Source organism: Gambusia affinis, linkage group LG11 (genome assembly GCF_019740435.1).
Source record: "Gambusia affinis linkage group LG11, SWU_Gaff_1.0, whole genome shotgun sequence".
NCBI classification, from domain to species: Eukaryota; Metazoa; Chordata; class Actinopteri; order Cyprinodontiformes; family Poeciliidae; genus Gambusia; species Gambusia affinis.
The window spans coordinates 12,779,811-13,034,715 of NC_057878.1; the positions used below are offsets into that span (position 1 = coordinate 12,779,811).

Below are 254,905 nucleotides of genomic sequence, written 5' to 3' on the forward strand. Positions count from 1 at the left end.
ACAGCTTGTTGTCCCTCCACTTTCATCCAGACGGGATTGCTGTCAGATTTTATTCGAAATAATTTTATTCGAAACATAGATGTTTTCATTTGATTTAAAACAGATTGATGTCATGTGCTACTTCGCAGAAGCGAAGGAAGCAGTTGTACAAGCTCACCGGTGCCCCCATGTGGCGAACAAGTATACTTCTTGTGAGAAGATTCCATTGACTTTTCCGAAAGATAAAAATAATCTGATCTGCACAAGTCTGCGTTTTGAATGGACTGTTGTCTTTAAGTTCTGATCAGGTCCTAATCAGAACTTCGTTTAGTTGAACGAATCTCCAGTCCATCAGTCACCAACAACACTATTAACCTATTTTTTTTATCGTCCATTACTTGATGATATTCTTTTAGCACTGTACATTAATCAGCTTGTTTACCAGTGAGCTAAGAATGAATTAAGTGTTTCTATGTTTTTACTTAAAAATCACTTGAGTTAAATAATTTGAACAAGAGATGAAATTGCCATACATTTTAAATTATCTAACCGTCATTTTACAATTTAACTTCTATAGAACAAATTCAACAGAAGTTTCATGAAGCTTTCCTTCATGAAACATAGTATGAAAATAATCAGGATATTTATTGATCTTGTTCCAAAATTAAACTGAGGGTACATTTGGGCCCAGTTATATTCTTTTTTTCTTGCTGATACAGTTTTAAATGGAGTTTTCCAGCAGTTCCAGTGAAGTGATAAAGTCCAGACAGGTGGAAATGAATAACATCTGATAGTTTACTCAAACTGTTTCCACAGTGGGAAGCCTAACAAAAATATAAAAACAAAATGGACAAAAGTCATACTAGTAAGGGCAACAACATGAATACTGCAACATTTTTATGACATTGTGAAGCAAAAAAAATTATACTATATTTAGTCCTATTATTACAGCTGATGATTCAGTCTTTTCTAACGTCTAACAAAATCATCCAAAGGCGTCAGTAACACTGAAAGCTGAGTTTTATTGTAATTGTAATCAACTAAAGGAGGCACTGGAAGAGTAATAACTGTCAGAAAACTATTTACTCAAAATGTGAGGAATTTATTTTGTAATTAAGCTTATTTACAACATGATAAAATTGTGTGATTTTCATCAGGACTACTCAGATCTCTTTTTTCAAACAAACGCAGCCAAGGCCATTTCTTTCAAGCATGTTCTTTAGTTCTGTTGAACAGATTTTTCTGTCTTTCAACTTTAGAAAAAGTTTTTTAAAAAAGGAAATCGCTTTTAAATGGCTATTATTTTGTTCTATATTGCAAAGTTTTTAAGTTTTATCTTGAGATGGAATAAGGATAAGGACATTTATTTTTCTAAAATCTCAAGCCAGAGATTTTAAGCAGTTAGTTTCTGGATGTGTATTATTTTATGTTTGTTTCCGGCACAAGAATTTACTGAAGGGTATTGCTAAGCTAAAGCATTCCAGTCCTCCAGGGCCAGTGTCCAGCAACTTTCAGATATCTGTCAAATCACACCTGAGTCAAATCGTCAGCTCAAATGAATCTGAAGAACTCGACTGCATACCGGGAAGGTTCTTGAGCTATTTGATTCAGGTGTGTGGAACCAGCGACACATGTAAAAGTTGCAGGACACCGGCCCTCCAGGATTGGAGCAACAAACCCTGGACTCAAGGGAGGATGAATACAAATGCATGTCAGATTTATCAGATTTTTATCTGTTAAAAAGTTGGAGTATATGAATATTTTATAACACTGTAAAAATCTCAACTGAAGGCATGCCCAAGATTGTTTTTCTTTAGTTATTCTGTTTGTACATTTGGGAGGTTAAACTGTCGCTCCTCCTGAAGTCTTGATGTTGCTGCAGGAAGCAGACCTCATCTACTTGGCCTTTAAACACTCGAGAGACTCCCAGAAGAGAAGATGAAAAAAATAGGACCATTATTTCAAGCATGGCCTCTGTAATCTCTCTCCAGTTTTAAGTGGCTGCAGCAGGTCATGTGCAGAGCCTCTTACCCCAGATAAACAAGCCTGTGAGGATTCCAATCAAGACGAGAAGAGAGACTAGTGCTTCCTTCTGAGAGGTAATCGCTGCGTAGCGTGGAGCATTGATTATGGATGCTTCAGCATTGATGAGGACTAGTTGAATATAATCACCGCTGGGGTGGTACTTCACAGCCCATTTCTGCATATTCTGACACATCAATATGTCCACACTTTCTTCACGTTTCTGTAAACACCCTCCCATTTTGTTACAGATCAAATGAACAACTGCAGCCCTGGAAGGCTCATCAATACAGGGATTCATTGTCAGGGGAAGACATTAAACACAAGCTGATGATGGCAGGTGATGGATAGTGAATACATCAGCACTAAACCGAGCTAAAACAGCTTCCTGTCTCCTATCTGTCCTCTCCTCCTCTGCTGGCTCGTGGACTCCTGATATCGATTGCTAAAACACTGTACCAGGTCGGTAAAGAGGGGGAAGGCTGCTGGGTGGGAGTCATCTGTTGTCTCGTAATGGGGCATGCTCAGATCACCGGCCCAGCCCAGGCTGAAGTGCTTGTTATGGACGTAAACACGGTGATATAGTATCTAGAGGCACACTGATACTTCTGAGGCTTCCACTGTTATTCATAAACATTGTTTTCATGAGATTTGTACTACCTGAGAGCAACAAATATTTAAATTAGCTGATTCCCTGCTATCATTCCAGCTTTTAAGCTTAGTTCATAAATCTTTAATAGGGCTTAGGTTGTGGCCATTCCAGAAGCTTAATGTTTTATTCCTTCTGAAACTAATACTGAAATGTTTAGTATTTTTGTGCTGTTTAAGCATTAAAAAGTTTCAGTCAAACATCCGTTGCACTGAAGTGAAGATGAATGATTATTAGATAGTCTTCTGTGTTAATAATGGCTACTTTTACAATTTTGAACAACTTTCACAAGTGCACAAATATGTTCCAAACATGCATTTTTCCTTGTGGCGAAAAATCTGACGTCTACCTATAAAACTTATCTAGCATGGCTATGTGGTTTGCTTGGTTTGTAAGTGACTTCATAAGTCTTGATTTAGGAGCAGCCATGTCTATTATGGTCCTCTTTGCTCATCTTGACGATAAACCTGTGTCTTGTGGAAAGTAGGGGTTGAACGACTACATATTTTTTAAGGTCGACTACATCATGATAATAGTCGAGTCGATGTCGACTAGTCGCGGTGACGTCATAGTGACGTAAGCGCAAAAACCCTTCACAACTACTTGGAGGCTTTATTAGCTATTTTCACGGCAAATATTTTCTCCTGCTTTTACTAAGTCTATTATGGAGAATTAAAAGAGCAATAAACAGATCATTCTTCGTGAGCAGCGGGGAAAAGTTTGTTGCACAAAGTCGGGTCTGACTTTTTTTTTCTAAACACCGGCTGATGCTGATGATCTGTGGATAGTTACTATAGGAGTCAAATGATCACACTGACTACATGGTGCTTTTGGAACATCACAAGCCAAACTTGTTATGAACGGATCCCGTTTGGTTACAGCTGAATTCAACGTAACCACCTGCTTCTCCTCCGCCCGATGCGCGGCAGGAAGCCCATCGGGCGGCTGAGTCGTTCAATCTGACTCAGCAGATTGAACGATTTAAGATATTTTCTAGTCAACGTCAACATGATAAAAGTCGAGTCGATGTCGAGTTGACTAGTCGTTGTGACGTCATGGCAACGCAAGACGCAAAGCTTTGGAGTAACGGCTTTATTACCCGTTTTCACGGAAAAATACGGCATTTACACAGATTTTGCATGTTACGGTAAGTAAGTCATCTTTAGTGAAATATTTCCACACTGTTGACGAATTTCTACCTGTTTGACAAGATGCGGGCTTGTCCTCGATCTGTTTTGAAGACGCCATTTTGTAGCCAGTGTTCTGTCAGATCTGCTGTCAGAGTGTCATACACTTCTGACAGCTGATCTGATGACACTTCTAAGCACGAAGTGTCATTCTTAGCACGAACTCACGGCTATATGTCAGACAAGTATACACTGTCATTACCAACTACAGGCTTTTATTTAATCAGCAGCTGTCATTACCACAGATCTTTATTTAATCAGCAACATAACATCATAATGTATTAGTTAGATCGTTGTGACAAAGACACTCGCGAGCCGGCTAAGTGACATCCTTAGCGGGAAGGGGGCGAGTTTTAGACGGCTCGTGTTTTGTAGTCGACTTTAGCTGCAACTACATCTCCTTTTAAAAACACGGTAAAACCACAAATATGCATCCATCTACATATCATTTAAACTAATGTATTAACTTATTTTTCTTGTGTCTTGTGACCTATACTGTGCTGTCAGATCAGCACAGGCTGTCACCACCGGCAATCACATGACTGCGACTAGTCGACATGAAATGTAAAAACTCTGAGACGTCCTAGAGTCGACTAGTCGACTAATTGGTTCAACCCCTAGTGGAAAGTCCCACTGATGTTCCAGCAGTTTTCACTTCACTGCAAGCTCCAGCCATGGTGGTTCATAGGATGTTCCTGAACAGCCGTGTCAATCTCATGTCATAGGAGTTGAAAGTTTGTGTCAAATGAGTTAAACTTTGACGCAATCAGTTAGTTGTTTCAGCTGAGCTAAAACTCCTAATACACTTAAACTTTGGTTTTAGAATAAAAGAAAGTGAGCTAAAATTAAATATTTGGAATAATCCTCATCTCAACAATACCAAAAATTTAGCTTTACAATTTTTATCCAGACAGAACAATGCCAAGATTTGGCTGATGGCGGTGAAAAGTGTGTGATTTCTCTACAACTTGCAATCAGCTGTGGGAGGTCTATAAAATTGTTAGCGGTGGATATATGTTTGTATGTTTTCTAACCAACTGGATCAAAAATGGTTAATTCTGAATTTAGAAATTCAGCAAAGTTCTAAAAACATGCAGGAAAGAACCTTTGAATTTTATTTATTGTTCACTTGATAGGAACAGAGACAGAAAACACAGATAAAAATTATCTGATGTGTGGCCATAGGTAATTTGCAACACTTGTCCCTAAATGCATCATGATCATGCTATTTTCTTTTTCAAATAGATAATGGAATGATTAACTGCATTTTGTGCTGCCCTATGTAGGAAAATATTGTACTTTTTTCTGAACATATAGATCCTTCTTGTAACAATGAAGCACAAACATTTAGAATATCTTAAATTGTTTTTGCACACGAGATTAAATGTAGTGACTTGAAGTAAGTACAAGTAAGTGATGTGTAGTGAGATGGTTTTGTTTGCGTCATTATTTCTGCAGTGTGTACAAAGACAGTGGGGGTAATGTGATATGTGTTCTTCCAGGCTGCTGAATGGAAATTGATGTCCAGTGGGTAATGGATTTTATACATCTTTCCACCTACAGTTAGAAATATCTCTGCATGCATTAATGCTCCTTGTGGTAATAGACTGCAAAAAATAAAAAATTAAGAGCCCCAAAAATATCTGTGCAACTTCTCAAAGTTCAAATGACTAAAATAGCTCTGTATCATTCTTGGAAAAGGAATGATTGACATTCCTGGAAAAGTTAAGCAAAACACAACAAACAACCTTAAAATAAAGGGAGCGTCTTACTGCAGTAACATAATCATAACGATAAAAATGACTGCTTTTCTTCAACTCATCACATTCCTTCTCATACACGTGTGTTTGCGAAAACATTTGAACATACCACATTAATAAATGTAAAACGTATACTTGCCCATGTGTTGAAAAAATACAGTTCTTCTCTAAAAAAAAAAAAGAAAATTAAAAATATTTTAAATATTTACCAGTGCATTTTTAATGGACTTACAGTTTCATAAAATTGATGATGTCTCAGTCACAAATCAAACAGTTGTACCACTGCTTTGTATTACACACACAGGATTTTGCAAAGTTACTGTAAGATTTTGGATTATTATTTTTGATTTGAAGGAAGATTTTTTTTTAAACTGTTAGAAAAAGACAAATATATTTTTAGGAAAAAAAAAAAATCTATTAAGGAGTCCCCAAAAATTAATATGACTCTGTTGTTGTTTTCCTGATAAACGTAAACTTTTGCCATCTAAAATGGCTCGATCGATCCTCCTAAATGCAAAACAGATGTTTATTTAAAACTGTGGTTCCCAAAGTGTGGAGCACGCCCCCTAGGTGGGGCGCAGTGCCATTGCAGCGGGAAGAGGTATGGATGAAAAAATACCAAAAAAAAAAAAACAGTTACACAAAAGTGTTTCACTGTAAAGATGGTTTGTTGCAACCTGAAGTGTGAAATAAACTTCAGTGGAGATTGAAAACAAAATATGTGTATAGGTTTATGTCTGGTTGAACGATGTGTGTCCCCAGTTGATATTTTTTTCATTTTGGGGGGGATTTTATTGTAATCCATAGGGGGGCCCAGGAAATCTTTGAGAACCACTGATTTAAAACATCAAGATCCACAACAAATGTGGCTTCCTGGTCTAATACGTTACGTAACAAAGTAAAATCATTCATCACTCTTAAACAAACACTATTAGGATGCTTCCTGCTTCATTTTGACTATAATGTCGCTACTTTAATTGCTGAATTGACACCAGTGTTGTGTACCTTAGACCACTGAACGGATGACTGCTCGCTCTTAGATGAAAAGCTGCACATTGCCATTGCCTCGACACACAACCATAACAGCCTTATTTGAAGGCTGTTAAATAACTCAGCCTTTAGTCTTACCTTCGACCTGTCAAAGTCCACATGGAGAGATGGAGAGGTGGGAGGGAAGCAGCTTTAAGATGCAATAACAGCTAATCAGTGACAGGTGAGCACCCCCTTTGGAATTGGACATCAAGCAGAGACAAGCTGGTGAGTAACTTTTGAATATTCTCTCATTTTAATTCTAATTCTTTTTTTAAAAAAAAGGATTGCAGCATAAAATGTATTTAAGGACCTCTTTAGATTGACAGAAATCTGAGTAAAATTTAAGAGATCAGTAGATCAGGAACAACAAACAACACAGCAACAAGAAGACAAAGCATTACTGCTTGCTTCAAATCTCCTAATTACATGTCTGCATTTTTGAAAACCATGAAGTGGTTTAACAATCCTTTTAGACTCTTACAGTGAGGACATATCACAGAGCTTCCAAGAAATTAAAGGAAATAATTTTAGTTGTAAACGTTTAAAAAAAACAAAAACTAATTTGACAGAGATTTCTATACTATAGGGTGAATGATTTTCTTCTTACGGGGTTAATTGGCAGAGAGTAGGTGTTCAAGAAAATCTATGTATCATCAACATAATTCATTTTGTTATTTTTGTAAATCTGAAGCACTCAGGCTAGATGCAGGAAAAACAATTGAGATTCATCCTTTTCGCTTTGCTGACAAAAGTGTACAAGTAATGAAGTCTTCTCTTAATAAAGAACCTCACATCTATTTGTATTTTTCCTCTGAAGTCTGTGTGTTTCACATGTCAGATGAGTCAACAAAAGTACACATCCCTTTATGGCCCAGCTTTAATAACAAGCGATCGAAAGAATTAAAGGGACGATCCTTATTGTGCATTCAAAGTCCATGTGGTTTTTTTATGACCTCCCGTCAGCTGTGTCATTTGTTAATAGTTACCCAGCTCTGCTAAACGATAATGGAAGATTAACTTCTCATCTGAAGTCATCAGCACTTCTATGTTTTTTTTTTTTATTATTTCCATGTGGTATATTAATAGGTTTATGCACAATGTGTAACACAGGTTACGAGAAGAGGGGAGGGAAGGATTTTAAATTGTACTGCTGGTACTCCTTAAATGTAACGCTATTTCAGAAGTTTTTTGGGGTTTTTTTGCACTTTTTGTCATATCAATCTCATTATATGCACCTGTTTCATTTGGGCAAACTACTTGTGTTATCTCCGGAGTATATTGTGTTTTGCAAAAGTTTGTGTGACTTTTTCATTGTTTCCAATATTTCATCTAATTTAGTATATTTCTTCAAAAAGAAAGAGAGAAAGAAAAACAACCACAAAAAATCTTCACAGGAATACTTCCATAATCTTGGTAAATGCACAAAAGGAAAGATACAAATTGTCATTTGGACAAATCACTTCTTCTATCTTCTCAGCATATTGTGTTTTGCAATATTTTATGTTGTTCAATTAATTTTTTCATGTTTCCAATGTTTCTAATGCTAATCAGCTATTTATATTTTTGTAAAAAGAAAAAGAAGAACTGCCTGTGTTGTTTTGATGCTCAAAAGGAAAATTGGAAATTTTCCATAATCCTGACGAACATTTCTAAGCTGTGAGTTCAGTTTCTTTATCCTGCTAATAATACATGTCAAGTGTCATCACAATGTAATGCAATGCAAGATTTAGATTATCTCTACATAAGAGCTATTAGATAAGAATAATAATTATATTGTAATTCCTTTACTCCATTAGGAGACATGACCACCTATAAGCCGAGGGTGATTTCTCTGACCAAGACTACGGGTCAAACATTTGGCTTCTATCTGAGAGTGGAGCAAAATGAGGAAGGTCATTTGATCCGCTGCCTGGAAATGGGAGGCCCAGCTGAACTGGCTGGCATGAAAGACGGAGACCGCATCCTTCGGGTCAATGGAACATTTGTTGATGGGCTGTCCCACTCAGAGGTGAGCAGGCCTTGAGAGGCACTGCAGTGCATTAATCAAATCGATAATGAGTCCAACTCATTTTCTGTTTTTTTTCTCCGTTTTCCTTTTTACGGGTGGTGGAGCTGGTGAGGAATGGCGGGGCATCCGTCACATTCCACATCCTGGATGAATCATCTTACAAGCAAGCAAAATCTTTGGGGGTGAACCTTTCTGATCCCCAACTCACACCAGTGGCCAATGGAGCGACCAAAGAGCCTCCAAAACTCAAACTGTGCTACTTGGTCAAGTCTACCATGGGATTTGGGTTTTCTCTTCGCTCAGTAAGAGGTAAGATGTGGAAGTGCACCAAAGGTTATACGGTGTGAAAATCCTCATAATATGATATTACTATTCCCTGCTACAGTATAGTTTTATAGATTGAACATTTAGAAGAAAAAAATCCAGCATTTAATTTGAATACATGTGAAGGTTTTTGTATTTCTTTCAAAATCAGCTGTGCCACACACATTTATGCCACTAACAATTCATAGAAATTAAATCTCACTGAAGCATTTTTTTTTTTGTCTTTATTTACACTTTCTGAGTTGACCTTAGTTTCTATAACTTTAAATTAGTAATCCATAATTAGATGTAATGTGACAACAAAACCATTTTAGCCAGGGTGAAAATCCAAGTTCATCACACACATTTCACAGCTAAGAAGGTAGGGAACAGCAACAAAAAGATGACCAGGTTTCCATAGCAACCAGTTTCTTATCCAAAACCCCTAGGAAGTTATTCAAGGTAACTCTCAGAGACACCAGGAAACTTTAAATAAAATGATTTAATGCTGTATAATTAATATTGTTTAATTAAGGTTGTATGTTCTAAAATATTCTGCTTACTTCTCCAATAGCAGGTAAATTTATATTAAGGCTATTTCACATCTTTATGAGGGTTTCTAATAAGTAACACATAAAATGCATAAAAAAGTCTCCCAAAACCTACTTTTACTGACAGTTATTTTCTAGATCTGATCAACTATAACATTCTTCATTCTGAGTTGTAACATGATAGCCAATAGTCTCTTAGTTTCTGAGAAAAAACATTTTTCCCACAATGGAAAGTCTTGGAGGTCTCTTAAAGGAGAGGAACTTGTTATAAACTTTATGAGTACAAAGCCACTGAATGTAATAACAAGACTAGTGAATTTTACCATCATTTGTGACAGGAATATCGTTGAATTAGTATTTCAAGGTCCTTTAAGATTTTGCAGAGGTTTCTCTGCAGTGCTGGGGGAGCTTTATGTTACCTAGCAACAGAGCTAAATGGACTCTCGCAGGTTAATCCCGATAACACCTCTTAGTTTTCAGTTTCAGATTGATTATTTCTTTATTATTATTAGATATAAAAATTAAAACTTGAATTGCCTGACCTAGAGAGATGAGTAAAACATGTGCTAGGAAGAACAACCTTGGATTTGGTGTGACAGTATCTACTGAATGGTTGTTTTCTAATTTGTATAGTTCTATTGATTTTCAACTTTGTTCAGACATAATAATAATAAAAAAATACATTTAAAATACTTCTGTGTTTTCTGATGTGCTTTTACAATGTCACCAAATGGCTTTTTACGTCTGAAACAGAAGCTTTGCTGTTTCTTCAAGCAATAAGAAATGCTTTTCATGTGATTTCATCTATGCATTAATCTATCCGGTCTGTTTCATCAGGTGAACCAGGATTGTTCATGACTCAGGTGGACTCAGGCAAAACAGCCTACAACGCTGGAGTCAGAAATGAAGATCGTCTGCTGGAGGTTAACGGGGAGAACGTAGAAAACTGCACGCATGACGAAGTGGTGGAAAAGATCAAACTGGGAGGGAAAAGCGTCATGCTCCTGCTTGTTGACAAGGAAACGGACCGTTTCTATCGCAACAAAAAAAACAAGACAGGATCATGGTTGGCAACAGTAAAGTTTCTCCCACTGCAACCGCGCTTCATCAATATGATCAAAGAGTCTAATGGATATGGATTCATGCTCAGACAGGAACCAGGCCAAAAAGGCAAGGCCAAAAAATAACCATGTACGTTTCACTGCAGAGAAGGGGTTGTGGTTTAACAACATGCTCCATGATTTATTGCAGGACACTTCATAAGGGAAGTAGACAAAGGCAGTCCTGCAGAAAAAGCTGGCCTGAGGGAAATGGACAGAGTTGTTGCTGTCAATGGAACGGATGTGGACAACTGCAGCCATGAACAGGTGGTGGACTGGATCAGGCTGTGTGACAACACATGCTCCTTCCTTGTGGTGGACAAAGACACGGACCAAATGTACAAACAGGTGAGCCGCAGACTCACTTCTAGTGTTTCTAGTTCTGCTTACAAAGTTGACAACATGCTAATACATTCATGTTTCATGTCTCACAGGGCAAGGTGTCTCCCATGCTTTTCTGGGAGGAGATGAAAGATTCTAACTCCCCACCCAGTTACACTGAAGCTTTGAGCTTACCTGCTCCTGCCAAAACATCCATGACTGTAAGAGACAGAATGGAGGAACTGAGACCCAAACTGTGCAGAATGGAGAAGACCTCTGCCGGCTTTGGCTTCCACCTAAATGGCATTGAAGGGGTGCTTGGCCAGTACATCACTGAGGTAAGATCAACAAGAACAACCACCGTCTGAGGAAGACTACGCCACAAGAACCTGGTAAAAGTCACCTCTTTTCAGGTGGTGAAAGGTGGTGCAGCAGACAGAGCTGGTCTGGAGAACGACGACGTTGTGATAGAGGTGAACGGTGAGAATGTGGAGCAGAGCATCCATGCTGAGGTGGTGGAAATAATCCGCAGAAGTAGCGACACTCTGGAGATGCTGGTGGCGAGACAGGATGTCTACAAACAGCTCAAAGCCACAGGTGTGAAGACCACACCGCTTCTCCTTGGGGAAACATCCAAGGAGAAAACTCAGACTGCAGAGGCTCCAGAACCAAACAGGAAAAAGGAACAGCAGCAGGAGGAGGAAGCCAGGCCTGAAACTCCACCTCAACAGGAAAGACAGAGGGTGAGTGGTGCTATTTGCCGCTAATATTTCTAACCAGCATGATTATCACAGTATCAAATCAATGAATGATTAACTGCTAATTGTGAACAATTAGAGTATAATTTCAACTAATATGTCCTTTGACATTCTAAAATATATTAGGATCTAAATCAAACCACGGTAAATATATATGATTAACAAGAGGGTCGAGATTAGAGTTATACTGCTGATTATTTCACCACATAACATTTTGTTGCTTAATAACCCTCACCCCCAGAAAATACAATGGAAAAACGGCAGATGGGCGTTCTGCTGCAAGTTAAGAGGTTAAAGTGCTCCGAAAAGTTGTTGATGTCATTTGAACTTTTCACATTTTGTTGTTACAACCACACATTTCAATGTACTTCATCGCGACTGAATGCAACACACTGACACAAAGTAGAAAATGTCTGAAGTAAAAGAACAGTGAGCTGAATTTATTTATTTATTCATGTTATTTAAAGGTATCAAAGTGAAGGGGCGTGAAAAAATTCTTGCACTAACCTCTAAAATTCTGTATAATTTGTCTTCTGTTTTATAACTGAGGAACCAACACAAACTGTTACTTTGTGTTGGTTCCTCATTGACAATCCAAATATAAGACATTGACGTTTATGGTTATAATGTGGCAAGAGGGCTATGAACAGCTTTGAGCACAGTACTGGATGTATTGCAATAAATGTAGAAATTACCCTTCGCCGAAAGATGCATGTCAACGTCATTAAATAACACTAAAAGACTGCACAATTTGGGTCACATTATTTGGCTGGTGTAAGAATGGCAATGAAAGCTGTCGGTATATTGAAAGTATTTAATGATGCAATACAAAAAAAACCTGCTCTGTAACAATGTATCTGAATAAAGCTACAACTAAGAAATGTTTCAGTTGATAGAGAAAACCATTTCAAGTTTTTTTCAATCCAATTACCTACTTATAGCTTTCATTCTGGTTCAGATGAAATATGATAAACAAAAATGTTGTCTTACATTCTTTTCTTACTTTTAGACGCCCTCTGTGTCATCGTCCTCGTCTGAAGACGGCATCGATGAGAGGCTCTGAAAGGATGCCCACAGGAACAAATGCTAGATATGGCCGAATCTGAAAAGTTTCTGTTTAAAGCTCTCTGAGCTTCACACATTCCAGTGAAAACCAGTAAGAGAGATGACAACAACAACTAAAAAATAATAATAATTACAGCACTGGGACTGAAAAATTACCCACAAAAACTGATTCATAGCAGAACAGCTGTTCCTGGATCTTACATCGGAAAAACCTTTGGTGCCTTCAAGAAAAACGTCAGTCCCTTAACCAAAAGAATAAATACAACTTTAACTTGCATACGTGTACTATATTCATTCTCATAACACAGACAATGGCTGCAAGAAGATGGCTACTAACCTAAACGAGTCCACGTCTACAGTCAAAGCTTAAAATAGATGAAGCTGTGACAAACAAAGCTTGAAGAAACCAAATGTTCTTTTACCATTACACCCAGAAAGAAGGACCATAAAGAAAGTAAAAAAAAAAAAAAAGAGTCTCCATAAAGATTAGGATAAGAGAACCAAAGCAAAGCTTTAGGTTTGGAATTATCTACTCAATTAAGATAACACTTTAACAAATTTTACACATTTTTACCAGAAATGCCATTAAATCTTGAGGGTGCTGTATTGTTTTGATCAAAACTTGTATTGATATGTAGTCTCTTTTACAAACCTGAGATAAGCGTTGTCAACATAATTTAAAATCAGCTACATATGCAGTAAACATGTATTTTCTTGCCTTTATTTAATGTTTGACATAAAAGTTCACATTTCTTACATAAAATAAAAAAATCAACACATTCCATCCGAGTTAAGGCTGACTTTTTGAGTGCCTGCTTTCTTCCAAAATTGAATAACATATCTGAACATTAAAACAAAAAAATCACAGTGGGAAAACCTGCAGTGAAACAAGAAATGTGTGTTGTTTCAACCAGTGTGTTAAAACATAAAGATAAAAAAAATAAACCAAAAGTATAGAAAATTAACACCAAGGTAAGAACCCTATTTGTTTCATTTGAATGATTTTCTGTAAATACTATGTTTTCATGAGAGTCCAGTTGCAAAGTTCCTTCAGCATGCGCTCCAATGGTCACCCTAAGAAATGTTTGTTTTTTGTTTTTTTTTCCTGATTCAGGAGTAAATGCCTCAAAAATGATTTCTGTACTTCTCAAAACTGCAGAATAAAATTTATCCCACGCATCAGAGAAGGCTAAACACACCACAGGTGTTCAGAGGGCCATGTGTTTTTCTGGTGCCTGCTTGTGGGCGAGGTAAAGGAATAGGATGCTGGACAGAGCGCTGACCAAGAAGATGACATCAAACCAGCGGTGGTAGAAGTTGAACTGGAGTTCTCCCAGAACCTCTGTCACGATGGAGCGGTACTCCAGTGGCATGCTCATGCGCATCAGCAGCACAGATGAAACAAAATACATCCCCTGACAGATTGAGATAAAAATAAGGAATGGATTCAAACTTTACTCAAGGCTGCAGGAAGTACGCGACTATGCAGGAACGCACACTTACCATGATCTGAGCGAGGACAAGCACGATGACATTGGAAGATTTGCTGCTTGATATTGCGTAGAAGAACTGCAATAAGATGAAGGTGACAATATTCAGAAGATGGAAACTGAACAAAATACTTTTCGAGAAAGAAACTGTCCATATGTGTTAAATACTTGAGTTGAAAAATATTAGGTATATTAGGCCTTAGGTATAATTGTATAATCTTTGCCACATGTTAAACCTTGATAAACTGCAGGTTAGAGGTTTTAATCTGAATTTAAGTGTGCACATTTTAACTAATAGGCCATCATTACCTTTGTAAGTGTGATCAGCAAACCTCGTATGGAAGTGACAATTATTATTCCAACCAGGATGAAAGAAATATGCTGGGACCAAAATTTCACCTGGAACACAGAAAAGAAGAGAAAACATAGAATGAAAGCCAAACCCTTTGGAGTTTTCGATTGCCCCCTTTGAACGTGAACCTCTTGGACTATGTTTAACAACTGCTTTTATGTGAACACACTGGACATGAATAGCACATGATTAACTGCAGAGAGAACACGGCAGAGGATTTTCTTTACAAGTGGTTATTCCAGATGAGCTTGGGGGATTACTTGTAGATGTAAACAAATTTCATAAACAAAAAGTAAATGATTACAGGTATTTGTAAGCTTAAATTTGTGATGTCAAGATTAAAGAAGCAGTGGTTGCAGAGAGAGATGGAATAAATTCATGTAGTGACTTTGAAAGTAACAAAAAAGCTCTCAGAAATAATGAATTCATACAGAAGTGTGTTTCTTACATCAAACTGGATGCCCAAGTAGTTAACTGTTATTTCGATACCCCTCGTCACCGGATCCGTCTTTCCAACTCGATCAAACACTATGTTTATCGTTGCCTGTAAATGAAAGAAAGGTTTAAAAGTAAAATCAGTGACAACACACCTTTTAAAGTGAACATATCAACCAACAGTAAACATATATAACCAGCAGTAAGTGACGTGAATGTTTATGTGAGATATAAAATATGAATGCAGTGTTCCTACCATGAAGATTTTCCAAACACAATAGATGGAAAAAAAGTAACCAAGGAAGTTGAAGTATTTCCCCTGGAAGGTCTTTGAGTACTCAATTCGTTCCTAAAGGAAAAAAAAAAAAAGACAAATCACTCACCGCATGATTAAAATAGGTCAACTAGTTATAAATAAATGTACAAGTAAATAATCTGATGTTCATGCATGTTAAAATGTTTACTCCAGGTGAGATTCTGCTGGTTTCCACCAAAAATAATCATACCTTTATGTGGTAAGTAAAATACATGGAATGAAATTTATTTTTTGTGACAACAGGTGCCAAAAAAAAAAATTACATCACCTTTAAAACGTGTTAATTACAGCAGTGTTGTAAGTGAAAACAGTCAAAACGTTGACGACATGACAAACCTGAACAGAGCACAGCTCACCCTTATGTCATAAAACGGTGCTATATTTGGTGAGGGCCTGGTGACTGCTATGTGTGTAGCCACAGTTAACGCTGTATTTGAACATGTGTAAACAAACATGATACTGAAGAGGAAAACCAGCCCTTAAGTGCTTTAAAGGTTGGTTGGCCTCAGTTAAAAGCATAGTCATTGGAGGCACTTTTTCCATTAACATACCTAATTCATTTTCCATTGGAGAATAAGTGGAGCTGTACTGATGATTGAGCTAAATGAAAAATATACAGTGGTGTATACGCCCTTGCCTGATTTCAAAAGATTATATAAGAGCAGGACAGCAAGACATCATGAATTACTTAGGCAAGATAATCTGCATGTTCAGCAAATCCCAGACTCCTATCCAATCAATATACTAGGTTCAAATTATTTTAAAAATGTTCAACCCATGGATTGTTTAGTCCTATTTGTTTCTAGTACAAGCTGTATAGATAATACTCTGGCACACACTTGTTTACCTTGGTGGCTTGCAGATCCACCGTCTCCAGGAAGAGTTGTCGACTCAACTCCTCCAAAGCATCAACTTCCTGCTGGATCAAAGACAAATCTACAGCGAGGAAGTCAGGGATCACAGCAGCTAATATTTTTCTGGACAGTTAACAGGAATCTAAAATATAGAGATGCTGGCATCCAAGCATGAAGGATACTTTCACTGCCTGTTTGTGTAGAGGTGACACTCTTGATCATGCCCCAGAAACCAGTCTGTTTGTTTTGGTCCTCCCCTCGTTGGTACATCTGCCTCCTCGTCATGGCGATTCTTGAGAGACAAAAGAAACCGTTAATTTTACTTTTTGGAGAAAAAAAAATGGTTTGAAGATTAAGAGGTGGGGGAAATCATTAATCCCACCGTTTCTTTTTGCTGACAATCATATCCATGGTTTGGAGTAGCCGCCTCTCCAGAGCAAGAATGTCACTATCTGTTACATTTCTGTGAAAACAACAAAAACTAACGGTGAAGACACACTGCCACCTTCTGCTTGAATACTGCAAAGAAACAGCCCATGAGCCTAACCTGAGGAAATAGGACATATATGTGTATGGACAGTTGACAGCACCAAACCCTGAGAGGAGAGCCATAAGAGTGACTCCGATCACACCGACACGACTGATGAGCTGCTCAATGGACAGAATCCCTGCAAAAATCCATCAGAAAGAGACATTAAACAATAAAAACCTCATAAACTTCACAGATGAATGATGGTGCTGAACCTTGCAAATTGCCTCTTTCACATTTTGCCACATTACAATTCCAAACCTCAATGTATTATAATAAGATTGTATGTGATAGACCAACACAAGTATCACATAGCTGTGAAATGGGAGGAAAACAATCCATGGTTTTACAATAGTTTTCTTTTTGTATTGTCTTTTTCCAAAACAAATATTTGAAATGTATGAAGTACAATCTGTGGATTGTAGAAACATATCTCCCTGCAAAAGATGCAAGTCTTCTGTGGTACTTCTGCCAGTTTTGACTGAAATTTTTCCCCAAATTCATTTTTGAAAATCCTCTACTAGCAGTCAGATTGGATGAAGTATTTATGAACATAATTTTTCAGGTATTCAACTGTTTTAATTTAATCTATTCTGTTTCTTTGGCTTTATAGATAGAGCAGCTGTTCTCTTGCAAGATGAACCTGCATAGTGAATCTAGGCAAAAAATGTAAATGTAGGTCCTATAAGAGCAGTACACTTTCTGTTCACTACATTACAAACTCCAGGACATTCACCGGCTTTCTTCTTGACACACTGCTAGAAAGATGCTGTTTGTTCAGAAAAGTTCTCTACCAAGCCTTCAATGCCTTCATATAAAAGCCGTATTTATACCAGATTTCAGAAAAAAATTATTTCAGAAAAAAATAAAATAAAAACTGTTTTCTTTCCCTTCCATATCTCATGTATGCACTTCTCTGTTTGTTTATGACATAAACTCCACTGAAGTTCCTTGGAAAATGTGAAAAATCCTAAAAGGATGTGAATACACGGCATGAAATGCAACATTTTGATGAAGCCTCGTTTACTCACCATGTTTTGGACTCAAGATTGGGAATGGATCTCCTAACTTCCAGAAGAAATACATGAAGGTAAACCAAACCATACAGGCAAAAAGGAGTCTTTGCCTCTGCACTGATAAGACAACAAGTAAATAGTTCACCATGAGAACAGCACCTCCAAATGTTTGGTCCTAAAAGTTTGTTGTTGTTTTTTTCATTTCTTGAACTTACATAGTCGTATGTTGCTGACAACAAAGTAACCGATATAAAAAGGCACCACAAAGATTAGAACCAGCAGAATCACATACAGATTCAACTTCCAGTGGAAATACCTGGAACTGGGACAAAACGTGATGATTAACAAATTGTATTTGTTTTAACAAATATATATGTGAACAGGCCTTTTCCCCAAAAGCAAATGTCACTTACGTGCTGCTTAAGGCCCCAAGAATCTCAAAAATGATAAGCTCAAACATTGTACAGGAAAATGCAAAGGTGACAGAAAAAACAACCTGGACAACATACTGTCGCACCTGAAAATAAAAAACACAGTTTGACTGTAAAACATTTACAAGTCTGCTAAAGAAGACAAACCTCTGAAATCTGTATATGTTGTGTTTCTTTTTATTAGAATCCATATGTTATGTCTTAAGAAAATACTAGTTGTATTTTAGAGACATAAACTACTAATGCTGCAAATGGAACAACCCTTACCTCATAATCTTTGAACAGCTGCCGCATAAAGAACAACCAACCAAACCCAAAAAACAGCACCTGAGCAAAATATGCAAAAAAATATTTGATGAGAAGTACAAAGACACATAATAACTTTATATATGAAGTAGTTTGAAAGATCTTATGGACGTCAGTTTCAAACCCAATCAAGATTAATTTTTCTACTTCACATTAATTCAATACGGTCTCATTTCTTAATGATTGATATATCGCAAGTTGATGAATATGTACAACCATAATATCATAATATGTTTATAATTGAGCTAGCAAAAACATTTTTAATACGTACAATATAACATTTTACTTGTGAGAAACCATATAAATAATGTGGGTAACACCGAGCATATTTCACCTTGAAATATCTTAGAAGAACTGGTCCTAAAAATCTAAGTTAACTACAGAAAAGTATACTTCTTCCAACCGATTACCTGAGAGGTGAACATGATGACTGAGTCCACCAGAAACGACATGATGATGTGAGTTAAACAACCTCAAACACTTCGAAAAATCCCAGTGCTGCAAAGTGCAGGCCAAGATTAGTTCATTTTAACCCCGAGGATAAAAACACCGTATTTCTTTAAAGTGAACCGTGTGTTATGTGTCTAACATTTTGACACTTGTTTAGCTGTCAAGTCGTAACCAACATACTTCCGTCGCAGGGATACTACGTCATTCGCTATTCAAAGTACGGAAAACAAGTAAAAAGGTTAAAATACTTAAGTCAAGATAACAAAACAGAAAATAATAAAATAGACTATTATAATCACTTATTATCATTTGTAATTTTAAAACAGCACGTCATAGAAGAATAGACGTCTTATTAATATAGATCGTAAGTTAATATTGCTGCCATATTGTGAGTGCAATTGTTTCCCAGATATATTTATCTATGCATAGGTTTTAAATTAATCATTTATTTTAGACATTTTATTTTTATGCTTAGTTTAGAACTATTTTACGCACATCCGTTTAATATTGGTTGTTCTCTTATTCTGATTTGTAGATTAATTTTTGCCTAAAATATCAACATATTCAAAACTGACACGAACATGTATATATATGAAACTATTATTAAAATTATCTGAATGCAAACAATGTTCCTTCAGTCTTAAAAACATAATCTATGATCGTTGATTTTCAAAAGGTTGCCACTCACAATATGGCGAAAGCAACAGCAAAAGATTTTTATTTATTGTTTTAACCTTTTCTCTCCAAATTAAAAAAGAGAAAAAAATCAATTCCCTTTGTTTATTTGTGTGTTTTTAAATTACAACACAAAGCTAAAAAATAAAATAAGCTGAATAGTATTCACTATTTTGATCATTTTGTATATTTCTATATTTTATTATCTTACCAGTTATGCATATATGTAGCCCTATATTTTAAAATTTAAATATATAAATAGATAAGCAAATAAATTATATCTTATTTTTCGAATTTATTTGGCTTCGAAATGTTATATCTGCCAGCAATGTATGTACCAGAACACCAGAGGGCGCCGTGGAACCGAAACGTTCAGCCCGCATCATGGACTGCATTTAATTTGTGCAGAGCCCCTTTAGTGTTCAGTGCTGCCTGCGGTCAGAGTATTAGTCCGAGGGTAGCACAGCAAGGCACTTGGGGGAGTAGAAAATATCGCTTGCCGATGCTGGATTATAAGGATGCAGGAGATGATGCAGAGGTAGACCGTCTTAAACTGTTGGCTTTTTACATTTATAACAAGAGGCATAAGGTGAGTTAACTGATGTGATACATCTTGTAGAAGAAATGATTGCGAACTCTGATTTGTTCTCTTGATTGATAAAGAACTAAAAGTTTTTAGTTTGGAAGGTTTTTGTTTAGTTTGTCTTATATTTCAAAATGTCATTAAAATGTTGGGACTTGATAAAAATATGCTAGACTCATAAATGTACTTTATAAGTTTCTTCAAGATTCTATTTTATAATGAACTAAAGTACTGGAGGAAGATTTGATTTTAACCCCATTTCTGTGCTCCTTGCTGGCTTAGTTTACAATAATTTACATGAAACACTGGCATGAATATATGGAGTTAAAGCAAATGCAATAGAGTAGAAGTAAATAAACAGTTTCATACTCGAAGATACATAATAACAACAGATTGCTGGATTTTGATCATTTTTGACTCATTGAGCTGAATATTGTTTGCTGGCAAACTAAAGCATCCGGAAGCTTGGCCAAAACTGTGTGGACAAGCCAAATGACTTCTGGCAAAATGGGGTTTATTGGCAAAGAAGACAAAGATTGAACTCTTTGGTCAGAGTGATAAAGAAGAATGTTTTTGACATGAAATGGGAAGGTGAGACTTTAATAACACCGTATTAACTGTAAAATATGGTGTTTGTAGCTTCATACTGTAGGGCGTTTTTGCTAAGAGTTGTACTGGTGCATGGGATGAGGTTGATGGAAAAATAGGTAAGAAAGACTACCTAGGAAATATATAACTTCACCTAAGATAAAATCAAGATGGATTCAACTTGGACCTTAGTAGTTGTTTTAAAACAACAGTGATTCTAAATACACATGAAAACTGGTTTTAGAAAGGACCGTGATCTGGAATTGCACCTAAACGCTGTGAAACATTCAGTCCGGATCCAGAGACCAACTAATTCAAATGTGTTCTAGCATTTAACCAACAACCACCTTCAGAAATTGATTTATGATTATAAAAAAAAATCTATTCAGGTCATGATGAGAGGTCTTTCTATTTTTCCTCAGTGAGAATGATGATGATCCCTGTCACATGTAAAAGAGTTCTGCAGGTGTCTTTTCTCCTCCTCCTGATTGGACAAACACATGGTGAGTAGGAGCATGCTAAATCAAGTCAAAAAAAAAAAAACAACTAAAAATTAAAAGCACTACTCCTGCTTACTGTTTGCAAAATATTGATTTCAGGTGGAGTGACGGCGCCGGCACGTTTGAAAGCACCTGTGGACAAACCCTTTACGCTGACCTGCACACTTTCAAAGGACCGTGGTGAAACTTTGAGGGAGGTCCATTGGCTGGACGACAAGAATCAGACCCTGCTGAGCTACCAGCCAGGTGACGGAGACAGCGTGAGTGGACAGCAGCACGTGGAGCTCGCCACCTCATCAAAGGACTCCTTTGCGATCACCATTCGCAGGGTGGGCTTCCGTGATGAAGGCTGCTACACTTGCATCTTTGAGCTGAGTCCTTCAGGCTCAAAGCAAGGACAGACGTGTCTCACTGTTGACGGTAAGGAAAATATTTTGAATTATTTTGAGTCTGATCACGTTGGGCTGTCAAAAAGGAACACAAGTACTTTGCATTTAGGATAAAATATATTCAAGTCTACATTAAAGTTGAGATAGACACTATTATAGATCAGATGCTGGGAGGAGATTATAATCTAGACGCATGGTAGAAGAGAATGGACAGAATAAGTTAAGTCAATAATTAATGGAGCTTTAATAATTATAGAACTTGTTAACAAGTGCATTTGTGGATGCATAAGTGAAAGATTCATTAAGATACAGATATCTTAATCAATCCATAAATTCACATACTAGTAGCTGATATTGAAGAGGGTCCATCAATTTACTAATAGTCACCACAATCTGAATATATTTTTAGTATGAAGGAGAAGTATTGCATGATTTTGCATCAGTACTGTAAACACAGCTGAAAGCAGATAAGAATGCATCAGAAAGATGCAGTAACTGATCCCTGTGTAACTCCATAATAAATTATCCCTTGCATCTCATTTATTATTTACAGCTATTAAGCAATCATGAGTTGTGCACTGATGCAACTCTTTCTGTAGTTACATAGACAACATTGTGCAGAAAGAAGAGTCATGAACTGGGTGTGTAAAACCTCCAATTGAAACCTGAATGAGTTACAATCCCAGTGATAGTAAGAAGAGACCAGAGATAAGCTGAGAAATGGACATTTTTAAAACCATAAGCTCTTGCATTGTGAAGCAAGTTGTCCTCTGTTTGGCACAGACAATATTCACATCTGTTTGAAAGTCTTACAGTGATAGATTTGTTAGGAAAGTCTTTTACAAAAGAGTAGCCAATATAAGTGAGGAATAAGTTGGCCGAAGACAGAGCTGTCACAAGAGTGTCATAAAAGACAGTGGTCTGTATTCAGTCTTCATGGTTGCTGTCCCTGTTAATATTTCATCGCTTGATTGATTTTGGATGCTTTCCCTTTTGCACTCATGGCTTAAAACTGAAAATATGCGAATACACGTGTTCTCAACCACCGTTAACCTCTGACCAGAAACTGATGAGCGTGCTGAGACTGGGCCAGTCATGTTAATAAAAAGCTGTGCAGCAGTGGGAGAAGGGGAGCTTAAGCGCCTAAGCAAAAACAGCTGGGCTAGATTCCACTGAGTGGTTTCTGTTTGGGTACCTCATATTCTCAATATTAACATTCTCCTTTATGCACCCCGTGTCTCCCAGTTATGTTTATTATTTTTTCTGCCCTCAATTGATCCTTTGTATTTCATTCCCAGCTGAAGTCACATCTGAGAGAAACAAAACAGCAGTGAGCGGCAAGAAGGCGTCCCTGTCATGCTCCTTTGGTTTGCCCGAAAAGGTGCAGCAGATACTGTGGAAACACACGCCTGCTCAAGGCGAATCAACAGAGGTGGCCTCTTTTGCAAAACGGAGCGACCCCATGATCGAGCCAGCTTATCAGGGGAGAGTCTGGCTCTCTGCTTCTCTGTCAGACAGTCAGCTTACGATCCAGCCTGTGGCCATCCAGGATGAGGGTTGCTACACCTGCGTCTACGAGACGCACAATGACGGGACAAAGAGCTCTGTGGTCTGTCTCTCTACCTACGGTAAATATCTGCTTTTCAAGTTCGCTTTTACCCATCGACATAACCACTTTAACGATGCAACATTAGGTAAAAAAATTTGTTTCCCCGTCTTTTTTCAAGTTCCAAGAACTGAAAAATCATTTTCAAAATAAATATGTAGTAAATATTTCCATCAAAATGTCCACCTAAGTAGATTTGGGATTTGTCATAAAAAGTAAAAACTGAGTTACGTTGGTTGCTAAGATAGACTTTGTTTTTGGTTCCTTTTCATTCTAAACTCATTTACATTTGAATAGGCTTCTTTACTTTGACACAGTTTCTGACACAATAATTTGAAAAACATGTTTGTTTCTTCATTGAACTTGTGCAATCTCCTTCAGTCTCAGTCACATTTACCTTTCACACAATAACTGAAATATAATCTTAAGATTTTACGGTAAGATCTTTCCCTCAGAGTTGCTAAGACTTTAGAAAGATAAAGTCTTAAACTGAATTTGCTTCCAAATTCAGGCACATTCAGTGGGTAACATTACATTGATCGCGTGTTTTAACTAAGACACTGGATAAAGAGAAATTTTAAGGTTTTGTGGTGTTACAAAGTACCTTTTTGGCACTAGGAACATCTTCTGTTTCATAAAATTACCCAGCTAACTCACACATATGTTGGATAATTTATATTTTCAGTGGCGGGAGCTAAATCCACTTATCCGAACATAGACTTTTTTCATTATTTGCTGCTTTATTTTATTGTTAATTAAACCTAAATTTTCAAATGGAGAAGTTTTCACTGAACCTGAGAAGTAAGGACTGACTGCCAGTTTTAGATTTTGGTGGCAGGAAAGGAAAGCACAGTTGGGGTTTTGGATATTAATGTTAATCTTCTCTTCCTTCTCAATGCAAGATGCTTTAAAGATGCAGCAGCGAGACCAGAGTTCTCTAGACCTGCTTCCACACAAGCACTCCATCATTCTTTCGAATGCTCCGTTCTGTCGACGTGCAGAATGGAGCGTTCGAAAGAATGATGGAGGCAGGGAGTGACGCCCTGATGCATGACTGTGTCAGTGTTCACCGCACACAGTGATTCCCTCTGTGCTTTGTCTGCCTCTCCTTTGTGCTCATTTGGATTTCATGGAACAGATGTGCTTTTGTTTGAAACTGAAATGTACAGTACAGTATTTTGTATTTATTTATTTATTTATTTTACTTATGACTATGCATGACTAACATTTTTTATTTTTTTCGTTCCTGCTGCTAGTTTCTGTCAGTATTCTTCTTGGATTCTCTCCACATTGGATGACATAATGACCTCTGCTGTTTTTTTCCCCGACTCTCAAACAGTCTGTGAACAGCGATGACCTAAACAAACACCAATCTGACATTAATCATCCTGTGGTGACAGCATGAACCTGAACCCCTGAAACCTGGAAATTACAACCAGATCCAGAAATACTAACACAAAAGCATTGGGTTTTAAAGTAAATATTTGGACACAAAGTACAACTATTTCAGCATGTAAAAAACAATCAAAAGTTTTAGTTTTTACATTGAACACTAGAGTTAGTAGGACATGTCATTTTAAATCTTGCATTCACAACTTATGTGCATTTGCTGAACTACGTCTCAGTGCAACAGTCATAAAAATGGTAGCAAACAGCAAAAAATTATAAATTGTTGTGATGATGTGCTGAAGGTTCACTGGTAAAAAGAGCTGGAGCGTTTTAAAGATATGTGGACCCAATTTGAAGCTTCAAGTCATGTTTGATATATACAACATTTTTATAAAGTAATTTAATTGCATTATGTGTGTGGAAAGTACAAAATACAGCCCTTTTAATCCTTCTACTTACTGCTTCTGAAATGACTTCATTGATTTCTGGCCATTTTGAGCTTTGGAAAATTCTCTGAATGATGAATCGCAACCCTAGCCTGATATCCAAGTTTCACAGTATGCATGGTGTAAGCCAAATAATAGGCAGGGCCTGTGTTTCTCTAGACAGAATGTTTGAAGTTCAGGCCCAAATATCTTTGCTTTTTCTTTTTTCTTTTTTTTACCGCAACAGAGTTCTGTTCTTCCTCTGGTCTGACAATCTCCGAAATGTGTTTCTGCGAAGTTCAAGCAAGCTACCATGGCCATTTGTCCACTCTATCATAAAGGTCTTTGGAGTACATGACCAATGGTTGAGAGTCGGAAAGCAAAAAACTGAACCTCTGGCTAAGTGATTATTGGTTTTTTGGTCTCCTCTCTTCTCCAAAATGCACTGGCAACTGTGAGACCTTATATAATGTGTGTTTCATTCCAGCTCTTGTTCAATCATAGAAACATTGTTTACGACGACAAAATGAACCTGAGCTTAATTCTGAGTAACAAGGGAAAGGTTTTTAATAGTCATGCATGTGAAATTTTACTTGTTGAAACTTTTTATTCATTCTGTCATTGTAGCGTAGCCAGTGTTAAATTTTACGCGGGAAGAAATGTAATGAATTTTGGCTAAAACATAAGATGTTCAAAAATTGCTGTGAGTTTTTATCAGACACATTGTATTGTGAGCATGTTTAAATAAACTATCACGTGTCAACAATATACCATAATACGGTATTCATTATTGTATGTTAGCATTAGGTTATTTATTTCTTTTAAGTTGAAAAAATATTCTTTAAATTGTATGCTGAAAAATGTAAGCTGTGTATACAGTAACATTAATAAAGATTTGCTGGTAACATGCTGTTATAAACATAATAGCCTTCCCTTAATAGTCCATATGATGTTATAATGCTTGGCTTATGATCTGAATTCTCATTCCTGTTGTTCCAAACCACCCTCACAATCCGGTGTTATCCAGACCAAAGGTGGGAGAAGTTCCTCAGTCAGAATACTGAAAGGAATCTATAACCATGAGAGCCAAATAACTGTGGCTGAACGTGTTCTTGCCAAGAAAAATGCTATCCATTCCAATGCATCGCATTCCTCACCCAGCCTCAAGAACAAGGATCTGAAAACAGTCTAAGATTTAGTGATGGATCTTAAGAAAACAGAAACTTGGATGTCTTGGTTGATTCAAGTTTTCATCCCAGGTATCATGTCCATGACATATAACCACAAACTATTCAAAGAAATTAGTTTAGGCAGTTAATTTGGCAAAACAATATATTTAGGGACATAAAGCAACTTGCTTTCCGTTGTTATTTTGTCCTAACATAATAGATCCTTTCTTAAATTTGAAGAAAAACCTCATAGCATTTTCTTTCATGTTCTGACTTGGTTTCATTGTCTTTTTTTTAGTTCTTCCAAAACCTCAGGTGAGCTACAAGACCACTTCTCCAGGCGTGATCGAAGCCAACTGCACGTCTGTGTCTCGGCCTCCTGCAGAGATTGTGTGGAACGTGGAGACCGACAACCGCACCATTGGCCCCCCTGTGAGCGTGAATCTCCGTCAGGATGACGGGACCACTCTAGTCATCAGCACGCTGACCGTCCTATCAGGGCTGCTTAAAGATGTGTCTGTCAAATGCTTGGTGCATCACAAAGGGCTCGAGTCACCCATCGCAGTATCCATGAACACTAAGAGTAAGTTATCTGCAAACATCTACACCTTTGTTGATGGTATGTTCTTTCTGCAGGTAATATCTTAACAGATATCACCTTTTAAATGCAGTTTTATTGATTTAAATAAATGAATACATATGATTGGGATTGCAGAAGAAAATTGCAGCAACATTACTTGGCTGCCTTTCTTTCTGCTTCATCTGGCACAAAAACCATCTGAAATAATAATCCATTAAATCTGAATTTTAGGGGCTAAAATAGCAACACAGGTTTGATCGTTATACTCTGGTTAAACAATATGAAAAATTTGAGTTTAGCTTTGTGATCATGTTAATTATTGCAGGAGTTCATATTATTGCAGATACCCATTCACTGTATGTGACTGATGACAGCAACTTCGTCCCCCATCAGTCCTAAATCCTGTTTAGGATCAAAGTTTTGAAATGTTTTAGTTTAGATCTTCCTTCTAAGAACCACTGAACTGGTTGCTTTTTAAAAAATAAATGTTAAAGTACTTTTTAAATCTGAAAGTAGCCAAACAAATTAATATCTGATAATAATATGGAAAGGTTAATTTAATTTTTTTGAGTCACTTGTCCAAAAAGAAGCATCATTTATGACCTATCTACTCATAAACATGAATCAAACTTTGAATGTTTTTTTAACAAATCAAAATCGCATAATTGTTGTTATATGATCAATTATCTATCAACTATGAACATAAAATAACCCAAAAGGTTAAGACATTTTATACTTCACTTTCTCTTTTTTTTCTCCAGGTCCTTTACCAATCTAAACTTCAAATTATTTAGAGCTTCATGTTGAGTGTAATATAAAACTCTAAGCTGGTATTCATATTTAGCTCAGGCATCACTGCTTTGGTTTTTGCCAGCCTTAAATTTACCTCAGTTCACTGGGTCAAGAGTGGAAAAGGAGAGCAGTTGGACGGTAATACTATAAATTTAACCTGCAATTGAATTACTGATGACCTGAAACAGCAGCAGGGCTCAGATTAGTGCAAAACAGACTGCATACATTTCAGCACGTCAATTACATTAAAGAATTACATGTTTTACAGTTCATGGCAAGTAGTGAATCTCCTGATCAGGTCTGACTTTTTCCCTTTTTAGTTGGCACAGCTCTCACCATCCTGATCTCGGTCACCACGGTCGCAGCTCTGCTGGTGATGTCCTTGTGCTTCTGCCTTTGGAAGTGTTTTTTGCGTAAAGAAGGTGTGCAAGGTGAGCGCATGTTTATACTGGTTTTCTAATGCATGAAGAAACTAATTGATCTGAGTATATTGTGGAGCAAGCTGCCGAAATCTGATTGTATAAGTTAAAGATCAATAATATTTTAGGAATTTTCAGGGAAGGAAAAGGAACCTAATAAATTTCCCTAATGCGTCCAACAGCCTTGCTCTGCAAATATTCTTTCTAGCATGAGATTTTATTTCAAAATAAACAGAATTTAATATCTGCACTTTTTCTAGTGTGTTGTTTGGCAAACCACCCCAGAAACAATAAAACAGCTGATTCCTGTTCAGATTCAGTTAGGTAACTGTACATATGTTGTTACTGGCCAGAAAAGCAAGTCTCAGTGACCAGTAGGCGTGTCCAGTCATGTCCTGAGATTATTTCCAACAAACACACTTTAAAATAACCTAATGTGGTTATAACATTGGGTGACTTTTCATTATGATGAGCTAACATGCAAAGTGACACATTTACCCAAGTCAAGGCTTGCAAACAACAGCTTGACTTTTGGGAGAACACTAAATAGCACAAGCCTAAAATCTAATTCAATGTGATTAAATTCAAAAATACATTATTTTATTAGAAAGGGAAATTAAGTTTTCTAATTCACAGGGTTGTTGAAAATTTCACAGTAACTTGTTATTCATGATATCATTAGATGTTGGCAAACACTGCTAATCTAACCCATTTAATTTGGCTGAGTGACATTTTTACTCAAATTAATTAAGAATGTATCTTTACTAACCATTTGTATTTTAATTTCATAATAAGCAGGACCGCGAACATTTAGTGACTTTTACTTAAAGGCAGGCTTTTTTAAATGTTGCTTTGACACCATTGTTGTTGTTGTTATAATGAAATATGCAGTTGCAATCTCTTTGCTATGTTTGCGCTGCCTCTCCCACAGATATTCCTTCTGGTTTGGAAAAAAACATGTGAAGGAGCGCACATATATTAAATATTTCAGGAATTCATGTGTGAAAATGGCTTATCCAGTTTGACTAAATGCAGTGAAGCAGTTGTCCTGCAAAATTATTTACAGTGACACTTAGTTAGAAAGTTGTTTCCCAAAGTTACAGTTTCAGAGTTAAACTAAAAGTCTGGAATAATAAAACTAGGAGACTCGGTCCAGAGCAACAGTTTCCTCTAAAATTGTAAATTTGAAAAATGTTTCTGTTTTTTGTGAACCTTTTGTACACATTTCTTTTCAGATGATTAATCTTAGAGCTGAAAAGAGGATCTTCTCAGGACCCTCCTAATGAGAAGGTTTCCCTGCCATATCCTCGTCTCTCGTCATTGTCACCATATCTATTACAATATGGTTGGAAAGGGAAGATGCTCTCAAACTCCTTAAGGGCTGTCCAGCACAATCCTATTCATCATCACCACCTGAGCGACACTCAGCTTTACTCTGACTCTTCCATAGTCTTCTTTTTTTTACTATTTTTGTTCATCTGAGCTCTGTAATTGATTGAGTCGATGGCTACACATTCCAGAACAGCGAAGTCTCTGTGCAGCTGAGTTGAGTTATTTTGCAGAACATTACATGCCCTCAGAAAACCTTTCTGTGGTTGTCTCTGTTTTTTTTTCTTCATGAACCTCAGAGATGTGTCTTAATATTTTCTATTTTTCTTACTCGCTAAAATGTAATACAAACTCCAAAACAAACCAAAACATTTGAACTTGAATGAAGTTTTAACATTACAAGTATTGCAAATCTTGTCTTTGAATTATAAGATTGACAGCTCATTATTTTGAGAGCTGAAAGGGTTTATAAAAAATGTAAGAAATTAAAATTATTATGGTAAACTGTAATCTGTCTTCCAAAAGTGTTCGTACTGCCTTGAACAACTAATTTTAAAGTATTTTCTCACAATTTTATCTGATAGATCAAATCATAATAATGGATAGATGTGAAGTGGAAGGTAAATAATACGCTGGATGAGCTCAAGCAAAAGAATATGTTGACATGTTGCTACCTCCTAGCTGGAGGTAGCAACATCATGTAGTGGAAATGCTTTTCTTTATCTGGGACCAGAAGGTTTGTTAGCGATTAACTGGGGCAAAGATTTAGTGAACTTGTGCTGTTTTTGCATGGAAAAATGGGCAAACGCTTCAGTGTTTGCGACATGACAAAATGATAAAAAGTTCAAAGGTCATGAATACTTTCGTAAGGCACTGCATTCCAAATGTTTTTTCATAACTATGCTTTACAGCATTATTTTTTCTTTTTCTTTTTTTTGTTATATTGTGCGTATGTTTTTTGTTAAATGTTAAATTCTTCGGTCAGATGGCTTGAATCAATTTCAAAAGCCTTTTCGTTGCCCCTGAAAGAATGTGTGTCCTGCTGCTCACTGCGCAGTCGGGCACTTTCTGTCTCAACGCCCTAAAAAATGACTTGAGCACTTCAGGTTAAATAACTCAAAGGATCTGTCTGTTCTTTAAAAATCCCTCTCACTTTGGACCAAACTCACAGAAACATCAAAGCATAAAAAAATGCATTGATGCTTCTAGTTGATCATTATTTTTTATTTTATTTTATTTTTTTGCATTTTTACCTGGCTTTTTATTATCAAAGCTATGACTCGAAGCATTGTAGTTACTGAAGCGAATGATTTGCATTTTTTCTTGTTTATTGATGGATGTAAGACATGGAAGTCATCAGAGTTATGTTAGGAATAACATTCCTGCCCGCTGAAGGCTTTCAATCACACAGCAATACTGTATTTCACTGAAGATACATTATGAAAAGCATCACATGTAAAATAACTGTAAAAGAATAAATAAATAAATGACTGAAAAAGTAACCGTGGAGTCTCTCTGCCACCGTTTTTTGAGCTTTATGCTGTATGTCTTTAACTGGATTCAGAGAAAGATCAAATGTTGTACCAAATCTGCCTGCCAGATGCTGATTTTTTTTTTTTCATCTAAGCCAGAGCACTGATGATGGATCTTCTGAAATGATGAAAAAAAAGATGCACCCATATGCTTTCAGAAACTTACACCATGCCTTTCTCAAGGAATGCAAGTAATTGTGCAGGAAAACAAACGTTTGTGCACGTATGGGATTTAATTTAGCACTTGTGGAAACAGTCAGCTGTAGAAATATTTTTTGATTACGTTAGCCAGGCTATTTAACCCAGGAATTTGTGTTACACCACCAAGTCTTCGACATTACGCCAACCATTTCAGAAATTATTTATGTAGTAGAGCCACTCAGACTTAGACTCACATCATTTATCTCAGAGATATAAAGCGTGTGTGTATGTGTTGTATGAAAGCTTATTTGGGAATGCGTGCATAAAATAAACTTACGTGTGAGACATTTCAGAGAGGTATGTGTGTCTTATTGCATGTGTATATTTTGGATCAACTACATTTTGCTTGAGGAACGCAGCTGTGCAGATCACATTCCTGGTGGTGGCGTTTGGTTCTGCGACTGTAAAAAGCCGCCCTCGCTTGGAAATGCGTAACAGTCACTACGATCACATAAGTGACCATGTTGTCAATCTGTCGCAGTGAGGATGACTTATTTGTTCACCAGTGACAGAAATACAAACGGCACTGCTTGTGTGACAGAGAAAGAGTTTAGTAGTTTTTAATCTCAGAGGTTTTGTGTTGGTCACAACAACTGCCAGACATTATTGCCGAAAGAAAAAAATTTCCACACAGCAAGACAGAGGTTTATTCCTCCAATGGGGAATTTATGTGCAGCTGTAATCTCAACTTTTTACCTTTCATAGCATCCCACTGGGGGAAGTAAAAGATCTTATTAATCACTGGCATTTTTTTGTATTTTCATCATGACATTTTTCTGAGTAGCAGCACATCCAGAAGAATGCTTGGAATAGATTTATTAAGGAACATTGTGTTAGATATCATCAAATTAAAATTATATCTCGGCAAGATGAGCAAGTCAGGTAACAGCATTTCTTGCAAAATGTATTTGATTTGCAGCAGCAGCTTATTATTTTTGCAGTGATGTAACAAAAAATGAACTAAACTAGAAAAGAATTCCAGCTTGATTTTTTTTATCTTCCTCTATTTTTCGTTTCTAACTTCACAACTTCTCTTTGCACCAGTCCAAACCAACTCAGCATTGCTCCGTGTTAATTTTACACAGAGCCGTTACTATAATTATTCACTATTGTCCGGATAGGAGCCTTGCATCTTCACTTTTACTACCCCAACTCTTCCGATCTTACTCAAGCGTCTCTGCATCAAAACCAGATATGATCATAGCAGGTCTGACTTCTATGTTGCTGCAAACCTTCTCTTTCATTCCTGCAGCTCTCCGCCTGTCACTTTTTTTCCACCTCCTGTGCATTTCCTGTTTCTCTGACCCCTGAAACTCAATCTCATCTATCTTTATAACCTTTACACCACACAGGTTCTTTGTTGCACCTTACCCCATCTCGTTCACGTATATTTTTAGAATAATGTTGCATTTTATGTGGTGCATTAAGATTATAGGACAGCAACTTTGCCACTTTCAGGATTTAATCATCTGAATCTGAATCTAGCACACTTGAAGATAGTGCAAGCCTTTTAAATAAAATTTTAAAATGTATAATTGGGGCCTGCCCCATAGCAATGGGGCAGGCACCATTAGCATTAGCAGTGCCCCATAGCAACTGCTATGGGGCACTGCTAATGTCAGTGCTAAAGTCAATGCAAGACAGTGCATTACCTTTAGCACTGACATTAGCATTTCACTGTCCCCCACTAGTGGGGGCTAATAGTATTGCACCCTCTATGGCGGTGCAATAATATTAGCCTGCAATATCTTTTCCTCTTAGGTTATGGAACTGCGGTGCGCAAGGCAGTTCATTTGCATTAACCTTTTAGCTTAAATAAGCTATTAGCTATTTCTCTTACTTATATATATTAAAAATAAACCTTTTTTTAAAAATATGTAAATTTTCTATACCTATATAATTTTTTGGGGTTTTTTTTCAAAGCTGACACGTCAGCTGAAGCATATGTCATACACGCTGGAAAATGTCAATATCTGATTGGTTGACACATACCATCTTGTATCTATGCCTGTGACGTAAGGTGAAGAAGTTGCCAGCCAGCAGTGATGTTTGCATTTTTTAAAATCGTTGCTATGCGAAGCTGACTGGTCAGCAGCAGGATGCGTCATAGAAGCGGGAAAAGCACCATCTCTGATTGGCTGCCACGTACTACCAAGTCGTGGAAGCTTCTGGAACTTTCTGCTTCCGAGTCTGCTTCGGTCAAGGTAAGAAGTGTTTGTGCTCTCTCCATAAAATATACTATTTCAATATTTCATTTGATTACAGTATTATTATAACTGCTTAGACTTAATGTGTTCTTTGAGAAATGTGCTCAATTTTAAAAGTTTGACTGATGTGGAATATTTTGTTGTGGCTCTGATAGCATGTTCCGCAAGTGCATCTTACATCACTTACCAGTCGCAAGTTGCTCTCTATAACAGGTTAATGTGTGATTCGGTTCGGTTCGAGTGTAGTATGGTCTGAAGCGCAGCACCTGCAGTCATTTCTCTGTTGATTTTTAGCGTGACTCAGCAACGGAGAACATCGCGGTTCTGGTTCTGATGGACTAAACAAACTTAGCTATTTTCTTTTAGCTTGGTGTGATGTAAATTATAATTTGAATTTAATAAAATAAGTTCATGATCTGAGATTTTATCATTATGTTTGGCCCAGGAATGACAAAATAAAATATCTAGGTTTCAATTACATTTCCACAGAGGTTATTGTACTACCACAGTCCAGGCGAAGGGGTCCGAACGACGCGGAGCAGCCACCTCGCCAACCACACCCAGCCAATGTAATTTTTTTTTTTTAATTTAAACTTTCAAACTTTCTTTTGTGAAGGAGACGGTAAAATTGATCTTTTGACAGTAAAGGTTCCTGACCCCTGTTCTAATTGTTTTATTTACCAAAACAGTCTTTTTGTGACATAAAAAGATAATTTGTGAAAATAATTGTCTTTTTTGCTCTGTGTATTAAATGGCCTCTAATGACCCTGAGCTTTCTGAGCCCTCTGCTGACCCTCAACCTGGTGACCTCATTGAAATATTCAGACAGTTCTTTTTTGTTGTTGTTGTTTATAGTTGTAAATAGTTTTTCTTGTATGTATGTATGTATATATTTAAAATAGTTTCATTTATACTATAGAGACTGTAATATGTCACATTAGATTATAGTTTCAAATATGTTTCCCTGTATGTGTATAGTTATAAAAGTTTTATATTTATAACAAGTGGATCATCATGGCAAAGCCATAATGTTTCACTTGTGAGAGTAAATCTGTCGGGCCTCACCTTGACACTCACGCAACAACCCTGAGTGCCACATGGCCAGACAGGACACATGTAAATTTAAAAAAAATTTATTGCAGAGGCATCAGATTCTCAAATTTATTGTTTTCTTTAAATGTTGTAATTTTAGTTCATTGTAAACTTTACCTGTAAAATCCTTGTAGAAATCTTTAACACGTGTTCAATATATATTTAAACTGTGATCTGTTGTGTGTGTGGGTTATTCAATTAAAATTTTTTCTTTGTCTCTATTATGAAGTAATACAGTTCAGTGCAGGGTTCATTAGAACTAATGAGCAAGCCGGTGCAATAGCATTAACCTATGACCTAATGATAATAAATAGGACTACAAGAACGCCATATCTGTAGTTCTAACACTAATATGATTCTGCATTATCTGCTTCTCTCAAGTTAGGGAACTGCCTTGCGCAGCAAGGCAGTTTGTTAGTATTAGCCTTTTAGTTTAAATAAGCTATTACCCATTTTTCAGACTAACTAGCCATGTTTAGTATACTTAATGGAGTAAGTAAATGAGAGTAAAAATTCTAATGATACCCCACATGCTACTGAAAGTATTTATGCTTACATTAGCATATTTGCTCATTTTTTTAGCTAATACACTTACTTTATCATACTGAATGTTGCATGTCTAGCTTACTTAACATTCTTGTGATTCTCCACATGCTATTGATTACATTGGAGCTTTCTTTAGCATTGATGCAAATTTTTAGCATCAGAACGCTGGGTCCAAACCGACGGGCACACTTTGGCAGGCCCCAGTTAAATTTCTTCAGGAATTTTCTAGTTGATTTTGTTGTTGATCATCATTGATGTAAAATTGATTGGGGGAGCAGAGTAGTTCCACAACAAATAAAGTGATGTCAGACATGTTGGCATTTTGTGGGTCGGTTTCACTTTGAATAGTGGTACACTTTTTTAAAAGCCATCTAATTGTCTAAAATGATCTAGGGATTATTAAACACGAAACTATTCACTAACATGTCATATAGTATTTTATTTCATATTGTCCTCTTTATCAGGACAATATAGGTAGGACCAAGACATGCAAGACAAAAATCAAAGAATTAAGGACTCTGAAAGTGTAATATGTACTGATAATTCATTTAAACTCACAAAAAGCCAAAGCCAATTGGAAAATTGGGTGACGCTCTCTCTGTAAACAACATACTACATCTACAACATAACATGTTGACCAAAACACAACCAATACAATACCTTTTTACTAATAAATAATATGAAATAAAAAAGAATAATGTTAAAGTTCTAGAGATGTGTTTTTCTAATACCAGTAAAACTTTTGGTCCACTAAAGAATTATGATGGTGTCTTTTATTTGTTTAGCTATTTTTTTGTTTATTAGATTAAACATCTCCATATGTTTAAAAAACACATAGAGATGTTTGTGTATGAAAACAGTAACCATCCAGTAAATATTTTAGTACTTTTTTAGTTAGTTTTCTCTTTTTAATGTTTTTAATTGACTTCTTTTTAATTGACTTCTGATTTAAACCTCATCAGTCAAACAAATAAACGATCAATCAATTTTAAGATTTTTGTTTGTTTCTATTTTAATTCATTTTAACAGAAGGAAACCTGCCATGTGGCAAAATTGCTGTCACATGAATACTGAGTCTCAATCATCCGCAAATAAAATCTCTTCTGCTGCTTTCTTGACAAACTTTCCAAATTAAAACTAAAGAAGATGAAAAAACAAATTTAAAAAACAACAAAAAGTCTTACCTTTATTTTCTCTGCAAAGGCAAATAAACATAGCACACCAAATTATCAGGAGGTGCATTATGCATCATATGCTCATTACAAAAACTTTCAAATAAGGTGCTGCAGGTTCATTTTACTTGTAACAAGTTAACCACTTCCTGTCTTTGACCACCTAGCACATGATTGTCAGTATAGCATGAGGTGCCAAAATTCCCCGTGTGCAAAGATAGAAAGATGAGAAAAACTTACTCATGTAAAAGTTATTTCAGCACTCCTAAGATCAGCACGGATACATACCTGCACTTGATCATTCTTATGACGGACTTCAGATCACCTTTCCTCAGAAACATGCAAAAAATCATCACTGCAACAAGCAACGCTTTTACCAGAAGCTCAGCAGTGTAACCTCAAGGTTATGCAGTCTTCCGAAGACCACAAAAACAAAACAAACAACAACAAAAAAACACAATACCTTCATCTGATGGGTACTGTTCCAAACTGAGAAGATGCCTAAATCACATCTATAGACTTGAGATTAAACCATTTACAATCTGGAGCCATTTTTCCCTGGAGTCCAGGAAAATAAAAACTAATGTAGAGCCACAACAGTTATATTACTGTTTCATAAAAGAGATCTAACTTTTCAGAAATGTCTATTTTTGGACATTTAATGTCATTTTTCAACAACCACCGTTTTATATCTATTTCTATGGATAAAAATGCAACTTAAACTAAAAGAGAACCAATACATTCTATTCAGTAGGATGATAGAATGACAAAATGATGTATGATGTTTTCAAAACAATGACAGGGAAAAAAACAGGTCTGAGAACTGATGCTTTTTAGCTTTATTTTGTTGTGGAAACAAAACTGCTAAACTCTGTATTTGTTTCTATATCTATATTTTAAAAACAATGATTTAATGGTTGTAATTTTCAGCTAATTTTATTTAAATCTATGTAGAAAGCCTAAGGAGCAAAGTTATGGCGGCTGAGCTCCAGGTTACAGAACCTTGATATACTGTCATCAATAACCTGCTTAAAACTCAAATCTGAGATCAACTCCTTTCTCTCTCATGCTTCTGTGTAAAATCTATGTTCTCTTCCTTAGGAATATTTTCTATAGTTTGTACAAGAGACTTTGCATCAGGTGGCATTGATTTTATTTTATTTTTTCATAACCAATCTCATAAGTAAACTTCTGCAACTTCACTTAATCTTTATCAAGCTCAGAACCTCCTGACCTCCCAGGTGCTTTCATTAGCCATCTGAGCAAGTTGTATTTCAGTAAAATTAGGTAAGAAATGCATGATTTGCACAGATGAAAAAAATCTCACACAGACATTTCTGGACATTGGATCAATGCTTGTACTCACAGCAAAGTTTTTCCTTTTTTACACATTAAAAAACAGAATCAGTATTTTTCTCTCATGATAGATTTCAAATAACCCAGGAACACCAACAAGCATAAACTCATCCTTTTAAGAGAAATCGTCCACACAGAAACAGAGGAACTTGTTTTTGTCCAACAGCATTCATGCTTCAAATGACAACCATCACGTCATACAAGTCGTTTTATATCCCAAACCTGGGGGCACAGATCCCTTAAATGCTTGACGTTATAGAATTTTTTAAAGATGAAACTCAAACTTTTTGAAAGCCTGTTAGGATTAATGTTTATTTAAGAAGAAACAAGGACTTTATGTGGGATTGACTGACGTATGTTATGTCATTGTTTCTGACCAGACAAGTAACAGAAGAAGCGATTTTTCTTTTTCCCACTATTTTCCACACCATAAAAGCATCACCTAGTATGAATAGACTCTTTTAGACTTCATGCATGCTGTCCTCTGTGAAAGGACAGCGTGCATGAAACAAGACAAAAAGTGTTTTTTTTCTCAACAGTGCCATCTTGTGTAGACAATTAGGTGATGCTGATCGTCACCTAATAGACGATCAGCATTGTCGATTAGGTGCTTATTTATGCATGTTTTGATGCTTATTTATGCATCAAAACATGGTTATTTATGTTTTGATGAGAAAAATATTCAAGTAGAAGACATTTTTTCAGTACTTTATTGTTGACTTCTGTGGTAAAAATCAAGACTAAAATCTTATTATTTTACATATTTTTCCACACTTCATATTAAACTAGTTTTCAGTTTTCAATCTGTCGCAGTGAGGATGACTTATTTGTTCACCAGTGACTGAAATACAAACGGCACTGCTTGTGTGACAGAGAAAGAGTTTAGTAGTTTTTAATCTCAGAGGTTTTGTGTTGGTCACAACAACTGCCAGACATTATTGCCGAAAGACAAAAATTTCCAAGACAGAGGTTTATTCCTCCAATGGGGAATTTATGTGCAGCTGTAATCTCAACGTTTTACCTTTCATAGCATCCCACTGGGGGAAGTAAAAGATCTTATTAATCACTGGCATTTTTTTGTATTTTCATCATGACATTTTTCTGAGTAGCAGCACATCCAGAAGAATGCTTGGAATAGATTTATTAAGGAACATTGTGTTAGATATCATCAAATTAAAATTATATCTCGGCAAGATGAGCAAGTCAGGTAACAGCATTTCTTGCAAAATGTATTTGATTTGCAGCAGCAGCTTATTATTTTTGCAGTGATGTAACAAAAAATGAACTAAACTAGAAAAGAATTCCAGCTTGATTTTTTTTATCTTCCTCTATTTTTCGTTTCTAACTTCACAACTTCTCTTTGCACCAGTCCAAACCAACTCAGCATTGCTCTGTGTTAATTTTACACAGAGCCGTTACTATAATTATTCACTATTGTCCGGATAGGAGCCTTGCATCTTCACTTTTACTACCCCAACTCTTCCGATCTTACTCAAGCGTCTCTGCATCAAAACCAGATATGATCATAGCAGGTCTGACTTCTATGTTGCTGCAAACCTTCTCTTTCATTCCTGCAGCTCTCCGCCTGTCACTTTTTTTCCACCTCCTGTGCATTTCCTGTTTCTCTGACCCCTGAAACTCAATCTCATCTATCTTTATCCACACACAGGTTCTTTGTTGCACCTTACCCCATCTCGTTCACGTATATTTTTAGAATAATGTTGCATTTTATGTGGTGCATTAAGATTATAGGACAGCAACTTTGCCACTTTCAGGATTTAATCATCTGAATCTGAATCTAGCACACTTGAAGATAGTGCAAGCCTTTTAAATAAAATTTTAAAATGTATAATTGGGGCCTGCCCCATAGCAATGGGGCAGGCCCCATTAGCAGTGCCCCATAGCAGTTGCTATGGGGCACTGCTAATGTCAGTGCTAAAGTCAATGCAAGACAGTGCATTACCTTTAGCACTGACATTAGCATTTCACTGTCCCCCACTAGTGGGGGCTAATAGTATTGCACCCTCTATGGCGGTGCAATAATATTAGCCTGCAATATCTTTTCCTCTTAGGTTATGGAACTGCGGTGCGCAAGGCAGTTCATTTGCATTAACCTTTTAGCTTAAATAAGCTATTAGCTATTTCTCTTACTTATATATATTAAAAATAAACCTTTTTTAAAAAATATGTAAATTTTCTATACCTATATAATTTTTTTTTTTTTTTTTTTTCAAAGCTGACACGTCAGCTGAAGCATATGTCATACACGCTGGAAAATGTCAATATCTGATTGGTTGACACATACCATCTTGTATCTATGCCTGTGACGTAAGGTGAAGAAGTTGCCAGCCAGCAGTGATGTTTGCATTTTTTAAAATCGTTGCTGTGCGAAGCTGACTGGTCAGCAGCAGGATGCGTCATAGAAGCGGGAAAAGCACCATCTCTGATTGGCTGCCACGTACTACCAAGTCGTGGAAGCTTCTGGAACTTTCTGCTTCCGAGTCTGCTTCGGTCAAGGTAAGAAGTGTTTGTGCTCTCTCCATAAAATATACTATTTCAATATTTCATTTGATTACAGTATTATTATAACTGCTTAGACTTAATGTGTTCTTTGAGAAATGTGCTCAATTTTAAAAGTTTGACTGGTGTGGAATATTTTGTTGTGGCTCTGATAGCATGTTCCGCAAGTGCATCTTACATCACTTACCAGTCGCAAGTTGCTCTCTATAACAGGTTAATGTGTGATTCGGTTCGGTTCGAGTGTAGTATGGTCTGAAGCGCAGCCCCTGCAGTCATTTCTCTGTTGATTTTTAGCGTGACTCAGCAACGGAGAACATCGCGGTTCTGGTTCTGATGGACTAAACAAACTTAGCTATTTTCTTTTAGCTTGGTGTGATGTAAATTATAATTTGAATTTAATAAAATAAGTTCATGATCTGAGATTTTATCATTATGTTTGGCCCAGGAATGACAAAATAAAATATCTAGGTTTCAATTACATTTCCACAGAGGTTATTGTACTACCGCAGTCCAGGCGAAGGGGTCCGAACGACGCGGAGCAGCCACCTCGCCAACCACAACCAGCCAATGTAATTTTTTTTTTTTAATTTAAACTTTCAAACTTTCTTTTGTGAAGGAGGCGGTAAAATTGATCTTTTGACAGTAAAGGTTGCTGACCCCTGTTCTAATTGTTTTATTTACCAAAACAATCTTTTTGTGACACAAAAAGATAATTTGTGAAAATAATTGTCTTTTTTGCTCTGTGTATTAAATGGCCTCTAATGACCCTGAGCTTTCTGAGCCCTCTGCTGACCCTCAACCTGGTGACCTCATTGAAATATTCAGACAGTTCTTTTTTGTTGTTGTTGTTTATAGTTGTAAATAGTTTTTCTTGTATGTATGTATGTATGTATGTATGTATATATTTAAAATAGTTTCATTTATACTATAGAGACTGTAATATGTCACATTAGATTATAGTTTCAAATATGTTTCCCTGTATGTGTATAGTTATAAAAGTTTTATATTTATAACAAGTGGATCATCATGGCAAAGCCATAATGTTTCACTTGTGAGAGTAAATCTGTCGGGCCTCACCTTGACACTCACGCAACAACCCTGAGTGCCACATGGCCAGACAGGACACATGTAAATTTTAAAAAATTTTATTGCAGAGGCATCAGATTCTCAAATTTATAGTTTTCTTTAAATGTTGTAATTTTAGTTCATTGTAAACTTTACCTGTAAAATCCTTGTAGAAATCTTTAACACGTGTTCAATATATATTTAAACTGTGATCTGTTGTGTGTGTGGGTTATTCAATTAAAATTTTTTCTTTGTCTCTATTATGAAGTAATACAGTTCAGTGCAGGGTTCATTAGAACTAATGAGCAAGCCGGTGCAATAGCATTAACCTATGACCTAATGATAATAAATAGGACTACAAGAACGCCATATCTGTAGTTCTAACACTAATATGATTCTGCATTATCTGCTTCTCTCAAGTTAGGGAACTGCCTAGCAAGGCAGTTTGTTAGTATTAGCCTTTTAGTTTAAATAAGCTATTACCCATTTTTCAGACTAACTAGCCATGTTTAGTATACTTAATGGAGTAAGTAAATGAGAGTAAAAATTCTAATGATACCCCACATGCTACTGAAAGTATTTATGCTTACATTAGCATATTTGCTCATTTTTTTAGCTAATACACTTACTTTATCATACTGAATGTTGCATGTCTAGCTTACTTAACATTCTTGTGATTCTCCACATGCTATTGATTACATTGGAGCTTTCTTTAGCATTGATGCAAATTTTTAGCATCAGAACGCTGGGTCCAAACCGACGGGCACACTTTGGCAGGCCCCAGTTAAATTTCTTCAGGAATTTTCTAGTTGATTTTGTTGTTGATCATCATTGATGTAAAATTGATTGGGGGAGCAGAGTAGTTCTACAACAAATAAAGTGATGTCAAACATCAGACATGTTGGCATTTTGTGGGTCGGTTTCACTTTGAATAGTGGTACACTTTTTTAAAAGCCATCTAATTGTCTAAAATGATCTAGGGATTATTAAACACGAAACTATTCACTAACATGTCATATAGTATTTTATTTCATATTGTCCTACAATATAGGTAGAACCAAGACATGCAAGACAAAAATCAAAGAATTAAGGACTCTGAAAGTGTAATATGTACTGATAATTCATTTAAACTCACAAAAAGCCAAAGCCAATTGGAAAATTGGGTGACGCTCTCTCTGTAAACAACATACTACATCTACAACATAACATGTTGACCAAAACACAACCAATACAATACCTTTTTACTAATAAATAATATGAAATAAAAAAGAATAATGTTAAAGTTCTAGAGATGTGTTTTTCTAATACCAGTAAAACTTTTGGTCCACTAAAGAATTATGATGGTGTCTTTTATTTGTTTAGCTATTTTTTTGTTTATTAGATTAAACATCTCCATATGTTTAAAAAACACATAGAGATGTTTGTGTATGAAAACAGTAACCATCCAGTAAATATTTTAGTACTTTTTTAGTTAGTTTTCTCTTTTTAATGTTTTTAATTGACTTCTGATTTAAACCTCATCAGTCAAACAAATAAACGATCAATCAATTTTAAGATTTTTGTTTGTTTCTATTTTAATTCATTTTAACAGAAGGAAACCTGCCATGTGGCAAAATTGCTGTCACATGAATACTGAGTCTCAATCATCCGCAAATAAAATCTCTTCTGCTGCTTTCTTGACAAACTTTCCAAATTAAAACTAAAGAAGATGAAAAAACAAATTTAAAAAACAACAAAAAGTCTTACCTTTATTTTCTCTGCAAAGGCAAATAAACATAGCACACCAAATTATCAGGAGGTGCATTATGCATCATATGCTCATTACAAAAACTTTCAAATAAGGTGCTGCAGGTTCATTTTACTTGTGACAAGTTAACCACTTCCTGTCTTTGACCACCTAGCACATGATTGTCAGTATAGCATGAGGTGCCAAAATTCCCCGTGTGCAAAGATAGAAAGATGAGAAAAACTTACTCATGAAAAAGTTATTTCAGCACTCCTAAGATCAGCACGGATACATACCTGCACATGATCATTCTTATGACGGACTTCAGATCACCTTTCCTCAGAAACATGCAAAAAATCATCACTGCAACAAGCAATGCTTTTACCAGAAGCTCAGCAGTGTAACCTCAAGGTTATGCAGTCTTCCGAAGACCACAAAAACAAAACAAACAACAACAAAAAAACACAATACCTTCATCTGATGGGTACTGTTCCAAACTGAGAAGATGCCTAAATCACGTCTATAGACTTGAGATTAAACCATTTACAATCTGGAGCCATTTTTTCCCTGGAGTCCAGGAAAATAAAAACTAATGTAGAGCCACAACAGTTATATTACTGTTTCATAAAAGAGATCTAACTTTTCAGAAATGTCTATTTTTGGACATTTAATGTCATTTTTCAACAACCACCATGTTATATCTATTTCTATGGATAAAAATGCAACTTAAACTAAAAGAGAATCAATACATTCTCTTCAGTAGGATGATAGAATGACAAAATGATGTATGATGTTTTCAAAACAATGACAGGGAAAAAAACAGGTCTGAGAACTGATGCTTTTTAGCTTTATTTTGTTGTGGAAACAAAACTGCTAAACTCTGTATTTGTTTCTATATCTATATTTTAAAAACAATGATTTAATGGTTGTAATTTTCAGCTAATTTTATTTAAATCTATGTAGAAAGCCTAAGGAGCCAGTTATGGCGACTGAGCTCCAGGTTACAGAACCTTGATATACTGTCATCAATAACCTGCTTAAAACTCAAATCTGAGATCAACTCCTTTCTCTCTCATGCTTCTGTGTAACATCTATGTTCTCTTCCTTAGGAATATTTTCTATAGTTTGTGCAAGAGACTTTGCATCAGGTGGCATTGATTTTATTTAATTTTTTCATAACCAATCTCATAAGTAAACTTCTGCAACTTCACTTAATCTTTATCAAGCTCAGCACCTCCTGACCTCCCAGGTGCTTTCATCAGCCATCTGAGCAAGTTGTATTTCAGTAAAATTAGGTAAGAAATGCATGATTTGCACAGATGAAAAAAATCTCACACAGACATTTCTGGACATTGGATCAATGCGTGTACTCACAGCAAAGTTTTTCCTTTTTTACACATTAAAAAACAGAATCAGTATTTTTCTCTCATGATAGATTTCAAATAACCCAGGAACACCAACAAGCATAAACTCATCCTTTTAAGAGAAATCGTCCACACAGAAACAGAGGGACTTGTTTTTGTCCAACAGCATTCATGCTTCAAATGACAACCATCACGTCATACAAGTCGTTTTATATCCCAAACCTGGGGGCACAGATCCCTTAAATGCTTGACGTTATAGAATTTTTTAAAGATGAAACTCAAACTTTTTGAAAGCCTGTTAGGATTAATGTTTATTTAAGAAGAAACAAGGACTTTATGTGGGATTGACTGACGTATGTTATGTCATTGTTTCTGACCAGACAAGTAACAGAAGAAGCGATTTTTCTTTTTCCCACTATTTTCCACACCATAAAAGCATCACCTGGTATGAATAGACTCTTTTAGACTTCATGCATGCTGTCCTCTGTGAAAGGACAGCGTGCATGAAACAAGACAAAAAGTGTTTTTTTTCTCAACAGTGCCATCTTGTGTAGACAATTAGGTGATGCTGATCGTCACCTAATAGACGATCAGCATTGTCGATTAGGTGCTTATTTATGCATGTTTTGATGCTTATTTATGCATCAAAACATGGTTATTTATGTTTTGATGAGAAAAATATTCAAGTAGAAGACATTTTTTCAGTACTTTATTGTTGACTTCTGTGGTAAAAATCAAGACTAAAATCTTATTATTTTACATATTTTTCCACACTTCATATTAAACTAGTTTTCAGTTTTCAATTTGAAAAATTCTCCTTCACAATTAATTCAAAATGTATCACTTTTTCACTTTTTCTTTCATCTCACTTTGACAAAAACGTCTCAAGCAGTTTGTAAACTCATGTCAGATGATATTTTTGTCTTAAATTGTTTTTTTCGTTTTTCTTCTCAACCTTCATTTCCCAAGTCTGTGTGTCATCAAGAGCTCTATAACATGGATCACCTGGCAAAAACATCAGAAACAACATTCGCCATTGATGAATATGTTGTACAGGAAATACGTGACAGAATGGTCTTATGGGTTTTTTGTTGATATTGCTCTTTGAATTTACATAACATTTCAGGCATTTAATAATCGTAAGTAAAAGAATTGCAAAACTTATACTTGTTTAAAATAATAAAACTTTCAGTGTCCCTGAATTATTGAGATTATAACGTGAAATGATAAGTGCACAAAAAAACTATCTTTTCCACACTTTCATGTCTACGTTAAATGTAACTGGCCTCTTTTTGAACTGTCACTTCACCAACATCCAATGCAGAAGTTGCATCCAATGCAACTTCTGCATTGGAGAAGTTGCATCCAATGCAATAGAATAACTATACTCGTTATTCTATACGAGTATAGAATAACGGGTATAGAATTACTCGTTATTCTATACTTGTGTTGATCATCTATACTTCCTCGCAAATCTGGATGTTTCTAACTTATTCTCAGTGAGAGAATAATACTCAACGTTTAAGGCGTTGATAACAGCAATTTGCTTTTTCATTCTGCTGATATGTGTCGTTCCTGGCTGGTGAACCACATTGTTGGTAGTTGATTATGGTATTAACTGCACAGTTAGAAGCTTGACAATTAGCTGCTATGTCTGCAACATTCCTAGCGAGAGCGAGAGCAGGTGATGTTGATGTTCTTCCTGGTTTACTTGAAGAACAGATGTCATTCAGAACTGAGAATTGAGTTTGCAGGCTGGGAAAAGAAGGGGCGCTCTTTGTCTTCGGGAGCTCCGGTATCATATGTGTAGATATTTCCTGCAAGAAACAAATAAATAAAAATTAAAAAAAAACTTTACTGTATATGAATATGATAAACTGCACAATTACTTCAAGGTGAAAAAAGTCAAGATGATCTTAAACTCTCAGTGGAAAAGTTTTTCTCTTCTTCTTTTTTGTCCCTCATATCACAATGCAACCAACAATAACCTGCATTTGGATGTTTCACCTAAAATCTACCAAAACAGTGGGTTGATGTGTCTTTACCGTTGAAGCCTTGATGTAAAGAAGGAAACACTTCTGCATGTGAACACACCACAGATTACACTGAGACTCTTAAGCGTGAAGTTGTTTTTCATGAGTCATGTTGAGAGTAGTTTCAAAATCCAAACAAAACTCCACTATGTAAAATAGATTCACATTACCGCTTGATTTTTATTGTTGCAAATCCATGTTTCTGTAAAAAAAAAAATAAAAAAAGTTAAAGGGGACTGAAGATGCAAATATTGAAATAGTTACAGAAGAACCACTGCTAAATTAATAGTCTTACGTTTCCAGCCATGAAAGCACACGAGGATCAACACTATCGCTGCGGCGATCAGAAATATAATGGTAACACAGATCAGGAAGACGGATAGGGAGGAGCGATCGTCATCAATACTGTCTGAGCCAACTGCATGAAAGAATAATGTTAAAATAGCTTTAATACTAAATGTGTAAAATTACATTAAGCTTCTTACCTGTATCATCATCAGGGTTTTCTACTCCTTTGTTTAGTTCTTGAGCAATAAAAGAAAACAGATACGATTCACACGTTGAACCAGATGGATGCATTTCACAGGTAAATCTTAGGAAAAAAAATACCTGAAACTGAGATGTTGATGGAATGGCTGACTATTTCATTACTGAGTCCTGAAGCACATCTGTACAGGCCGTCATCATTAATGGAAACCTGCTCAAAACTTAAATATGAGATCAGATTTTCTTTGTCATATTCCTGTGTGATTTTTATGTTCTCCATATCTGGAACGGCCTCCCAGTTCTTTAACGTGTTAGATAATTTATACCATCTGACATTGAATGACTCCCCACAGTTTTTGACGGGACACTCGACTGTCAGACTTTGTCCAGTGGAAACACGTTTTGTTTCTCCTCTTCGTACTTCGGCCGTCACATCACATGAAGAAACTGTAATTTCAAAAGAGGAATTTGATTTTAATAACACAATTTCCAAAGAACTGTCAAGTACCAAATCATGCTTATTTTGATTTTAGTGACGTGTTAGTTGCCAAACATTGCCAGACATTTTTTGATAAAACTCGACAAAACGCTACAGATTTATTACAGGGTCTTTTCTTTATGTAACTATTGTTTGTTTATTAAATTACACCAGACAATATAGTTTAAAAAACGTTTAGAGCTCATGGAAACATAAACATCCAGTAGCTATTTATATATTTTTCTTAAAAGTTGTTTTTTTATTGTTTTAATCGACTCCTGACTTAACCTGATCAGTGAAACAAATAAGTAATAAATCAACTGAAGGAAACAAACCTGCCATTTCTGTCACATAAGTGCGCAGTCTCAGTCTGCATTCGGTCCATCATTCATCATATGCTCAATACAAAAACTTTCAAATAAGCAGCTGCAGGTTCATTTTAGCTGTGTAACCACTTCCTGAACCACATTCTTTTCTACAACCATCCAGTAAGTGTTTTTCAATGTAACATCAGGGGACAAAATTTCCTGTGTGCAAAGATAGAAAGAGTAGACATATTTTTACACATGCAAAAGTTATTTCAGCATTCCCATAGGCAGCACAGATACCGTACATACCCACATTTGGTGGTTACTTATCATTATGATGAATTTCAGACATCTCTTTTTCAGAAACATGCCCAAAGTCATCACTACAACAAGCAACGCTCTCATGCTTTTACCAGAAATCCAGCAGTGCAAGTTGGTGCACAGATACCTCAAGTTTATACATTGATCTGACAACCCCTGAAAAACTCTGTTAGCTAAATAGCTTCTTTGGATGGCTACTGTTCCACTCTGAGAAGATAGTGTTCAACGACCTGGTAAAAACCAGCCTCTTGTCCGAGGCTATTTGCTTTGTCCAAAGGGATGTAGATCGGCACTAACTAATGGAGATCTGCTTAAAACTCAGATTTGACATCAGCTCCTTGCTGTCATTCTTCTGTCTGATTTCTTTGTTCTCTGTTTCAGAAACATCTTCAGTTGATTGGCCACAGAATTTATATCAGGGGATATTGATTGACTTCCAACATGACTTTTGGCCATTACACTTAGAGGGTGGATGGGTGCTTTGTCCAGGGAACACTCATTTTGTTCCTCTGTGCACTTTGGTTATCAATTCACACAAACAACCCAGGCCCACCAATATGTCCAAACGCATCACCTTAAGAGACATTAAGCAGCTGAAGAACTGAAATATGAGCTGCAGATGGACACTATTATATAAAAGCAGGCAGTCCAGTGAGCAGTAGTAGTGCCCATGAGCAAAAAACACAAGTAGAAGCAGCTAATCCATGAGAAACTTTTCTTTCCTCTCTGTTTGTCATTCTTGTCCAGCTCCTGCACTTTTTCCAGAAGCCAATGCAAGTGGGAGTTAAGATCCAAGATTCAAAGCAGAATGGGTTTTTCTTCTTTCTACTATTTCGCTCTCATAAAAACAGCACCTGGTGTAAACAGATTCCCCACTCTTTTTCATTCTCTATGCACTCTATCGTCAGTGTTATGATAAACAAACTGTATTTTTTCTCAACAGTGCCATCTTGTGTAGAAGATCAGGTGATGTGGATTGTGTGCTGATGCATATTTGTCTTTTGATAAAACAAATATACAAGTAAAAAAACTTTTTTTGCTTTATTGTCGAAATCATGGGTATAAGATAGAACTAACATCTAATTATTTTTTAGATGTTCCTAAAACTTTGTATTAAACTCTAGTTTTTTAATGTAAACACTTCTCTTTTTCATATTTTTCAAGCGGAAAGGATCCTCCAGCACCACCTAGTGTCTGCTTGTGCATGTCCCTGTGGGTGACCTGACCAAAACGTCAACAATAATCGCAAGTCCAAAAGACATAAGACAGATTACAGACAATAAAATATTTAAAGGTCCATGATTGATCATTTGGATTTCCAGATTCCAGACTTTTTCTACAGGAATATGCTTGCCACTTGTCAGCTGTTGGTCAGTGAAGCTGAAATTAGTGAAGGTTTATATATGTTATTTCAAATCTAGGGTTGATGAGTTAAGATTCGATGATCAGTGCGCTAATCAAGTCGAATAAAGGCTGTCAGTGACCCAATCCCTGCTGAAAAAGGGAAGACATCAAATCACAATCAAAAACTTCCAGTCACCTATAATTTCATAGATTTGTTAAAATCGAAAACATTTTGGGAAAGGTGTTATGGAGAAAATAGGAAACAAAAAGTTTGAGGATTAATTCAAGTGTGTATTTCAATACTAATGACAGGAAATGTTTGATTTCCTTTTGAAATGCAGAAAGATGATAACAGAAACGGAAGATTGTTTACTTAAGTCTCTGACTTCCTTCTGTGCAGCAACAAAACAAATATATAAATATGCATTCACTTTAAAAGACATGTGAGAAAGGTGAATGTAAAATTGTTAATATGTCGAACAAAAGCAACACTCACTCAAATGGAGATGAGAGAGAGAGCCAGAAGGGAAACTTAGCCACCAGCATCACTTTCTGATTCAGCAACAGAAGGATAAACTGTAACTGATGAATGATGATTAGCTTGACTGTCAAGCTGAGAACTGTGTCTTCATGAATCACGTCTGGACTGGCTATCCTCACTATTTTTAGTCTGAAATGTGAGATCAACCCCTTTTTCAGTGAAACTGCAGAAGTACAAACTTGCTAGTAAAGTCATACTTTTAAAAGGTAGTTCGGTTTTTCCATTAGGCTCAATATGCTCTTACCCAGAACTGATAATAATCTACAGGGGCTTCATTTCACCACTTCTGTACCACATCCTGACCTCCCACAGCATCCTGTTCAGGTGTTTCAGCACATCAAAGCAACAGAATGGCCCCTTTTTAATGTGTCTATTTTAAAAATTAAAACAAGATATTTGGAAGAACTTATTCAAACTTTGTCCCTAATGTGAAGGTGCACACTTTATGCCACAATAACACCTGAAAAATACAATACACTTGAAATGACCACTTTCTGGCTTCTTATCTTTCAGAATATGAGTGTATATCAAGTATATATATCAAGTATATATCAAGTAATAAATGAAGAAAACCAGAGCACTTACATTTTAGTCAAAGTGCTTGTTTATTCGAAGTTTGTTGCTAAATGTTAGTGCTATTTTCTTCCTGTCCTTCTATTCAAACCTGTAAAAAGTGAAAGTTTAAATTCAATTTGTGTATGAGAAACTCGACTGAGTTTCTGAACAGCAACATCTAGTGTTGAAAATTGATACTGTACAGCCTTGTTCATGCGTTCGAATGAGTTTCGTTTTTCAGATTAAAAGTACCTTAGGAAAATAAAACTTTTTAGTAGGTATAAGTGGAAAATCTTCATAATTAAGAGAAATAACATAAACTAATTACATCTGCGTGTAATTAATGTATGTGACACGTATTTGTGTTTCAGTTATTAATAAAATTCCTGAAATAAAATAACTTTGCAACAATATTCTACTTTATTTGAATGGTCTGTGTATTATGTAGACAGATGTTCAAGATCTGCAAACGTTTCTTAAGGTTCTGCATTTGGGTGACTGTTCTTCTCTCAAGTTACAAATCAGTTAAACCCAGCAATGATGCTGCAATTTGAGATTTTCTTTTTGTTTTATGCCAGTCAGAGTTTCTGCTGGAAAGCAATTGTACAATAATGTAAAAAAAAAATAAAATACCCACACAAAAGCTCTTGAGTTGTTTCCTTCTGGACGTGTTGATTCTTTAATATCAATAAAATTTCTTCTGAAATTTTTGGTCATGTAAACAAGCAAAAAAAAGTCGTTCTGCCCCTCCATAAATTAGTCACTTCACTATGAATGCTAAAAATAATAATAATTAGAGCAACTCACACACTGGCAGCTGCCGGAGTGCTGCAGTGAAAACAGGCTCTCTATCACTTTGAGCATTGTTGCAAATGACGAAAAAAAAGGAAGACCCTAATAGACAATGCACATGAAATATGTCTTCATTTTAAAAAAAATATCTATGAAAAAAGTTGTTTGACTCACTGGGGATACAGCAGATATAAAATCATGCACACCATACTGACAGGAACTCTAATACCGACCTTTCAAGTTTTAACAAACAAAACTGATGGGTTTCTCTCTGTTATCTCAAATATTTAGACCAGAGCAAGATATTAATAAATTGGCCATTCTTTTTTTCTCAGTTCACAAACAACACCATAAGTTAATTTGTAAAGTGGCACGACACGGCATATTCAAGAACGATATCTTAGGATTTAAAATAGAAACCAGCATAAGAAGTGGATTATGTCATTGGTCTCAGTTGGTTTAAGGCTTCCTCTGTCAGACAGCTCGTGTCACATCAGAGTAGTTCCTTAGACAGAGGAAGAACATCCTTTTTCTCAACTAGCTTTTACCACATCTTAATTGCAAACTCTTCTATTATATGATAAATGGTGGATTTGTACTATGAAGATGTTGTTTACAAATGCGGGAATGTTTTATGGAACAATTTTGAAATTTTGAGATGTGTAATTGCAGAGGCTATTTTTCAAAAGTATTTAATCAGTAACTAAGACATGAAACAGAGAGAGTGGAGTTACAACCTTAAGTAAAAGAAAGGAATCTTCTGAATCAATAAAGCTCATCTCTGCTGCTAATTATAAATATTTGGAGGATGTTATTATGCACTGTTCCATCTGGTTTGATGTGCCGTAGCTCAAAGTGGTTCATGATTAGCTCTAATTCACTGAAAGACTATTGTTTGAAGCATAAAGCCAGCCCAGTCAGTACTTTTACAATTAATAATATTTTCTCAATTTGTCAAAATATTAACCCCCAAACTTTGCATGGCAACGTTTTAATAAGAGTGGGTGGGACTCCTGGTTTCTATAAAATTGTCCAGTTTACTCAAAACAAAATTAAATTGGCTTACAAGTGGATCAGGTAGAATTAAAACATTACACCAAACACTGATGTTTTTCTCGGATGCATACATATAAAAAAAAACAAACATTTACCGACAAAGATGAAACCTAATTTTCCTATCAGTACAATATTTTCCATAACACATTTTACTGTGTAGTGCATATTAAGTACATTGTTCCTGTTGGCCATAAAGGTCAACTTTTCATTTGGACAAAGATACAATTTATGATATAAACTTAGACTTTCCACTGCACATGTAAAACGCTGCTAACTTCCTCATGTTATTTTTGCACAATCATGCAAATAAGATTATTCAGTTGCAAGCTCAATGTTTGCAGGAAAGGTCAGTTCATTGCACAAGCATGCCATTTTTTGGCTGTTTGCGATATCTTTGCAGATGGTTTCAGATGTAATGGCAGTGACCACTGTAAGTGGAGGGTTAGGAGGTTAATACTTGGTTCTACAGTTTGTAAGACTTTGTGCTATTTAGCAGCTTCACATGGGTTGAGCTCTGAAGCTTACAGAAGTTCAGAAGACTAAGGTTTGAGACACTGGGTCTGCGTGAAGACCCATCCACAAAAATAATATGAGCAAATGCACAGGACACTTTATGTAAAAGGGTCAACATTTTATTTATGTGACAAACTTTAGCAATGGACGCATGCATGAAGTGGGTATTGAGCCATAAAAATAACAAATTAGCAAAGAGAAATTCCCACAAATAGAGTTTTGAATTGTCATCTGTACCTCCCTCTCTGTCATCTCTCTCTCTCTCTCTTCCTTTCTCTCTGCTCCCCCTAGCTGCTGTGGCCTGAGCACTCTGATGCAGCCACCGAATGTTTAGTTGGAGCAGAGGCTGCTGCGGTATCAGGTTGTTCTCCAACAACCAGGAACTCTCTGATAATCATCATGGGAAACTGCACCTCAGGGTAGGTCCTCTCCTTGATATACACTCATATTCTGAAAGATAAGAAGCCAGAAAGTGGTAATTGCACTCTAACACATTGGTATTTTCACCCGTACTGCTGTATCTCTGGAAAATATATTTAAACATGGGTATTTGGGCATATGTTAAATGATTTTCACTGTAGGTCATTCAGCCACTGTACAACATGACAGTGAGACAAACATCAGCTGTAATTTGGGTGCATTTACATTTGTGTTGCTCAAAATATTTGTTACTGAGCAACATCAACTTTTGGCAAATTAATAAATAAAAAAAGAAAGACCTCTTTTATTTTAAAAAGTTACATATTACGGCTATGGACGCATCTTTTCACCGAAATGTAGAGTTTTCCGCTCTGACAGTTGTGACAAAGCTTTATCAAGGAAATAGCGGTCATGTACAAAAATAGATCTGGTTTCAGTCAGCATGCCAATAAGAAACTTGCTAAATGTATTTGTGCTTCTTGTTACAGCATTATCTGGGGTGTTTTACCCAGAATCATATTGGATTTTATAATTTAAAGTTTGAACTGTTAGTGACACGTAGAGTTGCTTTTAAACAGAAGCAAGTTTTTTTTCTGGTGAAAAAAAGGCTTCCTGTTGCAGCACACGTTCTCTGTGTGGAGCTGTCAAGGAAGCCGGCGGTAAAGTGTCACCTCTGACGAGTGCAGATATTAATCTATTACATTTTTACAAAGCATGTAAATGACAGCCTTTTATGAACTTCTGTTTTCTATCGGACAAATATAGCCCCTTCGATTCGCTTTTCACGCATTACGGCAAAAACACTTCAATGCAGTTGTTGTCGCCAGTGATGGCGCAAAAAGATATTTGATTTAGGAGATTATTACATTTTTACGTAGCACCAGGTTGGTTTGGAAACCGTTGTAAGTAAAATTATCACCTAAAACACTGATTTCCAGTATTCATTTATATTTGTCTCATAAAGAAACCCCTTCATCTGAAACATTTACGTTAAAGGAAGAATAAATCTGCAAAAAAGGCAAATGTTCAACAGTCTGATCATGTCATTTTGTTTTTATTCTCAGGCAAAAGAAGAAGAAAAAAGGTAAATGTGGAGAAAACTTCCTTCTAGCACTGAACAATATGGTACATTCAACATGCTGATATTTTTTTTTCTTTCAGGGAATTCTACTGATGGGAACACTGACGGAAGCAACGAGAATAAGGTACACATGCTCATCTCAATTTTCATTTGACCATTAATATGCAAAGTTCTCAGCCCTGCCTCAGAGTAGATAGATGTGTCTCTGGTTTTATGACAGAACAGTCAACGGAATAAATTTGCATACCACCTGAGGATTAGTGAGGCCTCTGTTGTGTAAGCAACCCTGGAGCATTTTAGGAAGTCTTCAACACGAACCACATTCATTCAAAACACTTGGGCCATTGTGCTGTATAACAAGGCCATGTTATTTTCTTTCTCTGTGTGCTGTTTTCTCACAGCCCAATGACGATGTAACGTACGCCTCCATCAACCACCCCACTGGCCAGGGATTGAGACCCGAAAAGGCTACCAATGAATACGAAGATGACAATGACTGTGACTACGCTACGGTGAAAATCCCAGAAGAAGTTCAAGTAGATGCTCATTCCGAGTCATCCAAAGAGGAATGCACAGATGATTATGTGCTCATGGGCTGAAGAGAAATTTGAAGATGAGCTCATTTGGACAAAAGTTTGTTTGCGGTATGGAGGAGCTCAGGAGCTCATGAACTATGAGAGTTTACAAATGAATCAAGATCGTATCTTGATTAACAAAGACAAACTGTGGAAAAACTGCAAACCGCTAGTGGTTGGGATTTTTAACCCCTGGATGGTACTTTTCTTCTATGGTGGACCAGAACAAGAAGACGAAAGGCATGCAGTTTCTTATACAGATTACATCTGAAGATATTTCAGTTGCATTTGGCTGTCTCTAAAGATATCTGCAAGGAAATGTCTGGAGTGAGGGTAGACCACACTGCCTTACAACTTGCTCCGCCCAACCAGTCAGTCCTACAACTTGGCTAAAACCCACATTAAGTGACTTTAAAATTTAACAACAGCATAGCGGAAAATTTGAGGGGCTTTCCAACCATGTAAACGGCCAATGCCTAGTTCTTTCCCTGTCTTCTCTTAGCTATTGCTATCTGAATGAATGACATTTGAAAGCCTCGACAAATGAATGTTATTGTGAGTTTAAAATTAGGTTTTGTTCTAGGAAAAATAGATCAGCACAATTCTTCCGGAAATGAATCCAAGCTTTCCTCAAAGTGTGGCTTTATGTAACTAATGCTGACTTTGAGTTGATTGAGAATCTCACTACCACTACATGTGGAGCTGCAAAAGTCTATTAGTGTTTGCATGTTTCATTAGAGTGTGCCTGTTATGCTCAAATGGTTGAATCGCTGTTAGCTTTTGCTACTGTAAAAAAAAGAACTGGCTCATGGTTTTCCTACCACACAAAAACAAAACGCGTAAACAACATGCAGATTTTTAAAGCATAACAAGTGCATATTTGTTTTGCTTTCCGGGTGTCTGCTGTCAATCTATAAATATTCTGCCGCAGATGGAGGCTTGATCTTATCTCTCTTTTTCTGTTCATGCTGAAGAAATAGAGCGCCCATGCTCTGCTCCACTTTTAACCAACGTTTCACCACCCATAAAAACTCCACGTTGAGCCACCAACCTTCGCACACCGATGATATTAATAAGGCCCAATTTTACTCTTTAAGTTAGCTTCCAGGTTAACGTAATTAAAAGTAGAAGTGAATAAAGTTAACACATGAATGTATCTTAATTTATCATCTTTTTACCGTTGCATGCTCCTGAGAACTTCTATACATTTCCTTAATGTTCTACTAACAGCTAAATATGTATTTGCATATACGTATTAGTTTGTTTTTTTTAATCTGTGTGCATCTTGTGTGGTGCATGCATCTTTATTTATGTTTGTGTATGAAATGAATTTAGCTAACTTTCTTCTGGTTTTACTTCTTTTTTGGTTTATTCTTTATATTTTCTATTAATTAAATGTTTTCAGAGTAAGAGGCTTGGTCAAATTATTTTATACAAATTAGTATTGACATTTAGAATTGTCTTCAGGAAGTACATTTATTTAGGTAATTCAGATAAAAAAGAACAAGAAAAAAACTGAAGATTGTACATGGATATGTGTTATATCTGGTGTCCTGGTGTGTTTGGTGGCCAATTAGGCATAGTGATACCATGGTCATTACACTAGGTTTTGTCACATTTGTTGACCTTTTAATTCTCTAGATAATAAAGTAAATCTAGATAATGTACATCCTGGACTGGTTTTTGTGTGGTACCACTCAACGTGATGTCCATGAGATTATGTCCAAGATTTTGAGTGAATTGCTTTATAATCTTCTCAAGGCTGCAAATGTTTCTGTTGCTCATTGATATTTTCTCACTATGCTTTTCCTTCCACTTAACCTTCTATTAATATCTTGTTTACATAACTCTGTGAACAGTTGGTATTTCAGTAGTGACCATTTGTGGCTTTGATGTCAGTCAGTGTGGGATAGCTGTGAAGTCAATGGTCTTCCCCGTGATTCTGCAGCTCTTTTTACTTCACCGCATTAAGAGTGCTGTTCTGAAATCTACCAGTAGAGGGAAGTGCAGCCCCTTTTTCACCAGAAATTTTCATAGGATTCAAACTCAGTTTTTTCACGACATTTATTGTAAGTAACTAAATGAATTTCCCAGGTTATCAAAATCAAACGCGGGCTGCACAGTGGCGCAGATGGTAGAGCTGTTGTCTTGCAGCAAGAAGGTTCGATTCCCGGCCTGGGGTCTTTCTGCATGGAGTTTGCATGTTCCCCCTGTGCATGGTGGGTTCTCTCCGGGTTCTCCGGCTTCCGCCCACAGTCCAAAAACATGACTGTCAGATTAATTGGTCTCTCTAAAGCCTCCTTAGGTGTGAGTGTGTGTGTGAATGGTTGTGTGTCCTGTCTGTCTCTGTGTTGCCCTGCGACAGACTGGCGACCTGTGCAGGGTGAGCCCCGCCTCTCGCCCGTAAGGTAGGTGGAGATTGGAACCAGCAACCCTCCTGGCCCCGTTAGGGACAAAGGGTGAACAGAAATGGATCAAAAGTCTCACATCTTATTAATAAATAACTTAAATTCTCAATTTTTCTTTTCTTTTTTTTTTTAAACAATTGCACTTTTAAAAAGGAAATTTCTTAACTTTTATATTCACCAAGTAAACAAGAAATCTAAACCAAGACTTCCAAAAAATTAGAAAGAAAAAAATATTATAGTGAATAAAATACAGTGTCCAGTTATTATTAAAGAAAAAATATTTATGGTGAAGAGAAGCTTTGACACCCTGATTCGAAGAATTAGAACTGATGACTTAGTTTTAGTCTTAGGAAGGAGGAAATGGAGGACAATGTTTGACCTTACATTATCTTACATTCATTTGAGCTTCTGCTCAGAGCAAACCGTCTTAGATACGGACCGTACTGCCTTCTGCCTTAAGACAGACATAAGGCTCGTTTTCTCTGATGTGATCGGGGCTTACACTTCTGCTCACACTTTGTCAGAGAGGGCTGATCAAAAGCTGACAATAGGGGTGTCATGTCCTATTATAGGCATAAGCATCAACTGCTGCCTCGCTTCCCTTTGTTAGCAAGAGGCTACAAGAGTTGTTTTTTCTCAAACTACAGATTTGAAAAACTCAAATATGTCATTGGTTTAATCAAAGATTAATCTTAGTTTTGAGCTCACATTAAAGGTTAATAGATAACAAATTTGAAAATGTTTGAAAAGCTGGGCGGGTTAGTTTATGTGTCAAAGGTTAGGCTGACAGGTTAGGGTTGACAAAGTGGTCTCATTTTGACAAATTAAATCTAAATTATCTTGGCACAGCTCTTTATAGCTAATAAAACACAGCTTGGTCCTTAAAGCCATTCAAAGTACTGAATCAGACTATTATTGATTATTTTAAATAAAGGAAGAAAAGGAGTCCATCTTTAATGACTCTCTAATGAGTCTTTTGCAGCAAAGTCCCATGGTAACTGCAGGCGGATTTATACAAAAAAAAGGCTACCAAAACAATTTAGAAAGTCTGAAATAGATCATTACTATGTCAAATTAGTATAATTGTTCTAATGGCTAAACATTTTGTATGAAGTGGCAGAAAAGCAGTGTCTTGATCTTGATAAGGCTACAGCTTTATACCAAAGTCACACCTCTGCCCCTATTTAAATGTTATTTTGATGCGAATCATGAAATGACTGACAAAATGAAAAAATAGCTTAATTTGGTTCTTCTCTCTACAGGATGTAAAAGTCATTTTGACAGATTAAATACCAAACCACAGCTCACTGTACAGAATAAAGAACAACTAACATCTGCTTGTTTGGGATTTGTGTTTTACACCCTTTGACTCTTTTGTCTGTATTTACATCCACAAATAGTTATTTTTACACACAAATTAGTAGACTTAATATATTCTGATATACAGACAGAATTATATATGAATACATATAATTCATAGTTGATATAGTATTGTACACACGTAAACCAAGGCAAATGTGTCTCCAAAATACACTATCACTGCTAGTTGATAAATAATTATTTTTATTTTTACATAATTACATCCAACATCCAAAGTCGTTAGTAGTCTCCATCCGGCTCGCACAGCCATTCTTTCCAGCTCCTCGGTTCATCACCTCTGTAGTAATTATTAAAGTTCTCCATGATACCTACTCACAGAGAACAGTGGGCAGCATAAGTGGTGAATGGGAGTCTGTGTTTCTTCTTCTTCTTCTTCTTCTTACTATTTTACCATTTCTCAGTTTCACAGCCCTCGCTTTTTCACAAAGTCCCATGATGTGCATTTCTGTGTGCGACCGTGTTGCATCAACAGGAATTTTATGCACACATCAGTTGTATATTGAGTTCACACGTTGAACGTAGCTAGCATAAGGCTCCACTTCCTCCACATCCTCTGTCTGCTTCAAAAGGAAATAAAAACAATATATATATATATATATATATATATATATATATATATATATACATATATATATATATATATATATATATATATATATATATATATATATATATATATAAAGGGCAGAACAAACACATTAACGGTAACACTGATTAGTGGAAATAAAGCACCTACCGGAGGTGATTTGGATGATGTGTCTGTCTGTTGACATTGTCTGAAAAAAATCACAACAGCATGTAAAAAACCAAAAACATTAGGCAGAAACGTTGATTTCATTTAAGCTAAAAAGAAATCATTACCTCAATAATATTACTTTCTTTAGTGCATAGATGAAAAAACCTGCCACGAGAATGAAGATTATCCCAAAAATAGGGATAAAGTACAAAATTGGATGCCCTGCAGTGAGAAATGAAACATGAGTTAACGTCAGAAAAACTTCCTAGTGATGTGGATCAACTACTCGCTGTTTCATATGTAACATATTTCAAATGTGTACGAAGATAACCATCTTTAGTTTAGAAACAGTCCAGCTTTCTATGCAGTGTACCATAATCTTTGAGTAAGACAAGTTGCCACGGATTGATTGGACAAGTCATGACCATCACTAATTAAAGTCGCCATATGTACCACACTAATAGGATGCTGCTTTCAAAAGTGCAACTCAAATGTTGCAGCAATCTTCCAATTATATTTTTTAATCTCTTGCACCTCTCTGTCTGTACTGATGAAGATTAACTGATCAGAGGGACCAGGGGAACAACAATTCAACCTCTTTGCCTATTAATTCAACTAATATCTATTTGACCTCTCACAGATTTTGTTTCTTGCAATGAAGTTGAAAGTAAAATCTATGCCATAAAATACAGCAGTGCATCGTGAGCAACTCGGATAAAAGTGACATGACTTGACCTTTCAATTTCGACCCTCAAATTATATTATTTTAAAAGCTCGTATTGCATAATGTTTTAAACAGAAATTAAATACCACTAGTATAAAGAATATGGAAAGTAGGTCAATTAAGCATAGAATAAATAAATAACAAACTTAAGCTTAAAAAAAGTCTTTTCCAGCCTAAAGAAGCCTGACCTCTGAATCTGGGTATGAACGTCTTCTCCTGCTCCCAAAACTGGTGCCAGACGATGCAGGTCAAATTTTCTTGATCAATGTCTTCAGGGATCTCCAGCTGACTCTCTACTGTTACAAATCCATCTGGGTCATTCTGCTGTGTCACAGAGTGATTTCCTATGACACTCCAGCTGATGTTGGCAGCAGGAATCCCTCTTTCAGCTCTGCACACGGCCACAATCTTGTTGCCCCTTCGCTCTAACCAGGTAGACACAGCAGGAGGAGCTGAACCAACAAAGACAAGTAGGCATTAATATTGTACCTCCATAACATATTAAAAGGTTAACCACATTACAAAAATACAAAAGTACTGTACTTTAATAATTAAAAATACATTAAATAGTATCAAGTTATCCAAAGTGACAGTAATGCTGTGTTTGAAAATTATATCTGGCATATATGAGACCTTGAGATACCAGCAAAAACTGTGTATGATGAGATAGTAATGACACTGATATAGTGTTATTAGTATGAATTCCTATATCCAAAACACACTTTTACGAAGTTAATTAAGTTCTTACCTGTGACACCCACTGTAATCCTATAATCTTCATTTCCTCCAGTGTAAGTTGATTCACAACTGTAAGCTCCAACATCACTGGCTGAAAAGTTTGGGATGTGCAGGAATGACTGATCATTTGAGATTTGTATGGATTTTCCATCATTGCAGGAGTTAATGTTTTGACCCTCGTTGCTAAAGGAGATCTTGCAGGTTTTGTGTTTTAGTTCAATGTTCCAGATAACAAATATCGACTTATTCTGAGTCCTGTTGCTGCAGATGAGTCTAGCATCGCTCCCAAGATTGAACACTTCCTTTCTGTTAACTGCAAAAAATAATAACTCAAGTTAGTTTCTGTGCAGCAACTAAATGTTTTCTTTTTCTTTTTTTAATTAAATGTTTAGTTTTATTTTCTATTTGTCAGTTGTTTATTTCCCAAAATATTTTACAGAATGCAGATGAGCAGAGAAAATCATTTATAAAAATCAATTTACCATAAACTTTCAGAGGTGAAGTAGTTGTGTTCACAATGATATTTGGGTTAGTAGTTCCTGAGAGAGATGAAGATAGATGTTAGGGGAACGCTTGGTAACACAGAGGGTTTTTAGGTCAGTATTAGTGATTAGTTCTGAAATGTTCAGGCAGAAAATGAACAGAAAAAAAATTGTTGGTTAATTCATTGGATCACATTTTCAGCTTGTAAAAACATAGCAAACATTAGAAGTGGTGAGATAAAGGATTGTATCGGAAATGCAACTCCTTTAAAGAACCAGAATCAAGTTAACAAACAACACTGTAAAAACAGACATCCGTGTTATTTTAATCAGTTGTGGTTAGGATTGGAATCTGCACTTTAGAAAACGTTTGTGGCATTACTACAAACCAAAGTAAACGCAATGGAAAAGTCAGAGTTCACTACACACACATCTGCTGCGCAGTCATAAAGGCTCTAATGTTTGTTTATTTCTGACAGCAAAACAGTGGAGTACACGGTGGGGTGGTAAAACCACAACGTAGAGACCCCCTCAAGGGAGAGACGCTGCATCACTGTGTCATCTGAGGACTCAGTTTCCACTGCAGAATCAACAGGCAGCATGCCGCTTGCTCATTCAGAAAACACGGGCAAACATTTTCCTACTTCTGCTATGGAACTATTTGTTTTTTCTCTTGTCAGCTTTTTGTCCCACGACCATGGATGTTTACTTTCCAAAGGTTGTTTAGACTGTGACTCATTTACAAAACAAATCTCTGCATTATTCTTTCAAAAAAGAAAAGAGTTAGTACGTTGGCAGTAGAACAGTCTTGTGGCAACATGGAGTACTGAGCAAAGAAATTAGTCATAAAGTCAGTTACAAACAGGCGTTCTGTGGATTAAACTCTATTTTTGTGTTAAATGAAACACAACAAATATGGTTTAAAAAGATAATCACAACTAAACAAGATAATTTTAAATCAAACCTTGAGCTATGGCCCTTGATGCGGTGAAGAAGATCAAGATATAAATCCACATCATGTCTGATCTCTGATTTCTTTTTTTAGCAAACGTTGTTGCAGTAAAAGTGTCAATTCTTCAAACCATTGCATCAAGCCAAGATCCTGTGCTAGCTCTCGTGCTATTGCACTTTCCTTCGAACTTTGCTCTGAGGTTCGACAGAAGACGCTCCACTACTTCATCCACACAAACCAAGAATCCCTCACAAGCCTCAGGAAAATGAGGGTTATATATAAGATGTGTGACTAAGCTAATCCCTCCCCTCTTCTTCTTCTTCTTCCCCCTCTCCAAAACTGCTTTCCACTCAAACATCTGCCTTTTTTCTCCCACACAGAATGACGTCTGAGAAGTTAAGACACCAGTTTCCTTTCTCGTTAGTCACATGATCGTGTTTTTTCAAAGGAGATTGTCAAACATATGGAGGCAGGCAAAAACAAGTTAAAGTTATTATTTTATTTTGTATTAAGGTTCCAAAAATATTTACATGCTTTTTAAAATTTTCTTTTGTTTGTTAAAATAAGAAAATTATTGATAGGAACTAAATGTAAAACAGATTAACAGAGTTCAGTGCAATAGATAATTATTTGCAAAAATAAACACATTCAAGTGGCAAAAATATGAGAATGTTGAAGATTATAAGACAAATCTGAATCATACCTGAGAGGGGATGTTTTTGTTGAGTTAGACAGCAATCTGATACGTGGAACACAATATATTTATTAAAAAAGGTAAATCATTTAAAAGTTTGACTTTTAAAGTCAAACACACATTTATGTCTAAGGGTTCAATCACAGATGATTAGGAGCTTTGAAATATGGAGGTCAGTCCTAAAACTGTCTCTAAATATGTTCAACTTCACTAATTTAGACCAATACAACTGGTTTAATATTTAGATACGGTACTTAAAGATTGTCATTACCCCAAGAATAGTGGGGGGGAAAAACAGTTATCTTCAAAAATAAAATAAAATAAAATAAAATGAGGGTCAAAAACAGCTGAAAGGACTCACCTTATCAACTTATATAAATGAGAGCTAAGAACTGATGTTTTCTCTATAGAAGAAAGTTAATTCACTCAAAATATAATATACCAGCTGGATCTTGACGATTTTTATGGAAATGGATGTGAATTTATTGATAGAAATAATAATAATAATAATAATAATAATAATAATAATAATAATAATAATAATAATAATAATAATAATAATAATAATAATAATAAAACAACTAAACCTTCAGTTTTACTATTTTAACTATGTCCCACCAATTTTAAAATATTAGTGGTTGTGTTAGGCTTTGGGCTTGATTGGCCTTCACTCTGTTAGAACAGATGTTTGAATTTCACTAGCAAATTGTGTGTGATGTTGTCTCCTCTCCCACCTGTGAACTTAAGCTCATCAGACACAAAGGATTTTTTTTTCTGGCCAGAACAGTTTCCAGTTTTCATAGAAGTCCGATCTTTCGACCTTTGAATCTTTTCCTTAATACTAAGTGTTACAGCCCTGGACCTTATAGGTTTGGGTTGCAGGTGTCTTGTTGTCTGTCTTTGTGCTCTTCCCCTTTACAGATGCTGCTGATTTGTTCATTTGGAGCACAGAGCATTTAACCTGGCCATCTCCTCCTTCTGGGTCACCTTTGGCATCCACTCTGCAGCTTGATGCTTGTGGTGTTTTGTTGCAGGGCCTCAGCTCCTCTCCTTTTGCACATTTGAGTTTCTTTGTTTTTGCACTTCAATACTTCCATATGCACTCACACACCACATCTAAGCATTTGCATTACACCACTGATACTGACATTCCCAATCCATTGTTGTTTTTGTTAATATATATTCCTTTTTATGTACTTTAACCACTGCATGGTCTCCTGTCTTTGTTATAACCTTGAGCCAATCAAAACACTATGACTAGAAATTTAAATAAACTGTATTCAGATTATCTGACAAGGATAAGACAGAAAATGAAGTGATTACAATAGCATCTTCATTTATGCATCAAAGAATCGGTCCGTGACCTTCATCTGATTAAACGTAAAAGAAGTTGGGTTCAAGTACATGTGGTTGTAAAAAGGAATCTATATAGTGCTTTTATAGTCATAGTCAACCAATCGCACTTATACATTTTGGGGTAAGTGCCTTGCCCAGGGGTATAATGCTATGTAACAACAGGAAGCTGGAATCAAATCAACAACTTTTGGATTGACAGACTCTACCCAATTAGTCACAATCGCCTCATGATGTGAATATATTAGAAGGGGATGTTTTAGGTTTGATGCCGTGAATGAATAAGACAAACATTTTTCAGTATTTAATGGATCACAGCTGATCGGCCGATTCCAAAATGGTGCTGCTCTAATTATTGTCTTTTTGCAAATGATTGATTGAAAGCCCTGACCTTATTCCAAGACAAAGCTTGTGGAAAGACACGAGGGAGGAAACCCACAAACAACCCAAATTTCAGTCTGATCTGCATGTGGGGGGAAGGGCTGAAAGATCTTCTACGATCCACAGTGACAAAGAAGGAAGCAGAAACTTAGCTCAGATAAAGTCGTATTAGGACACACAAAATACTGAAAGCAAATACTTTCTTTTCCATGTCGCAAACATTATGGATTGGACCATTTTCCTCTATAAGCAAATTACCAGATGTCAAAAGTATTCATCAGAAATGCATTATGTTTGGGTTAATATAGACTTAATCCCATTCTATATTGCTGCAGATGGATATTGTCTTATTGGATAGATGTGGAAAAGATTATGTCAATTGATTAGCAATACAAAACTTATAGTCATAGAAAGATGCTTATGAATGATGGTTGAGTTTGATCATATGGGTTAAAACATCCTGACTTCCCATATCTTCTTATGTAGGTTAAATTTTGATACCTCCTATAAGGACAAAAAAAAAAAAAAAAACAGATGCATTTTCAACACATTTTACCAGTCTTACCAAACATGATTTTATTAATATAGCTTTTTGTGTTTTAATTGACAAGGCCCCAGCAAAGTTTGTATCCACTTTTTAAATTATAGTGTTTATGCAACTAATGTGTAATATCCAGCAATTCAAAAACTGATAAAATAATGAACTACTCAAGAAACAAACAAAAAATAAATAAAAAATTCTTAGCAATCAGAAAGTACTTCACTGGAGAAATTGTTTTTGCTGAGTAGGTGCAATGCTGAGCTGGTTGTGGTCTCATATCTGCTGGTGTCAGAACATTTTGCTGTTTAGGAGTCACTGCAAGCATGCAATGTTAATGTGGGTGCAGGCGTTGTACTGTCTCTGCGTAGATCACAGATTAATAACTGTCAAAAACAGACGCGGTAGTCATTTTGTGTGTGAGCGGTTAGGGTCTGCAAGCAGCATGCGGACTTTGTGGTTCATGAGTGCATTTGTCAATGTGATGTTATGGTATTAGCTGTCCTATTTAAGATGGAAATGGAACATGAATTAGGTTTTCCCTTTTCGTCTCACTTATTTTCAAAAGCTAAAAAGCAGCATGAAAATTAGATACGCTTCTTTTGTAAAAGTGGCTTGCTGTGCTAAAAGATGGACTGCTGTGAATCACTTAAACAAACCTATTACAGCTTTACGCTTTACAATCTTAACAGCAAAGTGATGAAGTGGCATCTGTGAAAATCTAGGCAATAAGGATCCACGAGAAGTTGCTCTTTATAGAAGGTCTAATATTAGACTGTTTGTTTTACACACGAGCATTTCAAATTCAGCTGACTGTGAGTTGTCATGCTTCACAAAAAGGGAACTAGCTCTTCCACAAAATTGCAAAACCATGCAACTCACATTGCTTTAGTCAGCTGTGCTATCCAAACATCCAAACCTAAAAACGGAAGAAAACCATCTTAAAAGCTCATATATGAACTCTAAAAACATTTTTTTTAAAAAGCATGTTCTTTTAGCTCACATTGTATGCACATAAATATGTGCTCCGTGGACCATTTCCCTTTGATAAGAGCAACTTCCTGTTGAAGCAAAAATCAAGCGTTTTTATACACCCAAAATAACTGCCTGCTCTTCAGAGCGAGGATATCTAAAAGCTACACCAAATGAAACAGCGTGTACACTTCTTACACTGTCTCTGTTTGCCAGTAAATTACTCAACGTCAGTTGCAATTATTTGCTGAATGTCGAAATAATAAGAGACATAAGAAATTTTTTTAACTTTTCAAATTAAAAAGTTTGTAAATTTCGGGTGAAATGCTTGGTCATATCCTTCCAAGAACATCTGCTGTAGTTTTGGCCCATTCCTTCAGAGAGAACTGATGAAAGTGTGTCACGTTTGTATAGACTGCCTTTCACAACCGTTTTCTACTCTGCCCTCAAATTTTCTATATGACACAGACTGAGCTTTTTGATTGCCACGCCAAAACATCTTCTTACTTCTAGGGTGCATTCACATCAGCCCTGTTAGTCCACTTTAAGTTCGTTTGTCTAGAAAATCCAGTTTGTTTGGGTAGGTGTGAATGCATATCGAACTCCAATACTAAGAAAGCCAACCCTGATCCGCCTAAAAACCTCGGTCTCGGTTCGGTTCACATGACCTTGACGTGGTTTGAGTGCAGTGAGTACAGGTGAATCGGAGACCGCTCCAAAAGCAGGAAATTAACTACATTGCAGGCCATTTTGGTCAACGTATTCTTCGCTCCACTCTGTGAGTTAGCGTAGGCGTTGCGTAGGTTGCCATGGCAGCGTGTCTGCGTGTGGAGTGAGGCTGATAGAGCAAGGAAAAGCAGAATACAAATGGTTTAAAGTTATTTTACACCAGAAGGACTAGTGGCAGCAGCAAACACCTGGCTGAACTCTGCACTTACTAAGCGTATCGTACAAATCATTTCTCGGTAAAACTGACTATTTTCTAACAACTGTTTTGTGAATTGCATCATTCTGTTCTCCAGCAACACCCTCCACAACATGATGCTGCCACCGCCACACTCCACAGCTGGAAAAACATTCTCAGTCTTCCAAGTTAACGCCAACTTCAGTGATGTCACATCCCTAAAGTTGCCGTTAGCAAGTAAGACTGGTTTCACTGTGAATAATGCAGAGTCTTACGAGCCTCAATCTGCATCTCCACAAGATTTTAGCTTTAGTTCTTGGGGTTGAGTCACACATTTTACACCAAAACACTGACTTCTCAGAGACACAAAACTCTTGCCCTTGATGAAATGCCTTCATGCCTTGACATTTCCATGACCTTTATATTTGCACTTGTTTGAATAAATAAGAATTCCTCATGAAAATTGTACGCAAGGATTAATCAGGCTTGTGAAGGTAAACAATTATTATTAATATCGTGACTATTATCCTTTGACTTCCCCATGTTGTTCTGCTAAAGAGTTAGTTTGTGTTTTTTAAGGTTTTGTTAAAGTATTATCTGTAGTATTTACAGTAGGTGTAGTAGGACGATGTCATATCACTGTGAACTAATTAACATGTCACCTGCACAACTGGAACAAAATCCAGAAGTGAATTTATTCTTGATGAAGGCGGACCAGATCAACGAGTTTCAGCTGATCTCGTGAACTGATACAGGCAACTGACTGAACCAACTTAGCTTCGCATAAAAAGATGGATGTTATCAACATTAAGGCTTCTCGACAAATTATAGGCAGTTAATACGTCTGAGAATATCCTTCAATCCCACTGATATGAACACATTCAGTTTAAGTTGAATTAAATTTCTAAAATCAGCTAAAACATGCAATTAAGTCTGATTAGATGTAAGCCTGAAGTACTATGACCTATTTTATTTCCAACCACTTCACTGTGATGTGACTTCTTCTTACTATTGGTCAGGAAAAAATGACTAATAACTCCACATAACCCTTGCTTCAAAAAAATTCAGAACTAATGCTTTAAAGTAAATTGTTTTTGCTATCTCACATCTTATAGATTAACCGTTAATCAGAAACTTATAAAGCCATGACGTCATATTCTGGGCTTTCTCATTTGAACAGAAATTTTTAAATTCTCTAAATAATTCCTTCATTAATTATTCATGTATAAAATATTTAAAAGGTTAAGTAATTTGGTAAAAACTGAGTCTAAAAGATGAAAGGTTTGTTCTTATTTATTACTAGAAAATAAAGAGAAAGGTTTTATGTAGGTTTTGATAGTCTAGGTGACTGATATAACCTTTATATGATTCCATGGAAACATGTTACTAAACGTTAAATAGATAAAAGACTCATTTCAGGAACTGATATCAAAATTGAGCGTAAAGGATAAATCACCAGTCGTAATTCAGATCAACATGACGATCTTTAGGTTTATTATCTATTATTAAATGTCAGGTTACTTGAAAAATTAATATATATTTTCCTAGTCATAAATATGCATACCTTACAAAAACAGCAGTAAAAGAAAATATACATCAGGTTACTTTGGTACATCGGTATATTTGAGTCATTTCTAGAGAAGCGTAATTACACAATATTTTGAGCAACTCAGGAAAAACTACAGAGCAAATTCACCTTTGGTGATTATCTCTGGTTCTGCCTTGCTAAACCACACAATGATAAAATTCAGCTAAGTTTATTTAAATAATGGTGATTTGCAGTACATGTCATCTCAAGGCACTTTGCAAAAGAGAAAAAGAGAAAAACTGCAACTCAATCCAATCACACAGACAAGTCAATTATTCTGCGCTGATACTTATTATTAAACAGTGCAGTCAAGTTCACTTTATTACTCAAATTTGTTAAAAGATTTTCAATCTCAGGAAACTCGGCGGCACGTCTTTGACTTTGCAGCGGTCCCTCAAACTGAGCGTGCATGTCAATCAGTTTCTCGTCATTTTCAGATAGTGTCGGTTTTAAACAAACATTTTTAACTTCCTTTGGCAGATAACCAAAAGGAACAACTAGAAATTTGGGTTCAGTTGTTAATTTCTCTAAACGTCTTTGTAACAGTGTTACAGCTTAGAACTTGTTAGTTTATATTTCTGCTTCTTAAAAAAAATTAATAAATAAGTTGTGTTTTTAGGAATTGAAAATAATCTATGTAGATGAAAACTTTGTCTCTGGGGTTTTCTGCTGAATAAACAACAACCTAAGGCTTTAGTTGCAGGTAGTATTCACAGGTGCATTACAAGAAAATATTACATCCTCCATTATAATTCTTTTAAATAAAGAGTTTTATAGTGCAAACCTCACCACACCCAATGGATATTTTTGTTGAATAAAAATTTAGTTATCTGACAGTAGAAAAAGGTTTCTGGTGAATATTGTTGGTATTATTATAGGCTTCTTCTGTTTTTGGTTCACTGTCATTGAATTTGTCCCTGTATTTTAAGAAAAAGATAACCTGAGTAAATATAATGATGCAGAAAACATTGATCAGAGCCATTATCCAGATGTGCAGAAAACATTTATTAAACATTTATTTAAAACCTCCCAGGAGTGGCAGGCCGACCAATTCTGCTATTAAAAACAATTAACCTTTGATTGCTTTTCTAATTTGTTGATGTAGACCTACAGATATTTGTTTGTGACATACAATGTGAATTAAATACATAACTTGATTTTCTTTCTAATTACTTCTTCCTTTCATAAATCTGATCTTCGAGAGTTGTTGCCATGACAAGACTGACTTGGCCTTGTCAGGCCAAGTCAAAAGCCTGACATGGGTGTTTGGTATTAAAATTAATTTCCACTCTTGTGAGTCAACTGAAGTTGCTCAGAGAGGTACTGACTGCATTTAAGATATTGACTCTTCAAAGACCCCTAACACATTCAACGGTTCAAGTAACAAAATGTGACAGCGGAGTGATTTTATAGTCTACAGATGACGAAGCCTGGGTGTGAAACGCATGCAAGCAGCCAACAAACCAAACTGTTGACAGTTAGTCAAAGTGTCACTGTTAGAAATTTCCATAGAAACACCAGCAGACTTTATTTACTAGCTGCCTTTTAATTAAATGAGACAAAACACAACCTAAGTAAACCTGTGTCACTCACTTTTCACAATAGACTTCTACTTTCATCGGTGTCAGTACCAAAGACAGGAGGAGACAGAAACTGTTGTGGTTCAACAGATGAGACATCTGAGGGTTTATGGCTTTAAAAGTTTTCCAGCCCATAACTTTACGGTAACTACCGTGGGCAATTCAAATACTGTACAGGTTATCAGGTTTACAATGAGGTTAACAGGAGTATACTGTTGTGGGGGATTTAATTTGTTTTCCCCACACAATATCCTGTCCACCCTACCTTTTTCTGTCAAGGATGAAACGAAAGTGTTTGTCACATTTGTTTGTAAGAAGAGGTGGGAGGCAAACAGAAACAGGCAGTCTGATTACAAACAACAAGTAAAACTGAATATTCTGCTGGACAGCAACTCCAAAAAGGAGTAGAAATATAAAAATGTAAAAGACACAGAAAGTCCGATAACTGAAACAAGACTGCAACATTTGTACAAACAGGTAACACTAAACACTAATATGTGATGCTGTTATTGATGGACATGTTCATGATGCTGATGAATTAAGGTGTGAAAGAGTACTGCTGGTATCCTGCTGTCTGGTTACACAGATTTTCTTGATTTTACCTCTAAAGTTTTAAACTTATTGCTATTACTGAATATATTTGTCACTGAAATGAAGGGGGTGTGAATGAAATCACAGAAAGACACTCGTACTTTGACTAAGTCAAACTTATGAATTTTTTCCTTTAAAATTATGAAATTGTTAAAGATTACTTTTTTTTTTCTTGGCTCTTTTCCATCCATTTAATTTCTGTCTCCAGTGATGAATAATTGTCTGTCAGTGTTCATAATATTAGAAAGTTTTGGATAAGATAGAAGAAAAAACTGAGGATTTTAAGAAATTGCTGAAATGTTGCACTTTGATTGGACCTTTAAAAAGCCTTCCCAGATTTTGTCTGTTCATGATTCTTTGTTATATGAGTCAGTGGTTGTCCTGGATGGTTTTAGTTCAGAATTACTCACATTACCCATCTGTTGTGAATGGAAAAATTTTACCAAAAAAAATAAATAAATCAAAGTATAAAAGACCCTGCAACATTTTTAACTTGTGGCCTTGTATTATCTAAATTACTTATTTTTACATTAATATGCTTATATAGATAGCACTCCTCTTTACGAACAGATTTCCAAACGTAAATTTAAAAATTATGTTTTTAAAAAAATTCTGTCAGAAAGTCATTAGATGGGTGACATTAGAACTGTTGTCCAATCATTGTTGGATACAGTTTATGTCTTTCATTAGGTTAAAAAAGGACAGACCTAACTACAAGAATACCAAAACCTCTGTGAAAATCCTGCTCCAAATAATAAAACATTTTGGAGCTAGTAGAATAAGACGGACTTTTAATGCATTTCAATGTTACGGGGAAAAAAATCACAAGTCTCGAGCTGCTTCTTCCTTTGCGTCAGGCGTCTTTGCCTTCTTACATCATCTTTATTATTCCTATTTTACAAAAAAAAAAAAAAAAAAGATCATACTGTGTGTGAAAATGTTAGCTGGTATATTTGAGACCTTGAGATGCCAGTAAAAACTGTGTATGATGAGACAGTTATGACATTGACATAGTGATACATTCAGCTTTAGGACGTTTCTAAATTAGCTGACTTCAGTAATAACGCAGTCATGTGACAAATTGTTTCAGATAAAATAAATAAAATGCAGCACATCTATCTACAAGCTATAGGATAATAATTTGTTACCAGCAAAAACTGTGTAAAACTTAAAGCTATAGTCTATTCAAGACTTGATTAACTCAAAAGTAAAAATCCCTGAAGCTACACTGCCCCCTTTTGGTCATTTTCATTTAACACATCCTTTTGATTAACTGATTAAGGACAATATTTTTTCACCTAGATATGTCGTTTTTGCACAATAAAGTTGTAAAAAGGTTAGAATCATTTGTTTTAAAACAAGAAGCTTTAATTATTGACCATATCATTGAATAATGAAATTGACAGAGAAATTAGCTCAAAAGTAATTGAAAAAACAAACTGAAAATCTCTATGCTCTAATTATATGCTTTAACATAATGTAAAAGCTAAAAATGTACATAAAGTAGAAGGTCTAAGCCTACACTAGCAAAAAACAAAACAAACAAAAAAAAACTTATTAATTTGTGGCTGACAAATCTTCCTGGCTGGAACAGAAAGATAAACTATGTCATGGATTACTTACTTTTTCTTGCTACTCTGTTTCAAGGCTAAAAAATTATAAACAACATACAAAGTATCATTACCAAACTGATGATGAGGGTTATCTACAGTTAGAGTGACACATTTTAGTCATTGCTTTATATACCAATCGACTAACGAGAATATAAAAAAAATAAAAAATAAAAATATGTTGCACTGGAATGTAAACAGATGAAAATATCATCACAGATAATGACACTGCAAAGATTTAACAACATGCATAAGAACTGCAATGGCTGTAATTGAGCAAACAGCTTTGTCCTTTGTCAATTCTAAATATTATATATATTACAGAAAACGTGAAGAGGGTGAGTCTATACTTAAAGTCAAAGATTTCCTTGATGGGCATGTATGTGATGAGGTTGTTATGAATGAGAACCTGTGGTATTGATAAAGTCCAAAAACTCCAGTTTGGTCAATTCTGTCACCATGAACATCCATTGCTCTCCACTGATTTTATTTTCCATTCCACAGATCCTCTTCATATCCAGTATCATCCCACATAAATTAAAACAATGGAGCGAACACAGTTTGCTCCTTCTGACAAACAAATTTACACAGTTATTAACACAAAAAGTGACACCTTCTGGCACAAAAATGGCTGCCATGTCATGGTTCCTGGTGACGAATTGATTTATGAATCATGGCTGACATCTCCTGCCAAAAAGTTATAAAAATGTAAGAAAATGTCAACAAAAATATTTCATTGCATGTGAGTGCAGTGCAGTTTTTAAGTAGGCCACTCACCGTTTTCTTAGGGCAAAAATCAATATTCCTATAATAATTATGACGAAAACCACAACAATACGTATCCACGGATTTAACTCTGTTAACAAAGAATGAAAGTTTTTTTTAACAATATTTTCAAACCCATCACCACTGCTTATCAATTTACAGAGAATAAATATCACTATAATAAATAATAATTGTCCATTGATCACTTAACATTTGTATCGAAAGAAAACTTTATATTATCATTCAGTGCATTAAAACAAAACTGACCTCTGAATCTGGATATGAACATCTTCTCCTGCTTCCAAAACTGGTGCCAGACAATGCAGGTCAAGTATTTTTGATTAATGTCTTTAGGGATCTCCAGCTGACTCTCTACTGTTACAAATCCATCTGGGTCATTCTGCTGTGTCACAGAGTGATATCTTGTGAGACTCCAGCTGATGTTGGCAGCAGGAATCCCTCTCTCAGCTCTGCACACGGCCACAATCTTGTTGCCCCTTCGCTCTAACCAGGTAGACACAGCAGGAGGAGCTGAACCAACAAAGACAAGAAGGCATTAATATTGTACCTCCATAACATATTAAAAGGTTACAAAAATACAAAAGTACTGTACTTTAATAATTAAGAATACATTAAAAAGTATCATTAAGTTATCCAAAGTGACAGTAATGCTGTGTTTGAAAATGATATCTGGCATATATGAGACTTTAGATACCAGCAAAAACTGTGTATGATGAGATAGTTATGACACTGATATAGTGATATTAGTATGAATTCCTATATCCAAAACACACTTTTACGAAGTTAATTAAGTTCTTACCTGTGATACCCACTGCAATTCTATAATCTTCGTTTCCTCCTCTGTAAGTTGATTCACAACTGTAAGCTCCAACATCACTGGCTGAAAAGTTTGGGATGTGCAGGAATGACTGATCATTTGAGATTTGTATGGATTTTCCATCATTGCAGGAGTTAATGTTTTGACCCTCGTTGCTAAAGGAGATCTTGCAGGTTTTGTGTTTTAGTTCAATGTTCCAGATAACAAATATCGACTCAGTCTGAGTCCTGTTGCTGCAGATGAGTCTAGCATCGCTCCCAAGATTGAAGACTTCCTTTCTGTTAACTGCAAAAAATAATAACTCAGATTAGTTTTAGTGATTGCAGAAACTATTTTTGTACTATTCCTATAGAAAACAAAACTTTACAGATTTACTCATGTGAAAATGCTAGATTTCCTTGAAAAAAAACTATTTTTATCAGAACATAAATACTGTATTCAAAAATAAATTGAAAAAAAAAGAATCAAAACACATGTTGTTTTTACATTTGTCAGTTGTTCTTTTCCTAAAATGTTTCACCAAATGCAGATGAGCAGATAAAAATCATAAAAATATAAAATAAAATAAAATATTAGTTCAAACCAGCTGTTCTGTGATGTCTCAGAGGTTTGTTATAGAACACTTTTAAACAAATAGCACCATAAAGATGAAGGAATCAGGTTTTGTGTTTTTCTTTTTTTTTTCTAAAAAACAAAAATATTTTTCCAAAGTTTCAAAACTCTCACAGAGAATTGTTCAGTCCATCATCTGAAAATGCAAACAGCACAACACAACTGCAGCACAACTGCAAATAACCATAGGAAGGTTGTCTGCCGAAACCGACAGACTTTCGGCAGACAAGGAGAACATTACACAGTGAAACAGCCAATAATCATGTCATAAATCTGGATGAGATGCAAAGATTCACAACTCAGGTTGGAGAATTTTTCAACCAGACAGCTATTTGTTCTGGACTCCATAAATTTGGCATTACAAACGAATGTCAAGAAGAAAACCATTATCAGAAGAAACTCCTAAGAAGTTCAGCTCATGCAGTTTCTCTAAAATTGCATAAGAATATGATAAAAACAATCTTTGTGGTTGCCGACATCCCTGCTTTCCCCATTTTACTCTACCTCCACTGGTGTTATCTTTGCTACTACCTTGTAACATGTCTCTAAACATGTTTTCGACAGACTGTGTTGGTAGAAAGCATATTGGATGTAGATTACAAGTTCAACTTGCAATGCACTGAATTTCCCCAAATAACTAAATAATCGCATAAGTAAAAAATTTTGAGATTTCAAACCTTGAGTTAGAAACCCTTCCTCAAACAAAAAATATATCACAACACAAATCCACAATTTTGCATCTTCTTTGGTTGTCTTAAGGCTCCGTCGTGGGATTGTTGATAAAGAATGAACGTTTTTTTAACAATATTTTCAAACCCATCACCACTGCTTAATGATTTACAAAGAATAAATATCACTATAATAAATAATAATTTTCCATTGTACACTTAACATTTGTATCAAAAGAAAACTTTATATTACCATTCAGTGCATTTTGATGCACTGAATGGTAATATAAACAAAACTGACCTCTGAATCTGGGTATGAACATCTTCTCCTGCTTCCAAAACTGGTGCCAGACGATGCAGGTCAAGTATTTTTGATCAATGTCTTCAGGGACCTCCAGCTGACTCTCTACTGTTACAAATCCATCTGGGTCATTCTGCTGTGTCACAGAGTGATTTCCTATGACACTCCAGCTGATGTTGGCAGCAGGAATCCCTCTTTCAGCTCTGCACACAGCGACAATCTTGTTGCTCCTTTGCTCTGACCAGGTAGACACAGCAGGAAGAGCTGAACCAACAAAGACAAGTAGGCATTAATATTGTACCTCCATAACATATTAAAAGGTTACAAAAATACAAAAAGACTGTACTTTAATCATTAAAAATACATTAAATAGTATCAAGTTATCCAAAGTGACAGTAATGCTGTTTGAAAATGCAATCTAGCATATATGAGACCTTGAGATACCAGCAAACACTGTGTATGATGAGATAGTAATGACACTGATATAGTGATATTATTATGAATTCCTATATCCAAAACACACTTTTACGAAGTTAATTAAATTCTTACCTGTGACACCCACTGCAATTCTATAATCTCCGTTTCCTCCTGTGTAAATTGATTCACAACTGTAAGTTCCAACATCACTGGCTGAAAAGTTTGGGATGTGCAGGAATGACTGATCATTTGAGATTTGTATGGATTTTCCATCATTGCAGGAGTTAATGTTTTGACCCTCGTTGCTAAAGGAGATCTTACAGGTTTTGTGTTTTAGTTCAATGTTCCAGATAACAAATATCGACTCAGTCTGAGTCCTGTTGCTGCAGATGAGTCTAGCATCGCTCCCAAGATTGAAGACTTCCTTTCTGTTAACTGCAAAAAATAATAACTCAGATTAGTTTTAGTGATTGCAGAAACTATTTTTGTACTATTCCTATAGAAAACAAAACTTTACAGATTTACTCATGTGAAAATGCTAGATTTCCTTGAAAAAAAACTATTTTTATCAGAACATAAATACTGTATTCAAAAATAAATTGAAAAAAAGGATCAAAACACATGTTGTCTTTACATTTGTCAGTTGTTCTTTTCCTAAAATGTTTTACCAAATGCAGATGAGCAGAGAAAATCATAAAAATATAAAATAAAATAAAATATTAGTTTACCATAAACTTTCAGAGGTGACGTAGTTGTGTTCACAATTATATTTGAGTCAGTAGTTCCTGAGAGAGACAGAGATGCATGTTATTGAAATAAAAATAGATCAATAGAATTCACATTTCTTGAATTTCTTTCACTTTGTGTGACTTTGCAGCCAAAAATGTCAATACAAAATATTTGTGAATAACTGTGATATGAAGGAAAAGTGAGACAAAAACAATTTTAAAACAGAAATTTAAAATGTAGTTAGGGTATTATTAATATGGATTCAGAACATTTTTGCTCTGATAACTCAAAATAAAAACCAGTGCTAGCAATTGATATCAGAATGGACATTGATATTAAATAGAGTCCACTTTCATGTAATTTAATCTTAGTTCAAACCAGCTGTTCTGTGATGTCTCAGAGGTTTGTTATAGAACACTTTTTAACAAATAGCACAATAAAGATGAAGGAATAAAGGGAATCAGGTTAAAAAATAAAAATAAAAAAAAAAATAAAAAAAAAACTTTTTTCCAAAGTTTCAAAACTCTCACAGAGAATTGTTCAGTCCATCATCTGAAAATGCAAACAGCACAACTGCAAATAACCATAGGAAGGTTGTCTGCCGAAACCAACAGACTTTCGGCAGACGAAATATTAATATAAAATCATTAAACAGTGAAACAGCCAATAATCATGTCATAAATCTGGATGAGATGCAAAGATTCACAACTCAGGTTGGAGAATTTTTCAACCAGACAGCTATTTGTTCTGGACTCCATAAATTTGGCATTACAAACGAATGTCAAGAAGAAAACCATTATCAAAAGAAACTCCTAAGAAGTTCAGCTCATGCAGTTTCTCTAAAATTGCATAAGAATATGATAAAAACAACTTTTGTGGTTGCCGACATCCCTGCTTTCCCCATTTTACTCTACCTCCACTGGTGTTATCTTTGCTACTACCTTGTAACATGTCTCTAAACATGTTTTCGACAGACTGTGTTGGTAGAAAGTATATCGGATGTAGATTACAAGTTCAACTTGCAATGCACTGAATTTCCCCAAATAACTAAATAATCGCATAAGTTAAAAATAAATATGATATTTCAAACCTTGAGTTAGAAACCCTTCCTCAAACAAAAAAAATATCACAACATAAATCCACAACTTGTGCATCTTCTTCGGTGGTCTTAAGGTTCCGTCGTGGGATTGCTGCGATAATGGTTCCAACACGTCAAGTGAAGCCCTACCGCATGCACTTCCTGTGTTGTCACGTCACTCATCGTACACCTACACAGGATGAATGTCATGTCTAAAAACAGCAGTTTCATTTCCAGCTTTTCGCCTTATTATCTTCTTTTACAGTAGTGTGACAACTGACAATAAAATAAGACAAGCAAGCTACCTCACTTTAAATCTCATCTTCCACCTGAGAGCCTTGAAGACATCGTGACAAGCCAAAAGTCCCTTGCAGTGAAAGTTTAATTAAAGCATTCCAAGCAGGCTTATTTATGACATGTCAGTTTCTTACCTGCATAAGCAGTCAAAGCATCCTCATTAAAAGTTCCAGAGTAGAAAGGCACTGCTTAACAACTGTTTGCTGTCAAACTGAATTGGCGATTTGCAGTTTCAAACCTTTAGCGATCACAGAACTTAGAAAGGGAGCGGTGTGGTTACATTCTCCGATTTTTTTTTTTTTGTTTGTTTTTTTTTGCAGACTTTGTGGTGAGTACATGTTGCAATGAGACATCTGTGCATTGTGCCAGAGAAGAGAAAATAGGGTACTTTTACTCAGATTTTCCTGTCCACTACCCAGCAGTGTTCTCCACATAATGTGTGTTGATGAATACACTGTCTCTGCTTAGTATGAAGTGCAACTTCTCAAATTTATATAAACCACAAGACTTCTTCAACAGCTATGTCTCATTTTTTCTGACAAAACAAGGAATGAATGACCAAGATGCAAAGTGCTATTTTTGGGGAAAACCCAATACAGCACATCACCACGAGTAATCCTTAGCAGCTTTCAAGACAAGTGATGAATACTTACGTGATTGTGTTAAAAACCTTACAAAATTGTTGTGAAAACAAAATTTCTCTGTAATCTATGTCAGCAAATCTATCTGGGTTCCTTACTTGATAAAGAGGAACTTGGCAAACAAAACAAAAATCCCAAGAATCAAGATCAAAGTTTAAAAGACTTTAATAAAGAAAACGTGCAGTAGAGTGCTCAAAGAACAAATCCCTCTGCTCAGTAGAGCCACAGACATGTTTTACAGACGTAGACAAAAACAAAACAGCTCAGAATGCTTTCAGTTGGCAAGTGAAGTAATAAAAATTTTAAAAAGTTCTACAGGAAATGTGTTATTTCTTCACCAGCCTCTATCAGATAATTGATTAGTGTCAGATGACCCCAGAACTTGTAGATGTTGGTTTATGAGTGTTTGAAAAATGTTCTAAAACTATGTATTTTGCAGAGTATTGGTCATATTGCTCCTTGTTTCAGCTGATGCAGGTGAATTCTAAGAACCTGGACTCTGATTTGCAACATTCCTTCACTTTAATGTAGTCCAATTTTATATTTTCATTCTCACTTTATGAATCTTACTATGTAATCACTGCTCTGTTCTTTGGTGGTACAAATTTTGTATGCGTGGGAAATTAAGTGGAAGATACACATAAAAGGAAAAAAAAAAATACTTTACAAAAAACACGTAGTGCTTGGGGTCAGGGAAGATTGACTTGCCATCTGATGATTGTTCCAAGATTTGTAATAAAAACACTAATGATCAGCATCATCAGTCTTTCTCCCATTTTGGTTGTTGTCCAGGTCCAGCTGACAAAAAAAGAAAGTAAGAAACACAAAGAATGAAAAATGAAAATATTATTCCAAAGGTCCTAGCTGAAGTGGGACAAAATGGATTTCTTCTTGTTTTATAAGGTAATTCCCTAAATTAACTCAAATTAACTTTCATGTCTTGTAAAAGCAGAAAACAGCCTACCGCTGGTCTTTTGGGTTGTGAAGGTGTTATGTGGAGAACAGCGGCTGGTCGAGAAAAAAAGAGACCATTTATGAGATCACGTTTTATTTTAGATACTGGGTAAGGAAAGATAATTTAATAAATCACTCACCATTTCTTTAGTGCTAAAAGAAAGACTCCTGCTAAAGTTAAGATGCTCACCAAAGTAACACGTATCCATAATAGAGGCGAATTTGCTGTAGGAGAGAGAAAGAACAATTAACACTAACTATGTTAATAACTATGGAAGTTCTAACTAAGAAATACAGATATGTAAGTAAACAGTTCACTTCAGTCTGCAAAACTCTGACCTTCTCTGAGTTTGGGTACCAGAATCTTTTCCTGATCCCAGAAACGGTGCTGGACAATGCAGGTCAGTTCTTCTGGACCGATGTCTTCCAGGAGCTCCAGATGACTCTCTACTGTTACAAATCCATCTGGGTCCAGCTGAGTTTTCACTGCAGGCTCTGAGCTGCCTCCATAACTCCAACTCAAATTGGCAACCGGTGTTCCTCTTTCAGCTCTGCACAGCGCCACCATTTTGTTGCCCTTCTGCTCCAACCAGGCAGATAAAACAGGAGGAGCTGAATCAAGGAAGACCAAAACATAATTAAGCAAAACCTAATGCATCGATTTAAGAAAACTTTCAAGGTAACTATGCCAAATTTTTTGACTGTTCTTACTGACTGTTCAGTAAATCATGCAAACTGTAGTGTCACATAAAAGTTAACACTGGACGTTCTTTTTATTACAGGAAGTAAAAACATTGTCAACAGAGTGTATGTACATGTTTTTGTCTGTTAATGTTCCTCAAGGTTCTTATCCTGGAAATTGATTTAACTACAAAGGTAATTCTGAAGCTGCTACCCCCACGACCCGACCCTGGATAAGCGGAAGAAAATGGATGGATGGATGGATGGATGGATGGTAATTAAAAGTCACTTCTCACACTAAATGACCTACCTGTCACAGACACGTTGATGTTAAAGTTTTCATTTCCTCCATTGTAAACTGACTCACACTTGTAGAGCCCAACATCATCAGCTGAAAGGTTTGGGACGTGCAGATACAACTGACCGGTGGAAGTCTTTAGGAGAGATTTTCCATCTTTGCAAGAGTCAATACCTTTGTCGTCATTTACAAAGGAGATCTTACAGTTTTTGTTTTTCAAGTGCATCTCCCAGATTATAAATACAATGTCAGCCCTCGTCTTGTTAGTGCAGGTCAGGTTAATGTTGGTCCCAAGATTGAAAGTAACATCTCTTTTAACTGAGGAAGAAAATATTGGCGATTAAATGGTTAATTGCTTAATATTATAATTTAAATTCATTTATTAAACATATGTTACTCATGCATAAACAAACACACAAACCATCACGGTGGGAGAAAACAAAATAACACAAAGAGAAGCCATGCATGCTCTGGAGAGAGCCATCGAGCTAAAGGATCCCATCATTGCTGGATAAAAGACATAGATTGGTCATGACCAGCATTTCTGGGCCACATGTCTGAACGTTGTGTTCATATAGAAATCACAATTCCCAGTTTTTCTCTAACACATTTTACATTGTTAAGAGATTTTTCTAAGCTTATCTTCTTGCAGTCACTTCACACCTCACTATATATATATATATATATATATATATATATATATATATATATAGTGTATATAAGAAATATAATTGCAGACTTTTTCAAAATTAAATACAGGTGCATCTAAAGGATTCCGAGTGATATTCAAATGTTTTATTTCAATAACTCAAGTTATTAATTGTAACATGGCATTTCTATTAATAACAAACAGACTGATATTTTCAAGCCTTTGTTTCTCCTAATTATGTCGAGTTTCTGCTCATGCTGAGCTAATGAAAGCACAACATGAATAATTTGAAAATTGCATCAGACCACTAAAAAAACAACATTCTTAATACCGTAACGTGGGCTTTTACCAAAAGAATGTGTAAACCTGCTTTATTTCTACAGGTACTTTTAGATAAATGACCATCATCGGAGCACAAATTCTGATTTCCTGAAATGTACCCGTTCAAGAACATGAAACATTACAGTCACAAGTTTAAGGTGTCAATAATCCAAACCTGCATTTTGAGACCATGCTTCAAACACGGAGATGACCACAGTATAAATCCATGTCCTGTACATCCTCTTTGTTCGCATTTTTTGTGTGACTTTGTTTTAGGCTTGCCAAACCTCAAAACTTTAAAGATAATCTGTAAATGGTCACATAACACCAAGCTGCTTGCATTTCCTGAGCTTTGAAGCCACCAGGTACACTCCCACACAGAATGACGTGTCATGTCTGAAGATATGACCTTTCATTTGCCAGAAATATGCAAGAACACATTAATCTAGCCAGTGTTGTAAAGTTTTTTTCCCCTAAATTACTAATTGTACAATTGTTTTTTAAAATAATTATTTTATATAAAACTTTGAAAACCTTTGTAAGAAATTTTTGAGTCAGTAATGCCCAGTGTATTAATCATTTATAGTAAAGGTTGCCAAAATCTATAAATGCAGATGAGGAAGAAGTGAGTTAGTGTTTGCAACCCCAACCTCTTTACAGTAGTTTCCTATATTATGCAAAGCTGAGTGTCAGATGAGATTTTATTTTATTTTTTAAACTTTGCATCAAGTGAACTTGTTCTGAATTTACCAGATGGTAGACATCGCAAAGGCCACAAGTGTGGAAAAGATTTAAAGTGAAGGTTAGAAGTAGTACAAATAGAAAAGTCGCTTGAGAGCCAAACGAAGGGGACAATGTTGGTGAACTAAGCCAAATGAGTCGGATCCCACAAAATAAACGCATTTCCCATCAGAACACCGGAAAAACATTGGGGACTCCTCCCCTTTCCTGACGTTCAGTTTGTCATCTCCATGGTTACAGCGCTGAATGCTTTCCACGCACGGGATAGTTTCAACATCGCTGCAAGCACACGAACTGGGTTGAGGCAAATTTCCCACTAACAAAATGAGCTGTGCCATCACCCGAATTATTAATGAGAACAAAGATAATTTTAAAGCTGCTCTATCTAGGCGGCCTTCTGACTGCTTACATGGTGAGTAAATGTAGCTGGAAGAACGGTAACGTTTGATAGCATGCTGCAGTAAGCTGGTTAACAGTCATTGAACCTTTTGTGACAGATTCAGTTTACACCGTGCCATCAGAGCGGCACCACCACAGGCCCAGGGTTAGGGCTTTCACAACAAAGGAACGATTTGTGAGTTGATACCACACACGTACTGGATGTAGGACTGACTTTTATTATATTTTAGTTTATTTGTAACCTTGATTGGTTATTTACAATCATGCAGACAGTTTTTAATATCGATTAGATTGGTGTCTGATACAATTTGTCAATGTGATGCTTTCCAAATCTTGTTGTGCTGTAGACTAAATGACAATAAAAAGCTTTTGACCATTTTTTTTTTAAAAAAATCTAAAACTTGGAGACAATTTAGTATCCAAGATTTTGCTAAGGCTGGAAGAGTACAAATTAGGCCTTTGATCAAAATCCGCGTCATTGATTTGATCAACCCGTTTTGGTTGATCAAATCCATATCAGCAAAACTGATTGAGAAATATACAAAGCCTTTCAATAAATTAGAATTCTGAAAATGTAATTTATTTCATTGACTCAATTCACTAAGTGAAACACATTATATGACTTAATTACACAAAGATTAATGTGTTCAAAGCTCTATTTTTGTTAATTATGATGATCTTCTTACAGTTAATGGAAACACAACATTTAGTATTAGTGCAAAATAAAACATCTTTTAGCATTGCAGATCGGTTTTCCTATGAAATAAACAATGAGGGAATGAGGAAAAGAAAATCTGGAATCTTACTTAGTGAATACAAATTATTCAATTGCACTGAGAACACCCCACAAGAAATAGCTAAGAAAGTCAACGCAAATGAACAAACTGATAAGACTATACCTATCAATAGTAAATAGTTGTAAGTGATAAAAATACAAATGTAAGTGAAAATCAAATGAAACCCTAACTTAACTGCTGGCTGGGATGTTTCAAAATGCAGAACCTGATATTTTTCTTTTTATCTCACTCAGAGAAAACTACATGAGTCTGACTACATGTTTTGCGGTGAGCCATTGCTCACCTTCAAAACGGACCCAGCAGAGCCAATGCCATCCCGCTCTGATTACCGCTGGCAAGCACATGCTGAGCGACGCAGGGAGACGCTGCGGCAACTGGCTGGGTGAGTAAAATGAGCAGCTTCGCTCTGTATCGCCACCCTTCAACCTTTTTCTGTGTTCGAGTTGTGATTCTGAGTTATCTCTCTAACAGGATTCATCCAAATTCTCAAACATGCCTTGTGACTGGAGCTGACTACTGGAAATACTATAAACGGTTTGGTTTTCCACTACACATTTTAATGTTTTGATTTTAACATGCTGCATATATTTAACTTGCACTAAAACAGTAAAAAAAAAAATGGATAAATAAAGACAGAAGCACTGATCGGACTTTTCCTCACTGGTATTATTGTTCTTGAGGCCACACCCACCAATTCCACTGTCAATGGATGCATATTTTAATCCATCATAACATATATAAGGAAAAACGATTGTTGTGGTTTTCTTGATAGAGGTACTTAGATTTGAGTCCAGTGAAAAATGAAGTTTATATAATTATCTCACCATGCCAGTTTAAGCATCAGTGTTTACTGATGCTTAAAAGAACCAAAAGTATCTTCTTTTGGTTGATGTGTTTATAGACTGAAAATGGTGGGGGGGTCTTAATTTTAATGCATTTAGTCAAAGTTTCAAATGTTTAGTCGCCGATCTGACAATCATAGATTAAGGTCGATCAAAGAAAGATGGTTGATTTCAGTCTTTGACAGTGAATGCTTCTGTAAACACTGATATGACGTATAATACATATTTCTCTCATCTAGGCCTTGGATTCCATTTGAACAAAAGTTCCCAGCAGATATTGTCTTTGAATTTGCAGAGTAAGTTGCTCAAGATAGATTTATGTTTTGTTGTTGTTCTATTTGTGTCAGTGGTTTATTTCTGTTTTAGCAGTAAGGATGCTCTCTTTTTGATTGCAAAACTGCAGGGAAGATTTTATAACCACTACTAAGGAGCAGCTGCCCGCTAAGCGCTCTCTGGGGGTTCAGACGGACTTCCGAGAAAGTGAGACCCAGACTGACCCATACAGTCCTGAGTATGTGGTGCAGCGTGGGATGACACCCACAGAACTCCTGCAACTGGCAACTTTGACTTGGGGTATTAGCTCAACTGACATCATACTAACGCCTCAGATTTCCATTCTCCGAGCCGCACAATGCAGCTTACCTCTGTCTCGTAGGTCATGGCTTGCCAGCAGGCCTTGCTGAGGTGGAAATGATAGAGCGAGCGCGTGAAAAGCGAATCTGGGAGACCACCCTTCCTCCTCGCCACGACCTAAACCAGATCGACAAGAGGAGGCGCATGATGGAGGAGATGGAAGCCAAGGAGTGGGCTTTCAGGGAAAGCGAGATTGAGAAGTGAGTTGCTGTTTTCTTTCAACGTGTTTTTGCTTTTTCACCTGACAATATAAACAACAACCAGAAGTTCCAATGTGAGGTGTTATTTCCTTTCTCTTTTTTTAATAAAAAAAAAATCTGTATTTCAAAAAAAATATATTAAAATCTACAAACTGGTGTGCCCCTAAAAGATAAATGTAAATATTTCATAGGCAATTCCTACTAAACGGTTATGTCAGAAAGAGTGTATCCCCTTATGTAGTCATGACATCTACTCTACAAAAACAGAACAAACTTCTCATCTGTTGTTATTTCTAGCACAAACATGAAGCCAAAATGGGAAAGCACTGAAAGAAAAACTACACTCCATGACCTAATAGCTTTTAGAATCCCCAGTGGCTTTAAGTGGTTTCTAATTGTAAATAATCTTTCTCATTGTGCAATGAAGAATTCCGGAAATGTTTAGAAGTTACCATATGCCCCTTTCCAGATAGTCAGATAGAGTTAGTTCTCTGAACATATTGCTGATGTCTTTCTGTCTTGGCTCTGTGTTAGCACACACCTATCTGTTCCTCACTGCCTTCATAGAGGCGACCGCACAGAGAATGATCAGTTCATGAAATGCGGTCAATTAGCACCGCCTTGCTGCTACTTCCTCTCAAATATTAAAGTAGAAAATGTGTACTTTATTATTATTATTATTTACGTATAGTTATACTATTTTGCCATTCTTTTTTTGCGGAATTTGTTGAGTTTTGTTTCTTGAGTCTACATTTTAGATCCTGTTTTTTAGAACTAAATCTGTTTAGGTTCTCATGCAGAAAAGTCTGAGTTTGAAAGAGGATGTATTTTCGTTTTCTACAACTGAATTTAAAAGACCAAAGTTTAGTTATTTGAAGTGACTTTCCCAACTCAGGGTTCTTTCGGGCTTGTTTTTGATGCTCTCCAGTTTTCAGAAATAAAAAAAGCTCCCTAAGCTCTTTGTATTTCATTTAAGACTAAACCCAGAATTATTTCTTTGTTGAGCAGAGTGCAGGTGACCCGCCTTGCTGTGCTGGAGGAGCTGCTGAGGCAGAGAGATGAAGCTCAGAAGGATACTGCATATGACCGACTAACCCAATTATATGCTAAGCACCTGAAGGACAGGGAGCTCAGACTTGAGAAATCCCACCACGCATACATAAGATGTAAGACATCCCATAGGTTGGATGAGAACAACACACTAACGAAGGCTTTTTCTCATTGTTCACACTCACTCTCATGTCTACAGCAATAAGAAAACTGGAAACTAAGAGGAAAAATGTGGAGGGAAAACTGCAGCGACGGGACATTGTTGATGATTTTCAGACTCACAATGACAAGTTCCCTTATGGCAATATGAAAATGTTCAACAGTGACTACATAAACACATATAAAGGTCTGATTAAAAATCTTAGCAAATGCTACTGCTGACCCACAGTGCAGGTATATTGTTACAGTATTTACATTTGATCATACATAGGCTTACAAGAGCTAGAGACAGGACTAGAGGCATCACTGAAACAAGTGAAGAAACAATGGAGAGACATTAAGAGCAAAAAGAAGACTCCTGCACAAATAGCAGTGGAGCTACTGGAGGATTACAGGGTAAAAATAAAGCTTAGTGAGAGTATCATCTAACATCTGCTTTCATGCTCATTACAAATTGTGGTTATACAGGCTGTCAGGGACGAGGAGGGCAAGGAGATTGCAGTGAAGGTTCCCCGTTTTCCGTTTCGAAAAGAGAAGCCACTGCCTACTCCTCCTGTCACTCCAGCAGTGGAAATCCCTTCAGAGGTCAGTTAATCACTGTTTGTAATTACTTATTTTTAACTTGTCAATTAAGAAATTGCAAAAGTCTTCCAGAAATCTTCAACATTTGTTTTGTTGCAACCACAAAGACCAACAACAAGTACTGCCAAACTGGGAGTGGAAGTAAAACAATTTGTGACTTTTTCCTTTAGACATTTTAATTCAGGTGTTCATATTGGTTTATCCCCCTTTATTCTTTACTCTACATTAGTAAGTCCAGTCTGGCCAAGTGCTTTCAAAAGTCACCCAGTTCATAAAAAACAAAAATCCCTGACCAAACTATTTAATAGCTTCAATAAACCATACAGGGAAAACAGCAAACATTTGGAAGAAGATGATCATGTGACACAAGTAAAACTGTACATCAGCGCTGTATTAGAAAATGTACTTGTGAACTGACTTGTCATTCTTCATTAAGGAGGATGAGAACACAGAGCTTGCCGTCATCTTTTTGCAGAAGCTACTCAGGGGAAGAAGTATCCAGTTTGAGGTTGGTACAAGCTGGCATTATGTGCTCATAATTTTCAAAGTTCCTATAGAAGCATTTGCATGTTGTTTTAGTACAAAGCATGCAATACATCCATCTTCTTCAATATGTGACATCATCTAGATCTTCAAGGGCAAAGAAAACCAGCTGGAGCTCATCAGGGAACTTAGGAAAGTTCACGCTCTGCAGGCTAGGGGGCAGCAGCTGCAGAAAGCAGAAAAAGACCACATACTGATGCTGAAGAGAGAGCGAGATCAACAGATGGAGAAGGTGAAGCTCATTGCAACCAGTCCTAAGCGATACAAGCTCAGCAATGAGCCTGTCTCACGTGGTCTTTCTCCTCCGCAGGCCGCGACGAGGGAAGCGCGTCAGGCCGCGGTGATCGGCGTGGACCTCGCGCAGGTGTTCTTCATCTTGTCCCAGGAGCTGATTCATCTGCAGGAGGAGCGCAGGGTCCACGCTTTCATGCTCCTGGCTGAGAGAGAGCGCCGTCGAAGGGAGGCGGAGGAGAGCGGGAGGCGTCAGGTGGAGGAGCGCAGGCGACAAGAACGAGACGAGATCTTCAGAGAAGTGAGTACCATCTTGTGTGACATTGTAAGAAAAGACACTATGCTGAAAATAAGACAGCATTATTGCAGGGGTATTTAAATGTCTTGTAGATTTCTGATTATTTCACCTTGCAATATTCATTGTATTTTATTGAGATTTTTTCTGACGGACAAAGATGACCTAGTGCATAATGTTGAACTTGTGGATGATGGTAGTCTGAAAAGTGAGGCTGAAGCGAAGCATTTTAACCCCATGATGCTGGATCTTCATGGTGTTCATAATGTTTAAGATTGCGAGGTGTCAGGTCTTGATTAGTTGTTTGTTTCCAACTGAAATATGTAATAAAACAATGTTGAAAATCTCTACAGCTACATATTCACCTAACACATAAAAACTTTGATGTGTCAGATTGTGCAGGTGCACCAGGAAAGCGTGGATATGTATTTAGAGGACATGATTTTGAGAAATGTGGATTATTTAGCCGAACAGCAAGCCAGGGAGGATATCCACAAGAAGGCACAGCAGCTCAATGACATTGCTTATGCCATGGAGGAAAGGTAAACTATGACTTAAGTGTATCTGTTAAAACGTTTTGTTCAGAAATTATAACCAAAAAATAATAAAACGTGTATATATTTTCTGTAGCATGGACAAATATCAGCCAGAGGAGATCGTGTCAGAGCTGGTGTACAGCTTTCTTATTCCCGAGATTGAGAAGATGAGAGTCAGGCGAAGAGGTTTGTGTCCACACATTTGGATGGTAGAAATAATTTAAAAAAAACCTCGGATGTGAAAATGTCAGGTAACTTATTATTTCTTTCTTTGTTTGTTGAACCTTCATGTTGTTCTTCAAGTTCAATTGAAGCAGCTGAGACACTTGGAGGCAGCTAGGAGGATCATTCATGGGTTTGAAGTCCCTGCAGAGATCCATTCACCCGAAACTCCAGAGGAGAGCACTGCTGATGGGCCGGCTGAGGAAGCGAAGACGGGCCAAGAGACCCAAGAGTAGCAGAGAAAACAACCACAGCAGTCGCAATCCTAGCAAACAAAGGAGTAAAGGTTCAAATTTAACTTGTGTAGCTTTAATATCTGATGCAAAACTTATCTTCAAGGTTTGTCTGTCAGTCTAATAGAACCCATTGTAGGTTTTTTGGAAAATAAGTCAGGTAGAGATTCATTGGATCTAAAGTAATTAATATGGAGCACGAACTTAATACTATATTTAATGAAAACATTATTTTCAGCCCACGTTTTGATGGAAACCTCGACTAAAAGGACTGACGGAAAATACTTACAGGTTTAGGTTTTTGTGTGTTTGTCCATCTTAGCAATTAATAGCATGTTGGAGAATTAATATTTGTTTGAGTCTGTATTACTGAGTGAAACTTGGATTTAATTTTTGTTGTTTGTATCTTTCAAATGTTCCCTCCTACAGAAATCTAGTAATCTTGGGAACAATTTTTCTTTCTGGGTTTAAGCCCCAGTACAAATCATACTTTAAGCCATTTTAAGTTCAGGTCCAAATAATGATTTATATTAAACTTACTGTAACTACAGATTATTCTGACAATATCATTGATGCTGGAGAACCAATACCACCAAAACCAAATAAAAGAAATTGATTGAAGTGGCCACTTATGTAAAAATACAGTGCACCCGAAATCTTTTGTTTGTGTGCGACTCAAGAGATGGGAGCTCGGATAGCTTTTTTTTTTTTTTTTTTAAAGTAGTTGTCAACCTAAGGTCGTGGTTACAACAGACTTATGTAATGTAACTGAATCAGCTGTGAAAAATTGCGCTCAATGTCTGCAGTGCAATAAGTACGTAAAAGGAGAACTGACGATTTCATCAGTTTCCCAGATACGGTTGATCAGGCCACCTTCCAGGTGTGTGAGAACATCCCTGGAGTAATTGGCTTTTTGGATGGAGATCACATTCCTATTAAGTGCCATTCTGCGGAAGATGCTGGGTTGTACAGGACTCATAAAAACCTGTAAATGAATGTACAAGGCGTGTGTCCCTCCACTACTCCCACTGTAGATATTTGGTATTGCTGCAGGATGTAATGGCTCAGCTCATTATTCCTGTATCTTCCAGAACTCCTATTTGTGCTGTGTTTGAAGCAGGACAGCACAGGAAAAGTCTTTGATGGGACAGCAAATAAAGCTGTTGAAGCTTTCCAACTTTATTTTTAACAGCATGTACATTTTAAGTGAGTCATTCGTGAAATAAGGCCGACAGAAACACGGTAAACCTTTCCTCGAGGCTGTGTAAAATCCAATTGCTTTTTATCACAGGTGAGAACTTTGAAATAATTTTCGTTAAAAGTCAGTTCCTGATATTATAATAGTTATACAATACAGTCTCTTATCTTTCTCCTTTCTCTGATAGGTCAGTGGTCAAACTCCAATTACTGAGACACTCGCATACAAACGGAGGACCTTGGATTTCTATTAATTTTAGTAACTGCATTTATGCGTCAGCAAGGCGTTTTCCTAAATCATTCATACCCTATTCCTAACAGTAAATCACTGTAGAACAGCTAAAGAAAAGTGAGGATTTGTGATCAATAGAGGTCAAGAATGACCTCTATTGATTAATATTGTGAATTAAGTTATCTATATGTAATATAGACAAGTACACACAGATTGATTTAGATCAAATACAAATATTCTCCAGGTTTTCAAAGAATCTCTTCTTCTCTGCCATCATCCACATCATTAGTATGTTCTGGCCTTCATTACATCAATCTGAAACTTTATAATGTAGCACTAATTATAAACATTGGATTAAGTTATACTAGATTATTCTGGTCTTGGACTAAACCCAATCTTTGTGTAGTAATTGTGTCTCCAATCTGGAGTTTGGGGTTTTAGCCGCTAGAGGGCAGAATGGTCCAGTCTGAGCTCAAAGTGGAAGAGATTGGACCAGGGAGAGAGAAACTTTTCAGATTCCGCCCTAAGAGTGAACAAAAAGTACGTTAAATGTTAAAATGGACACTATTTCTCCAACTAGATCAAAACTTACTTATCTATTTATTTAAATATGTTTGCACATTAAAAAGAAGCATTTTGCTTTATACACAAATTCAGGGAAGTATTTGATGCAATTACATCTTTTTTTATGGTTGTTGATATGCATTAGTATATCGATAAAGAAATAATTTGCAAAAATTCTAGATCTAAATATAAAACTATTCTATAAATTAGAGTGTAACAGTTATCCACCTCTTTTCTGAATTTATTCATCTTGTACGTTTTTCCCCACTAAAATTAAACATTTGTAACACTTATGTTGTTTTTGAAAAACAAAAGAAAAAAAGAAAAAACAAGACAAAACTCTTGCTTATTTATTTATTGGACGATCGATAAAACATAAGATGATAAATGCAATTTGGAATTCAAATGAAGCAATATTTTAGAATATTGCAAACATGGGCTATAAAGTCCTCAGATGTACCAATAAAGCAAGTGTGAAATCGGTATTGATTACACTCTCCTTTTAGTGATGAACTTTAATCTGGTTATCAGTAGGTCAAACACGGAAAAGAATCCTTTTCTTCCACAAAATTTAGATTTTTTCATTCAGAAATGTATCAGATCTAGTATTTCCTATTTTTTTTTGATTGATAAATACACCAATAATGAATTTCAAGTTTAATAAAGATCGGATTGGGGCAAACGCTTAAATGGGGGGGATCATCTTGGAAAACCTTCGTTATACATTTTCATTCAAAACTGTTACATTCATGAACAAAACTATTACATTTTTACCTCTTTCATTTGGTCAAAATAGGAATTCCTTGGCAAACTGGAAACTGGTATCAGTCTGGAAAATCTGTGCATCAGTCCTTTCTAGTGATAAAGACTTAGCATGTTTACTTCTTGTAAAATGTCACATAACTGTTTTTACTTTGTGTCTTATGTTTGCGTTGGTATTATTTTATCTTTTATTTATTTATTTTGTAGATATATTCCATGTTTGTTCAAGTTTAAAATAAAGCTTAAACGGAGAAAGACACTATGAGCGTGTACGTGGCATTATAGTGACTTTTACGTCAACACAGTTCCTCTGCTTTCTAGTGATCGCACAGTGCATGGCAAGCAGTTTTAACATAAATTCGGTTTCGTCAGTGGATACCAAGGTAACAGCTGTAATCGGTGTGGGCGGGGTTAAACTCCGCCCTCCTGAGAAACACTTGTAGTAACCAGCCCCGAACAAAATGTGCAAGGCGAGCAACAGGTCCGACCAGGCGGGATAAACAAGCAGTGGCTCTCACCTGTGGTGCGCCAAGAAAAAAAATCCTGAAGTCCTGCGTGGGTCAGACTCGCGGCGAAGGTGTCAGGACCGCAACAGGCTGGACATCTGGAAATTCAAGTGAGAAACATGATTGACCCCGACTGTATGTTTGATTAAAGATCGACCTTTAACCAGGTGAGGGGAATAAGGGTTAACATCTACATGAAAGTCACACGCACGCACGCGCACCTAGACACGCACACACACACGCATACATGTTTGTATCGTTATTAAAGTCGAGGTGTTGTGCAAATATGAAGCGTTTTAAAGCAACAGTGTGGTTCTGAATCAGCACTTTTACCCCAAACTGAAGCGTCTATGTCTAAACATAGCAGCGCTTGTTTGGATTGGTTATTCACTGCTTTAACAAATTATAGCATGACAGCGAAATGTATAAAGTGGGGCAGCTAGACGCGGGTCCAGCCTTGGTGGCTGTGTGTTTTCTGTGGTGCGGAGAAATTTAAAAAAATAGCCGGGTGGGAAAGAGAAGAGACTTTTGAAACCAAGTAGTACATTGACGTTTCAGTGGGATCATAGAGTTTTCTTAAAAGCCCGGTTCCTGTACTTCTGCAAACTGTAAAGCAGTTTCACGTGGTGAGAGTGCTCACATTGTTGGAACATTGCGTTGGTGAATAAAAGGTTCAGAATAAAAGACGATCATCTTAAGTGCTGTACTTCCAGCTATTACTCATGGATTTTTCTCTTTAAAGCCAGTCGCAGGTAGTTTTGCTCGTCAGATCGTGTGTCGGCTGTTGATTTTAATTGGCAACAGTGACTATTTCAGTTCAAAACAATAAGACAAAACGTAACAGAAATATGACAAATGAAAACCAAAATAGGTGATTGCAAGACAACACGTTCTACAACAATTAACTTTACAATTGTTTCATTTCCAAAAGGAAATGAAATCCAAACTCAATAAAATTAGAGTACTTAAAAAAAACAACAACAAACAACAATGTCTCTTTCTCTAAATTAAGCTATTTGGCTACACGTTGCTTTTATTCTTCGTATCTTTAATAACTGCACAATAGTATTTCTTATATGTTGTACATTTTTACTTACTCTAAAGACTCTTATTTTTGTTTGTATGGACGTGCTTGTTCCAACGTAATTTTCCCCCCAATTTGCTGCTGGTACGTCTAAATTTCCACACCATGGGAAAACTGGACTTCTTATTGGTTTTTCTCGGGTGAAAATCTCCCATAAACGGTTGGACAACAGTTTTGTTATCAGAAACTCTTAGAGTAAATAAAATGTAACTATTTCTTAGTTTACTAAAAGCCTCCAGGCGCACTCCACATATTGTTCAAATCTGCACAAATGGATAAAACTTACATCGTCTTTTTGAGCTTTATATAGCCTAAACTAGAAAATTTCGGAAGAAATTTAAACGGGGCCTGCCAGGGCGCGCTTGTCGGTCTGGACCCGGAGTTCCGACCCAAAAGTCGGCGTGGATGCCACAGGAAGCCGCAGCACGATCGACTGCATGAGGAGACAGTGCTGTGGATAAACCAGTCAAATAAATCAGTGGTCGCGCGCACCCCCCTGCCCCCCGGCGTATAACGCGCGTGCACCCCCCCTTCCCGGTGCGCAGGAAATTTACGAAGGGTTGACCGGTCCGCAGCACTAAAAAGGTTGGGGACCACTGAAATAAATGATTCTGCCTAACGTTATTAACCTAAAACAAGTCAGTTCGTTACTCACCAACTCCCTGAGAGTGTGAAAACGTTGCAGGCCTGTTAGAAAAAACAATGAGTTTAAATCTCATAGGAAAACATTGTGTCGTCTCCCCAACTTCTGTTGAACACAGCTGAACACGTTGTGCTGAAACCGCTGAGCAGTTCCAATGCCCTCCCACCAATCCTCTCTGAACCAATCACAAGTTATCCTCCAGAAGCTGTGTCTGTCGGTCTCAAACACCTGGGGGCCGTTGCTATGGTAATTAATGGTCAGTGCTGAAGTGATGACTCATCATCAAGTGTGTAAAGCTGCTGTGTTTTTACTGAAAATGCATGACTGTACTCTGAAGCACATTGACAGAAAACCGTACATCGTAGAAAAAAATCGAACAGATTTTCCCGGAGCAGACATGTTTATCAATGTCATGACCGAGTTTAAGACCAATAGGACGATATTTGTGGCCGTGAGAGCGATTTAAAAATCGCCCTCATGGCGCAATACACACTAATGGAGATGGTTTTATGGTGGACGTTTTTTGCTAATTTTTTGGTCATATTAACTCAGAATCCCACCAGAAGTAATAGCTCCAATGCCGGGATCAAAACGTGCGGCTTGCACGTTTTGATACCACTTTTATATGGGTACATTCCACCTTTTGAGCTCTATTAACGGTTACGGAAGAAGAACTAAAGAATAAAGAGACACCTTGGGTGTAGAGTAATAGGTTCCTGCCATTGCTTTGCATGGCAGGCCCCAATAATAATGATTTGCTCATCTTTAAATGTAAAGCAGTCTTCCACAGTCACTTTTTTTAATCATTAATTACAGATAAGACATTTTGTAAAGCAATACTCACCTACATTCATCACATATTTTGAACTGGTTCAATTTGAAACCCTACTTTTGATGTGTTATTCCAAACCTAAACTGAGCATGATATTCTGGAGCTTTGCAGTCCTGTGTGGTTACTGAAAGAACGGACTTCCACTGGTTTTCCAAACAATCTATCTGATATTCATTTAGACTGCATTCCGACAATGTTTGGTTGCTTTAACCGGAGAAACTAGAGGTAGATTCATGAGACTCAGCTACTGTGTTGCAGTCCTCGTTGATTGCACTTTTTCATGGTAGAGTATTTTAGATCACGCACAGCTGATCCTTCCAGAACTCGCGTTTTCTTCGATCTATTTATTTTGTCTCTCTAACTTTATTTACTTAATATATTTTTTGTGAACTTTTGTCCTATCTTGTTTCGTCAATGTGTTTCTTTGTGATTTGGGTCAAATGAGGAACCAAACACAGACATAGGAAGTTTTTTTTTGTTTATCTTACTCATCGTGGTCTTTGTGTTTTATGTCAACATATAAAATGTAAATAAATTTAAAAAACTAATAAAAGATAGATTTTGCTTTTCAGCTGAGGATGAGCAGGGAGGCTGCTGAAATCCATTTTGTCTATGAAGCTCTCGATGAGCCACATGAGGAGGACGAGGAGGAAAAGGAGATGACAGAAGATGAGGAGCCCAAAGCCTGCGGCGTGTGCGGCGATCTGGCGAAGGGTTACCACTTCAACGCTCTGACATGTGAAGGCTGTAAAGGCTTCTTTAGGTAAATTGTAGCTCGCAATCTTCCTGTTGTCACATTATCTGTGGAAATGATTCTAATTACACATTTTCTTCCTCGCTGTTCAGCTTCTGGTACTTAAATGCTGCACTCAGACACACTTTTGACATTGCATCATGATTAAAATGGTAACTGGATTCACGGTGAAGCAGCTGCTACTGTTGCCTTGCAGCAAGAAGGTTTTGGTTTCTAATCCTGATCAGTGTCCTTCCATATTGAATGAACATGTTTCCTTATCCATGGGAGGCGTTCCAGCTTCATCCCTCCATCCAAACAGATGCATCTGAGGGTTAGGTGCCTTCAAGTGTGTTTATGATTGTCAGTGAACCTGTTGACCTATTCATGGTGTACCCCTTCTTTTGAGAAAACAATCTTGCCCTAATAAAGGCTTAAAAAGTTTCCATCTGTACGGCCACCTGTACAACTCCGACCATTCTTGAATTGCGATGCGAATGCTGCACAGAATCATCCACAAACGGCCCCTGGATTGCATTTCTGGCCCCTTCTGGTTGAACCTCAAAAGGGCCAGAGTTCAGAAATCAGATAAAATCAACTGTGGAGTCAGGTCTTTAAGGTCGTTGTTCAGAAACAGGTGGGCCATACACACGAGTGCTGACCCCTCTTAATGCATCCTAGCTACAACTCATGCATTTTTTTATAGGCTGCTGGGATTGTTTTTCCTTTGGTAGACGGGCCTTCCAAGTCCCTCCAGGGACAGTTGTTTTTCTTTTAGATTTTCCTCGATTGATGCTGCTTTTGTGCGACAGAAAGACGCTACTCCTTAGCAGGAATTTGTTGCTTTTGTTTCGCCTTTGTGGAATGAACTACTTAAAGGTGCATCAGTGCGTTTCTCCATGTACAGCTGCTGGAACTTCAAAAGATTGGGAGACTGAAAGCTGTTGCTGCTGCCAGGTTTAAAAATGCCCTAAAGAAGTTTTATTTGTTAGAAGGAATTATAGATTTTCAAAGCAATCATCAAGACTCAGGCACTTTTAAAAGTCTATTTTAGTGGTAAAATAAAACGAAGCATGTTTTTTATTATTGTTTTGTCTCCGTAGATGTATGGCAACCACCTGGCTCAGGGAGGCCTCACAGTGGGGAATGTTGTTGACGTAATACCGTCTTTTGCTTTTCTTTATATGACTTTTGAGATCACAAAAATTAGAGTAAAGTTATTTTACGGCCCAGACGTGTAACTGTGATCTAACAGTCCAGTTTGTGGAAATAATTTAGAGTTCTTTTCTCACTCAGAGCTAAAGATTTTTTTTTTATGATGCTCTCTCATTATGTTGGAAGGATGTTTCTAATTTAAAATTTTTTTAAAATCAATTTAGACGTGCCATAAAGCGGTCAACGCAGCTCCGATGTCCGTTCCTGAATAAATGCATCATCACCAAAAACAACCGCCGCTCGTGTCAGGCCTGCCGCTTCAGAAAATGCCAGGCCATCGGGATGCGGAAAGACAGTGAGTAACATCCAGTTATAATATTTCTATTGGTTGGTTAACACTTTCTTTTAAACATTTTTCTTTGTTTTTAAGTAAGAATACACTCATGGTAAAAAAATGGCAAACTCTCTTTCGCATCTTGGCCTTTAGATATCAAGACATTATATTTAACATGACTTTGTCTCCATAAGGATGTAAAATTATGTAAATCTAACATTAAGCATACAAAACCACAGCAGATTCTTATGGTCATTGTTTAATGAATCAAAAACTAAAATAGCAATGTTGTGAGGAAAATATAAGTACACAAGCTGTTCTCCCTCACAACTGTTAACAGGAACTTTGTGCCACCCTCCTTCACCACAACATGCCCAACTGCTACTTTCAATCTGGTTGAAGTCTGGACTTTGACTAGGCCAGTGCAGCACCTTTGTTTGTTTCATTTTTGCACCTGTTTGTTCTCCTGATGAACCAGTTCAGGTCCAGCTGTAACTTGAACAGGACTGATGCTGTTACAGTTGACTCAAAAACACTGTGGCGTGAAGAAGAGAATATTGGCTGTAAAATGAGTCCAAATTATCATGTCTTCACCCCAGAATTGATCATTTCTTTGAGGTCTTTGTGCTAACACTGTGTTTGATATGACACTGTGCCTGATGGCAAAAAAAAAAAAAAAATCCATCTTAACTCATATGATCTCTGTCTTTCCAAACAAAACAAACTGTTCTAGTCTCTTTTATTATCCCATATTGCCATTAACTGTTTTGATTTTTTTTTTTTGTGCAATTTCTGTGGACCCAACATTGATCATCTTTCTCACTAATGAATAATGGACTTCCGATTGTCTGGAAGTGACTCTATACACTTTCTAGGTTCGTAGACCATAGTAATTGCATTTTATGGTCATTGCTGATGGTTTTCCTTCTTGATGTGAGGCTAACACACATTGTCAGACCTGAAGAAAAACACCTGTTTTTACAACAGTAGTCAGGCTCATTAGCAGTCTAAGTGCTTTAATTAGTCCAACACAGGCTGATTTATAGAAGCAAATTAACAAAAATAAGAGGGTTAAGTAGTTTTTGTTTTTTTTCTTGGAAGATTATGTTTTCATCTATCTTGACTTCCGTTTGACGTTTTACTGGGATTTGTAAATCAAAGTACAAGTTGAACATTTCTGATATTGTTTCTTCACTTCATGTGCGGATGTGCAGTGGTCATGTCGGAGGAAGCGGTCTTGGAGCGAAGAATCAAAATAAAGAAGAAAAAGATGTGCAACACGACGGCAGAGCTTTCGACCCAACAGGAACAGGTGGTTGAGGAGCTGCTCTGTGGCCTCCGCAGCACATTTGACTCAACATTTTCACGCTTCACTGGCTTTAGGGTGTGTGACTTGGCACATGTGCTTAATATTGGTCAATGTTCTCGCTACTGTTTGAATGATCATAATTTTTTTTTACCAGCCCATGGACAGAGATGTGTTGATGGAGAACCAGCAGTCCAGACCCCAGACCAGCAGCCTGACGAAGAGCTGGTGTGCAGCTGAAGAACATGGAGATGATCCTTCAAAGTCCCCTTACCCCTGCTCCCTTTCCTCCACCTCCTCCCCGTCTCTCTCGTCCTCTTCCACCCGCTTCTTCCTCCCCGGTTCCTTTGAAAAAGGCGAGGACAACGTTGGAGATGAAAACAGCAGCGTTTACACTAACCTCCCGCATCTGGCTGACCTCACGACCTACATGATCCAGGACATCATCCGCTTTTCCAAAAGCCTTCAGGACTTCCGGTAAACATGTCCATGTTCAGATAAAAATAAACGGGTTTACCAGAACGGCTTTCCAACACCTTGAACTTGAAATGATCAAGAAACTTTTATGTATTGAAAATATCTTATTTGATAGCTGCAGCACACGACAAATGACCTCTGTGTATTTCTCTGCCAGGTGTGAGAGTTCTGCTGTTTCGCCTACTTTCCATGTAGTTCTGTGATGTTCTACACATATTTCATTAGTTGTAGATTTTAGCACCACAAGTTATCCTTAAAACCTAAAAGGAGTTGCTAGCTTTTCAGATTTTGGTCATAAGAAAGCGTCAGTGGTGTTTCCTCTTGTTGAAACATAGAAAGGCAGATTTTAGCCAAACGTAAACAGAAATGATCTCCTTATTGTTGAAGATGAATGTTTACCTTTCTATAGTCTGAAGCACATGTGACCTCACTAATCAGGACTCTGCCTGAGGGCTCAAAGGTCATCACATGGTCATCCTTCTGTGGTTTCAGTTTCTGTTTACACACAGGCATTTCATACGACTGCTTAAAGTTTCTCCTCAACATTCTTCTCTAGAGATTGAATAGAGAGCATCTGCGAACATTGGTTGCAAGATTTTCACCTGATTCTGAATTGCATTTACATCTAGACTTTTATTAGGACATTCTAACACATGAATCCAACCATTAAAATGTGCGTCCGACTGGGTATTTGGGATTGTTCTTCTGCTGGGTCCACCTTCAGGCCTTTCTGGCGTCTGACAAGAAATTCATGGATTCAGCTCCATTTTGCTCCATCATCAACTTTGACCTATTTGCTTGACTCAGCTGCAGCAATGCTTCGCCCCACCCCCCATGCTGCCACCACGATGTTTCCACCACAAAGCTTCATGTGAAAGATGGTATATTGAGGTCGATGTGCTAGTTTTCTGCCACTTTTGTGGGCTTATCTTCATACTACAAATTCTGCATGTAGGCCAAAAACATGTATTTTTCCTTTGTTCTTATCAGAGAACCTTCTTGCATACGTGTGCGGTGACCTCCAAGGTTTTGCGGCAAACTCTAAATGAGACACATTGTTCGTCCTACCACTGAACAGAGAAAGTGGAAATGGTTGAAACTTTCTTTAAAAAAAAAAAAAAAAAAAAGATTAACATTTGCAAAGATTTAAAGTGTTCTTCATAAAATCCCAATAAATTATAGTAAGATGTCTGTTTGCAATGGAACAAAATCTAGAAAAAAAAAATCCAAGCATGCGAATGTGTGTGCAAGACAAAACTTTAATTTTGACCCAAGGTTTCTGTTCCCGCCATGTTGCGTAGAGCATTTGTGAGAACCGAGGTTTGTGTTCATCTCTCCTGCAGGTCACTAAGCATTGAGGACCAGATATCTCTCCTGAAGGGAGCCACGTTTGAAATAATGCAGATTCGCTTCAACATGGTGTTCAACACTACGACGAGCAACTGGGAATGTGGCTGTATTACATACTGCATACACGACGCACTGCGAGGTGGGATCAAATGGTGCTTTAAATTGCTATATAACATGCCGTTGCTTCCAATCACCTCGGTTGCGAATATTTCTTCTTTCCTCCTCTTATTTTGCAGTATGCGGCATCTGCTGATAGATAGCTAGTCAGGTTGGTTTCTAGATGATGTCGTCTACCTGCTCCAGCAAACATGACGAAAATGAGTAAAAATTTAAGCAAAGCATACAAACAGTTTGATGCCAACTGAGAGAAGTAGCTTACAAAAGAAAAAAAAATAACGTCTTAGGAATCCACACTGCTAAATAACCAAACCAGTTCAGGACATGTCAAAAGCTTCTGATTTTACAGAGGCGGCAGGTATGACGCAACATTTTACTTAATTACTCTTTGTGTCAAGTAAATGAGTCAAACAGAATTTTTTTTTTTTTTTGATCAGATAAGAGTACAGCTGGGGAAAATCTGTGTGGTGTTTGTGCTATTTTTTCATGCCTTTCAGCACTTTGCCATTGCATACAAAACCTGCAAAATGCTTGTGTGCTCATTAGTATCCTGCACGGTCTGTGTGAAAACACAGTCATGTGTGCACAACCGCTCTCTGCTACTTTGTCTCTTGGTTGTGGAAAATCTCGATTCCTGGAGAGGGAAACTTCAGCAGAATGCAGTCAAACTGGACCGGTCGCTTTTGTGTTCGTGCCAAATGGAGCTCATATTCACAACTTTTTGCACGCAAACGGTCTTGCAGTAGATGGTTTGTTTGATATTCTCTGGAGTCAAGAAAGATTGGGTGGGGAGAGGGATCCTTTTGGACCCTGCATAAATAAGCAGGTTTAGACAACAACTGGATGATTGAACAGCTCAAAACGGCCTGAGCAGCTATTCTGTGGGTTTTTTAAGGAACAAGAACATCTGAATTTAAGATTCTTAGAAAAAGATTGATTAATTTAGGCCAGTGGTCTCAAACTCCGGTCATTGAGGGCTGGAGTCTTGAAGCTTTTAAATGTGTCCCTTCTTCTACACACTTGAATTAAATGGTTAAACTGCTTCACTAACATGCAGTTAAGAACGACAGAGCTCTGCTAATGAACTAATAATGGAGCCAGGTGTGCAGACGCACAGAGAATCCTAAATGTTGCAGGACACTGGCCACTGGGGATTTGTTGATTTGTACTAAGATAGCGCGACCCGTATTTGGAGGCCTTCAGTCCTCAACGCAGCCGTCGCGGGTTCGACTCCCGGATCCGGCAACATTTGCCGCATGTCTTCCCCCCTCTCCTTCCCTCTTCCTGTCAGCCTACTTTCATATAAGGGACACTAGAGCCCACAAAAGACCCCCCGACGGGTAAAACCCCCCAAGAAAAACACACACATTTCTTTTTTTCCATTAGACTTTACCTTCACTGCTTGTGTAGGCTGAGGTTATGTCTGTGACATTTTTGTATGAGCTTTCAGTAACTATAAGAAAATATCTCTTTAATGTGCCCATCACTCTGTTTGAATAACAGGAAATGATACCACACCACAAACTACTTCTTTTAGTTAAATAAAAGCACATTGAAACTTGCTAATTTGTCTGCCTTTGCTAACTGCTACTGAATAAATTCAGATACTTCAGAAACATTTGAATTGAAAGATGAATCATTTTAAAATCTCTTCTAATGAACCTTAGAGAAATGTTCACATCTTGATTTTTTTCTTTTCTCGATTTTGCCGTACTAAAACCAGATATCTTTGGCTGGATGTAATAGTTCAACTGTGACGGCATCCTGCATGTTTTAATTCCTTTCTTGGTTCAACTCACCTGAATCAAACGGCAGTCTCTGCAAAACATTACGGCCTGTTTGGGAGGTATTTTGATTTTGAGTCATCTGTGCAACACAGTCTAAAAAACAGACAGTATCTTAAAGACAAAAAACTTTCCTACAGAGCTTTAAAAAAAAAAGTGGATTTTAAAATGCTTTAGTTACTTTCTAGGGAATGTTTGGGGTTCTTATGATAGACAATATTGCTCTGAATAAAAAAAAAAACTTACAGATTTTTTTAAAACCACATCATTTCATACATCTTTTCAAGGCATGGCAATTATTATTTTGTTTTTACGTGATTATATTTCCATGTTTTCATGCAGTTCAGGGTGAATCTGTGCCAGCTCATGCATCTCGTTGTCGTTCACTGACCTGTTTTTGTTTTATTTTCTCACGTCTCCCAGGAGGTTTCCAGCCGCTCCTGCTTGAGCCCCTCTTCAAATTCCACCACAATCTGCGCAAACTGGACCTGCAGGAGGAGGAGTACGCCCTCATCCAGGCCATATCGCTGTTTTCTCCAGGTAGCAGCAGAACTTCTGCTCGAATCAATCATTAATAAGTCCCGTAAATATTCAAACCTTACGAACATCTATGTGGCTGCAAGCGCACATAGTGAAAATATATTTTCAGATCTTTCCATTAAAATTCAATCCACCAGATCGTCCTGGAGTGCAGCATCCCGCCGCCATCGATAGAGTTCAAGAAAACTTGGCAGAAACTCTGAAAACCTGGATCGACTGCAAGAAAAAAGGCCCCAAAAAACAGTGAGTGAAACCCCACGGTCAGCCCATCTGCCGTGGAACCTCTTCGCATATTTGCAAACCTTTTGTCTGCAAACTTTTTCAGCCTGCTGTATCCCAAAATGATAGCCTGCCTCACGGAGATGAGAACGATGACGGAGGAGTACAGCAAGCAGATTCTGCAGATCCAAGACGTGCAGCCTGACACCATCTCTCCACTCATCATGGAGGTGGTCAGTAAAAACCCCTGCAACAACGTCTGAGGCCCAGAACTGGCCACTTCCAGCACTCGGCTCTTATTTAGCCGTTGGGGTTGGGGCGGGAACTGGACGTTCCCTTTGATTCGCTGCTATGTAAGGCACTCAGGAAACGTGAAGAAGCTTTCGCTGGGCAGAAGCGAGCTTTACAGACTCACTGATTTGCTGGTTTCAGGTGCTTTTGTTGTGGCATTTTGATACAATATGAGTTTTGATGTTTACGATGATTTTCATTGCACTCAGAACGGAGACTGCTCAGGAAGCAAAGGGAAACCTTCTGAAAACATTTACACCGTCTCACTTGTTACCTCAGGTTGTTTTCAGTTTTGTGTTTGTTGCGCTATGTCAAACAGAAGTTTAACACTCATTGTAAATAAAACTGAATAGTAAAGGTGCTTTTTCAAATCTTTTATGATGTAGCCTGATAAAGATGTGTTAATTTGTATTAAGGTTCAGAAACCCCTCAAAACTCAGGCTATCTGGTAATATCAAATCAATCTGAAGGATCTCTCACATGAAAAAAAAAATTTCTGTGCATTTTTTTTTTTCAGGACATTGATTAGTTTAAGCCACAATAAGACAATTAAGATGTCATTTAAAGGTTAATGAATGAATCAAAGAGAAGTAATAATCAGGACATAAATGAAATGCATTATCACTGACACTGAGATTTGTGGACTAATTAATTTGGGCAAAGAAAGCAGAAAGCAGAAATGCCACACTGCTTCTACTCTACTGAAGGAAAAATACAGACTTTAGGTAACAAGCTTTCAAAATATTATCTAAACTGATTAAAGAGTTAAATGGGTTTATCTAATTTTGAGTTCTAATGTCATAGTACTTTGACCTGAGTTGGATTCAAAATCAAAATGCTCTTAAAGGAAGTGGCGGCTCTGCGATTCCTATACAGAAGAAAAAATGGACACTTGTTCAGCTTTACACAATAGACAAACATAAACTAGATTAAGATGCAATCTCAAACATTTAATGTAACCAAATCTCACAGATTGATCAGGCTTTATGTGTTCCAGGGTTCCGCCTGTCTGAACACAGCACAGCTCAGGAACACACTTCTGGGTATGGAGAGATCAGGAGGTGCTGGTCAGCCAATCGCAGGCAGACTCTGGGTTACAAAGACAACATATTTTCCTTTCAAAATAGTAAAAAAAAACAAACATCCAGGGACAGTAAGTCTCGGCAACATCAATAAACTGTCATTTTGGACATCGTCTCATGAATTAGGCTTTGTGCACTTAACAAAAAATCTGCAGCAATAAATACATTAAGCTTGATTGTAAATTTTGACTGAACTAGAATTGTTTTCAATTATTAATTTCTAACCTTGTGAGGTTTTAAAATAAACAACTTCACTTGTTCACAAGGTTTTCTCAGTTCTGAAATTCAACTTGGAAGGATCAGGCTTATAAACTGCAATCAGAAACAGTCACACTTACAGAACAACAGAGCTCAGACATTATCATTAATGAGGTCACATTAGTCTGTGACTTCATTAGTCACCTCTATTGCCCTCAGTATTGTTGTTTCTAAGCTTGATACTTCCAACCCAAGTTTCCGAATCCTTTTGGCTGAAAGATGAAACAACAAGAAGTAGAGTTGTCTTTACCTAAAGCTCAGAAGATTAGCATGTCCCAGGCTGACTGAGGATTTAAGCTGTTTTAGTGATATGTATAAATAAATATATTTAAAAATCACAAACTCTTTGTGTCTTTTACATTCACCAAGGTCCACTTCTTAATTAAAGCAGTTGTTTCCCTAAAATATGAAAACTCTTCTTTTAATTTACTCCATTATCCCACATCAATTAATACTTATTTCAGTAAAGCACCCATGCAGAAAACAAAATCTAACTGCTTGTTCTAAATGGGGGGGAAATGTAGCGCCACCTGGTGGACAAATGTAAAAATAGCTAGCTGGGGATGAAGATCCACAGCCGAATTCTAAAAGCCTCCATGTCTGTCTATTTTAATCATTTATACAAAGCAAAATTGACTTTTTTGAGCTTTATATTGTGTTGTGTTATTCCCTCATCAAAAACATACAAATCACATTTTCTTTCAGATATTTTATATCTCCTACCAAAAAATATGCTAATTTAATCAAGTACCACAGAAGTCTGCAAGTTTTAATTGAATAGACAGGAGTCTGCTGTAAGAATATCGATTTATGCCAAGAAAGATGGAATTAAATATTAACATTGAAAATGCGATTTTCAAAATTACAATTTTCATGTGCAAATTGTTTTAATGCAGGTTTAGTTATTTATTTAATCCTCCTGCGGTCTTAGCTTAAGTGTCCCGTCAGACCATCAGTTCCCAAAGCCACGAAAAAGAAGAACCTTGTAAAAGCGCACACGGGGTCCGTGTGACCCCCCACGAAAAGGCACAAAATGTCTTTGGGATTTCTTCAGAGTTAAGGGACATTTATACAAACCCACTTGGTTTCTCCATGTATTGATAGATTTTTCATGTGCGTTGGTATAAAACTATGGAATTTGTTCAAGCCTTCTCTTGGCTGATGCCTTTGCAAGCCTATTTCAAATTCACTTAAACTTACTTTCTAGTTAATTAGACTTATGATATCTGAGGACAATGAAAAAACAATGACCGAGTCCTTCAGGTCGACCGTAGGTGGCAGCAAACCTTCTTGAATTAGGAATTTAATTTCTTTAGACTCTGAGATTACATTTATTTTTGCACTCAAATTATTGTCCTCTTCTGTTTCACATTAGTAGATATTTTTTCCACACAAAAACAGCAACGGTTGTAGCCATACTTTCTGGAAGGGTTCTCCCGTAGCTGCCTTAAATGATCCCTCTTATTGTTAAATAATTCAGATCATCTTGTTCATTTTAGTGGTTGTGCAAGAAACACACAGCTAGCACTAAAAGGAAAACCAGGCAGACAAATTCCTTGATCATTTCCAGGCTATCCTACTCTTTATTTGTTGCAAATTACAGTACCAGGGAACTATTCCTCGGAGCACGCAGAGGGAATATTTACAGAGGCGCAACATTTAGCATACCTTCACAGAAACAAAAGGAAAAATCAAAACAAAAAAAAATTTCAGTCACAAACAGAGGCATTCAAGTAGTAGTACTGTTATACAGGATGTATTTGTTGTATTTTTTTCTTTTACTTTGTTTCTGTCTCTTTAACCCCAGTTAGCATATGACCAGTATATATGCTAGTATGACTTATTATACTAGTAGATATACTCGGTTGGTTATTTTTTTTTTGTTATGTTTTTGGTAACCATTTTGTTTTTATTGAACTGGGTGTCAAGGGTTGGGGTACAGTGGTCAAACCTTCCGGTGGAGGGAAGCAACACGTTCATGAATGCAAAATTACAGCAAGCAGGAGACGTGGGAGATAGGCTACATGACTCGGACCCCCACCCCTTAGGTGCTACTGAGTCCTACCCCAACCCACTGAGTCCTACCCCAACCATCCCCGTCTACGTTTCAAGATATGCAGCCCAGAGACAACAGAAATATCCAGACAGAGAGGAGGAGAAAAAGAACAGAGAGTTATTGCCTCTGAGGATGGCTCATCACAACTACGTCAACGTTCGGCTTTGGTAACAGAACCAACACTGTGAGCGATACTGAATCTCTACTGTAGTCTATATTTACAGTATGCGAGGCCTCCTGATGCCTCATCAGTCCACGTGCGTGCCCGTGATAAAACATCTATCAAAATAAACATCAGTTCCCAAAGTCTATATCGTAACTTCAGCTGAGGGGTGGGGTTGCGTGGGAACCTTACAATTAATGTCTGTATAATCCACGAGGTGTGTGATGAAGGACGGGGCGATGAAGAGGTGGAGGCTCGTGTGGCGGGATGTTTGACAGCACCGAGGGGGGGGAGGGGAGTCACGACATCGAGGGATGGGGATGATGGAGGAGACAAGGCGAAGGTGTATGAAAGCAAAGGCACTCCAAACTATAGTTACACTATACATGACTAGTTCGTTACAATAATACAGCTGTCATCTACTGTACTGTACAGGTAAGATTGAACATATGGCTGGATAAAGCTGATCATCGTCATCTAACAGTATCCATAAACAATATCAGTTCAGCCCTGATTCTTTTTTTTTCTCTTCTTTTCTTTCTCAACTCTTTGTTTTCGCTCATAAACAGTACATGGGTCAGCGTATATACATACCTTAAACACAACATGGGAAAAAAAATAATAATAATTGTAACATAAACAACAAGATACAAGACGTACAAGTCAGAATTTTGGTGAGGAGCATTTATACTGTATATACAAATTGTTTTATTTATTTATTTTTTTCCTTTTCTTTTTTTTTTATGTAGTGAGTGTTCTTGGTAAATAAACATGTCTGGACTGTACCGAGCAGCTCTCTATGCACTGTGCTGCGAGGACGAATGGTGGTTAGCACTTTAAGGAGCACGGTCGCTGAAAAAAACAAAACAACAACAACAACAAAAAACTGTAATCATCTGGAAGAGAGAGGGGGATGCTGACAGGAGAACCGGTGCGTCGAGACGCTGCGCCGTCGCACCGTTACGGAGTCCAAGGCAAAAAGGAATAAAGCAGGTGCTCTAAATCCACCTACAGCCTTTACTAAACGCAACACAGGAGAGGAGCGAAGCTGCTGCTGGACTCCAACGCTTCCAGCAAGAACAGGAGCAACGAACAAAACATCAACGTATCCAGATCCGTCTTTAGGCAGCGGCAAATATTGCCGCTACGCTGCCAGATATGAGCTCACCATAAATGATTTCTGAACCATTGTAGTTATTATACATTTATCTATATATACTTTTTATACAGAAAGTATTATATAAACTGTGTGTATGCTTGTTTGTACTGTATGTATATATTATACAAGCACACAGGAAGCAGATACACATCACATCCGTCGTCGCACCCTCCCCCCCCACCAAAACGCGGCCCAGGAGTAGAAAAAAATAATAATAAAAAAAATTAAAATAAAAACAATGAGTAAAACAGGCTGCTAGAATTGAAAACCCCAGGCAAGAGAAATAAATCACCCGATCTGCAGAGCTTCTTCCAGCGGACGTCATCATGCATCAACGTGTGCGAGAGGATGTGTGTGTGTCTGAGTGTGTGTAATACGCGTGCATGAGCCTCATGCCTTGTCTACGGAGGTGAAAGGTTGTGGCGGGCCCCCCCTCTCCGGATGGTCCTTCTGTACTTGGGGTCATGCACTACAGGAGGAACCAGAGGAGGAGGGGGTGGATGCAGAGATGTGGTAAGGTAACAAGTGAGGGGCAGTCAGGAGGCGACGAGGGGCTTTTTTTTTTTTTTTTCTTTTTACACAGATTGTCCTCTTACAAATGTTAGAAGGCTACCATCGAGTATACACGTTTAGTATACTTGTAGTCGGCAACGCTTCTGACCCTACGATTCCCTGTCACAGGGAGCATAGGGGGGTGGAGGACAGTTCAGACAGCTGGGAGTCAGAGGTGGAGGTCAGGGTGGCTGGGTTCGTGTGGTCGTGTCGCCGCTGAGCCCCGGGCCGCTGCAGCATCGCCGCGCCGCCGCCAGGAGCAGAGCTGATCGCAGCTCACCCCCTGGCCAGGGGTGGGCGCAATGGAGAGGGGGCTGTGGGCCGGGGGCTGAGGCCGGGGCGGGGCGCGAGTGGGGTCTGCAGGCTCAAGAGGTGGAGGTGGAGTTGGAAGCTGAGGCGGAGGCGGTGGTGGTGTTGGGACCTCGCTCCGTGCTGCTGTCATCTGTGGGCAGGGAGAAGGTTAGTGAATGTTAGCTGAGAGAAAATGATTAAAAGAAAAAAAAAATACTGTAGAAATTTGAGTTGGTTTTTTTTCTATGCAAAAATGCTTCTTGGAAATAAAACGTATTGTTTTGAAACACCTGTCAAAGCTGAACACCTAATTCTGCTGCAGACTACTGTTTGGTGTCTCCTCTTACTGACCACATACTATTGTATGATAAATAATACTATTTATCCGTTATTTTTTGCAACTTGGTTGGAGTGGTTATGTTGAACTACACAAGTAGATGCTGTCCCACAGCATGATACGTCCTCCACCACTAGCTTTTGGGAGTTGGCAGAGAGGGTTTGGCAAATGCCAAGCGGGGCACAAACCACACACTCAACTCTGCTAATCACCTACAAATTCATTTTCCTCACTAATGTGAGAAAATGAATAAATTGAAATAAACCAGCTTTCCAACAGCAAGAGATTTATTGCCAAGAAGCATTATTACAACTACTAAGTAGCTGACAAACACTAACCTAATACTCTAATTGACTTTTTAATCACACATTTTCTACCTATAATTAATCTATCAAACTTTAACCTCTGCTCATTACAGCCTCGTTTAACCACAGTGTAATAATGTTAAAAAATAAATAAATAAGGCAGAAACTGACCAGTATGATTATAGTACGAGAAAATTATAACTAATAATTTTTAGTTCTGGAATCATCAATTCTCAACCACAGTCTACACAAATCTACTTAACTTACAGGTGCTTTTTAATAAATCATTGAAATGTTTTATTTCAGTAGTTCAATAGAGAAAGGGAAGTGAGTGCTTCCAAGTCGCTAATGGTGAAGAAAGTCTGCTGAAAGAAGTGCGGCTCTGACCTGTGGTGGCAGATGCGTTGGTTGGTGTCGAGGCGACAGCCTGGTTGCGGGCGTGGGCAGGGATGAGTATGGAGGCCAGAGAGGGATTACTAGATAGCTCTGAAAGATAATGAACAGAAGTTATCAGGTCATGCTGCTGCACAGCTTCACTAAACCCCTGGAGAGACACTCAGATCTGTCAAAAATGAACATTTCCATGAGCTGTGCATGGAAACACGGGATGAACTGGAGGAAAAGGAATCAGGAAATATGAAAACTTCCACAGAGGGAGTTTTTGTATTTTCATAAGCATATTTGCTTCGGTGTGCTCAAACCGAAGCAGATAACAGTAAAAAACAGACAAACACGAGAATGAAATTAAACTATTTCAAAGGGTCAATTTTCTTTCCTTATGTGACCAGCTTGTGTGTCGGGAGCGTACCCTGGGTGGTGAAGTTGAAGAGCGAGGGCTTCTCTCTGCCGTTGGGCAGCTTGATGTTGGGGTCACGCAGCTCATCAAAGAAGGAGTGAGCGCAGGCCTCCAGAGGGGTGAGGCGCGCCGTGGGCGTGTACTCCAGCAGGCGAGAGCAGAGGGCGATGGCCTCCGGAGGGGTCCGAGGCCGGAAGACCTGAACAGCGGTCGGAGACAGCATCAACGTGTTAAGACTGGTCGTTATCGCCATGCAGGTAGACGTCTGGACAGCTAAGGTGCAATCAGGAGAACGAATTAAACGTTTCTGTGATCTGGCACTTTGAGGGCAGTGAGTTTAATGCAGCTGCGGAGAACGACCCCGACGTGGTTCCCACACATCCATGGAGAAATTGATATTATTCTAATCTGTTTCTTACATCCAATTTAAAAATAAGTTAAATAGAAATTCATGGTGAACTGTAGTGACAGATATTCCTATGGTACTACCACTTGTATGGGGAACCTGGAAACATCAGAAACTGGAATTAAGAAAGGAAAGAAGGAAGGAAGGAAGAAAAGATAAAGCAAAGGAAAGAAGTGAGGACTGAAAGACAAGGAAAAAAAGAGAGAGAGGAAGGAAAGCAAGGATTGCAGGAGCTAAAGACAGCAGGACATAGGAAAGGAAGGGCAGACAGAAAAAAAAAAATTCTCTTATTTTCTTTTTCCTTTATTATCCAGGCTTGGGAAAATACTAAAAACACATTCGGTTTTCCCAGACTGCGTAGGATCCCTGCAGAACAGAAAGGCCAGCGGCTGCCTGTTGATTGGAGGCTAAATTTATACAGTAAAAGCTTCGTGTGAAGAATGGAAATAATGTCCACCCACTCCTTACAGCCTCACATTTACTGTCTGTGTCTCACTGTACAAGATAAAAGTAAAGAGTCGATCCTTAGCCACAACCTGCAGAGATACTGATAGAAACCAGCTGTGTAAAAGGATTGCTGGTCCAACTTTGCTGGTTGTTAATAATAATAATAATAATGTTTCAGCTTTAGCTTAATGAGTGTTTTCTTGTCCTGCTGTTCAAATGTTGTTTCATAAAAATTATTATGAAAGAATCCTATTTTTTCAGTTAACATGAAATAGTACGCCGTGCATACAGTCCTGAATAATCCCTTATTTCTTTACATTTTGGGTCCAGGGTTTTTAATCAGATTTGCTTAAGCATCTTTCAAAGTCGTCTATCTGAATATTAGACACAATTTCAGCTCATTGTTATCCAAATACCTTTATCTGACCATTTTCAGAAACAATTGTTTTCAAGTTTAATAAGCTTCCTGACTTTGACCCAACAGTTTCTCACAGATTTAATGCACAAGTTTCTTTTTAAGATCCCAAACTGATCCAGGCTCAACATTTCACATTTTCTTCATTAAAATAAAAATAAAAATATCCCTCTGGCTCAAAGCCACGCTTTATTTATGTGATGTTTATGGTCTTAATCTCTGGATAGCATGTTCTTCAAAGAAACTTGCTAAAATAAATAAATAATAATAATAAAATGCTATCACTTATAATTTAACAAATAAAGTTCACAGTCTTACCTTTCTATTTTCAGCTTAACATTTCCTGTTTTGTAGTAAACATTTCTTTAGGGAATATGATGTCATAACCACAAGCTTCTATCTAAATGTCTTCGTTCAGAATAGTTCTTAAATTCAACACAGTTATTGATCTTTACTGTATATGTTTTATCATTTGGTCTTATGTGATGTTGACCTTATGTGAATTAACATTGGAACCAGAAAATAATTTTAAAATTTGTCATCTATACGAAATGTCAGCCTTAAAAATCTGTGGTTTTTAGCAAAGAGCCTTATAATTTACATGGTATGCTACTTTTATGCAATATTTTACATGTTTATTTCCATCACACATTTACTATACATACATGGCAATGGAGTAAAACTTGGGATTTGTACATTTTATATATAAGCAGAGTGTACATCACTCTGCTTCATTCTTTGTTCTTTCAATTCAGATTCATCTTTTGGGAAATGGAATGGGGAAAATAACCTAGAAACTAAAATGTTTTCTGATACTTTCTTTTTTGTTGTCAGTATTTCTCCAAGACCAAACACGAAACTTTTCCAGATTTTCAAATTTAAAAGCCATTTAACAGTCTGCAAGAACAAGATCTGAAGGAGGAACAGAGAGATCCATTATCATTTCGCTGAGCATCGACGTTGTAAGAGGTTTTCAGTAAAGAACACATTATTGGTGATAAATACTATTTTACATTTGTCAAATTGTTCTACTTGATCTTCGCCATAGATTGGACAAAAAGGTGTCATGTGTCTTGAAAAATCAAAATAATTTCCATGAAAATGGTCAGGAAGTGTTCTGAAACGAGAAAGAAAATCAGCAAAGCTCCTCAGAAAAACTTAAAAGACTTTTAGAAAGTCTGAAGAAAGATTCATAACATTTAAAAGACAGCTTATCTCACTTGATCCAATATACCAAGACTCTAGGGATGATTCAAGTCTGTTTGCATATTACACTCGGCATATACAAATACTGTACTGTTACCAAACGCAGGCAAAGGTGAGCAAGACAACAACAGAGCAGGCTTAGTATAAAAACACAAACATTCACCGGCCACTTCATTAGGTACACCTGTTTAATTGCTTTTTAACACAAGCAGCAATTTAGTCAGTCACATGGCAGAATCTCAGAACATTCAAACATTCAAAGGGATTTAGGTGACTTTGAATCTGCCATGGTATTTATCTGCTAGGACTTTCACATGGAAACTTTTATGGTTTGCAAAGAATGGTTCGGGTTTTTTTTTCTTGTTTTTTTTTTTAAATATCGGAAAACTAATTGAAAATTTACCCAAATGATAGAACTGCAGAAATTGGAGTAGCCACAGGAACGTATGGATCAAACCTGCTACGTATCAGTGGATTAGGCTGCTGGTGGAGTGATGGTGTGATTGATATTTCCTTGAGTACCTTAGTACTAAACAAGCACCATTTACACACCTATACCAGGTTAATGCTCCATGACATAAACCTCATACTATCTCAAACTGGCTTCCTGATCGGGACAATGAGTTCACCGTACCCCAGTAATCTTTATAGTCACCCATTACACCGTTGTTGTAACGGGAGATTTGCACAATGAACGTGTAGAAGAGAAGTCTGCACCGAAGGGAAAAGGAGGAATCCAAAATTAGCCAGGTGTACCTAATAAAGTGGCCGGTAGATTAACATGTCACACAGTCTGATGGATGATGATGTTCAACATGCAATGACAAAAAAAGAAACACAAGAGCAGTAAACCAAAACCTACATTTAAAAAAAATGAGTTTTGTGAATGCTAAAAAAGCTAAAAAAGGAGCTCTTAAATCAGCATGCGGCTCCAGTGGATGGATGTTAGATGATGGGATGGCAGAACAAAAGCGGTGGGATGTGGCAGCAGAAAAACGTAGAAGTAAAAGTGCTGCTGTACCTGCTGACTCACCTTAGTCCAAGGGTGGGCCTTGATCTGGGGGAATTTGAACTCAGTGTAGTTGGGGTTCATCTCGCGGATCTGTTCTCGGGTTGGAGTACCGAGAACCTGAAAAGAAACAGCAAAGGGTTGTCAACCTCAACAGCATTCAGCCCTGCAATCCAAGTCCCACTTGCTCGAACACAGTGAGCTCAGCACGGCCGGCTGATTCTCACCTTAATGATTTCCACAAGCTGATCCACCCCACTGTCTCCAGGGAAGATAGGCTGTCCTAACAGCAGCTCTGCCAGGACGCAGCCAGCTGACCACACATCTGCAGGAGTCAGAGAGAGAGAGAGAGGAAGGGTCAATAATAAGAAAAACACGTCAGACACCACAACACACACACACAGCCCAGATCCCTAAGACTGGCTGGGTCAGCTGGGGTGGGCGTACCTATGCTGGAGGTGTAGTCAGTGGCACCAAAGATGAGCTCTGGGGCCCGATAGTAGCGAGAGCAGATATAGGACACGTTGGGCTCTCCACGGACCAGCTGCTTCGCACTGCACACACAATAAAAAGCACATCATGGTCAGAATTACCACCCACTTCTGCCAAAAATAGAGGAACGTGAAACCAGTGTGATCAGAGTATATTTCTAGGCACGGGGGGCTAAACTGGGATTTGATATTCTGAAAGGGGGCTGGGAGATTTTTGCGAAGGGAGCAGAGCCCTCAGCAGACATAACGAAATAAGTGAAACAAGCCGACACATCCGTTCCCTAAAGACAGAATGATAATCCTGCTGTAGGTTCGTAATGCCCAGATCTTTATAGAAAAACTACAGCTTTTAACAAAACAAAAAAAACTCTTAGATGTTTCAAGAGTTAAACTCAAAATGAGATTACTAATTCAATTTTCTGGTCATTTGTGAGGTTTTCTGAGCCATTCAGACTTTCTGGTGTCCAAGTGGACAGGAGCTTAAAGGCAAACTGATTGCCGGGGTTTTATGCTAAAGAAGAGAATTATGACAAGTTGTCCCCGTTTCTAAACCAGTACAGCAACCACAGACCGTCACACTACAACCACGCTGTACGCAGAGTCTCCTTCTGAAAGGCTTTTAGTTTTATACCAGATGTAAAAAGGTCCACTTCTGCTCTGTAACTATATTTCTAAAACACATTTAAAAAAGTTTTTTTGTGTTGTTTGGGTCAGCAAGGGTTTCCCCACAAATGACATTTTTGCTCTCTCTCTCTAGTTAAATCATGAACACCTGTTTTAATAGATAAGTTAGGCCTGCAGTGATTTCTTCAGAGGCTTCCTCCTGGACAAATCACAAATTTGCTCTTGAAATAATTTCGGTCAGAAGGTTCCCCACTGTTTTATATTTTCTCCACATGTTAATAAAGGCTCTAACTGGGGATTTGATGGCGTCCCAAAGCTTCAGAAACAACATTTTAACACGTTTCAGTCTGATAGACGTTGGTCTCTTTGTTTCATATCTGTTCTTAATTCGTTTAGACCAGGACATGAAGGTTTATGTTTATGAGATGTTTAAACATCCTTCATGTTGTCAAATGGGTTCTCTGTAAGTGATTGCTTTAAGTGACTTCATAATCGATGATTAATTGCATTTAATTAATGGTCAACAAGGCGACCAATTACTAATTCACACTGGGAATCCTTTTTTATCATTTGAAAACTGCACTTATGTGTTCTCTGGTAAAACTGATGATCTGAAACATTTAATTGTGACAGAATAGTAAAAGCAGGAGATATTTAGAGATCTCTGCATACATTTAGTAAACATTTAAATGCTGAACTAAAACAATAAGTTAAAGTCTTTTATAATTAATATGTGAAACACAACATGTTTAACATTTTGCATGGAGAAACTAAGATGTTTGTTTTATGGAAACTGAGGAAACGACTAGTTTCCATACTCTACTTTGTTTTTAACATACTTATTCAGATGTGGAATAAAGACCCCCCACTTCTCCAGGCACACCACTCATACCCAGCTAGACAGCTAAGTTGTAACTAATGTGTTTTCGTCCAATGACTTTATTACCATTTAGTCAGTAGCTCTTCTTTCCTTTCCATCTTCACCCTTTGTGTTTGCACTGGTACAGAATATCGTTTACATCTTGATTTGTTAAAATTTTCACACACAGCACTTTGGTGCAGCTTGTGCCAGTTAACAAAATGCTTTTTAAATTAAAATGACACTGACAGTTCAATCAGCCCAACAGAGCTGTGCTCAGTATGGACTCACACAGAGCAAGTCGGCACTCTGTGCTCAGCTGAGTGACAACAGCATTGTTGATTAGAGCAGCGTGCTGCACCCATCGACCCCCCACTTCACACATAAATGCCAATATGGCTCTGTGACTGCCTCCATTGCTGACTCAGTGGCACATAACAGGCAGATCAATTCACTGCCTCTGTAGTTTAACAAATGAGGCAGATGTGTGGCAATCAAGTCTAGCCTGAAAGTATTGTTAAAAGACATTTGTTGACAAATTAGCAACATTGGAGCGCAGCTTCCTTTTGGTTGAGACAAACATAAGCAGAGTTTCTTTGTTTAAGTCTGTATCTTTGTTTTTTTCCACAGCTTAGTCTACTCTGTTTCCGACCTGCTAATTCAGTGGACGCGCTGATTAGCCTGCATCCATGTTCACAGCATGACTGTGTCTCACCTGCCAAAGTCGCAGAGCTTGAGAACAGCCGTCTCCGGGTCGAGCAGCAGATTCTGGGGCTTAATGTCCCGATGGCAGATCCCAAACGAATGGATGTAAGCCAGGCTCCTGAACAGCTGGTACATGTACAACTACGCAGGGAAGAAGACACACAGACGGGTCACAACTGGAGAACAAGCAGCCACCTGACATTACAAGGTTTATAGCAGGTACCAAAAAAAAAAAAAAACACACACAGGGATGTTAAGTCAGTCCAGTCAAACACAGGACGACTTATTATCCTGTCACTCTGTCTTTTTAAAGGAGCGTTGTTGACTGTGCTTTGCAGAGATAAAACAACACAAGTTTCATCAATTGCAAAGTTGCAGTTGGAGTCGATATCAGTCAACTAATTTTGAATGAAAGAAAATGTGGACATTTACTAGCTTAAATAGAAAAAAAAAACTGAATAAAAAGTTTTGAAAAAATCAAGACAAGATAGATCTATTTGTGTAAATTTTGCTATATTTATAATAAAGTTGTGATCTTGGCAATATTTTCTGTTACACAAATCCTATTTAGCCAAAGCAGAAGTAAATCACATAAATGATGGTACACAGGAAAAGTACCTACAAATGATTTAAAGGATGGACTCCAACAACACAATGTTGCACTTATTTCCTGTGTTTTATCTATTTTTCCATTTTTAGCCAACGTGTGTTCTTAGGGAAGTATTGCTTTGTTTATATCATGCTAATTAAGAAATCAGTTGGCAACCAGGTCTAGAGAAAAACAAATACGTTTTTATTTTTAGCTCACTAGAAAAATACACACAGCTGCACAGCTGTGTCTTATCCAAAGTCAAATGGTCATTTAAGTGAATCACATAATTTGATCTCAAAGTATCTCTTAAATGGAGATAGATTAAGAATTGCTGCAAGACCAAGAGTCATCTTGGCCTGAAACAAAAAAAACAAATCCACTAAGATTCAAATATGAACATAGCAGTAAAAGAAAATTGATGCTAAGAATAAATGATTATTATAGAATTACCAAATAATAAAGAAAAAATAAAAATAAAAATTCAATTCTGGTTTAAGATCTCCCCTTCAGTGTCTCTGAAAACCAACAACATCAGCTTCTTCCTGCCATAATGATAATAAAACGCCAGACTCAGTTATATTTACCTTAACATAAACCATGGGCAGCGTCTGTTTGGCTCGGCTGTAGTGTCTGGCCACTCTGTAGACGGTCTCAGGAACGTAGTCCAAAACCAGATTCAAATACACCTCGTCTTTCTGTTGAAGAGAAGAAAAAACAAGGTCCCTCGAGTTAAAACTCACAATCAGAAAAATAAAACAGACATTAAATATGTATATCAATAATATAAAATCACATCCAGGCTCATCTCAGTAGCCTGTTAAAATTTTTGACCGCATTATCCGTCTCTTTCGCCTTTTACAAGCCGATAAAACAGATTTTCATATCCTAAAAGAGAATCCATTGCATCTCCCTGGAGGACAGAAACCACACGGTCATGAGTCACAACGGCCTGAGCTGCACCGGCAGCCACAGGCAGTGACATCATTTCCTTGTTTCCTGGTTAGAATGAAGCAAGTCTTGGAGGGCAGAAGGTTCTCCACCCAGTTATTGTAGCACTTTCTTTTTCCTCGGAGTGGAACATCAGCTGCTCAAAACCGAGCCATCGGACCATTAATGGAGACTAATAAATGAAAACTACAAATCATGATTCAGAAATGGAACAGACCGGGCAGCAGAGGTCTCCATTTTCCTATTTACTGTCTAATGCTGAAATACTGAAATCATGATTGGAACAATTCCTGAGGTCGGAAACAACGTCAGATTTCAACCCTTCACAGCTTAAATGACTCAATTCACTCATAATGCTTTATGTTTATTGTGGGTAAGATTCTACATTTCAAGACAAAATATTGCAGAAATTAGCTAAAAAAAAACAAAACATTACTGGTCAACTGAAAACCAATACAACCTATGCAGCCCCTCTCAGAGTAATCTGCTTCAGCTGATGCATTTCTGCCACCTTGTGGTAGAAGTAACACACTACGGCTAGCATTTGAAACCAGACTTGTCATTACCAACGCTTTCTCGGTGGAAACAATATTTACAGACAAGAGAGACATAGGGACTTAAACATAAGATGATTTTATTTACTGGAATTACACTAGAATAAGTATTTGAAACTTTGGCAATCTCTCATCCCTTATCTAGGCATTAGAAAGTCACATTAAAGTTTAACTTCCTAAATTTAGCTCTGTGCTTTAAAAATAACTTTCAGAGACTAATGTTTTAGGTTATTTGATGGAAAGGTTTTTAAGTCGACTGTAAGAGTTAAACCTCAGGTGAACAGGTGGCATCACACAAATGGATGAGAAGTGTCCACCAACCAATATGGTCGCCTTCATAGTTATTTCATTGGGAACATCATCGTAAAGGTTAAGAAAAATATTAGCTAGGAACAATCTGTATGTTTGATTACATCCACATTTTAATAAATCCCAAATTATTCTATATCTTAAAGTGAATCCTGAAACAGCTGATTTTATAAATAATTTTAATCGTAAATTACACTATTTTAGTGAGTATTTGGATCAGAAATCAACATTTGAACCAGTTTGACTACCGAGCTGCAAGACTCGGTAGTCTTAGTAACAGTTTCTCTAGCTGTCACAAAATTCATAAGGTAAAAAAAAAAAAAGCTACAGGAAAACAACATGTAGGAACCTATAGGGTTCCTACAGAACCCTGATAGATATGTGGAAAGAAAGATTAATCTACAGAGATGCTAACATGTGATCTACATAGCTCAAAGAAATCTAACACTACTGTCTCTGTACTGGACACACATTTCTCCCCTCTGTGATGACTACACAGAGCTCTGTGTGAATGAAATGAGAGAAAGAGCCCAAGAACACAGACACAAGACAACCTGTAGATTAACATTGTTCTACAATTATGTTCACCCTTTGGCAGTCAGCACTTCCCTTTCCCAGCCATACATGCACATCTGCAGCCATTCCCTCCATTGATAAAATTTGTGACGACTGGGGAGCCTGTTCCGCCTCCTGCAAGCGCCATCATTGCTATATTTAGCCTAGCAACAGCAATGACTCACTTCCTGCCTCACTGCAAAGCCACTTCCTTGGCTTCTTCCCAGAGGGATTGCCATGCAAAGCCCTGATTGGCTCCTTGTTAACTCCCAGCTAAAATAATAAGGCATCTGATTTTGGGGAGAAAAATGCCCGCAGTCACCTGAACAACTGGGAAAGCTTTTTTATCAATATTAATCTCCAGCTATACGTCACTATAGGCTGGATGTGACTCGTACTACATGTTGTGCAGAGCTTATTTCAGAAGGTGTTGGTTGTGCTTCATGTCACATGGACACATTGGATAAATCAGTTCTCAGGAAGCATATGGGAATCCATATGATAAGGAAAATGAGCACAGCAGTACATGTTAATGAGGTCATAAGAACAGGGAGAAGGAAGGACAATGAGTGAGTCTCCACTTTGTCACACACTAATGAAGATGCTTACAATGTCGCACTGTGTGTCTAAGAATAAATCACTAAACATGAGCAAAGGACACAGTTTGTCTCGCACTGTCGTTTACTTGCCTAAGTTAATCTTGTGCCAACTCTACCAGCTTGCTAGACCTCGATTAACTAGAGACAGTGCTGCTCATTCGCATTCTGTCTGTTAGACATATGGGTTTCTGGAATAAGACCTGAGAAAGAGCTGTGGTCTCAAGAAAGCCACAAACGGATTAATCACATCTATGGTGACATGTAGGAGTAATGTGGTGTGACCGGAGGAAATAAGAACAGTTGCATGACGGTGGCTCAGGGTCTGGCAATCGGAAGGTTGACCCCCCACCCCTCAAGTGTCAATATTTACAGTTCAGCTCAAATGAGTTAAGCTTGACAAATTTGGGTTTAAAGCAATTTTTACCAACATGCTCAGCCAGAGTTCTGACTTATATTAAATAAAAAAACATGGTGAGATGCTAAAGATTAGAGTGATGGTAAGGAAGTCTCCATACTTGCAGCATATGGCCAAAGATAAATAGTTAAAATTTTTTTCTCTTCATAGACATTACTACTGACCCAGAGATTTTAACATTGGCACATAGCTGACCTGTTTTCCTATGTTTCTCTCCTAGAAAAATCCAGTATAGAGTAATGGCTACCATTAACCCGTTACTCTTTCCTTTTTTATAGATTGTACTCCCGGATGAAAGAGTATCAGTTTTATGTGTCGGGTCTGTCTTCTTCTTGACTGCATATTTTACATTTGGATTGAATTAACTACATGTTTCTGTGTATATATTTGACCTCTGTTACTCAAAGTGCCTTAAGATTACATTTATTGTAGATAAATTAACTGTCAATTTGGTCAGACTAGCTTCCAGTGAGGGTTGGACTCCCACAGGTATGTTAATAACCTTTATAAACTGAATTTCTGGGTACAGTCAGGTGTTGAGGGGATCCGTTTTGGTGGTTTCAGGGTCAAGTCTCTGCTTTGTGCAAATGATGTGGTTCTGTTCGCATCATCAGATCATGAAAACCAGCACCTCCTAATACAAGACAGTGGTCTTAAACAGGAAAAGGGTAGAGCACCGTCTCTGGTGGAGCAGATTTAGTATCTCAGGGTCTTGTTCACGAATGAGTGGAAAAAATGAAGGGGGAGATTGATAAGCAGATTGGTGTGACGTGTGCATATCTAAATATGCCCAATAATTTGAATAATTTCACACCTTCTTCCTTTATCATATAACCTCTGCATGCACTATCAACTGATGCATTCTAGTCAACAAAATCCTAAAGAAACATTTTTTTCCTTAGTTTTTTTATGTTTATCTTGGCTTGATAAATGTAACTAATATTCTGTAGATATATTTTCTAGCTGACAGATGTTCTAATCTGATGTGTAATAAGCCCATTATTACCATGACTCAGTCTCTTTATGACTCCGTTTGAGTTTAGTCCTTTCAATAAACATATTTATCTAAAACATTGCTCCATCCTTATGAGCTTAAAATACTTGCATAGCGGATAATTCTATCAAAAAATGTGCCAGTTCTTCTAAAAAGGCTGACAAAATAAGCTTTTACTAGTTGTGGGCAACACGATGACATTAGATCTGCAAGGATTAGAATGCGCCGACGGTCTGCTAGAGCAGCGAGACTGTAAGATAATCTATAAGGGGCGCTGAATGTTCAAATTAATCAATTTTACTTTCCTGATTTTTCTTTCCCTGTGAGGTAGAGATTAAATGGTTACTGGTTTGAGATGTCTGGTCTGATTGTCCATGAAATGGAGCATTCAGATGTTTCTCTTTGGAGATGAGCAGAAGGCAAAAGAAGCACAGCAGGGCTACTTCAAACACCAAAAAGCAAGAGTTTAATGTTTAACATTTTGGTACCAGTACATCCCCATTATCTCGCCGGAGTGCCCTTTACCCAAGTGATGGTTGTTATTTACCTCTTAATACAGCCATTCTAAAAATCTGACCGCTTGTACTTGAAACATGCTGCTAAAACATTTTCATCATGCACTTTTGCACATGAGAGAGTTGAGATGTGTGATTGTGAGCTGCTCTGCACTCTTAACTACACTGCAATGATTACTTTGAGGCAGATAACGTGCAGGGGGACTGTTCCACTCAAATACCGCATTAAAACTTCATTTTCTCAGGAGGTAAAAGTCAAGCAACTATTTGCTTACAGCCCACGCTGTTTGGAATAGCGGCCTTCATTTTAAATAGTCTTATACAAGAGGTTAAAGGGTAAAAGCTGAAGCACACCGTGTGCTCCGGCCCTGCCACATGTCAGTAATTGCATAAGACTACCTGTCCACATAATGACAGCTGTGGCAGCTGTAGTTGTGTGTCTGACAGCTGCCTCCCTGAAAGCTGCATCCAGTGTGAACTCTCACTCCATGATTCAGGGTCTTCTTATTAAAGACCCTTCCATCCATCAGCCTGTCTGTAACTTTCCATCCATCGTCTAAGCACTGACTTTACCTTTCGCTTCCTTCACGAGACCCCTCCCTTCTTTTTCCCCGCTCACTCTAGGCGGTAAATCCTCATACCAACAACATGGTGCCAGTCTCCATAATTAGCCAAGTGACACGATGAGAGGGGATGGAAGGGGGCAGGGGGGGGAATAAATGAGCAGGAAAAGCAGCACGGCAGAATTGAATGCAAGCAGAAATTTTATGGATGTGATGATGAAATCATTTTGAGATTTAAAAAAATAAAAAATTGTTTATTTTAAGTGTTACATGGAGAGCAGCCGTTTGTTTCTGGCAGTCTAACAGTCTCTGCAAATAAATTATTAGCCATGTATTCCCAGAGGTCACTGAGCATATGAGGTAAGACGAAGCACTGAGGTGGAGCTTAAAGAATAGAGGGGACAGCTTGAGTAAATCTAGAATTAACCAACAACCCCTGATCTTGCAAAGTTATGCCTCCTCACCCTATCCCCACTCAACCATCTCAGTCAGCTTTCTCCTCACCAAAACTCAATTCAAACCTACGACCTCATAATCTTTTCCTTTAACTTTGGTAGGTGTGCTGCAGAGACCATTCCAGGCTGCAATGTCATGGGTATAGTCCCTACAGCGTGTGTGCCATGTCCATGTGTGTCTATATTTGACACGCAGACCTCGGCGGGCCTGTTTGTCAGCCAGCTGAATGACACCTTCCAGCCTCTCAGTCTCCAGGAGACCCCCCACAGGTCGACAGAAATAGAAGGCAAGACAAAGAGGTGACTTTCCTGTCCTGATTTACTGTTGGATTTGTCAAACGCACTGCTAGTCAGACACACAGCAATTCCAATTGACAGAGAGAACGTAATCAACTAAAAACTTCAACATCTGGTAATAATTTTCAGGAAAATTATCACTAGAAGATAAAAGGACAGTTTTTGACATTTAAAGCACAGATCAATAGAAGCATAGCAAATCCACTTATCACACTAATTGCATTAAAACTAATAATATTCAACGTTTATGTTTTAGCGTATAGTTATAAAGATATTGTTAGTTGGCAAATACATTGTTTAATATAATATCTTCCAAAAGCATTAATGCTCTAAATCTTTTTGTCACTTCACTCCAAGTTGCCTATTGACCTGTGTGTGCATCTGTGAGGATTTGAGAGAGCAGCTGGGTGAATGAGGTCAACGTGACTAGAAAAAGCTTTTCTCCTCCCTGAGCGGTGCATCTCTGCAGCTCCTCCAGAGCCATCCTGGATCACTTGGTTGTTTTTCCAATCAAAGCTATCCTTGTCGAGTCAGTCTGTCTAGATGAGCGGCCATGTTTTGGAATGTTTGAGGTTTTGCCATGCTCTTTCCGTTTTCAGACGGTTCATTAAGTAGTACTTAACGTCCTCCCTGGCCTGTCTGAGATCTCAGACAGGGAGAGGCCTCAGTGTGGCTCGCAGAACAGGTGGATACACACTAAGATTAAATGAAATAATGTAAACTTTTATTTAATAGAAAACTACTATAGATGACTGGTTGTTCTGCACATCATTTAGAGTTGTATGAGTAAAGGGGGCTGAAAACATAACTCATGGCAGTTTCAGGGTTTTGGCAAATATTGTGAAAACCACGTCTCCCTTTCTTCCACTTCAGAGAAAATAATCCACCACAAAGAGTACCAACAAAATACACTGCGGTCTGTTGTAACGTGGCTGAATGAAAAACAGGCTTTAGGGGTGTGTATACTTCTGCAAATCACTGAATGTTAAAGATGTGTCCCATTTCTAAAAGAACACATTTTGAAGTAAACAAATGGAAAAGTTATATTACAAAGTATATTTTAGTGGGCCCCTAGCATTCTTAGAGGTTTGGGACCACAGCCGCCTGCAAGTAGCCAAAATCCACAAACACTTGAGATACCCTCTATAGATGCTTATAAATGCTAGTTTTAATATTTCAAACCCAAACTATACTTTAATCCACACTAAGAATAACAGAACAGTTTTTATTATTTCACTTCTAGGACCTATGGCCAATTAGCAAATAATTTAGTCATATTCCACATAAAGATCCAGGAACACTGAACGAACCATGAATAAGCTGGTGTTCACTGGATAGCTAATGATAACAGAATAAAAAGACAAGTAGAGGAGATGCTTTTCAATCTCCTGGAATCTTCAGAAGTATATATTAAAACCAATTATGGCAAATTTCTTGATTCCTCGAAGAAGAAGCATGCATATGGGTTGCCCAGCATGAGTTATGTTCACCAACACCTCTGACAGCTAGAGGAGGCTAGAAGTGCTTCCCCTCTAGGAATCCAACAGATATATTAAACCAGCTTCTTCAACCAGATGAATGGGAGCTGAAATGTTCATCTCTGACTGACCTTGTCTCCGCTGGAGTAGAAGAAGTAGCGCAGGCGGACAATGTTGCAGTGGTCCAGCTTCCTCATGATCTGCAGCTCACGATTCTGAGAATAAGAAGTAAAATTGTTATAATGATGACGAATCAGCTCTTATATGCCATTGCAGTAGGGTTGAGGTATATAAGCATAACCTTTATGAAAAACTATAAGCCCACAAGATACAACATGAGGGAAATGTGCTTAAAGCCAGCAACAATGGCAATTGGTTAGCACAGAAGAAAATTCTGAGGAAAAGTGCTTCAACAAAGAGAAGCCACTGGATTCAAAATGTAATAACTGGGTGATTGGGGTATCCCCACAAAAAGTAACTGTACACTCAGAACATTTCCAAGTGAGGACAAGAATTCAAAATAATAGGAAAAACTCCAACAGCTCCATTGCAGATCATACTTTTAGCACAAATCTCCATTTTCCTCTCCTCCCTCCTCCCTTTAATCTCAGGGCTTTGTGGTGCCTTGATCTAAAGTGCTTGTGTAACCTTTGCAGCCTGAGAACCCCAGTGCGGAAAAAAAAACAAAAAAAAAAACACAAATGCAGGGTGGTCGGATTCAGAGAAAACAACCCGAAGACCACACGAGGAAGCTTAAAGCATGAACGAGGTCAGAATCCAGCCGGTTGCATAAAAATCCAGCTTTGATGTTGGAGTTGTATGCAATGGAGTATGTGGCCTGCTGGTTGCTCGGAGAGACATAATAATATCTGAAACTTTATTGATAGCAGTCTTGTGTACATGTGAGACTTTGATTCCAACAACAATCTCTACTGGATTGAAATAACTAAGAGGGTTCTCTCTGTGTTTGTGTTATAATGCGTCATAGGACATTTTCACCCACAAATAGAGAAAACAAACATGGCGTCATTTCATCAGTATTACATGGATGACTGAATGGGCAAGGAAATATCTGAGTACAGACCTAAAGCAGAAAAATTTTAAATATAGGGTAGGAAGAAATTGACTTTATGGAAATGTATCACAATATTTTGTGAGACTTGTGACAATTATAAAAAAAAAAAAAAAATAGTTACTTATTTTTTAGGTAACTAAATGGTTGTGACGGAATGTAACAGCATTCATTCATTGTGCCACCGACAAATACTGTTCTTGAAAAACATTCCCATTTGAAATAGGATTCATTATAACATTTACCTAAATGTACTTACCATATTAAATGTATTTAACATTTTCAAATTTACTGATATTTATTCATGATCTTGTGAAGCAGTGAAGAAAATCGTAAAATAACATTTCTGATAATACTGTCAGCTTTGGGGTTTTTAAACATCATTAATTAGAATTTATTGAGACAACAAATAAAAATTCTCATCATAAGAAATCTTTTACCATGAACGATAAACAATGCAAGTCATTAATATTATAAATATGGTTCTTAGAGAATTTTATGTCAAAATCTTCCGGAAACAAATTTCCATTTCTCTCAGGGTTAGATGAACAGATGGATATACTAATGGAAGGATGGACAGATTAAAAAAGGCATTAAGTCTTGAAATAGAAATATTTCTATTGTTTTATTTTTCCATACTAATCCAGCCTCAGGACACATTTCATCAAAATCCATAGTTTTCCAGACTGCATAAGAACTCTGCGTTTAATCAGAATAAATCAAAAACAAATCGAGTTTCAAGTTGGCGCTAAATCAGTGACGAGATATCAAAACTGCTGTTTCAAATCAGGATTGGAGATGTTTTAGCTCAGTTCTTCCTTAAAAACTGACTTAAATATAAAAGAAAATATAAAATAAGACCATCTTTTATATTGGTCTTTGTGTCAGCAGCAAAGCACTGAAGAGCGTACCATAGCTCAGCAGCCTTGTATAGATAATATTCTCAGTGACTTACAAGCAAACATAAATTGTCTATAGCCCCCTCCTGTCTTTCTGACTACGACCAACCCACTCAGAACCCCCCACTACTTCCACCACGTCGTGACATCATTACACGTAGGTCACAGACCCAGACATCAAACTATTGTGCACTGCAGCCAACGCCCTCGTCTTCTTGCACTGGACTGTCCCGGGGTGTGTCTTTGTCTGTGTGAGTGTGTGTGTGCATTATGTGAGGAGGGTGATGGTAGCATATGGAGGAGGAGCAGGCAGACTGTTGAGTAAAGCCCAGCTCAGCTCTTGTTGTGCTGCAGTCCGTCCTGCTGACCTGTCGTCCACCAGAGTCTCAGCAGCGCAGACACAGAGTGGCACAAATGGGAGACGAAGCCGGTGGAAACTGGAGGAAAAACAAATGCCCTAATTGCAGGCTGCTAAAGGGTGCTACAGCTGAGCACTTCATGATGCTGATGGGACAAAACCACATCTAGCAGACTGGGCACATAGATCCAAAGCTTACCAACTACACAAACACATACTTCAATTTCCTCTTCTGCTTAAGGATTAAACTGAATGCAGCCACAAAATAACTTGAGGGCACCATTTTTTAATACTGCGACTAAAAACCCCAGGCATTTTATTTGGTGGTAATAAAGCATCCCATATATTCATTCATCTGTATTTAAATCTACATACCGGTATTTTTCTGAAGCCCCCAAAAGAGGCAGCTAATGCATTTATTGTCATAGCATTATGCTAAGAGTTGAATTAATTGAACAGTTTTCTATCAATGAGACTGATGGGTCAATACCATCGATGGTATGTGACAGATTCTCAGTGGCCAAGACCAGCAGGTTCTGGATTTCTTAATCCACTAATGTAATGGCTGATAATAATAACAACAAAAAAATTGACAATTTAATTTCCATTTTATTCTTGAATTTATTAAACTGTAAAAAAAACTTTAGAGACATTTAACCACAATCATATTAATTTAACTATCAATTGTTTCTATGTTCTCTTTCTCCTTCCAGGTTAATCTGAAAGTTATATAATCCAACTTAAGTGAATAATGACCACTTATAGTGGACGGTTGGGAAAAAATATATTTTCAGTGCTGCTCCAATATCTTCTTGTAATGCGGTTGAATCAGCTGAATAAAAAATCTGTATCAGTGTTACAAACAAACAGCTTCTGATCTCCTGCTTAAATTTAAAAGAAGAGGAAAAACCTCTTAAAAAGCAGAGTGCTGCACTTTGTATCACATCAAAGTAAAAGTAATGGATATTAATGCATTTCCTGGGAAACTATTTTATGTCTGTTGCACATTAATGAACATTTGTGTTTCCATTAAGAATTTACAGCAGCCTCAAAATAACTTGCAGCTTCTGCTCTCGGTGTGATGAAGAAACGCATCTGCAGCCAGGCTCAGAAATGCAATTTCTCCTCATTTCAAACAATCGCATCAAGGGTCTGATGAGGCATTGATCAGATTTCCTGAACTTCAGCTGACCTGGAAGCTAACAGCAAGCGCCATTGTTCATTAATGTTGCCAAAGACTAGCTGCCACCACTGATGCTCCAGCTCTTAGTGAGCATTCTGATGTGAGCATCCATTTTCCAATAGGCTGATATGCGATCCCTCAAATGGGAATAGGAGATAGAGCCTATCCCATAATGCACCACAAGCAGACTGTAACCCCCACCAGAACCATCTCACACTTTGTCTCATCAGCTTCACCCTAATGCAGGTCCTACTCATGTGATTACTTCGGCTTTGTTCGCACGAATGGAGGGGGGAAAAAAACAAACACCTTTTTACTCTCGCACCGCAACCAAAAACAAATTATCAATGAGGGAAAAAAAATGAAACATGGGAATAAAACACTTCTAGAAGATTAATCTGAAGGTGATGGGTTCTGTTTGTATGTGAAACTTGGTGTGCACACTAAAGCACATGCTTGACAGTCATGTGAAGAGTCTTAGCTCTCATTTGCCTCATATTTCCTCACCAGCTGTTGGCGAGGAGGATCGGGCTGATGCAGAGGGTCTGCTTAACATTGCAGACCCTATACGATACAACAGCGTGTGATCTTCAGCTGATCACTGGCCTGTTTCAAGAAGCAACCCACTAACCACAGGCTCACAGAGAGCAGGATATGACTTCATCACAGCCAGTATGCAGAATCACAAGGAGTGTGTGTGCCTCTCTGAGAAGCACTGTGAATTCAGCAGCAGATGGTCGACCTCCATATCATTAAGTGACATCATTCTTCTTGTTTGGTTTCAGAGTGTGCTGCACTCGCACAAACCCTCAGAAAGGTTAAAAATAGGCCACAGCTCCGCGGAGGTGTTTAGTGGAACCGGTTGGGTTAAAGCACTATAGGATCCAGCTAAGTTTGAACAGCTACTGAGCTGCAGGTTGGAAAACCACGGACGGAGCAGGGAGGGCAGATCTACGCTGAGGAGCCGGAGAGGAAAAAAAGAAACAAAGAAACATCCTATGTCCATGGTAAAATCAATAGATTCAATGATTTTGTAAAATTTCTAATTGTTTCCAGTGGTGTCGTTCTGTTGCGTTAAGGTGTAAACTGTTCTGGTAAAACACATTATTGGACAAAATGTGCCTCCTTTGAACACTATAAAAAACAAAGATGATTCCCTCAGTTCTTTCCACCAAAATATTTACTGGCAGCTGCTGTTTTCAGTCAAATTGTATTGTGAAAATGTTCCCATCTACAAATCAGTTTAAAACTGTTGACTCACTTATTTAGGTATTTTCAAGGTACAACATCATAAAGTTGTATGATGCAACTGTATGGTCAGTTGCACCATACAGAGTTTTTGTTCTCCATCTTTATTTTTTTTTTAAAAACACTAATTTTAATTATTACATATTTTAAATATATAATAATTAAGAGAGGTTCTGTTAACATCCCTCTAAAACAGATTCAAAATTGGATTCAGGTTTGGGCTTTGACTGGACCATTTTAAAACATAAATATCCTTTTATCTAAACTAATCATTTGTGGCTATGGTGGCGTGTTTGGGATCGTTTTTAAAGATGAAGATTAACCTTCACCTTAGTCTCTACTTTTTTTGTAGCTTCTAACAGGTTTTCTTCAAGTTTCATCGATCATCTAACTCTTTATTACTTTTAACTAGTTACATTATAACTGCTGAAGAAAACCTGTCAGGCTCCTCAACAAATAAATATTAAAAAGATTATGCTTGAGAAAAAAAATCTCCTGGCAATTCCAAACACATTTCAAGTAAAAAAAATACACTCCTTTGACACACATAAGCAATTGTTTTGAAAACACAATGTTTTCTATGTTGTTTTCTCTGGTTTTGGAGTTTTTCTAAATCTCCCTGCAAGTGTAAAAGATCAGCATATTCACATTTACTCAGCTACACCCATTAACATGGCAAATGTTTGTGTCGGACATGTTGTGTAAGATGGAAATAAAACATCATGACTAAAGTTAAACCAGAGAGGATTTAACCCTTTTTGTGCACACATCTTTCATGCATGTCTCACCTTAAATCTCTTATCTTGTAGGACCTTCTTTATCGCCACTAGTTCCCCAGAGTCGCAGAGTTTCGCTTGGTAGACCACGCCGAAGGATCCGTTGCCGATAACCTTTGTGTCTGTGTAGCTGACCTCCTGTGGCCTGTCGGGGCCTTGGCCAGGAGTGGCCACAACTGTCGTTACCTTGCTGCCATCTTTGTCTCCTACAGAAGGACACAAAGAGACATGCCGGAGTTTATGACAAAGTGCTGAAGCTTTTACAGAGAGCAAGGAAAGAATATGACAGCTTAGATATGAGAGATAAAATGAAAAAAAAAAACAAAGGATTCATTTTAAACAGATTCTGTGACAAAACCTTATGTTACACAAGAACTAAATCTTTGAGAATAACATCAGTGTTTAGGAAGAGCCACTGGACGTTGCTGACCTATTTTAATATTGGGCAATCTGCAGAGCACTTTTTCATATCAGTGATGCATGATTTGCTGGCTGCCATCACATATTCTCTCCAGTACTTTGATTGGTCAAGACGCCAAAACTGTAAAGGACATTGTTTGGCTATTTAAAACGTGTAGTAAGCTGCATTTTTTAATTTTCCATGACATTTTCTGATGTTGAAATTTCACCATTTCACAACAATTCCTAATTTATTTATAATAACAGCCACTCATTTTCTGATCGTTCCTGATTAATTCAGGCAGTTTATAGTATTTTTTAGAGCTGCTGGAAAAAAACCCATAATTCATTACATTGTTACGTGTGTAAGGAACAGGTAGAAAATCAAATGACAAGAGACAATCAAGTTGCATGGATGAAGAAGTGAGCACAGGAGAACTTGAAAAATAAGTGGATGTTGAGGAAAAACTGGGTCCTGGAGCTGTTACAGGTTATACCAGCTGTTGTTATGGTTACAGCTCCAGAAGAGGACAGTGACAGGTCTGAAAGTAATGAACCTAATGATGGTGATGTAGGCTGAGTCGTCGATGCACTACAAGATCAACATTATGAAGTTGGAGTGTAGTCTCGTGTAGCTCAGACTCCACATTACGGCTGCACAAAATGGCTGAAAACAAAAGATAAGCGTTTCATATCAGACGATATGGATAATTATTGATTCATTTTGTGTTTTAAATATCTGAAATACTGCCAAACTGGTGGCGTGACATTTCCAGTTTTATTCAGTTTTCACACAACGCAGTTTTCTTTTTCTTTTCCTAAGCAGTTATGAGGCACGGTGGCGAAACCTGAAACTGCTGCTATGCAAGTTAGTCAACAAGCTGTTGCTAGGTAACCAAAGAGTGAGTGAGTTAGTTGATGCCACCAAACTTGCTTAGCTTGCTGTGAGAGGTTGAGCAGCTAAAGCCTGTCCTCTGCCTACATTTCCCAAAATGCTGTGAGGTTCTGGATTAGAGTTTAATGAATATTAATAAATATTCTATCAGATGTATCGCGATAGATAGATAGTGCTTTATGGTAACTTCCTACAGTTTCAAGTGTAATGTGATGTAACATATTGGTAAATAAGTGTTATGATGTCACACTTGTATCTTCATTGTATCCGTACTATACTGTTTAAAAGTACAGTATAAAAATCTGCAAATGTCAGAGGTCTCCACAACAACCACTGTTAAGTAAAGTCAAATTTAGAGCAGGAGTACGTGCTCCAATAAGTTTTAAAACTGTCGTGCCTCAGACACTACCAGGTCTTCTAGTTTGGCAGCTATAAAGTTTTCACGAAGACTGTAACGTCAATAAAAATACCAGGAATCCAAGTCTGTCATTCCAGATTTCACACGAACTTTGACCAGCTACCTTCTGAGTACAGAGTACAGTCAATATCTGACTGGTGATGGAATGGATCGGCCATAAGGCTCATTAGCTTGAAATACGACACTGACCTCTGACATTACAGTCATGCCTCACATACATTACGCCTGACTGTTTTCTGCTGGAAAGAAAACAGCCTCCAACTTAAGTAGTCCCCATTAGACATTAGAATAGTCCAAGTTTGTCTTTAACACTTAAAACGGCAAAACTGAGATGAGAACTGGAACATAAAGTCAGCAGCTTCAGTTCTTTAGAGATTTGAGTCTTATGTGAGGTGCTTTAATTCTGAGGAGACCCGTCTAACTTCAGAATTATCCGAGAGATCTGGAAATATTCAGGTGCTCTTGGATGTTTGTGTTACTCTGCCAAATCAAACCTATGGAAAAAGCAACCAGTGGGATGCATGACTCTCAAGCCATTTAAGTTTCCAACTCAAAAAACGATGAGTCATTCCACTGATGGAAGAAAGTAAAAGTATTGCGGGCAGTTCATAACGGCAGATAAAGGGAGGACGGACTGATCAGGATGCTGACCTAAGCATCCACAGAAGAAATCAAAGAGGAACAAATATTAAATGAAGAAAGTCTTTTATTGGACATTAAACAAATGTTGGGAGAAGACAGACAAACACGTGGACTGGTAGAGTCAAACTGAAATAGATTCACCATATTAAAACCTTTACACCCCTTGTCCGCTAAAAATGGTAGCCACAGAACAAAGTTCACCAGTAGGTGTGAAGCGGTGGGCAGCACAAGCAGTTATTCATTAAAACTAATGATGTTTGTGTCACTAACGAGCTTTGTGATTTGTGCTAACAGCGTGTGGTCATGAGATGTGAGCCCCTTGATTGTGCCTCATTTAGAAAGGGGGAAAGAAATCAGGGGGTTTTCCCTTCATTTGTCCACAGTACACTGCTGACTGACAGCTTACAGGAACAGATGGCAGGGAGGCTGCGCTACTCGTACGCTCTGCATTGTATACCTGAAAAAACAGCAGGAGAAGTACAATTTAAGAATTTTAGTGCCTTTCAAAAATGACTCCTTAAAACAGTGGGATCGCATTAAACTTTAAACAGGTAAATGCTGAAATTACAATCATAGTCCTCTTCTATGTCTCACCACAAAGACCCAATCAGAAACTCCTATTACGCTCAGCCAGTTTGTGTAATAGTGTGATTTGTTGGAGATAAGTCTATCAGTGCCAAAGCCCACTTGAAGTCCCACCCCCACCTACATACAGGGCTAATACTGTACACACAGATAATTCAGAAACCTCTTTTCACTACAAGCACATTCAACCGGTTTTCTCTAATTGAATATAAAACCCAACAACTTTTAAATTTCTAAAAGTGCTATTTATAGTGCATGTAATAACATTATGATGACAAAGTATTTGTAAAAGATTGTCATTTTTCATCTTAAATTTGGTAGAGAAAGCATAGAACTAAAAGTGAAAATGGAGGAGTTCCCAACATTTTACTGGTCTCTGGCCTCCAGCTCCTGACGAAAGCGGTTCTTTACTCAGGCCCAGCCAAAAGATAACACCAGTTTCTCTGTCAGCGGTTACGGCAGTGGCAACAGAACTAGCGCTACACAGACACTAGCACCAGTTTTGGACTGGTGGAAAAACCCTCCTGCTGCGCAACGTGGTTTGATTTGAGGTTGACAATACAGTTTTACAGAAATTACTATCACACAGAAGAGTGGACAGATGTCAAAAGACAACATTTAATTTTTGTTAAGATACAAGATACAGCATGCACAAACTGGGAATACCTCATTTGATATTCCTTATCCACAGGGGCATCATATCTTGAACAAGTGTTGCTAGGAAGCAGCAAAACAAGCATAAATCTGGTATTAGAAGATAAATGGCCCTTTAAAAGGCCAGTTCAGAGGTTTCTCTCCATCTGCCTCCCACAGCCTTCCCTCATAGCAGCAGAGCTGAGGGCTAAAGTCCACATTAGCTGGCAGTTAAAAGCACATTTATCCACTAGTGGGTTCCAGTATGTGCTGCCTCACACCTGCAGTCTTTGGAAGGACTGAAATTTAACCCCAAAATTACCACAAAGGATTCGACCTCCGCCGCAGCACATGTTCAGTCCTCTCTTGATCATCTTGCACTGGAAAAAGATTGGTTTAAACAAAATCTATTTCACACCCACATAAAAATCAACAATTAAATGTATTACTTCAAAGTAGTGATTATTTATTCCTGATAGTTTTAGTCAATCAAATTGATTCTTTTACCTCAAATATTCTCAGAATATGTTCAAATTTCAAGAGGGGAAAAAAGAAAATCAACATTTTTACTGACTGTAAGAAGTGTGGATGTTTACTGGTCTTATCAATCACCCTCACTGGCTGGCTGGGGTAATTTTCCAAGCGGATTATTGACTCTGACACAAACAGGGCTGCATGGGCAGACTTGCAAATGAGAAAGCAAACACCGAACAATCTTGTCACATGCGTGTTTTCCTGTTTATGTGTGTGGGTTTGTTTTTGCCAATCTCTGAGCAGTCAGGACATAAAGTCTCAGCCAATGCGACTAAAGTTCTAGTGTGAGAGAATAAAAAGATGAAAGGAGGTCAGAAAGACTTTGCTCTCTCGAAAGGAGCCTACAGAGTAACGAAAGGCAGATTTTGGAAGAACAGCAAAGTTAGTGTGCGTAAGAGGAAGAAAAAAAAAAAAAACTGCCTACGTATTCCAGCAGGGCCATTTCTATGACGCCTCTGCACTTCCTCAAACCGTGAGAAATGTCTGCCGACTCACACATACACACACACACACAGACAACTATGTAGAGCTCACAGTATGATCACACACTGGTGCCAACCAGGGATGACCAGGCAATATGACTGTATTTTTCAGTAGCTCGTTTTGTGCCTTGGTTTCTTTGACTGGCTGGAAGCCTTGATTATGCAACAATAAGAAAAAAAAAAGCCTGGAATTACTTTTCCATAACCACTAAATGAAGGATTAGCCTCACTACTTCTACTAAATTAAATCTCCATTCTGTCAAAGCAAGATACAGTTTTAATCTAGTAATGTTTTCACCAGAAAGCTAAATGCAAACATCCTAAAAGAAAAATAAGTTTCCACAACCCTGAACTTGAAGTATTGCTGCAATCATGTTATAAGAGAAGAAAAAGAAATTCTAAAATATAATTTCATCCACATACGCCCTACAGCTCAGCTGCAGAGTCTAACAACAGGGACGGTCTGTGCAATTTCAAACCCGATCCATCAATAGTCAATTGAGGTCACCAGGCTAGCCCAGACCACAACTGGAATTCAGCTGACACAGGAACAGCCGAGCCGCTAAGTTGAGAGACAAAATTAAAGCAGGGTGTCATTCGAAGGCACCACTAGTGTCACAGATAGAAGCGAGGCAAGCTTTCTTCTATTGACCTGAGCCTGTTTATACAGGAGGAAAGTTTCAATCGCATCGCAGGTATTGGTTGCGATCAGATCGAGGCGTTCCGCCATCGATCCGTCCTGAGCGTACGATGCTTCTGATGCATGTTAATTACGACAAACATGACACGATGTAGCTGAAGAGAAAATGATCAATCAGGAAGTTGGTCAGTCTAAAATTAAAGCATTTCTGAAGGTGATAGTAGCAGAACTCCATTATATGCATCCATTAGATACATGTGAAGTCAGAAGGCTTGAGATGTAATATTTAAAACATTTTATTGTGATTTAAAAGATACAAAAAATAAAGTTGTGCATATTTTTGAAGTTGGATTAAAAATTATACTTGTATAAAAATACTACCAAACCATGAGGCTTTCCATTTACAGGCACCCCATCTTATTCAGATACCCCAAATTGAAATTCAAGGCAACCAAGTACATCATGAACCCAAAGAGCAGCCAAAAAAGCCAATAGCAACTCTGAAGGAGCTGCTGAGATCCACAGCTTAAGTGGGAAAATCTCCTGGTCAGACAACCATTAGTTGCTTATTCTGGGCTTTACAGAATATTGGTATGAAGAAAAATTAAAGATCTATTTTGGGGTTAAGAGAACCCAAAATACAAATTTCTGGCTCCCCTGCAAAATAGTATATGATGCTTTACTGGGAATCGTATCGTAGACGGTACAATGGAAGGAGCCATTGTGGAAAAACCCCCATAGAGGCTCCAAAGACAGGACTGTGGGAAGAGGTTCACATTTCAGCAGGACATCTCTAAACATAGAGCCAGATCTACAATGGAAGCGTTTATATTGAGGCATGGTCATGTGCTATAATGGCCTACTCAAAGTCCTAACCCAAAACCCAATCCTAGATTCACAATCAGTGAAAAGCCTTCAAAGCTGATGTTCAAGAAATTCCCCATCCAGTCTGGCTCAGCTTCAGAAATTCTGCAAAGAAACAGAGAACAGACATGCAGCTGCAGCTAATTCAAAACAAATCTTATTTTAAAAAATGCAGTCTCTCAAATTCTGTACAATACTGCACATAAAGGGATTCCTCTGATGCACTGAATTTTAATCAATGTTCCATAATACTAAGCCTCAGCCCTGACTGAATAGATTTGTTACTAGATCAAACAATACTGCTTCCAAAAAAACTTTTCTGGGTCTCAAGCATCAATATATGTCAAGAAAATATACAAGAAACATTTGAAATGGCTGAACAATGGGTCCACTTTATGGACCAAGAATATACATAACGTGTGATGATGTTAAAGAAAACTGTTTAACGAGAAAGTTATTCTTATTCTTTAGAAGTGTACCAAGCTGTATTTAGCTCGTATAGTATTTTTAAAACTATAATGGTAAAAGCGTGAAGTAAAATGCAAATATGGGACTCAGATACAGCTGAATACTAAGTTAAATTATTTAATGGAAGATTAAAGGCCAAAAAATAAATGACATTTGTTTTTTCGATAAAAATTATTTAAATAGTACAGTACTAAATATTATACATCTCTAATTTCAAAACGCCAGATAAGTGCCAATATCGGAAGTAAAAATAGGACAGATATATTCTATTAAAACCCCGATTAAATATCTAACTTTATTTAAATAAAAGAGTTTCAACCCAAAACAAAATAGTCACAAGAAAACATAAATCAATATCTTTCAAAGGTACATTTCTGAGGAAATTATGCAACAAATAGAGTAAAGAATAGTCTCCTGCAATTGCTGTTGAAGCTCTACTGTACAAGGTAATTTGAGCGTAATCCTTCCAAACTGTTAACAAAAAAAAATCCACACAGATGTTGCAACTCCCCAAACCTTTGCTCTGGAACCGCAAATGATTTGTGCCACATACGCCATAAACTGTCAGTTCATTTGTACAATGTCAATAGATATTATATTGAAGTTAAGATAGTTCTACCTTTAACCTTAAAGGCAAAATCAGGGGTAAATGAGTGTGACAAGGCCAGAGATCTTTGATTTATTAAACCAAGCAGATGCTGGATAAAATGAAAAAACCAGGGACAATTTTGGAATGCAAATATCTAATAAAAAGCATTCATTTCCTAAAGGAAACAATGATAAAAAGCTAAAAACAAAATCAAAGAACACAAATAATTTGACTGAGACGCATGTCCCTTCTGCCTGGCTTTCTAGTTATTAAAGCATCCATCATCCACTTTCAAGGCACTGGATGATGCCGAGACTTTCCCACCTGACGTATCGGACTTCAAACCTTTAGCTCACAAGTGGGTGATGATTTACACACCCAATAACAGCACGAGCAGACGTGTCCAAACACCATGTTTGGACACGTCTGCTGCCGGTGTCACATCCTGCTGCCGGTGTCCACCTGATGAGACGATTCACTGCATTTCTGAAACGTCCAGTAACCGGAATGTCAGTTCTGACACAAAGCAAACATGGCCAGGCCGTATCGAGATGGAGACAGAGGGTTTTGACAAGACATGACGTGGGTGCATAGATTTTAGATATCACAACAATGCACAGCCACTGAGCTGACTGCACCACAAATGCCGAGCTTAACTTGGTCAAGCCAGTGTTTTTAGTCTATTTTCCTGTTTGACGGTAACAGTTCTCGTCTTGCCTGTGAGCCCTGCTGTTTCAATCAGAATCAAAGAGTATAATTAGTTCATTTTGTTCTCATTATCACTTGCAAAATGCAAGAGGGGGACAGCAAAGGCAAGGAGGGAAGAGGGAGCGAGCTGCAGCTTTGAAATGCTAAACAGGCCTCTCATTGTTCTTGGCCAGCTGCTTTAGCCCCCGAAAACAAAAACCTACGCGTGCCCCTGTGAATGTATGCACACATGCATGTGCACGTCTCCATCTGCCCGAGAGGGTTAGGGGGGGCAACAGCATTCTCTCCGTGATTATACACACATGCTACAGCTGCTTTAGATCGTCAGCCAAAGTATTCACACGAAAGCATGCGCCATACATGTGTGGCAGTGTGTGCACATGCAGCAGCATGGTGGAGGTCAGGGTGACAGACATGAGCTAAATGCATCTAGTCAAACAATACACTCTGCTATCGTGCAACTCTGAAAAGAGTTTAAGAAAACAAGAAACATAAAAAAAGCATCACAAGTTTCCTTTAGCCACTTGTTACATAGCACTTTGAGAAACATTATTTATACTGATAAACAACTTATTGATGTCTTATAAAAAATGAATCCAAGCACTAAATATGGACGTTCTGTGCACAGCAGGAAACACGAAAGCGTAGCATTTTGCTAACGAGAGGCAAGTAGATGAGATTCCTCATCTAACCCGAATTATGTCTTTTTGCACTTTTATCAATACTATACGTGTCATAAATCATTCATACTATTGAGCAGTGAAAAGATCATGAGTCAGCAGAAAAATACAGCAGAAACTCTTCATCACAGCTAACTGCCTGCTCCTGTCACGAACCATCTAACCTGCTTTAGCTGTCCAATCTGGTTTAGTGGTTAGTTATTCTGCATGTTCAGTTTCTCTATTTATTTTACTGCCACCACTGCTGGTGAGAATATTCAGTTTTAAGACTTCAATAGAAGTTGCAGGAAATGACATTTATTTTTGCAACTTTGGAACAGAATGTTGATTTGACTTGACTTTTCTACTACCAATTCTTCAGACTATAGAAGGGAACTATGCAATATAAGCTCACAAACATGGACAAGACTTTCACTAATAAAAACAATATAATTTGACGGATCTCATTATTAGCATTGAAATTTTGACCTCTACTGCATGTGACAGAATGTACAGTAATCTGAAGAACCAATGAGGAGAGATTGTTCAACTTTAGAGATGCACTCATCTGGCTTTTACAAGTCATTATTCATTTTCAATTCTCTGCAGAAGTCTGGAATGCAGATTCCAAATTTGGTCATTTATGGTTTTCTTCATAAGGGATATGAAAATACTGAGGATTTTACCATATGCTTACAAAGAAAAATACACTAGAAAGAAAATATAATCTAATAGCATTTATTTAGTGATATCAAAATATACTTAATATCACAAGTATAAAACTGTTATACATACAAATGTAAAACATGTTTAATTTGAGCTCCACAAAACACAATGCAGTAAAGGCAATTTATTCTGACTAAAATATGTCATAATGTAAAAAATATTTAAAAAATAAATCCTGGAAAAATACTTTTACCTTCTGCTTGGTACATTTATTGTGAAATAAATGCCTCAGAACTGCAGCTTATACATGTAAGTCTCAGCACCAATTACTTTGTAAAGGACAGAGATAAAACTAAAGGTTAACTGAGTGGTAGCCAGTTTGGCTTTCATTGGGAGATGCACTGAGTGACCAGAAAAACAGCACATTCAGAAATCACCCTAAACTTCCACAAACCTTAACGAGAAACAATCACTGACTGGGAACACTGCAACCATTGATTCTTTATTTCAGCATCCATTGTGGCATGTCCCCGGAGGGATTACTGCACTAAAACTCTGAGATGACCCTCAACCTGACCTTCAGGCCAGGTTCTACTAACATACATCCTGATCACATCTCAGCTGCAAGGCACCTTTAACCTTCCCTAACAGACCCGTTTTCAGGAAAATGCATTCCTAAATGAGGAAAAACAAAGCAAGGGCAGTTTTATTTTGCATATTCAACATTGCAGATGTCACCATCACAGTTAAACTGATGTTAACAAGTCTGGTGTGTGACACACACTCATTTTACATTACATATTATCCATACCTTTAGCACTAAAACGTTCCTCTGTCCCATTGCCTTCAACTTAGGCATAAATGGGACACTCCTTTACAAAGCTGACACATCATCACTAATGTTACTTAGTAACTTGCCTGGTTATCAATCAATAAGATAATTTTTTTATGCTTCTTAAAGAAAGATGGATTTACTACAGAATAAATACTACAAGCAAATAAATTTGAATCTACTTAAAATAGGCTGTGACAAAATAGTTTTTCTTCTTGTCACAACATTTTTTAAAATGGAAACATTACATTATTTTTTTGAACAACTAAAACAAGAAACATTTTGGATGCATTTAAGTAAATATTTTAATGGTTGTCGTCATGGTAATTTATTTAAACCAAGAAATATTTGGTATTTGCTATTTTCTGAAGTAATTAATAATGACAATAAGTCACCACTACTGAAATTACATTGCAAGTTACATTTCTAAGAGTTTTTTGCAACGAAAGCATAAAGAGTGTGCCACTGAAAAATCTCTGTTTTCATAAAGCCCTGCTCCCGCCAGTACGTGGGTATTGGTTGCAGATCGATTGCAGTGGAAACAATCCCCTGACTAAAGGAGAAATAAAAAAACCTGAAATATCCAGTGTGCAAGATTTATAAATGAATGTGAGCAAAAACCGTAACAATTCTTCCTCAGAGTGTGTCCAGCCCTCCATCTCCTCGGTACTACTTCATTTGTCTCGTATATAGAACAACATGCTGGACAGCTCCCCGCCTCCCCTGCTGCTCATGCTGGGCAGCCTTCTTGTCTCAGAGTCTCATACAAGCTGCTGTTGTATGCTGCTGTTCCAGCATGGTGCTGTCCAGGTGCTTTGGTCCACATTTCAGGTGTTGCATGAAAGAGAACCAACCCAAGTGAAGGTGTGAAATCTTTTGGTATTCCACACCCAAAAATGCAGGAGGTAAAATGGGCTTAAGCCACCGTCACACCGTTGGCTCTCATTGCATTAACGGCTGATATTTTAGCGTTGACGAATGTGCTGCTTTGCTTTTCGCTCCAATGGCTCCGTTTGTGATTACGCTAGTGAGAGCAGAGTTCCCTCAAAATCATGTTGAAATTTGCTTCCTGGGCTGCAGTATCAGACATTTTTGATAATAATGCAACGTACAAGAAATATTAATTGTTTTACATATAAAGCAACATGGCTGGGCTTATCAAATGGATTTGGTCAGAAACATTTTTCTGAAAAGTAGAATATTTTAAACGAACTATGTTTGTTTTCACATCTTTTATTAAAAATAAAAAATAAATCAACCAATAAGATGTGTGAACGCAGACTTAATTACATTGTGCACAATCCATACATTACCAAAAATTTGAAAACTATAACCTGAAAAAGAATGCTACAGAGATAAACATGACCATTTGACTAAATATGGAACTATTACAAATCAACAGAGAAATTTAGGGTTATTATGAAAAAGGGGAAAAGAATTAATCACAGATCATTGCTGTTGATGGTTATCTATACTCATAAGAAAAATTACTTTGCAATATCACCTTTTAAAACGCAGTCATCACCTTAATTTTTAAACTATGCACAAGATCTTGGTATCATTTAAATTGCACTCAATGCTCCTTCAGAAGAAATTGGTTTTAACATACAGCTCCTCTGCTTGCATACCTGTTTCCAACACTGAAGCACCATCAACATGCCTTACAGCCAAATTTTCACCATTATTCATGCTTAAATAAGTGAAAGGTGAAACAGGGGTGTAGTTCAGCATGTACAAATTTGCTTCAGTCAATGGTCATCGTTTCAGATGTGCTGTATAATTTTAGAAACAAACTACCATGTCATACACACGTTTTCTAAATGCATTAGTACCCCTGTTTTTAATGACAGAAGCGGGTAGGTGGATTTATTTCGAGATTTCTGACACACACCAAATTAGATCAAAGCGCCGTGTCTGGATGACCACTGCCAGCCTGGCAACCCATGGCAGGTAGGGCTTCTTCTCCGCGGCCATGAATCTGATTACTCTGTGCCCAGTCGTCGAGGCTGCTAATTTTTAAACAGGCCAACAGCAAACCTGGATGTTCAGAGAGGGAGTCAGTCTCGCTCGAGTCAACTATGGGCGTACCTTCCGCTCTGCTCAGACACTTGCGTAATACAGACCGACCCTACCGCTTTAACTCTGTGTAGAAAGGAATTCCGCTATATCCTGTAATCTAAATTCAGACATGTATTATACCGGATCTCCAGTAGTAGGAAAGGGCTTGGTTGATTTTTTTTTTTCCCCATCCTGGGTTGGTGCCAAGCCAACGCTTCAGTCTCCGGTGGCCCAGCCCAACCCTGCCCCGGTGCGGCCTGCTGCACTGACCAGCCCCCGGTCAGCAGCAGTGTGAGCCGCTGAGCGACATCCAGGCTAAGCTACTCTGTGCTAGCATGACACCTGGACATGTAGAAAAAAGGAGAGAGAAGGTAGCCCACACCGCGGCCTGTGGCGCATACAAGGGGGAAAAAGGCAGCTCTAGGATTACATTAAGGTGTACTCACGGCTGACTTTCATGTTGCCGAAAGCAGAGGGCTGCGGCACTGGCTTGCAGCTCTCGGCGAAGGATGTGGTCCTGGGCCGACCCGACATGATCCAATCCCTTTAATTCTTTCGACTTGCTAAACGGCAGGGCTGATCGAGTCGCCGAACCTTCTCATTCAAAAAAAGGGGAAAAAAAAGGAAAAAAAAAAGGTTGACAGTAAATTAATATCGGTGTGTCTCGGAATAGGGGCACAGGCAGAAAGAGAGCCCGTTAGCACAGTTGTTTATAATTACAAAATAAAACTGTCCAATCTTTCCCACCGACGGTCAATCAAAGCATCATTTCCCTCCTTTACAGTCCAGGTTCTCTTTCAACGGGCCTCATAAGACACGTCTCCGACTGAAATAGTCATGAATCTGGCCTCTCCCTGTGGCCCCGTGTTTAATAAAAAGTCCTTTTCAGGGTGATTTCCACAAAAATGAACAACGGCCAGCTCGGTTGTCGGTCCAGAAGCAAAACGAGCCGTTTACTTGCTAATTCAGGGACACATGCAGCTCCTCTTCATATCCCGATGTGAAGCCTCAGTGATCCGACTGCCATGGCGGCTCCCTCACTATACCAGAGCCTAAAGATCTTCTAACGGAAAACCTGTCCGTCGCCGCAGTCTTTATGCGGGTAATTTACACACTTGACGCTGGTGCTAGCTCCGGCCTCACCGTCGTCAAATTTCGGCGTCTGTACCTCGCCCCTGAAGCGGCGAGCCTGTCAGAAAATGATGGTCTTAAGATACAGAATGCGACGATACCGAATATCTTTTTTTACTCCTTCCCCATAGGTTTCAGGCTCGCAGTCTTTGTCGTTGCGTATTGTACGTACGCAAATTTCGTAAAGAAACACATGTCAAAGACAGGAGTTCAAGCTGTGAACGTAGCTCGCAACGCTGAATACGAAAACCGTGAACGCGCACACGCTGGATCTGGGGTGGTCAGTTTAGCCAATCAGAGACAGTATCCTTCAGAAATGGGTGTCAACCGCGTGCCTGTGGTCCAATAGCAATGTCGGTCTTGAACACCACATGGCATAATTTGCTCGCTGCCCTCCCTCAAGACTTCAAAGGCTTTTTCCAGTGCCATGACGGGGACAATGGGCGGGTTTTACACAAGATTGATGACCTTTTCGACCAATGGAGCTTGAAAACCATGCTGTCAGTTCAAAATCCCCCCCAGCTGTCACAGAGCACCGGTGGTCATGCAGCACTGTTGCTATGTTAGTCACAAAATCCTATCGTCTACTTTTCATGGACAACTTTTTTTAAAACGTCCTCTTGGCTCCTCCAATTAATTGTTGCCATATTGCCGAGTCATTCTAATGAAGTGGATACACATATGTGTATGAATACCGGTATATTAGCACTTATCTTACGCTTATTTGGAGTGGTTTCACAGTTGTATTGTACGAATCACTATTTGTTTGCTAGAACTTAATGTTCTGATGATAACATACCATCATGATAAAAACCATGATGGTGATTATTATTATCAACATAACTATTTTGTCCTCTACAGAAATATGTAATATCATTTACAAAATAAAATACAACCCATAATGTGTCGTAAAATCATAATAGTCCTAAACTTTTCAGCATTATTTATTTATGTTTCTTATCTAATTAATCTTACTGTGCTCCAGTATTTTTCTTGAATATTTTTCATTAGCTGGATGTGATGATTAATGGTTATTTAACAGTTCCCAATCAAATGACTGCAGAGCACTTTACAGACTTGCTCTTTGTATTAATAACATACTAACATATGGTTATTATGGTAGGACAGGTAATGAAAGATAATCATTTAGGTTTTTTCTCTTTTACTTTGAATATTCAGTAAAAAAATCTTCAACATTAATAAATATCTTATTTTTTTCTAATTTTCTTTTGTCCATTAAATCTACATTTATTTTTTAGAGATTTTAACTTTTAAAATGATTGTTTAAACAATGTAATAATTCTAAATCTAATCTTTTGAGTAGAGCACAATATCTCAGAAATATTTTTAATTATTTGATGCGAGTATGCCACATCTCAAAGAGAATACAAATCACTACTCCTAGGAGGAGAATCTTTCCTTTTTGCTGATGTTAGTGTGTCGGTAGTCTGTCTTTTGTCTGATCTATTTATACTTTGTTGTGTCATATATCAAAGGGAATTTCTCCGAGGCTGTCCTTCAATGATTCGTGCACAGCAAGATTTTTTAAATACAGGCAGCTGAGCAGAAGTAATGAAGGAAACTGCTTTGACTTCATAGCAACCCATCCCCTGGCAGCACAAGGGGAGGAAAAATCACAGAGGAACATAGATAAACAACAGTGAAAGCAAAACCCGTGCAGAGAAAACAGTTTAATTAGAAAGAAAAGAATAAATGTGGTGCTCTGCAAGAGTACAGCCTTAGAGGATGTTTTTAGATATGGACTCCGACATTTTTCATTTTATTTAATTTGACTGAGCCATTAGTGCATAGGCATATGTCATAACATCATAGTTCTGGTTGTGTGTTTAGAGAATCATTGTCCTGCAATATGGTAGTTCTTATCTGCACTCTCAAGATTTTTTGCAACCACTAAAATGTTCTCTTCTAGGATTGTCTTGTATTTAGCTTCATCCATCTCACTATCAAATATAATTTTTAATGGCTTTGTTGTCCACAGTCACAAAAGCACCATACAGCATGATGCTGCCACCACCACAAGATGTAAAGAGAATGCACGGTATTGCTTTTCATCAGACCCATTTATGCATGCAAGTCAAAAAGTTCAAATTACACCAGAGCTCCTTCTTCCACATGTTTGTCCCCCAGTGAATTCTAGTGAACTACATGCAGGAGGTCTCATGGCTTTCTTGCAGAAATGGCACAGATTCTTCCACCTGAGTTGTGGATCTCTGTTGCTACCCCAGAATTATCATGGCCCTATTTTGGCTGTGAAGGGTCATAATGTCCCCAAGTTTATTGCAGAAAACAAAAAACTTATTGTTTATGGCCCAAAAATACAAGATTAGAGATCAGGATTCAATTGGACTCAATTGCAGTAATATTAACAGCAGGCAATAAGCCCAGATATTGTTATGGATTCAAACCTCAATTTTAATATCCAAAATAAAGCCTTAATAAAATCAGCCCAATCCCTTCTTAAAAGGTAACAGATTCTGTCATTTTAATGGATTTATTGTACTGGTTTCTGGGGGGGTGGGAGTATCTCCAGCTGCTGCAGCTCATCTGACACCCAGCAGCCACAATCATCTCCAGAATCAGTTCACTGCCACAAAAGACTGTTTGTAAGAGGGTCAAATTTTAAAATTGCGTCATTGGTCTTGAGTGATCTCAGAGGTTCTTGTCAGGTGATTCATCAGCACTCAGACACCTGCTTACTCAATGATTTTAGGGCCCAAACTATACAATGGGAAACAGTATTTAGTTTCTATGCTCCTCAGCTGTGGAATAAATTCCCTGAAAACCTGAAACCTTCAGGAACTGTTGGCAGCTTCAAATCAGGACTGAAGACGTTTCCTTTACCGCAACTCCCCATCAAGATCAAATACAAATTTAGGCATTATTTGTCTCATATTTGTGCATTTTTTTTATTTCAAAATTATGAAATAACTATGAGAAGTTTGAACTTTTTTAAAGACTTTTCAAGTTTTTTATCCTCAGCAGTCCCACAATTACTGTACACTGAAAAGTTCACTTTGTGATTCTACCTGCTGTGATTGGACCATTGATATACTTTTTTTATATTAACAATTCATAAATAAATATTAAAAGAAATTCAGTGTTTACACAAACAGTAAATGAATGTACATCTGTAGCCATCTATAAAATTCTATTAATTTTGCACCTTTTTATGCTTGTTCTAATGACTGTTTTCTGTATTAGCGTCACATTTAAAAAAATAACTTAAAGGAAATGAATAATATTATCAAAACATCAGCATTTTTGGGCAAAACATTTTCATAGATATAAAATTCTTATGAGCAAACAAACAGAATTCAACAACAATGCTTTCTTCATATAAAATGGAAAAACAAAGCATTCTTACTGAAATTAGAGCTACATTATCTCAAAGTATAAAAGTTAATTATTAAATACAATAATAATTGATCTGGTGCTTTGAGAGTCAGTATTCTGTGCTGTGAATGAAAGTATTTACTCCCTTAAAGATATTTGCTTATTTGTTTCTACACTTAAATGTTTCAGATCATCAAACAAAGTTCCATAACTCACAGAAAGCCTAAGTAACTAAGTAACTAAATGGAACTTTCAATGGTTTTGATTAAACCATTGAAAGGCAAGCCTGTAGGGCAAAAATAAATAAATACATAAATATTGTACCCAAAAATAATATATCCTTATTAATGTAATTTACTGCTTTGTTAAACTATGAGAAACTTTGATTAACCAGATTATATGATTCAGTTTCATTAGTCACACTCAGGCCTGATTGCGGTCAGACCTGTAAAATAATGAAATAATTCAAATAGAACCAGTCTGACAAGACATATTAAGAAACACAATACCTTAATTTAAAGAAAAAAAAAAAAAAAGTTCCTGACAATTATCTGTCTAGAAAGGCTTACAACTTAGACTTTGGGAGTCCAGCAATTCAAGCTGAACAGAACCTATTAGAACAGGGGTGGGCAACTTCAGGCCTCGATGGCCGGTCTCTTGCAACTTTTAGATGTGTCTCTACTTTAACACACCTGAGTCAAATAATGAGGTCATTAGCAGGACTCTGGAGAACCTGACTGCACTTAGGACGTGATTCAGCTGTTGGATTCAAGCGTGTTGGACCAGGGAGACATCTAAGAGTTTCAGGACACCAGCCCTTGAGGAGCTGGAATGCCCACCCCTGTTTTAGAAGGTGTGGGCATTCTACATGTGTTGTACATCATGGCAACAGCCAAACATGACCTTGGTTTGATGGTATGGTTCTTTGCTGCTTTGGGACTTGGATGACTTTCCATAATTGAATAAAACATACATTCTGTGCCTAAATGAGGATGTCTGGGCATGAATTTCTGAGTCTAAACTCAAAAGTTATCCCCCCTCACTGCAACCAAAAGTTCACGTTTCCCAGTGGTCTAGTCCAGTGTTTCCCAATTCCAGTCCTGCATGTTTTAGGTGTGCCTCTATACCAGAACAGCTGATTCAAATGATTGCATGACATCTTCTGCAGCCACCAGGTGCTGCAGAAGCCTGTTAATCACCCAAAGATTCAATCCAGGTGTGTGGCAGAAGGGAAACACCTAAAACATGCAGGCAGGTGGGCCCCGAGGACTGGAATTGGGAAACACTGATCTAGTCAATATCTGAACTTAAATCTTATTGAGACCATGCAAAGAGATTTTAAACCTGCTGCTCATGATTGAAAACTCTAAAATGAGGCTGATCAAAGCTACTCTGCAATAAAAGTGGTATAAATTCCTTCACAGTGATGAAAAAGACCCAATTTCAGATTTAGCAACCATTTCATGCCTGTTGCTGCTGCAAAGGTTAGCTAAACGTAGTAGGTAGGTGTAGGGAGAAATGAAATTTTCTCATATGGCAAGATTAGTGTAGCTAGTTTGTTTCCTTTAATAAATAAAATTATGTGAAAACTGCATTTTGTGTTTATTCTAGTGTTGAAATGTGTTTAATTATCTGAAACTTTTCAGTGAAACAAACCAAAAAAAAAAAATGTATAAGAAAGCAAATAATTCTTCACAGTACTCAAAGTTCAAGTGGTGGAAATAATTAAATAACACATAAAGTGCAGTAAACATTTTGTCATACTAAAGTAGGTTTGAGGTCATCTTTAAACACAACGGGCCGCGGGGGGCGACAGAGGTTGGTGTAATCCTCGTACTCGCTGTCAGACGAGTCTGAGGAGCTGTCTGAGGACAGGAAGGAATCACAGTACGGACGATGGTAGTAGCAGAAATCTGTGGAGCTGCTAGAATCTGAATCCCAGTATCCACTCGAGTCTCTGATGCATCGATGGCGTTGTTTGCCGCTGTTGTCTTCTTCCACACCGTGCTCAGGTGAACAGTTCTGTCTAGCACAACGCCAGAGTGGGCAGTTGTGAGACTGCGAAGCATGTCTTTGACAGTTTTTCACTTCCTCTTCTTCCTCTTTATCGCCCTCTTTCTCCTCTACTGACTTGTCTAAGTCAGTGACGCTGCAATCAGCACGAAAATGTGTCTCATCTGGATTTTGGTGTTCACAGGTGTCCCTTTTCAATTCACAAATGGGAACATCTGAGCCTGTGTAGAAGCAGGAAGAGGACAAAGCTCTCCTGGAGGGGTAAAAGGGAGGCCGACGTTTTCTCATCGCGTGTGGAGAGATGCTGGGGTATTGGAAGAGAGAATGAGAGGAGCAGAGGGACAGAGGGGACAACGTGTTCAGCTTCGGTTGAGATGACGTCTTAGACGCCTGACCTGGAGATCGTAGCACTGTCTCCATGACTGCATCCATGCTCAGCTCCTGGATGATCTCTTGCAGCTTCTCGCTGCTGACGAAACCAGTCAGTTTGGGTTTTGGTCCCACCTGCGTTGACAGGCCACCATGACTGGCAAATTGTTCAACCTGAGAGGGATTCAGTCTTCTGTGGTTTTGAAGAGAGGTGACAAAATAAACAGCCTCCTCCGCTGTCCTCAATGTGGGGGACAGAGGTTGCTTGACATTCTCTCTCACTGTGGTTTCAGATGTCTGTCTAGTTGCAGAGTTGGGAATATCTTTCCGGCTTCCACTCAGGATGTCATCAGTGAAGGGGGAAGAAACAGGATGGAGGTCCACTGAGTTTTGAATGGAAGGTATCCGGAGTGTATTTGAGGTATCAGGAGGCAGAGTGAGATTATGAGATGCTGGAGGAGGCAAAAGTCCGGATTTTGTGTCTCTCTGAGATAAACAGGAAGAGGAGCTTCCTTCAGAATGAAGCTCAGTGGTCTGGGTAGAGGAGGAGTTGAAATAAGCAGCAGAGGAATCAACGTCCTGGTCCCCTAGGGACTGACTTGCTGTCATGAGCCTCAGGAGTTTATCCTTGGCGTTGTTTACTTGCTCTTGAAGACTGTCAATCGCAGCATTCTTCTGAAAAGTGAAAAGAAAAAGCAGAAGTTTAATATTTGAAAACAAAAAATGCTAGATATTATCACTTAACTGGATTGTGAGACCTTCCACAACTTGTTCAGATTTTAGTGTTTCGCTCATAATCCCGTCGGGGTATTTGTAAATAATGATGTTCATGAAACTAAAATCCTAACACCTGTCCTTGGTGTACTGTCATTAATTTCATGCTTGCAGTGAGCCATCAGTGAGCCATGGCACTGCATTTACAGCAATTTCCATAAATTATAACATGTTTTGTTAGTACAGATTGTCAAATAGAGTGTAGAAGATACACAATCTCACAAATCTGGACTTCTGATCAGTAATTTGTTTTTCACCTTTTACAATAATGTTCACACTGATATGGAGAACATTATTGGAGCAGCTTGGTGTCCATCTGGGAGAATTAAACTATTCGACATTCAAATCAAGCTTACGAGGCAGGAGAGTTCTTCTGTCAGTTTTGGTCCCAGTTGTAAAGAAATGCTTAACAAGTTAGATCAAAAGATAGAGAAAGCATGCTAACATTAGCCTAGCACTTCACCAAACTGCTCCATATGAAAATGTAGGATTATGAAGGGGTCTAAAACTCTTAATTATATTTTCAGAAGGAGGAAGATACAAACTTATTAAAGACAGATAAATTGTAAATGGTCAGTACCTGTAGCACTTTATTAAATCCAGAGTAAACCACATTCAATGGTCACAGGACAAAATTCTGTAACCTGTGGGAAGGAAGGTGGGTACCTTTCTACCCACCATTGCTCAGAAAGTTGCTCATACGGTGGCTCACCGTATGAGCTTTTATGAGGTGCTTTTTTATGAGGTGCTTTTTTAAATTTAGACACAATGATTCTGAAAGTCATCGTTTACTGGGTTTAAAGGGACACAAGTGCCCACTGTGACCTCTGACTACTGCAGAAAGCGGCAACAATGGGCTCATGAGAGTCAGATCTGGTCTACATTTTCAGAGTGGCAATAGTTAGCCTCATTAAAATATTTAATTAATGCTATTTGACACACAAAATCGTCTCTCAATATGTAACAACTTAGTTTAGAAGATTTTTAACTCAGGATGATTAAGAGAGGGTTGAACTTGTGTACGAGCTCAACAGAGAGCTTCGAGAGGATGAAACTTTACAATACTTGCTAAGGTTATAAATTATGCTTTTACTGGCCTGGATGACCATACATTTTAAATACTCTTATCCTATAAAGGAAGCTACATTCTGATCAAGTAACCAAAGTAGTTTTTGTAAAGAGAATTGTGATTTACAGAACACTGGTACAGAACACTGAGGCAAGTTATAGTTTGAAGAAACCATCTGTATTAAGCAGCTAATCAAAAGCCCTCAACAGCTTTTAATTACATCAATATCAATATATTTTGTCTTCAAATAATGGTATCATCTTATTTCTCTGGCTCATTTTCTAGGGGCCATCCTCTTGTCCTAATATGGTCATAGCTGGCTCCACAAAGTAAAAGACAAAGACAGCCATTTAGAAACCAACTGGTTACATAACGACAGTTACATTCACTTCTGTCGGACTGCTCATCCATGAACAGTCCTACACTCTGACAAACTCTCATAAACAAAATGCTGCAAATGTTCCCAAACAATTTTCAGGGAGAAGTTTGGATGACTGGTACTCACATGCACTGAAATATTAAAATGCATATATAAAGAATTTAATCTCTGTTTAAATTAACCACTTTGTGTATTAAAAAAACATTACATTACCTCATTCAAGAGCTTCTTCATTGAGCTGTTCTCCCCCAGCAGGAAGTAGATCTCATCCTGGCTGTAGACAGATGGCTGACTCTTACTGGGGCTGCTGAAATATTTGGCCATCTGACTCGGGTTGTTCTGATCCTCCTCAAACTGTCGCCACTGGGTCAGCTGCAATAAGACAGGTTCGATATTTAGGAGTTTTATGCGTGTTACACGGATTCCCAGCAACATATAAACCTCTCAGATGAGAAATAAATTCTTTCAGGAATATCTCTACGAGGTGTGCTTTAGAGCGCTGCTCACTGTTGAACTATTTCCTTCCCTCTCACTGCAGATGCATTCCTTTATGTTAACATAAACCTGTTGTTAGACTCTCAGAGTCGTAAACCTGTTTGCAGCCTACAAAGTTTTGACTCATTACGAGGACTTCTTTATGAGTCATCTTCTCCTGACAGACACAGAAACCTCATCCATCAGTACAACAAGCACATGTCAAGTTTATTGGTTTTACCCTAAACCTTCCTATACATACACTGTTATCTGCCCATCTGTTATAGTTTCTCTTTGTGGGATGGATTTCCTTATGACAGATCCTAAACGAAAAACTCGTCATATTTTGGGATTTAAGGAAAAGATGATGAAAGTGTAACCAAAATTATAGACAACAGGATTTTATCTCATGTTTTTGTTCAAACTAATTATAATCTAAGGTAATATTTAGTCATTATAGTGGGGGACCTGTTAGGTTTTCTCTCTGACCTGTGGCACAAACAGCATGCAGTTAGTGGCCAGTGTGCAGATGAAGATGGCTCCAGCCACAGTGCTGTAGACCAGGTTGGGCCAGGCGTGTAGGAAGAAGAACACGGGGAAGGCCACAGCAGAGGAAAAGGTGACCAGAGTGACGGCCGTAATGATGGTGGGAGATTGGTTGACCGGAGGATGGCTGACATTGCTGGTGAGTCCAGCCAGGTATGTGCCATAAAGGAGGAGGCAACCCTTGATAAAGAAGAGCAGAAGTCATTACTTTCACATGCTACTGTTTTGCTAAATTTACTCTTTTGTTATGCTTTTTTTGTTCACTTTTCTTTTCTTAGTATTTATTTAGATTTAGATTTAAACTATCTGGCATCACAATTACATCACATAAGATTTTATTGATCCCATATTGGTGAAATTCACTTGTCAAAGTTTTCTTGTGTGCTGGAGGGGGAAATTCAAATCCCATCATGGTAATTTTGACATTCTTTTATCCTGTTGTATGTCAGTCACTGCAAACCTGTTTTTATTCATTGGAGAGCTTTTAATTCTAGAAATAATGATGCAAATTAGCTGCTAATTCGACAACTGAAGCCTCATTTGCATATCTAAAAGTAACATTTCAGAAAATAATTTTCCTCAGGGATTTGAGCAACATTCAAGATAATAAGTTTAGAGTTTTAAAAACGTGTTTTCAGTGCAAAATACCACACACTATACTTTTGGTAAATATGTGTAAAAAGCCTTAAAATTAATTCCTTTTTAATTGCACTGGCAGAAACTGTGCATTTTGATTACAAGGATCATCTTTTTTTCACATAATCACTATGCCAAACGTTTGGATACATTATAATTTCAATAGATGTAATAATTTTACTAAACTATTGTCTGCCACATGACTTCCAGTTTTGAATCGACACAAACATGACACAAAAGAATTTATATTTGTCACTCTTTAAAACAGTAAAGAAAAGACAACATGCCATTCAAGTTCAGCAAGTAGGTATTACTCTTCATAGGTCAGGAAGGCAGCTGCTCATCTAAGTGTGCTACAGTCAGAGTAAAAATTAGAAAGTATAAAACATCTGGAAGATTGCCATTATGAACAATGAGTAGGACTGTAATGGGGGTAATTTTTTTCATTTTGAGATTATGCCACTGTAGTTAAACATAAATTTGCACATTATTCCCCAGAGTTATCGGTGACTGTGGAGGGAGCTGTATTGACCTTTCCAGTTTAGCTTTATTCATATTCACTGTATTTCTAAATCTCTGCTGGTTTGTTTTCTCTAAACTGGAAAACCATTCTTGGAAAATAAATTGCATATAATATGTGACTATTAAAAAATATTAAATGTAGTGAGTCAGTGGTGTTGTTACTGTGTACAAGCATAAATTAAATTGCTGAAGCTTACTTTCTGAACAGCAATGATGATGAGCCAAATATTTGAGTATTCTGAGGAGCAAGAGTCCAGCTGTGACAGAGAGTAGGAGGTGTCTCTCTCAGTCGCCTACATGAATGGAAACCAAATATTACATCAAAGTTGACACATCTACACAAAAAAAATCTACCTTTTGTGTACTCTGTTTTATCAAAAAAGCGTCTAAAAGAACAAAAAAATTCAGACTCAATCATGACTCAGTAATATATTGCATATGATCATCTTCAGAAATCTACCAAACAAATCAATGCAAAGCTTACAAATGATCCTCACCTTGGCAACAGCTCCGACAGATCGCGAGCATCTCACCGGGTCTGTGAGATTCCAGGTGGTGAGAATCAGAATCTCCAGTAGAATCAGTAGGACTACCATGCCAATCAGCTGGATGTCTCGAATGATCTGAGACGGAAAAAGATGCAGTAATAAAGATGAACTCTTTACACCTTACAGCTTTACACCATCCACTCACAGAAACTTGATCTTGATTTAGATAAGCCTAAATCATAAAAAGAGCTCAGAGTAATTGCACACCAAGGCTAATTTAGCAAATACTCTATCTAAATTTGACAGTATTCAATTATTCAGAGCAATGTGCAGCCATGCATTACTGTTGTCAGGTTGAATTACTCAAAAATACTTCATTAATTACTAAAGAAACAAAATACGTGAGCATCTGTTAAAATGATTTATGTGACATAGAGTTCTTGAGTATATATATATATATATATATATATATATATATATATATATATATATATATATATATATATATATATATTCCACATTCCACAAAGAATGGATGGATACAATTTTGTTTAAATGGATTTGTTCAGAATATATGACATATTAAGGGAAATAATTTGAAATAAATTATGAACACGTTTTTTGTTTAAATCACACAAATCTGGGATTTTACGTTTTGAATCTGGGAATGTAGTGCTTTCAATAAAAGCACAATGGATAACAGCCAAAAAGCTGCTTTTTTTATAACTACTTTGCATCTCAGTGTACCATGAGGTGACATGAGATTACATACTAAGACAGTCAATTTATATATTAAATTACTTTAAGGTTTGTGTTATTGTAACAGTATGTTCTCAATTCAAACTACAGTGAAAGAAGACAAAAATGGGAATGTCAACGAGATGAGCACAAGGAAACCAGAAGAGCCTGCCTACCACTCTCTTGTCGGGAACTCGCTGAGTGAAAACTCTGTAAAGCCTCCAGGTCTTTCCCAAAATTGGCCCAAAGACCAGGGTGCTTCCAATGCAAAGCATCCACATCCGAGCCTGGAGGAGGGAAAACCACAAGGATCGCCTTAAAATTTACCTCCAACAGTATAAAACTGCAGCTACAAGGATTTAGATACTTACTTGAAGCAACATAATAGAGACGTCAGCTTGCTTATGAGTTTGCTCATCAATTGCAAATAGAAAGCCGCTAATATATGTGAGGACACTTCCAAAGAGAGTCAGAACGTTTAGGTTGGGACTGGACATCTTCACTATCCTGATGGAACAACACAAGCAGAATCCTTTAACATACCAGTATACAGTTGCTTGATGAATTTGTAGTTAAATGCTAGCATTTAACTACATTACATTATTCAACATAATTTTGCAAACGAAATTATTAAATAGACTTTTCACTCTACCTGTTGTTTTTGAAGCGCAGGGTGAAAACCAGAAAGCAGAACGCCAACAGGATGCCAGACGATAGCATCGTCCAGACAACCGCTCTGAGCGCAGGAGAGAGGGAACGCCTTGGGACTTCTGCAGCCAACTAAACACACAGACATGGACATTTATTCCCCGTAACGTTCCAGCCCCTTCTGGTACCTCTATGGAAAAGATAATTAATCGTACAAGTGCTCCAGAGTCCAAGTTTCTTCAAATCCCAGATGTAAAAATTAAAACCAAGCACAAATTCATAAGGCAGAATTTTATTGCAGGGAAAAAAGCATCAAGCATTACAAAACAGATGTGGAACTATTACTTTAACTTTAATCAGTAATAAAGTTTGCTGAAACATCTGAAAGCATCATAAAAGATTGTACATAGTGAAAAGTTAGATATTCAAAGGCAGGATAAGGAGAGGTGCTGAGTTGACCCCACAGTGATTCCTTCGAGGGTTGAAGTAGGGAAAAAGTCTCTCACTGAAAGTGTATCCGATGTACGTGTAGATATGAGAGTGAGAGTCTGAGTTGTAAAATGAAACCTGCCCCGCTTCCATGTCCACGTACACCAGGACAGTCTGGGGCTTTTCCACCAGTGGCAGTCTAACAGGAGGACTGCTGAGTGCCCAGTAACTCTCATCCTCCCTCAATCCCAGAGTCCAGTAGCCTCTTTCAGGGTTCAGCAGATTCCCTCCTTTTCTATTGACCGACTCGAGTCCCACTCCGATATCCCACTCTGTCTTCCCTTTCACCTGAACCTCATAGGAGAACCTCCCAAAGCAGAAGCCCTCCTTCCCCAAGACACTAACACATGGGTAAAATCTTGCTGGATTGTCAGGGAGGTTCACAGCCACATCGCTGTGATAGACCTGCTTCCGGTTTTCTGAAAGAACGAGTTTGGGGTGAGCTGTGTCTGGATCCAGAGTCACATCCACAGCGTAGGCTTTTACTCGCTCAAATTCAACCTTGCAAAGCCTCTTTACCTCTGCCTTGATGGTTTCCTCAAGCTGTGATGCTGCTCTCCTGAGTGCCCTTCTCACCGTTCCCACATAGACTGCACTTTCTACCCAAATCTCAGACCAGTCTTTTATGGGCAGCTTAGTGGAGAAAGCCGGAAAGCTCTGGAGAAGGTAGAGATCATCGTTTGTCTGTGAGAACAGCTCCAAATCTGTGCTCCTGTTTGTCAGCTGATTAATCTCTTGCTCAATATCCAATGTAATCTCACTAGCCCTGCTTTCAACACACCTCTGCTTTGCTAAGATAGTCTCAGCCACTTCAGCTTGGACTGTCTTAACAACTTGAAGCAGTTTGTTGAAGACCAGAAAACTCTCTTCAACCTCTTTTTCAGTGTTTCTTTTGCTAAGCTCAACAGCTTGACCGATCTCAGACGTTTTTTGTACCCTACTGTGGATGCCTTCTTGCACTTCCACGTTCATACTTCTGATCTGATCTCTCCTGTCTTGGCTTTCGTGCTTTATAGGAGCCATACGATGTGCCTTGTGGTCATCCTCAACACAGACCTGGCACACGTACATCTGGTCTGTGTGGCAGAACAAGTTCAGGAGGCTCTCGTGTTTCTTACATAATCTGTCTCGCATGTTCATAACTGGGTTGATCAGGGTGTGTTTCTTGAGGGTACCTAGAACGTGATGGGGCTCCAGATGTGTCTGGCAAAATGAAGCCAAACAGTCCAGACAGGTTTTAAAAGCTTTCACCCCTTTACCAACGCACACATCACAAGCAACTTCCCCCTTATTGCCTGACTTGTCCATACTTCTGAGCTTGTCTTTGTACTTCATTTCCCCATGGTCTTTAAATTGAGCAGCCACCTCAGATATGAAGGTGTTGACTTTGAGGTCGGGCCTCTTGTACAGCTTGTGTTTACACATGGGACACTGTGGCAGATTGGTACTCTGCCAGTATCTCTGGATGCAGTCACGACAGAAGTTGTGCCCGCATGGAGTGGAGACCGGCTGGTTAAACACATCCAGACAGATGGGGCAAAGGAGCTGCTCCTTGGACAGAATGCTGGCGGCTGTAGCCATATCTGGGAACACATCCAGAATGAAGAAAACAGGTGGGATTTTATGGAATACATTGCCTCAGCTTCTTTTATTTTGGGCTTTCTACTATTTTACAAGGCATGAAAATACTTGTGTCCTAGTTAGCCATAAACAGTAACAAACTCACGGTGTTATGTTTCATTACACTGTGTCACATGCTATCAGGGTAGTTTGTATGTTAGTCAGAATCAGCTAGCAATTTATGGAGAATACAATAAAAAAACTAAAACAGAACATTTGCTGAATTTAGATGATGCATTCACACAACAAAGCCCACAAAATTTGATTTAAACTTTTGGCTTACTTTAAGGTAATTAATTGCACAAGTTAACATTGTGAAGCATGAAAAAATTTCTAAGATATAGCTCACCTTGCTGTTTTTTGGTCCTTTGAAGAGAGAAAGACTTGATTGTGTTCTTTGTCAAAGTGTTTCTGCTGCTGTGTCTTTTGTTTCAGAAGTCTGTTTACAATATCACCCGTCCGGCTTTTGGAGTTGGTCTGTCCTTCCTCTTCTCTTAAAGGTATCGGGGACAGAGGGGATTCTAAACATAGCTTCAGTCCATGCCCATTACCTTTCCTGATTTCAGCTGTCTCCATCAACTGGAATGGTACCATAGTTCAAACAAGCAAACCCGGTGCATTTAAAGGAAATATGGGGAGGCATAAAGTTATTAGGACTGCATTTATATAAAAAATATAACCTATCTTTGACCCTATCTTTAGCATAGATGGAGTCAAATGGTTGTCATGTAGTCTCGTGACCTATAGATGCCACTTCTTGTTGCAGTTTTCTAACAATGAGCTATGGAGATTTTCATATTTTTTCTTACCTCCCTTATGTTGCTCAATGTGTCCTAGAACTCTAAAAATAATCCGACCCACCATTTGTAAAAACTCAAAACAGTGACTCAGCATGTTTGAGTTTTTCAAGGCCAGTAGGAGGTTGAGCAGAATGTTCAGCATAGCTTCTATTTCCTCCATTTTTGTCACATACAAATAACATCAAGCTACTTTTCTGACTTTGTGGCAGCCCAACTAAATGAGAACCACCCTCTAGAGCTGTTACTCAATGTAATGGGAAACCAATTGTAAAGTCACGGTGCTAGTGGAAAAGAGACTTGTCTTTCCTAGTTTGTAAATTTGCACGGAGAACTGAGTTTTGGTGCTATGTCCTATTTTATGTTTTCCCTCCAAATACATAATTAAAAAATGTAAAATGTATTTTTTGTGCAATCTCCATTACAAAATTATACTACCACCATAAAAGATGAGTTTATTTAATGTCTTTTTACACATCATTACCAGGATGCCAGTTGTTGATGGCTCTATGCATACCAGTATTATGTAGCTATTTATATTTACTCTATGCTGTGGAATTGCGATTAAAAAAATTCCATATGAAAAATTCTCATCCGCTTTTGTTAATTCCACTGTTGATCATTGTTGATTGACATGCAGAATAGTTGCCATGATTTCTAGAGAAATTGAAGACATTTCCAAGTTATGTGTAATCATCTAAAACATTGAGCCAAATAATTTAAAACAATGAAACAGTGTCTGAAAATGAATGTGTAACAATAAATCTTTACAACACAGCCACAAGCTTGGAAATCTGGCGTTTTGAGTGGTGTCAAGTTCCAAACACAATGCCCAAAGGCTGCCAGCTGTGGGAATAAAAATTAGTGCCAAAAGTGCACTAAGTGGATCATAATAAGTGTAAAAATATGCATGTGGCTGGCAGTTAAACATACAACAGTGTCAAATAACTAATTCACTTGAAGAAGTTATCTTAGATACAGTGCCCAAAGTTATTTATTTGCATGCCTGAATTATTTTTTTTAAACTTAAGATGAATAAATATTTTAATTGTCATCACTCTAATGCAACGCTAGAGTGCATTCGTATTCATCAGTCAAGAAATAGTGACAACAATATATCTTTGGAGATTATAACAAGGGAACTGCAGCATCCATCTCCTCTACAACCATTGGAAATGTCCAGAGTTTTAAATAGAAATCTGTTTCAAACACACAGACTGGTTGTCGCCTACAGTCTCGGCACCAGGCAGACAACTCAAATTGTGTGCATACATATGTTGTGTAAATAAATTGAGATCAGCGCGACAGTAGAAGATGTAGGTCAAGAGAAAGATTACCGAGTTTAGGACGCATAGTCTCCGTAGGATGTCCTGGCCTTCCTGCCTGCTGAGTCCAGCCTGGATGAGGCAAAGTGGGGAATCACACACAGAGCTGCAGTTCAGCTCAGGCTCCATGACTGGTCCCAGTCTGTCCACCATCACAAACACATTCTGTGGGACAATCAAACAATGTCACTCTTGGGAAATAAACAGTGGACATATAGCAGAAGTACAAGAAACAAAGCAGTAAATGCACTTAAAATTCTTAAATTATGTTTGGTGCTTCAGTTGTTCAGTTTCATTTAATTTGTGTTACTTGAGTTGCAATCATATAAGAATATGTCACAAAGGATCAGCAGTTGCAAGACCTAGGTGCACCACAGTGTGGTGCTATGACAAAAACAAGGAGGAGTGGGGGGAAGCAGATCATTTTGCATTGCGCCGGGGGATGAAAACAACCTCAGATAAACAGACAAACCTTTGAGTTTCTGTTTGACCTCACTGTTTCACTCTGTCATCATAGAAATGACCTGGTATACAGTCAGCTTTTAATTATGTCGACATATTCTGCAGTCAGCTCAGCTGTTTAGTTAGAGCGTCTGAGACTGATTTTACAGGAACAAAAATTGTCAGTGCTGCCACGGGCGTTTTTGGGCTTTTTTATGAGGCTTCACTTAGGTTGCTCTGACATGCTGGAGATTGGAAAATGAGGCACATCTGATACTCTGAGCTGAACCTAGACTTGAGTATGATGATTGTAATTGCAGATGTGACTCAGCCGCATGATACCAGGCGGGATAAAATCGCTTTTATTGATACATATTGGCAGACAGGTGGGTGTGTGTGTGTGTGTGTGTGTGTTTATGTGAGCAGGGGGAAATCAGACACAGCACGTCTCATCCACAACTGTGGAATGACTAAGACTGCCTGAATGGCCTCGGATGTGCTGAGTAATTGGACGTTCAGAAAAACGTGGAATAAAATATTCAAAATGAAAAGTTCCAAACTGAAAGAAGTTGTTAACTCAACAAAGCAGCTCTACTTGTTTGGGAAATGTCTGAAGTTCCTGCTCATGTCCTGTCATCACTTTCCAAGTATAGATCACAGCCCAGCTTCTTCCCGAAAGGAAAAGCCTGTGGAGTACGGCATTTCCTCTAGCTTTTCAAACCCTCTGCCTGAAACGGCGTTGTTTTTAGCGAAAGGAGCCCACCACTGTACAGGTGTCAGCGAGAGCTACCCAACATCCAACTTTGGGTGTGAGACGGCAGAAGGGGGTCAGTGTATGAGCAGAACAAACAGTTTGTGACTTCAAACTATCTTCCGTTTTTCTGGACATGTTTTGACAGTTCACAAAAGTCATGAGGAGTGTCTTCTAAAGTCCTGAAGGCTAAACCGCAAGTAATACCTGAGCTACCTGTGTGAGTGTGTGTGTGTGTGGGATGGGCCTATATCCTGTGTAAGGTTTAGCTTGCACCCAACTACTTTATCTTTAATGTAACAATTTTCTGCAAAGGGTATAAAAGACAAATATTGTCATATTTTTTAGGTAGAAAACACACAATTCTTAAACGTATGGAACAAAACTAAATCACTAACGGTCTTCTAATTGGTTTTTCAAGTACATAAATAATTTTAAAATGCTTCCATCTCACACAGAAAAAGCCTTTCCTGTAAAGCCCTCAAAGGCAGATGTGCTTTTCTTTAATTGATAGTGGCGTAGAATATGTCACCCAACTGTTTCTCATGATAAACATGACACAAATTGTTTTTTCAACAACAACAAAAAAATGCTTCTTAGTGGGCAAAATTCAAATGGATGTGTGGCGACTCACTGGCAACACATAACGGATTCAGTTAGCAAATTTGCTACAAAGACAATTGGATTTCTGTGGAAATAAAGAGATGAAGAGGAAAGACTTCCCCTCACTCAACCAAAGACGGTCTCTATGTCATCTCTATGTCGGAGTATAAACTGATTTAAATTTGGTTTTAAAGGAAAGCAACAATTCAAACCTGAGAGACGCAAACACAACATTGTTCAGATGCCAACAACAAAAGCAGGGACTAAACAGCCAGACCACAGAGGAGACTGCAGTTATTGTAAGAAAATGTTTTTTTTTTTCTGAAAAAGAAAATGCCTCTTTAATCATAGCTTCCTTGAGTGACATGAAACATGCTATACTACCTAGCTGAAACCTCAAAAGTAAATGATGGACTAATTATATGGGGGAAAGTGTCACTTAAACAACTGATGCCTTGCAGCATCTCAGCCTGGGGTCTTTCTGTATAGATTTGCATGTTTGCTTTGTGAGACCTGACCAGACTGTACCCTTCCTCTTGCATAATGAATTCTAGATATAAGCACCCGCCCCTTTGCAACCCACCAAAAATAAATGGAGATGGACAATGAATGAATGGTGACAACTATTTAGAGCAATGGAACTGTTGGTGAGAACCAAAGCGGAAATTGTGTCTACTTGAACGCTGCATTTTATTTTGTCCTGAAATGTGTTTCTAAATCCAAAGGTGGGATGCTGGTTTGTTAGATCTCCACGTTATAGCACTGAGACAACATTACTCCTGATTTCGTTAAATCTCTGTATAAATTTCCATCTATGAACTTAAATTCAGGCTGGGGATTTGGGTATCACTGCTTACTTCTTACGTGGCCATGCTATGTGCTAAGTTTCATATTTCAAATGTAATGTCATCAATGTTCAGAAACCATCCATCTATCCATCCATCCATTTTCTGTTCTCCCTTGTCCCTGTTAATAGACCTTTTGCTTTATTCTAAAAAATAGGGGAAAAAAATTAACTACCGGTACAATTCAAATTGAAAAAGAAAAGTAAAACTGACGGTATGTGCCCTTACAGCACATACCGTCTTTTGACGGTAGGCTATATACAAACTGACGGTATGTGAGTTTACAGGGTTTCCTAGCAGGCCGCAAGTCTTCGGAACACTTTTAGGGAAGTTTCTTAAAGTTTCTTAAAAGTTAATTAAAAATAGGAATAAAGAGATTTATTATCCCATCAAACATTAAGAAAAGATTAGAGTTGCAACTGCCAGGTTTAGGCCCGATTCAGGGGACAAAATTGAAACATTCTTTCTTAGTCAGTAATCCGTTTATAAGTTTATTCTTTAATCTGAGTTAGAATGCAATTACAGGCACTCACAAAAAAGAGCTCTTTGGATCTGGTGCACAACACGCAGAGGATATTAAAGTGTGTTTTTATCAATTACTCATTTGTCGTAAATTCACCTGACTGTGTTACACATGCAGTCTTTGCGGCGGCGGCGTCGGGCTGAATGAGACCTCAAGAAGTGCAAACTGTATAGATTAATTAAATAGCCTACAGAAAAGAAAAAAAATGATTTTTCAATCCATTTCAATTGAATTTGATGCGGATTTTAGAAGTGATCCCCAAATGCGGATTAACCTGTGTTTAAGCGAGCCTCTCTTTTTTCTTTTTCTTTTTTTGGTTGAAAGAGATCTTTACGCACCGCTTTACGCGCACTGGACTACTTCAACTCCGTTGTAAAGCCGCTGATGTAAAACCCGAAGATAAATTAGAATTGAAAAAAAAAAAAAATTACAACATTGCTACGTATAATTTTAAGAAATGAAAGTTCCAAACCTCGGGCTTCAGTGAAAGAGGACTCCATTGCGACGTCTTGCCTCAAATTCCATCGTTTACGTCTCCAAAAACTTGTGAATAAAGATACAAATAAACACAAATAAAAGTGATCCAGCATCGCTACATGGTTTCCAAGGCTGCAGACTTGATATAATCCCCTATACTTGACCTCGCCGTCAAAACTGTCAGCCTGAGGATCCTGTCACTCAGGAAAAATGCTCAGCAGACTGCAGGAGTTTCCATTTGAGCATGACGGGAGGGAGGAAGGGAGGAAGGACGGCAAGGGTGTGTGTGTGTCAGGAGAGGAGGTAACTTTTCCCTCTCTCTCAAAAAAAAAAAAAACAACCAAAACAACAAAACCCAAAAACAAACAAAAAAACCCGCTCCAGCCACTCAGAGTGTGATGCGACCGTGCAGTGCGGGAAGAGATGTCACAAATTCCTCTGGGGACTCTGGTTGGCTTTTGGGACACTCTGGGCGGCACATCATCTGGGCACCAACGCAAACAAACAGGCTGCTTGTCTAAATGGAAACACAAATTATAACCGACTTGTTGTTTTAAAGCAGGCGTTACTGATTCTCCGAGCAAAAATAATGTTTCTGCAGGCTGACAAATCACATCAGCGCATGAGCTGCTTGCTAGTGCACCAACGCAGATATTCGCGCATTTGTTCCGCCAAGCTAGTAGAGGTATAAAGTTGTTATTAAGACGTCACAGAGATTTACTGTGGGAGCCTTCACACACACACTGTCATTCCTGATGAGGGAGTGCCACCGCTGACAGCTGTGAAGAAAGGAAACGGAAGATATGCACGGATTATGACCCACAAAAGAGGACAATATGTGGATTTTAGCTCAAACACTCATCAGTCAACTTTCACTGACTTCTTATGTTTACCAGTGGGATGTTCTTTTTTCAGTTTAGACAAGTATTCAGATATTTTTCCCCCCCAACACCATAACAGTTGTGTTATTTAACATTGAGTATAAAGTTTTAAAATGAATCTAGAGGCATGAAGCAAGTTGGTAAACGTGCTTTTCAAAATCACGCATGTCTTCCCTATAGAGTTGATGGAAGTGTCTGTAAAATCTCACATCAGCTGCACTATCTATGAGGAGAACTAAATGAAGCGCCTGCAATCTTGGGGACAAATTAGCTAACTGTAAAATCTTTGGCAAATCCTCACTGCCAAGCTCCATCTGTACTCTGTCCAGATTTGTCAGTAAAACTACAACCAAAAGGTCACACATTATGACGTTTTTCATCACTGCTCTTTTATCAACAATGACTTAAACATTGAGCATCATCAAAAACAAACATTTTGATAGTTTAGATGACCCATAAAACAGGCCAGAGTTGTCATTAATTGCCAATGCTTTACTTGGGAGTTACAAATTAGCAAAAGATAGAGACTTAACCTGCTGCAGGATAAAGTTACTTCGCTACACCAATCAGACAAAAAAAACAACAAAAAAACATGTTTGAGTCATCACTGACCAGACCACAGACAACAGTGTAGATGTTGCAAATCCAGTGTCTGAATACATCACAGGTGTCTCCAACTGAAAATGTGTGTGCAGGTATCACCGATCAGACCTTTGGACTCCGGGTTGGAGACACGGCCCATGCTATCTTTGCCAGCGAGACTTGAGCAGGAGCTGAAGGCGTAGTACTGGGTGAGGTTGCTGTGACTAGAGCAGATGCTCAGAATGAATTGAATTTGGCTCTTGAGACACTGGTGGAGACCAAAAGAGTGGCAGCAGCTGATTGAGAAAACCAAATAACACTAAGTACAAGAAACTATGAAGAAAGAGACAAGAAGCTAGAAAACTGGACAAGCACAGTTTGAGCTCCTAAAAGACAAAAGGAGACAAAAGAGCACAGAAACAGGAGCGACAGTAATCATAAAGAAAAGAGAAGAAAGAATAAAAGGAACAACTATAAAGGAGCGACTCAGTAACTATGACTAAAAAAACAAACAACTAAACAAAACCTTAAATGGGACTTAAGCAAGAACACACGTACAGAAATCATAAAGTCCTTAAAACATGGACACCCCCCCACCTCCACCAAAAGGCAGAGGAGGGGCCAATCCAATATTAAGCTAACTAGCTGCATTTGGCTTCAATTACTGCAATTAGGTTTTAAATGACTAAAAAACAACAACAAACCAACCAACTAACTGAGGTATATTTAAGTAAAATGCTAAGTATCTATCTACCTTTAGCTTTCATTTATTTTACCCCTGCATCTCAGCTCTGTTACACGCTAAGCTTGGCTATCATTCTCAGGTTTCATTTACGATCAGGTTCAGTTAGATGACAGCAGCAGGAGGCGGACAGCAGTTTTACTCAGATTACTGGGGTCTTAAATATTTTAACTAAGGACAAGGAGCTGCTACTCAGACGGCACAAGTCAAAACACAGAAGCTGCGCGAGGAGGATGAAACAGGACACATGTAGCTCTACTGAGGTTACCAGAGATCAATCAAACATTTAGACTTTATAATTACCAAATAGAGGTGTCAATAACAGCCTCTTGTTTCACTGGACAACTGGGTTGTGCACACGTGTCAGTTGGAGGTAAACCTAACAAAAATATGCAACAAAGCTCTGAGGCTCATCACATGCTGTTTCCTGTTGGGCCACTCCTGGTGGGCTGCGCCTCTGCTTCCTGGCATGGAAGCATCTGCAGTTGTAGTTTACCACCCGACCACAGTGCCAGTGAGTCCCACCTCGCTGTGGTGTTTGACTTTGTGTGGGTGGATAAGGGCATTGTTCTGTACATGTCGTGAGACATCACTGAACCCTTTTAGTTCAACATTGGTTGTTTTTCTGGCATGCCCAGGTTTGTCCACCCTGCACAGAAAAAACAATCCTTCCCTGGAACAAAGCAGTTCTTTCTTCAGTGTTGCTGTGGGTCTTATGTAGCAACACTTAAATTAAAGCTTCCAAGCGAGCAGGTTGTTTTTCATTGCACATCATTAACTTATATCAGTGTTTGCAAAAGTTATTTTACATAATTGAAAAGCAGTCTTGCAGATCCTGATACAAAAATGGCAAGATAATGGGATGGAAGTGTATTTTATAAACTTTTGATTTGGAGAACCATTTAGATCCAAGGAATAGACAGTAATTCAGATGATAGATGTTTGGTTAGACATATGAGTTTTTGTTCCAAAAGTCCAGAAGTCCTTTACACACCTGTTGGGAACATTTATTATAGTATGTACTCCTAAGTAAGGCATTAACCTCACGTTGTCTTATTATCTCCATACAGGTGTGTAGGTAAATGTGGCTCTACTGACCACTTTGTGTGGTCAGTGTGACAAGAAAAGTGCTGTATGAACATTTTACATTGTAAAATCTTGCAAGCTGCATTAAATAAATTTTTTAAAAATGCTTAAAATTGACTATTGTTATACAACATTGCTTTTGTTTTCAGTGATGCTAATTTGGATTTGCAGACTGACTCAGCAGATTTGGATGGTTACTTGATAACAAAGCAATTTTGCTAAATTTTCACATTAATTGCTTTGAAACTCCAGCCCTTAAGGGCTGGTGTCCTGCAACATTTAGAGCTGTCTCTTCTTCAGCACACCTGAGTCAAATAATCAGGTATTTAGCGGGAGTCTGAGTCTGCATAATCCTGCCATTTGATTGGGTTATGTTGGATCAGGGACACGTCTAACAGTTGCAGAACACATTTTAATTTCTTTTCTCTGATGAAGACTTAATGTTGCAGTTAATACGATGCTCATGTTCATTTCTTCATGTGGCACAGTGTCAGAGCTGGAAGAGGAGGAACATAAAAATGGGGCACCCAGGAGAGAACATAAACACCAGATCCTCTAGATTTACCCAGAAATGGTTTCTAAATAGTTTCCTGTCAGCAATTCTCTAAAGGCTGTTTTTGTTTACCTTGTGTGTACAGATACTGCGGCTCCCTCAATCTGCATCATGTTATTTACATTGACCATTTTTTTTCTTTGTATTTGTTGAGCATCTTTAAGTATTTTTGCATATTTGCAAATATTTCTGGTTATTACTATGGGTAGTATTTTATTGTTAAATGTTACTCAAATTTAAATCGCTCGATGATGCATCCGGTTGAAACTAAAATAATGTAATGAAATCAGTAATAGTGAGATAAATTTGCTATTATAAGAGTTTAATGAGATAGCAGACGCAGATAGATCGCAGACTGGGATTTGAACCCTGGACTTTCTTGCTGCAAGGCATCAGTGCTATAAATTTCACCTTCATCATCAACATCTAAGTTTGCACATTGTAAACAGAGCCTGTGTATGTAAAATTATCCCTCTTACACTCACTTCATCAGCCCTCATTAATTAAATTAAAAATCACTTTATGCCAGAAAAACATCCAACTTTTAACTTCAGTGTCCAAAAATAGCACACACAGGAAAAACCACCTGAGCTACATGTATTGCAACTCTTAGTGTTAACTCATGACATACTTCCCTATTACCAGCCTTGCTGTGCTTATAGTATTCCTCTTGTCGCCCCTTGAAAGAAAAGGTTAACAAGCATGACAGATCCTCCCCCATGCTTACCAGTAGCCTTTAGGAAAACTCGATCTTGGTGTAACCTAACTAAAGCACACAGTCCCAGTAAAAGCCCCACAATCAGTGAACAGCACCGCTGTATTGGGAAAATGATCAAATGCTCTACTTTTCTAAAGTGTAGACTATCTTCATTATTAATCACTGCAAAAAATAAAAATAAATAAATAAATAAAATGTCTATATATTATAAATACTGTCGTTATTGTCTATCTCTGTTAAAGCTCTTTTACAGGCAAAATGAAGGTGTACACCAAAACAGCGACATAAATGCTCCACATATAGACAAGAATAGACATATTAAACTGTGTCTTTTTTCCTGGTTGCTGTTTCACCCCATACTCCACCTCCTCCTCCCAGTTTGGGGTGTAGAGTTTCTCCCTAAAGGATTAGCAGAATAACTTTAAGGACAAGGCCTGATTGTTGTCAGGGTGTCTGCAGTGTGTGGCTGTCGTTTTGTAGTGAGCTTGAATTTGAAGCTAGTCATGTGTGAGGTCTGGCAGGCATGTCAACGCACACTGACTAAGTGAGCTAATAAGAGTTGGTATGCCTCTGACTTAGGCTGATAAGAGGATTACAGTATCAGTACATCAAAGAATTTCCCTGCAGCTCTCTGATCACCTGAAATACTGTATGTATTGGTATCGTCAAGGTCAAGACAGGTCACACTTACCAGGCATGTAGCGAATATTAAGCAGTTTCCAAATTCTTGATATTTAAAGGTACAGTAAATATCTACGTGCCTACTGACAGATTTCTTCACTTTTTGAAAACAGCTGATTGATCTAATAAGTTTCTAATTATCAAATAAATAAAATCAGATAAACATAATCTGACTTAATTACAAATGAAGTTTTCAAATGACAATTTAATGTAATACTGAAAAACCTTTCCAAAACAAAATGATTGGTCTCTTAAACATATTAACTGACTGTGCCACACTAGGGAACAACGACTACATGCTTATTACTCTAAATCTTTTGTGTCACTGTGGAAGCATTTTGGCCCACTCTTGTTTGCAGAATTGTTTGAATTCAGACACATTGGCTAACAGGTTATTTCAATTAATAACCTGTTAGCCTCCAAATTGGATTTGGCACTTCAACAATTGAACTGGATGATTGAATATTCTCTTTCAGAATTTTCTGATAGAGATGTTCTTTGTGGTCAGCAGTGGATTTCACATATTGTTGAATTATGAATATTAAGGCACATACCATCTGCAGTGCCTCAAGTCATCCTCTGTGACCTCCTGGATGAGTTACCATAGAGGTCTTGTTGTAATTTTTGTAGGTCATTCGCTTCTGTTTTACGTTTTCTCCATTTCTGCTCTTTCTGTCGTTTGTAGAAAAGGCTCTGCAACTCTTCACAGACTGAGATATCATCATCTCTGTTCCTCATTTGTTCCTGAATTGTTTTATATTGAGGTGGGGTGTGCGACTCTTTCAAATCTTTTAGCCTACTTCATGTTGCCAGACAGGTTCAAATTAAGTCATTTCCTAAATTTTCAAATTTGGCAATAATCATTTATGGTTGTGGCTTATTACTAAAGTAAAAAATAAATATGAAAGTAAATTTATAATTCAACAATACAAAATATAGCCTCTGTATTTACTAACGTTATATTTCATACACAAGTGTATAAAAAACCAAAACAAAAACATAAACAGAACAAATCTGGAAAGGGGCAAATAATTTTCCACAGCGCCATAAGTTCCAGGTTCCCAGGTGGATGATAATATATTATTTAATTTACTAAGTGGCAAGAGGTGAAAAGACTCTCTTTGTTTGCACACCATAGTATTTCATCTTGACTCACGTCAGGTTGCACTTGTAGCAGCGTCTTCTTGTTTAACATACAAACCAAGCCAGGTGGACAGAGAAGGGTTCACAGTGATGTCCATGGTGGGGAATGTTACTTTGGTATCTGACAGTAGAATACAAGAACCCAGCTGTGTTTTGACTAAAGACCATTGAAAACAAGTAGAACGCTCCAAACATTATGCATTTTTTCCATTAAAACTAAAAGGAAACTGAAATAAAAAGAAAATTAAATGAAAGCAGAATATAGGAACAGATCAGGGAAAAAGCACTCAGAGAAAAGGAAACAAATGAGTTTCTGGTTCTTGGCAGGAAATTTGAATTAATGGACTGTGTGAGGTAGAACAAGCGTGTTCTTGAGTCTACTAGTTCTGGGTTAATGAAAAAGGTCAGACTGGAGACTGAACTTCATTTACAAATGAAATCACTTGAGCCAACATGTGGTGCTCATGCAAAATCAAACAAACATCCCAGAGTTTGTGTGTCTGAAGAGAAGAGTGAGCTCGCTTCTGTACATCCAACTAGAATCTGAGGAGTTTGGAGGCTTCATTAAAACATCCGACTGTGTTGACAGCAGGACTTTTACTGTTGGCGGGTGACGTTGCCATTCAGGCTGGAGATTAGTGTGAAAAAAGGATGCAAAACTAGTTGTTACTCATGTTAAGCGAATACCTTTAGCAAGTTTTCAGACACTAAGATTTTTCCCGTCAGAAACCACTTAGTTCTGACATGTGTAAACCTGGCAGACAACTGAAGAGTGAATCATCTCACAGGTCTTGTTGGGTCTTTGTTTTTCGTTTTTCTGTCTTGTCAAAGTCAGTCAAAAACATTATTTACACACCATTTAAGATTATTAACATCCCTTAAATTGGTTCACATTCTGTTAATCAATGTCCTTCAGAAGTAACTCCAGGAATATTAATGCTAAAGAATATTAGCGGACAAACATCATCAGCACCAATGTACGCAGGTCAGCAATCACGTTGTGAAGATGTTCAAAGCAGGTTGAGGTTTTTCAATCATATCCCAAGCTTTGTACATCTTACAGAGCATTTCTCAATCTGTCATTTGAAACAGAAATAATAACTTGCAAAGAAATAGCCATTCACCTAAACTGTCCGACAGGTATTAGCAGGTAGGAATTGTGTGGCCTTTATTGAAGATAAGTTGGTGTATATTATCATTTGTTTTAAATGAAGGAAACCAGACTCATCTTGTTATCTTAAGACATTTCATCTCTAGAGATTTTGATAGTTCCTTTATTTATAAAAATGGTAAGTAGAAAGCCACTGGTAGAAGAAGACAATAAGAACACCTTTTTATCGTTTCTCACAAGCCATCCCCAATGCGAAACATGGGGATGCTGTGGGATCTAATCTGGTAAAAGCGCAGATTAGTCTAAAATTAAAACTTTGGATACTAAACAGAACACGTTTGGTTTAAACCAAATACTCCATTAAAGATAAGGAACCTAAGACTTTCTGTGAAGCACAAAGGTGGAAGTATGGTGGTTTGGGGATGTGAAACCATCGGTAAATAAAATTAAGCTGAGGCAGAACTGGACCCCACAGTGTGACAGAATGAAAGCATGGCATAATGGAAACTAAGAAATGCAAAGTTCCTGGCCTAGTCAAAACCTAGATCCTAAACTCAGGATCTAGGTTGGTTTTTTTTTCATACAAAAAAATCCTCAAGGCTGAAAGAGAGAAATGAAGCCAACTTTCCTCAGACTGGTTAGTCCAGTTGAATGGAGTGGGACCAGTGACTAAGAGGCAGGGTGACCATAACCTTTTCTTCAAGTTGAAAACTTTGTTTATATCTTTTAACTTGCTCAAAACAAAGTTAATTTTTCATGTTTAATGCAATAAATATTTTTTATTTTTTTTGCAAATCCAAACAGTTTAAACATTAGAAAGTGATTTTTAAGATTCTGAATATTAAGAATGAATTTTGTACTACATTTTATCACAATCGTAAAGCGTTACACCAAGATTGGGTTGCATTAATTGGTTGGTAGTTTTGAAGCCCTGAAACCTTTCACATCATAATCTTACAAGTACATTTTCCTAAATTCTTTTAAGAAAACAACACACAATGTGCTGTATATGAATATGAGATAATGAAAGTAGTCCAAAATAAAAAGCTGGATAGATTTTGAGAAAGTATGTGATGTTTGAAAACAAACAATTAATCATATACAGAAACAAGAACATAAATCTGATTAATTATAATCTTGAAACTGCAAATTTAACATATTTTCCACATTACACAGGCTGCAGATCAAAAATAATCACAGTCAGACTGAATCAAAAGCCATTAGCAACATAAGGCAAAAAATTGTTTTATTCCTTTCTGTTCACTTACATCATGTTAGGAGTAAACCCACATACACTCTACAGGTCAATAGATTCTGAAGGACATTTAAATTATAATATTTTGACATTACACAATGCTTTTATAAAAGCCCATTTTGTTATGAAATGTTTTCCACTGGTTAATTCACGTTTATAATACCTCTTAATATTAGGTCCATCACATTTTAGGGTGAATATGTAGTCACAGCTTTTATATCTCGGATTACTTCTTAGAAATTAGCTTTAATAAGGCACAGTATTAAAATGTTGGTGCGGTTGTAACAGAGTTCTTCTGTTTGTTTTTTTTTGTTTTGTTTTTGTTTAAAAAAAAGAATAAAAAAAAAAAGAAAGTGTGTGAGATAAAAATATTTCTCAACACAAAGCTTTTAGAACAAAATTGTAAACAGAAGACCATCATCTGACATAAAACAAAAACAATGAGATGTGTCTGAATGTGTCGAACAAGAGAAAGCCAACCGCCCTGAACCCACCTGAAGGCTGAAGCTCTTCAATAGCTATTGTTTCCGTGCTCACATAGTTTTCCCTGGTCCACCCCACGTCCACTTCCTGTAAGTAAGCCTGCAAAAGCACTCTACTGTACGACTGTGTTAATATAATAACACCAAGCCCCTGTGCTTCCAAAACATGGTGTGTGAAAAGATCGCATTGCTAAAAAATAATTGCTACGGAGCTTAATAACAGGTAGGACACCATTAGGTTTATAAAGGTCATCTTCCATATTTTAGTGCCAGAACTTGGCAAATACTTCCTGACCGCACATGTTGATCATTTAGTCAGAGAAATGGAGATCAACTGCAGCTACTACAAGAAAAGATTCAGAACCATTCTTCAAATAAAAATTGTGACATATTTGCTAAAAAGTGTTGCAACAAATTCAGTCCTTCAGTCTTTATAGTCCAAAGAGAAATGTTAGCGCCCCCCTGTGTTCAAACACAGGGAAATAGCTTCATGAGGTTGGGACCCGGAGCCCAAACCCTTCTTTTAGTCAAATATTGATCTGGTGAGATGAAACAGACTAAATGCAAAAATTGAAACTTGTACATTCCCAGTCTCAGAAATGACTCTCTAATATCCTGTGCGTATAAGCAGCTGAACGTAAAATCTTTACTGTGTGTGTGTGTGTGGAGAGGGTTGATGGATGTATGTGAGGCAAAGTTTGAGGCAAGCTCTGCGTTTCCTTTAGTATTCTCAGTGTGGGATTATCCCAGCAGGACCCTTTGGAGGCGGTCCGCAGGGACGCTGTTCTCCTCCTCAGACTCTGCGTCGCTCTGAGGGTTGGAGCAGCAGGGAGACGTGCACTCCGGGGAGCACAGGTAGTGCATGAGGGGCAGCCGGTACTTTCCACAGAAGTCAACGAATTTGATCTGTCGCACGCATGAATCAAAGTAAACACCTGGGGAGAGACAACAACAAAGTCAAATATACGACACTCTAGAGTACATAGTGCATCATCGCTCTGCAGTTCTGCCTTTAGTTTTTAGAGATAATGTTTTTTTCTGCAGGTTTTAAGTTAACATTGAGTACACAATGTTCATCTGTTGGAATTGTTGTTGCGTCTCATCTGTAAGCACCAGAAATCATAAAACAAACTGATGCTGAAATTGGCTTCAATAACTTCTCAGGATTTGTTCATAAAAATGTGTACATTGCTTGCAAAAGTCCATAGAAAAGCAGTTTAAATGCTTCCTTTGGCATTTTAGATACAGTTCAAGAATCCCAGGTTCAGTTCAACCTCAATTTAAAGATACGAGTCCAAATCTGTGAAAGCTGTCTGTGACATTTTTGAATTTAGTGAGCATTCAGTGAGTCCAAGTTCAAACTACTGATGAATAGAATTGTAACTTCTGTTTAGGCAAATTAAAAATGGTAATTAAAAAAGTAGAGATTTGTAGTACTAAATGTATTAACCATTATTAGATTGTTGCTCTTTAGAAAATGGAAGAGGGAAATGTTTGGAAAAACAAATACTTTTCTGATTCCGATACAAAATATTAAAAGCATCATCATACCAGCACATTTGGGATTGGGGCACTTGCTGGCAAGGTCCAAGTAGCGCACCAGGTTGGAAGGCATGTCATATGGTGAATAGGGAATATTTCTGCTTTTAATGGTACGTCCTGCTAGCTCTAGAAGGGAGGGAGGGTCATAAATCATCTCTTTGACAAAGCGCACCACAAGGGGGTTGCCTCTAAGACTGAGCTCCTGCAGGTGCACCAGGCTGAGGATCTCTCTAGGCAGGTAGGTGAGCAGGTTGTTGTGGAGACTTAAAGATCGTAGAGAGTGGAGCCTGGAAAACCAAAGGCGGCATGAAATTTTAATTGCAAATTTAACCACTGGAACAGGTGTATATATATCAGATAAAGTATTTCTGCTTCTGTTAAGATCTGCTGGTAATACCTGGCGAGCTGCGGAGGGACACTTTGGATGCGGTTGTCACATAGCACCAGGCAGGTGAGGTAGGGCAGGTGTGCCAGTTCAGGAGGAATGTCTGAGATGAGGTTTCCTCCCAAATACAACATCTCCAAACTAAAAACGATACATGAATAACAGAGCACTTAGTACTGAAGGGAGAAAACAATTTTTTTTGTCTTAACACACTCATTTATGGCGTCCAACTCAGAGCAACAGTTCTTTAGATCGTCATCTTCAGCTTTTAAAAGTACAAAATAATCAAACTCAGACAAAAATATCTTCATCGTTTTAAAAAGAGAAATGTGGAAGGTAGGTTTTATCAGTCAGCTTATTTTTAAGATGCCCATCATCAGTTTGTTTTGGTAACAAGCTTGGAATAAAAAATGTTTACCATTAAAAGTCAAGTTGGGGTTAAATTTAACCGGCATTAACAATCCACAAGGGGGAGCCAAACATGCATGAATCTATCTTTCAAGGATATTCATGGATGATGTCTCATTTTTATGTGTTTGCCTGAAAGCCAGGCTGTTTGCTTTCTAAATAAAGTTAGAAAGATAAAAGATATGAAGTTGCAGAAAGAGAAAAAAATTTCAACATCACAACTCATTCATTATTATGTGGGGTAATATCAGCAGACGTATAGTAGATCTGTTTTTACTTTATTTGCAATAAGGTTAATTGTCTTTTCTTTTTTTTGTTATCTATACACCATCTTTCCCAAACTGCTCTCAAATCAGCCAGGAGTACACACATTTACAGCATAGTAAGAACTGCATTCAGCTTTCTGGATGTTGTTTTGCTATCATTAGTAATCTTGACTTTTGTGCTCCTGACCACAAATTAAACCTGGCACTACCATGTCTGCATACAGCTGTAATAACTGTCCGTTTGTGTTAAATATGACATGATTTGGTAAGTTATTGGAAGCATAGAATACAAGGGGGTGTAATTAGGAGAAACATGGCGAGAACTATGGATGACTAGTCAGCAAAAGTAAATGGCCAGACCATCTGCCTGCTGAAACTGATGACACAGCATGTGCTAGTGAGGAGGCCATTATGCTGTCCTGGTGGCAGAGCAGCAAAAAACCCCACTCCTGTGACGGGAAAGGAAATATTCAGGGTCCGCTTGCTGCCCAAATCAATGCACAGAAATGAAATGTCCCATTAAGTTCGAAAACCAGTTGGATTTGATGCAGTTTAACTTGGGACAACAACATCCTGCTTGAAAACCTTCAGAAGCTAAAAACACCTTTATAGCAGAAAACAATTTTTCCTACAGAGATAGGAATTTCATCAATAATCCATACAGACCCTCTGCAACTACTTCAAAATGTGTAACTATTGGTTTTCACACATAATTACAAAGAAAGCTATATTTCATACATAAATGTCTCCTCTGCAGCATTTTGAAACTGCTTTCAAAAAAGTGTCCTGCACTAAAAGCAAAGGCTGAAGGAACCCTGCTGTAGTTTTCTTTGCAAGTTTGCTTCTAATACCACATACAACAGACAACTCAGCCATATTTTTCTGATTTGGAGAAGATTGGTCTCAACTAGAGACTGGCCAGCTGGTAACAAAAAGGATTTTCAAAAATCTGATGTTTTTACAGAGCTGCTACATCAAGAAAAGCGCTCAAATTTAGCTGATTTTTGTTCCAATGAGGTGTTTAAGCATAAGTTAAGTCAGAGAAATCTGACAGTTGATAGTTATTTAGCTTTCACCTCTAATAGAACAAGCTCAAAATGTCAGCGTTAAAGCAAAGGTCCACATCCTCCTGAGACAGATTAATGTTTACAGTTAATGCTAATAGCACTTTGTGTTAACTCTGATCGTTTGTCTTAGTTTTAAAATTGACTGTTCTCTGAAATTTTATTTTGTAACGACATGTTAAAAGAGTTCCAAAAACTGGATTAAGGATGTACAATAAATCACATATTTCACCATCACAATAACAGTATATGCAATATTCATAATGCAAATGATGGTTGGAGTGCAGTAATTGTTGGCTAATAGATTCTAATTAGCCAACAATTGCAGTTTTGTGTGAATAAAAAAATTTAGCCAGTTGGCTATATAGCTAGCTTTAGCAGTACCCTACTTCAGTCCATTTGAGAAGTAAGGTCAGCCTTAAGAGCTGAAAGTGGCCTCATGTAACTGGGAAGTTAAATAAGGGCGAACACCACAGTGTCAGAGGTATAAAATGTTTATACAGACCAACACACCTATTGTATCTTGAAGACAATGGCATGGCTTAGATTAGAGGCTGACTCTTTATCCTCCACGTGTCTGATAAAATAGTTTGGAGGTGTAATCTTTGTTCTGTGTTGGGTCACTCTGACATTTTGTTAAATCAACCCAGGATAAGATAGAAACCATCTCCTGACCGACTGACATAAAAAAAAATCAAGCATAAAATCCATCAATCATCTACACCCACTAATCTTCACAGGGTCACTGGCGCCCATCTCCAGTGGTCATTGGGCGAGAGGCTGGGTACACCCTGGACGGGTCGCCAGTCCATCACAAGGCAAAGCTTCAAATGTTTTGGGGAATCCTTGTTGTTCTGGCCACCAGTTTTTCTTCTATGTAAAATTGTGATTTACAAATAAGCTTTTGTTGTACTTTAATCAGTTTTTCTGTTTTTTTTTGTTGTTGTTTTTTTTTTTACATTTTCTGCTATTAATTAATGTTGTCCCCCTCTCTCCTCCGTACTATAAATGACTTTTACATTTGAGATGCCAGGTAGGTTGCTGGCATCTACACTAATCCTGAATGTATCAGTCAATCATCAGGCTTACAAGTGGAATATGAAACCTATAATTACTGCATCAGGATGCAGACATGGATAATCTAGACTAACCAACGCCAAAACCAAACTGAGGAACACAAAACATGAACTCAGGCCTGCATAGCTTCAGCACCAGGACAGTTTATAGTAAGGTTATGCAGCCTGTGGATCTTTAGACCATAGGTTGCATATATTTTGCTTTTTAAAACACAATTTTCCACAAATAATATCTCACTTTTTAATGTCAAAACTTAATAGAAATTAAATTGAGGCTTCTTAAAAAATATCCTCTACTAGAGGATATTTTAATATCCTCTAGTAGATATTAAAATAATTTTTTTTATTTTTTAAATAACTGTCACATTTGAAGATCTAAAGTTTTAATTACTTAGGCAAGCACAAAAATGGCTATAAATGCTGCAGACCCCGGGTTATGGCAAACACATTCTGGGGTCACACACCACATTCTGAACCTTCTGAGTCAAAGGGAAGATGACTGGAACAAGAGCCACGCCATTTTAACTTCTCGTAAAACTAAAAAGGACTTATTTAAAAACTCAACAAACATGATGAACAATATTGCTTCCGGAGATGCAAGTAAAATAGCAGATGTTACCAGTCATCGCGAACTGGAACATCATCGAACTACCCCGTCAAAAATTCACCTAAGAGAAGGCGAAGATAATTGTAATTTTCAACTGTAACTGTCACATTAAGATTAATAGATTATAATTTGCAGAGGTACAAAACCTATTCCAGGTCTTTAAAAATGTAATTCCAAAATTTTATATTTTGTCTCAATTTCTTCAGGTTTATATATATATATATATATATATATATATATATATATATAATTCATTAACTTATTTCAAATATGGGGCTCATTCACTCCATCTTCTAGTGCCGCCCTGGGCATCTGCCAGTGCAGGTCATATCAAAAACTGTCTCTGCAATATGCAATGTTGCATTCACTGATAACAGTGTGACTACTATCAGTTGATGGCACCAGACAAAGTAGGTCTAACCAACTTGTGAACCACCAGGCCCAGTGTGAGGAAAGTGGGTTTACAACACTTTAAATGACAGCTTGTAACTGATGACTCAAAGCATATGCAGCAAACAGCAACTTTGACATAATGCAGACTGTGAAAAAAAAAAAGAAACCTCAGCGAGACACATTCAACTACTTTTGCGTACCAAAACATAGCATATGATAGATGAGTGAATAGTTCAAAATGTTCCTCTGTGCAGTCAACATATTTACTTGAAGAAAAAAAAAAATCTCAAATGGTAAAGTGTTTCCACTTAAATTACTTATGTTAAATTACCAATCCTGGTTGTAATTAGTTGACTTTCACAGTAGTTTACTGTTTAGAGATCAGATCTAAACTGATCTGACATTTCCGCCACCTGTCTACCTGTCTCTAAAATCTGACTTAAAGAAAGTTCTGATGAAGATATTTTGACCGTGAAGGAGCGAGTTCTTTCAACAGAACCAATGGCTGATGTAAATCAACAGAGTTGGGGAGCTGGCTAAACTCTGCGACCCCAACACAGGCAATTGTACCATGCATGAATGGGACCTCTTCTCCCTTAGCGAGAACCCATCCCACCAGCAGAGTGTTTGCAGGAGTTAAAAAAAACCCAAAAGGAAGCCAGTAGAATCTTAGAGGTTAACCAAATTCATCAGCCTACCATCTTTTTAAGTGTTGGCGATTGGTCTTGACAGTCTTTTTAAAGACTATCTTTTGATAGCACAATGCTGCTGTAATAACACAATGATGTGCAGTACGAAAACTGCTTCTTTTGTGTTATAGTCCTTTATATTTATTTAGCTAAACACCAGATGTTAGTGTTAGAGAAAAAAGCTTCTACAATCCCTTTCTTTCCAGAAAAGCATTCAAATATATTGCAGTTTTGCTAGTTTCAAAGCAGCATTGGGTTTCAAAGCTAGATTATTAAAAACCATTATAATAAGAGTCTCCTTATTATCTGCATTTTTATATAGAGGTGTAAAATGTTGCCTTGTAGTGTTGTGTATGGTACATACACAATTTTACAGGGCTGAGATAGGCTTTACTTTTAACAGCACGACTTTAAAAAGTTCATTTGAACTTTTTGCATATAAAACAAAAGGATTTCTTGCCAGCACGTAAATCAGTGCAACAGGCCTTTAGAATATGGTCACCATAGCAACAGCACATTCGCTCTGCAGTTCTGTTGCAAATTAATCTGACTTAAACTGATTCTCTGCCTTTTGTGAAGAAACCAGAGTATGAACAGCTCAAATATAGGCTGCAGTACGCCGATACTGCCATATGATCGACTGAATTTACAAAAAAAAAACAAAAAAAAAAACAAACAAAAAAAAGCTTACATAAACTAGTACCTTGTAAAGCAAACAAAAATGTTACAGCTGTCTCCTTTGGTTGACTGACCGGCGTCGTTACCTACCTGGTTAAATATTCTATCTCTGCAGGAATACTTTTCAGCCTATTTCCGCCGATAGAAAGCGACTGCAGGCGCAACAGTTTGGTACACTGGAGGGGGATCTCCTGGAAGCGGTTCCCACTAAAGTTCAACACTTCCAGCTGCAGAGAGCCGAACTCCTTGGGCAGAGAGAACTCGTCCAGGCGGTTGTTCTTGGCTAGGAGGGTTTTAAGCTTGGTGAGTCTGGTGATGCCCTCACAGATGGCCGTCAGCCCGTTGTTGCTAATGTCCAAAAACTCCAGGTTGTAGAATAGGCTGACCGACGAGGGCAGCGAGGATAGTCGGTTGTAGTTTAGGAAGAGCTGCCTAGTGTCCCTCTGTCTATCCTCGCTGACATTGTTAACGTTTAAAGTATTTAAACTCAGACGTGAAAAGTCAAGCACACAGTCTCTCGTTGCTGTTGTTGCTGCTGCTGCTGCTCCTTCTTGTCTCTCCATTTTGGTTATTTTCTTATTTTCACCGTGCGCGCTTCTTCCTGAACTCTTCCCTCAAAACTGGAGTTAGCTCCTAAAGTTTTCTACTTTAAAAAACGAAAAAGACATCCCTGACTAGAGATGGGCTACTCGTTTAACACAACTAGCTTCTGTAGCCAACATTTAACTACTCTCAAAGCAACCCTGCTACTATACTGCCTTTCATTCACTGAGGTTTTACTTTCACGTTTTACGATTGGTTGATTACTGACATAAATCCCACCCACTAAAGCGCTGGTTGGTTACTATTCTTGGCTGTCACATCGTAAAAGTAAAGTAGTTTTAGAAGTTTACCAGATTTACTGCTCAATTTTGATTAATCACAGCTACGCAAAATCACGCCAAGGTGTGTTACAACTGCGGAGAGGTTTTTAGGCGTTGCAACAGTGGAATAATGCTGGTTGATGATCCATCATGCCTGGGGGGCAAACCCTACAGTCATTATGCAACTCTTCTTGCATAATGGCTGTAGGGTCATTATGCAAACGTCTTATACTCGTTTAAATTATCCTATATGATAATTTAGTCCAAATTAAGCAGCAATATTATCACAGAAAAGAAGAAAAGAAAGTTTATCAGCACCACATATACACATACTCTTTATGTGCATACAGATAGAGTAAAATAGTAATAAAAGGGGGGGGAATTATATTTCAAGAACATATTGGTAACATCTGTTTTGCTATGTTCAAAGTTTGACTACTATATTTTAAACTTTCTGAACACATAACATAAAAAGCCAAATCTCATATTAACATAATTTAATGCGCCTTTTCTATTGATGAAAACATTGTTTCGCCTTTGAGGTGGTATTTAGAGTCATTAGATGTAAGCTGAAAAGTTGCATTTTTGGCTTGTCTGAACAGAGCAACTTCTTCCACATGTTTGTAGTGTTCCCTATGCATGATGCTGCCATCACAATTTTTCAGTGTGTGTTTGTGTGTGTACAGGGTGCTGATATTGCATGACATATAGTGATTAAGCTTTAGAAATAGAACACATCATTTCCAGCCTGACTTAAAATGGAAGAATAATCAACATCACTCATTTCATTAAGAAGTTGATATTTTATTGGACTATTGGTCAAGTTTACTCTCTGGACTGAGTAAAAAGAGGAAGTCATGGAGCAATAGGTTGATGACCCCTGGTTTAGGTTTATCATGTTTTGGTATATTTGCATACTCTATTTTCAGATAATGATTTAACAGAGCTTTATGTGACAAATTAGACTTCTGAAGGCAATTGGTTGTGGTCGCAAGGCGTGCTTTTTGGGGTTGAATAGAAATGTATGTCTCAGATTTTGTATTGTGCTCCAAGTCATGTATGTCTGCACCAAAGAATCTTATAAAAGAGTGAAATTTGTGGTTCTAGCAAGAAAAAGTTTAAATGGTATGGATACTTGTGTAAGGCACACTATCAGCTACTCATTTAATTCAAGAAATATTTATTATTTTTTAAATATTTCTTCATTTCACAGAGTCTATAACAATAAACTTTTGGCAGGTAGAAGAGCTCAAAACAAACAGAGAGCACAGTGTTGTGGTGTAAGGGCTTTATTGGCATACATTCCTTACAGTCTGCACTTTTTGTGGAATAGAAAGATGTAGCTCACACCTAATAATGCAACATTCACACAATCATTTATCAGACAAAATTACAAAGCAGTGGTTTACTGCTAAATTTGAGCAGCGCCCACGCTCATTCTTTTAAGAGGCTGATACTGTTTGCAGGTCTAAGGCACTCGTGTATTGGTCGACACCTCAATTTAGATACAAATCAACACATAAAATAAGACTAACTACTCCAAGGTCACAACACACACACTCACACACGCATACATTTTATTTGCACCCAGATAACTAGTACGTCTATGCTACTTCAGCTGAGGCTAGTCCTTCTGTTAGTGATTTTGAAAGCACAGGTATAGTGTTGTTGCTGGGTCCAGAGTAACGTTTTACCTGGATAACTTTGTACATCATTCATCAAAACACTTCTTCACGGCTTTGGTTTCAGTTCTCACCATGTAACACTCAGATCAGGTCTCCTTGAGGTGCAGCTCGTCGCAAAAAAAGACAGACAGTTAGGGAAAAGTTCAAGCAAGAACAAAAAAAACAAAAAACAAAAAAAACAAAAAAACAACTTGTCCAAGCATCAATGGTAATACAGGGTGGGTTTCCACACAAGCCAATAACACGTTATACACAGAAACAAACCTTTTTTGCTGAAAAACTATAATGAAAGCATAAAGTTACACCTACAGTATTTCTGCTTTTTAGTAAACTAAGAGTAGATTGGAGGAAAGAAAGAAGTACAATGGTTGTAGCGATGGCCACTGTGGCAGTTCTACGGCAATAAAATAACAAGTAGCTTTACCTTCTTAAAAACTCTGAAACCAGATAGCCTCATTTCAACAAGTTTAAGTTCCTACCTTTACCACCTTCAATAGCACAAACATATAAATCCCAAAACAGCTGCAACTTCTTTCTTTTGTAGTAAATGTAAAAAATATATAAAGATAGTAGTAAAAAAAAAAAGCCCTAGGACTAGTGTAGGGGCGCAGTAATAGTCGAACGTAACAGCATTGAGCAAAAGGCGATCTGTTTCCATTCAGAATGCCCTTGAAACAAACAGATACAGCAAACACATAAACACTGCAAAAATGTAGAATAATTAACATATAAGGGAAACATAAAAAAGTCAGTTAGATAAAACTTGTTCGCGAGGGAAGTCAAGTATTAAAGAAGGGTGATGGCACGCATCCTCTTCTTTTTTTAAGTGTCCTCACTCAGACCTCCTTTGTGCTGGCCTTCATCTTCTCAACTGTTTCCTGCATTTAAAGACAAAAATAGCAAGAGAGACAAAAACATACAGTGAAACAAAAAATTGAGATGAGTAGATCTGTGAAGACACCCAAGAAAGCTTCAATTTATTCTTTCATAATGCAGTTTTTATCCATTCATCATGGGCATGGATGTCATAATACATATGGGCCTTATTTGTTACATTTTTAGGTAGAATGGTGGGGTCATTAGGACAATTCATTGTGTCCAATTTGAAGATATTTCACAGTCCCTTTTGATTAAAAGGGGTTATGTTGGTTTTTGGAGCAACTAATCTGGTCAATCACACAACTCTAGTTTGGAGAAGACTATGAGCTATTTGCAATATCAAACTTTCTTTGACATCTATATAGTATTTAGTAAATTTAGTCCAACTGTTAAAACTTGAAATTATGAAACAGAACAAGGTTTCATTGGTAAGCTTTCATTCACACAAAGACAAACCTGCCTCTGTCAGGGCTCTAGGGCATTTACCACTGCTCTACAACTTTTTGGAAACATGACTATGTTTGAAAGGTGAGCTTAGAGTCCCTCTGTCAAAAATGATTCCCTCAGAGTGACATCTGTTTGCTGTGGCCTTGCAAATCGCTCCTCTGTGGGGTACAGAGCACACAACCCAGCTGACTCAGCAAAAGCTTCCAGCCAGACCCCTGGAGGCACCTTTTGAGAATCATAAGCTCATTTACACATGCAAGTAAGCATACACACTACCAAGCCAGCTGAATAATGTTAAATAGCATTTTGCTATAAAGGAATTAGTTAAGTGTAAACTACAGATTGTATAGATTGTTACACAGAACGTCAGAAGGCCACAGGAGAATAAAAAAGACTAGGGATGATTTTTATCTGCTGTCTGTTATCTGTTTCATACATTTGACCCAGTTTTATTGCTCTAATTGATGTAAAATCACTTTTTTTCCCAAGTGTTTGATTTATCTTGATAAAGCTACTGATAGTGAGATTCACTATGTCAAACTTACATGAACTAAGTCCTTAATCTATTGTTTTGTGCCAGTGAAGGGTTTGGACCCCAATGTTCTTTTTTCCAGAAACACACAAAGTTCAGAGTTCACAGAAGGAATAGTTGCACACTTTTAGCTGCTAGAATAACTTTTAGCAATTTGAAGGACGGTCAAAACAACACTGTGTGAAAAAAACAAGTACTGGGGATCATTTTGTTCCAGAAACGACTTGTAATTTTGCTAAACATTGTCACTCATTTGACACATATGTTATCAGTCAAAGAGCGATTTCCACATTAGAGATACAAACCTGGTGTTTGTTGAGCTCAGCCACGCGGAGGTTCCACTCCTCCTCCGTCATTTCTGCTTCGGCATCTGCTGACTCACCCACTGCCGCCTGTTTGTCTGGACAGATAAAAGAGAAAAGGTCAAGAGGCATGTGTTAGGTAAAGCGGATACCTTGAATCGCTCCAACAATTCTTAGCAGTAAATCAGATCATTACCGCCACAGGTCATCGCAGTGCAGACCCAGTTGCCGCACGCGCAGACGCAGCGGTTGCATTCAACCTGGGTCTCTGCCCCGTCCTCGTATGTCTCGTCCTCCAGGGCGCATTCTGCATAAATGCACGGAGTGATGAGCCAAGAGTACAGATTGTGAACGGCTACAGAGGGATAGCATAAAGGCATTGCAGATATCAGCTTCGACAAACACGGCTTGTCAGCATGTTAGGATGCCATGTCATCTTGCAAACTCACCGCAAACTCGAGTTTTAGCTTAGTCATGAATGGTCAGCAGATTTGGCGGCTAAATATGCAGGCCATAAAGTTTTGTAAAATGATTAAGGCAGAAAATGAAACGAGCGGATTCAAAAACCTACAGAACTCCTTTCACCGGTGTGAGCGTGCGCGGAAGCTGGAGTTTTAAAAGGCTTGTCAGCGAGCCAAAATATGAATTTGCCCTTGAATCCGAGGTAGCCATAGGGATCAGTGCTCCATGCTGACTGACTGACAGAGTAATGCCTCCGCTTCCTGTGAACTTTATCCCAGATACATCCGCACCAGATGACTGACCGAGCAAACGGCATTTCAGATTCTTGAGGAAAAGAAAACACGAACTGGAGAACTAATTTTCAGAGTTATTTTTGGAATCTTCGAGGATACAATGTAGCGTTATTGTTTCTTTTTTTCTTTTTTTTTCCCTAAAGAATCTCTTTCAGCTCACGCTTCTCTGGAGGGTTGAAACCAGGCTTCAGACAGTTGAGGAACTCATCAAAGTTCAGCTTCCAGTCAGCGTTCTCATCCGAGATCTCAATGAGGGCGTCGATGCAAAGGCTCCTATATGAGAAACATACAAGCATGCAAATATTAACATAACATTAGCTTTCACAGACACATAACAACAGAGCACTGGAAAAATAAGAAGTATGAAAATATAATTAAAGTATTAATTTACCCTTTTTATTACATTACCACCACAAATGTTTATGTTTCATTGGGATTTATGTGATGGATCAGCAACAAGTACAGAGTTGTGAAATGATAGAAACTTGTATATGGTTTTATTTTCTAAACAATTAAAAAATCGGAAAGGTTTAGTGGGTGTTAGTATTCAGACTCCTTTACTCTGAAAACCCCAGGTTCAGGCACAATGACTGAAGAGTTTCTATGAGCATGTTTTTAAGCTGTGCTACAGATTCTCAACTAATCTTGGATTGAGGTCTGTACTTTAACTGGACCATCCCGACATGAATATTCTCTAAATCCTTCTTTGTGGGTTTGCCTGCATGTTTTGGAGTAATACTCCTGCTGGAGTTTAGGCTTGTTTGCTTTATTTATATTTCCCTTTGTTTCCGACTAACACAGTTGTTCCAGCAGTTCATGGCAGGCTTAAAGAAGCTTTCTGCAGCTGTGTTTCCCAGCCTTGTACTGTCTATGTTTTGTGAGCATTGCAGCCAATGTTATTGTTATGCAACCAAATCAATCAAACCCAGTGAAGTTTGTAGTAATATGACAAAATGTGAAACAGTTTAAGAGGAATACATCATGCTGCAAGGCACTTTAGATGAGAAGGCTTTTATTGAGCAGCGTACAGATACTGACGCCTTAGTAAGTGACTACATGTGGCCTTCAGTGCTGTTCGCTCTGGTTCTGACAGGTTTCATCAAGCTTTCTCAAAATAGCACCACAGCAAACATAATCTAGCTCAGAGTACCACTATGATAGCAGATATTTGGTAATAACCTGGAAAAAAGAAGTGTTGTTTCTGCCAACCTGACCTCACTGTACAGACTTATGTAAGCATGTGAATCAACAAACGCCCACTGACCTGAGCAGCTTGTTGCTCTCCTGGTCTGCGTAGGACTGCAGCTCTCCAACCGTCTCGTTGTGCTGGATGAATTTGAGCAGCTCAGAGGAGTCAAGCTGAGAATCGCCATTGTCGTAAGACTGCAGAAACAGGGATGAATATAATGAATATAATGAATATAACGGATGAAAGGCGCAATTAAGAGCTGTTCGTGGCCTGGAGCAACCTGGGATGAGCCATTATGTGTTTATTTCTGAACATTTTTAGGCACTCATGCTGTAATTCTGATTTGAAGTGAACATATGGCCCCTGAAAGCAGGTGCCTTATGTAAAGCATGTCTCTCTTCATTTTCTTAAAGATGAGTTGGTTGAGGCTTTTTCTGAATAATACCCATTACTTGAATAAAACAGGATCTTTACATTGAAATATTGTCAGCCAACAGAGGAGCTTTTGCTTTACCGTTTCTGCAGGGCAACATAACCACAAAATAAACATCTAAAATCTGATATTTTCATACGCTGTCAAGAAAACGTATGGTCTTCCGTTTCTTACTGTCCCAAATGAAATACGACTAACCTTTTCCTGCTTTGGGTTAGTCAGTGTTATCAAAATCATTTCTATTAATTAAATTTTGCAAGTAAGTAGTCTGCATACACAAACATTACTATGCCGTTAAACAATTAGGAAAAGCCCAGATGATGATCATGACTTTTGAAGCCACTGATAGATTAGCATAAGAATGTTCAGTTCCATCAAAGGTTCTGTGAGGCAGAAATGAATTTATTTAACTAAGAAACGTCAATATCAATTCTCGGATAAAATTAAAAGGCACAGTGAAACAAGTCCTACATTGACATGGGCTGAAAAGTTCCCCTGTAATAAATAAGGCTTTACTCCAAAAGCACCGAACAAAGTCAGATTACATTTTGCGAATGCACTCAGGGTCAAATTCTTCAGTTCTGGAGACTGTCTGGTCAAGATGAAACAGTGACCATTTTTACATTTGAAGAAAAAAGTGGGAAGTTTGTTAGCCTTTGAATCCCAACTAAACAGAGAAGTACAGGGATGGAAGCATCTTGTTTTAGGAGTATTTGCTGCAGGAGGGACTGGTGCGCTTCACAAAATAGGGAGCATCATGAGGAAACTACAGTGACAGAAAGATATCAAAATCATTTACTCAAGTCAAACAACTGAAATTCAAATCTACCAAATACAAGGAAGATGTATGGAAAATTATGAATTGCAGTCACTTAAAATCTTTCATTCATTTTTTTTAAGCCAAGCAGATAAAATCAAAAAAAGTGCAATTTAATTTTAATTTGGAGTTTAATGTCAGATCACAATAGATGTATATCTAATTATACTATTGATGTAAATATCAGGTTTTAATTCAGTTCAAAATTTTACAAAAATGGCACTGGATCATATTTTTCACCAGTCAGCCACTGTTAAAACAATTAAAGCAACCAAATTTTAAAATATTTACCCAATCCAGAGAAGAGTATAAATCCTTTTTTGTTTTTAACAACAAGAGCCATCTACTCTTAAGCTTTAATGTAATTTAAGTCAATCAATCAAGAGGCAGGAGGAGTAGAGGGGGACCTCCTCTGCAGAACAGACGTCATCATTAAACTGAATTATAACCAGTGCTCACGTTTAAAAGGTCTGTAACAAAAATAATTAGATCCAGTCTGACTTGGCAATCGCAATCTGGGAGGTTGGAGAAAGGCAAACATTACGGCTGGGCATGAGAGACGCTTTGAACAAACAGAGTAATATCAGTGATGTGCTCAAAAAAAATCCCACCTTGAAGTATTTGAGGAGGATTTCAGAGAAGTTGGATCCCTTGGCAAACCAGCCGTCAGGGACGACTTCAGTCTGCAGCCACTGGATAACACGACCCCTCAGCTCATTGCGGTCAGCAGCGTAGCACACCACTGCAGCAGAGGAAGCATTTCCAAAGGTCAAAAGGTTTAATTATCCATGTGAATAATAAATGCTATCTTGAAAGCATTTTCCCAGTTGACTTCTGTCCCACTCCATTAAACTTTAAACTAAAGGAATTGCATTTTCCATAAGAGGTAAAACTAAAATAAAGACCTTCTGTGAAATACTGTGTAGACTTAAAAAAAAATAAATAAATTACACGGCTACAAAAAATATTTCTGATTTTTGCAGAAAATCTGCTGAACATTTTCAGATAAGGATGTGTGCAAAGCCTTCAAATTAATAAATGTTATATTACAGTAACATAATCGCACACAAATGTTTTGAGGATGATTATGCAGTCTCTTATTTTATGTTAAGTATTTTTATTTGATTGTTGTTATTTTTTGTAGAAATCAGTTTTTACTTGGACAATAAAAGTTTTTTTGGGTATTTCTTTTATCACAAAAGGCAAATTCTGTTCATCATGATTGTTTTGAAAAAGTAATAAGAATGGTAAAACAAGGGGGTAAATACTTTTTATGTGCATTGTGTAGAGGTTTTTATTTTATGTTTTTACCAGGGAAGCCAGTAAATATGCAGTATTCTGGGTGTATACATATACCAACTCACCTGGGCTGGCCGCTGCTTGGTCTGTTTTCTTTTCTAAAGATTAGAAAAAAACCAGAAATAAACCACAAAATTTAAAGCAACATTGATGGAGGTGAACTTTGTTGCAGCTGAACAGTGAACAATGAACCATTAAGGTTTAAGGGGGGAAAAAAGGCCTCCTGAGTGACATATGATCTTGAGAACCTACTTTAATTTAAATCGTCTGACTCTGGTCAAGGTTCAAGTCGGCAATAAAACAATGACGCCATCGTGTGAGAAGCGAAAAGTTCACTCAAGATAAGACGCTGTTGTTTAATGTATTAATAGTAGAGTTAAGGCGTGATCCAGTGCAGCACTGTGTGGTAGCGTTTTATGTTTCACCACGAACTCATTCACCCCACATTATCAGGGCGAAGGATACGAGCCAGCTCAGAGGTCACACATGCTACTCACTTCATTAAACCATGTGCACAATTATCTGCACTTGCAGCATATTCAAAGTCTGCTAAAGAGTCTCTTGCCAGCCTGACCATTATCTAACAAACATATGTAGCATCCTATATTAGGCGCACAGCTGTACTTGTAAAAACGTGGACTTTTTATCCTGCTGTCACTGACTTATTTGAAGCCAAGGACATATCAGAAAGCACTGACATTAAAGAGCCTAAAGACTGTGTTTCTTTTTTCACTGCAAGACAATGTGTGTCACCTACACTAAAAAGAACTTTTTAAAAATTATCTTTCGATATTTGTTTCTTTTGACGCAGAAATGAGGTGAGCATAGCAAAACGTTTGAACTACAAATTAAATAATTAAAATATCAGAAATTGATTAGTGACCAGGATGTCAAATCTCGAAAATCTATTTTAAAAATCGGATAAATATTAGGGGCAGACACTAATAAATACTGATTCCTTTCAACAGAAACAGATTTGAATGTGTTATTCTTAGCTGCAGGGAAGCATTTTTAGAAATTTAATGAGAAAACGATTAATCGAGCTTCTGCTTTGCGCTGTTCTTTACCCCGACAATGTCCATCATGAGCCACTTGGATTTTCAGGCCGCTCAGACAAGCATCTCTGTGGAGCTCGCAGTGATTCCTGTAGGTCTTACCATTGCTGCCACACACTGACCTCTTATGGGGCTTGCAGCTCTGCAAAGTGAGAAATGAAGATATAAATAAAAGCTAAGCAAAATAAATAAAAAAAAAAGATTAAGTTTGTATTTCAACTGTGCTTGCACATGGACGATTAACTCAAGCCGAGAGGCGGGGTTTACCTCAATGCAGAGGCAGCTGGGTTCCCCCTTTTCGTTGACTGCGCACTCTCTGCCGGCCCCGCAGAACACATTGGCACAAACTTTGCCCTTGCTCTGCAGCTCCTGCATGAGAAGCACCAGAGCGGACACTTTAGAAATGCGTTCTGCTTTCGCGCACTGGGTGGTGCTGTTGTGTTTGTAGGAAGATGTAACCGTGCCGAGGGCGTTCAAACAAGATTAACCAGCACATTTTGCATTTGGGGAATAAAACACAATGTCTTGTTTGGAGTGAGAGAGTGCTTTCACTTTGCTTTACGGGCTCTCTGAGATTAAACAACCTTTAAGAAGTCCATGAAAGAGCAAACCTATACATAGGATGCCTTGATAAAGTAGTACAGTATTCAGTCTTTTAAAAATCCTTTCATTATACAGATGTTCTCTAGTTTGTGATGGTCTGTTGCATTAAATTCCTGATAAAATGCAGTGAAGTTTCTGCTTGTAACGAGACAAAATGTATAAAGTTCTAGGGGTGTGATTATTTCTGCCAGGCACTGTAAAATTGTTTTGTTTTCGTAAAAGTAATATTAAAACACAAAAGGATTAGAACAACAGAGATCATTTGGATGAATCACATTCACTCGAATGCTCTAGGGTTTGTTCTCATTTTCTTATGTTTGTTCCTTTCATTTGTTGTTTAAAGTCTTTGTTTCTGAACATTGCCAGCAGGCTAAAGAAATGAGGTCACCTCTGCTGCAGACCAGCCAATCACAAGACGCCATGCGGAGCCTCCAGAACTGTTTGTTGACCCCCGCTACCTCCTTCTCAGTGCGTCTTCGTATATTTGTGGCCGTATTTAAAGCTTACGTGTTTGTGTGCGTGTGTGTGTTTATGCAGGGTGTTTCCACATCTGGAGTCTGAGCTGTGTTTTCCTTTTCCCATACTGTGTGAAATCCTTTCTGCTCTGTTTGTCTCCAAACTCCACTCCCATTCCCTCCTTCCCCACTTCTCCTCCCTAAGCGGCTGTTTCCTGAACGAACGAAGCAGAAAACTTGATGCTCTGATGACACGTGAGCTGAATCCCAAGTTTCCATGACTGAGAGTTTATGACAGCCTAGTTTGGTATGTAGGACTGAAAAAAAGGGTAGGTAGTTGTCTCAGAGCAGGAAGCGCTCTAACGATGAACAGAGACAGATGGATTCAGAGGCTGGAGGGGGGGTTGACATGCAAGCATCGCCCTTTACCTTAAAACTGGTGAGAGGATTTGCCCATTTCATTGCATAGTTCACACGCACAAACTTGCACTCATAAGATGAGGTCATGGAAAATCTTCAAAGCGATTTGCGAGGCCCTAAGCATATTGAACTATTGAGTTTGTTCGACACAGATGGGCTGGAGGCCTGTTGAAACCTGTGGAAACACTCGCAGGTCATGAATAATGGAGGAACTCCTCCGATGAAGCTGCTACAAACGTAGACGCGTGCTTGCCAGCCCGTTCCTCTCTGAACAGAAGATACCTGACATTTAGCTAATGAACATGGAGGCTTTTGATTATTCAAGTGGGTTGTTGCCATAGTGAAGACATGTGCAGGCTCTTGTTGGGGAGATTTTACAGAGCAGACCATCAGGCAGCCCTGTTGATATGACGGCAAAGTGTGATCACAGCAAAAATGTTTGAGTTTGAGACTGACGCAAGTCTCTAGACGGCAAAGAACAAAAATGACTGCAATCCCACCTTCTCTAAACAAGGAAAGGTGGTCACAAATCTAGCCTGACTATTTAGATTTCACTGAGCATACAAGAACAAGGACATGGAGCTCTTTATACCCACTATTGGATTCATAATAGTCTTAGTTTTGAGGGTGTATAAGAATGCTAACATTAAACCATATGAACATTTACATACTCCTAAACATCTGTTATACAGTAAACACGGTGTTTATCAAGAAGGCCCTGGGTTTAAATCCTGACTGGTCTTTCTGCAGTGTGCATGTTCTCCCTGTACTGGCATTGGTTCCATCAGTGGTACTCCAACTTCCTCCCATAGTTCAAAAATCATGTTAGGTCAACTGTGTGAATTCCTGTTAGTCTTGTTTGTTCCTCACTGTCACGCGGAGTACTGTGTCTTTTATCTGAACAGTCACCCATCCCCTAGCAGGAATAAAAACATAATTTATGTGTAAATATTAGTTTTTATCAGCAAGTTAAGGGATTGTAGGAAAGAAGTACTACAAATTTATGCCCAAAAGTTGCATCATCACAGAGTACAGCAACCAATGAGGGACATATAGTGTAGCTCTACACACAAAAGCTCTAGTCACAAAAAATACTTTTTATAAAATCATCTAACAACAAGGTGTTAGTCTTACTATTTATTGTATACTATGTGCTGAATTTGCTAGTTTTCTTATTTTCTTAAATCAACATAAAACATGGACAACTTCATCTTTTAATTTTAGACTAGAAAAACGTATTTTAGACCCAGAGTAGTTCCTAAGACATTAGGAGTAATTTTTTAGATCATCTATTTATTTCAACCCAAAAACCAGGACCATAACACAGACACATCATTCCTAGCCTTATTTTCTCACTGTCACATATTTCAAACTCATTTTATAGCAATCACACTTTACTGTTAAAAGTTTCATTTTACCGAAGTATCAGAATTTCCTGAGCAAATGAAACTCCAAGTTTGTCTTGGTAAATGTATAATTATATAATTATCTCTGTGAATTTGTTGAGCAAATGATATATATATATATATATATATATATATATATATATATATATATATATATATATATATATATATATATATATATATATATATATATATATATATATATATATATATATATATATATATATATATATATATATATATAAATACATCCCTTACAAGCCTTCTTCTGCTATAAATCATCCCCGAGTGACAGCAATACGACATGATGAAACTGGCTGCAACACAATGACGGCTGATGTTTGCGCCAGAGTCACAAGTGCTATTTAAAAAGACGCTATCCTCTTAAAATGACAACACAGTCGGCTCATGGTGTGGAGAATCATCATGTCCAACTGTATGACACGATGTACAGTTGTGCTTCGGTTTATGTCAGGCATGTCCAATTTTACAAACTATGCTATCCTTTAAAATAAGAACAAAAAAATGAAAAGCAAAGAAGTGACTGTTCAAAGATATATTTTTCATCAAGGCTATGTTCCAAACTAACAATAACAAATGATGCAGATACACTTGTTCTAACTGTATAAACTAGCATAGAGTTTTAGCACAAGTAGGGACATTTGTTGCTTTTCTGTGTAAAATAAAAGAATTTGTCTCAATTTAAACAATTTTTTTAACTTCTGAGTAAATACTATGCTACTATGAAACTGTTGTACTTTTACTTAATGGTGTCCTATGAGAATCTCATACTTTGTCATAAATAGCCTTCAGAAGATCTCTGCTCTCTTTTTACTACTCCCAACCTCACCAGACAACCCTCCGGAAATGGTCATCTGAATTTTAGACCAAGCCACAGTTTTTCTTCATTAACTCAAACTGAGATGTTAAATATTTCAATCTTAATCTTTCAATTTTTCCAAAGTAGATGTCTCTAATGGATTCCCTTTCTTAGTTTTGGCAATACTGGTATTAAATGAATCAGAGTGCTTGCAGACTCAGTGGGATATACAAATCATTGATAACTACCTACTTCACCGACAGACATTGGAGCCTACACTCTTCTCCTACCCCCTTGCACAGAGGCAAATACTTATAATAAGGATTAATACATGATGAATGTAGGGGAAAATTTATAAGTGCAAATTTACCAAAGATTTTTCATAAACATTATTTTGTACGATAATGTTGAGAGCATCAGTATTAACTCAATCATCAGCAGAGCAGACAGTGCAAAGAAAGCATAGAGTCGGCACCATGACAGCTCTAACCACAGGGACTCTCATACTTCACTCAGTAAATTATGCTCTTCTCCCATTTAATTTTGATCATAAAGATTGTTGCTCAGTGCATCATAAAAACAATAAAATGAGTCCTTCATAAAGCAAACCCCCTTGTGCTAATTACTGACTGTACACATAAAGTGCATTGCTCATTTTTCTTAGTTCTGCCACTTTTTAGTGTAAGCAGCAGGAAACTATTTAAAGGCTCTAAGTAGATTAAAATATAAAAAGTTTTTTTTATACCCAGTGAAACTCCCCAAACTCCCTTGTCTCAAAATGAGACAAGGGAGGAGAATAAGTGAGCTGGAAAAAAAGAAATGGAAGCTGTGATGGGAATATCAATTTGAGTTCTACCCATTTATGAGGCCTAAGAAGACTTGAGTGAAATATTCTGCTCTGCTGATGAAGATGGAGACAGTGATACAGAAAAGGATGAAAAAATGTGGGGCCTGCAACATTTGTGAGAAAGCCTTTCATGTGTTCTAATATTTTTAGACATAAGTACACGAGACAGAGTTACAGAGCAGATTGGTCGTGGGTGCATGTTTCGTGCATACATGTGTGTCTGAAGGCAGCCGATCAATGTTTCTGTCCTGAGGAAGTCACTAGTCTACACATGCCACATCCCACAATGCACCCTGCCTATCATTAGCACAGAAAACATTGATCTTGTGACTGTAAGCATCCGGCAGCTCCAGCAAACATGATAATGATAAAATAAGCTCATTAAATGCTGGGTGTAGCTTTTACGTTGATAATGGAGAGACTCATTTAATCAAATTAAACAGTTTTCTTTTGGCTTTGCCAGCTTACTGTAATTTAACAAAAAAAAACCCATTGCAACAGAAATTCAGCTTGTTGCTTTTGCGCACAGTTTAGTAAAGCACCCACATCAGTTTAAGTATTAAAACACTAACTTTCCTTTCATTTTATAGACCAATCGAGAGTGGTGTGTCCATTTGGAAAATAAACCAAAATGATATATGGTTTTTTAAATCTAAAAAGAGTGGTAAACATTTGTATTCAGTTCTATTAATCAGGTACTCCTAAATAAAAGATAGCTCAACCAAAATGCGTTGAAATTGCTCTGTGCTTGGCAGAAAATCATCACCCTGAAAACCACATTTGTGTGGTCAAACATGGTGGTGGCGTCATCATGCTGTGGAGATATTCTTCAGAAGGGACAGAGTTAATGGCAAATTGGATGGAGCTAAATATAATCAACAGGCAACATTAAACATACAGCAATTAAAGGAATTAAATTATTAGGTTCAAAGCATTTTTATGGATTTGAGAGGTCCAGTCAAAACCCAGATCTAAATCTGTGGAGAATTCCTTAAGAGCAGTCCTGACCCTTGTTGGGTCAGCTAACTATAAAACATGACAGACTCTGACCATGCAAACCAAATAGCTCTAATTATCCTCCTGCTGAAAGGACATATGTACTAGTGCTAATAGGTCCATTGTAATGCTGTGGACTATAAGAAGATTAGAGAAAATTACTTCAAATTAAATCAGTCGTCAGACTGGGTTTGAAACCTCTCAAGGTGACACAAAGTTATGCAGTGTATTATGGAAACATCCAGCAGTGTTGACTCTCTTTCATACCCCAGGAGATCAGGTATGAAAAGACCAAAATAATGAAAAAGAGAAAATGGCAAAACGACCAGCATACAACCCACTCACCTGCCCAGAACTCCAGTGTTTTAGGGCAATTTCACATTGTGCCTCTTATTTAAAGTTATCACTTTTTAAAATTTTGTGGTTTTGGATTATTTTTTTCATGCCCGACCCTTTTTGTTAAAATAAATAAATAAATAAATAAATAACTTTTTGTCATGGGATGTTCTGTACTGATCATGCATCAAATCATATCTGCCAGAAAACAACTTAGCACATCCTTGATGTAAAGTAATTTTATATATTCTGCTTTCACATGGTGAAATGACTCAGATAAAAATGATCTACCAGGAACTGTGAGCTTGCTGGGTTTAGTCATTGTTGTTTTTAAACTGTGAAACTGCCCTAAAGGAGATCAGAACTAAACAAGTGAAAACATGATGTGATATAAAATGATAGGTTAACATAAAATTATATTTACTTCTACAAGAGGCTTGAATAATTTTAAAGATTATAAATCCCTGATTAATGAAGATTAATTATTTAATAACTAATAATTCCACTAAACCTTAAAATAATAAACTTCCAAGAAAAACAAATATGCAGTGGTTAAGTACCTGGGTACAAAATGAAGCATTAAATTGTGAAGGGAATCAATACTTTTATTTTTTCAAAAATAAAAGATTATGTCTATCACAGCTAAAATGAATAATTTTAGCACAAAGGAAATTCATTTCTGATTTGGACAGGAATAAACATGCAACCTGGAGTTTCCCAACTATACAGTCATTTAAAAAGGAAGTGAACTCTTTGCTGGGTTGTAGCGTATAAATAATCTGGTTTTAACCAAATCCTTACGATATCTAAATATAGGCTCAAATGTGTAAAACCACACACTTCATATTCCACTGAGTCCTAATTCAATAAATAAAGATGAAACCAAAATGTTATGTCTGCAAAAAACCACACACATACTAAAAACCTAAATACATAAAAACCACAAACCTATACTTTTATTTTTTAAACCATGTTTTTAACAGTGTTTTTTTAGCCATGTTTAAAAAATAAATTGAAGTGAAAAACGAGACAAATAAATTGAAAAAAAGAGATTAACTCAGACAATAGTTGGGAGAATGAGAACATTGGGTGGGGGTTGCATTCCTGAGCAATGTTTTGCCTCAACTGATGTCCAACACCGTTCGTCTTGATCCAAAAACTCCTCCGAATCTGGGTCAGATGCTGAGGAAATGCCTCCGCTCTCCCCCTCTCCAACATTTTCTGTTATTCCCCTTTAGCTCTGAACAATCCAACGCTCAACAGCTTTATGAGACGCTTGCTCACGCTAACAGATTAAAGGACATTTTAGGGTTAAGCTTGAGCAATGCGAAAGATACACTAAGACCTCCTTCTCACTTCTCCTTAAGCAGAATTTACCAGAAGTGAAATAGAGCACAGCCAGAAAAATAATCTTACTTCACACCCTCTGAACTACATTCCAGTTTTCTCCTTTAAGAAATTTATGCGCGTTGTGGCCTAATCCATCACACGTAGGAGAAACATGACAAGACCATCATCCGCTCTAGTTAGTAATTATTACGGAAAGATGTGGCTCAATAATTTACATCCCCACCCTCCCAAACGCTCAGGGCCTGAATCTAATCAACTTTATCTGCACTTCACTCACTTTTTCTGAACCACAGAGCCACTTGAGAACCGACGTCCAGTGAAAATCTTTAATCAGACCCAATGACAGAATCTACTGGCACGCTTCCCATGGGCTCAAACTCTTCATGAGCGTTTGTTGGATTAAAGTTAACTGATTGGCAGTTTATAGCGGAAAAGACAGGGTATGTCCTTGAATTAATGAGGTCAAAAACTTGAGGGCATTGCATGATCTCAGCGGGGGATCTCTGCCTTTCTCTCTTGGGTGCGCTAGGTTTGAGATTGAGCCAGCAGAAACAAAAGGATGACCGATTTACACTCCTTCAGTCTTCTCAGTGCCTTCTTCGGTGTGAAAGGAATGCACCAACGGACAGGATGATGTCACCCCAGTCTGCAGTCTGTTATTCTACACCCACCCAAATCCTGGCCTTTTTTTCAGAGCGAAAACCTGGTGACTGAACCTCAAAAGAAAAAGTCAGAAACTGAAACAAGAATTGAGGAAAAGAGCCATAACGTGGTAAAACTGGAAACAAAGAGGCTAAACAAAGCGGGAAATAAGTCATAGTCTGGGCTGGGCTACATCTGCAAGCAGTTAAAATGTCACCAGGACATAAGAAAGAGCCCTACCCCCAGCCCTGTTCACCCTCCTGTTCGTCAGCTGTCCCTTCTGCTGTATTTCACCCAAAAAACCTACATCTCTCTTTCTTTCACCAGCCGGCCAACTGCTTCTGTCTCTACTTTGTCCCCCCCCAACCTCAATGGACTTCTGCTCTGGTCAGAGCCTTTATTACGCTACAAGGAAGGTGAAGTGAGGGTTATGGGAAGGGAGAGCTTAGGCTCAGACTGAAACCAGAGGAATGAACAGACTGTCTACCCTCCTCTCTGAGGCCAATATGAGGGGCTAATGGCTAGAACATGTCTGTAATGGGAAAAGACCTGGCTTACAGGCTGCAGGGTGGATTTAAAAGTTGTTTTGGCCTGCGAGGATGAATTACACTGCACATGATAGGTATGATATCCGCAGCAATTTATTGCCAGTTTTCAAAATCCAGTTTTTATAACCAGGAAATACAGACTTCCAAAGTAAACAGGGTTCGGTGTTTTTAAAACAAATGATTAAAAGAAACATTTATCTTAAATTTGTACTAGCTTTAGTAGCACAGCTAGCATCACTAAAATATATATGCATATCCTAGATCTACAATGTAGATCTGAGGTCAGCAACTTCTTGAGTGTAACTTTTGGACACACCTGGATCAAAAGGCTGAGATATCTCTTTAGAAGTCGGCAAATTTTTGCAAAGTCTTGATTATTAACTATTCATTTGATACAGGTGTGCTACCACTGACTACTTTTGTGGCGAGTGGTACTGTCCCAAAGGTTTCAGGGCAGTGCCACTCAAGGACAAATATTAGGACTAAAGTTGCAGAACCCTGAGGAAGCACCTTACCTTAACTCTGAGATTTGCAGAACACTGAATATTTACAAATTCAGCACGTTTCACAGCAGGCAAAAGTTAAAGGTTCTTAAGTTTAAAGAAAGCCTTCCTGTTATCTTCTGTTTCGCTCTCTCTCGCAAACTGAATGAAATATCTCAATGTAGATAGCGCAAATATATTTACTATTCAATTTCAAATTTGGCTCCAAACTATCTAAAAAAGTAATAAGAAATGTATTTTTCAATAAAATTGCTCTTATTTTGAAATTTTTTTAGTTGCATGTTTATCAAATTACACCCTGATGTCGCAGTGATTGTGTCAATTTTTTAGCTTGTAGATACACCAATCCCCCTCTCTGGAGCAGGACACAAGTCAAACTTTCTTCAGCAATGACTCAAAATACACAATCAGCTGGACCTCCAATCTCTCCAGAACCCAGTTTGATGGGGTCTCAAGCATCCCTGAGAGTTCAGCCTAATCCCACAATCAGCACGCCCCAAAGCATCTGCTCAGACTGTCACAGTCGCCACACAACCTATCAGTGCTGCTTTGTTAAACAAGGGCAGGGGGAAGGGATTCTACTTTGTCCTGTGTACACAGAAACTAAAGTAATTAAAATGCTTGACATTTTAATGTGAAAAAAAAAATACTTGCAGTCAGCATTGTTGGCAGATAACACACAATGCACAAGCCTGAGCAAATGAAAAATTAACATCTCCCTGCAGCTCCTCAGCATTGTTCTACAGAAGAGCGGTTAAAAAACTGACTATTACTAACATTGTGCGATGTCATTACGATTACACAGCTTGCATAAAAGGTCTAAAACAGCTAAAATTTTTCACACTACTTGAAAAAAATACTGAATTTTCCAAACACCACTACTACAACCATATCTTAGTACTTTGGTGGCAGTAACTTTAACATTAATAATATATCAAAATACAAAAGAAGAACATCTTGAGCACAGCCACAGATAATCCCAACACAAAAGCAGCTCATGCTTTTTGTGGCCAGACTTTACCACTTCCTTTGCCTGTTATGTTTTTCAGCAAGTTTAAAGTTTAATATTGGCGGCATCAGAAAAGACAAAAAGCAGGAAGGTAGAAGAGAGCCTAGCTCTTTAGTGGATTGAAAAGCAGAACACATTCGACTGCACGTGGAAGGTAAGCCTCTGTGTTGTTGTTGTTTGCCGCAGGCTACTTGGACTTTAATGAAAACGTTTTCACAAATGTGCTTTGAAGATTTTAAATTTAAAATAAAATGATAGTTATTTTAGAATTCATACTAAGAAAAATAACAGTATTATGTTTGATATAAGACTTTGTATGTGTGTGAATGAAATTTAAAGAGGAAGACGATCTGGTTTCATGTGGTTGATTAACACAATGTAGCACATATTTGTAAAAAGAAAAAAATGATGCATAGTTTTAAAAAAACAAACTATGCATCCTTTTTGTATCAATATTCTGGGTATTTTGATACCCAGAATTTGTATCAATATTCTGGGGTATCCTTTTTACTGGGATATCCTGAAATAAAGTCCAGTTCAATAAACTGCCTTGAGAAGACTCTATTTGCTAATTATTAAATCTCTGGGTGCAGATGCTCTACGCCGAAGATTTTGTCCAACATGCAAAACCATTGTGTGACAGCAATTAAAAACGGAACATAATCTTGAATATGTTCAAGATTATGTGTTTATGGCGGTAGCAGCATCATGCTTTGGGGTTGCTTTTCAGCAGCAGGAACAGAATAACTGGTCAGAACAGAAGTTGAGGGAAGATGCTACGTACAGCGCGATCAAAGAAAGCTTGTTTGTTTCTACTAAAGACTTGAGGCAGGACCACAACTCTAAACATGCAGCCAGAACTAATTAAAGCATATTGATGTGGCACGATGGCTTAGGCAAAGTACAAAATAAAATACAATTGAGAACATTGATGTTACCTCCGATCTGACAGATCTTGAGCTATTTTGCAAAGAAGAAAGGGGTAAAAGTTTAGTGTTAAAAAGTGCTGGTAGAAACTGGCAGCTCTAATTACAATGGAGTTGTTCCACAAAAGATTGACTTAGAGGGTTTAATATGAATGCATGCCAAACATTTCTGATTTTTTCTTGTAAAACCAGAACAGGCCTATATAAACTGAGCTCAAAAATCACACGTGACTAATTATTTCCCTTCTGGAGTATATTTAAAGGTGTCAAAGTAAAGGTGACTGCATATTTTTTTTATGTGTGGAAAAATGTGAAAACCATGTATCCTTTTATTCCATTTCACTATTCTGCCCTACTTTGGCCTGGCCTGTCATGTAAAAATCCCACTAAAACACTAAAGTGTGTGGCTGTAGTATAAAAAAAAAAAGATAAATTCAGGAGTTTTGGTTCCTTTTCAAGACACTGAATATATAATGACCCAGTAACTGTAAATAGCTACAGTTAAGTGGTTCAGAACACTATCACAAAGTGGAAAAAGAAATTTGGCTAGGGACATTTAATGTCTTCTTTTCTCTAACTCAGATTTTTTGTGATATTGCTCATGTCAGCTGAGTTTCTTCACACTACAGCTCACCATCCTGTATAAATATATATTGAATGCGTCTTAGCTGGTCCTGTTTTTATCTCTCCAGCATATTTATTGTGCTTTTCTTACTCATTCAGGCACTGAAGAAGTCTGTCATTTGAGTGAATATGTATACATATATGTGATTTTTGTTCATTTCTGAGCAAAGCTCCAGTGAGTACAGAGTGCTCATAATGATAAGACACCAGTACAGCTGGTAAGCTAAATAAGGACTCGTTTCAAGTCAAGCCAAGAAGAGGAGAACAGATACTGCAGGGACCCGACACAAAGCACCAACCCACCTTTTTTCCTCTTCACACAGCCAAACCTTACCTCACTCCCCTGCTCCCCCCGTGATAATTGCCTGACAATGGCTCCGTCTCCTCTCTGTTTTACATCAGGCTATCTCAGCGGCCGCCCTGCACAATCCCTGCTCGGGATCCATGACCGACTGTTGAGCTCCAGTAATTAGAGCAGGCTGTTACAGGGAGAGGACACAGCGTCCCTCTAATGCTCATGTTCTGTCCACCTGGGCAGATATTTTTAGCCCACCTTGAATGAGCAAGAACAAGCATCAACATGTAAGCAATGTTGGGTCCCCATACCAGGAGCCACAACTCAATTAGGCCTGCTAGAAAGCAGGCCTAATTGCTCTCCACTAAAACATTCAGTTTTTATTCTTTGTCCTTGTTGATGGCAGTGGAGAGTGGAGAATGTGTGCTTTCCTTATTGGGCGTACTTCCTGCTGAAATCAATTTTTTTGTTGTTTTTTTCATTCCAGACCGCCGATAACAAAATTAACCACTGCGTCATTCCACCCCAGTTTCCTTCCACCCAACACAATCACACTGCATGCCATAAAAACAGCAATCCAAACATTTCTCTCCCTCTATTTATGCGTGAATATGTGCGCACACACATCCCCTGAGGCTGCAAACTCCTATGACTTTCCCTTTCCCTGCATCTCACCTCCTTTACATATCAGACTCCCAATGCGCTTTAGTAAAACATCAACATTTTATCCATGAGATGCATATCTCTCTTCCAGCCTGCAGACAAAAACACACACATGTGCGCGCGCACGCCTACAGAGAGCTTTGCATGAGCCCCGACCCTGGCCACCCAGCCACGCTGCATTTCTGAGCAGCTTATCTTCAAACACAGCAATTTCTCACCTCCAGAAGCGAACAGCCATTCTCCTTGATAAGAAATGAAGAGGTTGTGCCCTCAGTTGAATAGCCTATGCTCATGGCAGTAAATAAAAACATCAGTCAATGCAAAGAAAATTGTGTTTCCATCCGTTATTCAAGACTCTGTTTTTTTTCTACTTCACATTCTGGAAATGTAACACCTATAACCTATAACACCCTGAAAACACACCCCTGCCCCTCACATGCTTTATTCTGAGGGGACTTTGCTCCAACTTGCTCTCTTTCAGACAACACGCTGGTATGTCAGTTCAAGCTATTCCCACGGCAGTCAACAGGCCATATATTATCAAGGTAATTACCTCTGCAGAATGGATGCCTTTCTAATACCTCCCCATTTGCTACATTCAGTACAGCCGGCTTCATGCTCCGTCTCCTCCGTGCCATACCTCACAGGACACAAGCATGGATCCAATAAAGACAAACACAGAGCCGCATTCAGCAGCCCAGCTGGCAAGAGACAGAAGAAGCAGAGGAAGGTCAGGAGGGAGGGCAACCACGCCAGGCGTTGAGCAAGGCGCCTGACATTGTTGCAGCATGGAGTCACTAATTGCCATTTGCATTCATCTATAAAAAAAAATAGACTATAGCAACTACTGCAAGAAGCTGAAATGTCTAGGCTCTAATAGGAAATTATTCCTTCTTCCTGTAACTGTGCGTTTTAACAAAAACAGTCAGCACCGAGCCAGGTGTTAAAACAGCTGTGTGCTTCGATGGCATCACCAACAAGTGCCCACTGGACAGTGTGTATTTGTACTTCTTCAAGGAATGTGTTGGAAAAACACAACTCATTTTCGTGTTAAGAGTTTGGTAACACTGTTTGCATCCAAGTGTGATAAGTGAGAAGAACCAGAATCAGAAAACTCTATTATCTAATAGATTGTTTACTTTTCTTCATGGGAAGCTGGAACTAAGCTGCAAAGGAATTATCAACGAAGATGTATGTTCTGGCTTTCAGGAAGTTAAGAGAGATGTGATGCCCACAACATCTGTTGATACTTATATTCCTTGGCAACATCTGACTTGGTGAAGGAAGTGTAAGCTGTCATTATGGGTCCAGGAAATTAAGGTGGGTCCTTTAACCTTGACTTCCTGTTATGACACTGTGACGACAAACCAAGGTGGCAAAAGTTGGTGGTAAAGCATTGAAAAAAATTGCTGCACAATATGAGGACATCATGTGTTATTCAATAATGTAAGTGAAAGTTCTGATGACAATAGGACATTTGGATCACCACATACTGTACAGACTCTGCCTGAAATCCACCAGAGGGTTCATTTAGAAGCTGTAGCCCATTTTGAAAATCCCACACAGGGATGCTATCATTTCAGTGGAGACGTTTCATTCGACAGCAGTTGTAAAAAGTTTGAACCTCCCTCTGCTGTGCTCTGGATGTCTGGAGAGAACCACTACGCTGGAAGGCAATTTATCTTCTGAATATTTGTCGTATTTTCTCTGCAACTCACTTTGTCTTATTTCTTCAATATCTAGTATGTAAACAAACTTAGCAAGCAGGATTTCTACAAGGTCTTCATATCAAGCTTCAAGACTTTTAATTGTTTCCCCAGAGGTTTCAGTACATTATGAGATCATTTTTACAGCATCAGTAAAATACTTGGAAACTATAATTGGATGGATGGACGGACGGACAGACGGACGGAACACCTGTAAATATTCTTGAAATGATCACTTGGGACACATACACCCAACTTCCAGGAAATGTTAGTTCCTTGATTTTAGTTGCTCATTTTTGGACTGCAACAAAAAAAAGATACATTTTTTGCCCATTGCCAATCCTCTACCTAGCACTGATGCTGCAATTCTTATTTGTACCGATAAGTGAATGTTTTTATTTCATCATAAAAGAACTTATGTTTAAAAAAATAAACAAAAATGTATACGATTGCTCCAAATAAGCACATTTAAAAATAAATGCAAATTTTCAAAAAATAAGCACTTCTTACAACCAAGTGGCTGTTTTTCAGGAGGCTACAGCACTTTTCCATATCACAAGAAAGACAGATTTGGCTGCATGAACACATTCATGGTAGCTAAACTTTTGCAAACAGTAAAAGTGGGAAAACAATAACCTGTTATTAAGCTATCATTTTAAAACTCCAGTTGCCAAACTACTAACAGCACGACTGCTAATATCTTAATGTTTATTGCCATTGTGAAAAAGATATTTATCATTAAAGGAATGCTGACAGCAATAAAGTCTAATTGGTTATGTTTGCAAACCCAAAACACTATTTTATTAATTGTATAGATTTGCTGTTTAAACTATCCTTCTGCTGTTGGATCCTTGAGATCATCAGCGGTGTGCTTATGTTTCAAAATATGATCGAACGCTTTTATTACCTACTGCTTACGTTACTCTAGTGGTGAAGTATCTATTTGGATATTGGGTACGTTTTTTATACATTAATTGACTTATAGCTACAAATAATAATACAATTTTAACCATTTTTAATTGTGTTTATTATAATCACAATTAATCCCACAATGCTTGTGATAAATAAAGTAAGTAATTCTCACTGTTCCCTAAATGTGGTCTCCATGAGCAGAAAGCCTAACCAGTGAACTTGTTACGCTTGTGAAGTTCAACAAAAGTGGATACTGCTCTGCAGGAAAAAGCAGGTTTACTTGAAAGCTACGATTAAATTAGCATTTCAGTAAATCTTACAGATAATATAATTCTAGCCCTTAATGATCCAGTGAATACATTATTTATGTCTGTTTCAATTAAAAGCAATTACAAATAATATATGTATTTTTCTGTGTGTAAATACAGTAATACCTTACTTATTATTTTACCAATACTCATACTGATCCTCTTCTCATTGGAACTAGAGCCGTCCTGTTTTTCATGTGGTCCCATCAGGTCTCCTAACAGTACATTACCTCTGTGTGTTTATGCAAAGGTTCTACAGCTTAGCGCCTCTGTGTGATACCCAGAAGGTGAGTTTTCTCACAGCTCATTAACATGAAATACACATGAAATACATGATGTTTGGCATACTAGTACAACTCAGCGCTAGTGTGCCCTCAGAACAGCTGGCAGCTGGTTTCACAGCAAAACATCCTACAATATTGATAAAGATGCCATTAAGAGAGCAGTCCATCCTTCGATCCTTTTATAGAGCTGAATGCTGTCACTTTCCTGGTCTCAAAGGCTTTTTCAGAGATGGTTGGAGGAGTCTGTCTCTCAGCCAAAACAAGAAGCAATACCCCCCCCCCTTCCACAACTAGCAGAATGCCTGTAATAAAAGACACCCCCAGTGATAATTTAGCTAAACCATTAGAGACTGATCACAGTTGTGGTTTCATTGTCCCTGTTGCATAGAAACACAGATTAAATCTCAACGAATATGTTGTAATTTTTGGACAAATTCCAACCTTTTCCAGATGTGTGGACAAAGCCCGGATGTCTTACTTCATAGACCGTTACAAAGTGGCCAGAACAAACTTATAAGTCTCATTTTAAAGTCAACATTATTAAAAAGTTACAATTCTAAAACTTACCTCTGCTTTACAGAGAGCCACGGCCAGCAGAAGGAGTACAGCGACACTTCTCCACATCTGGAAGAAAAAGAAGAAAGTGAGATTTGGTTTGGTGGATGAGAGAAACGGTACAACGAACGCGTATTCCCCCTCTTCCCTTCCCACCACCCGGTTCTCCAGAGCCAAAAAAAACTTGAGGAAAATCTTTGTTCTCCTACCGTTTCGATCAAACAACACGCTCAGGAAGAAAAAGCGGTGCTGGTCGGAGTATTTTATCCGGATGGAGTCGAGCTGGAGATCCGCGGTTCGAAGAAATTTGAGGAGAGCCGAGGAATTCCTGCCAGTCCGTCCGTCTCCTCCTCCTCTCTCTCCGCTGCGGCCAATGGGAACACCCGGAGCCCTCCGAGGAGGCTAGCAGAGAAAACTGAGGAGGGGGAGGCATCAGAGAAACTGTGGGCTCACTGGCGAATGCTTGGGGATTGTTCGCTGACTAATTTGGCCTCCATTAAGATGCGCTTTATTTCTATTTCAATACTTCGATGCAGATTGTTAAAGAAAAGAAAAGAGAGGAGAGGAGGAATCAATATTAAATGGGTACCAAAACGCAGCTGGGTGAAAAAAATAAAAATAAATAAAAATCTAAAGTTTGTTGAATCTCACAGAAATACTTCTCTGGTAGGGAGATGTTTCTGATTTAGAACCCATTAACTTTAACGCAAACATGGTTCCAATTAAACCAGCTCAATAGATCTCCAACCTATTTAACTTTAATGCAAATATGGTTCCAATTAAGCCAACCCAATAGACATAAAAAGCACGGCAGACTCATGATAGCGTAACACCGACACGCTCAGATTTTGGTATGGGCAAAATGACGCATTGCCCAAAGGGTCCTGTGGGCAACAAGGAGCCTAAGGGGGAAACATATCAGTCATCTACACTCAGCAAATTTTCTGCGACTTATATGTCAGTTCAGTGGGGGAAAGTATTGTATGGCAATTATGCAGTTCATTGCAGCTGGCTAATGAAACTGCAGAATGGTGCTTCCATATACTGGAATATTCCTTTGTTCAGATTGTTAGTTCATTTTTGTTCTCTGCTCCTTTTACATTTGATTTTCTTGGTTCATTGCCAGGCCTTCTCTTTTAATTTGAAGACCAGCTGAGAGTCTTTTGTCATGGCGAGTGTTCTTAAGTGGACCCAAATGCAGACTGATTTTGAATGCATATTGAAAAATGAAGAGAAAAGCAAACTTACAAAAATACTAAAAGCCAGAGTTGAACAAAAATAAATCATAACAAAAAGCCAGCCAGGATACATGAGGAGAATGCAGTGAACCTGGAAAGTAATGGAAGAAACCAGTGAGGAGTGACTGAGAAAGAGATGCTTAAGTACTGGGAGGTTGAATGCTAAAACAATGGACCTCAGCTAATTAGGTAAATGATTGCAGGTGGGAGAGGGGAGAGAAGAATGCAGACTGGGGAGAGGGAGAGAGAAAGTGGCACAGGGGGACTAGGGACTAAGAAATTAAACTAGAGTAAAAATAATGGGACAAAAGAAATAACCAAACTAAAATCACCCCAAGGCCTTTAAGAAAGGACTGAACTAAAGAACAAGATGTGTCTAACCCAAATAAGAAACAAACACACAAAACAATAATGAAGCTGGGGTGTCTGAAACTACAAAACAGCCTAAGATGCCAGTATCCTAATACTTTTTAGCTTTTATTGTGAAAAGTAGTCTCATTCCCTTGGTTTCTTTTTGTCTTTGTCTCACAGCTGTTCCACAGCTGGAATATCATCATTTTTCACACTTAGTTTCTCCATTTACTAACTCAACTACCTACTCCCCCTGCATCATTTTGCAAGCTTTCATTATTATTGCTATTAAGGCACTCAAACTTAAATTTAATACCTTAAAGTTCAAAGTCTGATATACAGAATTTGTTATTCCAAGTGATTCAGAGCTTATAAATAGTTATGAAAATGTAGGAATGAGTATGAAAATGTATGTAGCTAAATTAATTATTAAATGTCCTTATTTTACTTGGTAATTTTTAATGAAAAAGTGGGTGATTTTATATGTGAGTGGAGTGGATGTAGGTTTGAGTTTGGTTGTGTGGAGGTTGGCAGAGAAAGCAGAGAAAGACAAGCAAGCGCTTAGGGAAACATTTTTGCAAGAATGACTGCTGCAAGTTTTTCATAATTTTTTGTACATTTCATTGTGATTTTACATGATGGACAGAGAAGTGAAAGGAAAAGGATTGTTTTCAACTTCTTCTTGTCACAAATGAAAATAGGAAAATGTGCATATATATTTAGATTCTTGTGCTCTGATATCTTTCAAATCCACTGCAACTAACATCCTCATATAGACAAAGAGCTCACCTGTGTGTGTGATTTAATCTCTGCATAAATACAGCTTCCAGAAAAAAAAGCCTTTTTTTAGTCTTAATTTAAAAGTATGGAGCTGCTAAAAAAATAACTCCCATGACTCTAAGTGAAACCACATGCTTTGGTCTGACCTTTTCTACAACAAGCACAGAAACTTATATTAAAGCAATAAAAGTCTATATTACTATTCAGATTTTCTTATCTTTGTCACAGCTTTCTGATACTGTTGGGAATGTTCAATTTAAAAAAAACTTCAAATGATACATTATACAGATTAAGAAGAAATGTTATAATGCAAATCCTGAATGACTACCTCATAAACTACATCAACATTACAAAACCAGAACCAACGCTCATATTAAGATGGAAAAAACCAACAATAATCATTTTTAATAAAATTTAACACATTCTATACCTCAATATCCAAACGTTTGTCTTTCACATGGTCAGCTTGACTTTTTCAAAGATTTCTTTTTATACAGTTCTTTTAAACATTCTTGAATAGAAATGCCTTTAATTTAGCTGACGCTCATATTTACCCCCTTAAATTAAAATCAGTAGTGTGAGGTGACTCAGATTTCTGGTTGTAGTGTTTGTAGATCCTTCTTTCTTCTAAATATATCTGTAGTGTTAAAGGTAGATTCTGTATAGCATTTAATGCTACAGCTAGCATTCTTCTTCTTCTTCTTTCAGCTTTAAACAGGCAGCCACATTGTTAATCTCTTCTGCTCTTCTACCATTATATTTCAGTTAGATTTCCTTATAGCCATAAAGAAATGAGCAAAATTACTTTAAAAAAAAATCTCATAAACTAGAAGATGATTCATTCTCAGAGCTTCAAAGCCTGATTTCAGCATTTCAAGGTTACACACCACCACTGGTGATCATGCTCCAAAATGAGTAATTAGAGTAATTAGGAAGAACGTCCAAGGCAGAGAGCGCAGCGGCACACTAAAGTTTGAATATAAATAAGAAAATGAATTATTTTTTGAACCACAAGCCATCAATTACAGTATGACATCATCCCCTCTCAGTTATTTTACACCCCAAGGCCTTCACCATTTGTATGCACAATGTGTGTTTAGGGTGAATAATGATAAACCAATTCTCTTTTGTTATCTGAAGTTAGGTTATGGGCTCTCACGCTCATATTATTGTTGATGGTTATTCCAATTTTTCTCCATACTGTCTCTCTCAATCATTGACCTTTTGTTTGCTTCTCTGCTTTGTTGCCATACAGGCAGCTGTGAGAAAAGGCTTCATTTCTAACTTTTATGCTGGCCTTCGGGAGACACATAAAAGTTCAAGACTGAATTAAAGCAGCAAGGCAGGACAGATAAGCTAAATGTATCATAAAGGTAAGAAATTCAATTATGGAGATTTTTTTTTGTCTTTAAGAAAATGCTTTTTTACTGTGTATCTAGGCACAGTACCTGAATCTAATTCTGGAATGGAGAGTACCACTACAAATCCAAATCTAATATAACACAACAGATAAACATCGTGATCCATGAGTGTTTGGGTTTTATTTAGGGCTGGTCTTTTTCATCTTTTATATTATAAAGTCAGCTGTAATTTTCACATCTGTAATTTCAAAACTAAAGTAATGACAGCTGTCCAATTTCTTTCTTGAAATTTTGCTAAAAGTTGAATTTTCATACATTCTATTATTAGTCAAATTAAAGCCATGTTCTGTTTTCTGTTCCACAGGAAACAGAAAATGCAACCCTCAACATATTTTATGCCTTTTTATAATTGTGCTTTCACAGGAATAGAAATGTCACCATGTTCTGTCTCTGATTTCTGACTTTTTCTTTTTCAGCCTCCTGCCTTTGTGAGGCAAATGTTTACTTAGAACCTGGAGCCATCAAGCATTTTTGCCTTTCAGTAATCTGCATCACCTATCATTGTTACGTTTAGATAATTTTAGAGTTTGCTAAAGTCTAATTCATTTAGATAATAAAATCCTAGAACTGAAAGTTTTTTTTTTACTTCATCAGTTTGTACCTACAACTATAAATTTCTTCTTTCCTTGTTCAGGATAGATAATAGCTTTGTTTCCCAATCTAAAATCTGCCCTCATTTTCTGAATTGAGATCATGCTGACTGCTGTCCACTGATAGCATTATAGATGTGACCTTATGAAATGTATTTTAGGATTCTGAGTTTGTGCTTAGTTCTGTTTTCTTGGTTTACTTTCCGTAATGTCTTAATTTGTAAGTTAACCCTTGTTTCTTTGTTGATGTTTACTTCCTGTTTCATTGTTACCTCACTGCTTTTCAGTTTCTAATCTGATTGTTGCAACAGCGTCTTCACAAGTCTGTCCAACAAATCAATCAAACAGCTGCAGCTGATCCAGAATGCTGCTGCACTAAAACCAGGAAGACAGACCACATAACACCAGTTTTAAAGTCCCTCCACTGGCTACCTGTAGCTCAAAGAATAGACTTTAAAATACTGTTGCTACTTTATAAATCACTGAATGGTTCAGCACCACAATACATTAAAGATCTACTGTTGTTATATCAACTTTCCAGAACTCTCAGGTCTTCTGGTTCTGCTCTGCATCCCCAGAACCAGAACCAAACAAGGAGAAGCAGCATTCAGCATCTATGCACCACAAATTTGGAACAAACTTCCAGAAAACTGTAAAACAGCTGAAATACTGACTTCTTTTAAATATCGACTAAAAACCCACTTGTTTAGTGTTGTATTTGAAATGTAATCAATTACAAATTTATTGATGGAACCTGACTTAATGTTGTGTTTTGATTGTTGATTCTATGTTGAATTGTGTTTTTGTGTTTGATTTGATGTAAAACACTTTGAAATGGCTTGCTGCTGAAATGTGCTATACAAATAAAATTTGATTGATTGATTGATAATCAGCTTAATTTAATGTTTGCACTGTGATGTGTTTATCTTCTTTGGTTTGCACAGTTCTTGTTTTCTCATTGCGTCTTGACGTCACAACCTTACTGACTTACCACAAGTTGTCACTAGTTTTGAAGTGAAAATTTTCTCATCTTTGTGTTTATGTCTGCTTTTATTCTCATAACAAAACTCAAAATGCCTGTGCTCATCAGATACAGTGTCATACAAAGGTATTGATACGACTTGAGTTTCCTACATTTTCTTATGTTACATACGCAAACTTTAATGTTCTTTATAGGGATTTTATATGAGAGTCCAACTCAAGGAAAGCATGTTTATACATAAATATTACACTTGCAAATTTATTAGAATATGCCTCTGTTATTTATTTTTAGACTAAGTTTTTCTATGGTATATTTGATTTTACTAGGCAATCGCTATTTATTTATTCTTTGGTGTGTTTTTATGTCTGTCTTTGCTTTCATTTGCTTGTCACTGAGCTGCTGGTACAATTGAATTTACCTACAGAGAGATTCCATTTCACATCATAACATTTTCATATTCATTTTCAAACAGTCCTTTTTTGTTTATCCAGTATTAGTTGTAGAGCATTTATAAAGACCTTCTATTAGATCCAGTTGTTCCCCCTGCCTTTGTTCTCCCAAATCTATAAAATGTGAATAGATTAATTTAAAATGAACACGGTAAGGCAGAATCGCAGAATTCATACAAAATATGATAGCAAACACAACTACAATAAAACAGAAAGTACACTTTTATTTAAACTTATGGTTTTTGCACCAGGACATAATAATTATTCCATTAAAGCCACAGTTTGTGTAGTTTGCTGATTTTGCAACGACCAGTTCAAGAAAACCACGCAATGGCCTTGTTTCAGCTTATAACCTGTCCTGGTGATATGGTGAAGCTTAACCTGAGCTGTGCAAAATGAAGGCCTGCAAACCTCACTGAATTTAAACAATACTTTAAAGAACATAAAGCCAAACATCCTCCAAAACATGACATTAACAGTCTTGGTGGAAGGCTAAGACAATAACAGTTATTACTGTTAAAATTTTGATCAAACTTGCTTGATCATAATTTGACTTAGTTTCTCACTTGGAGCTTTTGCATACTGACTTTGTTTTTTCATAATAATTGACTGAATTTAGTTTGTTTGGGGTCTTTTTGGGCATTTTAGGTTAGATTTAAATATAGAACCAAAGTAATTCCAGACTCTTGCTGTTATATAAATAGCCTATTGAAAAGGGTTCACAGCTTAACCAGTTAGATTTTATTTGATTGTGTCATTCAGTTAGGAAACATCTCTGAGAGAAGTATAATAGAGAAGAGAGAGTCTCAGCTCATAGTTGCCCCACAGCTTTCTCCTTGAACTTTACACTTGGCCTGTCTTTGAGAATGTCTTGCCCCTAACTTTCCTGTCAGCAACCTCTGTTTCCACACCTTGTGCATGCACAAAAATGTGTTGCACTAAGATGAGCTCTCTCACACTCTGTCTACCGCTGCACGCCAACTCGGAATGCTAATTCTTTGCATTGATTCATACACTAATATGAATAAAAGACTTTAATAATTTATTTTTATCTCAGTTTTGCTTTTTGTAAACAAAGTACATATTTGACCTGATTCGATGTGTGGAAAAGAGAAATATTTCTGCTCATGAGACCTCATCACATGCTGTGTTAGACAACTTTTAGTTGTTGAGGTTTGCAGGAATGTGTTAGACACAACAGCTTCTCTTGGTATTTTTAACACCTTACACATGTTTTTAATGTTTTATCATATATAAAAAAAATTTGCAATTTGACGAAGAATGGACAAAAAAGCACTGTTGTCAGATGTGCAAACCTGGTGGAGATGTTATCCAACAAATTTGTAGCTGTTAATGTATTTCCACAAAATGAACTGAGGATGGTTGAATACATATGCTTGCTCGCTTTTCAGCGTTTTATTAGTAGAAAATATTTGAAAATCCTCCTTCTCCTTCCACTTATCAATCAATACACTAAATCTAGCCTCCCAAAATACAAAAAAAAAATGTTTTTTGTGATGTGGTAAAATGTGAGAAAGTTTAAAGAATTATATTCCGTAAACAGTAGAAATACAAAATCCTCAAAAGTCAGATTTTCATGAAAAAAGTAGACCCCAATAAAGGATTTCAAAATGTTCCTACTTTTAATGTGCAGTATATCTTCTACAGTATGACTGAAAAGAAGCAAATCAAGCAAAACATTGGTGCAACAATCTGGTCTGTGTGGACACAGGCAATTACTTTGAAACACTTTTTGAATTTTTGCATTTACTCTCTTTCTGTCAGCATCTCATAGCCTGTTTTGGTGTAGTTTGTCCTCTGTGCCCTGCAAAAGGTTCTTATACATGATTGTTGAGTTGTCCACAGACACTTTCTGGGCACCCCACACATTTTCTGTGAGATTTATGTCTGAAAAATAAAATTCCTCTGGGTCCTCAGCTTTCTAGCAGACACCTGAATGTTTTAGGTCAAAACTGAAGGTTATTTAGAGCAACTCATGATTTGATCCAAGTACATTAGATTGTTTAAAACTCAGCATAAAGCTGTTACAGCTACAGCCTTAAGCACTGTAACTGTGCTTAAAGTTTATGTTTATGCGTTTCTTAAATACTTTATCCAAAGAGGCTTTTATAACAATGCAGTTAAAGCTGAAGTAGGGAGTTCTGAGAAAACCATGGACTTAGCCAGAGGAGCTTGATTTTTATCAAAGATGATGTGTTTCATATTCTGCTGTCTGGCCATAGTGATGTTTTTAACAAATATGTAAAAAAATATTTTTTAGAACATTTAAATACTGCAGCTTTACTATGAAAGCTAACCATCAGGTGATTTTGAAGACTAAAGTATACATGCAAATTTGGACATTAATAACTGTGACCAAAATAATCTGCTCACTTAGGAAAGAAAAGTAGCAGATACAACTTGGGCTAAAAATATGTTGTGGTTAATTTGTGCTTCTTTAGGTTCATTTCAGTCTCTGTCTCTTTGCACCAGCATGCGTTGGTTTTTTCCGGACCTGTAACCTTTCTCTCATAAACTTCAATCTTGGTAGCACGTAACTAGTACAAGGTCTCTGCAAAAAACAATCCACTCTGTGTTCTGATCAGGTTGCACACTCAGATCAGCATCTCTTTGTGGGCTTTACATCGTCGACATGTTTTTTTCAGACCAAATTAGCTGCATGACGGATAATTCTCTGGACGACATGGTCGTGAAAATAGCAACACGATAATTAATGCAACAGCATCTGTGTTCCCAGCCTATAGAAACTGACATTTTTTTTGTCCCAGTGACCACAGCCTTTCATGACGAATAAGAATTAAACATGCAAACATGTTTTCTTTTTTGCAAGACAAAGAATGATTAAAGTTTCCTTGTAGTTTCTGCCAGCAAACACACAGAGTCTCACACCAATGCAAAACTGGCACAGAAACAAAACAATGCAATCAAGACATGTTCAGCCCATTACAGCTTAGGCTCCTTTTACTGATTTAACTTCATGCACAGAGGACATATGTATGTGGGAGCATACCGTGCAGTGTTCACCAAACACAACAGAGGTACAGTAGCTGCTCTGATGTCTCTCTGTGTTCTGCCAGGGGCTTTCTAACATGCATCTCAAATATTCACAAACATCCATCAATGCCTGTGAGGGTCAGAGACGAGATGCAGGCACTAAGACTCTCCCATACACACATTCTTGCAATCAGTTTCTGCTGTGCTCCCAGAAATTTCTGTTATATAAAATCTGAGATCTACAGAGTAATTCAGAGAGAAGTTGTGTGTGTGTCTGGATTATGGTTGCAAAGAGGCCCCCATACCCCATAGCGTTAAGCCAATAACGAGGAGTTTGAAGTAAAACATCTGCATAACATATGGTAGTTGATTGTGCATTCAGGTGATGGAAACATAGTTGTTGTCTTTGCACCAAAGTGTGAGAGTCTGTGTGGTTGAACGTTGAGGCTTGAGGCTTCGTCTGGTAAGATCATGTGTGTAGGAGAGCCCCGCAGTAGAAAATAATAGGATTAAGGCTCCTCATTCAAAGTGCAACATGCATAATATTTCTCTGCCTGTGGGATATGATAAATTCAAAAAAATTCAAAGACAGAGGAGGAGAGATAATAGATGCAATCGAATCAGCTAAACACTGCTACGTAGTAGTTGACCATTTTTCTGCTGTAATGGCAACAAACAGGATTATTCACATGTTTCTGAGTAAGAACCAACACTCTCTATTCAGTAATGTTATCTGGGCTTCTGCACCTCCTGAATGCTCTCAACTAGGATCTCAGTCTACAAACAGTTCCAACAAACAGAATAGACATAAATAAGTGTGGGAGGAGAACTTGGTGCAAACTCACACGTGTATTACGTCAGACATCTGCAGAGAGATGGGTCTTCTTAGTCCACACACACACACACACACGCACACCCACACACACACAAGAGCAGACTTTGAAATAAGTTTTCTGTTTGTCAGAGACAAGCAACCCACTAATGCTTACCATCACCCTTTAAATAGAGCGACACTGGTTATCAAAATCATACTCATAACTTAGTAAAGTGATTTTTTGCATTACATTTTCTATGGAATTATTAACTGCACTCATGAAGAAGAGAATGTCACAACAGGAAAATTCCTATTGATCGTTTGTAAAAGATTTATTGAGACCATGACTTGTAGTCTGTTAGTTATTCATGAAGAGAGGCAAGAAGAAAACAATTTTTGAAAGAAAGCCATATTTGCAGATTGCTATAAGTAATGTAGGAGGCACTGCAAATTTGTGGAAGTAGGTGACTGGATCAGAAGGCACTAAAATTTCTGACCTACAAGTATATGTTATTGTGGTTTCTTGCACAGTTTTTTTCTCTCTCTCTCTGCAGGTCTAGAGGCAGACTTAAGTTCTCTCTATGTTTCGTTCTCTTCTCCTTTCTCCTTCCCTTTAAGCATTTTCTCCACCCTCTTTCTCTCCTTTTTTCATTTCTGTGTACATTATATTTGAAATAAAGCCCCCTGTGTAATCCTTTGATGAAAAAGTAAGACGTGGTAAAATTACCTCAACCTGTTCCTCTTTACAGTTCATTTTTCAAATGGAAATCTTATTGCTATGAACTTTAACTTACCACAATTTTCTATGTTGAGAACCACAAAATGCTACAAAGATCTTTAATGGAAACCTGATGTGTATTGCAAACATTTAATGGGTGACTTGACTCAAGCCCCTGCAACACACACAAGTTTCCTTTTCCTGTTCTGACATTTTCTGTGACAATCTGTGTGGGCAATGAGTAAATGAGAAATATACTGAATAGAAGCTGTTACTATAAAGGACATACACTGTTTCTAGTATCTGTCGTTTAACCCATATCACAGCACTAGATCTTTACTAGAAAATTATTGTGCACAATAAAGTTATTACAAGATTACAAAAGACATACTGGGGATTGAAACTGACCTTTACATTTTATCTTCTGGTTCTCCTTCGTGGTTACACATTTTTAAATCACTGAAAATACAGCTGGGAGAATCTCAGCACTCATCAAATTCAGCAGTCACTGCCAGAATTACATCACTTGTAGGTTAGTAATTTTCAAAATCATTCCTTTAATTTTAACAGGTTTGGTTCACATTTAGACTGGGAAAAATTTGCAAATTGAAGTCTTGAAAACCTCACATCTCCAGAATTAATCAGCTTTTATTGATCATAAAATGGCAACATCTCAGCATCCAGCCTTCATCTGGTTGTGAGGAGGCAGTGGTTTGTTCAGGTGGATGCACACAGTCAGACCAAACTCTTCACTGGCATGTTTCTCATGGACATCAGGCTTCAACTGGAAAGTCTTCTCATCAAAACAGTCCAAGGGAGTGAAGGACAGGGGCTTCTCCTCCAGCAGGCCTTGCAGTCGTGTGCGCCAGCTCTCCAGCATGTTCTGACGATCTTCAGCAGCAGCAAGAGCCGGAGCCCAGAAGATCTGAGGGGCCAGAACCTGGAAGCCACAGTAGTGCAGGATGCCATTCTGCAGAGAAAGACTTTGTTATGTTTCCACTACGTTGAAGTGGAGCCAGTAAAGACACTACATTACCTGTAGTGGCCACAGTGTGACGTTCATGTCTCCATTAATACCAGTTGGACTGAACATGGATTCTAGAGACCCAGTGGTTAAGGACAGCATGGCTTTCTTGTCCTAGAAGGAAACAGGTTGAACACAGCATGTTTGGATTTCTGCAAACCAGTCATTGAATTCTTACCTTGAAGGTTTCCAGGCCGTAGGGTTTCTCTTGTGAAAAGGCAAAGCCATTGGTGAGCACCCGATCAAGCCATATCATAGATACGATCGTGGACTGCAGTAATGTCTATCCATAAGTGCTGGGAAGAAACAAGAGGATCATTAACATCATCAGTTCTGTCAGAGCAGCTTTTCAGTGATGTTAGTCTAGATACATGTTAATGTTGATTAAAAAAAAAGTTTACAATTTTCAGGTGTATATTTTAAAAAATGCCCTGGGAACACCTAAAGCTCAAGAAAATACCAAGGAAAATAAACAGTGGAATATTTTATCTTTGGATTTGTAGATCCTTTCAGAGCAGCCAACAAGATATTCCTTATAATGTTCTGCATGCATACTTTAATCTCAGTCAAGATGTCTATTATTGCTTTGTATGGGTGACGGCAGATTTTGTTGTGAGGAGAACAAGACCAGTCGGCAAAGTAAGCATCTAGGAAGAATACTGTCAATCCAGACAATCATCTGTTGTCTGGATAGACAAACCATTGCCTGGTTGTAGGGAATCTGGTGCCTATTTTCAGTCAAAGGTGGCAATTGCAGACTGAAACCAGGGGAAACTTTTAATATGAACTGTGATAAAAAGTCAATAAAGTTAAACATACTGGATCTAAAAGTGATTTATCTGGACAAATAACTTTACATTTGTGGTGGGATGGTGTTCCACCCTCCCAACTATACACACCAGGTGTAGCAATTGATTGGTGGGCGGGGCAGATAGCTTTAAAGCTAAGCTGTCTGCTGCGAGGTGCGTGTGCCTTGTTTCCTTTACTGTCTGTCGGCTGCCCAAGTGACTGGTGTGCTCGATCCACTCATCCAGAATAGTAAGTGCCATTTTTGCCATCTGGGCTGGGATTGTTGTCGGGTTCTGGTGCAATACCTGCCGTGCGTTTCTGCAGCGTTGCACGGCTGGCGTTGGTGGCTGCAGTTGGAGGTTGGTGCGGCAAGCTTCAGTCTTGGCTGGGTCTGTAGCTACACCTTTATCTGAGATAAGGTGCCCCAAGTATTTAACCTGTCGCTTGAAAAATGAACACTTTTCAAGCTTTACCTTCAGACCTTCTCTCTGGAGCCGAGCAAGAACCGTTTCCAGACGCTCAATGTGCTGGGAGACTGAACCTGAAAACACAATGATGTCATCCAAATACAAAAGAAGAGACTGGCACTGCTGGTCCCCAAACATCCTCTGCATAAGACGCTGAAAGGTACTAGGTGCATTACAAAGCCCGAAGGGCATACGGTTCCACTCAAAGAGTCCAAATGGCGTACAAAAAGCAGTTTTTGACTTATCCTGTTCTGATACAGGAACCTGATTGTACCCACTGGCTAGATCTAGGGTGGAAAACCACTGGGCCCCAGAAAGATGGTCCAGGCTTTCCTCAATGCGAGGCAATGGGAAAGCATCTTTTCTCGTCTTGCTGTTAAGCTGACGGTAATCCACACACATACGCAGGCTGCCGTCTTTCTTCCTAACAAGAACGATGGGAGAGGCATAAGGACTGCTGCTTTCCCTTATTACCTGGTTCTGTAGGAGCTGGTTGATGTGTGACTTGGCAGCCTCGTACTCTGAGGGAGGGATACGTCGGTACCTCTGCCGGACCGGGACCTCATCCAACAGGGGAATGTCATGGGAAACCAGATTAGTACACCCCAAGTCACCTTCATGGGCGGAAAAGTACTTCTGTAGAAGCGACTGGACCTGCCTTTGTTCAGTTTCTGTCAATGCAGACAAATCAACAGACTCAAGCAAACTCTGTTCTGGACCAAAAGCAACCCGAGAAGAAACTGTAGCACAGGGCCTTATTTCTGTCACATCACGGGGCAGGCTAACCACGTCAGTTCGACTCAACAAACCAAGGTGAGTTCGGGGATAGAGTACAACATCAGTAGTTCCAAAATTCAGGACAGGAACATAAGCAGTACCGTGCACAGCCTGAATAAGACATGGAGAGGCTAATAAGCCAGCTGGTAAGCCGGACTCTGGAGGCTCAAACAATAAAACCTGACCAGGAAGTTGTTCAGGGCAGGTTGCAGCTACAAATTTCATAACTCCACCAGTTATCCTCACTGGTCGAGGGCCCCGGACCCTAACAGCACCAGTCAACTGTGCTGGGGACTTAGCTGCTGCTTGATGACACTGCTGCAGAGCCTCCACAACTGGACCAGGAGACTGTGTTACTGAAGGTAAATCAAAGAAAGAGCCTCCATGTGCCCCAAAAAGTTCTTGGTAGACACGATTAATTATGTTCATTCCCAAAATGCCAGGAACAGAAGAACCAACATTAGTGGGGTCCTTCACAACCAGAATTCCACAATGAGGAAGCACTTTGTCACACAGAGTGACATCCAACTCTAAATAGCCAATGTATGGGATGGAAAGACCATTGGCTGCCCGAAGCTGCAGCCAGTGACATGCCCCAATGATGCAAAATGTTCCTGAAAACAGCTCTCTGTGATTGTCGACACCATGGAACCTGTATCTACTAAACAAGTAACAGAGACACCACTCATGACGACATCAATGACTGGGCAGGATGCCAACAATTTTGACGCGGCTGCTGTTTGTGAGCCTGCTATTCCCCCACCTGAGTTGTGGCTCAACAGCTCAGTGGGTGCTAGTTTTCCGCCTGGTTAACATTAGCTGGCCTTGCCACAGAGTTAACCCTGGCACGAACCCGCTCACCATCACACTCTCTGGCAAAGTGACCCGGCTGTTGGCACCTGTGGCAGACCACAGAACCTGGACGAGGATGCCGCACCTGTGGTAAAGAAGTCTGCAGAGAAGAAATACACTGGGTGAGTTGATTAATCTGTTCTTGTTGCTGTTTTAGAAGGTCCCTTAACTCACTAAACTCAGAGCAGGCAGCAGTAGGTGGAGTTAGCCGAGAGCTGCCATACACCCTGTACTGCAGCCCATATGTAGAAGGGAGAGAATGACTACGCTCCCTAGCGCCACCTGGAAACCTTTGCCTCTCCCACCGAATTGCCTCCCCACGCAAGGTGGCAGTGGGATGACCCCGAACATACTGCTTAAGTTCCCGGCGGAGAGCAAGAAATATAAAGGATTTAAAGTTAAAGGAGGGGGCTAAATCTGTCCTGTTCGGCAACTACAGATAGTTTCTTACTGCTTGTGCTTTCCAATACAGAGTTATCCACCTAATGTGTGCTCTGGTAAGGGAACAAATGCTTGTTTAACTCTGTGACAACACTGTTTGTTTATATCTTTGTATGTCAGCAATTTTATCAAATTATCAAGGAATGAAATGAATAGTTTTTCTTGTGTATAATGGATTCTATAAAACTAGTAACCAAAACCAGAAGTCAGTGAAAGAGAACAAAATGTGACCAAACGCTCATCATGAGCACAACTTGTGTGGTCTGTTGCTTAACAAGGCTGCCTTTTTTCAAGCATGCTGATCTTTGAGTGAATCAAATAATTTTTTTCCCCTTCCTTCACTCTTATTTAGTTACATAAGATGATTTTGTGGGGTTTTTGCCGTGTGAGACGTCACATGTATCGATGCTCAAAAACTTCCACACTACTCCACACTATGTGCACACAGAGTGCTTTACATTCTCACTGGTAAGCATTTGAGGAACTAAATGAAAACAACAAAGTCTTACACCACAACACTTGGCGAAGCCATTTAAATGGCTTCACCTTTCACATAACTTACACCTACAAACCTATGCAGAAATGCATACCCCACATCATGATTTACTTCACGTTGCTTCACCAGGTACCACAGTTTACCATTTCTCACAGGAAGTCTAACAATAATCTGTCTGGCAGAAAGGCATTAGAGAAGAAACTCGGATCTTGTAAAGAAATTTACTAATTTAGGTATTAGGAACTGAAACAGTCACAGTTTTTAAAGTCTCACCTCTAGGATACAAAATGCAACAGAAGTGCAGGTTTTCAAAGTTATCTAAAAGAAAAAGCTAAGTTGGACAAGAAAACAAGCACTGCTAAATCATTTGAATCAGGTTCTTAAAATCTCTATCATCACCTGGTTATAGTGGTTGTAACGTGGTGCAATAAAATTCAAATTAGACCAAGCAGCTCTGATGTCTCCCACAGGTTTTTGAGCCTAGACTCTATGTGTTTACTGTGCATGTGGATTTTATTTTTATGCCTAAAAATAATCTTTCTGAACAATTAACTCCAGTTTTGTCTAGCAAAAAAAAAATCTAAAGGATTCTGAATTTAAGAACTGTGCACATGACTCAAGCATGACTTTACCTCAACCCTAACAAGGTTATACGTGCAGCTTTGACTTAAGTTCAGCCAAACAGCAACTAACCACTTCCTTTCTTGAGAACCTCCTCCTCAACAACATTTAAGGCAGACAGTAATGTTCCAGCTAGTCTGTCACTGTCTGATGGGTCATCATGTTCAGCGTGAAGCAAGCTGCTCTGCTCTTCATTCAGCTGTTACAGACAACCTATGTATTTGCAGGTATAGAGACAATTTATATTTCTTATGCAAGATTCTTAAATTAGGATGTCCTGTTAATATATTTTTTCCTTCAATGTCAGGCCCTGCTATAGCAGACCACTATGATGTGTTGGTGTCCAGAGGAGACTCAGTGCTGCTCACTTGCAAGATATCTAATGACAATACAACAATGATCAAATGGGCCAAAGACAGATGGTATTTTGTATACTCCTCCTCCAGTAATCGAACTTTTTCAAATTTCTCCTCTCACAAACTAAGAATAGACACAAACATACCTTCTACACTCAGTATTGATAATGCTCAGCATGATGATGCAGGACTTTATTCTTGTCAAGTAACTGAGAAAAGAGGCCTTAACAACATGACATGGACCGTAACAGTTCTTGAAAATCAAAACGGTATGTAAGCATTTACTGATATTTTCTGTAACACACACTGTAACATTCAAAAAATAATCTGTGTGTCATGTTGATCATCTTTCTTAGGAAACAGTTCGTCACAGTATATTACATTCATTTTACCATCTGCCTTTGGATTGATTTTGTGTTGTTCAGCATTAATTGTCTGCATCTGCAGGTGAGTGATATTTGATTGTAGATTTGCAACAAGCATACACATTTCACTTTGTTTTGTTCTCTTAAAGAGCTACAAATATTACTGGCCCACCTGATGTCACTATAATAATCATGATCAGTATATTATGTTATAAATAATCTCATCTCTTTTTATCCCTCCTAGTTGTTTCCTGACAGTTTGGCTTGGGGCGCTGTTAAAATTATTTAACTTTTTATTTATTTATCTTTTTACAAAGACACATCAGAAACAGACCACTAGCAAAATCAAATCTCCCATTTCTGAAAATTATGTTGTTGGTGGGTCTCTTCTTTTGAAGCAAATGACGCCTACAAAAAATGCATTGACATAAGGCGCAATAATGTTATCATAAAGGCCCTATAATGTTCAACATGATAACAATGGAACAAGGACTGCCAGAAAAAACACTGAGAAAATAATTTAACATAGATTTCTATCCTTTTTTATTTTCTGTGGTTTTTGTGATATCTCATTCAGAACATCTTGGATTCTTATTATTTTTCATATTCTAATTGCATAGGAAATATATTAAAAATATATCAAATATAAATATGATTTTTAAAAATACTTCATTCAATTATCTATTAATACATTTTCTTTTCTTTGTCAGAGCTTTTATATGAATTCATATAGACATATACTATAAAATGTATCTTGCACAAGAAACTGAAATTCTTTTATGTTTAAGATTTTGTTGTGACTAACTTTAAAACTGTGCATCATATTTCTTGAAAGCTTTTAAAAACACAATATATATTTTAACTACATTCACCACAAAAAACAGCTTTAGTTTTTTGGTGAATCTGCATCTTGTACCGTACTTTTCAAACTCACAATATGTCAAATTTTATTATTTTTACTGAGCTTACTAATCCAGCGCTAGAAATTATACAGCTATTCCTTGGTAATCTCTAACGCCAGAATTAATGTATTTAAAATTAGAATATTACATCAGCTGTGACAGACTGGCGACCTGTCCAGGGTGAACCCCGCCTCTTGCCCGGAACGCAGCTGGAGATAGACACCAGCGACCCTCCTGAACCCATTAGGGACAAGGGTGACCAGAAAATGGATGGATGGAATATTACATCAGACCAGTAAAAAAACTAATACAGAAGTATGCGCTCAGTGACAAATATCTTGAATACTTCACTGAAGGTTATTTTATGCACTTTGAACATGACAAACAAGAATCAAAATGCTAATTAAAAATGCTTCAGACACAAACGTCTGATGAGACTTCTGGTTTGTTAACAAATGTTATTGTTCTGTTATTGTCTTTCTCCTGAGTCTGATGTTCCTTTTGAAGATCTAAGGAAGGTACATGTCATGATTTAGGTTTGATGGTGGACCCAAATGCAGAGGAGAGACAGAGGCAGCTTTTATGTGAAGAATGATTAGTAAAAGAATTATGAAAAGAAAATTACAACAACAAAAACACAAGGAACCAGAACCAAAAAAACAGGAATCCAGACCAAAAAGCCTGCAGGATAAAACAGGGAGGTAACAGAATCTAATAACAAATCTCCAAAACAAATCAGAACAAACCTGACATGAGAGGAAATAGCAAATATGATCACTGTAATGCTTTGCGCTGTTAGGTGTAGGTTTCAAAAGTTGTATGTTGTGGAAAACTGAGATTTTTTGCTCATATTTATTATTTTGTACTTATTTTGGGGCATTTTAATATTTTTCTTTTAATTTTACGTACCAAAACCTCCACTCAAATTTATATTGCGTCTGTAAAATTACACCAATTTTAAATCAGATTAAACAGAATTACTCAAATACTGACTACTTAAGAAACAATTTTACCAAATACATATTTACATTTACTTGAGTAAGATTTATAGCTGTTCTTCCCAGCTCTGCATGTGGTTTTGAACAGTCATGTGAATCTGACAATTAATGAACCACACCATCTAAATGTTTGTTAGACGATTTTTTTGTTTTTTGTTTGGTGCCATTTCTGACTTTTACATCTATTTTCAATAAATTCTTACTATGGGAATACCAGCAATTTCAAAATTGCCTTATTGTGCAACATGTTACTTGACTTTGCTAGTTTCTTTTACAAAGTAGTACCAGTAGTACCATTAATGATTATTGTTTTATCTCTGTAGAATTTGTGGCACCAGGAAAGAAAGACAGAAATCAGTCCAACAGTCTCAGCTTCAATCGGAAGGACAGGTCAGAACATTTTATGTGATTTGCATACTTTTATTCCTACCTTTCTGACTTAGAAACTAAAGTGAAGCTACTAACTTCACTTCCTTCTTTACTTTTGTCTGCTTGTACTGATAACTGACAGAGCTACAGAGATGAGTGTGGTTATTTCTTCAAACAAGCAAACAACTCATCAGAAAATCCTCATGTTTTTCTATAGTCATCTCTGACCCCTGGCCTAGTCATATTTCATCAGGGTTTTTATTCTTGTCTAATAAACAGTGTGATTACTTGTTCTTCCGCTTTCTGCGCGTTTCCGCTGTTTGGCTCCTCTGACCTCTAACTGCGACTCTGTCTTTTTGCTGCAGGGAGTCCAAAATCAGCTGCAAGGTACAGGTCAGTGGAGGAGCAAAAAGCGCAGAGGAGACTACCAGGAAAAACTGAATTCTGTTTATGGTCAAGCCTGACCTCAGACCTCTTTTATTCACTTGAAGAAAGAGACCCAGTTTGAAGGACATTATTATTGTTATTATTTAACAAAGGAGATGTTTAGCATGTCAATAAAAGAAAGTCACAAAACAACATATATGTCTTCACACATTGTCTATAATATGCAAAATATTTGTAACCACGATGTACTTTATAGGGAAGTTCAACTGTATAAGAGAAGCAACGTAGTTATTAATTCTTGTTCATTTGGATTGATTTTACTGCTCAAATGCAGTGTAGTACAGCTTATGACCAGTAGAGGGCAGATGTCGTCCTTCTGAGCTTCCCGTCAGGGAATAAAAATAGTGCCGAGTCTTTTTCCACATTCTCTCATTTGCAAACACTATTGTTACGCCGAGTCTATTTTCTAAACCGGATGCCAGTCTGCCAAACATGATTTTCTTGTCCATGGTAAGATGAAGACGCATCTAGTCCTCTGATAAAAGTAGTGACAGACAGTAAACTGATCAGTTTTATTATCAATACGTAATTATGAAGACACTGCTGCGTTATTTAACATTTATGATTTTAATGTAACAAAATATGTGTGGGAGGCAGATGTAAAGTGAGAAAAATCTGTCAGTGTGGGAAAAACTGAAACATGAATATCTTCCATTGACAATAGTGACAAAGTGAATAGTCAGATGCAGAGGTACTGAGGTCATGTAAAACAGGTTTTAGTGGTCTTTGTTAAAAGATGCATCTAGTTCCTTCTTCAGGACTTCACAGTTAAGTACAACTGAAGAGACATCTCTGGTTGTTGCCATTCAATCAAAACACCCCATAAAATTAAACTTGATAAGCTTCTTGGGCAACTAAAGTTTCATTTGGAAGTTTGGAAAATGTGTCTTGTTATTCTGTTTACATAGCATTAAAACTAAACGCTGGGCCTCCAGTTTATCTCATGTTCTGAAACTGATTCCATCATGAAGGGTTCACCAATCGCCCCAAATCTGACCGAGAAGAGAAAATGTAATGATGGAAAACCAGGTACTTGATCATGAGAAATCCCATTTCTACAAAAAGGAGACAGAATGCATTTCTATATCTCTGATTAGATTGGTAATTTCTGTACTCTGCCAAAGTAAGTATGTAGCAAGAGAATGACTCTCTTGCTACATATCTCCATTACTCAGGTCACATTTATCACAGCCACCTTTCTGCTCTCCAGCACCCTGCGGTGCGTAATCTAGGCCCATAACTTGCTCCAGTGGTATCTACTGCACCACATGGACCTGTGATGTTTCCTCATTGCAATAACAGGATTCCTATCCAGTTTATCCTCCCCATAAAGACCCATGTGGAATAAGAACCACCAAGCTGCTGCACATTCACTGTTAATTCTGGAAATATATCTATTTTGAACCTCCCTTGCTTTATTCCAGTTTTCTCTGCATATGGGTAAAAAATAAACCAAAATAAACCCTAGCAATCAGTTTGTAAAGATGACATTTATTTAGATTTTTTTTTATCCTTCAACTACTTTTATGTGGCCCAACAACAGGTGTCTGCTAGAAATGTCTTTTAGCTGAGAACAAACATACATTTGTGACAATCTGGGGTGGATTTTCTTTATTATGAAACCCAAATGCAAGATGTTAAAGTTAATATGGGAAACCAACAACGCCACCTAGAATAACTCCAGGAAAATATAATGGTAAGGACACAGGTAAATTCTACTGGAAATGAGACAAGATTCAGAAAGTTCTACAAAAATTTATTGAACTTCAATATGCTTCTTTTGTTTAAAAATATTAGCAATAACCTGAAATTGAATGGTTAAAACAGTGAATACGTTTTTAAGGAAATTGATTATAATAAAATGTTTACATTTCAAAGGAAACTGAGGCTTACCAATGGGGGGGGGAAGTAATGAGGAAAGGGGCAACATCCAGTGAAGAAAATGGATCACGCTGGACACTACAAAAACACAGCAAACAAAAAAAGGTGCTCCAACAAAACACACAAGACAAGACACCGCCACCAGGGGTCATCACCGCCACCACAGAAGCCTTAGTCCCTAAAAGAAAGACAAAAATGAAACAATACGAGTAAAACAGTGATATAATAGCACTATTAACTGCACTTTATCCAGTTAGTGCCATCAGTGCTCCCGGCAGCAGGGGAAAGTTCACGTCGATCTTTTAAAACATTTCTAGATAGGAAAAACAGCAGCGAGTGTCAATCCAAGTATAATGGTGGTCAGAGACTCATCAGAAGGCTAAAAAATACAAAAAAAATTAAAACATAGAGCAGATTATTAATACAACTGTTGAAGAAAAATATAACTTACGGTAGCCGCTTACCTGTGATTTGGTAAATTACCAGGCTGCTAGATAAACGGAGCCACAATTCCACCTGTGCAGCGCAGCTGTAACAAAATGCTACGTAAAGGCTTTGTTTACATGGGGTGGATGTTACCTAGCAACACTAGCCCTTACCTTCCCGGCAGCAAACAAACAAACAAACGAACTGATCGGTCCAGATGTTGGAGGAGCAACAAAGGAGGCTAAACAGATCAGACCAGTTTGCATTAATGGCTACGATTAAAGCTGACAAAAAAAGAAACAGCTACGCTTACCCAGCACAGTTCAGCAAACAAAGGAAGCAGAATGATACGACGTCATGATGTAAGCAGATTCGTGGCAGGTGGAGACCTGCAGCAGCCGAAATTGGTCTTAAAGTGGCAGCGTACCATTTATACTGCTACAAATGTTACACTTTCCAATTCTGACCCGATGTCAGAGACTAATTTTAAGTTGATTAAACTAGATATGTGTGTGTGGTTTACTCCTTTAATGTTATTCCAGTCTAAACCTATACTACTACCTGGGCCGGATTTTAGCAGGGGCTTACCGGGGCTGCAGCCCGGGGCCCCGGCATTTCGGGGGCCCCGAAGGATGTTTTATATTTTTGTGAATGGATAGTGTCAGAATTTAATCAATGACTACCATGATTTTGACAGCACCGATGAAAAATGTTCCAATTTGTTCTGGCAAACGTCCATCTTGAATGCTTGCTTGTTATTGGTCCACTTTTGACGCATCTTACGCATTGGGGGGGAGGAGCGTCAAGGGAATATTATTTTACAATGGCGGACAACAGAAAATATGACAGCGGAGCGCAGAAAAGAAGGAAGAGAAAAGAAAAAGAGCATCGCGCCAAAGAGGCGACAAACAAAATGCCTAAACTGACAGGCTTTTTAAAACCTGTTAGCGGAGATGGAGCAGAAACATTATTATCCCCGCTCCTCAAACCCTTAGCTATGCTAACACCGGCACTAAGATCCCGCCAGAACCTTTAACCGTGACTGAGTCGGTGGCTGGACTGGCGTGGAGTCAGAGTTGGTGGAAGCGGATCTTCTTCCGCAGATGGAAAGACGACTGTGGATCCGCAGTACCGATCCAGCGCATTGGGGGGAAATTGACGAGTCCGTGCGAGCTTACTGGGCTGAGCGAGGACCGGAGAGCTGTCAAAATATGAATGTTGGCTTTCAAGCATCAGAACGGGTGTACAAGCATCAAAAGCGTCACTTCTCCAAATCTCACTTTAAACGCAAGATGTTAAATGGTGAGTACGTCGAAAGACCGTGGCTGCTCTACTTTCCATCCACCGGAGCTGCATTTTGTTTTGCATGCCGCATTTTCAGCAATGCTAATACTCAGTCAAACTTTGAAACTGGTTTCAGTGACTGGAAGCACGCAACTGAACGCAAATGCCTAAACTTTAAAAAATCCTTCAGAGGGCAGCACTTTGGACTTACCTGGGTCAGGATATTTTCTGAAAACTACAGTATGCCTGATCTCTTTTTTCCAGAAGATATTGTTTATATCCATGTTCTGTCTGACTGGCAGAGAAGCACTTTTTTGACATTTATTTCCTCCACTATTTACCAAGAACTTTAAAACCAAAGAAAAAGTTTGAGTTTTGATATATTCCACTTGTACTTATATGAACTTGTAAATGCTGGGGATATTTGTATAAATATTGTTTTACTCGCTTTGCTTTGTAAAAGTATATTTGAGCATTGCATTTCTTGCACTCAATCTGTTTTATAGTTTGTGTTGAAGTCCAGGCAACAATAACTATTCAGTGATTTTATTTTGTGATGCAAGCATCATATTCTAGTTTCAACCCCAACATGTGGTTTAGTCTTTCTAGAAAAGAGTTCAGAGTTGTTTGTAGTTTGTGACAACTGGCTTATTAAAGTTGTAAGTTGTTAAAACTTACTGTTCGGTCATTTTCTGTTCATCCTCTAAAACAAAACAAATATATATATATATATATATATATATATATATATATTTTTTTTTTTTTTTTTTTACTCTAGCCCAGGGGCCCCCATCCTGACTCCAGCCCAGGGGCCCCCATCCTCCTAAATCCGGCCCTGACTACTACACATGTGCATTACATGTCTACCGTAATCAATGGGACATTTTTCTCTGAAAAACTGTCTGTGGTTACTTAAAATGGGTCTTTTAACTGAAATAAAATATCCTTATTTATGTAACTTCACCTGATGTCAAACTGCAGTAAAAAGTTTGTTTAGATTTAGTGAAGTGGATTTCTACTTGTGGACTTTTATTGACTTGTGTAAAAATAATAATTCTAATGATCTTTTTGTGATAATCTAAATAATACTTTATGGGAGATATTCTCACATATTCTAAAACAGCTTTCAATGCCAAATGCTTCTATTAATGGCAATACATTAAGCTCAAACTGACTCGTTTCATTTTAGAATCAAATTTATCAAGTGGAATGTTATCTTATTTTATTGCAGTAGGTTCACTTATTTTGAGATGGAATTTGCGGAGAATGTAGAAGTAGTAAATATTCTAACATTTAATTATCACAAAGTATGTGATATTATGTTGGTAGTTATTTAATGTCAGACAACCGCTGCATGGTGGTACAGTTCCCTCACAGGAAGAAAGTCACACGTTTCAGTTTCATGTTTTTTTATGTGGAGCTCACGTGTTTTCCACATGGCTTCAATGTGGTTATTCTGGCTGCTTATATATAAATATATATCCATCCATCCATCCATTTTCTGTTCACCCTTGTCCCTACTGGGGTCAGGAGGGTTGCTGATGTCTATCTCCAGCTACGTTCTGGGCGAGAGGCGGGGTTCACCCTGGACAGGTCGCCAGTCTGTCGCAGGGCAACACAGAGACATACAGGACACACAACCATGCACACACACACTCACACCTAGGGAGAATTTAGAGAGACCAATTAACCTGACAGTCATGTTTTTGGACTGTGGGAGGAAGCTGGAGAACCCGGAGAGAACCCACCATGCACAGGGAGAACATGCAAACTCCATGCAGAAAGACCCCGGGCCGGGAATCGAACCCAGGACCTTCTTGCTGCAAAGCAACAGCTCTACCAACTGCGCCACTGTGCAGCCCACTATATATATATGACTGAGTAAGTTATTTGGAAAAGTATTGGCCTACATTTGCATTCTCGTTGGTCTTGCATGCACCAGTTACTGTGATGTGAGGAAGTGACCTGGTCACTGTTCAAACAGGATCCACTGCATCCAAATATCCAATGTGAAAAGTTTTTTTTACTTGTGATGATTTAAAAAAATATATAATTCATTAATAAAACAACTATGATTGATCTAATGATTTAGTTCCACAGAAAATTCCTCAGCACCAGTTAGTTATTATTATCAGAGATTTGTCAATGAGATACAGCAGATCTCATGGTAAAAGCAATCTTACCTCTTATCACAATTTCAGTATTTTTTCAGTGATGAATTTTGATGCATTCAATATCAACATTTCTCTTCTGACCTCAAAGAAAATGCCTCGATAGCAGTGAGATCTAAAAAGATAAATTCAACAACATTCAATAACTGATCTGTCAGTATTTCATAAAGGGTTAAAATTGTTCAAATGAAACTGAAGACAGTTCCAACAAACATTGCACCTTCCTATGGAGGTTTTTTTTTTTTTTTTTCAAAGAACCGCAAACAGACACATCCTTTACTGAGTTCCTATATTGCAACATTATAAGATAACAGTATGTTCGCCTGCTCCCCACATGTCATCATTTTCAGCGTGAAGCAAGCTGCTCTGCTCTTCATTCAGCTGTTACAGACAACCTATGTATTTGCAGGTATAGAGACAATTTATATTTCTTATGCAAGATTCTTAAATTAGGATGTCCTGTTAATATATTTTTTCCTTCAATGTCAGCCACTGCTATAGAAGACCACTATGACGTGTTGGTGTCCAGAGGAGACTCAGTGCTGCTCACTTGCAAGATATCTAATGACAATACAACAATGATCAAATGGGCCAAAGACAGATGTTTGTTTGTATACTCCTCCTCCAGTAATCAAACTTTTTCAAATTTCTCCTCTCACAGACTGAGAATAGACACAAACATACCTTCTACACTCAGTATTGATAATGCTCAGCATGATGATGCAGGACTTTATTATTGTCATATAAGTGAGAAAAGAGGCTTTAACAACATGAACTAAGAAGAACATGAACAAGAACTATATATATATATATATATATATATATATATATATATATATATATATATATATATATTTGCAGGGCCGCTGATTGCATTTAACAATAGTTCTTTTTCCAAAGAAACCTTCGTCAACATGCATATTTTTATGGTTTATCATTCTAAGAAGTATTACTCTTACTGATAAACTACCTATTCTGCTGAGAAGATTTTTTTAAAATCTGAGGTCAGGTCAAAAATCCATTTTCACATAAGTTGCATAAGTTGATTTGATTTTGTTAACTTGTAACACTGGCTGGTTGAAGTCATTTTTAGTAGCTGTTAAGTTTTGTTGTTTGTCATACAGCAGCTTGTTCTAGTTCCAATTGTCATGGTAGGGTCTTGGATAATTATAATGCAGCATTTCTGCGATGAGTCCTGGCCCGATTGCATTACATAAACATGGAGACACGTGGTTGAGCACGACAAATCACAAATGTCTGAACTGAGCAAACACTTGTTTACAGCTTTTCTTGCATCTGCTGTCACTTCTTCTTTCACAGTGTGACAAATTGTTTACAAGTACGTCTCAGAAAACGAACATCAGCATCAGGAATATTAGTGAAATGATCATCTGACTTTGTGGTTTTGGTTGTTCTGTGCTTCCTTTTATCCATATGAAGAAAACATGAAGGTTCATGCTACGTTCATCTGCCATTACAGTCACTGTAAGAGTTACAATCATTTTTCGCTGTCTGCTCAGGGAGCTGAAAATTAAATTGCAGTGTTAGCCGAACAGTTACCACAGCGAACTGGGTCAGTCCCGTACGCAAGAGCTCTGCATTTCATCCTGAAGAGGAGCGAACCAACCAGAAAGATGGCTTGTTAGGTTTACAAGAAGGTGAGAAACTCTAATGTATCCTTGTATGTATGTCATGAGGTTTACTAATCTTCTCGAAACACTGTTGACGTTTACAGTATCTGCAACTAGATTACAGTTTGCTGATTTTGCAAAAAGAGCAATCTGAGTGTGTATCTGCGATGTAGCATGAGATGCTGAGGCGATATGACCTCAATTTCTGTATCGTGTCTCTGGATCACGAGAGGCTGACACATTACTGCGTTCTCTACCTAAGTGTCTTTTAATAGGAATAAACAAACACAACAAGGAGACTGTGAGGTAGAAGGAAAAGAGAAACTGAATGGACCAACAAGTCCAGTTTGCATAAGATGGAGAGATAAAGAAACTTTCTGGGTTCTTACAGCACAAAGATTACATGCATGAGCTCAGTCGGCATTTAGAAGCAAGCACTTTTTTAATTTTCAAACACTGGCTTATTGACTGAGATTATTTAACATTTCAATACCTTGTGTTTGATGGTTGCTTCCATGAACTTTTTGACACTCTTTCTCAATTCTTTTTAAAGACATATTCAACCACTTCCCTTTCTTATCGCTTCCTCTCCGTCTACGTTTGTAGCAGATGATAAAGTGACAGTCTGGTTCTTCCTGTCAAATGGTCACCATGTTCAGTCTGAGGCAAGCATCTCTACTCTTCATTCAGCTGTTAAAAATGCAGAACGTCTTTGAAGGTATTGTGCAGATTTCTTCTTGTTTTGCATATTTTCATCCAGATTTGAACTGAGTTTTACTGTAACACTGGTCTGTATATTTCAGTATCAGCGACTCAGATGGAAGTACATAAGTACATGTCGGTGTCCAGCGGCGACCCGGTCATGTTTATTTGCAACATATCAGAGAATGCCACAACTCTAGTCAAGTGGAACTATGGTAGATCTTATTTTGCATATTCCACCGCATTGAATCGGACGTTCTCAAATTTTTCCTCTGAAAGAGTCAAAATAGACTCAAATATACCTTCCAAGCTCAGCATCTTTAAAGCGCAACATGATGATTCTGGACTGTATACATGCTCTGTAACTGATGGAGGAGGCTTTCGAAACATGGCATGGAATTTAGTTGTATCTAACAAACAAGGTGTGTAGAGATGAAACTAAAAGATTGATTAATTCTGCAGCATTTCTTGTACAGTTCGAAATGACCCTACTCTCCACAAATCCTCTTCTTTGTTTCAGGTGTTTATTTCTCAAGGTACACATTTTTCATTCTATCATTTGGCACTGGATTGTTTATATGTTGCATCATGTTAGTCGTCTGCCTCTGCAAGTGAGTAATACATTTTAATTTTAAAGTTACAATTATGATTTATTTTGCTGTTGTAATATTAATGTGACTGCTCATGTTCATCTTAAAATTGTGTGTAACACTAAAAACATCAACTTGCTTGAAATGTGTTTAAAAAAAGAATTGTCTTTTTTTTTTTTTTTTTTGCTTGGTCCCTGATCTATCGAGTAAGTGTGACTTTTCTGAAGTTTGCGCTAGATGACATGAGTGTCAGCAGTTTTTGTTTCTTTTTTCCTAAAAACGATCTTTAAATACATTAGATGTGCAACTGCGTTTTCACCCCATCTCATAGTTTGGTTGTGTGAAAGATTAGTAGGGAGTAATGTGATGTGAGGCATGTTGGGCTGAACAGGATGCCAGATAAAAAGAGCCCATATACATATAAACAAATACATTTTACCCACAGTAAAAGTTAAACACCTTGGTAGGAAGGGGAAAAAAATAACCCCAGATAAAAGCTGCCAATATAGAAAACCTAGAAATATTTGTATTATTTTTCCATTTTCTTTATCCACAGTACTGTGCAGAGGTTTTGCTTCGTCCCTCATTTCTTTAAGCTTTGCTTCTATGCAGAGTTTGAAGCCAATTAAAAATAGTTATGATCAATAATTCTTCTCTCGTTCATTTTAAATATTTTTGGATTCAGTACAGCAGCGTATAAATTCCAGTGCAATATTTCTATTTTTAAGCTTACCTCTTAACTCTAAATGAAAAACCATGAATCATAGATGTCATATAGTATAATACCACCAACAAGAGGATTCCCAAAGCGCTAAATGTTGAATAGTTGGTTTCTCTAAGGTTCTGCGTCAGATCTTCGCAAAGTTTTATCCTCTGTGCAATATCTGGTAAATGTTTTTTGTGACCACTCAAAGTGGTCACTTAAAGTGACATTCACACATTTGCACTCAGAATACCTACCGTGATGTGACTCATTGTTTTATTGTAGCCAGAGAAGCCGTCTTGTTACGGTTCAGACTGCCCACATGGTGATGACAGACCTCAAGATCTCCGTGTTCCTGGTTTACTCTCATGCTTGTATAGAGACAAAAGCTGTTTGGTGGTCTTTCTTAAATGGTAGATTTTGTAAATAGAATAGGTTGCTTCTTTGGTCATGTGCTCTGTATTCGTTGGTATTTTAACAAATGTGTCATGTGTTGCACTGTGGACTCAAATGCAGCAGGCAGGAGACATAGTAGGGTGTGGATGTTTAATGACAAAACCAAGGAAACAAACTTACAAATTGTAAAAAGTCCAGGGGATAAGGTGGCACAGTGAAGATATACAAGGGAACACAAAAGAGTGAGGGAGGAAACACAAGGGAGCTGGAAATAATGCTAACACTAAAGAGACACTAAAACTAAAGACAACATGATAAACTTGAAAGAGACAAAGACATGAGGGGAAAACTATGAAAGAACAGAAACAAGGCTGATCTAAAATTAATAAAGACTAAGAAATACAGAGCTAGAGTAACTAGAAGGACTACGCAAAGAAATAACCTAAGACATATAAGAACAACTGAACCTGGGGTAACAAAATAACTAAGAAATAAACATAACTAGACACACTATGAGGGACTGAAATAAGGAAAACAAGACAAATCTAACCAAAATGTTACATCAAATAATGAAACTAAAATGACCCTGAAAGGAAAAACTAAAGTGAACAAGGAAATATCTGATAAGGCAGAAACACGAAAGCTGGGCGACTGTGGCTGCCACATGTCAATGTGCCTCTAGGCAAGGCACTTAACCCCAACTTCCCTACCAATCTACGTATCGGTGTATAAATGTGTGTGTGTTTGTGAGTGCGAATGGCTGAATGTGATTCTAGTGTAAAGCGCTTTGAGTGATCAAAATGACTGGAAAAGCACTATATAAGTTCAGTCCATTTTACCATTTTAAAAAACAAAATCCCAACCCAAAACCAGGAGTCTTGACAAAATGTGGTACAGAAAAAATGTGGATGTTTGAAAGACTGGAACTAGATTCTCCTTGGAATCTAGTTCTGAATCATGCAAAAGTAATGTTTATTGTTGTGACTTCTGTCACAAACCGTTTTTGGTACTCAGAACTCTGTCTTGACACAACGATTACCTCTCAACAATATAAAGATTAGATTAAATCAAATCAAAACATGTTGAGCATGTTAAAAATCCAAGTGTTATTTCTATCCATGCTGCAAAAAGTGAACTGCTGGGATGCCCAGTTAGTTTCTTTGCCACAAATGTGGAGGGTGCATTTCTCTTCTTGGGCAAACTTGCTTTGTTGATAAAAGCCGGGCTAATGCTTTTCTTGCCCAGTGTTCGTGTAGTCACTTTATTTCTTTTTAGGGAATATTTTTCTCTTAATTTTTGTTTTGAAGGGCTAATTCCGTACTCTTGCTTCTCACGTTCAGTCGTGGCTAGAGTTCTAAAGAACATAACTCAGAATGGTGCTGTTTCTGAAAATAAAAGAGAGGGCTGCACTTTTTCATACAAACCTAGACCAGTGTGAACTTGTTATGGAAACCGAGGCTTGCAGTGGCTTCCTACAAAACATCAGAATATGTTTTCACAGTTGAGTCATGCCCTTTTATCTCTGAGAGGTGTGAAAACAGAAAAAGTTGTTTCAGAATGCATTACTCTAAATTTCAGTGCTGCTTATCTTGATCAGATAACTTTCAGGTTTAATTGCACACATTTAGCTGTTGCTGAAGGTGTACTGATTACGAAGACTTTACTCATGCTTGCGTGTCTTGAGCACAAATATGTAAGTCAATGTAATTGTCAAATGTTAAATGTGTTTATATAGCACTTTAAAAATAGGTGTAAAACTGGACCAAAGTGCAGTATTACAAAATGATGTATGAAAACGATAATAAATTAAGTTGATGAAAAGACAAAGAGAAATAAAACAAAAAAATATATATATTTATTGTTAAAATAAAAGAAGAGCTACAGTATCAGGCCTCAGTTGAATGCCAAATAATAAAAATTAGTTTTAAGAAGCAATTTAAAATGATCTAGGCTGTGGGCAGATCTAATCTGGAAAGGTAGATTATTCCAGAGAACAGGAGCAACAACAGAGAAAGCCTGATCTCCTTTTCTCTTGAGTCGAGTCCGAGGGACTTTCAGTAGGCAAAGGCAATAGTTCATCTTTAAGACAAGGGCCTTCGATATCCAGCCAAGATATTCAAGGTACACAGGACAACTCTGAATGTCTTTGGGTGACTCAGCTTCTCCAGACTTGAATTGGTATTCAACCTTTGACCTATGCCTGCCAATTCAGCAGGTCTAGGAATGTCAGAAAATCAATTTGTTTTACTGACGCAGCGGGTTATTATTTTATGGTGCGAGTCTTTGGTTATTATTTAATGTTAGCAGGAGGAACACGTCCAGAAACCAAACCCAGGACAGAAGAACATTTACTTCGGTTCAATACAACATCCTGAATGGGGTGAAGGTTAGAGAAATTTGTTATCATGCAGTTTGCTTTTTATTCAAGCAAAGTTCTTTACTTTCTGCAACACTAACATTTTTTGTTTTCTTTCCCAATCTTGGCTCTTTTCCTGCCTTCAATTCTTGCAGGCAGTTCCTTCACCATTCCACAATACAGCAATATGGAGGAGAACTGACAAGCAGGACCTGGAGGCATTACTGATGAGCAGAGGAACAATGAGCACATCACACCACTCAGGAAATGACTGACCTAAATATATGCTGACTGCTTGGTTTGAAGAATTCATCAAGAAGAAGATCCAGTGTAAAAGATGCAACATTTTTTATTCTTGAAACTGGAAGTTCACACATGCAATCTGATGTAACTGTAACATAAAACCTTTGTTTGTGAGTGAAATGATTTATGATGTTTCCTCTAAAAGTATTTTTATGTTATAATATGTCATGCATTCAATAATGGGACGGTTCATGTACCTTTATGTCGTGAAATAGCTTTCAATGCTCCTTCATAAAATGCTTATTTTAATATCAATAAATTCAGCTCAAACTGACACATTTCATTTTAGTTTCAAATCTGTCAAGCGGAATTTTATCTTATTTCTTTCCAGCAGGGGACACAGAACCACTCAAAGGTGGTTCAGTTCTTTTGAAAATGAATTTGTGGAGAATATAGAAGTAGTAAATATCTTATAGCACATATTTCACACTTTCACAACAAAAAATATCCAAACACAAGTTTATTTAGTTTTTGTTCTAATTATAGATTTGGTCCCAACACAAATTCATCAGCTCCAGTTAGTTATTATTGTAAAATATTTGTCAATGAGATACAGCAGATCTCATGGTAAAAGCAATCTTACCTTTTCTCACAACTTTAATCCTTTTTCACTAATGAATTTTGATACATTCAATATCAATATCTTTCTTCTAACCTGGAAGAAAATGTCGCCATGGCAGTGAGATCTAAAAACATAAATATAACATTCAACACTTGATCTATCACTATTAAATAAAAGGTTAAAATTGCTCAAAACTGAGGACAATATGCATGAAAGGCATGGATTAATTAGAATGGATCATTTGTAGAGTAAATTATTTCATACTCTGTCGATGCATTTAATGTAGCAGAACATAACATAAACCTATGCAGATGTTTACAGTTTCTGTGGTTTGTTATCAGAATTTTCCACTTGAGCTACAAAATGTGATCTGAGACGGCATGAAATGATGAAACCTCATTTTCACAAACTGTAACATGAGAAGTTTATGCAACTCTCCACTGTCCTCCAGCTGAATGTCCATCAGGAGGATAAACAAACAGATTAGAGTCACTGTCACATAGACAAGGAGGTTTTTCTTGTCCTGGTTTGCAAAAGATATTGGGATAAAAAAAAACTTTGGGATTTTTAGTTCTTAAAAAAGATTCAGTGGAAGAGCTGTCAGCATCCAGAAGCAAACATTTTGTTTAAGAACAACAGGTTATTGACCTTGATTATTTATTAGACTAAAGGTGAGATTATCTTAAAGACACAGTCAACCACTTCACTTCCTTGGCACTATGCATATTTACAGCAGACATTCTAAAATTTATCCTCTAAAGGAGACAAAATAGACTCAAACATACCTTCCAATCTCAGGATCTTTATAGATCCACATGATAATGCAGGATTGTATACATGTACTGTCGTGGCCCTCAATGCTTGTCTTCAGGAGCCACCACCCTGAATTTCTTAAGTGTTTCCCTTCTGCCACACACCTGACCTGAATAAATGGGCAATTAACATATTTTTACAGTACTTGATGACACGCAGGAGATAATGCCATCATTTGAAATAGGTGAGCTGAAGCAGAGAAACGTCTAAAATATGCAGGGCAGTGGTCCCTGACAACCAGGATGAAGAAACACTGAGCCTGAGTTAATTAGTTCTGGATCAACTTTGTATTTATTTGTTCAGTAAAGGGCGTGTGTGTGTGTGTGTGAGTTTCCAGCAAAATATGACTCAGTGAATCAAAGGAATAGATCAGTTATTATGAAACACCTTTTTAGTAGGGCATTTATAGGAAGTGAGCTTCTTGTATTTTAGTTGTGAAAGATAAATTATGTGGATAAATAACTGTATGAATTCAGTCAAGACCCATGATGCACCGAGGTCCAGTTAGTTTCACATCTGTAGGAATTTGGTTTGTTTTTTATTCCCCAAACCTTTAGAGCATTTTACCTACTAATATTGAAGCTACTTCACTAATCAGTAATAAGCAATTGAACAAACAAAAAGATAGAAATTACTGATCAAATAGTGAGCACACTGAACTGTATTGAAATGAAATATCTGATGGTTTTTGAACTGAATAGTTTACACAGCCTTTTTAGAGGAAAAACATACGTGTGTCAGTGAAGTGTTAAGACAGATGTATTTAAATGAGTTTTAGAAATGACTTCCGTTTTACTATTCTTGTATTCATGTCATACTCATCTTAAACACACACCAATTTATTTCAACAGATGTTCTTTAAGGTGACTGAAAAGGCCTTCTGTCTGAGACATCGTGGCAAACTTGACATGGTTTGGAAACCCACAATATACCAGAACCCTTGAAGTAAAAACAGAAAGCTTTCAAAACCCAAACAGAGCCGATGTCACGGAGGAAGACTCTGCAGAAGACATTGGGTGGTCCTGCGACTACACAGCATATGATTTGAACTGTTTAAAGGGACAGAGTGAATATTATGTCTGAGTGGTGGTTTCTGTCATATTTACCTTTATTTAGCTTATTATTGGCCCCCTGGTTCTCAGTGTCATCAACAGCTGCATAACTTCTAGCATGGTGCCACAACACTCTAAACATGTTACTTAGAAATCTTTGCTGAGAAACACCTGGATGAAACTCAAAGGCAATGTAGAATTTTTATGCCTTCGTCCAAGTTCCCATGTCTTTCTTAGGTAAGTCAGTCATTCATGGAGGAGCAGGAAATTCAAGATACATTTCAGTGTGGAGTTAAATCCCTCTATAGCACAGAGTCTAGTGTACTGAGAGTTTTTTTTTTTTATGAAATTCTTTTAGTTACTGACCCTGGTGACACTGCACTCAGTTTTATTGGATTTTCCAGCAGCCTCGTGTTCTGTCGATCATGACTTCCTCAACTCGAGACTGAAGCAGTCGGTGAGCCTCTCATCAGTTTCTGACAAACTGTGTCAGTTTGTGTGGTTTTCACAAAGCCTGCTGTGCTGCTCATGGGTGTACCACAGGGCTCCATTCTCGCACGTTCGCATTGTTTAATTTATCTGCAGCCATTAGGAGCTATTGAGAAAACTAACAAACACCTCTTAACTTTATGGATATTAATGTCATCTATTTCCCTTAGAAAAGTGTAAAACATTGTTGAGACTGACTGAGAAACTCGTTGACAATATGTTTTTTTCTTTTCAAAGAAAATCAGACTGAGGTAACTGTACTTGGACCAAATAGCATCAACGGGCCCTCATGTGTCCCCTTTTTGCCTTTATGAATAAACACTGCTGACTAAATGTTAATATCTTGATAAAATTGGACGCTTTTCTGCAAATGATGAGCTATGAACTCAGTTGTGAATTTTTGTTTTCATTTTACATGTTGAGGTGTTTAGCAAACATTAAATCTGTTTTGTCTTGCAGCCGTCTGGAGACAGTAATCCTGGCTCAGCCTTATTATTGTCTTCTTTTTGTTGTTTCCTTCACAGCTAATGCTCACTCAAAACACTGCCGCCTCACTGTTACAAGAAAGCAGGAGCACATGTTTCCGATTTAAGCCTGACTTCATTGGCTCCCAGATGGCTTCAGGGTTAAATTTAAGATCCTCTTATTTGTTTTTAAGTCCCTTTATAACTTGACTCCATCCTGTCTTCCTGAAGAGCTTCACCCTTATGTCCATGCTCAGGTCAGTAGATCAAATTCCTTTAAACAGAACCGAAAGTTTGCTGGAGGAGAAAGAGCCTTTTTCATCAGTGAGTGTGACACCGTAGACTGGTTCACCTCTACATCCTGCAGACGACTCTATTGATAACTATTAATACACATGTGTTGTCTGTGGTCACTTTGACAAAGTGAGTGGCATCTGCTTTCCTATTTGTATTTGTGTTATTAAATGTGTCCTTTCACCTCATATCTGATATTTTTTTATTTTGTTTACTATACAGCAACTCAGTCAAGCTTAAGGTATTAAATAAATCAACTTTGTTTGTCTCGTCTTTGGGTTCTATACAACAGTGAGAGCTGAATAAAAATGTTGTGCTCACTGTGACTTGTGTGTTTTTGTTCCTCACTTGCTTCTGTGTTTGAATTATTTATAGTTGTCTATTATTGCCACTCAGGCTATTTCATACATATTTTTTCTTTGTGTTGAGTTTCTTAGTTCTTGTGTTTTGTTCTTTGTTTATCTAGACTCTTGTGTTAAAGATGAGGTTTGTCCATGCTCCACTACAACAGAGAAATTAGTTCTTTTAATTTAAGTCTTTGCTCGCTGGAAATGTTATACTTTCCAAGAACTAAAATGCAAAAGTCCTAGGAAATCTTTATGAATCTCTCACACTGCAACACACTCCTTTCATATTCAGACTGCAACAAAAACACGATCACGAGATCATGCTGTTCTTGTAGCTCTGGAATAGTGAATGTATTCCTCTGTTCTTGGTACTGACCTTTAGTCTTTTAGTTAGTTGTTGTTTATTCACTTGCTCTCAGTTTCCCTGCTCAGATTCTCCCTGTGCTGCATTGAATTTTTCTGATTAGTCACATCTTTTTATCAGATCATCCACCTTCCTGCCAGTTTCTTACCTTCTCATCTGATGCTTTAGTTCTTCTTGGTCTGTTTCCTTCATGTCGGTCTTCCTGTGCTCCAGTTCCTTTGCTTTTCTAGAAAGTTTATTATTCCTCAGTATTTTCATATTTTCTTCAATAACCTTTGGCAGTCATTTTCATTTCTGTGTCTTAGTCCAAATCTACCACCACTACAATTCATAATCTTAAATGCAAAAGTGTTATTAGGGAGATAATAGATAATTTGATCTCAAATCTAAAATCCTAAATTTAATAATTGAACAGGTATGATGGATGCACGTCTGAATCTTTGGACCAAGTGATAAATGTTGTTTTGCATTGACGCTAAGCCCATTTTATTACTCTATGAAATTATTTACAAAAGGTTTTTTTTGTTTTCTCTGTTACCAAAATTTTCAATCTAGCGTCCTTCAAATTTTAGCTCTATCCATGATCCAATGTACTTTAATCAAACATGAATTGCCTTTTCAAAGTTCAATAATGTACAGATAATTATTTAGTTCAGTGTTACTGAAGTGGATTTGACTCTTAAAGTCTCAGGACTGGAATGTGTTTTTCCTCAGTAAGTGGCTTTCTTCAAGAATGTAACCCTGCTACAAATCCAAAGGGAGGAGACCGAGGAAAACCCAAAAGCCACAGGACAACATGTTCAGAACCACAAAGCATGAAAGGCTGGGATTCTCACAAACTAAAACAACAGTAAACACTCTCTTTAGTGCCACTCCCTTGAATCTACAAACCAGACAATTTGCAGGGCCGCTGATTGCATTTAACAATAGTTCTTTTTCCAAAGAAACCTTCGTCAACATGCATATTTTTATGGTTTATCATTCTAAGAAGTATTACTCTTACTGATAAACTACCTATTCTGCTGAGAAGATTTTTTTAAAATCTGAGGTCAGGTCAAAAATCCATTTTCACATAAGTTGCATAAGTTGATTTGATTTTGTTAACTAGTAACACTGGCTGGTTGAAGTCATTTTTAGTAGCTGTTAAGTTTTGTTGTTTGTCATACAGCAGCTTGTTCTAGTTCCGATTGTCATGGTAGGGTCTTGGATAATTATAATGCAGCATTTCTGCGATGAGTCCTGGCCCGATTGCATTACATAAACATGGAGACGCGTGGTTGAGCACGACAAATCACAAATGTCTGAACTGAGCAAACACTTGTTTACAGCTTTTCTTGCATCTGCTGTCACTTCTTCTTTCACAGTGTGACAAATTGTTTACAAGTACTTCTCAGAAAACGAACATCAGCATCAGGAATATTAGTGAAATGATCATCTGACTTTGTGGTTTTGGTTGTTCTGTGCTTCCTTTTATCTATATGAAGAAAACATCAAGGTTCATGCTACATTCATCTGCCATTACAGTCAGTGTGAGAGTTGCAATCATTTTTCGCTGTCTGCTCAGGGAGCTGAAAATTAAATTGCAGTGTTAGCCGAACAGTTACCACAGCGAACTGGGTCAGTCCCGTACGCAAGAGCTCTGCATTTCATCCTGAAGAAGAGCGAACCAACCAGAAAGATGGCTTGTTAGGTTTACAAGAAGGTGAGAAACTCTAATGTATCCTTGTATGTATGTCATGAGGTTTACTAATCTTCTCGAAACACTGTTGACGTTTACAGTATCTGCAACTAGATTACAGTTTGCTGATTTTGCAAAAAGAGCAATCTGAGTGTGTATCTGCGATGTAGCATGAGATGCTGAGGCGATATGACCTCAATTTCTGTATCGTGTCTCTGGATCACGAGAGGCTGACACATTACTGCGTTCACTACCTAAGTGTCTTTTAACAGGAATAAACAAACACAACAAGGAGACTGTGAGGTAGAAGGGAAAGAGAAACTGAATGGATCAACAAGTCCAGTTTGCATAAGATGGAGAGATAAAGAAACTTTCTGGGTTCTTACAGCACAAAGATTACATGCATGAGCTCAGTTGGCATTTAGAAGCAAGCACTTTTTTAATTTTCAAACACTGGCTTATTGACTGTGATTATTTAAGATTTCAATACCTTGTGTTTGATGGTTTTTTGACACTCTCCCTCAATTCTTTTTAAAGACATATTCAACCACTTCCCTTTCTTATCGCTTCCTCTGCGTCTACGTTTGTAGCAGAGGATAAAGTGACAGTCTGGTTCTTCCTGTCAAATGGTCACCATGTTCAGTCTGAGGCAAGCATCTCTACTCTTCATTCAGCTGTTAAAAATACAGAACGTCTTTGAAGGTATTGTCCAGATTTCTTCCTGTTTCGCATATTTTCATCCAGATTTGAACTGAGTTTTACTGTAACACGGGTCTGTATATTTCAGTATCAGCGACTCAGATGGAAGTACATAAGTACATGTCGGTGTCCAGCGGCGACCCGGTCATGTTTATTTGCAACATATCAGAGAATGCCACAACTCTAATCAAGTGGAACAATGGTAGATCTCATTTTGCATATTCCACTGCATTGAATCGGACGTTCTCAAATTTTTCCTCTGAAAGAGTCAAAATAGACTCAAATATACCTTCCAAGCTCAGCATCTTTAAAGCGCAAGATGATGATTCTGGACTGTATACATGCTCTGTAACTGATGGAGGAGGCTTTCGAAACATGGCATGGAATTTAGTTGTATCTAACAAACAAGGTATGTAGAGATGAAACTAAAAGATTGATTAATTCTGCAGCATTTCTTGTACAGTTCGAAATGACCCTACTCTCCACAAATCCTCTTCTTTGTTTCAGGTGTTTATTTCTCAAGGTACACATTTTTCATTCTATCATTTGGCACTGGATTGTTTATATGTTGCATCATGTTAGTCGTCTGCCTCTGCAAGTGAGTAATACCTTTTAATTTTAAAGTTACAATTATGATTTATTTTGCTGTTGTAATATTAATGTGTGTTGTAATATTAATATAATGCTAACACTAAAGAGACACTAAAACTAAAGACAACATGATAAACTTGAAAGAGACAAAGACATGAGGGGAAAACTATGAAAGAACAGAAACAAGGCTGATCTAAAATTAATAAAGACTAAGAAATACAGAGCTAGAGTAACTAGAAGGACTACGCAAATAAATAACCTAAGACATATAAGAACAACTGATCCTGGGGTAACAAAATAACTAAGAAATAAACATAACTAGACACACTATGAGGGACTGAAATAAGGAAAACAAAACAAATCTAACCAAAATGTTACATCAAATAATGAAACTAAAATGACCCTGAAAGGAAAAACTAAAGTGAACAAGAAAATATCTGATAAGGCAGAAACACGAAAAGCTGGGCGACTGTGGCTGTCTGGTAGAGTAGTCGTCTTGCTATCGGAAGGTTGTAGGTTAAATTCCAGCTTCCTCCTGCCACATGTCAATGTGCCTCTAGGCAAGGCACTTAACCCCAAATTCCCTACCAATCTATGTATCGGTGTATAAATGTGTGTGTGTTTGTGAGTGCGAATGGCTGAATGTGATTCTAGTGTAAAGCGCTTTGAGTGATCAAAATGACTGGAAAAGCATTATATAAGTTCAGTCCATTTTACCATTTTAAAAAAACTAAATCCCAACCCAAAACCAGGAGTCTTGACAAAATGTGGTACAGAAAAAATGTGGATGTTTGAAAGACTGGAACTAGATTCTCCCTGGAATCTAGTTCTGAATCATGCAAAAGTAATGTTAATTGTTGTGACTTCTGTCACAAACCGTTTTTGGTACTCAGAACTCTGTCTTGACACAACGATTACCTCTCAACAATATAAAGATTAGATTAAATCAAATCAAAAAAGGTTGAGCATGTTAAAAATCCAAGTGTTATTTCTATCCATGCTGCAAAAAGTGAACTGCTGGGATGCCCAGTTAGTTTCTTTGCCACAAATGTGGAGGGTGCATTTCTCTTCTTGGGCAAACTTGCTTTGTTGATAAAAGCCGGGCTAATGCTTTTCTTGCCCAGTGTTTGTGTAGTCACTTTATTTCTTTTTAGGGAATATTTTTCTCTTAATTTTTGTTTTGAAGGGCTAATTCCGTACTCTTGCTTCTCACGTTCAGTCATGGCTAGAGTTCTAAAGAACATAACTCAGAATGGTGCTGTTTCTGAAAATAAAAGAGAGGGCTGCACTTTTTCATACAAACCTAGACCAGTGTGAACTTTTTATGGAAACCGAGGCTTGCAGTGGCTTCCTACAAAACATCAGAATATGTTTTCACAGTTGAGTCATGGCCTTTTATCTCTGAGAGGTGCGAAAACAGAAAAAATTGTTTCAGAATGCATTACTCTAAATTTCAGTGCTGCTTATCTTGATCAGATAACTTTCAGGTTTAATTGCACACATTTAGCTGTTGCTGAAGGTGTACTGATTACGAAGACTTTACTCATGCTTGCGTGTCTTGAGCACAAATATGTAAGTCAATGTAATTGTCAAATGTTAAATGTGTTTATATAGCTTTATATAGGTGTAAAACTGAACCAAAGTGCAGTATTACAAAATGATGTATGAAAACGATAATAAATTAAGTTGATGAAAAGACAAAGAGAAATAAAACAAAAAAATATATATATTTATTGTTAAAATAAAAGAAGAGCTACAGTATCAAGCCTCAGTTGAATGCCAAATAATAAAAATTAGTTTTAAGAAGCAATTTAAAATGATCTAGGCTGTGGGCAGATCTAATCTGGAAAGGTAGATTATTCCAGAGAACAGGAGCAACAACAGAGAAAGCCTGATCTCCTTTTCTCTTGAGTCGAGTCCGAGGGACTTTCAGTAGGCAAAGGCAATAGTTCATCTTTAAGACAAGGGCCTTAGATATCCAGCCAAGATATTCAAGGTACCCAGGACAACTCTGAATGTCTTTGGGTGACTCAGCTTCTCCAGACTTGAATCGGTATTCAACCTTTGACCTATGCCTGCCAATTCAGCAGGTCTAGGAATGTCTAGACAGCTGCAGAACAAGATGGTTTGGAGGGGAAAAAAGCAATGAATACTTATGGAAATGCATTTTCTTAGTTAAATTTTTCATGTATTTGCAAAATAAAAAAAAAACAACTTAATTTTTGGATCTTGTGTCAAGTTCTGAGAAAAACAGACATTTAAAGCATCTTGAAACAAGACTGTAACGTAACAAAAAAGAAAAATACAAAGTGCTTTGAATACTTCCCAAAGCGGCTAAAATATGGCTAAAAATAAAACTATGGAAATGTAAAGAAATGTGAAGGAATGATAATGTTATCTGGTTTATCCCTGCAGAAAGAGTTGGAGAGGAAGACAAGACCAAGGCCCAGTCTACAACCAGCACCAGCACCAGCACCAACACCAACACCAGCACCAGCACTCCCAGTCTCAACCAGAACAACAGGTCAAAAAATAAATAAATAAAAAAAAAATATATATATATATATTCAAACACCACTGTAAAACTACTACTAATAATTGTCTTTCATGTAAACATCTCTACTATCATCAAACCATTACAGTATTTACTGTTTAAGTTTTACTCTCTGCTTTCTTCACTATTCCTCATGGCTGTAGTTTGACTTAGTCAACCTTTCCTATTTGTGAATGTCAGTTACCAGATTTTCTGCTTTCTGAGTCTTTCTACCCTTTTGTCAACTACCCAATAACTGTGATTATGTCTTTATGCTGCAGATCTACCAGCTAGTCAATCTACCAGCTAGTCCAGACTGTTGGAGGAACACCCAACAGAGGAGGATGTACATTGAGAAACTGAATTCAATTTATGACCCTCTCTGAGCTGAGACTTATTCCAGGCCTTTGAAGAAAGAAAGAAATGTTTGATGGACATTACATGTTGTCTTTATAATCAGAAGAAACGCCAGAGGACAAGAAGCAGACCTCTCCCAGCAACGTGGTTATTTTCATATTAAATGGTTCAAATCATAAGACACAAAAACAACAGTATGTTGTTGTTAGCATCTTATTGAGGGTCTGTTGCATTGTCAGAGGTACTGCTTCATTAAATTTGTATTTCATGGTCCGCAGGTCTGGACAGGTACAACTTGTGTGCTTTTTATAAGGACATTTTAGATTAGTTATGTATTTATTTTTCGTTTTGTTTTTTAAATAGAATGTCCTGGGGCATAATAAAGTGAATATGTAAACTGCAGAGGATATTGTTGTTGTTTATTGTGTTTTTACATTGCCTAAGATTGAGTGTACTTTCGTGGAAATGATGACTTACATAATATATTTTTTAAATGTATTATTTATGAATGTATGTAAGTGACCAGTGTCACATGTAAACCCACTGAGCAAAATATCCCTGTCAGGATAAACAGAAAGTGGATGGACTAATGAAAGAGGACCAAACTACCTGTTTGTTTTTTAGTAGGTAAATTACTTTTGTATTATGACAGATTTTTTGATCTGGTCCCTCAATAAATAAATAAATAAATAAATAAATAAAATATTGAGGGGATTTATTAAGATGTCTTGATACAAGCTGTGCATGGCATAAGATTGATTTTTTTTTTATGTCTATGTAGGACGTTTTTGCCACATCCACAGTTCTCATAGTATGTAATCGTACTAGAGTGAGATGTGCAGCCTAATCCAACAGCAAACTGGACAGCAGTGAGAAACACTTTGTTGCAAAAGAGGCATTCATAAGCTGTAAATCAAACTTTGGCTGAAACCAAGAGAGGAAGACCAGAAGAAAGAGGGTGAAAATATGATTTTTTTTGTGTGTGAGCAAAGGCAGCAAAGGGGCTTAAATTTGAAATGGGAGTGCAATAGAAAAGAAAGACATATTTTCTTGTCATGCTGATATTTCCACTTTCTAAAACATAATTAAAAAATATTTAACTGCACATGTTCTTCCTTTGCAACATGATTCAAGTCTTAAGTCTTTGCCTAGCCTACAAGCACCCAGCATTTTGTCAGCTAGTACAGGAAGCCTCTGCACAGACATGATCCGCAGACGCCAGTGGAACAAACCAACAGCAGCAAAGAAAAATAAAGACAGAAGTATCTGGTTAGCACCATAATTAGAAGTGTTATATGGTGGTACTGTAGTGACACTTCAACTGATTAAAAGGCAGGAAATGACTTGCACAATGTTTGCTGGTTGCTTCAATTATTGTGTGATCGATGATCTATGCTCGATGTATCAGGACAAGAAGAATTACTGCAGGTAATTACAAGAAGCATTTATTGTATTTCAGTTCTAGTCTAGGCTTTTCATCTAAGGTGAAATATTTAAGCAAATGTTCCCTGAAGTCTGTTACTCTTGGTTTGGTTACATATCGAACATTGATGATGCAATGGACCAAAGGCAGATCAGATCTTATTTGACATAATCTACCTCACTTGCAAACTGACTGAGAACTAATTATCTCATATGTCAGATAACATATGAGATAACCAAGTGCAGCCACATTCTTCATCAAATTTCAAGACGTATTTAACACATTCTTACGTCACTGCTTCATCAACTTTAGGCTCAATTTGATTTTGAATCAATGAAGATTTTTTAAGGTAAAAAAAAAAAGTCTCTCTAGGCAGAGAAATTGGGTTTTCAAATGAAAATTCATGTTTGTCTGATTTTCTCATGTAAGCAAAATCGATTTTGTTTATGTTACTATACATTAATTATAAAAAAGGACAATGATCAAAGATACAATTAAGGCTAAAAATAAAAACATAAGGGCTATAGTTTCGACTGTTTAGCCTTACACAGACATGTAATCTGAGGAAATTAGGATGACTGATTACAATGAGACTGATGCAGCACAATATCACCCCAGTGTTAAAAATCACGTGAAAGTGGAACTGCGCTCCCACCACGTGTTTCCGACACATAAAGCGCCAGCAGCCAGAAGGAGAGATCCAATTACCTCGTTAAGCCAGCAGAGGGCGATGGTATACAAAACATATGACAACAGTGCGTACGACTCTCAATTTTGAAAATATTTTACTAAATTTTTTATGGGAAAATAATGATGATATGATATTTTGACATTATGTAATTCTGTGTGTCGGACATTTAATCTTTCGTGCACATAATTGTAGCAGTTTCTAATTTCTTCTTCAAAAAAAAAAAAAAAACTGAAAATACAATAATGTGGGACTTTCATGACATTACACTTTGTCAGATAATTGCTTTCATGCAGCTTTTTTCAAAACTGTTCACACAAAGGCCAGTTCACAAGCAGCACCAAAAGACAATTAACATATGAAAGAAAAGCATAACAGATTGCAACGAAGTGTATGAACTCTTCTGATCAATCATTATCAGTAGATGTCATTGCAGCAAGTGAGTCAAAGAGCAGATCTTGAACTGATGACTAGTTGGAAAATCCCATCTCTTTTGAGTTCCTATTGAAATATGGCTTGTCCTCTAGAAATATTAGAAAAAGGAGTCTCCTCCAGATTACATCCAGACATTTTGACTTTTTGATTTTGTATTTTTCTGAAAAAAGCAATCACTATTTTTCTCACCTTCTTTTGGGCAATTGTTCTACTGATAAAATAAATGTCCAGACTGAAGACTGAAGACTCTGGTCTATATCTGTGTCATGTGAAAACTGGCGATGGCTTCAACTCTGCCAGCTGTCATCTCAACATCTCTGGTGAGATTTATTATCAGGATTCCTTTTTTCTCCGTGTAACCTGCTGAAAACTCTTTCAACAAACATCATTAGATTTGAGCTGAGATCAACCTGATTCCAGTTCAACATCACCAAGTCTAAGCGGAACTTTATAACTTTTTATTGGACCTTATTTATTTAAAGGATATTCTTAATCATGTAATAATAAAAATTATATTTCTTGATAAGCAGATGTGTCAAGTTGGATTTTGAGTATATTTTAGGTTCTGATTTAGCGGTTAAAACTTGTCACAGGCAGTGTTGGCATAGTTACTTTGAAAAAGTAACTTTAATCGGACTATTGATTACTCCTTGAAAAAGTAACTTAGTTATATTACTGACTACTTGATTGGAAAGTAACTAAGTTACATTAAAAGTAACTTTTTAGTTACTTTCAGCAGCTGCTAACAACAACACTCTGCCTACTGTGAAAATCACATTGAGCTTTGCCAATACTTAATTGTCAGCTAATTTATAATGGTAACATCAACAATGTGTCTCCACTGATAAGGTTGAACTGAAGAGGAGATTGTACAAAAAACAGTACAAAAAATAAAAAAACGTGAGTAATTTGTGTTGTCCACTGTTGTCTGGAAAACTCTAAGTAGGATTTTAAAGCCCCCCTCCCCTCCAGGTTCTGTGTTACGGTGTTATGCCGAGAAACGCATGCCTGCCGAGAATTGCATCCCCTGTCGCGGGAGCGCGCATCGCTCTAAACTCTCGCATTTTAATGAGGAAACGGACTGAAATATGACCGAAGACGAAACTTTTAAAGATATTCGTAACATTATCACGTTTCTTAACGATGTAAGCCTTAAAACGGTGGGTTTTATATCGCAGATTTATTGAAATAAATACGGTTTTTACACATTTATTGAGACAAATGAGTCGAACGTTTTTGAGTCAGTGTCTGAAGAAAATGCTCTCCGCATTTGGTTTGAAATTTCCCGATTTTTCTTTTAACATCATAATAGCTTAAAGTATTACAAAACAGAGGCCCATTATGTAGAACATTTTATATCATGCTTAACAGTCTAGTCTATTAATGCAGAGGGGATGCATTTTAATTACTGAGCCTGCCAATATTTGTATCCCCTGTCTATTGTTGATATGAAACGTATAGCAGTAGCACAGAGAATAAGTGTCAATAGTAGAAAAGGTGAAGTCCCTCTTAACTCTTCATTTCTTCAAGTTAGCAGAGGGATGCATTTTTTGGCATAGCAAATTATTACCTTGCCAATATATATAGGCCTTATATATTTTACACAAATATAATTCTACTGATACAAAATGTATACCAGCAGTTCATAAAACAAGTGTGATTGTATAGAAAAAGTAATTTCACTCTTAACTCTTTATTTCTCCATGTAAGCAGGGGATGCATGTACAGCAAAGCCTATTATTAGCCTGCCAAAATATGCATGGCCTCTCCATGTTCTTCAAATATTATCCTATTGATATAAAACTCATACCAGTGATTCATAGAACATCTCTGATTATGTAGAAAAGGTGAAATCCCTCTCTAATTCTTTATTTCTCCATGTTAGCAGGGGATGCATTTTATGGCAATATGGATGTTAAGCCTGCCAAAATATGCATGTCCTATCTATTTTCCTCAAATGTTATACTGCTGCTTTGAAATTCATACCAGCAGTTCATACAACTACTCTGATTATGTAGAAAAAGTTTTTTCACTCTAAACTCTTTATTTCTTCAAGTTAGCAGGGGATGCATTTTTTGGCAATATGGATGTTGAGCCTGCCAAAATATGCATGCCCTATCTATTTTCCTCAAATCTTATCCCATTGATTTAAAACTTATACCAGCAGTTCATAGAACAAGCGTGATCATGTAGAAAATGTTATTTCTTTATTATCGCTATTGCAAGGATACTAAAGGAAATAAATCAGACAATGCAACCTTGCTAAATGTAAAGCATGCACCAACAATTTTCATTTTGGTTTAACATAAAAATTAAATCACTTTTTTATTAAATTCTACAAAAGAATATTTATAACAGTAATTTTTTGGAAAACCAATTATGTCAAGTAAAATTACACATGTTTAAACTGCAAATCCATTGAACTGCAGTCATTAAAGGTCCAGATTCCTGCAAACAAAATCTACAAACACATTGCACAGCAGTTGTCTGTGTCGGTTTGTGGGAACTTAACACAGCCTAGGTGGTACCACCACTTGCATCTGTCACATGCAATCTGTAAATAAAAAAATCAAAATGGTCAAGTAACAACATCAAGAATATTTAACATAAATAATGTTTTTAGTTCTTTATCTGTTTACTGAAGGTGATATTGGGTTTTGTCAACATAAAGCCTCTTCTTAATATTCAATATATGCTTGGTAGCCCAATATTTGAGGAGATTACAGCCTGTTCCTGACATGTATGGAGGTAAAAACAAATTCTGGGAACATAAGCAACTGTGTTTAATGTTTTACGACTGTACTTAAAAAAACCCTTTGTATATCTCAATACTTTGCAGCTGTTTTAAGGATGGTATATGGTTTACTTGAATTTAGTTTTCAATGCATTACATTGTTGTCTTACCCACGTCTGATCTTCTTTGTCCTTACTGCCACAGTGTCTGCAGAGTTTATCCACTAACTCTACAGAAAAACAAACCGCAACTGTAAATCAATGTTAGAAAATAAACTTAACGGTAATTTTTTTCCGTTTCTTTTTAATTATTATTATTATTATTATTATTTTTTTTATATAATTACATTTGTTAGTGCTCTTTAGAAAGTTGAACAACAATAATCCTCTGTGTGTGTCTCAGTCTTCTAATCATCCCTTTTTGATAATGTCTGGTCTCATAAACAGATACAAGTAATAGAAACTGCACATCGTATTGGCATATTAGGCAAGATCACATGGTGTCTGTCTATTCATAAATTGAAACACATATGTATTTAAGGTATTAAGGTAAAAGAAAGTATCACTGAGTGTTTACTTTTTTATAATTTTCTCCAACTTATGCGACTGAAACTATAAAAATGGCATTCAGAAAATGTTAATATGTCTACATATATATGTATGTATATGTTGTGAAAGTTGTCATTTTGTAAATGTTAATTTTATAAAAACACAGTAATGAATATAAGGGTTCACATGATACATCTCATTCCAGTTTTGTACTTTCATAAACTGCAAATCCTTTTTTGCTTTTTATGTTACATTAAAGCTACTCACAAAAGGTGGAATTGTATTCTAGAACAATTTTAAGTTTGTTTGTTATGTTTTTTGCATCAATAGTTTTACATTGGGCTTTGTTATGTGTAATTTATTTATAAGAGATCAAGGCCAGGTGTATTGAAATGGTCTTCACTAATTGAATTTTACATAAACACTAACATGATTGTACTTCACACATCTGCAAAGTTCAATGTTTTAATATTTCTAATTAGATAAAATAGTTGACCTAACACAATTTTTTTTGTGCGTACATGATTTTACACAAAACATAGTATCCCACGCACAAGGGAACTGAATAAAAACATTTCAAGACACCTGATCCTGAAAGAAGTGTGGAAGAAATGTTGAGTCTCATGGTAACAGCTTCTGCTGGTGATGGAAAGTTCAGGTCACCCTGCAAACTGTAACGACAAATATATATTTTTTTTTTAAATGGAAAGAAGATAAACAGTAGACACACTACAAAGATAAAATATTTGTCAAAGTAGAGGTCATGACATTTATGAATAATTAAACATTTTTGCTATACTTATTTCAGAATCTTTCCATTGTCATTAAGAGAAATCAACCATGTAATAAAGCAATATAATTCATAAACTACATTATATTTCCGGCAGAAATGCACAGTTTAACTTAGCAAAAGCTGTTCATCATCTTAAAAGTTCTACTCATGCAAAATAGCATTAGATTAATAGCAATTAATCTAATGCTATTAATCTAATGCATTAGTTGTGATTATTAGACCACCACTTTCATATTATTCTTTTTTCACAACAAAACATCAAAAACATAAACTAGCATGTACACAAATATAGTGATATACAATTCTATCTATCTTCAGACATAGATAGATATACATATATGTGGAAAGTGACAGAACAGTGCAC

General features: G+C 37.6%; 17 protein-coding genes and 3 long non-coding RNA genes across 32 annotated transcripts; 8 read left to right on the forward strand and 12 right to left on the reverse strand.

Annotated features, from left to right (window-relative positions):
* Positions 1–3,756: 3,756 nt before the first annotated feature.
* Positions 3,757–13,514, forward strand: pdzk1 (PDZ domain containing 1). Of its 2 annotated transcripts, XM_044130962.1 has the most exons (9): positions 3,757–3,797; positions 6,608–6,854; positions 8,426–8,637; positions 8,733–8,946; positions 10,329–10,661; positions 10,743–10,939; positions 11,026–11,250; positions 11,326–11,655; positions 12,680–13,514. In XM_044130962.1, the coding sequence occupies exons 3-9, from the start codon at positions 8,431–8,433 to the stop codon at positions 12,731–12,733; spliced, it is 1,560 nt and encodes a 519-aa protein (XP_043986897.1). In that variant the 5' UTR covers positions 3,757–3,797; positions 6,608–6,854; positions 8,426–8,430; the 3' UTR covers positions 12,734–13,514. The 2 variants fall into 2 exon arrangements, with proteins under 2 accessions (XP_043986897.1, XP_043986898.1); XM_044130963.1 differs by lacking the exon at positions 3,757–3,797 and having other exon boundaries at positions 6,572–6,854.
* si:ch73-390b10.2 (Golgi pH regulator) lies at positions 13,441–19,110 on the reverse strand. Its single transcript, XM_044130964.1, has 14 exons — positions 18,875–19,110; positions 18,426–18,485; positions 18,141–18,244; positions 17,943–18,049; positions 17,743–17,844; positions 16,730–16,850; positions 16,565–16,645; positions 16,365–16,474; positions 16,176–16,264; positions 15,269–15,361; positions 15,026–15,121; positions 14,535–14,624; positions 14,239–14,304; positions 13,441–14,150 (listed from the first exon to the last, which is right to left on the reverse strand). Exons 1-14 carry the CDS (start codon positions 18,914–18,916, stop codon positions 13,944–13,946), a joined length of 1,368 nt encoding a protein of 455 aa, XP_043986899.1. The 5' UTR covers positions 18,917–19,110; the 3' UTR covers positions 13,441–13,943.
* Positions 19,111–20,013: 903 nt separating this feature from the next.
* On the forward strand, positions 20,014–39,281 carry zgc:113337 (uncharacterized protein LOC503741 homolog). Of its 2 annotated transcripts, XR_006372041.1 has the most exons (8): positions 20,052–20,178; positions 21,183–21,263; positions 21,360–21,680; positions 22,948–23,277; positions 26,537–26,821; positions 27,931–28,041; positions 29,265–32,443; positions 39,134–39,281. XR_006372041.1 is itself a non-coding variant. In XM_044130965.1 (7 exons), exons 2-7 carry the CDS (start codon positions 21,188–21,190, stop codon positions 29,270–29,272), a joined length of 1,131 nt encoding a protein of 376 aa, XP_043986900.1. In that variant the 5' UTR covers positions 20,014–20,178; positions 21,183–21,187; the 3' UTR covers positions 29,273–32,591. The 2 variants fall into 2 exon arrangements, 1 of the variants encoding a protein (XP_043986900.1); XM_044130965.1 differs by lacking the exon at positions 39,134–39,281 and having other exon boundaries at positions 20,014–20,178; positions 29,265–32,591.
* A 154-nt stretch (positions 39,282–39,435) lies between these two features.
* On the forward strand, positions 39,436–41,261 carry LOC122839421. Its single transcript, XR_006372042.1, has 2 exons — positions 39,436–39,981; positions 40,474–41,261. It is a non-coding gene; the product is annotated as an uncharacterized LOC122839421 (long non-coding RNA).
* A 3,092-nt stretch (positions 41,262–44,353) lies between these two features.
* LOC122839422 lies at positions 44,354–47,136 on the reverse strand. The gene is made up of 5 exons (XM_044130967.1): positions 46,782–47,136; positions 46,658–46,696; positions 46,468–46,590; positions 46,343–46,374; positions 44,354–45,956 (listed from the first exon to the last, which is right to left on the reverse strand). Exons 1-5 carry the CDS (start codon positions 46,936–46,938, stop codon positions 45,654–45,656), a joined length of 654 nt encoding a protein of 217 aa, XP_043986902.1. The 5' UTR covers positions 46,939–47,136; the 3' UTR covers positions 44,354–45,653.
* A 5,659-nt stretch (positions 47,137–52,795) lies between these two features.
* si:ch211-214p13.7 lies at positions 52,796–56,309 on the forward strand. The gene is made up of 4 exons (XM_044130968.1): positions 52,796–52,985; positions 54,051–54,070; positions 54,148–54,191; positions 54,469–56,309. Exons 1-4 carry the CDS (start codon positions 52,966–52,968, stop codon positions 54,664–54,666), a joined length of 282 nt encoding a protein of 93 aa, XP_043986903.1. The 5' UTR covers positions 52,796–52,965; the 3' UTR covers positions 54,667–56,309.
* A 2,487-nt stretch (positions 56,310–58,796) lies between these two features.
* On the reverse strand, positions 58,797–62,352 carry si:ch211-214p13.9 (cell surface glycoprotein CD200 receptor 1). 3 transcript variants are annotated; one of them, XM_044130970.1, is made up of 7 exons: positions 62,075–62,352; positions 61,111–61,167; positions 60,639–60,941; positions 60,079–60,342; positions 59,292–59,388; positions 59,167–59,206; positions 58,797–58,987 (listed from the first exon to the last, which is right to left on the reverse strand). In XM_044130970.1, exons 1-7 carry the CDS (start codon positions 62,127–62,129, stop codon positions 58,919–58,921), a joined length of 885 nt encoding a protein of 294 aa, XP_043986905.1. In that variant the 5' UTR covers positions 62,130–62,352; the 3' UTR covers positions 58,797–58,918. The 3 variants fall into 3 exon arrangements, with proteins under 3 accessions (XP_043986905.1, XP_043986904.1, XP_043986906.1); XM_044130969.1 differs by having other exon boundaries at positions 58,797–58,990; XM_044130971.1 differs by lacking the exon at positions 61,111–61,167 and having other exon boundaries at positions 58,797–58,990.
* Positions 62,353–71,601: 9,249 nt separating this feature from the next.
* Positions 71,602–77,798, reverse strand: LOC122840299 (cell surface glycoprotein CD200 receptor 1-like). Its single transcript, XM_044132573.1, has 8 exons — positions 77,694–77,798; positions 76,603–76,659; positions 76,007–76,309; positions 75,458–75,721; positions 73,859–74,161; positions 73,306–73,569; positions 73,051–73,129; positions 71,602–72,960 (listed from the first exon to the last, which is right to left on the reverse strand). The coding sequence occupies exons 1-8, from the start codon at positions 77,755–77,757 to the stop codon at positions 72,945–72,947; spliced, it is 1,350 nt and encodes a 449-aa protein (XP_043988508.1). The 5' UTR covers positions 77,758–77,798; the 3' UTR covers positions 71,602–72,944.
* Positions 77,799–78,805: 1,007 nt separating this feature from the next.
* On the reverse strand, positions 78,806–81,856 carry LOC122839427. The gene is made up of 6 exons (XM_044130979.1): positions 81,698–81,856; positions 80,565–80,870; positions 79,913–80,185; positions 79,714–79,798; positions 79,584–79,627; positions 78,806–79,417 (listed from the first exon to the last, which is right to left on the reverse strand). Exons 1-6 carry the CDS (start codon positions 81,774–81,776, stop codon positions 79,380–79,382), a joined length of 825 nt encoding a protein of 274 aa, XP_043986914.1. The 5' UTR covers positions 81,777–81,856; the 3' UTR covers positions 78,806–79,379.
* A 645-nt stretch (positions 81,857–82,501) lies between these two features.
* cfap91 (cilia and flagella associated protein 91) lies at positions 82,502–89,050 on the forward strand. 2 transcript variants are annotated; one of them, XM_044130973.1, is made up of 17 exons: positions 82,502–82,675; positions 82,761–82,837; positions 83,693–83,841; positions 83,931–83,993; positions 84,541–84,597; positions 84,705–84,874; positions 84,957–85,134; positions 86,143–86,300; positions 86,384–86,530; positions 86,615–86,739; positions 86,812–86,928; positions 87,362–87,433; positions 87,554–87,700; positions 87,779–88,000; positions 88,388–88,536; positions 88,625–88,716; positions 88,834–89,050. In XM_044130973.1, the coding sequence occupies exons 1-17, from the start codon at positions 82,588–82,590 to the stop codon at positions 88,986–88,988; spliced, it is 2,166 nt and encodes a 721-aa protein (XP_043986908.1). In that variant the 5' UTR covers positions 82,502–82,587; the 3' UTR covers positions 88,989–89,050. The 2 variants fall into 2 exon arrangements, with proteins under 2 accessions (XP_043986908.1, XP_043986907.1); XM_044130972.1 differs by having other exon boundaries at positions 87,554–88,000.
* Positions 88,892–94,228, reverse strand: LOC122839428. Its single transcript, XR_006372043.1, has 3 exons — positions 93,986–94,228; positions 92,259–92,344; positions 88,892–89,017 (listed from the first exon to the last, which is right to left on the reverse strand). It is a non-coding gene; the product is annotated as an uncharacterized LOC122839428 (long non-coding RNA).
* Positions 88,956–104,880, forward strand: nr1i2 (nuclear receptor subfamily 1, group I, member 2). Of its 4 annotated transcripts, none has more exons than XM_044130977.1 (9): positions 88,956–89,038; positions 95,378–95,568; positions 96,918–97,048; positions 98,242–98,411; positions 98,491–98,810; positions 100,154–100,299; positions 102,485–102,601; positions 102,739–102,844; positions 102,927–104,877. In XM_044130977.1, the coding sequence occupies exons 2-9, from the start codon at positions 95,384–95,386 to the stop codon at positions 103,081–103,083; spliced, it is 1,332 nt and encodes a 443-aa protein (XP_043986912.1). In that variant the 5' UTR covers positions 88,956–89,038; positions 95,378–95,383; the 3' UTR covers positions 103,084–104,877. The 4 variants fall into 4 exon arrangements, with proteins under 4 accessions (XP_043986912.1, XP_043986911.1, XP_043986909.1 ...); XM_044130976.1 differs by lacking the exon at positions 88,956–89,038 and adding an exon at positions 92,228–92,356; XM_044130974.1 differs by lacking the exon at positions 88,956–89,038 and adding an exon at positions 92,262–92,413 and having other exon boundaries at positions 102,927–104,876.
* A 1,127-nt stretch (positions 104,881–106,007) lies between these two features.
* gsk3ba (glycogen synthase kinase 3 beta, genome duplicate a) lies at positions 106,008–143,537 on the reverse strand. 2 transcript variants are annotated; one of them, XM_044130980.1, is made up of 11 exons: positions 142,601–143,537; positions 130,095–130,288; positions 124,678–124,761; positions 117,449–117,559; positions 116,283–116,413; positions 114,041–114,147; positions 113,821–113,918; positions 113,606–113,713; positions 110,123–110,309; positions 109,702–109,800; positions 106,008–108,823 (listed from the first exon to the last, which is right to left on the reverse strand). In XM_044130980.1, the coding sequence occupies exons 1-11, from the start codon at positions 142,686–142,688 to the stop codon at positions 108,747–108,749; spliced, it is 1,284 nt and encodes a 427-aa protein (XP_043986915.1). In that variant the 5' UTR covers positions 142,689–143,537; the 3' UTR covers positions 106,008–108,746. The 2 variants fall into 2 exon arrangements, with proteins under 2 accessions (XP_043986915.1, XP_043986916.1); XM_044130981.1 differs by having other exon boundaries at positions 113,618–113,713; positions 142,601–143,535.
* On the reverse strand, positions 132,483–135,866 carry LOC122839430. The gene is made up of 2 exons (XR_006372044.1): positions 133,688–135,866; positions 132,483–132,893 (listed from the first exon to the last, which is right to left on the reverse strand). It is a non-coding gene; the product is annotated as an uncharacterized LOC122839430 (long non-coding RNA).
* A 1,558-nt stretch (positions 143,538–145,095) lies between the features above and the next one.
* On the reverse strand, positions 145,096–163,613 carry gpr156 (G protein-coupled receptor 156). 2 transcript variants are annotated; one of them, XM_044130984.1, is made up of 10 exons: positions 163,162–163,613; positions 159,539–159,691; positions 155,300–155,427; positions 155,019–155,154; positions 154,824–154,934; positions 153,919–154,044; positions 153,619–153,714; positions 152,207–152,443; positions 151,457–151,615; positions 145,096–149,696 (listed from the first exon to the last, which is right to left on the reverse strand). In XM_044130984.1, exons 2-10 carry the CDS (start codon positions 159,677–159,679, stop codon positions 148,398–148,400), a joined length of 2,433 nt encoding a protein of 810 aa, XP_043986919.1. In that variant the 5' UTR covers positions 159,680–159,691; positions 163,162–163,613; the 3' UTR covers positions 145,096–148,397. The 2 variants fall into 2 exon arrangements, with proteins under 2 accessions (XP_043986919.1, XP_043986917.1); XM_044130982.1 differs by lacking the exons at positions 159,539–159,691; positions 163,162–163,613 and adding exons at positions 156,304–157,367; positions 157,754–158,254.
* An 8,279-nt stretch (positions 163,614–171,892) lies between these two features.
* LOC122839432 (leucine-rich repeat-containing protein 58-like) lies at positions 171,893–180,308 on the reverse strand. Its single transcript, XM_044130985.1, has 4 exons — positions 179,599–180,308; positions 174,340–174,468; positions 173,952–174,229; positions 171,893–173,335 (listed from the first exon to the last, which is right to left on the reverse strand). Exons 1-4 carry the CDS (start codon positions 180,069–180,071, stop codon positions 173,142–173,144), a joined length of 1,074 nt encoding a protein of 357 aa, XP_043986920.1. The 5' UTR covers positions 180,072–180,308; the 3' UTR covers positions 171,893–173,141.
* Positions 180,309–181,644: 1,336 nt separating this feature from the next.
* On the reverse strand, positions 181,645–206,352 carry LOC122839433 (follistatin-related protein 1-like). Its single transcript, XM_044130986.1, has 11 exons — positions 206,182–206,352; positions 205,985–206,041; positions 190,032–190,133; positions 189,777–189,906; positions 188,775–188,807; positions 188,022–188,152; positions 186,236–186,354; positions 185,132–185,244; positions 184,413–184,523; positions 184,220–184,314; positions 181,645–182,934 (listed from the first exon to the last, which is right to left on the reverse strand). The coding sequence occupies exons 2-11, from the start codon at positions 206,039–206,041 to the stop codon at positions 182,893–182,895; spliced, it is 933 nt and encodes a 310-aa protein (XP_043986921.1). The 5' UTR covers positions 206,182–206,352; the 3' UTR covers positions 181,645–182,892.
* Positions 206,353–216,958: 10,606 nt separating this feature from the next.
* LOC122839434 (NAD(P)H dehydrogenase [quinone] 1-like) lies at positions 216,959–217,645 on the reverse strand. Its single transcript, XM_044130987.1, has 3 exons — positions 217,533–217,645; positions 217,367–217,468; positions 216,959–217,300 (listed from the first exon to the last, which is right to left on the reverse strand). Exons 1-3 carry the CDS (start codon positions 217,608–217,610, stop codon positions 217,004–217,006), a joined length of 477 nt encoding a protein of 158 aa, XP_043986922.1. The 5' UTR covers positions 217,611–217,645; the 3' UTR covers positions 216,959–217,003.
* Positions 217,646–231,984: 14,339 nt separating this feature from the next.
* LOC122839436 (myelin protein zero-like protein 2) lies at positions 231,985–237,951 on the forward strand. Of its 3 annotated transcripts, none has more exons than XM_044130992.1 (6): positions 231,985–232,654; positions 233,234–233,345; positions 233,431–233,751; positions 233,850–233,940; positions 237,326–237,404; positions 237,530–237,951. In XM_044130992.1, exons 2-6 carry the CDS (start codon positions 233,270–233,272, stop codon positions 237,647–237,649), a joined length of 687 nt encoding a protein of 228 aa, XP_043986927.1. In that variant the 5' UTR covers positions 231,985–232,654; positions 233,234–233,269; the 3' UTR covers positions 237,650–237,951. The 3 variants fall into 3 exon arrangements, with proteins under 3 accessions (XP_043986927.1, XP_043986924.1, XP_043986925.1); XM_044130989.1 differs by having other exon boundaries at positions 231,986–232,654; positions 237,323–237,404; XM_044130990.1 differs by having other exon boundaries at positions 231,986–232,654; positions 233,237–233,345; positions 237,323–237,404.
* Positions 237,952–243,550: 5,599 nt separating this feature from the next.
* On the forward strand, positions 243,551–248,274 carry LOC122839435. The gene is made up of 6 exons (XM_044130988.1): positions 243,551–243,764; positions 244,278–244,442; positions 244,528–244,848; positions 244,947–245,037; positions 247,446–247,554; positions 247,845–248,274. Exons 2-6 carry the CDS (start codon positions 244,367–244,369, stop codon positions 247,947–247,949), a joined length of 702 nt encoding a protein of 233 aa, XP_043986923.1. The 5' UTR covers positions 243,551–243,764; positions 244,278–244,366; the 3' UTR covers positions 247,950–248,274.
* Positions 248,275–254,905: the final 6,631 nt, after the last annotated feature.

Bases quoted from the DNA above. Each gene is read 5' to 3' on its own strand.
- LOC122839427 (XM_044130979.1), bottom strand. From the start codon at position 81,776: ATGCGAACAAAGAGGATGTACAGGACATGGATTTATACTGTGGTCATC. The intron at 79,628-79,713 runs GTGAGTGATTTA...TTTCTCGACCAG, and splicing joins CTTTTAGCACTAAAGAAATG to CCGCTGTTCTCCACATAACA. The intron at 79,418-79,583 runs GTAGGCTGTTTT...TTTTTTTGTCAG, and splicing joins CACAACCCAAAAGACCAGCG to CTGGACCTGGACAACAACCA.
- LOC122839432 (XM_044130985.1), bottom strand. From the start codon at position 180,071: ATGGAGAGACAAGAAGGAGCAGCAGCAGCAGCAACAACAGCAACGAGA. The intron at 174,230-174,339 runs GTATTACCAGCA...TTGGTTTTCCAG, and splicing joins GTCCCTCCGCAGCTCGCCAG to GCTCCACTCTCTACGATCTT. The intron at 173,336-173,951 runs GTATGATGATGC...GTCTCTCCCCAG, and splicing joins CCCCAATCCCAAATGTGCTG to GTGTTTACTTTGATTCATGC.
- LOC122840299 (XM_044132573.1), bottom strand. From the start codon at position 77,757: ATGCACAAGTTGTGGATTTATGTTGTGATATTTTTTTTGTTTGAGGAA. The intron at 76,660-77,693 runs GTTTGAAATATC...TGTCTCTCTCAG, and splicing joins GGAAGGGTTTCTAACTCAAG to GAACTACTGACTCAAATATA. The intron at 76,310-76,602 runs GTAAACTAATAT...TATTTTTTGCAG, and splicing joins GTCACCTCTGAAAGTTTATG to TTAACAGAAAGGAAGTCTTC.
- si:ch211-214p13.7 (XM_044130968.1), top strand. From the start codon at position 52,966: ATGGGAAACTGCACCTCAGG. The intron at 52,986-54,050 runs GTAGGTCCTCTC...TTTTATTCTCAG, and splicing joins ATGGGAAACTGCACCTCAGG to GCAAAAGAAGAAGAAAAAAG. The intron at 54,071-54,147 runs GTAAATGTGGAG...TTTTTCTTTCAG, and splicing joins GCAAAAGAAGAAGAAAAAAG to GGAATTCTACTGATGGGAAC.
- si:ch211-214p13.9 (XM_044130969.1), bottom strand. From the start codon at position 62,129: ATGATGTGGATTTATATCTTGATCTTCTTCACCGCATCAAGGGCCATA. The intron at 61,168-62,074 runs GTTTGATTTAAA...CATCTCTCTCAG, and splicing joins ATCAAGGGCCATAGCTCAAG to GAACTACTAACCCAAATATC. The intron at 60,942-61,110 runs GTAAATTGATTT...TATTTTTTGCAG, and splicing joins TTCACCTCTGAAAGTTTATG to TTAACAGAAAGGAAGTGTTC.
- pdzk1 (XM_044130962.1), top strand. From the start codon at position 8,431: ATGACCACCTATAAGCCGAGGGTGATTTCTCTGACCAAGACTACGGGT. The intron at 8,638-8,732 runs GTGAGCAGGCCT...TCCTTTTTACGG, and splicing joins ATGGGCTGTCCCACTCAGAG to GTGGTGGAGCTGGTGAGGAA. The intron at 11,251-11,325 runs GTAAGATCAACA...ACCTCTTTTCAG, and splicing joins TTGGCCAGTACATCACTGAG to GTGGTGAAAGGTGGTGCAGC.
- zgc:113337 (XM_044130965.1), top strand. From the start codon at position 21,188: ATGATGATGATCCCTGTCACATGTAAAAGAGTTCTGCAGGTGTCTTTT. The intron at 23,278-26,536 runs GTAAATATCTGC...TCTTTTTTTTAG, and splicing joins GGTCTGTCTCTCTACCTACG to TTCTTCCAAAACCTCAGGTG. The intron at 26,822-27,930 runs GTAAGTTATCTG...TTCCCTTTTTAG, and splicing joins AGTATCCATGAACACTAAGA to TTGGCACAGCTCTCACCATC.
- LOC122839422 (XM_044130967.1), bottom strand. From the start codon at position 46,938: ATGGAGAACATAAAAATCACACAGGAATATGACAAAGAAAATCTGATC. The intron at 46,375-46,467 runs GTAAGACTATTA...TTTTTTTTACAG, and splicing joins GTGCTTTCATGGCTGGAAAC to AAACATGGATTTGCAACAAT. The intron at 45,957-46,342 runs GTAATGTGAATC...TGTTTCTTGCAG, and splicing joins GCAACAATAAAAATCAAGCG to GAAATATCTACACATATGAT.
- LOC122839434 (XM_044130987.1), bottom strand. From the start codon at position 217,610: ATGATATGGCTTGATCGGGTGCTCACCAATGGCTTTGCCTTTTCACAA. The intron at 217,469-217,532 runs GTAAGAATTCAA...GTTTCCTTCTAG, and splicing joins ACGGCCTGGAAACCTTCAAG to GACAAGAAAGCCATGCTGTC. The intron at 217,301-217,366 runs GTAATGTAGTGT...CTTTCTCTGCAG, and splicing joins TCACACTGTGGCCACTACAG to AATGGCATCCTGCACTACTG.
- cfap91 (XM_044130972.1), top strand. From the start codon at position 82,588: ATGAGCTGTGCCATCACCCGAATTATTAATGAGAACAAAGATAATTTT. The intron at 84,875-84,956 runs GTATTAGCTCAA...TCTGTCTCGTAG, and splicing joins ACTGGCAACTTTGACTTGGG to GTCATGGCTTGCCAGCAGGC. The intron at 85,135-86,142 runs GTGAGTTGCTGT...TTTGTTGAGCAG, and splicing joins AGGGAAAGCGAGATTGAGAA to AGTGCAGGTGACCCGCCTTG.
- gsk3ba (XM_044130980.1), bottom strand. From the start codon at position 142,688: ATGTCGGGTCGGCCCAGGACCACATCCTTCGCCGAGAGCTGCAAGCCA. The intron at 117,560-124,677 runs GTCAGTCAGAGA...TCTCTTCAACAG, and splicing joins TCTACTCCAGCGGAGACAAG to AAAGACGAGGTGTATTTGAA. The intron at 108,824-109,701 runs GTCAGAGCCGCA...CCCTGCCCACAG, and splicing joins CAACGCATCTGCCACCACAG to ATGACAGCAGCACGGAGCGA.
- LOC122839435 (XM_044130988.1), top strand. From the start codon at position 244,367: ATGGTCACCATGTTCAGTCTGAGGCAAGCATCTCTACTCTTCATTCAG. The intron at 244,443-244,527 runs GTATTGTCCAGA...TGTATATTTCAG, and splicing joins AATACAGAACGTCTTTGAAG to TATCAGCGACTCAGATGGAA. The intron at 245,038-247,445 runs GTGAGTAATACC...TTATCCCTGCAG, and splicing joins TTAGTCGTCTGCCTCTGCAA to AAAGAGTTGGAGAGGAAGAC.
- LOC122839436 (XM_044130989.1), top strand. From the start codon at position 233,270: ATGGTCACCATGTTCAGTCTGAGGCAAGCATCTCTACTCTTCATTCAG. The intron at 233,346-233,430 runs GTATTGTGCAGA...TGTATATTTCAG, and splicing joins AATGCAGAACGTCTTTGAAG to TATCAGCGACTCAGATGGAA. The intron at 233,752-233,849 runs GTGTGTAGAGAT...TCTTTGTTTCAG, and splicing joins AGTTGTATCTAACAAACAAG to GTGTTTATTTCTCAAGGTAC.
- gpr156 (XM_044130982.1), bottom strand. From the start codon at position 157,365: ATGGCTACAGCCGCCAGCATTCTGTCCAAGGAGCAGCTCCTTTGCCCC. The intron at 154,045-154,823 runs GTAGGCAGGCTC...TTTCCGTCTCAG, and splicing joins GAGTTCCCGACAAGAGAGTG to ATCATTCGAGACATCCAGCT. The intron at 152,444-153,618 runs GTAAGCTTCAGC...TTCTTTATCAAG, and splicing joins TCATCATTGCTGTTCAGAAA to GGTTGCCTCCTCCTTTATGG.
- LOC122839433 (XM_044130986.1), bottom strand. From the start codon at position 206,041: ATGTGGAGAAGTGTCGCTGTACTCCTTCTGCTGGCCGTGGCTCTCTGT. The intron at 188,153-188,774 runs GTGAGTTGGTAT...CCTCTGCTGCAG, and splicing joins CCAAGCAGCGGCCAGCCCAG to TGGTGTGCTACGCTGCTGAC. The intron at 184,315-184,412 runs GTAATGATCTGA...TTATCTGTCCAG, and splicing joins CACTGCGATGACCTGTGGCG to ACAAACAGGCGGCAGTGGGT.
- si:ch73-390b10.2 (XM_044130964.1), bottom strand. From the start codon at position 18,916: ATGTCGTTTCTGGTGGACTCAGTCATCATGTTCACCTCTCAG. The intron at 15,122-15,268 runs GTAGGAACACTG...TTTCATTTACAG, and splicing joins GTGTTTGGAAAATCTTCATG to GCAACGATAAACATAGTGTT. The intron at 14,305-14,534 runs GTAATGATGGCC...ATCTTATTGCAG, and splicing joins TGCTGATCACACTTACAAAG to TTCTTCTACGCAATATCAAG.
- nr1i2 (XM_044130977.1), top strand. From the start codon at position 95,384: ATGAGCAGGGAGGCTGCTGAAATCCATTTTGTCTATGAAGCTCTCGAT. The intron at 100,300-102,484 runs GTGGGATCAAAT...CACGTCTCCCAG, and splicing joins CATACACGACGCACTGCGAG to GAGGTTTCCAGCCGCTCCTG. The intron at 102,602-102,738 runs GTAGCAGCAGAA...TCAATCCACCAG, and splicing joins CATATCGCTGTTTTCTCCAG to ATCGTCCTGGAGTGCAGCAT.